Source organism: Pelodiscus sinensis, chromosome 13 (genome assembly GCF_049634645.1).
Source record: "Pelodiscus sinensis isolate JC-2024 chromosome 13, ASM4963464v1, whole genome shotgun sequence".
NCBI classification, from domain to species: Eukaryota; Metazoa; Chordata; order Testudines; family Trionychidae; genus Pelodiscus; species Pelodiscus sinensis.
In genome coordinates this window covers 1,566,548-1,850,346 of record NC_134723.1, presented here as the reverse complement: position 1 = coordinate 1,850,346, position 283,799 = coordinate 1,566,548, and the positions used below count along the sequence as shown (strand labels likewise).

Genomic DNA, 283,799 nt, shown 5'->3' with positions numbered 1-283,799 from the left:
TCAACCCACAGAACCTTTCCAGGCCGCTTCCTCGCGGACACGCCCTCCACAGGGCCTCCTCATTCCCGTCGCGCCTGGGCTCGCTCCTCGGACCGCGAATGAGCCCAAGGCGTCCCGGCGGGCCACTAAGGGTGCAGCCCCGGGTGCAATGTGACTGGCTGCCAGGCAGATGGGGCAACAATGGGGAGAAGCTTTACACACCCCCTCCGACCCGCATTTTTACGTCCATTAGTGCCCTCTTAGCACAATCACTAACGGGGGAAGGGTCAGTCTGGAGAGAAGAATTTATGAGGGTCTAATCTCCCCATGTGACGCACACCCATTAAACACGTTAGTGCAAATAAGAGCAGTGTGTGTGAGCCACAGAGAGCACACACTCACACACACACGCACATCCCAGTCCATGCAGAGAGCAGCCTGCCTGCTATACTAAGTGGGACCCTCTGTGCCCACTTGGGGGCGCTCTCTGCCAGGCTTTGCACCAGGGATGTCTCCGATCTCTGGGATTTCCAGCAAAACACAGGCCAGAGCGCGTGGCCTTTGTGAGGCTGAAAAGCAGGGACATGTTTCCTTCTCTGTGTGCAAGAGGGACGTAACCCTGGTGACAGCCTGTGATGGTGCGTTGGGGTTTTCCCGTCTCCTGCACCCCCGTAGTGGCACGGACAGACTCCACCAGCCAGTAGAACAGAGGGAGTGTATTGCTTCTCCAGGATACAGCACAGCACAGATGCAATCTGGTTCCAGGGCAGGCCTAGGATGCCTCAGCCCCCCTTGAGATGGGGGAGCCTGGGCCCCTAAATCCCAGCCCGTTGCCTAGGCTGCTTCCTCCATGATTCCAGCCAGAAACCTAACTCCCTCACTTCCAGCCCTGCCCCCAGCCAGGGCTCCACTCCCCTTCTCCCCATTGTTCCGCTCCCTGGGAGATCACTGGTCAGACAGGTTCAAAGCCCCCTTGCATAATGACTCATCCCCTGCCCTGCTGGGCCGTGCTGCAGACAGCAGCCAGTGGAGGTCACTCACAACCCAAGCCTAGCAACCAGCAAGGTACCCCCACTACGTCACACAGCCACACCAGCCAATGTGTGTGAATACCCCTAGAACGAATCTGGGGGCACTTTACCCCATGCTCACATGTTATCTACCCAGGGCTCCGTCACCCCGGTTACACAGCCCATGGGTGACTAGCCCTTTCTGCACCTGGGCCTTACAGGGAGTGCAAAAGGGTTTTCAATTCCCCAGTGCTCCAGGAATGGAGCACCTGCCTGTCTGGCCTCTGGTGTCCTGCAGGCTCAGGTGCCCCTGCCTGGCGGGCCCATGGGTGAGGGACTCCTATTCGCAGGAGGCCGCACGGTCAGCAGCTGCCCCTTCACAGCCTGAAGGGGCAAGGGTGGAGTTCCGGGAGGGCAGGGGGCAGCAGCCCTGCGCACCGGGACACGGCTTGCTTTCCGTCTCCCCGGACTGTCAGGGGGCGAGGGGAAAGCCCTTGAAATCCGTGATTTCCTCCTCCGCCCCTTCCCTTCCCCAGCCAGGAGCGAGCGGCCTGCCGGGCACAGACCTACTGCCCTGGAGTGAGCAAGTCCTGCCATTGGGCATCGCCGGTAGCCCTGCACCCCCTTCCACGCCACCCACAACGTGCCTCTGTCAGCAACGCAGCCTCCGCCGCAGCAGCCCCTCGCCGGGCACAGCAATGCACAGAAGAGCCTGCCTGGGTGCGCCGGATCTCTGCCCGTCCCCTCTGTGGCTTTGGGACGCTCCTCTCCCTCTGCCCTTCGCATGGTTGACTCGCACCTTTGGGGAGATTGCACGGCGCGGCTGCTGAGGCGGGCGGGAAAGCAGCCAGGCTGGTTGCTGTCAGGTGTAACAGCATGCGAGGCACGGCAGTCACTCATTGGCCAGGTGTAACAGCGTGCGAGGCATGGCAGTCACTCATTGGCCAGGTGTAACAGCGTGCGAGGCATGGCAGTCACTCATTGGCCAGGTGTAACAGCGTGCGAGGCATGGCAGTCACTCATTGGCCAGGTGTAACAGCGTGCGAGGCATGGCAGTCACTCATTGGTCAGGTGTAACAGCGTGCGAGGCATGGCAGTCACTCATTGGCCAGGTGTAACAGCGTGCGAGGCACGGCAGTCACTCATTGGCCAGGTGTAACAGCGTGCGAGGCACGGCAGTCACTCATTGGCCAGGTGTAACAGCGTGCGAGGCATGGCAGTCACTCATTGGCCAGGTGTAACAGCGTGCGAGGCACGGCAGTCACTCATTGGCCAGGTGTAACAGTGTGCGAGGCACGGCAGTCACTCATTGGCCAGGTGTAACAGCGTGCGAGGCACGGCAGTCACTCATTGGCCAGGTGTAACAGCGTGCGAGGCACGGCAGTCACTCATTGGCCAGGTGTAACAGCGTGCGAGGCATGGCAGTCACTCATTGGCCAGGTGTAACAGCGTGCGAGGCATGGCAGTCACTCATTGGCCAGGTGTAACAGCGTGCGAGGCACGGCAGTCACTCATTGGCCAGGTGTAACAGCGTGCGAGGCACGGCAGTCACTCATTGGCCAGGTGTAACAGCGTGCGAGGCACGGCAGTCACTCATTGGCCAGGTGTAACAGCGTGCGAGGCACGGCAGTCACTCATTGGCCAGGTGTAACAGCGTGCGAGGCACGGCAGTCACTCATTGGCCAGGTGTAACAGCGTGCGAGGCACGGCACTCACTCATTGGCCAGGTGTAACAGCGTGCGAGGCACGGCAGTCACTCATTGGCCAGGTGTAACAGCGTGCGAGGCACGGCAGTCACTCATTGGCCAGGTGTAACAGCGTGCGAGGCATGGCAGTCACTCATTGGCCAGGTGTAACAGCGTGCGAGGCACGGCAGTCACTCATTGGCCAGGTGTAACAGCGTGCGAGGCACGGCAGTCACTCATTGGCCAGGTGTAACAGCGTGCGAGGCACGGCAGTCACTCATTGGCCAGGTGTAACAGCGTGCGAGGCACGGCAGTCACTCATTGGCCAGGTGTAACAGCGTGCGAGGCACGGCAGTCACTCATTGGCCAGGTGTAACAGCGTGCGAGGCACGGCAGTCACTCATTGGCCAGGTGTAACAGCGTGCGAGGCACGGCAGTCACTCATTGGCCAGGTGTAACAGCGTGCGAGGCACGGCAGTCACTCATTGGCCAGGTGTAACAGCGTGCGAGGCACGGCAGTCACTCATTGGCCAGGTGTAACAGCGTGCGAGGCACGGCAGTCACTCATTGGCCAGGTGTAACAGCGTGCGAGGCACGGCAGTCACTCATTGGCCAGGTGTAACAGCGTGCGAGGCATGGCAGTCACTCATTGGCCAGGTGTAACAGCGTGCGAGGCACGGCAGTCACTCATTGGCCAGGTGTAACAGCGTGCGAGGCACGGCAGTCACTCATTGGCCAGGTGTAACAGCGTGCGAGGCATGGCAGTCACTCATTGGCCAGGTGTAACAGCGTGCGAGGCACGGCAGTCACTCATTGGCCAGGTGTAACAGCGTGCGAGGCACGGCAGTCACTCATTGGCCAGGTGTAACAGCGTGCGAGGCATGGCAGTCACTCATTGGCCAGGTGTAACAGCGTGCGAGGCACGGCAGTCACTCATTGGCCAGGTGTAACAGCGTGCGAGGCATGGCAGTCACTCATTGGTCAGGTGTAACAGCGTGCGAGGCATGGCAGTCACTCATTGGCCAGGTGTAACAGCGTGCGAGGCATGGCAGTCACTCATTGGCCAGGTGTAACAGCGTGCGAGGCATGGCAGTCACTCATTGGTCAGGTGTAACAGCGTGCGAGGCATGGCAGTCACTCATTGGTCAGGTGTAACAGCGTGCGAGGCATGGCAGTCACTCATTGGCCAGGTGTAACAGCGTGCGAGGCATGGCAGTCACTCATTGGCCAGGTGTAACAGCGTGCGAGGCATGGCAGTCACTCATTGGCCAGGTGTAACAGCGTGCGAGGCACGGCAGTCACTCATTGGCCAGGTGTAACAGCGTGCGAGGCACGGCAGTCACTCATTGGCCAGGTGTAACAGCGTGCGAGGCACGGCAGTCACTCATTGGCCAGGTGTAACAGCGTGCGAGGCATGGCAGTCACTCATTGGCCAGGTGTAACAGCGTGCGAGGCACGGCAGTCACTCATTGGCCAGGTGTAACAGCGTGCGAGGCATGGCAGTCACTCATTGGCCAGGTGTAACAGCGTGCGAGGCATGGCAGTCACTCATTGGCCAGGTGTAACAGCGTGCGAGGCACGGCAGTCACTCATTGGCCAGGTGTAACAGCGTGCGAGGCACAGCAGTCACTCATTGGCCAGGTGTAACAGCGTGCGAGGCACGGCAGTCACTCATTGGCCAGGTGTAACAGCGTGCGAGGCACGGCAGTCACTCATTGGCCAGGTGTAACAGCGTGCGAGGCACAGCAGTCACTCATTGGCCAGGTGTAACAGCGTGCGAGGCACGGCAGTCACTCATTGGCCAGGTGTAACAGCGTGCGAGGCATGGCAGTCACTCATTGGTCAGGTGTAACAGCGTGCGAGGCATGGCAGTCACTCATTGGCCAGGTGTAACAGCGTGCGAGGCATGGCAGTCACTCATTGGCCAGGTGTAACAGCGTGCGAGGCATGGCAGTCACTCATTGGCCAGGTGTAACAGCGTGCGAGGCACGGCAGTCACTCATTGGCCAGGTGTAACAGCATGCGAGGCACGGCAGTCACTCATTGGCCAGGTGTAACAGCGTGTGAGGCACGGCAGTCACTCATTGGCCAGGTGTAACAGCGTGTGAGGCACGGCAGTCACTCATTGGCCAGGTGTAACAGCATGCGAGGCACGGCAGTCACTCATTGGCCAGGTGTAACAGCGTGTGAGGCACGGCAGTCACTCATTGGCCAGGTGTAACAGCGTGCGAGGCATGGCAGTCACTCATTGGCCAGGTGTAACAGCGTGCGAGGCACGGCAGTCACTCATTGGCCAGGTGTAACAGCGTGCGAGGCATGGCAGTCACTCATTGGCCAGGTGTAACAGCGTGCGAGGCACGGCAGTCACTCATTGGCCAGGTGTAACAGCGTGCGAGGCACGGCAGTCACTCATTGGCCAGGTGTAACAGCGTGCGAGGCACGGCAGTCACTCATTGGCCAGGTGTAACAGCGTGCGAGGCACGGCAGTCACTCATTGGCCAGGTGTAACAGCGTGCGAGGCACGGCAGTCACTCATTGGCCAGGTGTAACAGCGTGCGAGGCACGGCAGTCACTCATTGGCCAGGTGTAACAGTGTGCGAGGCACGGCAGTCACTCATTGGCCAGGTGTAACAGCGTGCGAGGCATGGCAGTCACTCATTGGTCAGGTGTAACAGCGTGCGAGGCACGGCAGTCACTCATTGGCCAGGTGTAACAGCGTGCGAGGCACGGCAGTCACTCATTGGCCAGGTGTAACAGCGTGCGAGGCATGGCAGTCACTCATTGGCCAGGTGTAACAGCGTGCGAGGCACGGCAGTCACTCATTGGCCAGGTGTAACAGCGTGCGAGGCACGGCAGTCACTCATTGGCCAGGTGTAACAGCGTGCGAGGCACGGCAGTCACTCATTGGCCAGGTGTAACAGCGTGCGAGGCACGGCAGTCACTCATTGGCCAGGTGTAACAGCGTGCGAGGCACGGCAGTCACTCATTGGCCAGGTGTAACAGCGTGCGAGGCACGGCAGTCACTCATTGGCCAGGTGTAACAGCGTGCGAGGCACGGCAGTCACTCATTGGCCAGGTGTAACAGCGTGCGAGGCACGGCAGTCACTCATTGGCCAGGTGTAACAGTGTGCGAGGCACGGCAGTCACTCATTGGCCAGGTGTAACAGCGTGCGAGGCATGGCAGTCACTCATTGGTCAGGTGTAACAGCGTGCGAGGCACGGCAGTCACTCATTGGCCAGGTGTAACAGCGTGCGAGGCACGGCAGTCACTCATTGGCCAGGTGTAACAGCGTGCGAGGCATGGCAGTCACTCATTGGCCAGGTGTAACAGCGTGCGAGGCATGGCAGTCACTCATTGGCCAGGTGTAACAGCGTGCGAGGCATGGCAGTCACTCATTGGCCAGGTGTAACAGCGTGCGAGGCATGGCAGTCACTCATTGGCCAGGTGTAACAGCGTGCGAGGCATGGCAGTCACTCATTGGCCAGGTGTAACAGCGTGCGAGGCACGGCAGTCACTCATTGGCCAGGTGTAACAGCGTGCGAGGCACGGCAGTCACTCATTGGCCAGGTGTAACAGCGTGCGAGGCATGGCAGTCACTCATTGGCCAGGTGTAACAGCGTGCGAGGCACGGCAGTCACTCATTGGCCTGTGACAAGCAGGGGGCCAGCCCAGAGGACCTGGCAGCCTCTTCTGGCTTTAATCCCCCAAAGCTGGGCCCGCACAGCTCCATCAGCGACCCAGGGCGTCCTTGAAAACCCCTCGAGCGCTAGGAGCCAGATGGACTTGCCCTGTGGGCATCGCAGTGCGGAAAAAGCAGAGATGCAGTGGTTCAAAACTCCCCCATCCCAGAGATCCCGGCCCAGCTTCCTGGCCAGGGCGCGGCACGGCTCGTTAGTGCACAGCCTGTCTGACGAGCTTTTTTCTTCTCATTACCATGCCAGGAGGGAGCGGAATGTCACTCAAGGTGATCACTCAGCGCCAGGTCTGGTTACAAGAAGACTCGTCTCCTGGCCCCTAACTGGAGTCGTGCTCCGGTTGGTGCCTGCACCCCCCAAGCATATTCAATGCACGAGGAGCCATGTCGATCCTGCACCTGCTACTGGTTAAGGCCTCTCCACAAACGCTGGGGAGAACTTACCTGTGAACAGGGCCGGGCGCGTGGGTGGGACGTGCAGGCCTCTCCTCGGTCTGCAACTGCCCTGCAGCCCCTTGCAAAGGCCCTGTGGCCTGCCCCCGAGTGCGGAGGGCGGGCGTTGCTTTGCGATGTGCCGGGGGGAGCCCGGTGGCAGGGCCATGCACCAAGCAGACAGGCCCCCCCGCACACAGCGGCTCAGGGGGTCATTCACAGCAGCTGCGGTCAGAGACCTGCCTCTCGGATTCTCCTCGAGCCTTGAAATTCGCAGGGGCTGCCCCGCCCGCTTGACTGGCCGCACTGGGAGCACATGCTCTGGACCGGCTTCACTGAAAAGGCCAAATACCCCGGGGCACCGTGCGTGGAAACCCCAGCAGTGCAGCTGTGACGGACCAGGCCGTGTCCGGGCACAGCTGAGGGCGTCCGCTCAGGGCGAATTGCTCAAATCCGGGGCTTCTTACAGCCCCCTAGACTGGTGACCTCTCCACACAGGCCACAAACCAGTCCCACAGAGCGCTTCAGCAGCCTGCCTGAAGCCTCACGAGCAAAACCCCTCCGACACCCCAGCAATATCCGTGCCCCAGATGGCCCCAGGCCTATACACGGGTGGGGGGTCCTAGCACCCAATCCCACCTATCCCGAACAAGTTCTGTCCGGTTCCAAGAAACCAGCCACAGATCCCTGGTCAATTTACCCTCTGGACCTTACCCACAAATCACGCGGGGCCAATCCTTTAGAATCTATATCTAAAGGTTTATTATCACAAGAAAGAAAAGCCTGAGAGTGAGGTTATTAAAGTACAGTACGTTACATGCACCGAATCTCCCAGTTCTCGATGCAGGCTCTAGCAGAGATGTTGCAGCTGCTGGTTAAAAGTCCTTATTGCACATCCTAGGATCAGGATGGGTTCACAGGTCTTCCGGGCTCTTCAATCCCTGCAGTGCTGCCTCTGGGATGAAGTGCTGAGCTGAGAACAAAATGGCATCGACCACATGGCCTCTTTATACTCCTTCCTGGCCTCTTCCAGTATGTAGCAGGTCACCTGGTCCTCAGCCTCTCTGTCTTCCCTGCTGGCTGCTCTCAGGACAGCCCCCATTCTTTGGGTGTGTCTTTGGCCCATTGAGAACCATTGTTCCACAGGTAATTAGCATGTCCACAGGCTCCACAGGCTCGGCCCTGCCCAATGCTTAACCACATGCAGGGAAATCTTCAGTTTCCACACAGATTACAGATCTACACACACAGATATTATATACTCACATAAACAGTGTACACAGGATCAGAAAACAACAAGCTCCCATTCAATACCCCACATGGCTCCCTTTCATACAGATTTCTGGGGCCAACACCCCCACCTAGGGGTGCAGCAGCGATCTGGCTGCTTCCCTCCAATTCGGTAATGTGACAGCAGCTACAGCCGATCCTGGCATCAAAGTGCCTTGCCAGGTCGTGTGCCCAGTTCACCCAGAGGCAGATGCACTTTTCTGCATGTGTCCTCCCCCGCAACAGGGCTGACACCAGCATAGCTCTGCGGGCTCCAGCTCCTCCCTCTAAGCGATCCAGCTCCAGGGGTCTCCGTTAGACGTGAGACCAGGCCAAGGAAGCTTCTGGTCCCACTGCTGCAGGTAGGGAGCTGGCCCACGGCGGGGGGCATTGACCCTAGCTCACCTGCCTGCCAGCTATAAACCCAGCGCTACAGCCTGATCTAAGAGCAGCGGCAGCGGCAGAAGAAAGAACAGACCGGTCCTGCTGTGTCTGACGGCTGCAGCCGGGGCTTTACCTGGTCTGTGAATAAACAAACCCAGGGCTGGCAACTGGCATCAGTAGCCTCCCCAGGAATTGAAATTAGGGGGGTGTTCGAATTTACGGGGGGTGTCATGGCCGATGAGGGGTGAGACTGTGAGGGTGACGGTGGGCTGTGTGGCACCATAGTTCACAAAACTGGGGGGATGTTGGGGAAATTCAGGGGGGGTATACACCCCAAGGGGGGTGTAGGGAAATCCCTGATTGGCATTAAACTGCCACGGAAACACAGAAGCTGCTTTTCTCTTGGTTTTATGCATTTCTCCAAGGAGCAGCAACTTACAGCAAAGCACCAGCGCAGGGCTGCTGGGTAGAGAGGCATTTTGCATCTGACCTTAATACAGACGTGGCGCCTTGATGAGCACTGGGGCTGTCCACAGAAGCCAAGAGAGGTAATCCGGGAGGGCAGCTGAGGAGACATTCCAGCCGTGCTGTCCTGCTTGCCCTGACGGCGACAGGGTCCCTATGATACAGCCGCATGCAGTGGAACACCCGGACTGGCCCACATCAGCTGACGTGTCTCACAGGGCTCTGGCTGTTGAACTGTGGTGCAGAAGTTTGGCCCAGGGTCCCCATGAGGGGGAGAGTCCCAGACGCTGGGTTCTTGCTCAAACTACATTGCAATTTTGACAGCCCTGCAAACCCGAGGCAGCGGGTTCAAGCGGCCGCGGGTGTTTCATTGTCGTGTAGCTGTAACCTATGTTAGCCTGTCACACAGAGAGTAATTATTTCAGACGGGGAAGAACAGCAGCTGCAGACCCCTAGGGAACAAGGAGTGTTTCATAACTAGCAGTGATGGGCTGAAATTAATCCAGGGCACGTGTGTGGCAGAGGCCTGGGGTCTGTCAGGAAATTCGTGGAGAAAGAAAATTGAGGCAGGACTTTGAAAGAGGCGAATCCGCGCTACCCCTCTGATCGACTGATGTCAACATCCCACAGGAGGGGGTCAGAGCTGTACCGAGGGCCCGGGGAACAGCTCCGTGTCCTGAGCTGCCTGTCAGTCAGGGAAGGGGAGGTACATCCCTGCCCCCCCACTGGGTGCTGCATGGTACGTAATGGGTTAATCCCCACACACCCAGCAGGCAGAGCCCTGCTATAATCCCACCTGGAACGGAGAGCAGAAGGCTCCAGCTCGGTCCTCGCGTGCTCCGGGTTGGTCTCCCCTTCACCGGATCTCCCCACTGAACCCACGCCAGGTCTCCAGCGACCCCTCCCCTGCCGGCACGGTGCCTGCCTCTCCTTGGGGACGAGGGCTGAGGAGACGAGCGGACGATGCAGGGGCAGTGAAGGGACTCAGATGCAGCTGTGCTTGGGGTGAGCTTTGTCAAGGAGCCGGAGGCCGGGGTCCGGGGAAATGATTCTGTTAAAAATGATGTGCCCCAGCATGCCAGTGGTGCAGCGTTATGGTTGCTCAGTGGTAGGGGCGGCCCGTCCATGGAGGTGAGCTAGGCAGTTGCCTAGGGCGTCAAATGGTGGCGCCAAATGGTGGTGCAATATCATCCAGGGGTTTGGGGGGGCGCAGATTGCAGGGTTCGCCTAGGGCGCCAATTGCTGGCAGCTTGTCTAGGGCCGCCCCTGCTCAGTGGCGCCTTGTGTCCCCCAGAACATGAGAGCGGCTAAACGCAACCCACCGAAAACCTGGAAACGCAGCGTGCAGGCGCACACAGCAGGGCAGGGCTGGCTGGGCCGTGTCTCGGGAGGTCTGGCTTGAGGGGAGGGGGCTGCTTTTAAAGCTGTTCCTGTATCCAGCAAGGTTAAAGTGCTCCCTGCTGGTCTCTGTATGCTGCCGTTCCCGAGGTGCCATTTGTGTCCAGTTCTTGCCCGGTTTGGCCAGCGGCCATGGCAGCGGGGCAGTGCTGGGGTCGATGTGGTTAGGGACGGGATGGCTGGTGTGTCTATTGCTGGCACATGATGGCGTAGAGCCCGTTAGCGGATGTGGAGGTGGATGAGCCCGATGGTGTATGCTGAGAGGTCTAGGCCCGGTGACGGCTGTGACGTAGTGGGGGTACTTGCTGGGCTGTGGTGACCCCTGTTGTCTGGAGCAAGACCCAGCAGGGAAAACCTCACTAGGCAGAGGTAATGCCAAACTTGTTGAACCAGTGGCCAGATACCCCCCATGGAGAGGAACAAAGGAAGGTGGAATGCTGCCCTGGCTGGGGGGCAGGGCTGGAAGAGGGTTAGTTAGTTCCTATCTGGAAGGCAGGGAATAAGGAGCTGGGGAGGGGGCTGGGACTCCCCTATCTCAAGGGGGGGCACTGAGGCCTCTTAGCCCCAGTTCCTGTAACCAGATTACATCTGTGCTGCGCTGTGCTGGAGGAGCAATAAACCACCCTCAATTCCACTGGCTGGTGCAGTCTGTTTGTGCCATTTCGGGGTGCAGGAGACGGGGAACCCCCAACGCGCCGTCACAACGGCGTCACGTGTATCTCATGACTTTGCATGTATCTGAATTCCATCTGCCCTTGTGTTGCCCAGTCGCCCAGTTTTGTGAGACCCTTTTGTAACTCTTAGCAGCCAGCTTTGGACTTCACTATTTGGAGAGATTTTGTACCATCTGCTGCAAATGTGGCCACCTCCCTGGTTATCCAAGATCATCTATGACCCACACTGGTCCCAATGCAGAGCACACCAGTATTTATTCCCACTCTTTCCCCTACATGTGGAGAACCTGGCAATATCTTTACGATCATCTAAGGATCCTGCAGTTACCTGAACAACAAGGCCTTTGTTATCCTGTGTCCATCTGGTTATGAACAAACTCCCTGCCCCAAAGGCAAAGCTGGGAGCAGCACACACTCCTCTGTTGCAGTTCCAGCGCATGCCCTAGCTCCGGACACCGCTCTGAAGCAAACCCCTAGTATGAAATTCAGAGGTTCAAATTTCAGCCCCCCCTAAGTCCCCTGCATGGTGCCCCTGCATTACTCGGGTCCTCACTCGTTAAGCATTTGATTAATTTCCCCAGTTTCCCCCATGACCCTGGCTCTGCCAGTCCTGAGCTTTTTGGGGTGGCTACAGCCACCGATCATTTCGAGGGAAGGTACAGACAGGAAAGTGACATTGTTCCCTGGTTGTTCTCCATCAATGTCTCTCAGTTGCCATGTACCCACTTCACAAGTTGAAGCTAACTGCTACTGTGCCTTGTTTCCGGACACTCAGCCTCAGAGCCGGTTTGCCTGGAGTGACACTCCTGGAGATGGGTTTCATTTGTGTAGGTGGCGAATGGAGGGGGGTGCTGCTGTGGGGGAGGTGTGTGTTTGGGCTGGTTGTGTTGTTGTGTGGGTGGTTCTGAAGAACTGTAATGGCCAGGCCATGTAATCTGGTCACCTGTGCTGTCACCTCACACAGCCAATGAAATTGTGGCATGCAAATGAGCTGTAGTGTAAGGGTGGTGACTGGCTGAATTACTTCTGACATCACAATAGTCGAGGACTCGTGGCATGGCACAGCCACACGCCTCACTGTTGCTGTACACAGCCCCGGGGCGGTGTAAAGACAAAATGGCTGAGAATGTCACACCACGGAGTGACAGACCCCGAGCCAGCGGGGTTTCTGCAATCACAGCGTCCTGGAGCTGGAGGTCACTGAGTCCAACCCCAGTGACCTTATACAGTGACCCATAACTCTTCCCCGCTCCCCATCTCCTGTTCCTGCCCCTCCTGCATTGTCTCATTCTTCCCTGCGCGCTGCCCTTTGCGCTCCGGGCCTTCTAGCGCAGTTAACTGTGTCGAGCGACGGCACGCCGGTGTGTACGCGCAGGGAGGCGCCAGGGACCAGCAATAAAACCCAGGACCCGACCCGCACGAGGCGAGGGCAGAAGCAGCTCTTGTGATAGCAGGGAGCCCGGAGAGAAAAGGGAGGAGGCTCAAGCCGTACCTCAAGGGAGGGGCTGAGCTGTGGTCAGACAGGGACCTTTGGGGATAATTTCCTCGGGAGCTCCAAGTGGCAATAGGTTGTTTATGGCCATTTTTATGAGGCAAAACCCAGCTAGTTCAAACCCAGGGCACCATGTTTATGCCACAGCGTGTCCGGAGCCTTTGGAGGTGGTGTCAGGCGGACCTGTGCGTGAGCACAGCTGTGCTTATAACTCGGGGGCCAGCAGGAAGGCTGAGGGGTGGGGTTATAAACCACTGATACGAGCTAGAGCTGCAAAGAATGGTGGGCCAAGAAGAGCAGTGTCCTCTGGCTGCTCTGCATGGGGTTGGCCGGCTCTTCCCTCGTGGCAGCTATGGGCCTGGCCTAGCCCAGCAGTGCCACAGCATGGCTAAGGCCCAGCTACGGCCCACACAGCACGAAGAGGCAGCTCCCGGTGGCTCTTCATACCATACGATGGGGGCTAATTTAGCTACAACTAATCAGGAAAGAGATCTTGGAGTTATCGTGGCTAGTTCTCTGAAAATGTCCACACAGAGTGCAGCGGCTGTCAAAAAAGCAAATAGGATGCTAGGAATTATTAAGAAAGGGATAGAAAATAAGACAAAGACTATCTTACTGCCCCTGTATAAAACTATGGTACGCCCACATCTTGAATACTGCGTACAGATGTGGTATTCTCACCTCCGAAAAAGATATTTTGGCATTAGAAAAGGTTCAGAAAAGGGCAATTCAGATGATGAGAGGTTTGGAACGGGGGTTCCATATGAGGAGAGGCTAAAGAGACTGGGACTTTTCAGTTTAGAAAAGAGGAGGCTGAGGGGGGATATGATAGAGGTCTATAAAATCATGAGTAGTATGGAGAGGGTGAATAAAGAAAACTTATTTACTTGTTCCCATAATATAAGAACTAGAGGATACCAAATGAAATTAATGGGTAGCAGGTTTAAAACGAATAAAAGAAAGCTCTTTTTCGCACAGTGCACAACCTGTGGAACTCCTTGCCACAGGAGGCTGTGAAGGCTAGGACTATACCAGAGTTTAAAAAAGAGCTAGATAAATGAATGGAGGTTAGGTCCATAAATGGCTATTAGCCGGTGGGTAGGAATGGTGTCCCTGGCCTCTGTCAAAGGCTGGAGATGGATGGCAGGAGACAAATCACTTGATCACTGTCTTCGGTCACTGGCCACTGTTGGCAGACAGGATACTGGGCTAGATGGACCTTTGGTCTGACCCAGTACGGCCGTTCTGATGTTCATTCGCAGTATGGAGGTGCGGGTTGTGGGGGCAACAGCTCCCAATGTGAAAGGCTCCAGCGTAAGCCAAACAGCCACAAAGATGGCGCCTCATTGGCAGACTCCACACTCTGCCCCTTGCTCTGGCAGCTGCCGGCAGCTCCATTTTAACCCTGTTAGCTGGAGTCTTCCGCGGTCCTTGTCCAGGGTGTGTCTGCCACCAAACTACACCGTGACGAATGGTCGTGGCCCAAAGAGGCCGCTTCCACGCTGCAAGACACGGGGACACATGGACAGTCCACTGGTTCTCATGCTTCAGGGGTAAAGCCGAAGGCTCAGACAGGGAGCGAGGTGGCATGACGTCATGGCAGAGATTTGAACAAGCTAGGAGTGCTGGCTGGCTCCTGGGCCCCGGCCTGCTCCTAATTGCACAGTCGCTCTCCGCTACTGTTCCTCTGACTACGGTGCTGTCCCTTTGCACCGTTCTCCCGAAGTGCCAGCGTTCCCTTCCAGCTTTTCACATCCCCTGTGCATGTGCAGAGATATTCAAAGCTTTCCCAGCCTGTGCAGCTCACCTGTGCTTTGGACAGTGGGATCTGCCAGCCCTAAGTGTTTTAATAGAGTTGAGTCAAGTTAAGTGGGTGATTATCATGTGATAACACCATGCAATTAACATATAATGTAACCTCCCCTCCCCCCCTGTTTTCTCAATTGCCCTTGCACCGCAGGGGTTTGTCAGACTTTAAACATTGTGCTATGCTGGCATTTTCTGCTCCATTGCCATCTTTGTAAGCGGGAAGAATTATCTCCCCACGTTAATTAAGTCTCCTCTGCCAGCGTGAGATAAAAACTAGAACAAGGAGAGGAACAAAAGTTAAAAAAAAAGGCAAAAAATTCTTCGCCGTCTTGTGACAAGCGCAGGGCTGGTGGAGCGCTCTGATTCAGCTCCGGCTGTACTGAACACTTCCACGTGCCTGGCTCCCATCTGATGCAGAGGACGACCTGCCAGGAACCCCTCCTCCGGAAATGGCCCCCAAACGCAGGTGCAACAAACCCAAGAGGAATGTTCTAGTAGGAACAGTCATTAGTGGGAAACAGCCAACTGCTGCTGCTGGGAATCAGCAAGGGTGGGGCAGGAACATCTGTGTGGAGAGCCCCAATGCGAGCCCTGCACATTGCCAAGCAATACTCTACAGACCGTCCTCGCTGGCCTGCGAAATGGACCCCACTAGTGACCGCAGCTCCTACCTACATCGAGGTCTCTGGAATTCTTGCTCTCCTGGCTTAGGATTCAGACAAGCGCCTACTCCAGTTCCCCACGCCCGTGTGCTGCTCCGTAGCGCTGAGTGAGAGTCCTGGTGCATGGTGGTGAACCAGGGCAGCAGTGGGCATAGGCCAAGTGTTAGCCCTCGGCACGGGGGTGAGCTGCACTGGAGTGCGAGCAGCGAGGAATCGTTTTAGGAGAACTGCCCGGAGCGGTAGTGGTTGTGCTGGGTCTGTGGGCAGCCTGTGCTCTCAAGAGCAGAGACGCAGCCAGACACATCTGGAGTTGAATTTACTAGCCCACTTCCAAACTCAGTTTCACTGTACTGCGGGGGCCCCGAATGGCGGAGCAGGACCTGCACACAGTGCAACAATCTGCTTACTTAAATATTTGCTAGCGTATATGCGACATCTATTTTAAAACAGACTGAATTGCCAGCACGTTTTCTTTTCATGATTTTGTTTAAATATTTATAGTGCCCAGGGCGTGACTTCTCACGGCGGAAATACATATTGTTACGTTTCGACATGGCAACCCACAGCTTCGAGAGCGGCGATGAATTATTTATAGCCGCCGAATACGAAAAGTGCAACATCAAAGGGCTGTTCAGAGCCCCGGGCCCGACCCCCGCTGCATCTGCCTCAGATCTCTCCCCTCACGTGGGCGGCACCACGAGCGTTTCTTCCCCAGAGCGGGACGCAGCAGCTCTGCCGTGGCTAAGGCCTGCAGTTCTCACAGGGCTGCTTTTGGCTGGGCCTTCTCTGGTGACGTCCTCCTCTGCGTGGCCTGTAGGTGTCATTGTTCCATCGCTGAGGAGAAGACCTGGCTGCCTCTCAGACCGTGGAGGCCGGGTATGTTTTGAATGGATTGGGTATGAGGAGAACAGGAAAAATATTTCCCATACGCTGCACGTGATCTATCGCGCCGGTCCCTGTCCAGGGCCTTCCTCCTGGTTTGCTTTGCATCCCCCATTTACCGAACGCCTCCTGGGCGTCTCTCTCCTCCTTTTTGCTCCCTTTGTCCTAGTTCTCTCTCTTCCTGTCATCCTCTTGCACAGGCTGATTCCCAGGCGTCCAGGGGAGCTTAGCACCGGATGGGCATTTGATGTGCCAGACCCATTAGACAATCTACAGGCCCATACGCAGGGAGGTGCGAAAGCCCCCCCCCCCCAAATGAGCATGTTCTGGCAGGCCGGGAAGGCAGGAGCAGCACTCTGTCTGAGCCTCCCTCCCCCATGCTCTGACCAGCCCGGGGATTACTTGGGGGACCATGGGGGAGCATTCACACCCTTGTGGTCCACATTTACAAAAAAAAGCCTCACACCCCGTCCCCCTTCCCCAATTCCTGCGTACGGGCCTGGTCTAGCTCTGGGAGATTTGTTCTACCCCTCACTCCCTGTGTCTCCACTTCAGAGAGACACAGATGATTCAGTGGAAACTCCACTAGACGCCGGGAGAGTCAGGGCTGCCTGTACCTACTCCCGTCAGCTGGGCTCTCCCAGGTAAAACACTGCCGACCTGCTAGTGCGGGGAGACCTCTGACTTGCTAGCTGTGATGGGCAGTTCTCGCCACACTGGAGTGGAAGAGGGTAATGGAGGTTTCACGGGCCTGCCACATGCTGGCCCCAAGAGGAACAGTGGAGGAGAGTTCTCCAAGCTGGCCAGGGAGGCTCCACAGGAAACGGCCAATCAGAGAATGGTGGCACAGAGCAGCCAATCAGGGCCAAGCGGCCTCACATAAAAGGGAGCTGCAAGGCAGAGCGGGCTCAGTGGCTGCTGGGCACTCGGAGTGAGAATTGAGTCCCTAAGACAGGGCTACTCAACTCTGGAAGCTCTGGGGGCCACAATGACATGCACAGCATATGCCAAAGGCTGCAACTTAAGTGTGGTTGCATATACATGCAAATATAGGTAAGGTTGCCAGATGGTTTAACCAGAAAAACCGAACCCCCGTCTCCATAAAAAAAAAAAACAAACCCACCGGGGAAAAAATTCTGTTGAGAAAAAAAAGGGGAGAGACCCCGAGAGTTGTTAAGCAAAACACATAAATAAATAAATAAAACAGCATGTCCCCTTTAAGAAACGCTTTTGAGGCTTTTTGGCCCTAACAGGCTGCTGGCGGCCGTCTGCAATCTGGTCTCCCTGCTCCACGCCAGACAGCTCCCCTGCGGAACCCGGGAAGCACCTGGGATTCTTGCCTCCTGGCCAGGAAGAAATCGGAAAGTACCGGACATTTTAGGAGGCGAAAATACCGGACTGTCCGGGTCAATACTGGACACCTGGCAACTCTAAATCGGTGCAAATAACGTCTCCCACACCGACGGAGGCAAATACAAAGATTGAGGCAAAACGACACCACATGCAGACCCAGGCGCGGACTGGCAGTCCAAATAGGCCCGGGAAATGGGTTGAGAACGGCCCTCCCCATGACGTCACCCCTGCGTGCCCCTCAAGCCCCGCCCCCTTTCCTTGCATCATGGCCGGCACACGGTGCGAGCGCGGAGCTGCTCCGAGTGAGGGGCAATGGCGTGCAGACATGACGGCCCATCGGACGATGGCCCACTGGGAAATTCCCGGTATCCCGCCGGGCCAGTCCGCCCCTGCACAGGCTCCATTTAAGCCAGTTCTGCTGATACTAATAAAATGCACCATTTACCCGACTTCCACCTGTATGACAGCACTTGTAATTAGGGTTGCCAGATGGTTGAAACAAAAATACTGAACATCCCCCCCCCCCCAAAAAAAAAACAGGAAAAAAATTCTGTTGAAAGGGGAAAAAAAGGGGGGGGGGGGAGACCAAAGTTGTTGAGCAAAAAAAAATTACTCCAAGTAAGCCAAAAATACAATAAAATACAATACAATAAAATAAAACAGCATGTCCCCTTTAAGAGTGAGTGTTTGTAGGGTGTCTGGCATTTTTGCTTCCTGGGTAGGGTTGCCAGATGGGTGACATAAATACCAAACACCCCCCCCCCCCCCCCAAAAAACAAAACAAACCAGGAAAAAATTCTGTTGAAGGGGAAAAAAAGGGGGTGGGGTGGGAGACCAAAGCTGTTGAGCCAAAACAACAACAAAAAGGCCTCCACAGTAAAACAGCACGTCCCCTTTAACAGTGAGCGCAGGGACAGGAGCAGGGGAGCGGCTGAGCTCTGAGACTCAGGGAGAGCATTGCTTCCCCTAGGTCTTTTGGCCGGCAGCCATTTTGTGCCGGCAGCCTTGGGGAACCAGGTAAGCCTGGGGGCTGGGGTCGGGGAGCCGGGGGGAGGCCGGGCGCTGAGTGTTTGTGGGGTTGCCAGGTGCCTTTTCGCCTCCTGGCCGGGGAAAAATTGAGAAAATACCCGACATCTCAGGTGTCCGGTATGCTCTGGGTTTTTACCGGACCGGAGGGGGAAATACCGGCCTGTCCGGGTGAATGCCGGCCCCCGGCCCCTACACGCTGAGCGTGGGCAGTGCAGGAATTCAACGACTGAAACACGTCAACAGAAGAGTTTTGTGCTGACGCGCCGCTGTGCACCGTGTTCCCAGGGGAGCCTTGGCCCAAGGATCCCCACGTGCACCCAAAGCGCCCCGCAAACAGACGGGCCGCCGGCCGCCTGCTGAGTAGCCCTGGCCTAGGAGGGTGAGAGAACAGAGGAGCTGCCAGCAGGGCCTGGGGCAGGGGCAGGGAGGAGCAAGCAAGAGGGAAGGTGGAAGCAAGGGGTGAGCAGCAGAGTTGTGGGTGCCAGTCTGAGGGGGGAGGAGGCCAGGCCTTTCCCTAGGTCTGTCAGGAGGGTGTCAGTGCTGGCCTCAGAGGGCACGTGGTGAGTGGAGGGTGTCACATGCTGGCCTCAGAGGGCACGTGGCCAGTGGAGGGTGTCACATGCTGGCCTCAGAGGGGATGTGGCCAGTGAGGGTGTCACATGCTGGCCTCAGAGGGGACGTGGCCAGTGCAGGGTGTCACATGCTGGCCTCAGAGGGCACGTGGTGAGTGGAGGGTGTCACATGCTGGCCTCAGAGGGGACGTGGCCAGTGCAGGGTGTCACATGCTGGCCTCAGAGGGCACGTGGCCAGTGGAGGGTGTCACATGCTGGCCTCAGAGGGCACGTGGCCAGTGGAGGGTGTCACATGCTGGCCTCAGAGGGCACATGGCCAGTGCAGGGTGTCACATGCTGGCCTCAGAGGGGATGTGGCCAGTGGAGGGTGTCACATGCTGGCCTCAGAGAGGATGTGGCCAGTGGAGGGTGTCACATGCTGGCCTCAGAGGGGACGTGGCCAGGGGAGGGTTTCAGTGCCAGCCCCCAAAGGGGATGTGGCCTGACAGGAGGCCAGAGCAGAAGGTGCTGAACGGGCTGTCACAAGAGCCCAAACCCACCCTGGGCCGTTCCCCACAACAGCATCTCAGCAGCCGGCACAGGTCCAGGGAGAATCATAGAACCATAGAGCTGGAAGAGACCTCAGACGGTCATCAAGTCCAGCCCCCTGCTCTAGGCACTGGCCTCAGCAGTGCTTTGTACGTATTAAGTGTCTTGCATCGAGAGACTGCTGCACTGACCCGTGCCTTGGCCGTTTCTCGCTGCACCAACGCCAGGCAGGGCTGCTTAACGTGCTAAGGGAGGGCCTGGGGTAAACGCGCTGTGTGTGCTTTAAGGGACTTGCAGTGCTCACGGGTTAGAAGGGTAACGGGAGACAGGAGTGTCCTGCAGTCGGCCGCCCTTGTCCCTGCCCCACGCTGCCCCTGGAAAGATGGAGGAAAACCCCTGGGAAGCGCTGGGTCAGTGCTCCCTGGGGGGCGGGGGAAAGTCCAAGTGGACCGAAAGATGCAAAGTGAACGCGGCAGGGACTCAGAGCCGGTCGCCAGTCGGTTCAGCTGGGGCGCTGTGCGCACGGAGACACTCCCAGACCCCGGGGCTCAAATCGCTTCGTACAACAGCGGCCGGGAATGGGCCCCTTAATCAAGGGACCTCTTCACTAAACACTCTGCTTCCCTTTCTCCTCAGCTCAGCCCGGGGCCGGCCAGGTGTCCCCCGAACAGCAGGTGGTCAGAGACGGGCCCAGTGCTCCAGCTCTCCAGGCGTGGCCGCTAAGCAAGGTGTGACACTTCCCTGGGAGTGGGGGAAGGTTTCTCCGCTGGGATTGATGTTGGGCATTGCAGAGAGCCCCGTTCTAGCAATGAGATGATGGAGAGCTGCAGGAAGTGATGAATTGCAGCAAACCGGCTTTGGAAAACAGCAATTTATAAGGCCCCCTCACTAATCAACCGCCTCAGCCAGGGGACTGTCCCTCCTAGGTGATAAAATGATGCTTCAGCAGTAGATCAAAGGCACATCTGCATATTCATCATCGACAACAGGGCCTGCTGCTAGGGGAGGGAATGGATAATGATTCTGTGGCTGAAATGTCACCCAACCGCAGCCGAGAGTCAATCTAATCTCCTTTGCCAATGGCTCCATTGCAGTGATTCTCACGCATCTGCATTGGTGACTCTTCACACAGCAAGCCTCTGAGTATGCCCCCCTCCTCCAGGCCAAACGCATCCTTTTTATATTTAACACTGTTGTAAATGCTGGCGGAGAAGCGGGGCTTGGGGACGGTGGCTGACCACACACAGAAGCCAAGTTAACTTCTGGACTCCTGCATGAGATCCCCCGTCTGCATATCCCTGGAGAGCATTCACTCTTTTGGCCCTGGGGTCACACCGAGGCTCGTGTTCAGCTACTTATCCTCCACAACTCCCTCCCTTTTTTGCAAGAGTTGCTGCATCCGAGGAGTGAGCCCCCATGCTGCAAGTCAGGCCGATAGTCTCTGTTCCTAGGCACACACATTAACGTGTTAAAATGTGTGTTCTTTGGCTGCACCCCATTCTCCAAACCATCCTGATTGCTTTATGTCGGTGACCTGTCCTCTCCATGATTTACTCACCCCCCAGGGTTTGTGACACCTTTATCCCCGAGTGGCTTGTGCCACCCAGTAGGCAAATAGCCACCTTCTCGCTGGCTGGAGACTCTGGATGGTCTTTGTGTGTGGTCCAAGCAGAGCATATTCCAACAGTGCAGCCTGGAAGTCACCAAGGTAACTGGCAAGTTCCTTGTGTCTACTTGCCAACCACTGATGAGCAAGACATGCCTGGCGGCAGCCATCATCTGCAATTCCAGCTGCCAAACGATATTTAAAGACTCTAAAAATACATCCACGACTTTCCTAACTTTCCTTCCCAAGTCGGCAATGGCTGCAGTTGCCACAAGGTTGTTTTACACGGGGGGGAACTGCATCCCACTGCAAAGGAGAGAAGCGCTCATGGCACAGTGTCTGCATTCAGATGTGACCCACATGATGACAGCATTCAGGGATCCCTGCGGTAGCTGCTTATCTCAGCCAGCCAGCCAGCATCAGCGGTAGCTTGTCCACATGGAGCCTCTGCCAACTTGCTTTCATTTGTGCACTGCTACTGGCCAAGCACAAAGAAAGCCAAACAACTACTATGGGCACGAGACACAGCATGGCATGGCCCAGTGGGCTGGGACTCAGGAGAGCTGGGTTCCCAACCGTGGGTCTTCTGCATGAGGTAGGGCCTGTCGCTTCTCTTTTTTGTGCCTCTGCTGACATGTGGCCTTGGTCAATCCAGTTTGGCTCGAAATACTCACTTCTCAAAGCACAGACGAAGCACTTCTGCCCGTGAGAACTTCCCAGCTTTCCTGGGGCGGCCTGGACTCCGCAGTTTCTCTGCCACGTGGAGGAATTCAACTGGCCAAGCCTTCGGGTGGCAGAGCAGCGAGATAGATGCTCCAGGGAGGACCAAAGAGCCGGCCGATGAGAGAGACACCCTCGCTGAGACACTGTAGTGGCTACGGACTATTGATGGGTCTGCCCCTCTGTGAGCCACCTGTGACTAGGGTAGAATAGAGTCACAGACACTAGAACTGGAAGGGACTTCGGGAGGTCATCAAGTCCAGTCCCCTGCCCTCGCGGCAGGACCCAGCACCGTCTAGACCATCCCTGGCAGTGTGTGTCCAACCTGCTCTTCAGTATCTCCAGGGATGGAGAATCCACGACCTCCCCAGGCAATTGATTCCAGTGCTGAACCGCCCTGACCGTCAGGCAGATCAGTTACCAGGTTCTGGCCCCTGGACTGGAACCTGCAGCACTAAGGAGGACTGGGTTTCCCTACCTGCCACTGGGGCAGAGGCACCATCCGGACGGTGTGTGAGACAGTTGGAAAGAGATTGATACCCCAGAGGGGAAGGCTCGAGTGACCTGCCTGGGGGACAAGAACACCCTGAGTTGCAGGGAGCGAGAGAGCGACAGCAGGATACGCAGTGAGCAGCAGGAGGGGGCGCCAGGCCTGAGGGGAGCTACTGACCCGATCCGTCCACAAGGGGGTGCCCATACTGGTGAGTAGAGTGCCCCAGAGTCGGGGTGGGGGGGAGGGTGACTGTGCCTTTCACCAGTGGAAAACAAGCATGTTGAAATCACTGAATCTCCAGCCACGCCACAATGGGAGCAGACTCGCATTTATAGGAGCTTCAGGGGGTAGCCGAGTTAGTCTGTTACAGAGAAAAACAGCAAGCAAATGGTCTGGTAGCACTTTATAGACTCACAAAACATGTAGGTGGGATCATGAGCTTTTGTGGGTGCAGCCCGCTTCTTCAGATGCCTGGAGTTATGATTAGGGGATAAGGAAACTCGAAATAAATAGAAGGGAAAGGGGGGGAAGAAAGATGTTCTGTCGCCCTACCCCCACTTCTATGCATAAAGGAGAAAGGGTGCTAAACCTGAGCAGATAAAGATCAAAGTCAGTGGATGGATAAGGCAGGAAGGATACCATTCAGAAAGTAGTTCACACCTTCATTGATAAATGTTCCACCACTCCAAATCTCAATTAAGTCCATCATTAATTGAATTGAATTTGCATATGAATTGTAATTCCAAGCTTTCCTTGAGGAAGTGGGTCTGGCCCACGAAAGCTCATCACCTAATAAACCATCTTGTTAGTCTTTAAAGTGCTGCATAACCCTTCTTTTCCTGTCATACTCTCACCTTCAGATCTGTGAGATTATGGTTCGGTAAATAGAAACGTTCTGCCACTGGCTTCTGAGTATTTTCTTTACGTCTATCCGATTTGTGTCCATTGATTCTGTCACGTAGAGAACGTCCAGTTTGACCAATATCTATAGCAGAGGGGCACTGTTGGCATTTGATGGCGTAGATCAAATTACTAGCTGAGCATTTATAGGGTCACCAGGCCGCGGAACATTGTAAAGGCACCGTGCAATGAAATGAGCCCTGCAGGTTAATGTTCTCGCACGAAATACCTGGAGGATTGATCGGGAGTGGCCGCTTTCGGACTCTGAAAGGAATGTGCTCAGCCCGACCTGGCTCACAAACCATTCTGTAGGCTACCAGCCGCCTGATCAGTGGGGCAGACTCCCCGTCCCGAGACCCTTGCTGCTGGAAAGGTGTTTGATGGTCTCATATTTCCATGTGCAAAAGGAGTTCATTCTCTCCGAGATGGGAGCAACCTCTCCCCGTGCCAGCCGGGCCCCGGGCCCTAAGGTGTGGTGGTGCTGGCGCTGGGGGTGCCGTGCCCAGCTCAGTTACCCGCAGCGAGGCAGCGCACTACCCGTAGCAGGGTAGCTGCTTTTCTTAGCACATTGGCTCACGCTGCCCTTGCTCTGACTCCCGGCAGGTGGGGTCAGGCATTCTAATTAAGTCTTGGTGGCAGTCAGCATGGGGGGGGGGTGCGCTGTCTGGTCACAGGGCCGGCCGGCCTCCAACAGTCCCCAGCAGATACAAGGCTATTTTCTTGGTCTCCATTAGGCCACGGTTTGGGGGAGTAAGGGTCAACCGGTAATAAGCGCTATGACCAGAATGGCCACTAGGGGACAATTTCTCTCTGCAGCGTGCCTAACACCAGACCCGTGTTTCTCAACCGGTGGGACGTGTACCCTGAGGGGTACGCGAGAGAAGTCTGGGGGGGGGGGTACGTCAACACAAGTGAAATTTGGCAAACATGTCTGGGATTTTGCCCTGCAAAGGGGAGCGGGGGGCGGGGGAGAGCGTGGTGGCACGTGCCTGTCAAATCGAATGTTCAGAGCCACACGCCCGGACGTTAAGAGCCGCTCTGCGCGCGCACCCCAGTGCTGGTGGGAAAAGCATGTGGCTGCAGCGGTGGCGGCTCTGGTGAGACCCAGGGAAGTTCCAAGTTGGGGGGCGGGTTTGACCAGTAGCGTAGCGGGGGGAAGAAGGCAGTTGCCCCTGGGCATCACACTGGGGGGGCGCCGTGCTGGGGTGGGAGCGCACAGCCCCACGCGGCGAGCCCGGCGCTAGCAGGCCACTTGCTCCCTGCAGACAAGCCGCCATGGCAGGGCCGGGCAGCGGGAGCAGCACTTCAAAAGTAGGGTCACCGTATGTCCGGTTTTTCCTGGGCATGTCCTCGTTACAGAACCCGGCCACTGTCAGAGGAGGTTAGATTACCGCTTCCAGGAATCAATTTTGATCTCCTAGGCCGGAGGAGGGATACATTTTAGACCCCACCGGACGGTCTGATCCATGCAACAACATCATTGCGCCTAATGACTCCCAGGGCTGCGGCCTTTGCCTGTGGATGTGCACTAGGTGGGCGATTGCCATGGGAGTCTCCCCCGTATCAAGTCACGCGTTGTAGGGACTGTGCCGTACCCATACGAGACCTTGTTTCCTCCAGTGCCGTAACCCGCAATGTAAAGAGAAGGCAGCCCTGCTTAGCCACTCACTGAGGCACAATCTAGACGGCTGTTTAGTTAAACACAGCCCTGCCCCCGCAGGAGAATGGGCTGTGACGCTCACACTGCATGGCCTGAGCCAGATACACCGCACACACAAACACAGCCGCACAGGCAAACTGAGGAAAGAAAAGCAACAGCAGGAAATGGACGCAGCCTGATTCTTTGTGTCGGAAAATCAATACGGCAGCGATCTTGCACGTCGTTCAGCATTCTGAGCCTGCTTATAAGCCCAAGCAGGCATGGAGCGGGTGTGCTGCAGGAGGACACACATGCAGCTAGACACCGTTAACACAAAATCCTCCCAGAGCACTTCAGATGCCAATTTGATAACCTAGGAGTGCAGGAGAGATCAGCCGAGTGCTGAGTCTAAAGGCATGGAGCTGCTAACTTGGGGGTGTCTGAATGGAACAAGGACCCCAGGTGCACAGAACAAAGACAAGTCAATGGGAGCCGCGGGTGCCCAGCATTATTGGAAATCAGGCACTTTCTTAGACACCTGAAGTCCAGAGCTTAAAGTCAGTCAGAGCTGTAGCGCATGTGTAGCCCCGACAAGCAGAACCGAACTTGGGATCTCTGGAGCTTAGTGCTTAAGCTACAAGCCAGCTGGCTCTCAGCTAAGGCCACAGAGCAAACTCGTTATCTCTGGACGTGGCCTAAGCGCCGTGACCCATCCCACTAGGTGTGAGAGTCACCCGTGCAGCTCTGGTAAACGCTTCCAGCCTCCTGGAGTTTGTATAGCATGGGGAAGGGCGGAAAGCAGTGTGAGGGAGCGGGGAAATACTCTATGAGAATTTAAGCCTGCCGAGGAGGATTCTAATTTAGACACTCGTTTTGGAAAAATGTGGCTTGCTTGTTCAAGAGCTGTGATTCGTAGGATCATAGACGATTAGGCTTAGAAGAGTCCTCAGGCGCAATGTTCTTTCTCATTTTTCCATCCCTGTGCAGAATACATTTTGTTCTGTGCACTGAGGTATGTGTGGATGTGCACCACCCGTAGAAACAGAGGCTGCTGGCTCTGGGCGCTGCGGTTGCTCTGTTGATTAGCTGGGCGGCATTTGAGTCCCTCCTGAGTGGCTGCCCAAGCGCACAGCTGACAGGGAACATGGCTCATCTAGTCCAAGCCCCTGTTCGGTAAAGGACCACTCCCAACTAAATCATCCCGGCCAAGGGTTTGTCCAGTGGACTCCAAGGCCATGCTGTGCTGCTGTAGCATGGTAGTGCAGATGTTCACTACGGTAACGGGGTTCTCCCCTCGCTGTAGTTAATCCATGTCCCTGAGAGGCGGTGGGTAGTTAGGTTGACAGGAACATTTTTCACTTGACTTACTGCTGTCTACACTGAGGGCTAGATCAGCATGCTAAGTCTCTCGGGTGTGGATTTCACACCCCTGAGAGACAGAGCTGTGCTTACGCAGACCAGCCTAGAATGAGCACCCAAGATAACTGGAGACATTAAGGTCTTGGAAAAATCTTGGGAGCGTTTCCCTCTTCCTACCAACATCCCCTCAGTCTTGTCTGGGGTCAGCGTGAGCCAGCTGCTTCTCATCCATGGTTGCCAGTATTTATGCTCGTCTGTGAATGTACTATTCAATGCCCCAGCCCTGGTTATCGGTCACACAGATAAGGAGTTTCTTTTTGCTCCCTCTTTTTCCTGTATCAAGAGTTGCTTTAATCTTTTGACAGGCAGATTTTTCCAAGACAAAAGGTGATGGGTCTGTATGATTCCCTACGAAGCTCGGTAGAAACGTATCTCTTATGACGTCAGTGAGACTAGATGATTTTGGTTTCTTTGTCCCAAGTTGCAGTGAAGACAACAATGTAGGAAGTGCAGTTGACTTCAGTGATGATTTAACTAGGAATTTCTCTGTTTTCCCCAGCCAACGTGACTACAGTCTGCGTTTTGAGTTGCGGCTTGTGTCTTCTTACTGATAGAGGACTGTTTAATGGTTATTTCTCTCAACCGTCATTAAGAAAGGAAGACCTATTATGCAAGCACTGTGCTTATCAAATAGAGATCTTGCTAGTTTGATTTTCTTGCCATGAAGTATCATTTCATAAAAGCCGCAGGGGGTGGTCGTGTGAGTCTGTAACTTTAAAAACATCAAGTGGTCCTGTGGCACCTTAGAGACTAACAAAAATAAATGGGATCATGAGCTTTTGTGGGTAAAACCCACCTCATCAGATGGGTTGGAGTGGAAACAACAAAATCCCAAGATATATATATACAGCAAAAGCAGTACCAATCAATTGTAGGACCCATTTCATCGTATCCCCTTCCTTACTGGGACTCAACGATTGGTGCTTATCTTTTTCTATTTCTCTTTATTAGTTTCTGATGCAATAACCGTAATATTAATTAAGAATATGCACATAAATAGCAGGTAAAAAGTAGGATACAAAATGTGCGTCTAGTGTCTTGACAAATGACATATATTCTGTTATCCCTGCAGCTCATGCAGTGTGTGAGTATAATGCTGTCTCTTTAATTGCTCTCCCCTCTGCATTGTCTCCTAATTATCCAGCTACAAACGCGTGACCAGAACAAAGCACACAAACCATAGGACGGATTCTTCCCCCAAATACTCAGGTCCCTGCTAAAAACTGGCCCTTGCCAGGGGTGAGGCTTGAAGATCTCTGTCCACCTCTAGACAGGCTTATGTTAGTGCAAGGGTGGAGCCAGTACAAGTGTAATAGACTCACAGATGTTCAGGGTTGCAAGAGATCTCAGAAGCCATTGAGTCCAGGCCCCTGCCCAAGGCAGGACCAACCCCAACTCAATCAGCCCAGCCAGGGCTTTGCCAAGCCAGGACTTACACACCCCTAGGGATGGAGATTCCACCCCCTCCCTAGGGAACCCAGCCCAGGGCTTCCCCACCTGCCTAGGGAAATAGTTTTTCCTAATATCCAACCTAGACCTCCCCCACCGCAACTTGAGCCCATTGCTCCTCGTTCTGCCATCTGTCACCACTGAGAACAGCCTCTCTCCAGCCTCTTTGGAATCTCCCTTCAGGAAGTTGCAGGCTGCTCTCAAATCCCCCCTCACTCTTCGCTTCTGCAGACCAAACAAACCCAAATCCCTCAACCTCTCCCCGTAGATCATGTGCCCCAGAAGCAGAAGCCCCCGCCCCACGCCCAGAGACTGGATCCAGGGCTGGACAGACCAGTGGTGTCGCTTGGTTTGCCTGTTCTTATGCTGCACACTGGGAGGCAGCAGGCTACTGTGTGGGACGGCCATGGACTATCCCGTGGGCTGGCCCTCCGGCAGCCCTGTGGGGTGTCAGCCATGGGCTGGCCATCCCTTCCCCTTTCCTCAGGTTCGAACGGGATGTAGCGATGGAGACTGTGCACTCGCACCTCTGCCAGGCACGCGCTGCCCTATCAGAGGGACACACGCCCGCCCCGACATGCCCAGCCCTCTCACAAGCCAGTGCACGCACGCGCACCCCCCAATAACCCAGGTGCACACATCGGTCAGACACACAGAACCCTACACACACCACAGCCGGAGCAGCTCCCTCACTGTCTCTTCCACTTCCGTACGCAGCCTGACTGCCCGCAGGGTCTCTCTCGCACCCATGTGCACACACAGAGCCCAGTTCAATTTAGGAAGCAGCCAGGACCCCTCCCAGCAGCATTAGCATAAAGTCATAGAACAAAGGAAAGGCCCTTTGTCATTTTCTGGGCCTCTGCAAGCATGGAATAAGGAATTGCCACCTCCCCCCGTTGTTGCTTTGTAGAACGCTCCCCCTGGGCACCCCCGTGCTCTCCCCACCTAGCGCGACACTGTGGCTGTGGAGTTGATTGAGGAGCAGAGCGCATTTCTTCTTGCTTTTCAGTTCTTTTAAAAAGTGCCTTTTGATTTTTTTCCAGTGCCAACTCGATGGCTTAACACGGGAAATTCCTCACTGAGGGGAAATTCGCCCAGCGCGAGCTCTTCATTCTGGCCTTTGTGTAGCTCCAGGCTATGGACACAAAGGCAGCCTCCCTGCTTCTTAAAACCAGGGCGGAGACCAGAGCGGCCACGTTCTTTCTGGGAAGGGTTAGAAAGCCAGGCCGGGGTCGGAAAAGCTCCTGGGCTGATCACCGCTGCTGCTAGCGCGCTCTGTCCCCAGGACTCCGGGCCTGTTCGCGGGTCCTGCTTGGGAAGCAAACTCCAGTCTCTGTGGTGGCAGGAACTCGGTGGCAGCAAAGGGGGAATCCAACCAAAAAGCTCAGTTAATCCCCCCCTAAACAGATCACCTTGGGGCTCTTACACCCATGGCTCAGTGGCCACACGGTAAGAATCCATCACCCGGAGCTCAGGCACAGGGATGGGGATACCGGTGCGGCAACAGCCGGATCCATGCTAGCCATCAACACCGTATGTCACCTGTCTCGTGCCAGTGTTGGCCCCCAGGGCGGGAACTGCCCAATTCCACCCGCTCGGGGGCGTTTGCCTCCACTGTCCTGCTGCGCTCAGTGGTCTGCTGGGCCCCTCATCTAGCTAGTTTCCACTCCAGTCTGGGCTGGCAGCAGTGTGCATGGCCCAGGCAGGCCCCGCGCCGCTCGGTGCGGCCAGCGCTCCTGCTTCTGTTCTGAGTGCCGGGATGCTTCCTGGGTCCTTAACACCGCTGCTCCGGGAGTCACGTGTCTGTGTGGCGGGGTCAGGCTTCGCTGGTAAAGAAAAGCGACATTTCTATCCCCGGGGAGCTGCTGCATGGCCGGGAGCGCCTTGCCCAGATGATGGCTCTAGGACGAGGGAGGCAAAGCAGGGGAGCCAGTGGGACAGGCAGGCCTGGGGTGGGGTAGAGATGGGCAGAGTCAGGCTCTGCCCCTCCCCCTCTCCCGGTGACCAAGCAGCCTATTGCTGCATCCTGGAAAGGGAGGCGAGGAAGCAGGTGGGGGCTGTGCCTCTTGGAGACATCCTGCCTTCCGCCCTGCGCCCCCCTGGAGCCCAAGGGCTCCGCTAGCCCTGGTGTGCCACGCGCACTGGCTGGAGCCTACTCAATTCATCCTGCCCCATGGCCTTGAGGCAGAGCGGCTGTCCCAAACCCGCTCCAGCTGCCTTCGCCGGGGAGTTCCCGGGTGGACCCTGCCGGCTCGGCCCGTGCAGACCACGACGGACCTGCCCACCCTCGCGCCCAGCCGCCCCCCTCCCCACTGCTTAGCCCAGCCTGCTCCCATGCAGCCTGTGGTAACGATGCCACAAATCAACCCAGCTTAATATCCCACAGCTCGCTCCCAGAGCCGGCGTGGCAGAACGAAGAGGCTTTCCGTTTAGCCTGAGGCACTTAGAAATCAGCGCTGGCCCTGGTAATAACTAGCGTGGAAGATGTTATTGAATGAAGATTGTCGATATCTCCTCCAGGTCGGGCTGGGAACACAATCACAGGAGGATATGAATGTTAATAGTCCCGCGAACGACCTGGCCGCTAGTGATTGGATTAGAATGCTCTTTATCACCCGTGCGGAAGGCCACGACAGATCTAGTCCCACTGCAAAGGAGGCACTGTCAGGCGTGCGCTCGCAAAGAGCCCACGCCCAAAGCCCTTCTGTGTCTGCTGAGCACACTCTGCGCTCGTAAGACAACTCACAACGTGGTCCCTCTGGAGCCGGGCCCTGCGCTAGAGACAGTGCGGCGGCACTGGCGCCGAGGGATGCATCTCGGGGACACCGGCTCTGTGCGCCAGGCTCGGCAGCAGCTGGAGGAGGCCGTGGGCGGGAAGGAGGGTGGAGGGGGATTGTGAGCCCCTATACGGGTCAGCCTGGACCATAGCAGGCGTATGGCCAGGGGGGTGATAGCTTCCGTGGGCCCCTGGGCATGGTGTGCGAGGCAGACTCCAAGCTCCCGGAAGGGGCAGAGCGTGACGCTGGCCCCCCCACTGCCGCAGTAGCAGCATCGTCATCTGGGAGCCATGGGCCCCTTCGAATGGCCGGGCCCTGGAGCATCTGCCCTCTTTGCCCCCCCCCCCCCCGTCCCCATGGGAGTCATGCATGGGGAGGGAGCAGGGGCCCCATTTCAGATCTGGGTGGGGAGAGGGAACTGCGATTCCGGGGGCTGTGCAGGCAGATGATAACAGTGAAACGAGCTAACCGGAGCACCGTGTGTAATCCCTGAAGAAGAACGAACCACCCCAAAGGAAGCCGCATTGCAAGAGCGAGCTTAGAGCAGTCAGGAGATGACACAGAGAGAGAATCTCAGCCCCAAGCCTTGAGGAGTCACTTTTGGAGCCTTAACACAAGATCAGGAACTCCAGTGTGGAACCTTGGACATTATCTGTAGCAGAGATGAATACAATCGGCTTAGAACCTCCTGGGACTCGGTCAGGCCACAGGGCTGCTACGGAGGGGCAAAGGCGGCCCCGAAACGGGAGAAGGCGGCTAAGTGGGGGGGGGGAGGCCTCGGCGCCTCTGTTTTTCCCCTTCATCATATGGAATGAAAAGCGCACCCAGGAAGCTTTGCATGTCCAGGGACTAGCAGGATCCTCTCTTTCAGACTTTGCCTTGCTGCCCATTTCTGGGCTGTTCTGGGCTACCCAACTCGAAAATCCACAAGGCTCCCAGCGATTAGAAGGATATGCTCAAGTCAATGTCCGTTCACAGAAGGGCAAACAACGTGCAGTTACGTAGGGAAGCTCTCTAGCTCCCAAGGGGTCAGAGTATTAATGCATTTTTGATACCCAGTATTTTCAGATGGCTTGTTTAATGGCAAGAAGTGTTGAAAAATAGCACTCGGCAGTCAGAAAATGAGCAAGTTTTGATTTCACCTGCCCCAGCCACCGGGAAGTGCTGGAGAGCACTTTCTTGAGCATTGCTAAGCTACTTGCCAGACATAATACAACTGCTGCCAAACCCAAGAGATTCAAACACTTTAGCAAGACTATTACTGATGAACTAATAAGCCTTTTAGCTGCAAAGAAGCGAAGGGTTTTTATTCACCGTCTTTGCAGCTGCCACCACTGATATTAGCCATGTTGATAAAATGGCCATTTTGCTTTGCTTTAATATTGGTCCTATCAAAGGAAAAGTAGATATGAGTGCCATTTGTAAGCTTTGTGGCAGTAAGTGGGGCAGATGCTACATCCTTGTGTGATGTTTTATTTTGCAAATCTACCTGTCTGGACAGGGATATGAAACGGCCGGTGTTCTGGCTGGAACCTGTAGAGGTTTGCATGCAAAAATGAGAGACTGTTTCAGGGCAAGAGAGACGGGACGACTTCACCATCCATCCATTGCCCGGCACATGAAAATAGGCTAGTTTTAGTGTATGCTGCACCAAAGACATGCTCTTGTGAACCAAGAAAATATGAGTATAATCTCATGAGTTTAAGAACTTCTTTTTGGACTGAAGATAAGGCCAGTGCAGCCCTGAAGGTTTGCTTCCCAGCTCTGCAGGAAATGCATAATTATTTTGCAGTGTGTCACCACTGATGGGAAAAACTAATGATCAAGTCTAAATAATCCTTCTGTTCAGTCTAGCAAGGGGAAGAGGAACTTGATGATGTGCCACAGACTCATGCCGCAGATGGAGTTGCGTCTGAAGAATGAAGGAGACCTGTACATCATTCTTGGGGCACCCTGCAAGACTGGATGGGCAGCTGAGATGAAAGCCGCTGGGACGATGCTAGCATGTTTTCGGAGCACACCTGAATGCCTAGAAGATGAACCAGTTGCTGAATGCAGGAGTAGTGAGGACATGCATCAAGCATAAAGCAACCTACCTTGGATGGCTGCTGCCTCTGGAGCCCTTCAGTCAAAGAAAATTGACCCGTTCCACGTTCGCCAGAGGCCTGAGAGCACTGTGAGTGAGCTGAGCAGTCTCACTTAGAAATGGATTTTCCACGCCACAGGAAGTGAGATACATGCCACAGGGGTGACGAGTTTGCACCTGGTTCTGCTTTGTAAAGAAGGGATCACCAGCAAAGGAGCTATTTCTGGGCCTTAGACAATAAGACCGGGGCGCTAACGTCTCCACGTGAAGGATTTCAAAAGATAGCTTCTCTGCTTGGTTTCCCTCACCCCAGGCAACTTCAAAATATAAGTTTAGAAGACTCAGAAAGGAAGTTCTTAAACTCATAAACTTATCCGCGTATTTTCTTGGTTCACAAGATTGTCGTTCAAGCTGTATTTTTTGTCAAAGGGCAGAGAGGTGTTTGTTTTGTCACTTGGCGTCCAGCACTACTCAAATGTCATATTGCCCAGTTCTCGTGATGTTTCACCAGAAATAGAAATGGTACGTTGACTCTTTCTCAGCCACTGGCAGGGCTGGTGCTGAAAGCGCAATGAGCACATTAAGACGTGTCAAAGACATGCATCCATCACTGTCAGACAGCTCAATGGCCTTGCTCTTCTGGCACATGGGAAAACACAAGCCAGTGCAATTTGGGCAAGATCCCGCCGCTGTGTAGGTCTGAAATTTTAAATTTTTTTTTAAAAAAAAACCTGTTTGTTTGAAAACACCCAAGGGGATGAGGAGTCCAGCTGCTCACGTCTTGACCATGCTCTGGCTCTTAAATCTGCACCTGCTCCTCACCATGGCAACCCCAAACCGTTCTCACCGGAAGGGGAGGGGAGAGAGCAAAGAGTCCAGCAGCTCCGAGCAGCTTCACCTCTTCTTTCCCCTCCCTCCCAGTGAGCAACGGGGATGCGACGCCATCTGCTCTTCCATCCTCCTTCCCTGCACCACCAGTTGGGACCATCACCATCCATCCTGGGAGGGGAGAGATGGGCCTACTGCAGCCCCCCACCCTCAGGAACAAAAGTGAGGCTGGAGAGGCCTGGGGTGTCTGGAGGGACGGGATTGAACCCCTTACCCAGTGCACATGGGAGAGTGTGCAGCACTGGCACCAGACACTGGGCGGGAGGGCATCCAACGATCAAACATCAGACTGAAAAACCACATCACCATCTTTTGAAATGCCCCATGATTTGGGGGTGACTCAGGGTTTTTGAGGCTGGTGGTACTGAGGTCTGAGGGAGGCTGGGAAGCTGTGGCACTGAAGTTAGACTGGAGTATTCTAGGACAAGTGTCGGCAGGGGCGTTAGACCAACATGACTGTAGTGGAGTCACTGGGCAAGTTTCCCGTTAACAAGCCGGAAGTGTAAATGCACATCACCCCCATTGACTCCTACCTGAGTAACGGGGCGTAACTCTCCCGCGTGGGTGTAGCCGTCGAGTTGGGACCCAGGTGGGTTAGAACGTTCCTCGATGTCTCCCACGAGAACACAATCCGTCCGTTTGCATCTCGGCTGTTGCAGAGTGAAGACCCCTGTCACTGGGCCCTCGGCCTTGTCTGGACACTGGCTCGTTTTTAAACCAGCACGGTTAACTGGTGCAATGAGCATGGCCATTTACTGCTGCTTAGCACCAGAACAGCGAGTTGCCATAGAATAATTCCTAGCCACTTCACACCTGCCATGTATTTATTCTTCACTAGCATTCATCACTCCATGCAAATTGTCTTCCCCATCCAACCTTCCTTCTTAGAATTTACATTTCTACATGGAAAATGAGGAGAGTGCAAGTTGTGCACTAGCAGATTGTAAAAGCCCATTTCCTTGTTGCAGGGCCTCTTCCCAATATGGTATCACTTGAACATAGAATGTGCTATTATTTAAAAAGAACTAGGATAAATGTTTGCTGGTAAACATTACAGGGAAGCGTGCCTATGAGCATATCCGCATGTCCCTCCAGAAGTGCAAATCTCTTACATTCCGCACTCCCACATGACAGAGATTATGTTTTTTCCTTTTATACATAAAAAAACAATCTAACTAATTAATCACCATTCCACAGTAGCCAAAAATTATGCAGCTCTGACATATGCTAACGCACCCTGGGATTGCTTTAGCTGTGAAATCTTTCAGTCTAATTTAACACAGAGCATATTGGTTCTTCTCTGGCTATCCAACAATGTATGATTACTTCAGAATATAAGGGCGAGGGTGGGTGGGTCCCTTTCCCCCTCCACCCTTCGGTCTGCCTGTCTATTTAGACTGTAAACTTACTAAGTCAGGGGCTGTTGCACTATGAATGAATGCAGCCCCTAGTACAGTGGGAACCTGATCTTGGTGCTTCTTAAATTGGTAACAATGACAACAATAACAACACTGGTACTAATTAATAACACAGCTGGGAGGATAAGTGAAGAAGGAATCCATGGGGGGGCTGGGGGTGTGGCCATTACCTGCTGATCTCCAGCTGTGGGTACTTTGGAGGGCGTTTGGAGGAGGAGTACTGCCAGGAGGTTATCATGCACTGTAACTGGTAGAGTTGCTCAGCTTGGGAATAGAGCAAGCACCTGGGAAGCCCGGTGCACCACAACTCGGCCATGCACCATGCTTCTGAGGCTAGGTCCGGTTAGCCCGGCTGGACCCCAGTCACCGCTCAGCCACACAGCCAAAGAAAGGGGCGGCAGGGTTACCTGGAAAGGGGACGTTCACTTCAGCAGCCAGCGTGCCGTGCTTATAAGCAGCACACGGGATTGTTTTAGGGGACAAGGCACGTTGCCGTATTTACTGAGAATGCAAAGTAAAACCCATGTTCTCACACCCACACCCTCATGGATGTTATAGGCACCCATGTGTTGCTCACATCAATCCAGTGTCAGTCTGAGTGCAAGAGAGGGGCAGACCGGTGCTCCGGAATCTTGGCAGGACGGGACCCAAAGAACCATGCGAGACGCCCCGTTTTTGATAGGAATCCCATCTCTGCGCATTTACCGAGTTTGCTGCATCACGTTGTAATTAGTCGTTTTGCAACACAGCTCGATCCGGTGATAGTTTCACGATTGTTTAGTAAGTCTGCTGGCGACTTGCCCCCCCGGTTCTGACGGGATTTGTTATGGTCACATGTTGGGAGAGCTTGCTTCTAACATCAGGCCCCCAACCATCACCGAATACTATGAGCGCACTTGACAGCTCCTTTGTGTCCCCAAGGGTTTGGCCTCTCCTCTGCCCGCTGGGCTGGCCTTCAGACTGATCTCCTTCGAAACAAGCCCTTGCATTCTTCACTCCCACAGGCAAAGCTTGCATCGCTGCTGTGCACACGTGAGTATAACATAGTTGCTTTTGTAAAAGCAGATCTAGTACAAAACATGTTAGTTTAAAGTCACCATTGCACATCCTTTTATAACACGCAAACTCTTACCCTCCTAAAGAAGAAATCAATCCTCAGTGGCAAAGGGTGACAATTGTGAGTCCCAAGGACTCTGCTGCTCTGTTCCTGCCGTAAGCTCAACAACAAACACAAACAGCCTGCTTCGTGCACTTTCACCAACAGCGCGAGGCTGCTCCTTGCGGCGAGTGGGGAAGCATGGCTGGCAAGGTACACTGAGGCACGGGACAGTGCAGAAGGCTACATGGCTCCAAGTGTGCTTATGAACAGGCCGCTCCATTCCTCCAGCACAGACCTATCCAGCCCCTCCTAGGGCACCGCGCAATCCCGCTGCAGAGACGTCCCTTTGTGCAGCTCTGCACCCGCCCGTGTCCCCAAACGGCCCAGGAATCCAGCACGGGCGTGAGCTCAGGGCTTTGTTCTCTTCTTGCTTGCTGTGCGACTGCTGGCAAATTGGGTCACGTGGCGCTCAACTGAACGTTAATGCTTCGCCCTCTAGAAATGGCACGTGCAGCCTCCCTGGGCCAGCTAGAAATCGTTTCACAAATCGGATTGAAATCAGACGGCCGCCTCTTCAGCCAGCTGTTATCGGGGGAAAGTTGCTTCACAGGAGGGGACGTTTCTGGTGGTAGAGAGAAAAAAGATGGACCAGGAGTAACGTCATGTAACCTTCATTGTGATTGGCAAACTCCCTGTGGTATCGGTCCCATCTGTCACCTTGCCCAATGCATCTGTGTGTGTTCCGGTCCTGGACCCATCCCCCACATCGCTCTGCAGATGCCACAATTCCTCTCCTCTCACAGCTCCAGGCTTCCCCTTCCTGCAGCGTTGCTCATGTCCCTCAGTGTTGATTTGCAGCCTTCTGGCACAAGAAGGCCAGAAAATGGCTGGATGCGTGTTCCCTCACGCTGTCTGCACCGTCATCCCTCTCAGCCCCCATGCAGAGGGCGTTGGGGGCAGGGCGGGGTGAGCCGGAGGGATGGCTGGAGAGTGCACGCTCTGGCTGTACTCGGCTGATGCGTGGACTCTTAAGCAGAGTTGGCTGGCAATACTTAGAGCAGCTCCCAGGCTGCTCTAACCTATGTCAGGGCTCAGGATACTACAGCCAGCTCCCTAACAGTCTCTCCACCCCAGCTACAGTCCTGCTGGGCCCATGCGGAGCACAGCTGAGAACCTGGGCCCATAAGGAGACATTTGCAGTGCAGCTCGCTGAGTCCACCTGGCTGCGGCGCCTTGTCCCCACCCCACAAGTGTCTGTTTCACTAGGCCTTGCTGAACTCAGCTTTCTAGGCATCAGACCCCCGCCGGGTCTTATAGACTCATAGACTTTAAGGTCAGAAGAGACCATTATGATCATCTAGTCTGACCCCCTGCACAGTGCAGGCCACAGAATCTCACCCACCCCTCCTAGAATAATCCTCTCACCTATATCTCAGATATTGAAGCCTTCAAAGAGTTGAAGACCCCAAGATGCAGAGAATCCTCTAGCTGTGATCTGTACCCCATGCTACAGAGGAAGGCGAAAAACCTCCAGGGCCTCTGCCAATCTACCCTGGAGGAAAATTCCTTCCTGACCCCAAATATGGCGATCAGCTGAACCCTGAGCATGTGGGCAAGTTTCACCAGCCAGACACCCAGAAAGTTCTCTATAGTAATTCCTATCATCCCTCCATTGACCTATTTATCACCAGTCTCACCAGTGCCCGGAGTGGTGCTCGGTACCCCTCTGGGTTAGCACCTCACCAGATTGCCCTGCCGGAGTGGCACAGGGCCCCCAGGAGTTCTCGCAAAGCGCCCACACCCTGGCCGTGCTCCATGCCCGTCCGCTGGCAGATCTGGAAGCATTTCACACATGGAAAGTGCGGCTGGCTCAGCCAGCTCTGGCCGGGCTGCAAGTGCCACACGGAGGGGTAGGAACTACTCCTGCAGACCTGGAAATGAGTTGCAGGTGGAGCAATTAGTCATGTCACTCGCTTTCTTCCGAGCAGCCTAATTGGCTCAGGCTGATCAATGAAATCGGATGAAGAGGGGCAAGCTGTTTTCAGCAGGGAACGCGCCATCAGAACAAAAGCGGGCCGCTCGCCAGGGGTCGCTGAGATAATCACAAGCAAGAGGATTTTCAGGCCGGGTTGGCTTCGGATGGGTTATTTCTTCCAGATCCAGAAGAGAGCATTTTGGCAGCAAATTTCCACCAACTCTGAGTGGGAGACGCATCTGCGAAATGAGAAACAGGCGAAACCTGCCATGTGTTAGCGATTTGAATCAAAATGTAACACAAACAGATGCATTCGCTCTATACACACGTGCGTGTGAGTAACTGCAACTCCCCTGATTGTGCAGACTAAGCACCTCGCGAACGAGAGCAGCTACGTGCAGTGGGGCTGCAGAGAGAAACTCTTTCCCGCCTGCGTCCCCCAGCCTCCTGGCAAGCCCCGCCCTGCTCTGTGTTATAGGAAAAGTCACTAGGTGGGAAGAACTAGAGTCAGAAAGGGCAGAGACAGGGAGGGTGGATTTCAGTGTTTCCCACGTACGCCTCAGTTGGCATCTGGGACAGGACTCCGGAGAATTCAGCTGTTGTCATCGCTGTGGTTTATTTCCAGGTGATGCACCAGGAAAGGTCTTTCCAGGGTTCCCACAGGTCGCAGGATACTTATTAGCCAGGATGGGCAGGGAGGGTGTCCCTGGCCTATTTGTCGGGCTGCAAAAGGGCGACAGGGAAGGGATCACTGGATGATTCCCTGTTCTGTTCCCTCCCTCTGGGGCACCTGGCATTGGCCTGGCGGCAGACAGGACACTGGGCTGGATGGGCCTTTTGTCTGACCGAGTCTGGCCAGTCTGATGCCCACATAGATCTCAGTGGGGGTGAAACTGAGCAATGTCTAATGCAGAGGTTAGTGGTTACTCCGCGATGAAGGAGTTTGCAAGAGAGCTGCATTAGTCAGTGTCTGCTTCCAAGGGGCTGTGCGTAAGAAAAAGAGCTTCACAGTGCCCGGCCCGGACTCTCCCTGTCGAGGAAGCTCAGCCCTTAAAGCCACAGTCCCCAGTGCCAATGCTAAATTAGGGGGAACACCAGGGAGCCTTTCCAAGGGCAAGGACTGTCTATGGAATCGTCTCCCACAAAATGTGAGAGAAGCCCTGGGTCCTTAGACCAGGAATTGCCAAAGCTGGGACAATAGGCAATGCAGAGCAATGCTGAGCAGCCAGTGATGTGTGTCACGTTGAGATGGCTAGGACAAGCAGCGGATAGAAGGAAAGGAAAAGGGTTTAAAACAGGACAGAGGGTATGCAGGAAAGAACACCTCCGCTCGGCCAGAGGAGTGAATGGCATTCTGTGTATTTCCGTTCCTCCACTGCACTGCGCCTCCTGCTCTGGACAACTTCGTCTGCACTAAGAAACTGCACCTGTTTAAACCAGTTTAGTGAAACCGATGCAGCTGTTGAATGTGGGCTGTCGGTGACACTGTTCTGGCAGTTTAGCTGGTGCCTGCAAGTTTACCCAAGCAGGCAGAGCCTCTCTAAGGTAGGTTTACACTGTTAGGGAATCCTAGAACACTAGAGCTGGAAGGGACCTCGAGAGTCATTGAATCCAGTCCCCTGCCCTCACGGCAGGACCCAGCACTGTCTAGACCACCCCTGACAGGCGTCTGTCCAGCCTGCTCTTAAGTATCTCCAGGGATGGAGATTCCACAACCCCCCAAGGCAATTTATTCCAGTGTTTCACCTCCCTGACAGGTAGGACGTTTTTCCTCATGTTCAACCTAAACCCCCTCTTGTTGCTATTTAAGCCCATTGCTGCTTGTCCTGTCCTCAGAGGCCAAGGAGAACTGTTTTTCTCCCTCCTTGTGATGCCCTGAAACAAAGTTGCATTGGTTTAACTAACTCAGTATAAAATCGCACCTTCAGCTAAACCGCTCTGGAGTTGTGCAGAGACCAGACCGGCGTTTGGGGCAAAGGGACGTGCTGCGGAGTATGTACCTTGTATTCATTTCATGGCAATTTGGTTTCCACAGAGATCCTAAAAGCTTGGCTGTTCACATGGGAGGCCAGTGGCCTGGCCTGGGAAACGGGCCATTGATAGCTCTGCAGAAGGAACCAGGCCCAGTTAGTCCTCCTGCGGCAGGGGTGGTAGGTGGCAGTGCCAAGTGCTGGAGAGGACGTGGGCCATCATATTGCTGAGCCATCCCTCGGTTCTAGGATTGGCTCTGTGCAATAGGATCATGGCTGTCATGCCATGGCAGACTCCGGAAAAGCACCGTAACTAGCATTCCCTCAAATTATTTTCACCCATGTGAGGAATACATTTTGTTCTGTGCACCGAGGCATGTGCGGATGTGCACCACCTGTATTAACACTGGCTGCTGGCTGTGGATGCTCTGCTAATCAGCTGGGTGGCATGTGAATCTCCCCTGGGTGGCTGCCCAAGCACTCAGCTCATGGGGAACACTGGCTATACCCACTTTTCAGGCAATTTGCTATTTGTTGAAAAGATTTTACCCAGCAGCAAGCCCCCAGAAGCCTGCTCTGTCTCAGGGCACATATCTCCCTTGAGTTGAGCTCTAATCTCTCTGCCATACAGCGCTTTGTAATGTCTAGTGGCAAATAATTTGCTATCCTAGTGTTTATCGCCCAGGGGAATTACCCAGATTAATCATCACTGCTGCTACCAACTTGTGTAATAAAAAAGCCCATAAATGAAATAAAGCCTCCGGAAGGGATTTGTTGACAGAGAATTGCTCCCTTCCCCACGAAAGATCTTTCTGTAGTCCTGATGGCATTGTTTCCTTGGGGCAGCTGGTGTGTAAAACTGCCATTGCTCAGGGATGTCTTGGGGGATCCAGGGGTGGGAGGGCCTACGAAAGGGCGATTTGGGGGTGTTACTGAACGCACTGAACTCCCTAGTGCTCTGGCTGAGCTCGGGGGCTGCTCGCATGCAGAACCAAGAGTCACAGAGGTTGTTTCGGGACTCACTGGAGCACTGGGAGAAAAGTGGAAATTTCCACCTTGACGTTCTTAACAGCAGCAACTCATGTTGGGATGCCCGGGGCAGTCCCCCAGGGAGAGAAGACCAACAGGTCAAGGGCCACTGGAGAACAGTCCCCATCCTAGCCTGGCTGGCGTAGAGGTAGGAAGAGGATCTTCCTCGTGGCGAGGGAGGAGCCAAAATATGAACCTGGATTTCCGGTTCCCCTCTGTCCCTGGTCAGCGCGTTCAGGGAAGAAGTTTGGTTCAGCTCATTTCAAGGTGGGGGCCATTTGGGAACGTCAGGCCCACGTTGGGGATAAGGCTGCAAAGACCCTCCCTGTTCTGGTCTTCAGGCCCCTCTTCATTCCCCCCAGCTCCGTCAGCTCCATCTGTGTGTTGGTCCGCACACAGGGCGCGTCACCCTGCCTCCGCGGTGCTGGAGCGGAGAACCTCAGCAGGGTTCCCCCTAAGGCGCGCGCCTGCGCAGCTGTGTGCAAGAAACTGTAAACTCGCCCGCCAACGTCCCAGAGCTGCGCAGCGGAGCTCGCTGGGCTGCAGGGCTGCACGGTGGGTGGCGTGGCTGCTCAGGCGGCCGAGGCAAAGAAGCCGCGTGGTGGGATGCAGGCCGCTGCTTCGGCCAGCTGACCGGGACCGTGGCTGAGAGGCAGGTGGGAGGCTGCTCCGACCAGGACTGTGGCTGGGGGGGCGGGTGGGAGGCGGCTCTGACTGGGACCGTGGCTGAGAGGCGGCTGGGAAGCTGCTCCGACCAGGACCATGGCTGGGGGGCTGGCTGGGAGGCTACTCTGACCGGGACCGTGGCTGGGGGGGGTGGGTGGGAGGCTACTCTGACCGGGACCGTGGCTGGGGGGGCGGGTGGGAGGCTGCTCCGACCGGGACCATGGCTGGGGGGGGGGGCGGGTGGGAGGCTGCTCCGACCGGGACCATGGCTGGGGGGGGCGGGTGGGAGGCTACTCTGACCGGGACCGTGGCTGGGGGGGGGGGGCGGGTGGGAGGCTGCTCCAACTGGGACCGTGGCTGAGAGGCGGGGGGGCAGATTCTGTGACCGGGACTGTGGCTGAGAGACGGGCGCAGGGCTGGCCTTACCATGAGGCGAACGGAGGTGGCCTCCTCAGGTGCCACTAGGACCCAGAGTGTAGAAAACTATCTGCTGCTGGTGCATATTCTCTCTGCGCTAGGTGCACAGAGATGGGGGAGTGCTGTGCTGGAGGAAGGAGGGCACAAGAGACATAACAGGCAGGCAGGAGAAAAGGGGGCATGGGGGCGTCATTTGAGCTCCCCGCCTCAGGTGCCAAAATGTTGTGGACCGGCCCTGGGTGGGCGGGTGCTGTTACCACATGTTAAGGTCCAAATTACTTTTCCTCAGTTTAAAAAAAAAGCACACGAAACTAACGGAGTCCATAGTGTTGCCAAACGCAGGCGTGCGGCTCTACTCCACAGAACACCGTCCGAGGAGAAACTCGCTCCTTGACACTGGCGACTGGGAGAGCCCTCGCAAAGCAGCCGCCTTACAAATAAGCAAGTCAGCAGAAATCCCAAACTCCAAGCTGCTGCAAGAGAAAAAGTATTTTGGATTGTCCGTGTGTAGTTGTTTGGACTGTAACTACGGCGCACCGTGGTGTATTTGATAAGTAATAGAGAAGCCTTAGTCCTATGGGATTTCACGGCAGTGCTTGGCGGTTAAAGTAGATCGAGTGAGACTGGCAGGTGTCGATGAGGCTTTGGATCAGCAAACTGGTGATGATTGCGGTTTTACTGTGAACGACACTGAGGTGACATTTGGTTTTGGGGTGGGGAGGGGGAGATATATCTCTGTTATTTACAAAACAAATTGAACTTGGTTTTGTGCCTTCTGCAGCAGCATCCCCTGGGGGCTTCAGGCTGGTATCCAATCAGGACTTACTGCCGTTAGGAGGGTTAGCGCCTGCATATCAGTTGAGGCTGCTGTTGGGTGGCCACTGAGGCCTTAGGTCAGTGGTGGAACAGCAGGCGGGCGGAACCAGAGCCAGATCTCCAGTGCACCAGAGGGAGGGAGCCAGGGTGTGTGTGAGCTCCTGGCAAAGTGGCCACTGAGCACACAACTCCCCTGTGTGGCCTCCAAGTCGGGGTGTGAACCTAGAATGCGGCTGATGGCCTCCTCCGGGCGCGTTTCACCCTTTGTGCGGGGCGCTGCCTGGGAACACGCAGGGCACAGAAGGGCACATGGCAACTTAAACAAAGCCATGAGGAGTTTGGAGAGCACACGATGGATCTTTAGCTCTAATAAATTATTCAGAGAACTGACGGAAATCAAGTGCCAATTACTGTCCCAGCAGGCCACGCAGAGTTCTGAGTGCAGCCATCCAGAACCAAATGGGACGATCCCAGAGATAGGCCCTTGAAGGCTTTAGCTGTATTTGGAAAAGGCAGGCCGCTTTCCAAGTGCATTTCATTGCTCACTTGCATCGTGTCATCTGCTCCAGCTGGGGGGCTCTGGGCGAGGGCTGTACATGGAAGTTGGCTCCTGACAATTTTGCAGTACTCATTTTCTTTTTATTTGACTTCACATTGAAAGACACGTCAAGCCGTGCACCTCATTAAGTGTCCCTTGTGTTAGTCGTCTGTCTTCCATAACATTTCACCATCCCTATGTACGGGATTGGTTAATAACTTGGGTGCTGCAGCGGCACACATCCGCACAGGCGCACACGACCTCAATATTGGTGCACTCCTGGATGGAAAATCTTAGCGGGAACGCTGGTTATTAACACAGGACACGTGAACCAGCTTCCTCGGTCTGCACTGAGCAGCAGCGCCCTGGACTGGGGCGCCTGGGCTGCTGACAAGGGGTGAACAGGGCAAAGCCCTGCTGTGATTGTCCTGTGGCAGAATCCTGTTCCAGCTACCACCAACGGGTTCTTCAGACCCCAGGAGCTGCCTGGCCCCTCTCCACCGTCTCCACATGCCCTGCCCAGGCACTGCACTGGGCACCTCTCTACGCACTGCCCTGTATGCATCAGGTAGCCCATGAGGCATTTGATTGCTTTTCAGCTGGGGTCTCCTGGTTCACCCCCAGAATGGCTGTTCTGCAGCTGCCTACTAGCTTTCCAGAGCTAAGAGATTTGGAGAAGACTTGGAAAAGCATCTAGACAGTTTGCATCCCTTGGGCTGTGCCAGTGTCACCCTACGGAGTCCTGTCCCCCTCCTCTCCTGCTTTCCCACTTATTCTCAGGCCTCAGTTGGAGTGTTGTGTCCAGTTCCGGGCACCACGTTTCAAGAAAGATGTGGAGAAATTGGAGAAGGTCCAGAAAAGAGCAACAAGAATGACTCAAGGTCTAGAGAACATGAGCCATGAGGGAAGACTGAAGGAACTGGGCTCGTTTAGTTTGGAAAGGAGAAGACTGAGGGGGGACAGGAGAGCAGCTTTCAAGCATCTAAAAGAGTATCACAAGGAGGAGGGAGAAAAACTGTTCTCCTCAGCCTCTGAGGACAGGACAAGCAGCAATGGGCTTAATTAGCAGCAAGGGAGGTTTAGGTTGGACACGAGGAAAAACCTCCTGCCTGTCAGGGGGGTTAAACACTGGAATCAATTGCCTGGGGAGTTTGTGGAATCTCCATCCCTGGAGATATTGAAGAGCAGGTTGGGGAGACACCTGTCAGGGATGGTCTAGACCATGGGTTCCCAAACTGGGGGGGGGCGTGAAGAAATTCCAGGGGGGGCATGAGGCGACCCAGCCACATACCCCCCCCCATCAATCCCAAGTTTTGTTGCTATTTTTTTGGGGGGGGGGGCATGAGGGTTTCTCAAAAATCAGAAAGGGGGGTGTGATGCCAAAAAGTTTGGGAACCGCTGGTCTAGATGGTGCCGGGTCCTGCCATGGGGGCAGGGGACTGGACTCGATGGCTTTCGCTATCATTCTAGGACTGGGTGATTCCTCAGTTTGGTGTAGAGGGGGCGTCATGCGGAGGCCATCAGGACTCGGAGCCCCCCCTCACATTGCCACCCCGGAGAGGCCTCTCTGCAGGACCAGACGGCGGCTTGTGACACTTGTGAGGGGGGAGAGGCAGGGCTTGCGGAGGGCTCTCCGGCAGCAGAGGATTACTGCATCACAACTTTAATGTGCATTATAGAACCTTCTCCTACGGGAGCTGAGAAACATCTGGTAACTTGGCTCTCTCACACCCGCTCTTTGCCCGTAGGCCTATTAATACTCCTCCTCGGGGAATGTCAGCCACTTTAACAGCTCTTCCCCCGTCAGTCCTGGCACACGTGTTCGCATGTACCCGAACACAGACACGGGATTCCTGGCAGGGCTCTCTGGGAACAGCAAATCAGAGCCCTGCGGGCGAAGGCCCGAGCAGGCAGAAGAACGAGTGTGGCCGGCCAGGTCTCCTGCGGATTCTTTTTTTAATCTTTGGCAGAGCTCAGGAACACAGAAAGGCTCTCGTGCCATAAGCAATTCCACCCACTCAGCAGATTCCAAGGGGGGCCGGGATGGGAGGGAATCATTGGAGCACGGGCCCGGCTCCTCCATCCCGTTGAAATCGCTCTTCGGTTGGGTTGCGAGAAGAACGCTCTGCTCTAATGTGGTTCTTGTTTGCTGGCAACAAACGCGGCATCTCGGCTCCGAGAATGGGAAGCACACAGTTGCGCTCAGGGGGAGGGGAAAATCCCACAATGCAAAGCACGCGGGGCCGGGACACTGCTGGAAGGGAAATACTCTGAAAAATGCTCAATCCCTTTAGTCTTTCTGCCCCATGTTTTCACCCCACTAGCGCACAGGTGAGCTAAACGAATCCCAGCGGCGCACTGGTCCGTGTCCACGGCCACGTCTTCACGGCACGGAAGACTGACGCGGCCGCAGCCGAGTTTCCAGAGTTTGATTTAGCGGGTGTAGTTAAGACCCAGCTCTCTGTCTTTAACTGGAACCAGCAGAAAAAACAGCCGGAGGCAGGGAAAGAAAGAACTCCATGGAAAAGCCCAGCTTGCCGAGTGTTGTGATATTCCAGCAGCAGGGCCGGGGGGAACATACACCTCTTCTGTACCGGAGTGGGACTTACCCTTTGGCCTACACATCTGTCAAGCTGTTCAGAAGCTGCTCAGGCTCACTTGGCCTTCAGCTGAGCAGTGAGACCGGAAAATGCCACTGATATCCCAGTGTGTCCTGGAGAAGCCATCTTGGCTGTGTGGCTCGCTCTGGGAGCCGGAGACCGGAGCAGAGCCATATGTTACGTACACACATGGAACCGGTTGTAACCAGTGGCTGCCAAAGGAGGTCATAGTCTCAGTCCCTGCTGTAGGAAGGGCTGGGCTGTCTGAGGCCTCGTCTACACCCACCGGTTGTATTGCTGGGCAGTGAAAGCAGCACAGTCCCCCAAGGGGAGACAGCTGTAGGGAAGGAACAGGCGTGGTAAAGGCAGAACTACACCTGCCCTCAGGAGATGGTCCTAGCTCACACCCGGATGCACATTGGCTTGTCGACATGGAGCGGTCGCCTGGCAGAGCTAGTCCACAATCAGTGTCCAGATGGGGAGTTACTCTGGAATGGCGACAGTACTTAAAATTCCTGCCCCTCCTTATTATGGGATAACTTCCGTACTCCATGGAGCCCCGTAGTGTTATACTAATAATCCTACCTGCTTCTTATACACAATTGCCGTTGGTAGATCTCAAAGCACATTACAAAGGAGATCAGTATTATCACCCCCATTTTAAATATGGGGAAACTGAGGCACAGGGCAGGGGAAATGATTTGCCCGAGGTCACCCAGGAATAGAAGCCAGGTCTCTTTAGCTGCAGACCAATGTGCAACCCACTAGGCCACACTGTCTCTACCAGTATAAAAGCTACATGGATACAACACGGCCCTTGAAAGTCCTGCAATTCCCAGATTATAACCTGAGCCACAGACTGTATTTGGTCGCTCTGGACATGGGCCTGCCCAGGGGTTTGGGGGTAGAGAGTCTGAGGAGGGGAGGTGGCCCCTTAGATACGCTCACTCAGTGGCAAACAGGGCGCACTTGGTGCGCGCAGTTTTCAGCAGGCCTCAGTGCTCGGACCTGGGGCCAGATGTGCAGAAGATCCCAGCCCAGAGGGTGCTGAGCCCCTGTGAAAATCTGGCCTCTCATTCCTGCGAGCACCAGGAGCTGGCGTGCGTCCGACACGCTGTAATTGGGGGCGGGTATCGCGCAATGCTGCTGGGCCCGTGCTGCATTCGGAGCTCAGCGCCTTGAGGAACACAGCAACGAGGGAGTGAAACCCTCTCGGCCCAGGCCTGGGTGTGCGACCCCGTCACGCTGCAGGCAGGGATGGGAAATCCCGGACCCGAGGCCCTAGACGCAGCACACCCTGAGATGGAAAAGCCCTTTGGTTCCTGCAGGCCGGAGGAAGAGGCTTCTGCCAGCCCGTTTGCCCATACACACCGCTGGCCCCCAGAGCACCATGGTGACCGCAGGGAACCGCCAAGCTCCCGAGATGGAGGCACCTGACAGGCGCTGTGGGACCGGACAGGCGCTCCCGAGGTGCGGCTGAGTCCTGCTGCTCACCACAGGGTTTGCCTGTGCAGGATTGCAGGGGCCTGGTGCCGCTTTTGCCTCTCCGTTGCTGTTTCCTTTGCTGGCAGGGTGAAATCTCGTTTTGAAAGCTCTTCGCAAACGAGCGGGAGGCGGGGTCCCCGGAGAGCAGCCGAACGGGGAAACTCATTTCACTGCCTCCAGAACACGTCGCCTTTGTGTCAAAGACGCAGAATTCGTCTGGACACGGCCACGTTGCGAGCAGGTGCTGGGCTCCATTCTGATGAGCGAAGGGTTTGCCTCCCCAGCGGGACCCGCCAGCATCTGCCGTCGGGGGAGCGTGGCGTGGCGCAGAACTGCCCTGCACTCCGAGGGGCACGGGCCGATGGACGCGGAGCTCTGCCTGAGAGCTGACCGAGTCCACAGCGGCGGTGCTTGGGCAGAGACCAGCCTGGCTCCGGGTTGCAGGAGTGGGTGTAGGGCCAGCAAGCGCAGCCCTTGATCACCGCGGGAGCAGCTTTGGAGCCCCACAGACCTTGAAAGAACCAGGGCCCCCGCTTGGAGCCCACCTCAGTGGGGATGCAGTGCTGCCATGGAACCAGAAGGGAGAGATGATCCATGGGGGCCAGAATTGGGTCCTGGCTATTTGAGCTTGGAGATCTTCATGGGTCATGGGGCAGGCCATTCTCAATCAAGCCACCCGGGGGTTGGGGGGCTTGTAACTCAGCTCTTAAGGGAGCAGCCTGGGAGCAAGAGACATAAGTAGCCCCTTCCAAATTCACAGCCATGCCAAATGCATCACAGGCTGTGAAATCTGGTGTCCTCCTAGGACATCTGGCCTCATGTGCGCTTTGACCCTGTGCGGCTCAGTGTTTTTAAATGGGGGTCCTGGTCCAAACAAGGGCTGCAGGGGGATCACCGGGTTATTTTAGGGTGGTCATGGTCAATGGTCTCTAACGTTTTCCATACACGAGCAGTCGTAGCCAGTTACTGTGCTCATACCCAGAAGTAGGATCATGGTTGTCATCTGTGTGAGGAATAAATTGTGTTATGTGCACCAAGGCATGTGCAGGTGTGCACCACCGATAGCAGGGCTACTCAACTTTGGAAGCTCCGGGGGCCACAATGACACTAACAGCACATGGCGAGGGCCACAACTTAAGCGCGGTTGCAAATATATGCAAATACATGCAAACATATGCAAATATCATCTTTGATACTGATGGGCATGAATACAAAGATTAAGGCAAGACTATACAACACACATGCCCCATTTAAGTCAGTTCTGTTTGTAACCCCCAATGAGATTACAGCCGCTCCCTGACTTACGGCCACCTCCACTTACGACCATCCGCACTTACGACCAAAGCGGTCGTAAATGCGGATCCGAGTTACAAACGGCGATCTGCGCTTACGAACAGCGCGGTCGCCATGGACCCCTACGGGATCCGAGTTACAAACGGCGATCTGCGCTTACGAACAGCGCGGTCGCCATGGACCCCTACGGGATCCGAGTTACAAACGGCGATCTGCGCTTACGAACAGCGCGGTCGCCATGGAACCCTACGGGATCCGAGTTACAAACGGCGATCCGCGCTTACGAACAGCGCGGTCGCCATGGAACCCTACGGGATCCGAGTTACAAACGGCGATCCGTGCTTACGAGCAGCGCGGTCGCCATGGAACCCTACGGGATCCGAGTTACAAACGGCGATCCGCGCTTACGAACAGCGCGGTCGCCATGGAACCCTACGGGATCCGAGTTACAAACGGCGATCTGCGCTTACGAACAGCGCGGTCACCATGGAACCCTACGGGATCCGAGTTACAAACGGCGATCCGTGCTTACGAACAGCGCGGTCGCCATGGAACCCTACGGGATCCGAGTTACGAACAGTTTGAGTTATGGACCAAGTGTTGGTTCGTAACTCGGAGAGCGGCTGTACCTAGGTTCCTGGTGCTCTGCTGGCAGCTCAGGGAGAGGCTCTGAGTTTGCCTTGGCTTCCCCTCCCTTCCAGGGTCAGAGTCTGCCCGGCAGCCCATAGGGAGTGAGATGCCCCTCCCAGGGAGTTCAGGGGAGAAGGAAGGGCCATTGTTGGAGGGGTCTGGAGCCAGCCAGGGCAAGGGGGGGGGGGGCTGACTGTGTGGGAGCCAGTAAGTCCCAGGCCTGCATGCAGGGTTTCCCCCTGAGAACTAGCCTCTAGGGACCTGAAGGCAGGATCCCTTGGCTGGGTTTTCTGTCTCCACTGTTGATTCCCAGTTTGTGGAGTTTGCTGGGAGGCTTCCCCAGCCAGGCTGAGTTGGCTCCAGCTCCCTGGGTGAGACCAGTCACTGCATGGTCAGCTCTGCTCTGTCTGCTGGTTCGGGGCTGCTGCCTGCTGGGTGTGTCTGCATGCTGGGCTAGGAGGTTATAGTTTGAATTTTAGTGCAGTTGTGTGGCCTGCACCTTGAGCCCTGCACCCCTTTGTGGTGAGGGGAAATCCTGGGACCAAAGCAGCTTGATTCCTGCCTGAAGAGGATCCCTGCGAGAAGAGACCAGCCCCTCTGCAGTGACTGAGTCATCTCTGAACCTGAGCCTCGTTCATGGGGTGTGTGAGTGCACCATCTTTTAGTTAGTCAGGCAGGGAATTTGTGAGGGGATTTTATAACCTGCTGCATATTAAACCTGTGGAGGGATGTACTGCCTTCTCCCACTTGGGAGCCCTTTGGGCTGTACTGGGCCCAGTCAGCCCCGCTGCTAAGCCACTGCAGAGAAGGATTGTGTGGTCAGCAGTCATCAAGGGCCCCAGCAAAGTACGGGTACCAACGGGACACTGATCTTACAGTGCTGGGCACCGGTGACCCTAAAGATAGTGTTTGACCCTGTTCTGTTCTATTTGTCTCCTGGTTAATATACTTGTGTAACCCCCAAGGAGATTGCTTGGATTCCCGGGGCTTTGTCTGCTGGCAGCTCAGGGAGAGGCTCTGAGTTTGCCTTGGCTCCCCCTCCCTACCAGGGCCAGAGTCTGCCCGGCAACCCACGGGGAGTGAGATGCCCCTCCCAGGGGGAAGGGGAGACCATTGTGGAGGGGGTCTGGAGCCAGCAGGGCAAGGGGGGGGGGCTGACTGTGTGGGAGCTAGTAAGCCCCTGGCCTGCATGCAGGGTTCCCCCTGAGAACTAGCCTCTAGGGACCTGAAGGCAGGATCCCTCAGCTGGGTTTGTGTCTCCCCTGTTGATTCCAGTTGTGGAGTTTGCTGGGAGGTTTCCCCAGCCAGGCGGAGTTGGCTCCGGCTCCCTGGGTGAGACCAGTCACCGCATGGTCAGCTCGGCTCTAGCAGCGAGTTCAGGGCTGCTGCCTGCTGGGTGGGTCTGCATGCTGGGGGGGAGGCTGTAGTTTGAATTTTGGTGCAGTTGTGGGGTCTGCATCGTGAGCCCTGCACCCCTTCGCGGGGAGGGGAAATCCTGGGACCGAAGCAGCCTGGTTCCTGCTTGAAGAGGACCCCTGTGAGAAGAGAGCAGCCCTTTGCAGAGACTGAGTCATCTCTCAACCTGAGGTCATCCATGGAGTGTGTGAGTGCACCAATTTTTAGTTAGTAAGTCAGGGAATTTGTTTGGGGATTTTATTACCTGCAGCATGTTAAACTGTGGAGGGATTTGCTGCCTTCTCCCATGTGTGAGTCCTTTGGGCTGTACTGGGCCCAGTCAGCCCCGCTGCTAAGCCACTGCAGAGAAGGATTGTGTGGTCAGCAGTCATCAAGGGCCCCAACAAAGTACGCGTACCAATGGGACACTAACCTCACAGTTGCTGGGCACCGGTGACCCTAAAAATAGTGTTTTACCCTGTTCTGTTATAATTGTCTCCTGTTTAATATAATTGTGTTTATTATAGTGTATGTGTTTGTGCTATTTTCTGGGAGTCTCCAACTATCTGGCAAATACGTGGGGATTATCCTGGGCTAGAATTTTCCTCCCAAGCTGCCCTGGTGACCCTGTTAGGAAGGAGTGAGGGGGGTGGAGGCACCGCCAAGTACATCAATCAGAAAGAATAAAATTGAGTGGGTGGCGGGATCCAGAAGAACCCAGACCTGTCCATCCAAACCTGAAAGGAGATTGGCTTTAAAAGAAGGTGAGCAGGTGGAGAGGGGGCGCTACATTGGAGGCACCGCTGGGAATCCAAGCAATCTCCTTGAGGGTTACACTTGTGTTTAATATAGTGTATGAGTTTGTGCTATTTTCTGGGCGTCTCCAACTATCTGACAAGTACGTGGGGATTCCCCTGGGTTCGAATTTTCCTCCCAAGCTGCCCTGGTGACCCTGCCAGGAAGGAGTGAGGGGGGTGGAGGCACGGCCAAATAAATCCATCAGAAAAAATAAAGTTGAGTGGGTAGCAGGATCCAGAAGAACCCAGACCTGTCCATCTAAACCTGTCAGCAGATTGGCATTGAAGAAGGGAACCAGGTGGAGAGGGGGCGCTACATGTTGATATTAATAAAATGCAACATTTACCCAATTTCCACCCATATGACAGCACTTGTAATGAGCAATGACAGGGCAGCAGTTTAACTACGGAAACACATCTCAACGGAACACCAATATATCGACGACTTTTTTGTTTTGGCTTCACAGTTTTAACAAATCAAACAAAAACTGCCAATCCAATATTTACTGAACGATCAGTGCGATCAGTGTGAAGTTAAAGGCGCCGAGCGGAGAAGTGGCAAGGCTAGATAAGGAACCCAGGAATCCTGCTTCCCAGAATCCCTTCCTTTCCCCTGCCCGCCCACCAAGCACCAGCTCCCACAGTCCTCACAGAGCAGAGCCTGGAACCCCCAATCTGACCCACTGCCCACCCACAGGAAAGGAAAGAAGCCAGAAGTTTGAACACCCAGTTCCCTGCTCTAACCCAGTGCCCCGCCTTCTCCCAGAACAAGGCACCTTCCAGCCCCCTGCTCCAACCCAATACCCCTCCCCTCCCTCAGAACCAGGCACCTCCTAACCCCTTGCTCCAACCCAATACCCCTCCCCTCCCTCAGAACCAGGCACCTCCTAACCCCTTGCTCCAACCCAATGCCCCTCCCCTCCCTCAGAACCAGGCACCTCCTAACCCCTTGCTCCAACCCAATACCCCTCCCCTCCCCCAGAACCAGGCACCTCCTAACCCCTTGCTCCAACCCAATACCCCTCCCCTCCCCCAGAACCAGGCACCTCCTAACCCCTTGCTCCAACCCAATACCCCTCCCCTCCCCCAGAACCAGGCACCTCCTAACCCCTTGCTCCAACCCAATGCCCCTCCCCTCCCCCAGAACCAGGCACCTCCTAACCCCTTGCTCCAACCCAATACCCCTCCCCTCCGCCAGAACCAGGCACCTCCTAACCCCTTGCTCCAACCCAATACCCCTCCCCTCCCTCAGAACCAGACACCTCCTAACCCCTTGCTCCAACCCAATACCCCTCCCCTCCGCCAGAACCAGGCATCTCCTAACCCCTTGCTCTAACCCAATTTATCCACCCCTCCCCCAGACATTTTTTGCCTTTTAAAAACCTGTCCAGATGGCAATTTAACATGTAAAAACAAGGACGTGTCTGGGAAAACCCGGACGTATGGTAACCCTGCCCACGCCCCAGCGCAGACCTCTCTCACCCCGGCCTCGCTGCCTCCGCAGCCCCCTCGCTGTCTCCCTGCCCAGCTCTGCCACTGCTTTGCCACGTGCCGCTCGTCGCCCCCGGCAGCTCCTGCACACACGCCGACGTGGCCTGGCTCACGGAGGCTCTGCCACTGTGGCAGATGCGGCAGGCGTGCTTTGCCGCCACCTTTTGCCCTCCTTCTCCTGCTGGCCAGCAGCTCCCCCGCGTGCGCCGACGTGGCTTGTGTCAGTGCCGTGCCACGCGGCTCTGCTCCTGGGGAGGCTCTGCCGCTGAGCTCGGTGCTTGGCTCGGCTCTGCCCCAGCAGTGAGGCAGGCAGGCAGCCCGGGAAGTGGCTCAAGGCGCTGCGGGCCACATGCAAAGGGGCCGCGTGTTGAGCAGCCCTGCCCTATAGAAGCACATGCTGCCGGTGTAGGCAGCTGGGGCGCTCTGCAAATCAGCTGGGCATCTGAATCTGTCCTGGGTGGCCACCCAAGTGCTCGGCTCCCAGGGAGCACTGACACTTTGAGACGGCTGTCAGAGCCAGGCAGCTGGAGAGTGGGGCTGTAATGCTGGCCAGGTGCCCGCTCTGAGAGCAGCACCTTGGGAACACCCTGAGCAAGGGACCAAGGTCCTGCCAGTCACTGGGGAGCTGCCCGTTGCCATCACTGCTTCGAGCCTGGTCCAGTTATAAAATGTATTTGATCCCTTCCACTCTCCTCTCCGTCCTCCTGCTCATAAACAACCCACAGCGGTTAGTACCGAAGGGCCGGCTGCAGCGTAATCCTTGGCCAAGACCGGAGTTACGGGTTGACCTGGGGAGGCGGCTGCTCCTTTGGGATCAGAACCCCTACTTTGATGACTTGGGTTTTAAAGAACCATTCATCACCGCGTCCAGTAGTGTCAGGGTGCTGAATCCAGGCCTGGAACACCCCAGGAGGCTGCACTTCTGGTTTAGCCAGCCTGGCAGAAGTTTGTTCTGGGTGCTGGTTTGGTGTGTTTTACGGAAGTTCGAGAGCCTCTGCTCTGTTTCTCAGCAGCTTGTCCTGAATTTGCTGTTCTCGGTTGCGGCCCACCGAGGCACAGCGGTAATCCCCTTTAGGAAACCCACGTCCAACGAGCTTCTTGAACTGGAGACAATTGAGCCGTGGTAGTTACCAGAGAACGATGCTGGGGAGTAGAACCAAAGCAATTGTAGAACAGAAGCGTGGGCCTTGGAAGTGAGGAAAAGTAATGCTGTCCGATGCAGGGGAGATGGGGGAGCCAGCGGCGGGATCCAGAGGGAGGCGTGATATGGCCCAAGTGCTGGGCTCACAGTTATTTCTGCAGCATTCTGAATGGCTGCCAGCCATCATGTGCCTACAGTACTGACCTCTGTGACACTTTCCATGCCAAGTGATGGGCACCAGACTATTAAGTTCATTCCCTCTTCCCGGCACTCCCCGTTAGCACACGTAGTCCCTGCCGGCTCCGTGTTAGCTCACCCACAAGCGCCTGGGAGAGAACGAATGGAGGGAAGAATTTGGAAAAGTGCGTCCGTGGTTTTAAAATCCATTGCCATGCACAAAACCAGAAACGTCGGCCGTCAGTACGCAGGAGGAACAGTCATCCCCAGCCTCTCTCCCCGTTTCAGAGGCAGGGTTTGGTGTGATACTGACAAGTGACCTTTTCAGCAAAGGTTGACCAGGTTCAAAATCATCTTGCTTGCTAGCATTGCAGAATCTGTTTGCAGCTCCTTCTCGTAAAGGCCCAAGCACATTTTTGAAATGGCTGTAAATAACATGCCTACGTTTTTATGGGATGGGTAATAGCCTACAGTCGGAAGAGGAGCTCTTTATAGACCAAATAAAACGGGCAGACTTACTCTTCCTTGGATGTGTAAATATTGCCAAGTAGTTTCTGCATGAACACAGAGTTGAAGGAGCACTGCATGCCCATCGTGCAGTTAAGATTCCCTTGGGGTAAGCCTGGAGACGAGGGTAGAGAAATGTAAGCGAGTTCCTGTAGACCATCACCTTACGACCAACGTTGTCTTAAAAGAATCTATCCTGGGACAGATCCTCTGCTGGTATCATAACGCTACCTTGTGACTCAGAAAGATTAATACCATGTTCCTCCCCTCTCACCAGTGTGTGAAGATGAAGATTCTAGGGCCAGATCCCCAATAGCATTTAGGCACCTAACTCCCCTTAACGGTGCCTAACTCCCATTGAGAATCTGGCCCACCCAAGGCGAGAGGGAAGGCAGGAATTTCTGCAGCCAGCGCCCGATTCCAAATGGAACCATTAGCAGAGTTGGAACAGAGTAAGAAAAAATGGAAGTTCCCACAGTCCAAATGTATCCACGTTGGAGAATGTGTCTAAACGAAAGGGGCTTTGCAGAGAGATCTTTCAGCAGTGGCTGCATGCAACGGGAAAGGGGTACAGGCAGGCGAACAGATGGAGAAGAACGGAAACAGGGCTGGAAAGCAGGTACCATGGTCTCAGTGGGCGCTGGTTTGGATGTAAGCTTTTAGAGACAGCGCCTGTCTTGTCCAGTGCCAGACACAGCGAGGGTTAACCGGCTGCTGTAGGCCCACTCAGCCCTGCCCTGCTGCACCCGCATTCCCTGGCAGGTGGCGGGAAGGCAGCTCAGTAGTTGGCAGGCCAGGGAGGAGATCCGTCCTTGCTCCTGCGGGCAGGGGCTCCAGGTGCTCGGCGGAGGCAGGGAGGCCTGGCCAGGATTGTTCTAGTTTCCTTCTTTTCCTTCTAAAGACTTTGGGACTTTCTGTGCTTCCTGGGCAGAGCCGTCCCTTGTGGTGGGGAGCATGGGACAACCCTCCATCTGCACCCATGCCCCGCCCCGTTCTGCCCCTAGTCATGATGCTGTGTGCATCCAGTGTGACTATAACAGCCTTCTCGGCTTTGCCTACCGTGTTCTTCCTCATCTCCTCGCTGAGCGGTAGCTCCATGGGCTTGGGAAGGATCCAGGCATCTCTCTAGGGGGAATGTTTGCTCACACATCTTCAGCGAGGACCCTGTGTGCCAGGGCCAGCACTAGTCACAGTGTGACGGGTTTCCCCCCAGGGTGCCACTGTGAGTGGCTGAGCCCTTTGGCTCACCAGCCTGGGCTCCCTCTCCCACTGGGCTGCGCAGACTGTTCCCGGGTCTGCACTGTAGCCAGCAGGCACACAGGCGGGGACACACCTGCCGCAGCTGCACAAATGAACCAACTATCGAAAGGCTCCTGCGAGCTCCCCAGCCTCGGACTCTACCATCCTGCCCTGGTGGAAAGCCTGGCCCGTAGAAATGAATTTCCCTGTTTGAATTTGCCTTCCCTTAATGGGGAGCGGGCGAAGCGCCAGCCCCGTTCCAGAGAAGATTTCCCTTTGCCCTTCGAACTGCACTCTTGTAGGAAGCTGCCTCCATATCATCTGTTTCAGAGGGGGAGCCGAGTGAGTCTGTAAGTGGAACAAGTTAAAAACCAACCAACCATCTCGCAGCACCTTAGAGACCAAGAAAGCATGGTGGATGGGACCCTGAGCTTTCGTGGCACAAGCCACTTCAGAGACTGGCTGAACATTGTGTCAGCCACTAGAGGGCTTCGCAGACCTGCCGTGGATAGAGACCAAACACCCTTTGGGCTGGATGAGCCCTGCTGAAGGGTCCCTCTTCCGTCTCCCTGTCATCAACAGGAACATTTCTCCTGCTGCTGGGAAGTCACTCGGTACTTGCTGCTTTCCCATTAGCCAAATGGCTTTGACAAGGTTGTAATCAGCCCAGAAAAATGGAAGCACTCCTCACTCACGCTGGGGAATGCCAAGGAAATCAATATCAAACTTTGGTGGCTTGTGATTAACTTGCAACTCCAGGACCCAGTGGGATGCCTCCAGTAACTGCTTGTCAATTCCGTACACGTGTGTGGCACTGCACTTATGACCTTGTCAGAGCAGCACGTTTTCATGATACTGACAAGACCCTAACTGCACATGTGCCCAGTGGTGACACAAGGAAAGCGCCAGGATAGAATTAAATACAATTACAAGGGAAATATAGTTCCTTAAAATGGAAAAGAAAGTGACTCTGGCAGCTTGATTACAGGATAAATATCTCTCGTAAAATGGGTCATGGAATTCAGCGCTGCTGTTCAGAGAGATCGTTTAGATCCGACTGCCGGAACGCCCCAGGGATAAGCCTTCCTTGATGAGTAGCACAACCTGGGTGTCTAGTTAATGGAGTCCTTGTGATTCTTTACATCGAAAAAGGAATGTAAAAGACCTGCAATCAACCTCTTTGAGCTGGGACCTTTTTTTGCTTTTCTGTTTTGTAATATTCTTCTCTTCCTCAAAGTCCCAGCTACACCTCTGCATAGAGTACAAAGCATGTAATCATAGCTGCAGTGATCCACAGTCCCAAAGATCATCTGCAGGATGGATGAACGCACGCTGAGGCACCAGAGGAAGACTAACCTCTTTGGGGTATGCCTACACTAGGAAATTACTTTGAAATAACTACATTAGAAATAGTAACTCCCGAAGTAACAGCATAGAAATAGCGCGTCCCCACCGCAGGGAGCGAAATGAGTCCAAGGCAGGCTCCGTTATCAAGACTGAGCCCCAGGAAGCACTGGGGAGTAATGATTTCAGATTACTCGGGGTGGAGCTAGTTCGAAAGAGCAGCGACGGAGCGACCACGCAACCGCTGTTTGTAAATGACGATTATTCCCCGAGGAAAGCAGGAGTGCAGATTTCGAAATAACGGGCCTGCCATTTTGAAATAACAGGCGTGGTGGTGTGGACATTCTGCTTTCTATTTTGAACCGGGGGGGTTATTTCAAAATAGTGGAGACCAGGGCTAAGTGATGTGTCCAGGGGCTTGACAAACTGGTATGCAAACTGCAGACAGGGACTTCCCCGCGAAATGCAGCTGAGTGGGCAGTGGACAGGAGCAGTGGTTTAAGATGCACAGCCCCACTGCTCAGCACTCTAGGGCAGAAAATGGAGACTGTACAAGGAAAATGTACAAGGACAGCCACAGGGTAAGGTTAGGACGGTAGAGAGTAATGACTAGGGCTGAAATACCCGAGACAGACATACCCTCTAAGACAGTGCCTGGGTAAGAAAATGGAGGCACTCGAATTCCTGGTGCAGGAAGTGAACTGAGGTATTCCGGGGGTATCAGAAATGTGGTGGAACCATTGTCCTGGCTGGCGCACAGTGCGGAAAGGGACGTGTTGTTCAGACAAGACAGAAGTAAAGGGAAAGATGTCCGTAACTGAGCCACAGGGGAGGAGGCTGTTACAGGAGGGGGCGGGTGAGGCTCTGTGGCCTGTGACGTGCAGACTAGATGATCACAATGGACCTGTCTGGCCTCAGAGTCTACGAGACCTTGAAATGCTGGATCAGGGCTGGGAAGAGGAACCTCGGCTCAACTGCAATTCCCTACAACATCTGGCTTTTCCCGGGAGGTGGCCCGTCCAGCCACGGCCCTCTTTTTCAGGGGCGTTCCTTACTAGATCACAGAGGGGGCGGTGACGGGCTAAGGAGCCGGTACAATATGCAGACAATTCAGCATTTTCCATCTTTCAAGCATCAGTGTTTTGCTTCCCAAGGAATCTCTTCCTCGCATTCGGAGCTTTGGCAAAGTCCGGCAGGAGAGACGTGTGTGTCAGAAGGGACAGCTCTGTGGAGTGTTCGTCGTGGCTGGCCCCTTTCCCACCCTGAAATGCACACGACGACTCTCCACAATAGTGTGTATTTAATTAGCCATTGTCATTCCCCGGGGCCAGCTATGTCATTAAACCTCATTACTCCTGCTTTGGCCTCCTGAGCCAGTCCGTGAATGTCCAGGGAGTCTCTGCGCCAAGTACAGCAGCTGCTACCGCTGTTCAGGAGCGTCACGGCTTTGTCTGCCTGGTGCTTGTCTGGGCAGGGAGAGCAGGCAGAGCCCTACCATGGCGTGAAACATTCCAATGTTCGGAGCCGTTGGGAGGAAAGCGCGAGGACTGAGTGACTTCCAAACCACAAGGACGGGACTCCTCCAGGGAGCACCCGTGGAATGCTCCCACTAGAGCAACTTCTGTCCCATGAGCCCCTGGGACACGTGAATCTGTCCAGCTTGCGTTAGTGGGGTGGGGCTAAGCTAACCCGATCTCTTCCCAGACTCTGGTCTTTTCTAGTCTGTGGGATGTTTGGGTCAGTCTTTCCTCCTTCCCAAAGCTTGGGCAGACCCAAGCATTCTGGAAAGCCCTTCAGTTGTCAGAGGTGCCAGCTTTCTAATGTGCCGGACCCCCATTCTGCTTCAGGCCCTGCCCCTATTCCACCCCATCCCCAAAGTCTCCCCCTGCTGCTTCCCACCCCATTACACCCCACGTCTCCTGCATGCCACACAACAGGTGATCCGTGGTGGGTGGGAGGTGCCGGGATTTGGGAGACAGAGCTAACTGGTGGGTGGGAGGCAGTGCGGGAGGGGGAACAGCTGATCGGGGGCTGCTGGTGGGTGCTCAGCACCCCCACGTTTTCCCTGTGGGTGCTCTAGCCCCAAAGCACCCATGGAGTTGACTCCTGTGCCTGTTGTATCGACTGCGGGCCACCCTGTGACTTTATTGGCTGAATGAGGTTTAGCTGCACAAACATCTTGTCTTCAGTGGCAACATCTTGTGCCCCCGTAGTTCCCAGAGACGGCGTATGTGAAACGGGGGGTAGAATCTGGCTAGATGGATCCAAGTGCCCAGGCCACTGGACCGTAGCCAGTGGGGTTGGACGGGCCCTGGAGTCACCAACCCTGCACACGCTGCAGTCTGACATGGGTTAGCATTCTTGTGATAGCTTGTGTGGGGTGAGGCAGAGGAGCCTCCCACAGACCCAGAGGGGGAGGGACGACTCCCTCAGCCCTCGTGGGTGGAGCCAGGCCGTGCTCATCCCTCCCGCCGGAAGTCAGCGGGTGGGGCAGGAAGTATAAAAGGCGGGGCCAGGGGTTTAGTTGGGCTGAAGCCACCAAAGAAGCCGGAGGCTTCCTGCCTGCTCCTGAGCTGGGAGACTGGCCTGGACCCCTAGGAACCAGGCACACCCACGGGGGAGGGAGGAAGGAACCCAGGCAGGGCCGACCCCAGTCTTTCCGTAGTGCTACTGGAAACCCAGCCCGTGTGCTGTCGTGGGTCTCCCTGCCGACTCGGGGGCACTGTTCTGCCATGCCAGGTCCTGGGCTGGGACAGGGTGGAGTTGGGTGGCCCAGGTCCCCCCTGCCCTCACTTGAGGCCAGAAGGCCTCACCAGCCTACCGAGCCAGGACACTGAGCTCTGCTCTGCCCCTTCCAGAGCCCCCTAGACTGTATGTGGGCACCCAAACCCCACCAGAGCCTGTTGTCCCAGTAAGGGCTTGGGTCCTAACTGGGTTTGCTTCTTGGAGACCCAGAGGGTGTGTTGCCTTGCCAGTTCCCACGCGGGCGCCACGCAGAGACGTAGGAAGGCAGCGTGAGCTCCCATGGGCCCAGGCGGGAGGAGGACCATTCCCGCTACCCCGCTGCAGTGAGCAAGAAAAGACTCTCGTTCCCTTTTCCAGAGCCGGGTTGGCTCTGCGGGACGGACAGTGGTAAAAACGAGGGTAATTGTCGGTGTTCTCTGAAGTTAGCCGCTTTCCCTGGGACAAGCAGAGAGCAGCTCTGTGTTCGCGCGGTCGGTGTTTGGAGCAGGGTCTGAGTACCGGCTTCCATTCAAGGCGATCAGTGCCCTCCCAGAATGAAACTCCTCCACTGCACAGAACTAGGCTGCAGCGCGTTAGCTGGATTTCACTGGGCGGGTTTGGCTTTTGATCCTTTTGAACTGTGGCGGCTGGGAACAAAGCCATGTTTGGAATAGATTTGTTACATAATGTGAGTATTTTTAGCCCTTCTAATTCTTCTTATTGTTGCCAGATGTTCCAAAGGTAGCAGGCAGGCATTAATCATGGCTGGTGATGGGTGACTGGACAGCAGCTGGAGTCATCAGAGGGGGCTGGAAAGAGAAGAAAAGCATCGGCACACTGCCCTGGTCAGATTCCATCTTGGGCATGGCACTGGGATGTGTTGGCTTCAGCAGAAGGAACCAACAATGACTCTGCTGCTGAGAATTCCCCTGCAATTTTTCTGCACGGGCAACCTTAACAAAAGTCCCCACTTCCCAATGTCATTTTCACCTCCTGCCTCCTTAAGGTAATGCTGAGAGACAGTCCATTCTGCCCTGATCTGCTGGGCATATTATCCGGGGTGGGCTGAGAAGGGGCTGTGTGGCTGAGTCGCGCGAGCGCTGCGTGTCAGCAGTAACAGGGCATCCCTTCAAGGGCTGATGGCTTGAAGCAGATGTTGTATTTGCGCGGGAAGATGGCTGGTTGTTCATGTGGCTATTGGCCTACAAGCGAGTGGCACCGTTTTACGCAGACACATGGGGGAAGTCCTGCACGCGCAGCTGTTCCCAAGCTGGGGATGCACTGTCTGGGCAAGAGGTCTCTTTGTACGCTCACCACAAGAATGCATGTGTAGTGCCGACAGGCAGAACCGAACCTGGGACCCACGAGCCTCTACGGCATGAGCTAAAAGCCAGCTGGTGCTCAGCTAAGGCTGTGCGTGGTCCCAGTGCCCCTCAATGGGACAGTGAACCACACCCAGCAAGTGTGAGGTTACACGTAGGTTGCACGGAACCCTTCAGTGACCTGCTATTCCTGTTGACATACCGTAATAAGCAGGGCCCCAAATGGCATTGGAAGGCCATTGAATAGGGTCGTCATTGAGTTAACTGGACACGGTGTTCTCAGGAAGGAAAAAGAAGCCCTAAGCCAGGGGTTCTCAGACTTGTGATACCGCGACCCCCCCAAGTTGTTTGCAATCTCCCTCTAAGTTGCTCACGACCCCCCCGGGTGTCGAGACTCACAGTTTGAGAAATGCTGCCCTCAGCAGTTAATTAACATGCCGAGCCAACATGGCGGTAATTCGATCTCATGTCTCTGGGCTGCAGAAGAGCACGTGGTCATTCCCATCACCATGCTGTCTTCCTGTGCGATGTCGTAAGCACCACGTTGGAAATGGAACCAGCAGGGCGCTACAGCTTTCACCATTGGTAACGACTGTGCCGTTCGTGCCTGACAGGCCAGCAACGTGTGAGTAATTATCTAATTAACCTCAGCCCAGCCATGGGAGGAAGGGACCGACACAGTCCTCTGGCGTGATGAAGGTTTCTCCAGCTCCCAGTGGACTGTGGCAGAACAAGATGAGGAGAAATATTCAGGGACTGTTGCCTGTTGTCGCATTTGAGTGACTGCCTAGAGATGCACGCCAGTCACCTCAGGAAGGCCAGACTGGATAACCCTGTGCGGCTGAAACTGTCTCTTCACAGCAGTGCTGGGCCCATTCACAGAACATGGACCCCGCCCTTGGGTTTGTGCTCTAGAACAACACTGAGGACCCAGGCCTGTGAGCAGGGCTTCTTGAGAGACGTCAAAGGAAAGAACCTTTTTCAGTGCTGTAAAAATGGCTCCGGAGGCATTTCCAATGGAAAAAATCCAAATGGAAACAGAATGAGAAACGTTATAAAAGCGATGGGCGTTTTCCTGCATCTTCCCTTCATTTACTCCCCGCCCAAAGAGAGTTTTTTCCCTTCTCTTTTCCAATGGAAAAAAGTTTTTTTAAAAAAGGAAAATAACTCAAACGCAAAAACCGCAAGCTGAAAGAAAAAAATCGAACCAAACAATTTCTACTGAAAATTTTCATCTGGCAAAATTTTTTTGACTGAAATTCATTTATTTGTAATTTTTTTTTGTCAAAAGACCATTTTCCTCACTATATAATATATCAGCAAGTGTCCCCCCATGGATAGTCTGAGCACCAGCTGCTAAATGCTGCTGTAGGAGCTGACTGCTCTGGGCCCGCGCCGTGCCGGAGTCTAAAAGCGTCGCACCACACGGAGTTCTGCTTCCTTGGGGTACGTCTCTGGCAAAGCCAACAGTGTTGGCTCTGTGGCTGTTAGCTCACCCGAAGAGGGATTTTGAGGGGCCTCAGAGGGCCCGTTGCTACCCTCACCGGCAGACAGGGCAGGCGCCCCTCGACAGAGCCCACTGCTGAAATGGAAACGGGACCAGCACCACGTTTACCTTCTGGCCTTCCTCTCAGCTCACTCCTCGGCGCGATTCAGTCCTTGCTCTCCAGGGGTTTCCGATGCCTCCTCCCGGTCTCGACTGGCCCCTTTAGCTGTTGCTTCAGGGTCCCCGTGTGAGGTAACGCAGCCGCGCCCCGCCTGTGGCGAGTGACATGCAGCGCAGCCCGTGCCTGGTGGAGCAGTCTGCATACCAAGCATGCCCAGGGCTGGAGCAGCGGCTCTGAGCACTTTGGCCTAACCCTTCCCGCCTGGCGCCTTGTCTCCTCGGTGCACGGCTGCAATGTGGGTGGGAAAAGCTGCCACAGCGAGTGGAGAAAGGGCACAGGTGCACATGACAACACAAAGCGTCTGCCAGAGAGTCCGACACAGGCGGACAGGTTTCCCAAAGCCCCCAGGGCCTCTTGTGCCGAGCTCTGAAAACCTCGTCCCTGGCTCAGGGCTCGTCTCCCATAAAAATTCCCCTGCTTTAACTGGGCCCGTTCAAGAGGGAGAACCCCCTAGTATAGACACAGTTCTATGGGTCAGTACCTCTATAGTTGTTCCCATAGAGAAAGGGAATAAATTGTACCACAATCAGACACCTGTATCACAGTGAACCTGCAGCCACAACGGGGCTTGAACTAGTATAGTCCTATTGGTGACAAATCACACCAGTAATGGCAACAGCGATATCTGTGCAGAACCTGTGTGTACCGGCGCTCTTGGCTCCCAGCCTGACAGGCGCTGTGGGAATAGCCAAGAGAAGGGGACAGGCGATGGTCTGGGAGGACTGGGTGAAGGGCTAGTGAGAGCAGACGCGTGGTCTGTGAGGCTGACAGTGTGGGCAGGGTCTGCATGGGCCCTCCCCAGCATGGAGTGACAGGCTGGGGGAAAGGGCTCAGGATCGGCCGGCTCTGCCGCCGTGTGCAGCAGGGTGGGGCTGCTCTGCCCAGTGGTCGTGTTTGGCTGTGAGATCGCAAGTCCCGTTTGATATAGGGACCACGGAAGCGCATTGCTCTCCACCCTCGGTATTGAAAGTTTTCTTTTCTATCCAGAGACTCAGTGCTTGTGACAGAGGAACAGTCGCCTTGCAGAGGCCTCCGGGGCGGCTGGTAATTTTCCCAGATGGAGCGGAGGCTCGAGCTGGTTCTGCATTGTATCGATAAAAGGAACCTCTAGCTGCCCCCCAGCAGAAGCGTTCCAGTAGCGTCTAGATGTGCCCCCCGTAAATCTGCAGAGTCCCTAGCACAGTACAGCACCGCTCAGCAGGAATAACGGGGCGCCAACTTCTCCCCAGCCACAAACTCCCCATAAAGCTACGACCATTTTAGGCCGCTCTAGGTGTGCGTCGCATCTATATGGGTGCATCAATCAGATGGCAGCAAGAGACACACGTTTGTAAGGAGGCTGCACGCACAGCCTGGTAACACCGCCCCCATTCCGGCCTGATGCAGTGCCTTGTGATCATGAAATGGGTCTTCCGTCATGTTCCGATTAATTTGTTTTCTAATTAACTGTGTGATGCGTTTGTGGTTTGTTGTTCCTGGGTAATTAGCAACTTCCCCCCCACTTTGGTTACTGAGTGTATCTTTTTTTGCATCTGTGTTACCCGCTTGGTGCAGAGGAGATGAAGCGTGATGCACCATGTTCCTGCTCTCGTACGGACTGGATGGACCTTCCCCAGGGGATCCTGGTAGGCTGGGCGGCTTCTGGAAAAGCCACTCCTGGTCCCAAAGCTGCCCTGGCTTCCTTGATCCCTCATGAGCTGGGCGGTCAGTGATGGGCAAAGTGGTCTGGACAAACCCATCCTGCCCCAGGACTAATGCAAACGAATCTGGAGCTTGCCATGGGTTCATGTAATCCCCGGTCCTGCCCCCACACCCACCGTTTCCTACAAGCCTCCAGACAACCTCCCTGCACGTTTAACTCTCCTCACCCCTCTGCATTTGATTTCCTGCCTCCCTCTGCCCTGCGGGGCTTCCTGTGCTCCAGCTGGGACAGGACAGGGCGTCTGCCCCGATGTATTGTTTGTGTCCCCGCTCCTTCTGTGGACTAACTTGCTTGGCCTCTGCCTGGACAGGCTGGGAATGGCTCTCAGAGCATCACGCCGGGCTCCCAGAACAGGAGTGCTCCAGCATGGGAGGCCTTTAAAAAATCCGGGGTCCAGAATCTGTTCCTCCTTTGCTGACGGGTCTCTGGGGGTTCCCCCGGCGGGCCGAGCTGCTCAGACAGAGGGCGGGGAGGTGACGTTGGTGCTGCGTGGAGGAAAGGCCCCTCTGCTCTCCGCCACCGCGGCACATGGATTTCCTCTCCCGTTAGCTCCCAACGTGCCGCCCAGGGCAGCCTCCATCCACTCCCATGTGGCAGCAGCACAGGCTCCCGTCACAATGACAAAGCTGCGCTGGGGGATGAATTGGGCTCCATGACAGGCCGTTTGCTCGGGGGAGACAACGCGAGCCAAGCCGGGGCTGGTGCTTAGCCATGGGCTCCGTAGCGTTAGTTTTAACCAGGCTGACACTTTGCTGAGCTCCAGCGCAGCTATCTCCGGGCATCCGGAGTCCTTGAAAGCTTTCAGCTGCTGCCCTTGTCCTTGGAGTGCCCGGGGGACAGGGAATCCCCGCCTGCGTGTGCTGACCTCAAATTGAGCCATCAGAATAAGAGCCGGTAATTGCCCCCAAACCCAGAGCGGCCCCGCTGGCAGCCAGCCCCCATTCCTCCGGCTAGTGGCACTGAGCCGTGGCAGCAGGGACACCGGGGAAGGAGACCTTTGGTCAAGACCCTACGTCGCCACAGGACAGGCCGCTCTGGCTGCAACTCCCAGTAAAGGGGGTTTCGGTGGGAATTAGGAACATCCGTCTCTTGGAATGAGCCGCACTGTGCTTCAGTTTCCCCTCGAGACACCGGGGATGACAGCACTGCCATGACATACGCCCCGCAGTCTTGTGACAATGAATGCGCTGGAGACCGTGAGGGGTTCAGTGGCTCATGATGGGGTGTTCACCCCACACAGGAGTGGAAGGGTTAACTGAGGCCTTATCGGCCTTCCCATTGTGCTGCTTTTCGACTGTCATGGAAGGCAGCTGCCGTGCAGAGAATCCAGCCTTTCCTGCTGCCCAGCCACTGCCTCCCAGCTGCCTTGTGTGTCTGTGTGTGTGTAAGACTGCAGGGAAACACAGTGATGTGATGTGATACTATGTTTGAGAGTGGCTGCCATCACACAGCACAGAGTGTTGTAACAGGCCGTCAGCCCTGCGCATGGGCATTTCCTGGCTGGGGGTTAAAATCTTCATTAACGTTCATGACAGGGGAGTAACTGGCTGGGGAGTGATCCAAAGCCCATTTGAGTCCATGGCCGTTCTCCCCTGGACTTGGAAGCAGGCCCTGAATGGGGCCAGGGAGGGGCCACGTTCGTGCCATCTGACGTGACCGTGTTTGGAGAGCCCCTTGGGCAGGTACTTGCCCAGTCGCCAGGCTGGCCTGGGCACTTTCGGCGTTGGCAGGCGTGTACGATTGTGGCTCCATAGCCGTTCTGACAGTGTTCTCCGTCGGGGCCAGCTCCGAGCCTCAGTCAGACCCGCGGGCCGAGGCGGGTCGATCTCTCCCCGGTGCGGCTCGGCCGTTGTCCCTGTCCCGCTTTGCCTCAGACGCGCTAGCTGAATGTTCATGAATATTGAATGTCCCCTCTTTCCAGCCTGCCCTGCCGCCCACATGGGCGACGCTGCTCTGGGATGAGGCCCTGAGATGGAGTCCCCGATGAGGACAAAACAGCTGACGGTGTGTGTGTTCTCCCACAAAGGCCACCGGTGGAAAGTATTGACTCACTTAGTAAAATAAGTTACATGAACGGCCTAGGAAGAATCTTTCCTGACTTACCCCAAGTTGGGAGACTGAGAGCCCCCACTGGCCTGAGGTGGCTGTCTGGTGTGACTGACCCTTCTAGGCCAGAGGAAGACCCCTCGGGCACTAGCAAGGATCCACCAAGGTGCGTAACAGCCGGTCCCAAACGGGAGGCCAGGACTGGAGACAAAAGTGCATCAGTCGCACAGCAGCGCGACCGCCGCTCTTGATGTAACATGGTTTGCACAGCAGCAGAGGTTCAGGGCTGAAGAACACCAGGCGGTGACACTTGGCTGGTGCGAGTGGCGGGAGATTTCCCTGATGACATGGAGAGCAAGTCAGCTGAGCGGCTATCTGGGGAAAGAGGCTTTGCCCCCTCCCCCATCATCAGATTCCATCCACCCATCACAATTCCCATCTCGTTGGCTCCTAATTATGTTAATTACACGTTGGCATTGAACCAAAGGAATAAGCAAATGGGGTTCATTTCACACAGGGAGTGAAGCGCACACAGTACTTGTTTCATTAAGGAGCATTATTGCTGCACTGCTATTAAAATAAATCCATGTACGAAATGCCATGGCAGGCGAGTAAATAGCAGAGAAGTGACAGATTTCCTCAGCAGGACGACACACTTCGAGGCAGAGTTACTGGGTGTGGCTCCATCTCCCACACAGCTGGGTAGGCCGTGCTTGGGTTCTAGCGCCGATTGCCTGGAGGTTTTCCGAGCCATTAATGTATTAATTAGAGCCGGGGCGGTTATGTAAGGGCAGGGAGGGAGGGAGACTGACGGGAGGGTTCTTGTGCAACTCGGAATGTGTTCTGCTTGTTTTGCCTGCAAACGCTGCTAGCCTGTGAGGAAAGTGCGTCGTCAGAAAGGCCTTCACACCCGACCCAAGAGCCTGCTGCTACTGCAGTCGCTGGAGTTCTTCCATCCAGGAAACAGGCCCGAACGAGCACTCGGACAGAGCCGTAACCGTGTGCGCGTGATGTGGGCCCGACCGGCGGAGGATCTGTCTGCAACGGTGGCGGAGTTAGTTCTGTGGCTCATGCGGCTAGTGGGCTTTATGGACTTGTAGCGAAAAGCCAGGTTCTGGCTGAAATGAGAGCCTGTCCCTTTCCCCGTCTAGCGGGTGAAGCAGCCGCCTCACGTGGCAAGAGCAGGCAGGCTACGCGAAATGGAATGAAACAGAGGCAGCGTTCCGCCCTCAGCAGAGATTCCATAACTCTCAGTGTGAGAAGAGCTAGCCAGAAACTCCCGGGAGCCAATTCAGGCCAGTGCTATTGCTACCAATTCGCCATGCCCGGAGCCCCGGGGTACTGGTGCTGGTGGCTGTGCGTAACCGTCGCCTAATACTAGGCTGAGTGGTCCATGTGGGTCAGGCACAATCATGTCACTGGGCCAGCATGAAACTCCAGACCGGGCAGGGTTAAACCAGCACAGCGGTGGTGCTTTGCCAGGATAAGCCCCTGAGCATCGGTCCGGCCAATGGGAGCGGTGAAGACTGGGACACCACTTCCTGCAGCTCTCATTGGTTGGGAACGACAATCTGCAGCCAACGGAGGCTGCGATCGCCGCACCTGCAGCTGCGCAGGTACATAGAGCGGTGGGGGCCCACCAGGCGCTAACCTGAGTGGCCCGGATCCGCCTCGAGGGCAGGTATTTGCCCATCCCCGGTGTGAACCGAGAGAGCCGCTACGATGATGCATGAGATCCCTTTGACCTTGTGGTCAACACTGCATGCACTGCCACTGCTCAGCATCTGGAGACGTTCCTGCGTGCGGAGACGAGGCGGCGCTCGACAGCTGGAAGGGCACCTCTCCCACAAAGCCTGGCCAGAGCACAGGGCTCCCTGTGGGACCCGCCACAGTGACCGAGCCCTGGGATCTGAGCGGGCCCAAAGGTGATGTGCTCCCGTGGCCACCAGAGGCAGAGACGTGTCAGAGGCTGGGGAGGATCCTGTGCCTTGGGAGCATGCCAAGGCACTCGCATTTTGTTAAACCTCCTTTTAATTAAGCTCTTCAATCTTCGGAAGTGCTCTCTCGACGTTCCGGCAGAGAGCAGCAATCTGTCTCCCTGCACACACAGGTGGAGGCTGAGCGCTCCAGGGTAGCAGAATTTCCTGTAACTGGGGCACAAGACACACCTATGCCCTGGGCTGGTGAAGGGCTGTGAATATTCACTGGTCCTCAGTCCTACATCTGAAAACCTGAGAGCAGCTCTACTCCCCTCCCCCACTTAATGACCCCCAAGAGGCTGAAACTCAGGCTAAATACAGCTAATGCTGGCCGGTTCGCTGGCCACCCTCCTCCACCCCAGGCAGCACATCTGTCGCTGGAGAATTCCCCTTGGTCCTGGATATCCTGACCATCCTAACCCATTATCTTGCCTCCCACAGTCAGCATGGGCTTGTCAACACTAGGAAGCTATTTCGAAGTAGCTAAATTCGATTTACCGTATTTTCCGGCATATAAGACGACTTTTTATACTAAAAAACATCCCCCAAAAATCGGGGGTCGTCTTATACGCCGGGTATAAACATACTGTAGCTTTGGCTACATACAGAACGTCCCTGTGCTGATACTGTATGTACCGCGCTGAGCCAATCACGGCAAGCGGTGTCATCTATTAATGCATACAAAGCCTGTTCGGATTGGCTGAGTCAGAGAGGCGGGCTATTACAACCTTTGCCAATCCGAGCAGGCTTTGTATGCATTAATAGAATACACCGCTTGCCGGGATTGGCTCAGCGTGGTACATACAGTATCAGCACAGGGACGTTCTGTATGTAGCCGAAGCTACAGTACTGTATTACCGCACATCCAGCGGCCTAAAAGATTAGGGACGTTCTGTAAGTGGGTGTACAACAAATGGCTGGTAGAAAAGACCCCATCATGGCTCCAGCAAGAAGAAGGAAATTTGAAGCCAGTTTCAAGCTGAAAGTTGTAAACTTTGCCAAGGAACATAATAACTGTGCTGCTGCAAGTCAATATGGAGTAACAGAAAAGATGGTCCGAGACTGGAAAGCAAATGAAGATGCATTAAAGAGTATGCCAAGTAGTAAGTGTGCATTAAGAAGAGGCACCCCACATTGGTCAGAACTTGAAAAGCACGTAGCAGACATGGTGCATGAGCATCGTCAAAATGGTTATGTAGTGACACGAAACAAAATACGTATGTTTGCACTTCAGTGGGCCAAATCTAACCCAGATCACAGCAAAGGATTTAAGGCCACTGTATCCTGGTGTACTAGGTTCTTGGAAAGGCATAATCTGGTCCTGAGGCAAAAGACCAAAATTGCACAAAAATTACCTGCAGATCTCAATGGCAAAGTAAGTCTTTTCCATCGATATGTATTACAACAGCGCAAGAAACATGGCTATGCGTTAAGTCAGATCGGAAATATGGATGAAACTCCTATGAATTTCGATATGGTTGGAAATAAAACTGTTAATCCAAAAGGTGCAAAAACAGTGTTAATTAAAACAACAGGACATGAGAAGTCCAGTTTTACAGTGGTACTAGCATGTACAGCTGATGGCGCCAAACTAAGACCAATGATTATTTTTAAAAGAAAAACAATGCCGAAAATCAAGTTCCCTGTTGGAGTTTTTGTACATGTGAATGAAAAAGGCTGGATGGATGAAGAAGGGGTAAAGCTATGGCTTGATAATGTATGGAGTAGGCGACCAGGTGGACTTCGTCAAGAACGTAGCCTACTGGTGTGGGATATGTTCAGGGCTCATTTAACTACCAGCACAAAGAAAAGGCTGGCAAGAATAAACACAGATGCGGCAGTTATTCCTGCAGGATTGACATCATTGGTACAGCCACTGGATGTGTGCCTAAACAAGTCATTTAAAGATCGCATTCGAGAACAGTGGAATGAGTGGATGGTTAGCGGTGAAAAGTCATTCACAAAAGGAAGAAACATGCGTGCGCCACAATTGGATGTTTTGTGTAACTTTGTCATAAAAGCCTGGAATGATATTGATGCAGAAACAGTAATCAAGTCTTTCAAGAAGTGTGGCATATCCAATTCTTTGGATGGTATGGAGGACGACTTCTTGTGGCAAGATGAAGGGGAAGCCAAAGCTGAAGCCACACCATCTGATTCGGAATTAGATCCATATGATGACCGTCTTACAAATGTACCACAAGATTTCATTGATGAACTTATGATGTCAGAGGATGAACATGATGAGGATTTTGAAGGATTTTAAGTACCGGCAAGTCAAAACCATTTTAATTAAAATTATTTAAATCAAATCTGATGTTATTAAATGGTGTTGCCTCGGAAGGGGGGGTAGTCTTATTCGGCGAGTATAGGCCAAAACCTATGTTTTAACTGGAAAATTAGGGGGTCGTCTTATACGCCCAGTTGCCTTATACGCCGGAAAATATGGTAATAACTCCCGAAATAACAATCGAAATAATGTGCCCGCACTACGGGGATGCCTCAAAATTCGTCTGAAGCAGGCTCCGTTAACGTGGCTGCACTACCTCCACGCAGAGCCCCAGGAGGTGTTATGCTTATAAGACGCACACAGGATCCTTTTCAGAGGAAAAGGCAACACACTGGCTGTGTCTAGACTGGCCAGTTTTTCCGGAAAATCAGCCGCTTTTCCGGAAAAACTTGCCAGCTGTCTACACTGGCCGCTTGAATTTCTGCAAAAGCACTGACTTCCTGCTGTAAGAAATCAGTGCTTTTTGCGGAAATACTATGCTGCTCCCGTTCGGGAAAAGTCCCTTTTGCGCAAAACTTTTGCACAAAAGGGCCAGTGTGGACAGCTCAGATTTGTTTTGTGCAAAAAAGCCCCGATCGTGAAAATGGCGATCGGGGCTTTTTTGCGCAAAAGCGCATCTAGATTGGCCATGGACGCTTTTCCGCAAAAAGTGCTTTTGTGGAAAAGCGTCCGTGCCAATCTAGACGCACTTTTCCAAAAAGGTTTTTAACGGAAAACTTTTCAGTTAAAAGCATTTCCGGAAAATCATGCCAGTCTAGACGTAGCCACTCGGTTTATTGAGAATACAGTAGAGAAGCAGTTAGCATCTGCTCTATACAGACAGACAGACAGACACACACAGGTCCTGCAGATGGCGCATAGTTACCAGTCCATGGTGGTCAAGTCAGTCTTACTGGCCAGGGTGACTGACTGAGGAGTCGGGTTTCTCTGAGACTCCTCTGAGGCTCGGCTTGCAGAACCAAACCCAGAGTCCCATGGCAAGAGTTTCCCTTCTTATCCATGTTGGTTCCCACTGGGGTCTATGGATATTGCAGTGTCATGCTGCCGTCATCCATCCTTAGGAGGTGTTCATCTGTGTTTTGGGGTGTTATCCTGTGATGGTGATTGTCAGGCTGCCAGTCTGGTCTCTGCCTGTCTCCAGGGTTCGTCAATGCTGCAAATTCAATTTAGCCTCAAGACACAATGCATGTTTCCTGGCTATCTTCAAAGTTTCCACTTCTTGATCACCTGGGTATCTGTGATGGTTTCACTCACACGCACCCTCCACTCACACTGCACAATGGTGCAGTTTCAGACAAGATCAATAGTTACTAGAAGACAGGACTTTATGATGCAGGCAAGGGGTACATCTTAATTTGTAATGCTAACAGGGAGCAAGGCCTTACAGTAACACTGTCTAATCATGGGAAACACATAGAGAGAAATAGAAGCAGACATAACGCTGCGCTGTCTGGCGATCTGCGCATGCACATCGCCACGGGTGAGTAGATTGTATTATTTGTCGAGCCCTGCTTAAAACCAATACTAAAATATACATTTTTGCTACAGAAGCACTGGGGAGTAATTAGTTCAAATGACTCTGGGGAGTCGTTATCTCAGAATAGCAGCACCAGAGCGTCCACGCTACCGCTATTTTGAAATAAGTGTTTCAAAATGAGTGTTATTTCCCGAGGAGAGCTGGAGTGCAGATTTCAAAATAAGCGGTCCATTATTTCAAAATAACGGGCTTGGTAGTGTGGATGCTCCACTTATTAATTCAACCTAAGTGGGGGGGAGGGGGATGTTATTTCGAATTAAAGACCTTGTGTAGACCAGGCTATCATATGCTTCCAAAGAAAGTGCAAGAACCCTGCAGTAGCAGATGTGGGGTAATCCGTCATCCTGATGTCCCACCTTCCAGTTTCATTGAATGTTGTCTTTTTCTTGCGTTATGAGGCAGCAGACGCTCCCAACCCCCTTCTCAAGACCTTGCATTGTTGTAGATTCTTGTATCATGGCCCCTCTGATTCATCCCCTTATTTGAAAAAGCTTTTCCAGGCCCCTGCCTTTCTCTAAACCTCCTCCTGTTTTGAAGTGCCCCTTTTGAGGTGAGGTGACGGGGACTGCACAGAGTAGTTTAGATGAGGATGGACAGTGGATTTATGCACCCCATTCCGCCTACAGAATCCTGTAGGCTGTTTGAAAAAGCTCCAGAGGCTGAGAGCTTTTCTCTTACATTCCTGCAGACTTTATCTGTGAGGCCGGTTGGCGCATTCCCATCAGATAATTCCAACTTACTTTGTGTCCTTTGATGTGACAGTAACAGGCTCCCCCCCAGTGTGGTGGTGCGCCATTATTTTCGGTAATAGACCAGTAATGGGGCCATTACTCAAGTGAAGCTGCTAATTACTGCACTGCTAGGGTGTTCACTTCCCCAGCGCTCCTGCAGACTTGTACAGTGCCCGCATCCTGCTTCTCCACGTCGCCGGCTGAAATCCACGTGGGAAGGAATTCGGCGTCGCACCCCCGGGAGGTCGCTGGGGAAAGGGGCACAGAAAGCTTACAGCCAGCGCTCCCTGCCTACAGTCCGCATGTAAGTACCTCAACATGTGGCCTGCTGCTCCACGGTGCAGCTGGCATCACCCCGAACAGCAACAGGAGTGGTGGGACCTCAGAGCTTTGGAAAATCAAGGCCCTTCTTCAGGGGTCCCGTCCACATATGGATTTCAGTCCCCCGCTGCAACGCCTTGTCCATTGTTACAGCTCACTGACATGGAGCCAACCTGCGGAGGTGTTCACGGTCACACAAAACACGAGCCACCTCTCCGGACCGTCCCACCTTCATGCCCTCCTTCTTCGTCACCGTCGCTTCCCCGACGTCTCCTGTCTGTGCTGTGCTCAGTCTCAGAAAGCCACCAGCCTGGATAACACAGGAGCCAGCTGCTGGCCCCACTGCTCAAGGCTCCGGCTGATTCCGTACCCAGGAGAGCCCGAAACGTCCCAGGGCAGCCCGGTCCTTGCAGACTTCCCAACCCCAGAGATGCAGACTAGCGGGCCAGCTTCTGGGGGTGCTGTGGTGCTAGGCTCGGTGCTGGGCCTCTTCCCAGAAGTGAGCTGGCCATGGAGATCTACCTCATCAGGAACCCAGTCCATGATGCTCGAGCCCAGCCTGGCTCGCTGGAGATGGTCCTTGTGGTTGGTTGAACACGGGTGGAGAAGAACTATTGGCTGGATGGTGCTGTGCTTTCCACTCAGTGCAGCGCGGAGCTGGGTAAGTGCAGCCATCACGAGGACAAGCAGGGTACCTGGTGACCTCGACCCATGAATGTATCTGGGGATGGGCCAGAGCATTAGCACCACGCACACAGCAAGCCGATTCCATCCAGCAGGGCCATGGAGGACATCAAGGAAGTCCTCTGCACTCACTCCACCGTCCCTGGAGTGCCCGCAGCCATACCCCGGGTGTGCCTGCAGAAACGGAGGCCAGAGTGACCTCGTGGAAAGGGATTAAATAATATCAAAGACTGAGCGCATGCACAACACACACACAGAGCAACGGGGCGCACACAACACCCACTCAGCACAAACACACACCCCAAGCCACTATGCCAGCCTCGAGGCATCATGAATCACCAGTGAGATGCTTAAAAAACCATCACCAGGCCATGTTTTGTAGTTTGTCGCTGGACTTTGTAACTCCCCTGCCCTCTTCTGGAAACGTGCGTGTGAGCATTGCAAGCTGAAAGTCAGGCATTCGTGTCCATATGCCTCTCCCCGGCTATGGGGGACACAGCCACACGTGAGCAGAATTGCAATGTAGCCCATGCAACATGGTGAATTCTTTGGTTTATCTAGGCTAGCTCTAAGGAGCGAGAGATGCCTTTCAGTATCACTACTGCTGCTTTTAGGGACTGCAATATTTGGACGGCTGGCATCTCACACGCGTCATGGCAAATGGAGAGACGGGGAGGAGGGAAGGCATCCACACTAGACGGAGGAAGAGGAGAGTTGTGTTAGACTCTTGCACACTGGTCTAATGCAAAATTAATTGACCAGCTCTATAGTGTGACAGGTTTTGCTATCATATTTTAACTAATTCACACCTAGTCAGAAATCGACTGTGCAGGACCTATAAATGGAGCTGGAAAATGAACCATTGCCATCCAAGACCAGGAAAGCGTGCTCTGTGTATCTAGTTTCCCAATTGATTTTCCAATAAAGGTTTTTGGGAGCAGCAATGATCTTTGCATGCAAGAATATTGTTCTAACATCAGCCACCTTTTGGTGCTTTTCCTATGGCGATGTGCTAATTCCATTATATGAGCCCTAAATATTGTTGATTAAAATCAGTTCTACCACATTCAACACTGTAAAAAATAATTTTAAATAATTCCTCTTGCTCTGTACAATGTTGATAATTACATGTAGTATCTGTGTTAGCCAGTAATTGCAATGAATTATTAATGTTTAAAAGAGCTCGTCATTCCTTCTCCAGATAGCTGAAAGTAATGCATTTGTATTTTAATTATTCTTCCTGTCTGCAGCCCCCAGGGTTTCTCTCCCCCCTCACCCCCCACCTCAACTCTCCTCCTCTTGGGGTTTTTCATCCCTGTCTCCCAGGTGGGGTCAAGGGCAGCTCTAGTTCTTCACTTCCCTCTTCTCCTGCCCAGGCAAGTGATGCAGATGGGGGTGGGAGGAGGGTAAGAGCAGAGGCACTATTCTGTTCCTGGTGCTTATGGGGTGGGGGAGGGAATGGGGCACCCCTGAGTTGCTGTTTGTCTCCCCCCCCACTGGTGAAAGCAGAGGGGAGAGGCTCTGCTGGCTCCTAGCAGAGCTGGACTTCTGGAGGGGCCTGGCGCATCTCAGCCATCGCCCGTTGGGCCCCTAACCCCTCCGCTATCCTGTGACAGTGTCACTGGCGAGAAAATAGCAAGAGTCGGTGTGACGGCGGGTTGGGGGTCCCCCGTCTCCTGCACCCCGAAATGGCACAAACAGACTGCACCAGCCGGTGGAATAGAGGAAGTTTATTGCCTCTCCAGGATACAGCACAGCACAGATATAATCTGGTCACAGAGCTGGGCTAGGATGCCTCAGGCCCCCTTGAGATGGGGGAGACTGGGCCCCTAAACTCCAGCCCCTTTCCCTAGGCTGTCTCCTCCATGCTCTCAGACAGCAACTCACTAACTCTCTTCCAGCCCTGCCCCCCAGCCAGGGCAGCATTCCACCTTCCTTTGTTCCTCTCCATAGGGGGTGTCTGGCCATACTGGTTTGCATAGTGACTCATCCTGTTTTGCTGGGTCGTGGTACCCACGGCAGCCAGTGGGGGTTACCCCAGAGCCAGCAGCATAGAAACCAGCCAGGTACCCCCACTACATCACAGTCGGCGACACTGCACAGCGCACACAGACATCGGCTACGTCTAAACCGCAGGCTCCTTGCGAGGAAGCTTTTTTCGGAAGAGACCTTCTGGAAAACCATCTTCCGAGAGAGAGCGACCGCAGTGTCAACGTGCATCGAAAAAGCAATCTGCTTTTGCGAAAGAGAGCGTCCACACTGAATGGAGGCTCTCTCGCAGGTCAGGTGGGATTGCTGTGGACGGAGTGGCCACCACGGCACCTGTGCTCTTTCCTCTTTCCTTGTCTTTCGAAAGGATCCCTCTTCCCCATCCACACGTGCCTTCTGGGGAAAGAGCTCTTTCGGAAAAAGGCTTCTTCCTCGGAGAAAGAGGAAAACCCCTCTGCTCCTTCCATTTCCTTTCGGAAGAACGCGATTGCAGTGTGGACGTAACTCAGGTTTTGTCAGAAAGTCCTGCTCCCCTCCTTCTGCCCCCCAAATCCCTTCCGGCCGGCCCTCCCTTCTCCCTGCCTTGCCCTCTCGTTTGCTCCCAGTTATTCCCCAACAACCAGCGTCTGTAGCCTGGATCCCACCTCTCGCCTGCCTGGGGTCGTCAGGTTTTGCAGGGTGGTATGGTGCCTTGCTGTGAGGTTTCAAAGCCCTACCGGGGGGGGGGGGGCCTGACCCCCTCGCATTGCCTCTCCTGACACGTGCAGGGAGCCAGTCTTGCGGTCTGGTGAGCTGCTTCCATGGGAATGGCGATACCGCCCGTTTCTTTGGTGCTGTCCCTTATTTACAAAGCACACAGGAAGTCGCCATTTCCAGAGCCCGGTGGGAATCCAGCAATAGCGATTTCCTGGCTCAGAGTTCAAAGCCTTTTTTTCTGCCCAAAGCGCTCTCCTCTTTCTCTCTCAGGGTCACAGTACAAGGCTACAAGTGCGTTTCTGGCTGGCTGCTGCTTCCTCGCTCTCTTTCTGGCCGTTCCTGGTTTCATCTGCTCCCCTCCTCCCAGCTCCATCGAAAGAGTATCAGCGAAACTCGCCCACCCAGACCCATTCAAGTCAGCATTAGGGCATCCATCTTTAGCCCGAGGGGGGTTAACTATTGGGACAAACTCCCCTGGGCAGGGACAGATTCTCCATCTCGTGACGTTTCCACCCTTCTGGGAGAGGTGTTAGCCAAGCACAAGCTACTGGGCTCAGTGCAGGGGAGGGGATGGCGTTCTCTGGCCTATGGCAGACAAGGTGATGTAACGGCGTCTCCTGGCCCGAGAACGTCCAAGTCCCAGAACGGGGGAGTGTTGGTGCCTTGTCATAAACTCTCCCTGGCTGCATTTCTCACCCCGCGCCTCCAGGCAGCGATAAAATCGGTTCATGTCACTTCCAGACCCGGCGTATCTATCAAGCCGGATTAAATCACACTGATGAGACAGATGTCTCAGAGCCACAAGCCACATGCTCCAGCCCAGATGGGCGTCTGGTAGAATCTCTTCCAAGTGAGAGACAGCCTTTCTGGGACAGCAGAGTGACGCCCCCAAGGACACCGGGGCCTGGGTTTTGCCACATTGGGTCAGATTAATTGTCTGTTGAGTCACATATTCTGCCCAGGCTAGTGGCTGATACTCTGGAGGCAGGCCCAGGGCTGCACCATAATGTGCCTCACCAGATGTGCATTGCTGTCCAGGATGCCCAAGGGAATTCCTTCCTGACCCCTGCGCAGCCTGGAGCATGAGGATGGCTTGCCCTTAGCCGAGCAGGCTGTGTCGGATCCCAAGCCTCCCTCCCAGACCCCACACCCCCCTCCTGCACCCCAATCCCCTGCCACAGGTCACAGCCCCCTCCTTCCCCAAGCCTCCCTCCCAGACCCCACACCCCCCTCCTGCACCCCAACCCCCTGCCACAGGTCACAGCCCCCTCCTTTCCCAAACCTCCCTCCCAGACCCCACACCCCCCTCCTGCACCCCAATCCCCTGCCACAGGTCACAGCCCCCTCCTTCCCCAAACCTCCCTCCCAGACCCCACACCCTCCCCCTCCTGCACCCCAATCCCCTGCCCTGAGCTCACTTCTGCACCCACCTCCATCCCAGACCCTGCGCTCCCTCCATTAATATCATGAAAGAGTGCAGCCCTTGACCACTTTCCAAATTCTTGGAGTGTACCCCCCCCCTTCAAAAATTATTGCCCACCAGCCCGGGCTAGTCTGAGGCCAGGGCTACCCTGGAAAATGTCTCAAGCATCATTTTTGCTGGTATAGAACTGCCAGCAATGCAGCGTCCCTAGGGCACATGCCCCCCTGCCTGCCGCTGCCAGTGCCGTGGGAGGCTGTTCCGCAAAAGCAGCGGTGCACTGTGGGTAGGCATCCCGGCGTTCCCAGGCCAGGTGAATCTTCGCAGTGCATTGTGGGCGATCTGTCATTCCCTGAGAGGAATGCTGGCGCTGGGTCCCGCTCCACCAATCCCTTTGGGTCCAGCCCATGAGCTTCTCTTTCCCCAGTTTCTCATGCTGCTTTTCACTTTCTCTGGCTTCACTGGCGGAGACGTGGCTGGTGAAGCCATCAGCTGAGCCATCTGTTTCAGAGCCCGCGTCTCTGCTTCCTCTGGGTCTGTGGGACTTCGGGAACCACGACAGCAGGGCCTGCAGCTGCAAAAATAGCAAGCCGAGGGGGGCGGGCCGCCGTGACAGTGACGGACAGACACCAGATGCGCAGGCATTCGCTCGCCAGCTACCTACGGTTGAATGGCACTCGTGAGGCCCGGGAGGGAGCCTCCAGCAATGGGATTGGCTCGCACTGTCAATCTGGGATGCTCAGCCGTGGCTGCGGAACGTCAAATGCAGAATTCATGCACCTGTGCGCCAAGCACCCATGGCCCCGCCATGTAGCCCTGCTAAAGTGACAGCCGAGACGTGGGTGGCAAGCATGGCCGGGAAGGCTGCAGCCCCGCACTGCTGTCACAGAGGGCTAGGAAATCGACAGGGGGCAGTTGTCGCCCGGGTGTGGCTGGCCGGTAAGAGTGGGCCGCTGCATCTCGGTCAGCATGCAGGAGAGTGGGGGGCGGGGTGTGAGAGATGGGATGCATATCCCGAAGTGTCCCCTCCCCCCAAGTACATACCCAGCAAGGGCTATTTCTCCGTGTGACACAGCTCTGTGTCACGCCCGGGAAAGGGGCCCAGAGGGCAGGTGCACACTGCGCACGGCAGAGTTCGTGGGTTACATGTTGCCGTAACGAGCCATAGACCCGGTGCGTGAGTGACTAGCGCCGTTAGGAATTTAACTCCAAAGACTGCCCTTCGGGAGGTGTTGTGCAGGGCTCCTTGGAGGCCGATGACGGAGCCCTCCGCTGGGGAGTGATGGTCCTGTGGAGTGTTCACCCACAGGTGGCCGGGCGCGATGCCCTGGGAATGTCTCACTGCTGTTAGTGTTGGCTGGCCTGGGAAGGGCCTGTGTGACGTAGTGGGGGTACCTGGCTGGTTTCTATGCTGCTGGCTCTGGGGTAACCCCCACTGGCTGCCGTGGGTACCAGGACCCAGCAAAACAGGATGAGTCACTATGCAAACCAGTGGCCAGACACCCCCCATGGAGAGGAACAAAGGAAGGTGGAATGCTGCCCTGGCTGGGGGGCAGGGCTGGAAGAGAATTAGTGAGTTGCTGTCTGAGAGCATGGAGGAGACAGCCTAGGGAAAGGGGCTGGAGTTTAGGGGCCCAGTCTCCCCCATCTCAAGGGGGCCTGAGGCATCCTAGCCCAGCTCTGTGACCAGATTACATCTGTGCTGTGCTGTATCCTGGAGAGGCAATAAACTTCCTCTATTCCACCGGCTGGTGCAGTCTGTTTGTGCCATTTCGGGGTGCAGGAGACGGGGGACCCCCAACGCGCCGTCACACTGGTGTCAGGAGTGGGATGCACTGCACCCCGTGGATGGAGCTTCCAGCGGCAAGCGACAAGGCGCTGTAGAAGCAAGAGCCCTGGAGCCAGGCGTGCTGGAGACAGAGCGAAGCGGTTCCTGGGAATCGTGGGGCGCTGCAGCACTAGACTGGTGAGTCTGCACCGAGGGGACCAGCGGGCAGATGGCCTACGCCCGACTCTTGAAGGCAGAGCTGGTGGAGCTGTGCAGAGAGAGGGGCTTGCCTGCGCAGAAAGCAACCAAGGCCCAGCTGATTGCCCAGCTGGAAGAGAATGACCAGCCAGGTACCCCCACTACATCACAGCCTGGCGCCCGCCTCCTTGCAAATACTGGCCTTGTGGGCAAGCCGCAAGCAGGGCTGTCCCCCTCGAGCAGCACACGTGCACCACTGGGGTTTCAGGCCCAGCTGTGTGCGCAGTGACCTGGCCTGCTCTTTGCTTCCTGAGCTCCTGAAGCCACACACTGGTGACCTGGGCAGCCACAAGGAAAGCGCTCGCCACTGCCCAGCAGCGCCAAGAGGACGGTGGAACATCCGTATGGTGGGTTAAAGAGACACCGGAGACGTCTCAGGACAAGTGTGGACCTACACAAGAACTCGTGGTGCTGTCCGACTAAGGGACACGGAAGCAACGTGTCCATAATACTGCAGGGCGCTGGTCCGTGTCTCTGGACTGTAATGACCGGAAACACCTGTTCTGGATCTGGGGGAGGGGTGCTGATTTGGGCAGTCACAGCCTGTAGGACTGTTGCTAGAGGGCTGTTGGGTTCCCTACTGGTAGTGCACTGTTCACGCTGACGCTACGGCGCCGGTGTCGCAGGGGGATGTGGCATGACATGATTGACACAGTCAGAGGATCGCCGGCAAGACTCCTGTAGCAAGACCTGTGCTGAAATAAGGCAAACTGGGAGAGTGGGACTTTGGAGGGCAGACCGTGCCTGCGCTAGATTGACCTGCTCCGTAGCTGACACACAGATGCTGCAGTAGGACTGGCCTTAGAAAGTCTAGGATTCTGGGGTTAATATAAGAAACAAAAGGTGCAGGAGCTAGCTGGGAGCCATTCGAACCTGCCCATGAGGAGAGGTCTGACGTAATGGTGCCAGCGTGCCCTGTCACTGGCTGTAGGCGTGGTTACGTGCCGTGTCACTGGCCGGTGGCGTGGTTACGTGCCGTGTCACTGGCTGTAGGCGTGGTTACGTGCCGTGTCACTGGCTGTAGGCGTGGTTACGTGCCGTGTCACTGGCTGTAGGCGTGGTTACGTGCCGTGTCACTGGCCGGTGGCGTGGTTGCGTGCCAGCGTGCCGTGTCACTGGCCGGTGGCGTGGTTGCGTGCCAGCGTGCCGTGTCACTGGCCGGTGGCGTGGTTGCATGCCAGCGTGCCGTGTCACTGGCCGGTGGTGTGGTTACGTGCCGTGTCACTGGCCGGTGGCGTGGTTGCATGCCAGCGTGCCGTGTCACTGGCCGGTGGCGTGGTTACGTGCCGTGTCACTGGCCGGTGGCGTGGTTGCATGCCAGCGTGCCGTGTCACTGGCCGGTGGCGTGGTTGCGTGCCAGCGTGCCATGTCACTGGCCGGTGGTGTGGTTGCGTGCCAGCGTGCCGTGCCACTGGCCGGTGGCGTGGTTACGTGCCGTGTCACTGGCCGGTGGCGTGGTTGCATGCCAGCGTGCCGTGTCACTGGCCGGTGGCGTGGTTGCGTGCCAGCGTGCCGTGTCACTGGCCGGTGGCGTGGTTGCGTGCCAGCGTGCCGTGTCACTGGCCGGTGGCGTGGTTACGTGCCGTGTCACTGGCCGGTGGCATGGTTGCATGCCAGCGTGCCGTGTCACTGGCCGGTGGCGTGGTTGCGTGGTTGCGTGCCAGCGTGCCGTGTCACTGGCCCGTGGCGTGATTGCGTGCCAGCGTGCCGAGTCACTGGCCGGTGGCGTGGTTGCGTGCCAGCGTGCTGAGTCACTGGCTGGTGGCGTGGTTGCGTGCCAGCGTGCCGTGTCACTGGCCGGTGGCGTGATTGCGTGCCAGTGTGCCGTGTCACTGGCCGGTGGTGTGGTTGCGTGCCAGCGTGCCGTGTCACTGGCCGGTGGCGTGGTTGCGTGCCAGCGTGCCGTGTCACTGGCCCGTGGCATGATTGCGTGCCAGCGTGCCGAGTCACTGGCCCGTGGCGTGGTTGCGTGCCATCGTGCCGAGTCACTGGCCCGTGGCGTGGTTGCGTGCCAGCATGCCGAGTCACTGGCCGGTGGCGTGGTTGCGTGCCAGTGTGCCGTGTCACTGGCCGGTGGCGTGGTTGCGTGCCAGCGTGCCGAGTCACTGGTCCGTGGCGTGGTTGCGTGCCAGCGTGCCGAGTCACTGGCCCGTGGCGTGGTTGCGTGCCAGCGTGCCGTGTCACTGGCCCGTGGCGTGATTGCGTGCCAGCGTGCCGAGTCACTGGCCCATGGTGTGGTTGCATGCCAGCGTGCCGTGTCACTGGCCGGTGGCGTGATTGCGTGCCAGCGTGCCGAGTCACTGGCCCATGGTGTGGTTGCGTGCCAGCGTGCCGTGTCACTGGCCCGTGGCGTGGTTGCGTGCCAGCGTGCCGAGTCACTGGCCCGTGGCGTGGTTGCGTGCCAGCGTGCCATGTCACTGGCCCGTGGTGTGATTGCGTGCCAGCGTGCCGAGTCACTGGCCCATGGCGTGGTTGCGTGCCAGCGTGCCGTGTCACTGGCCGGTGGCGTGGTTGCGTGCCAGCGTGCCGTGTCACTGGCCCGTGGCGTGGTTGCGTGCCAGCGTGCCGTGTCACTGGCCCGTGGCGTGATTGCGTGCCAGCGTGCCGTGTCACTGGCCCGTGGCGTGGTTGCGTGCCAGCGTGCCGTGTCACTGGCCCGTGGCATGGTTGCGTGCCAGCGTGCCGAGTCACTGGCCCGTGGCGTGGTTGCGTGCTAGCAGTGGGTTTTCAGACCCAGAGGACAGTTTTGTCCTGGCTTCCCCGAGTTAGCGCATTTCAACTCTTACAGAACTTTGTTGTTTTCTCTTGTTCATCTCCAGACCTGCCCCAGGCTTCCCCCAGACGCCAGCCACCTCCTCTGTCTCCTCACCCCCGTCACTCCCTCCTCTCCCCCCTTCCCCTGTCACTCACTGGAGGGTCTCCACCTCTAGTCCCCCAACCCAGCCGGGCTCCCTCTGCTCTAGCACTGGGACAGGAGCTGCGGCAGCCTGCCAAGGAGCCTGCCTGCAGGTGGGAGTCGGGCTCCATTGCAGAACAGGGAAGTGACTTTTCCTGCCCTGGAAAATGGATGCTCAGAGTTAAGCTGCCTGACCCGGGTTAAGGACCCAGGACCTCGCCCCGCCCTGTGGGAACCAGGCTTCCAGCGTCCAGTCCATACAGCTGAGCAGACTGGACTTGCTGCTTGAAAACCAGGCACCTGGCCACCCAGTGGCACAGACTGCCCAGGTAAAACCAGCAGGGTGGCAACCTCCATTCCCAGCTGGCTCCATGGAAGAGGTTTCCTAAAAGGGCCCCTCCTCTCCCCTAGCGGAACGCAAACGCCAGCTGGTCACACATCCGAAACGCTTAGCTCTGAGCATTCACTTTCTAGTGCAGGAAACTCTCTGTTCTGCAGCTCTGCCGCACAGCAGACCCGCTCTTCCTGCCTCCAATGTATTCCCTTCAAGGTCTTTCTTTCATTGCCTCGGCTTTATCTTTCCAACATCACTCCAAAGCGATGTGGCTGATGATTCAGGGGGTGGGAGAGGAAGACGCGTGGTATTGTTCAGGGGTCTGCATGTTAACGGCCGCCTGCCAGCGTTATGCCGGTCCATCGAGGGAGGGGAACACTCCGAGAATGTACCCTTCTTCATTAGCTTCCCTGCTCAGTCAGGCCTAGGTCCTGCTAGGAGATTAAAAAAGGCCAGTCTAATTAAAGCCAACATCCATTTGACTCCCTTAGAATATGAGTGATTAATAATGTATGACACTGTAGCAACACGGAGTTAATAAATTATACGGACGGTGGGGCACCAGCTCGCTCGCCGTGTGCTGTGCTGGGAACTGCTAGTAGCTTGTGGCTTCTAAATCACATTTGCCTGGGCTCTCCCGTAGCAGACCGGGCTCTTTCTCTGCAGTCAGTAAATACATAGATGGCTCTGACACCGGCAAGTCATCCATTGTCTGCAGGGTGTCTGTTGGCTACCGTTTCTTCACTGAAAGCTCTTTCTCCGGGGTTGGTTGGCTCTAGGGGTCAGAGGTGGGTCCTGGAGCCTTTCGCCCCTGAATTATTGAAGGAAATCCGACCCAATGCAAGATCTGGCCAGGAACGAGGAATCGTTTTCTTCGGAAGTCTCTTCCGTGGCTCCTGTGGGAAACAAACGGGGCATCTCAGGCTAGCGCCTCGTGGAAAACGTTTATAGCTGCTGGCACCGACTGGCCCCTGTAGCCGAGACAGCCAGGAGACCGTGGGTGGGTGCTTACCACGTCCATCTCGTTACAAAGGGTGCAGCCTAATTACATCGGCACACGGTGGGGCAGAGGCGCCTACTTTCCCCATCAACAGGGACTGAGCATCCTGCGCGTGGCTGTAGAAATGGACCTCGAGCTGGTGACACCTCCTCACTCCAGGTCCCAAATGAGCATTTCCTAGGGGTGTCTCCGCCATTTGCTCTGGGGGCAGGAAGCACTTGGCTCTTCTTTGTCTTCTCTCTTCGACTTCAACCCAGCAGCTCTGGGGTTCAAGCTTAGGCTGCCAGCCCAGCTGGTCAATTGCAAGGCACCAAAGCCGGAAAGGACCATTCTGAGCCTCTAGTCTGACCCCTGACGTTGGGCAGAACTTTTCCCCTAAAATACTTTCTAAAAGTTCTTCCCGAGGGGCGATTGCGGGGCAGGTCTCTGGCTGGTGTCATCCAGGTCAGCCTAGCTCAATGGCTGCAAGATTGTCACCAAGCCGGTCTCCCGGGAGGGGGCAGTTCTGCTCAATGCACATGGGTTCCTAGAATCAGTGAGTGGTGCTGACTGAACTGTAGCCATGCTGGAATTGGCCACAGAGGGAGCACCTGGCTCTCCTAGTCAGTGCTGGGTGCGACCAGCCTGCACCTCACTTCCCGGGCCCTGGCTTTGTATGAGTGTCACTTTAGAACAAGCAGCGAGGGGCTTAAACTGCAGCCAGGGAGGTTGAGGTCGGACACTAGGAAAAACTTCCTACCTGTCAGGGGGGTTAAACTCTGGAAGAAGTTGCCTGGGGGGGTTGTGGAATCCCCATCCCTGGAGATATTGAAGAGCAGGTTGGACACACACCTGTCAGGGATGGGCTAGACAGTGCTGGTCCTGCCACGAGGGCAGACGACTGGGCTAGATGAGCTCTCGAGGTCCCTTCCAGCTCTAGAGTTCTAGGTTTTGATAATACCTGTAGGAACAAACCTGAATCTGGCATCCTGCGCGTGGGCATTGGTAACAAAACATCTCGCGAGTCCCGCCCAGACCCCCAGTGGGCCGCACTCAGCTGTCGCGCTGCTGACCTACCTGTTCTCGGTGGGCACTTCTGGCCTTGGAGCCAGGATCGCCAGGCCGAGAGGCAGCCATCTCACGTGGCTCTTTGGAAGCCCGGTGCGGGTGACAGCCGTCCGTAGCGCGGCACGGAGGGCCACCGGCCGAGGGAGCGAGGCGGGCTGCAAGGCGAATGCTCATCTCCAGAAGAGGTCTGCGGTAGCTGCTGATGAACAGCTCTAGCTTTGTACTACCAGGAGACGACGTCTGATAAATAAGAAGTTATTAGCAGCACGTTAATGCCTCGCGCGACACTATGTTCGTTAGCAGCTGCAAACGAGCTCCGCTCGAGTGTTTAGCCAATCCAGCCGCAAATGTCACCGGCGATGAAATCGAGGTCCCTAAACTGCTTCTAAAATGACACTGGTGCTGTGCACACGCGGCCCCCAGCAGCACGAACGCCACAGCATTTGGTTTTCTGTAGCACCCTTGACTTAGCCCCGCCGCCCGTGGGTGCGCACTAAGAGCAGAGCCTGGGGGGAAAGCAGAGGGGGCGAAGATAGGCTGGGCGTGCTGGCGCAGATGGGGGGGATAAGCTAGACTTAACCCCGGCCATGGGGGAGGGAGGCTGCCAGGTCTGGGGGAGAAGGGTAAACCGGTCCCGCAGTGAAGCAGATGAGCTGCCCGGCGTGGGGAGGACGTAGCAAATCAATGGAGGATCTTGACTGGGGCCACCGCCATTGCTGGACACTGAGGCCTGAGCACCCGTTGACGGGCTCCCATTGACGGCAGTAGGCGAGTCCTCAGGGACGTAGTGGCCGGGGCCAGGTGGGGCCCTGTCCTTGCAGCAAGCAGTGACCAGCTACGCGGGAGGATGGTTTTATTTGCTGTTTGGACCGTGGGCTCCCCACGCTGGCCCTGCAAGAGCTGAGTTGGGCCAGGCGGGCCCCCGAGCTAATTCGGCTGCAGTCAGGCGCTTTGGGTGAGAGGCAGCCTAGTACAGTCTCACCCGTGCAGGCAGCGGCAGGGCTATAGAGCTGGGGAGCGACAGCCGGGCTTCTAGGATGCTGGGGCTGCTAGGGAAGGCTGCAGGCCCTCGTGGGGGAAGGGGGGGCGCTGGTGTTGGTACACTCAGGGCAGGAGGGAGGCAGTCCAGGGAAGGTGCAGTGAGGGCTGGGAGAGGACTCTGAGCCGAGGACCCTGGCTTCGGTGGACCTGGTTCTCCTGCCAGGCTGGGAGCAGTGGAAGGGAAGATGCCCAGGACTGCTAGGGCGCGGGGAGGGCCAGAGTGGCCGGGCCGGAGGGCTGAGCCTTGGGAGGATGCTGCTGTCTCAGGTCCCTGGGGCTGGAGACAGAGGGAGACGGAGCGATGGCTAACGGGCCGGGGGTTCCTCCAGAGCTAATCCCCAGCAGGACTCGAGGAGGTGCCAGGCCAGTGGTGAATGGGGCCTCCCCTGACAGGGCCCTTCTCAGACAGTGGCACTGCTGGCTCAGCGCGGATCGTGCCCTCCTGGGGTCCAAATCCGCACCGCGAGCCCGGCCTGCCAGCGGGGCTCACAGGGCTCTCCGTGGCACCCACACCAGCACTGTGGGCGTGGGCGGGAGCTCGGGCTCTGAATTCCACCCGCCCGCTCCAGAGCTCACCCTCCCATCCACGGCCAGGCATGGGCACGGCTGTTCTGTAGCGCCCAGTGCTCCCCGCCACGCGCTGCGCCGGGAACCCGAGGGAGGTGGCGCTGGACGGGGGGAGGGCGGCTGGGGCTAACGGGCAGCCGGGGCTCCATCTAGCAGACGTGCCAACCCCTCCTGGAGTCTGGCGAGTCACAGCGACTGGCACGTCTGCAGCCAGGGCAGGGCAGCTGCGTGAGCCCTTCTTCAGTTCCCCCCGAGAGCGGCACTAGCGCCATTTGCCTGAGCGTAGCCTGCAGGCCAGCAATGGAAGGGAAGCTGAATGGGCAGAGACCGTCTTTGTTGCTCCCTGCCAGCTGCTCCTGGCATGCTCTGGGCGCCCCCAAATCCGGGCCCAGGGTGCCCCCTCCCACTTGGCAGACGCTGCTGTGTGTGTGTGTGCAGGGCCTTGGCATCTGGCCCCAAGAACTCAGCTGAGGATTAGGCCCCAGCAAGATGCTTTGATTTCCACAGACCTAGCGTCCGAGTCTCTTGGCGCTCGGGCAGGACACGGGAGACTTAAAAGGCAACTTGCAGAAGCAACTTTGAAACTCCCCTGGGGCCAGAGAACAACATGCAAATCTCCCCATTAGCAGAGCCTGTGCCAGCGGCGCCCGGCTGGGGGGGGAGGGATGGACAATAACGTGGCACTAAGTGTTGGAAGCACGGATCCATCCATCACATTTGGAAATCAGAGCAGTTGCACTTCTGCGGCTCCTGATGATTCATTAGTGGAGGCTCAGGTTCAATCTCCAGGCAGTGGGGAGATAAAGGAGCTCTTTGTTCCGGGAAGCGACTCCGGCGCTGGAGGTGGGGGAGATGCTTGTGGAATCAATTTTCGCAAGTGGTTAGAAAAATGCATTTAATCTTGATCGGGCTCCTGCCGTGGTCTCCCTCACCTGCGGCTGCCACTCCGCCTGTTAATCGCCTGCTTGCTCATTAGCCTGGGAAGGTTCTTTCGGCACTTTCATCTCCGTGGGCGGTGCACCCCCTAATGAGATGCAAATACGATGCACTGGCGCCGATGGGCGGTTTCTCTGCAGAGCCCCGGCCTGCCTTCCTCGCGGCCGTTTGGCAATAGTCTGCCCCTGGCACCGGTCTAATGGGCGCCGGCAAGCAGGTGGAGCCTGGGGGGACACTGACGAGGCAAAGCCAGGACACCAGCCCCCACTGGGAACTGGGGGCGTGGGGGGAAGCAGGTTTGGGCTGGGGGCAGGCAGAGTGAGAATGTGCCTGCTTCGTTCCTCATCCTCTTGCCCCTCGGCAGAGGCCGCGCCGCTATTCCAGCTCCAGCCCCGTGTGTCTGCCCTTCCCACGCCCCGTCAGTGAGCACCGTGGGCCACACAAACTGAGCGCCCAGCGCCGCCATGGCATCCTGCTTAGCCCACTTCGGTGCGCCACTGCTCCCTTCCCGAGTGGGCCGTGCCACAGACTGCTCACCCGTGCCACGGCCGTCAGTGCCTCGGGCCCAGTCGTGCAGGCGAGGCCAGGGCGGTCAGATTGAGGGGCTGCTGGTCTGATGGTAGCCTGAGCCAAGCAATCCTGGGGGGAGCCAGCTGTCACCCCAGGCCATCCTTCAAAGCAGAGCAAACACTCGCAAGGCAGCCAGTGCCCGGGGCTGCCCAGACACCTCAGACATGGCCGCCCTGTGTCAGGGAGGGAGTCTCTCCGGTACTGGCAGCCTCCGCTGTCACCGCCAGGTTTGGGGCCTAGGTTGAGAGGCAGTGGAGGCCTGTCCAGGATGGCTGCTCCCGTCTGCCCGCCCTGGTTCACTGAACCAAGCCACCTGGCTCTCTGTGAACTCAAACGTCAGCCTGCCTCAGCGCCTGCCTCGTGGTTGTGGAGTCCCCAGCCACTGATCAGCCCACACCCCGGGCAGCTCAGTCTCTCCAGCGTGGGGCGTTGTTCTAACCGTCCAGGCCGATCACGGGGTTCAAATCCAGTGCGACCCCAGATGGTAAAACAACGAACAATGACAAACACCCGTCAAAAAAGCAGCACAGCAATGCAAACCCCACGAATCCCCGTTTAAAAAAAAGCTACGATAAAAAAACCTGGTTTGCCTTAAAAGCAAAATCGTCCTGCCATGACTACAGCATCCGTCCAAACCAATGGAGCCCCGCTCCTCCGCCAGAATCCATCCACAAGCCATCCCTAGTAAATATCACAGCCGGTAGTGAAGTGATGTGTGTGGGGGGCAGCTGGCTGTCAGTGTGTGCTCGCGGCTTTACCGTTCTAGTCTCCATAAATGCAGCGTCTCGCCTTCCTCCGCACACGGGGGTGACTTCGCCGAGTCAAGGCCTGAGTGAGGAGCACAAGCAAAGCCACGCTTGGCCTCTCTAGCTCCAGCCTTTTGAAATGTTGCAGATGCTGAAACCCTGACCCAACCCTCGGGGAGGGTGGAGAGCCCCCGTCCCAAAGCTCGCTGCGCCCTGGAGCCTTTTCAGGAGTGTCCGAGGGCAGCCCCAGTGGCAGGCTGCACCTTCGCCCCTTTCAAGGTGGAATCCTGCGATTCTCCGCCCTCAGACCCGCTCCCCAAGCTTCTGCTCCGGGGTGCGGCAGCCCCAGCTGGGAGCTTTGACGGGGGTGGGGGGCGCACACAGTGACCCAGCCAGCCCTCCCCAATTGTTTTAGCTCCCCAGGAGGAATAAAGCATCACAAGAGGAAAGTGTTTTCAACAGGACAAAACGTCTGCAGCCATATCCGTCCTCCCTGGAGCCTCGCCTCCCCCCGACACCTCCGCTCCGGTCTGCTCCCCAGCAGTGTCTGCTGCCCTCTCCCCAGTCTGTCAGGAACCCTCGGTTTAATCCCCCAAATTCCTTGTTCCAGCTGCCCAGTCTGCCCGTCCCAAGGCAGGGCTGATCAGAGGGAAAACCGCAAAGCAAGTTATTCCGGCATTTGTGTGTCAGTCAGTGCTGGGCTGTTATGCTCTTTCCTGCATAGATGCAGCTGATCTCTGCTTGCATGATGATAGGTGGAGTAACAGGCAGAGAGAACGTAGAATATGAATAAAGGATCAGGGCAGTGTTCCCTGTAAGCAGAGCGCTTGTGCAGCTGCTCAGGAGAGATTCCAATGCTACCCACCTGATTAGCAGAGTGTCCCCAGCTAGGTTTTGTTCTTATGGGTGGTGCACATTTGCACATGCCTCAGTGCACATAGAAATATTATTCTGCATCCAGATGGGAAAAATCTGCACATAGCTAGAGAAGATTAGAAGGAACGTTGATTCCAGATGGCCACATGTCCTTCACACTTAGCTGTACAGCATTGGCTGAAACGATCCCAGGGCTGAGCACAGACAAACATCAGTCCAAACCAGTCGGGTCTCGAATGGGAGCTGGAACGCAGCCGTGACCAGCACATGCTAGCATGACCGCGAGGCCACACAAGAAACCCGGCATCTGTGTTGCTCCAGCGCAAACGCGAACCCTGAGCGGAGGCTGAAGTTAATGAGAACGACGCAAATCTGCAATCTGTTTAATGACCGACGAATCCGTAAACACTGTGACTAATTAGAAACAATGGTGGGAAAAACAGACTGAGTTCTTATGAAGCATCTGCAGCGAGGTGGGAATTAAGCAGGGATTAGGGCGAAACGTCCTTCTGGGCCATCGACTGCGAGCAAGAATATTTTATGCAGGGAGAACTGGCTGCTCCTGAATCCAAAGAAACAAGCATGACTTGGGAATTGTGTCTCCCGCCTCCCCCCGCAGTGGTGCCTCTTCGGAGGCAGCAGAGGCAGGTGCAAGGACTGGAGAGCTGGCAGGGGGTAGCACCAAAGAGAGCTGCTACGTGGAGATGGGGCCTTAGATGCTCCCGACAGACTGGCCTTAGTGAGAAATGATCTTTGGCACCAACCCGCTACACACACACACACAGGTCGCTTCCTGTCCCACTTACCCCAGATCGCGTACCCGAGATCCTACGCCACAGCCAGCGCCCGAGGCCAAGCCTGTAATCAACCAGCGAGAGGCTTATTAGCTAGGAAGAGAAACAAGAGGGGCATCAACAGGGCAAAGCCAGCAAAGTTGTTCACCTGTAACTCCGAGCAGTGACGGAGCTGCAGTGAGCGTCAGATCTCTGCGCCTTTTGGGGCAGCCCCTGGCGATCGCTGCCTTCAGTTTGGCCCCGGGCGAGCTCAAACAGCAGAGATGACAAATCTTCCCACCAGCGATTTCTGCTTCCCTCCTCCAGCGCTGGAAGCCAGGGATGGGCCCTGGGCCCCGTTTCGCTCTGGCTGGGTGGGGCCAGAAAAGCTTTGTCCCATAACGGCCGACTCGCCAGTTCAACAGCCTGCCAGGCTGGGCGGTGGGAGCCGGTTCCCGGGCCGGGGCTCACAAGTGCATTGTCAAAGCTAAATGGACGTTTTTCTCCCAGCCCGGAGCACCCAACAGCACAAGGGAGATTCACGCAAGCGCAACGTACGAGCAACTCGTGGAGTCTAGCACCAGACTAAGACCTGCCTGAGCAAAGCTAGCAGCCAGGTGACCTGGGCATGAGGGAGTTGGGTCTTGGCTTGCATCTCATGGCTTGTCAGCATCACACCAGGCCTTTTCCACTCCTCCCTTCCTCTAGCACCCCTCTGCTTTCCAGATCCCAGCAGGGGCCCCTTTCCGGCGCCCTTCAGACCATGACTGGCCCGCGGTGCTGCAGGGACCCAGGACAAAGCAGCAGTGTCCATCCCACCCTTCTGTTCCCCTGCGAGCCGGCATGGGAGCCAGCCTGTCCCCTCTGGTCACAGTTAATGACGCTCTGCCAGAGGCGCATGCCCAGGTGCACGAACTCACCAGTGTTTTTATTTGCAGGTAGCCTGTTCTAGGAAGTGAGAGCGTGAAATCTTGCTGCTCTGGGTCATGTGAGGGCTCCAGACAAAGGTGGGATGGGTAGCTGTCCCAGTCCCCCACAGCCGCCGGCCCGTCTGAACGGATTTGCTTTCTCTCCGCTCCTTTCTGCTTGTGCTGCTGTCGGGGACAGAGATGTGACGACATAAAGCCAAGAGAAGAACCGAAGCGATTCCCTTCTCTTCAAGTGTCCGCTGTTCCTTAAGCTGAAACATTAAACCACCCCAAATGATAGAATGGTAGAACCCTAGAACTGGAGAGGTCATCGAGTTCAGTCCCCCGCCCTCATGGCAGGACCAGCACTGTCTAGCCCATCCCTGACAGGTGCGTGTCCAACCTGCTCTGAAATATCTCCAGGGATGGAGATTCCACAGCGCCCCTGGCAATTTATTCCAATGTTTGACCACCCAGACAGGCAGGAAGTTTTTCCTAATGTCCGACCTCAACCTCCCTGGCTGCAGTTTAAGCCCCTTGCTGCTTGTCTGGTCCTCAGAGGCCAAAGAGAACTGTTATTCTCCCTCCTGCTTGTAACAACCTTTTAGGTACTTGAAAGCTGCTTTCACGTCCCCTCTCCAGCTTCTCTTTTCTAAACTAAACATGCCCAATTCTTTCACTCTTTCCTCAGAGCTCATGTTCTCTAGACCTTTCATCACTTTTGTTCCTCTTCTTGGGACCTTCTCCAGTTTCTCCACATCTTTCTTGAAATGTGGTGCCCAGAACTGGACCCAACACTCCAATAGAGGCCTAATCAGCACAGAGTAGAGTGGAAGAATGACTCCTTGTGTCTGTTAATGCATCCCAGAAAGAGGTTTCTCTTTTTGCAATCATGTCACACTGTTACAAATGGATTCCTTAATTACTTGCTCCATTATCTTTCCTGGCACAGAAGTTAAGCTGACTGGTCTGTAGTTTCCTGAGTTATTTCCCTTTTTATAAATGAGAACTAGATTTGCCCTTGTCCAGTCTTGTAGAATTGCTCCCAACTTCCATGATTTTTCAAAGTGGCTCAGATATCTCCTCTATCAGCTCCTTGAGTATTCTAGGGTGCATTTCATCTGGCCCTGGTGACTTGCAAACATCTCACTTTTCTAAGTTGTTTTTAACGTGGTCTTTTCTTATTTTAACTTCTAAACCTACCCCATTTTCACTGACATTCACTTGGTGAAAACAGACCCAAGGAAATTGTTAAGCACCTCTGCCATTTGCACATTTTCTGTTATTGTTTATTCCCTCTTCACTGAGCAATGGGCCTACCCTGTCCTAGGACTTCCTCTTGCTTCAAATATATTTGTAGAATGTTTTCTTGTTACCCTTTGTCTGTAGCTAGACTGTGCTTGTTTTGTGCATTGGTCTAATGTTGCCCCTACATACCTGTGGTATTAGTTTATATTCACCCTTTGTACTTTGACCTGGCTTTAGGGTTGCCACAAAATGCAGGACAATGTAGCACTTTAAAGACTAACAAGATGGTTTATTAGATGATGAGCTTTCGTGGGCCAGACCCACTTCCTGCCAGATGGTTTAACCAAAACTACCAAAACGCCCCTCTCCTCCCCTCCCTCCAAAAAAAAACACCGGGGAAAAAATTCTGTTGAGAAAAAAAACGGGCGAGACCAAAGTTGTTGAGCAAAAAAGAAAGAAAAAAAAAGGACCCCGAGAGTTATTAAGCAAAACCAAACCAGCATGACCCCTGTAAGAAATGCCTTTGAGGTTGCCGGTGACCATCTGCCATCTTGTCTTCCTGCTCCATGCCAGACAGCTCCCTTGCAGAACCAAGTAAGCACCGGGGATTTTCGCCTCCTGGCCGGGAAAAAAAATCAGAAAATACCGGACATTTTAGGTGTCTGGTATTTTCAGAATTTTTTTTACTGGAGAGGGGATGAAAATACTAGATTGTCCAGGTCAATACCGGACACCTGGCAACCCTACCTGGTTTCCACATTTGGTAGGACTCTTTTTGATGTTTTGATCATGTAAGATCTCCTGGCTAAGCCAGGGTGGTCTCTTGCCAGACTTCTTCTCACCCCTCCACAATGGAATGGTGCGCTCTTGCGTCTTAACAGGCAGGGCAGGGCAATCGGGTTTATAGACATTAAAAAGTTGGCAACCCTAAATTGAGCTCTGGTTCTGTTGCTTGTGGCTCTGGGCCCACCCATGATGGGGAGACAGGTTTAACCAGCCAGACTCTCTCAGACTGTGCCTCGTGCTTTCAAAACTGGGTGCCCAAAGTTTGGAACCTAAATCGTTACCTGGCTTGTTCCAAAGGGGTGTTTTCCCAGCAACTCTCATCCAAGTCAGTGCAATCCAAGGCTGAAATGTAACCCCGACTTTGGGCCATTACTTCTCCTCACCCCATGCATGAATCAATTAATTAAACCTTCTTGCCCACTGATTGCTGGCTGAGGGTGACACCCGTTTAATAAACAGCTGTAGGCCCCTAATCACATTGGCAATTAGGACTGTAATTAGAGCACTTGCAAATGGTTTTCATGCTGATAAAACATGACAGAGCAGAACATTTTTGCTCACCGTCAGCTGCCAGACAATCTGCCACCCATCGAATGGCAATTTAATTACAAATTCCTTCCCTTGTTTCCGGATTGCCCTGGTCAGTGGCTTGGGTGGGCAGCCCTCTGGAGTTGAAGGTGATGCTCCCTGACCTGCATCTAGAGTTGTGAGTGACACAGCCCAACCTGAGAGCAAGGATTTCAGAGCAAAGCTTCCAAACTCGTTAGGGCGTCTCAGGGAGCCAGATGCTGACCCCCCATATGGGGTCACCAGCCAAATCTCTTCCTTTGAAAACCCTGTCGTGACCGTGTTTTTCAGAGTGTGAATGGGGAAATATTCAGTAGTCCTCTAAGTAACGTGCCCTCTAATTTTTCATGTGCGGAATAAATGTTGTTACATGCACCAAGGCATGTGCAGCTGTGCACCACTAGTAGAAACACAGCTCTGCTACGCAGCTGGGTGGCATTCCATGGTGCGAGTTTCTACACAGCCATTCCGTTATTTCCAAATAATTTTGAAATAACGGGCGGCGTATTCCAAAATCTGTAAGCCCCATTCTACAAGGAATAACGCCTATTCCAAAATAGCTATTTTGCAAGAAGGCATGAAGACGATACACTGCTGCTGTGTCGAAATAGCCCCTCCCCAGGGCCATTCTACATTATTCCTCTCCAGTGCCCCCTCGGGCTGTAAATCGAGATAGCACGTCTGCATTAGGGAAGCCTGCCTCCGACTCATTTTGAGGCTTCCCTGCAGCGTAGATGTGCTATTTCGAAATAAGCTATTTTGGAAGAACTACTCTGGAATAGCTTATTTTGAAATTAATGTGCAGTGTAGAGGTACCCCGAGAGCCCTAGTGTTCTGAGCCTCGGGGACTGACTGGGACCTGGCCCCCACCCGGTTGTGGAGTCCCTCGGTAACGCCACCGCGCAGGAAGGTTCTGAGGAGCACCGTGTTTTCGGATTGGATCCTGGCATGTTTTAGCAACCTGCCCTCGTCTTGCTCTCCTTGGCCAGTTCTTCCAGTGGTTAATTCCTCTCACTGTTCCAAATGTGCACCCGGTTTCCCGTGGCAATGTGTCTCGCTTCTTCTTCCACCCTTTGGATCATGTTCTTCCTTCCTCGAGTAGGCTGCGGAGCCCAGCATTAAATACTTGTTCCCCGCGTAGGTACTTATGGCCTATAATCAAATCACCCTTCACTTTCTCCTGGTTAATCTCCAGTAAGCCCTCACGCTGAGTGGTGCGTAGTCCTCATTACACACCGTCCCGCGGCACCGGGCGGCTTTCACCCACTGCGGAGCTCTTATTTTGCAGGGCGGGAGGAAACGGGAGATGCAGACGAGGCGTTTTAAACACTCCCTTGCCAAGGTGAGTGAATTCTTGAGCAAAAAGATATGGAAACGCGCCTATCCCCTGAAGAGCCGCTGGGTGAAAGCTGAAGGCTAAGTTCAGCCATTCCATTACGGGCAGTTTTTCAGGGAGGCGTTATAACAGCCACTGTAATCGTTGCGGGGCCAGGCAAGAGGGGCGCACTGGCTCCGCATGGCCGTGGGACCAGGAAGGAATGTGTAATACGGGATTTTAGCCCTGGTTTAAGTGCACTCTTGGGGCAGTGATGGGCCCCTGGGCTAGCGAGGGGCCGCGTGGGCTGCCAGGCTGTTGTAGCCAAGAGGGGCACCTGGGACCAACTGTGCTGGCGTCGCTAGACCGTGCGGCGGGTGCCGACTGAACCGTGGCAGCGCTGGGATTGGACATGGAGCAGGTGGCTTTTCCCATCAGTGTCGTGTGCAGTCGGCCCGCACCTCACCTCGTGTGCCGAGGCCGTGGTGGAAGGGGGCTGCAGCTCGAGAGGAGCCCTGGGTGGGGGCGTGGCGGGTTCAGTTCTACAGGCTGGGGCTGAACTGCTGTTCCACTCAGTGCTGTGCCAGGGCTGTGTCTAGGGGCTGCCCTGGGAAGGACGGGGGCTGGGAATGCAGGATGGGGCCCTGCTTTGCACAAAGAGTGTTCAGCCCTTGCGGGGAAGCTGCCCGAGGAGCCCCCGTGTCGCAGTTCAGGGCTGGCGGATGGCTCACGGAGCTATGCTGGCGCCGGCGCATTTCTGGGTGTGCAGGGCGCCTCGCCTGGTATCCAGCCAGCCAAGTGGCATGAAACCAGTTCCCAGGAACGGCCCCTCCCAACGTGCCTGGTGTCTGGACGCTCCCCGCTGGCCTTGTGGTGCTGAGATGCTCGTCCCATTGCCTGCTTGCCCTCTCTTGCGGGAATATAGCAGAATGGCACATGCTGTGCTGCCGCAGTGCTGGGTAGGGCGCTTGCCTCCGTGGCAGGAGCGGGGTGGGGTTCGTCAGGAACCATGGGTGTTCTTTCCGGGTGGCTGTACCTCTGGCAGCAAGCACGGCTCACAGGCAGCGCTGTGCTAACGCTTCCCGGGCCGACCCACGCCTCTCGGCTGGCTCCAAAAGCGCTCTCCGCTCCATTTGGTGCCCCTGTGACACTCAGCGTGCGGCGTTTTCCAGCCTCCACGTTCCGTTTTCACCTTTGCCCCCCAAAGTGCCTTCTCTTTCCTGCAGCAACCTGCCATGCGTGTGCACATCTCATCGATCAGCAATTGACTTGCACACGTGACCCTCAAACAATGGCCCACATTCCCTGGAACACAGAGCGGGACGGCATCAGAGAAAAGCCCCAAAAGAAACAAAACACAGAGGCAAAGAAATGTAACTCACCTCGCTGGGTCAGTTTGGGACCGTGATGGAAACTGTACGAGGCGGATGAGCAGAAGTTACATGGTAGAAATGCTTCAGCCTGTGGGAACGGTTCCCGTACATTGGCGAGCACCACAGAAATTTCCAGGGGGTAGCTGTGTTCGCCTCTGAGGTGCTGCAGGGCCAGTCGTTGTTTGAAAGGTTTTTCAATTACAGACTCACAAAACACATAGACGGTGTCATGAGCTTTCGTGGGCACAGCCCACTTCTTCAGATGACCGGAGTTAAGGGATCCAGGCTCCAAATATATAGCAGAGAAAGAGAGGGGGTGGGGAGGGAAAGGAAAGAAGAAAAAAATAGTGTCCATGCGAATGGAAGCTGATAGAATGGGTTCTAAGTACTCTGAGGTACCTGGTGTTTGGCTTTCTGTGTCATTAGGATGTGGACTGTGGCGGGTGATCCAGTTAAGGTCTTTGTTTAAACCTCCATGGTAGGTCTGGAGCCCAGAAATGCAGCACTAGTCTGTGCGGAGTTTGGGGGGGGAGTGTGAGAAGGGCAGCGAAGAGGAAGTTTCAAGGCCTTTGGAATATTCTGAGGATTCAGCTCCCATCTCTCTCAAAGGGAAACATCCCCTTTGACACCGGCAGCCTGGAGCAAGCTGCCCCGCTGGATTTCCGAGGTCTCCCTGGGGCTCCTTAGGGTGCTCTGGGCCTGGCTGCCTCATGGCCGGAACACTCCCGCTTCAGCCAGCCAAGTCCTGGGACTCTGAACTGGGTTTCACGCACCGAGCTGGTCTCTGCACCGGTGCAGCACGAGGCCTTTGGCAAGCACCTTCACACCCGAGGAACCAGATTCCGTGGCCAAGAACGTGGTAATGTGCTTTCCCTCCCATGGGGTGGGGGGGCAGGAGGGTCCCTCCCCAGGACTGGAGTCCCTGGTGCTTTGGGCTGCAGGCACGGACGTTAGTTGGCCGAACTGGTGAGCAGTAAGAGAGGCTGCTTTTTCCTGGGGTCTGTAGCTCGGGAGCACCTGCAGAGCGATAGAGTTTACGGCCAGATGGACCCACTGGAACATCTAGTCTGACCTCCCGGTATCACAGGCCACCAGCACTCCCCTCCCCCAGCATCTGCACGCCCAGCCCAGCCACCAAACTGAGACCAGGGTGTGTCTGGCTCTCAGCCAGTGTCTGTCGCACGTTGGGGTGGGGGGAGGGCTCAGAAGGGAGAAGGTTGGGAGCCGCTGACTAGACTGTTATGTGCCCCACGCCCGGACAAAGCCAGGGAACTGCTCGTCCTCCTGGCAAGCAGCCCATGTTCATATGCTGAGGGGGAGGCAAATGCCCCCGAGGCTGCTGCCAGGCTAACCGTGGGGAAAATTCCGTCCCACCTCCCCATGCTGGTACCGTTTCCACACAGAGGAGCAGGTGTCACTTTGAAACGCCTCGCTGGGCAGAATTCCTTGTCTATGGTGGACTCAGCCGGCCCATCCTCTGTCTCCAGCTGTGTAGGACGGAGGCTACCAACTGCCAGGCTGCGTCTCTGAGCTCCTCCCTCACCACCTCCTTTGGGGCCAGCTCTGTCATTCCCTGCACCTGGAGTGCTGGTGTTGCCTAAGCCTGGCTGTCTCGGGATTCCTCGGCTGCTCGTTTCCAGTGGCACCTCAACCTGCCCCTCAAAGCCCAGCTGCTGTCACTCCACCTCGCACCTCCTGCTCGGGAAAATGGAGGGATCTCCTGACTCCTCCCCCAAAGCCACATCGGCTGAGGCAGGACGGTGCGTCCTTACCCTGGATGTCTGAAGGGTGTGGGTAGGAACAGACCCTTCCGAAAGTCTCCGGCGGTGGGCGGCTCCTGTGGGTATGTTGGCAATTGAGACAGTCTCCATCGGGTGGGTTGCCAGCTGCACTGTTCCATGTTAAGCTTCTGACATTACCCCTCATGCGAGAGCAGGCCTGGGCAAAATACGGCCTGCAGGCCACATCCGTGGAGCACCCCGAGGGGGGCACACCTAGAAAGTCACTGCAGAAGATGCGTAACTCCCCCCCCCCTTCTTCCAGCCCCTGTCCCATAAGGGTGCTTCGTTGGAAGAGGCTCGTTGTGGGGCTTGAGTGCAGTAGAAATAGCTCAGGCAGGACCCTGAAGCTCTTGTCTGGATGTAAGCCACAGGCCGACTTTCTTTGTGTTTGACTCTGTGGGGGAGGCCCCCAGGGTCCGTAGGCCAGCCGGCCCTGTCTGCGACGCAGCAGCTGCCCATCACTGGCCTGAGTTCTCTGACATGGCAGGGTGGCCAGAATGAAAGCGCGCCTGCCCCAGTGCAACGCCCCAGCAGATTGCACGGCCTGAATCTTTCATGCAGACCTGCTCAGCTGCGGTGCCTAAGCAAGGAAAAGCCACTGGGGCCTGAGCTGGGGCCTCTCGCTAGCCTTGGTGCAGCAGAGCGCGGCCCCAGCTTGCAGTCTGAGCAGAGCCGGGTCAGTGGCATTGTCTGGGGAGCCGGTTCTCCAGCCTGCTGCCAGAGCAGGGAGGGCAGCATGGCTCTGTGGCTGGGTGCTGTGGATGCCGCGTCTCGTGGCCTTCGCTATCGGCCCTTCTTCCAATGAACTGGCCCGTCTCTCTGTTCCGAACACTTGCAGCGCCGCCTCCGCAGAGCGATCAGATGCCACGATAGCGTGTCCTGCACGGCCTGGGGCTGCTGGCTGCTGCCGGCCCCTCTCGCAGGGCTTGGGAGCAGAAGTTGGGCACTCTATCCAGAGTCCTTCCCGGGACTCCCTGGCCATGCCGTAGGTGTGTCTCCTGACCCGTTGTGCAGGGTGCGTCTAACGCAGGGCCCTGGGGTCCTGCCATAGGAGGCGGGTGCTGGCTGGCAGCCGTCTGTAGCCCTCACCCCGGCATGGGACCGAGGCCAGGGCAGGAAGGGCAGCGTCTTCCCAGGATGCTCAGTCACCGCCTGAGCCCAGAGACGTTATGCTCTTGACAAATGGATGGGTGTGGGCACACCGCGGCCCCTGTGTCTGGCCTTGGCCCCACTCCCGCCTGCAGGGTAGGCTTGGTAGTGGGCAGAGGCGGGTGAAAGCTTCTGTTCCCAGCTTTTCTGGTCCCTTGTCTATGACCTGAGACATCTCCCCAGCTCCAGAATCTCAGCTGGCTACTTGCTGAGGGTGCTTGATGCGCTGGGGAACTTGCACGGAGCTTGCTGGGGCAGGTTTGGAGAGGTCATTGGCCGTGGTGGTCTAGGAAGCCTGGCCCTGTAACAGGGACCTATAGTGCCCTGCAGAAAGGCAGTCTCTGCCCCAGAACTCCCCCTCCACGCACACGATGGGCCGCAGGTGGGAGAACAGCTCAGAGAATCCTAGATTCAAAGACCAGAAGGGCCCACTGTGATCATCTCCCCCCAGCGCGCTCTCTCCCCCCCCCCCCCCCCCCCCCCGAGCCTAGGCTTACCACGGTAGCAGCCGGTTTAGTGGCTTCTCGGTACATCTGAAAACAGGGTGTGGAAAGCAGGGACCCGCCAATGCAGCCGCCTGCCATCCCAGGCCGTGACCTGGCGCTGGCCCTACAGATGCGGAACTGGTTTGGTCCACAGAAATGTGGCATTAGCAGCGCCCCAGCGAAGGATCTTTTCTTCGCATCCCGACGGGCGCGGTTTGATCCGCGGCGCACGCTGTAGATTTGTCCCACTAACAAAAGCAGCTGCACCATCTCCAGGCCCGGCTCAGAGCGCTGGCGTTTAATGTTTCATGGGAAAAAGCCTGAAGCAAAGGACTAAGGTAAGAAATATTTCATTTTACAGTGTTGGTTTGCACCGTATGTTTCCCACTTTATAAATATTTCAGACACTTTGCTCAACAAGCCCAAGCTGAGTCTTCTGTGGCTTTGTGCGTCGTGCTTCTTCCCCAGAGAATGGGGCATTTATTCCCTCCCCTTGCCAGCTGGCGTCTCCTCGCTGGGGATCCTTCAGAGGCCGTTGGTGCTCCCCTTCTGTGACGCTGGGCGGAAGAGGTGGCAGACTGAATTGCAAGAAATCTGCCAGCGAGGCCCTGGGAGGGGTCCATGAAAACGTTCTGATTGGCCAGGTAAGATGGCCTTGTTCATGTTTGTGTTCCCTTGGCGCTGTGGGTTAGAGGTGTGTCGCTAGAGCTGATTTTCCAAACGTATGCCTTGTCCGGGTGGCACCCCTGCCCGACTGGCATTAGCACTGCCCAGCCTCGATGGCCCACCACGGGGCATTTGCTGTGCCCACTGAAAGGAGCCAGGGATACACTTTCTGTCTCAGCAAGGCATGTGGGGGCTGGCGGGTGGACAGAGCCCTCCCAGGCTTTTCCAGGCCCTGTGCTATGAGCTTATGTTGGGACACAGGACGCACACGGCAAAGGGCAACTGTGTCTTTAACCCTCCGTCTTACCGCTGGAGCTGGGCCCCCCTAAGCTGCATGGCCACGTGGCTGAAAGCTGAGCCCCGTGCAGAGGCTCAGGGATGCAGCGGGGAGAGATCCCTTGGCCAGGGGCTGCTGTGGCTGGGAGAAGTGCCTCTTCCCGCCGGCTCCTGGATGGAGCTGACCCGGAGCTGCTCTGGCCAGGGGACAGGTGCCCCTTCCCTGGCCTCCACCCAGCCTAGCTTGGACCTGTCCCAGCTGTGCCCAGTGGAACTGCTGGGGCAGTAGAGAGATGCCTCTCACCTGGCCCTGAGCTGCTGCAGCGACAGAGGGCTGGGGGGTGTCCTCTCTCCCTGGAACATCCTGTACCCCAAACCCTCCATCCTCAGCCCCACCCCTGAGCCCTCACCCTGTATGCCGGCCCTCTGCCCCAGCCTCAGTCACAAACCCACCGCAGAGCTCCCTGGCCCCAGTCTGACGAGCCAGGGCAGGGCTGGGGCATGGCCTGCAGGGGAGGCAGTGACGTCCGGGGGCCCCGAGGGGCCATCCTGGGGGGATGTCGCAGGGAGGAACTGCAAACGCCGGTGCAGACAGAGCGATCGGAAAGGGCTGGGAAAGATTAGCCAAAGGGCCAGAGAATTCCCCGGCGAGTGTCAATGTAGCTGGGGGAAGCTGCTGAAAGCGAAGCCGGAACAGGGAACGTGCGACAGCGGCAAGGGCCAAGGTGCGGGAACGAGGCTGGAGTGTAGAGCGCCGCACGGCAGCACAAACAGCCCCTGGAATCATGCACCACCAATAAAAGGAAGCGCCCATCACGGAGCGGGGAAGCAGGCAGCCCTCCCCAGCCAGCTCGGTCAGGCGGGGCCACGGCCGGGAGCTCTGAACGACGACGCAGGGCTGGGAAGGGCAGCAGCCCCCTTGCTCACAGCCTGGCAGATGATGTCTAGAACTGACTAGCGTTTGCTCGCGCAATGACTCTGGTGGCCTGACATGACACGAGGCCACAGCTGAGTCGGGCCAGCCCCGGAGAAGGAACTTAGGCGATAGAAAGGGGCGTAAGGGGAGAGATGGGATGTCCACTCTTCTGTACCCTCTGGCCTGACCCTGTCACAGCTGTGATGGGCTAGTTTATTGCCCCCATTTCTTTTCACACACTAATGTGTGTAAACAGGGCTACCTCTGCGACCTGGCTACTGGAGCCTTGTATTAGTGAAGGTGCCTTGGCTGTGTGTAGCAGCGTCCTTCCCCCTCCCTCCGACGGGAACTAGCCGACTGCGTGGCTTTGGATTCCCAACTGACGATCAGTAGGGACGAGAGCGCAAAGGTGATTTGACAAGACTCCGTGTGAAACGGCTGAGGAGTGGAGCCCTGCTCTGGGGGCAAGTTGTGGCCTCTGGTGCTAACAACTGACTTTCGTGTCCTCTCCATCTCTGGCTCCGAAGGCAGGTACCTTATCGGAAAGGGCTGGGAGAGATTAGCCAAAGGGCCAGAGAATTCCCCGGCGAGTGTCAGTATACACTGACTGCTGGAGGAGCCCCCTAGCCTCCCTACAATCTGGACTCCCTTATCCTTCCTTAGTTCCAAGGGTGCCTGGTCCACATTGTGCCCTCTGGTACAACAATACAATGTCAGAAGAGGCGATTACCGGACTGTCAGGTGGGGGAGTGGCCCCTCCATACGCAGACACGCCAGTACGTAGATATATATTATATTATATTTATCTATATATATATACACATTAACAAAGAAGTTGCCAAAAAAATCCCCAAACGTAGTTATGTTACATATGAGGAGAAAGGATGACAGGTTCACTGTACCCAGATTTGCACCACCCCCCGAGTCAGATACAATGGGTTTACTATGACAGAAGCAGCCAGCAGCAGCAGGGCCCTGCAAGAGGCAGAAATACAGAGGACACATGAACTTCCTGCGGTGACGTCAACCGATCCTGCCACTGGCCTCCCACGGGACGGCGGCCACAGGAGAAAGTGTTTCTACGTACGTCCCAGCCGTGGGCAGCAGGGGCCGGCTGGGCTCGGATTGGCGGGACCTGCCGCAGCGTCCCACGCCGCTAGGCATTTCCACCAATGGGATGCTTGCTAACAGGTAGAAGGCAAAGGTGGAGAAGCAGCAGGGGAGGTCCGAGGGCCCATTTGGAGCTGCAGGGCACAGTACTCTTGGGAAGGTGCCCGATGTGGACTGAGTTCCGCAGGGTTGTTCCTGCCCGCCCCAGCACAGCCATCCCTCCCCTCCGACAGCAGCCGTGCCGGGGGCTGTTTGCAGCAACCAGCAGCGGGGAAATGCAGGTGGCTGGCCCCCGGCCTGCCCACTAATTGTGTTGTGCTGCCCATTTCCACTGGCCCAGGCAAGCCCTTCACCGCGCCCTCCCGCCAGACCCTGGGACACGCCATCAGTGCCATGTGTGCACCGAGCTAACGGGTGTGGCAACGCCCTCTGGCCACGCTCCTGTCGAAACAGCGACAGGGCCACCCAGAAAGCTCCGCCCCCCCGGTTCCCCAACCGTTCAAATCCAGCTGCAGCTTCTGGGCTTCCGTCTGAGGAAGCTTCTGTCACGTCACCTCTGGGTCGGCGCACGGGGCCAGCACTCACCGGGAACCCCTTGTGGCTTTGAAACACGTCAACCCCAAGCTGGCAATTCAGCTGCCTCAGCCAGTTCTGGGGTCAGCTGCAGGGCCAGCCAGGAATGGAGACGTGACTCTCCCCCCACACCTGCCGCCATCAGTGGCTCAGGCCAACAGAAACCTGCCCTGGCTCTGAACTGGCCCCTGAGGTTTAGGGACAAAGAGCGCAGGGCCTCCTGCCGCCGCCTCGACCAGAGACAGGGAACCAAAACAGCCTTTGGGTTCCCAGCCTGGCGCAAAGTGGCCCGTCACCCCCTAGAAACCCCTCTCCCCAAGCCACTCAAAGGCCCCAGATGGCCACGTTTGGTGTGTTCTGGGTGTCTCCCCCACCCCTCTCCTGTCGCCAGTCACACCCACACAACCCACTTCCCCTGTCAGGAGGGGAAGAGCGGCCGGTCGTCCCTGCTCAGTCCTGGTTCCAGTGAGGGCATGACGTCCCAGCCCGACGGGGTCAGACCAGGCGGGACATGGGGGGCACAAAGGCATGGGGCAAGTCTCTGCGTGCGAGGGGGTGGGGTTGCCGGCCCTGGCCAGAGAACGCTGTAGGCCACGCTGCCGTGCTCACAACTGTCCTCGGGGTTTTCCTGCCTTGGAGCCCAGCCCCCCCCCCGGCGCCCAGAGGAGAAAGTGCATTCAGAGCAGGGCTGCGCGGGGCCGCGATCCAGCTCTAGGTCATTGTGACGTAGTGGGGGTACCTGGCTGGTTTCTATGCTGCTGGCTCTGGGGGAACCCCCACTGGCTGCCGTGGGTACCACGACCCAGCAAAACAGGATGAGTCACTATGCAAACCAGTGGCCAGACACCCCCCATGGAGAGGAACAAAGGAAGGTGGAATGCTGCCTTGGCTGGGGGGCAGGGCTGGAAGTTAGGGAGTTGGTTGCTGGCTGTCGGAGGGCATGGTTGAGACAGCCTAGGGAGAGGAGCTGGAGTTTAGGGGCCCAGTCTCCCCCATCTCAAGGGGGCCTGAGGCATCCTAGCCCAGTTCCTGTGACCAGATTACATCTGTGCTGCGCTGTGCTGGAGGAGCAATAAACCACCCTCAATTCCACTGGCTGGTGCAGTCTGTTTGTGCCATTTCGGGGTGCAGGAGACGGGGAACCCCCAACGTGCCGTCACAGTCATAAATAATGAACAGTCCTTGTGCTCTACAGTAGTCACACCTCACGCCCACTGGCTTTCTGCTTCTCTGGAGACATGCTGCCTGGCCAGCCTCCCCTCCCCCTGCCTGGGGGCAGCCCCAGGTCCCTCGGGGCTCCTTCCCCACTCCCAGGGCACACATGCTTTCCAGGGGGCGGCCTAGGCTATCCCAGGAGAGGCTGGGGACAGCCACGTCTCAACCTAGCTCTGGGCCAAACAGCAGCGTTGCTTGGTGGGTCCTGGCTCTCCACCGCCCACCACCTCCGCTGGTGCATTTCACACAGACTGGGTGCCCGCCCGAGCGGGGCCGGAGCCTCCCTGGCTATCGAGGCAGAGCCTCCCATAGGAGCAGTGACAACGGAAGGAAAGGGAGCGCCGGGGAGAGCTGGATTTCAGGTCTCAGCCCCCCTCGAGCGGCAGGAGCCGTGCACCCCGCCAGTTAAACACACAGCTGCTCCCAGCGGGTCCCACCCTCGGAAGTTGGCGAGGGCGTGACTGGCTCCACGTGGCTGTGGCAACCTTGCTGGGTGGCACCGAAAGCTGTGCCGCTGCCGGGACGGATCCTTCCTGAGACACGGCTGGTGGCACCCCCCCCCGGAACGGAGCCAGTTGGCCTGCTCCTCTACCAGGCCACCCCGTCCCCTCCCCACATCTCCTAAAGGTCCCTGCAACCCGCACTGCCCATCCCCCTCTCCACTCGCCCCAAATGAGCAGCGGGACGGTCCAGCTGGAGGAACGCTCCCCTGCCACCACCAGAGTTTCGCAATCCCCTCCCGCGCAAACGGAGTTCCGCCACGAAGTCTATTTCCATCGCCTGCAAAGTTTTGTGTTTCCCGTGGCGGGGGGAAGGAGGCTCGCTGGCAGAGCGCGGGGTCCCTGGCGGCAGGGCCTGCTTTCCAGTCCAGCTGCTCAGAAGCCCTAGGAGCCTTCCCCGTGCTCCGCCCTGGAGCTGGCTGCTGCTCAGTGGCAGGCTTTCATCCCTGAGACGTATGGGGACTCCTGCGGCCGGCAGTTACACTCCTGCTGCTCTGGGTAATCGATGAAGTCCGGCGCTGGCAGGCCTGACAGGATCATCAGCGACTTGTTCCAGATGGTGAAGGTGGGGCACACGGGCAGGACGAAGGACACGCTGAAGGTGTGGAGATGGAGGGAATTGGCCGGGTCGTAGAAGGACAGGGCATTGTTGTCGTAATCCAGGAGCACGCCCAGGCGTTTCATCTGCGGGTGAACGTCCACCAGCATCTCCTTGTTGTTGTGTCTCACCACAAAGTTGCTGTTGCAGCGGGAGAAGACCCAGGAGGAGGAGTTCTTGCCGATCCACTCGTTCTTGGGGGCTGACTTATAGGCGATGCCAATGGCGTACCTAGGAGAGAGGGCAGTGGACACACATCACCGACTCAGACCCTCCACAATCCACAGACCATGTCCCCAAGGGCTCAGCCATGAATTTAAAAGTTTCCCTAAAATTTCCACGGTTACCACGATTCCCTTCAAATTTGGTGCATCTCTTGGGGACGGGGGTTTGGTCAATGAACCACCTCGGGGGACAGGTGACCATGGAGTTCCCAAGAAACAGCCCCTGGAAAAACTCCCAGCTTTCCATAAAGTCATTCTCCTCATACCATAGAGCTCTTTTGGGCTGAGTGCCCAGAACTGCATGCACCATTCAGAATTTTCCATCTTCTCATCTCTCCCTTTGCTCCTGGTTTCTAACATTCAGTTTGCTTCTCTGACTGCTGCTGCACCTCACCTGGATGTGTTTAGTGAACTAGCCACCCGGATTCTGAGATCTCTCTCTCTTTCTCTCTCTCTCTCTCACGTGTGGTAACGGCAAATTCAGAGCCCATCGTTTAGAACAGTGTTTCTCAACCTTTTTTATAAAGTACCCCTTTAGAAAAAATTATAAGTACCCCCAGTACCTACAGTTTTCAGACACACAAAAATGTTTTCTACCCTTGCAAGACATTTATTTAAACAACGTAATTGCAGCCGGGCGTGCGATTACATTTTTGGGTGTAAAAAGTACAAAAATAATAAAGTGCCATAAAACTTAAAACAAAAATTCAGTTTTCTCCAAATTTCAGTTGTGTCGACGTCCCCCCAGACTTCTCTCGAGTGCCCCCGAGGGTACTCGTACCGCTGGTTAAGGAACACTGGTTTAGTGGGCATAGTTGGGATTAGGTTTTCCAGTGTGCACAACTTTACATTTACCAGCACTGAATTTCCTCTTCCATTTTGTTGCCCAGGTACCCAGCTTGGTGAGATCCCTTCTTTGCCGTCTGCTTTGGCCTTAATTATCATGAGGAATTTTGCATCATCTGCAAATTATGCTACCTCCCTGTTTTCCCTCTTTTCCAGAGCATTTTTGATGATGTTGCATAGGATCGGTCCCAGAACAGACCCCTACGTGACACGCCTACTGCCCTCCCTCTCTCCTGAAAACTGACCGTTCCTACTCTTCATTTCCCAGCTTGTCCCCAGTGGCTGGCCCAGAAGAGGCCCTTCCCTCTTATCCCTGGGCGCGTTCACAGTGTTGTCAGCAAAGAAATTGTGATGTTTTCGGAGAGCAGGCCAGGCAGCTGCTCCACACTGTACCATCTGTTTGCTACTCCCCCGACCCTCCCGGAGCACAGACAGCGTCTCGAGGGTCGTTGTCAAAGCAGCAGGAAGCCAGCTCCGCACTGCAGAAAAGGAACCTGCTGAAGGGCTGCGAAGAGGAGCGGTTTCCCGTCCAAGTGCAGCCTCCCCCGCCGGGGAGGGAGAGCTAGAAGTGGCCCAGCCGCCTTCCATTTTAGGCCCACTGTGACAGCCAAAGCCAAACAGCTTTAAAAAGGGATCAGCTGGAGGACACGTCTGTAATGGCTCCCGGTGAACGTGCGCCAGGAGGAACAGGAACCGAGCCTGCCCTGAAAGCTGGCTGCCAGGCCTTAGCACACCACGATTTCCCATCGCCAGATCCGAGCCCGGCCGGGGCCCCCGGAGGAAGCGGCGCTTTCTGTGTCACGCCTGGGAAGCTTGAGGGACCTCACCACACGGGACCGTGTGGGAGCAGCTTGTGGCCTATGCGACCGCACGGATCACACGTGGGATGGAGCCATTCAGCACCTCTCCACCAGGAAAAGGGTGTCCGGGGCAGCCAGAGGGACTTTACAGGAGGGCTTGGCCACAGCAGGGACACGCTGGGGCTGGGGGGGATGACGTTTGGGGGGCAGCAGAGCTCTTGGAGGGCTCTTTTTCTCGCTTTTCCTCTCACAGAGCCTAGTGACAGACGTTACAGGGGTTGCACACTGTGCAGCGTTCCTGGGCCATGGACCGAGGGCCCTGTCTTGCTGTCTGGGACCGTCCCCATCTGCCAGCATACTCGTGCAGCAGCAGATTGCGACCTCCACACGGCCTGGAGGCTGAGACCTCTGGCTTTCTGTCCCGTAGGCATGGGCTGGCCCTGCGTCTGCTCTCGCCGGGGTTAGCATCTTCTCCCGCTTTGCCAGCGGACGTGCTGGCTGCCGGGGAAGCTGCACAAACACTCCCACGCTGGGCCACGATCGGACTGGATGCAAAATGCGTCTGGCGGGCTGCCAGGACCTCTGAGCCCGGCATTAGCACCACTCACGTGCTACCTGGCACGCACCAACCTGCGCGGGAAGGCGCGAACGCTAACACGCCAGCACACGCTGGCAGGCCTCCCAGCTCACAGCACGTGCCTGGCACAGGCCCTGGGCCTGGCTGCTTTCTGATGGAAGTGGGCCTCTCTAGGCAAAATTACAGCTGATTTTAGGAGGTGAAACGGGTGTTTCTCCATGTATCACAAGGCTCCCTGCACTGACATATGCGTTGCCAGGGCCAGGGCCAGCGGGCAACAAGGGATCCACAGGCTCACATGCCCCTTCTGAAAACAGGCACTGGCCGGGTCTGTTTTATCAGCTCCTCCACTCATTAAGCAACCAGCCTGTGAGCACCTGCAGAGCAGCTGGACGAGGAGCCGCCTGCATGGATTTGCCAAAACACAAACCCTACCCAGTCAGCCTCCCTCCCTCCTCTGACGGGTGACTGGCTGGGTGGCTGGGGGAGCCATCTTGGATCGAGTCAGGCTGTGGAGGTGGTCCCGCATGGCATACTCAGAAACCGACGGGGGGGAGAGGGGAGTGTGCTCTAGATAAAATGACGACGACGCGGGGGCACAACTGGTTGGAAGCAGCAAGTCAAAGAGTCGTTCGCGGCGGCCGGGAGGGTGCATCCAGCGGGTTGGTCTGGGCCTCGGTACTGTCATTAAGGTGAGGTGGCGAGGGGACTGGAGCAGGCTTATAAAACCAGCTGTGACACCAGGCGCTTTCGGACCAGAATTCAGAACGACCTGGACAAGTTGGACGGTTGGTCCGAAATCGGCAAGAGGAAACCAATGCAGAGAAGGGCAAAGCGCTGCCCTGGGGAGGCATGTGGGAGGCGGGAACCCCGGCTAGGTGCAGCGACGGTGGGGTGGGTCTGGGGTGCCCTGAGTCTGAGCGACAACGGGATGTGACATGGGAAAGGCCGGGTCATGTGGAGATGGGTGAGCAGGCCTGTCGTACGCAGGGCATGGAAGGTAACTGCCCTGCTCCCTCGACATCGCTGGAGTCCTGGGTCCAGTTCTGGGCACCACGCCTCAGGAAAGAGGGGGACAAGCTGGAAAGCGTGCAGAGGAGAGCAGCAGAAATGAAAGATCTGGAGAAGCTGAGCTCCACGGACAGGCTGAAAAAAGGGGGCAAGGGCAGTCTGGAGAAAAACAACCTGCTAACTCCCCATCCCTGGAGGTTTGGGGCAAACCCCTGGAGGGATGAGCTGGGTTTGCTTGGTCCTGCCCCTGGGAAAAGGCTGGACCAGGTGACCCGAGAGGTCCCTTCCAGCCCTATGTTGCTGTGATTCCCTGTATCTGCTTTGCCTGGATTTTAAGGAGCGTGACTGAACCCAGAACCCTTTCAATGCCATTTGCTTGGCCCTGCAGTGTCCTGGAGCAGGCGGGAGGGTGCATCTGACATGGGGAAGAGGGTATTGACATGCCGTGATGGAGTTGGCTCTGTTCTTCAAATCTCAGCAGCCTTGCCGGGGGCTTGTGTGAATTGCCATCCATGCAGCGTGGCCCACACGGCTCCCCCGCGCACACGTGCAAAGGCCACGCAAACCAAGCAGGAGGGGTCCCACTCCGCCGCAGCGAGGCCAGGGCCCACGGGGCAACCTCCCTGGAGGTGTCTGCTCCACTTGTGGGTCGTGAGTGCACAGCGCAGGCTGCCGACACCCCTCTGCGGAAACAGCAGGTGTACGTGCCTGGGGTGCTGCAGCCCTCCTCGATCCCGGCCCCGTCTGGATAGATGCTGCATTAGAAGCGGTTGCCAAGGCAGGGGGCCGGAGGCCATGTTTCCCCCCCCCGCCCCCCCCCGCGCTTGCCAGCCCTGCTGTTCTTCACACAGCCGGCAGCGTCCAGGAGCCGCCTGCTACTCCGGCAACGCCGGGAACAGGCACGTGCTCTGCGAAAGGAGGAATAATCCCAGGGCTGCTCCCGCTCCCCAGGCAGACAGAATGATCCGCCCCCGCCAGACGACGGGTGGGCGTCCTGAGCCTTTCCAAGGCACGGGACATGCTGGCAGGCTGCCCCCTTCCACGGGATGCAAACCAGACGTGATGCACGGCAGGTGCAGGACTCGTGCTCCTAGCTGGGCACTTTCCTACAAAGATGAGCCGGACGTGACTAATGCGAAGCTCTTGATTTTCAGGAGAGACCTTTCTGTGCAGGGCGGCTGGCTAGTCTCTCCCAGCGCCAGCACCGCCCGGCTGGACGCGCCTGGGGTTGAGATCTGTGTCCAAACCAGAGCGAGGAGGATTGAGGGCCAGGACTTGGCAGACCCACGCTCAGGTCCCTGCTCTGCCCCAGATTATTGGTGATCCCAAGCCAGGCTTAGGGGTCCCCACCCCTCAGTTCTGCGAGTGCCAAAGGACGGCCCTGCCCGTGTCACAGGGGCGCTGCGAGGGGCAATACCTTCCAGGAATGCCGGGCTGGCGTGCTGTGGTAATGGAGGCCGCAGAAGTACCCGGGGTGGAGTGTGGGGCGGGGGGGGGGGGGGGGAGTCCTTTGAGATGTCAAGGCTCATGTCACTACACCAGCCGTAAATACGTCACAATTAGGTTTTCTTCACTCTAACCCCGTGCCGATCCCTTCGGTGCACCGCTGCACAGCGCGGGGGCAGACGCGCAGGGACAGGGTGGAAGTAAAGCGAGAACAGCCAGCCTCCGATTCCTAGGGCAAGGGCAGCCCCTTCATGAAAGGGCGGTTGGATTCCTCCCTGAGGCAGGAGCAGGACTTAGCGCGAGCCGGGACGGGGCTCTGGAAGATCTGGCCCTTGGGTGGCTATTCACGCACAAATGCGGCGCCCCGCGCGCGGGACGGACACGGAGCTGGGCTGCGTGATCCGCCCTGGAAGGGCCCTTTGGTCTCGGCTCCGCCTGCGAAGGGCGACGCATCGGATTGTTCCTGCCTCCTCGCGGGAGCCTTGACCCTGAAGCTCCAAGGGCTGGTGGCTCCCTCAGTGGATTCCAGCGAGGGAGCCAGCTGGTGAGCTGGGCCGGTGAGGATTTGTCTAATAGCAGCTGGAGTAAGCCCTGCAGCGGGAAGGGCCGGGCTGCAGGCTTTCCCCGTGGCCGCCACTAGCGAACCGGCCTGTGACGCGCTGGCCACGGCAGCGCCATTCTGTGGCCTTTGCCCACTTTCGGATTTGCATCAGCCAGCCCAGCCTGGCGCCGCTCGGTCCTCGACAGGGGGATGCGAGCCGGGCTCAGCCATGCAGGCGAGGGGCCGGACCCGGCCGAGGGGTCCCGCAAATCAGCGCGGTTCCCGTGCACCCTATTTAACCCTTCCTCCGCACCAGCGCAGCGATGGGACAGCGGGAGGGGCCGAGTGAGGGTGGGGGGGGTGATTATCGAAGGCTGCGGAAAGCTGCAGGCCCTGCTGCGGCTGGTCAATGCGCCCCGGGCACAGACGGGAGGCCGGGTCCTGGTGTCACCGCCCCGGCCGCAGGCAGCCTGGCTCAGCAGAGCAGCTGCTGATTTCCCACCCGACGGTGCTCGAGTTCCTGCACTGAAGCCACTTGGCAGCTCCCTGGGAGCAGGCAAAGCCCCCTCGGCAGTGTCCCCCCCACGGCCTCTCCTGCAGCTGGGGGGGTCACTGCACTGGGGCAGGCAAAGCCCCCTCGGCAGTGTCCCCCCCATGGCCTCTCCTGCAGCTGGGGGGGTCACTGCACTGGGGCAGGCAAAGCCCCCTCGGCAGTGTCCCCCCCCCCCCACGGCCTCTCCTGCAGCTGGGGAGGGGGGGCACTGCACTGGGGCTGGCTGGGGGTCACAGCTCTCGCCCCAAGCTGCTCCAGCGAAGGCCAGCGGGGCCCTTTGGAAGTGATGCATTGAGGCTCCCTATCTGCCATGACTCCGCCTGCGCTGACAACTGCCCGGCCGGCGCCCTGAGCCCGTCCCGGCGCCGCTGGGCAAGGCCGACCCCAGGGCGATGTCCGACCCCGCTCCCGGTGCTGGGCACTTGTGCCAGGAACGAGGCTTCTCTCTGCAGCAGCATCCCCGTAGCACGGCAGCGGAGTGTGGCTGTCGGCACCACTGAGCCCTGCCCGGATGCACTGACCCCGGGAATAGCCTCAGCCCTGTGCCCACCCGGGGGAGGGCAGGGGACCCGGCAGCTGCATGCTCACCAGCACGTGGTAGCCTTCGAGAGCCCGTGCTGGGAGTGTGCCCTGGCAGGAACCCCGTTGGTGCAGACACTGCAGCACCGTTGGGAGAGGGGACCCCGAGGCGCGAATGCCCGGAGGTGCCCGACTCCTTCCCAGCCCTCTGCCCACAGCACGGTAGGTGACGCGCACATGGGGCTCTGTCCATCCCACCCAGGGCAGCAGCACCGGCCGATTCCTGCCCACGCAGCCAGCCCTGGCGCCTGCCTGACCAGGCATGCTGATGCCTTTCTGCCAGGGGTCCAGCCCTGGGCTTCCCACCCCAGCGCTGCCTCCGGCTTCTCCTCTCCCCCTTGCTGGCAGCATCCCCCGGTGCCCGCCCCTTCTGACGGAGACCGCCCTGCTCCCTGCCGGCCTCCACGCCCCCCTCCCAGTGGCCCCTCAGCCTGGCTGCCGGCCTGGAGCCGGAGAGAAGGGACTGGAGCCCTTCCTGGCAGATCTGCTTACCAGGTGGAGGACCCCACCATCACCTCCCAGTAATGGCACCCGCTGTCGATGAAGATGTTGCCTGCAGCGCCATAGCACCCAGTCCCACTGAACCTCTCGGGCGTGTGGCTCTTCTTCAAGGAGCTCTCGTCCTTCTCCATCTGCAGCCCGTCGTTGGACAGCTTCAGCTTCTTGTGAGCCAGTTTGGGATCCAACTTGAAGGGCTGACCTGTAAGGAGGCAGAAATGCAGTGGTTAGCAGTCTCCCTTCCCCGGGACGCAGGCTGAACCCCGAACTGCCTCTCTGCCTGCCACACCACGTCATGGGACGGGAGACAAGAGCCAGCCCTTGCCAGCCACCCCCCAGAGGTGTCCGAAAAAGTCCTGCATGTTCCTTCAGCAAGGGGCTTAAACTGCAGCAAGGGGGGGTTAGGTTGGACATCAGGAAAAACTTCCCAACTGTCAAGGTGGTTCAGCACTGGATTAAATTGCCTAGGGAGGTCGTGGAATCTCCATCCCTGGAGATATTTAAGATGATCTTCTAGACCAAGGATACTCAACTTCGGAAGCCCCAGGGGCCACAATGATACAGCACCTGCGGAGGGCAGCAACTTAAGCGTGGTTGCATATATATGCAGATAGCTTCTTTCACACTGATGGGCCTGAATACAAAGATTAAGGCAAGACGACACAACACGCAGGCCCCATTTAAGTCAGTTCTGCTGGTATTCATAAAATGCAACATTCACCCAATTTCCACCCGTGACAGCACTTTGAATGAGCAGTCCAGGAATGTAACTACTAAAACACGTATCAACAGAAGACCATTGCACTGATGTGTTGAGCCCCATGTAAACCCAAACCACACTGCAGGCTGCAAACAAACGGGGGCCGCGTGCTCTAGACGGTGTTGGGTCCTGCCGTGGGGTAGGGGACTGGACTTGATGACCTCTCGAGGTCCCTTCCAGTTCGGGGTTCTGTGATTCCTGGCACCCTCAGGCAGAGCTGGCTCGTGAGTCTAGTGACGAGCTGTTTTGGGAACAAAGGTCCCCAAGGCTAACACAGCCCGAGCATCGCTTGCATCCCATGTAAGTCCCTACTACAGGATGCAGGCAAGAGCTAGCTGGTGTTCTGGCCTCATGATTTTAGTTGACCTTCAAGTGAGCTGCTGCAGGGGCAGGAGGACCAGCTTGGAGCTGAAATCAGAAGATTTGTATGAAGAGAGAAATGAGCTAATTATTGCATCTGTCCTGGCTATAATTAATGAGAGTGAAAGCTCAGCCCTGGAAGAACGGAGCCAAACGTTGCTCCAAACTGCTGGTCTATAGCTTGGGGGTCATTCTGACATTTTGCTTGATGTCTGCGAATAGCTTCTGCTTAGCGTGGAGAGGACTAAGCAGATTGGGACTGGGACTGGAGAGAACTAGGTCACAGCTCTGCTACAGACTTTCTATGTGGCCTTGGGCAGTCACATAACTGCCCCTGTGCCTCAGTTTCCCCATCTGTAAAAGGCAGAGAAGGATCCTGCCTCTCCATGGTAAAGTGCTTTGAGATGAACCCATGAAGAGTGTGGGGTAGCTGATGGGCGCCAGGGCATTTTATAGTCATCCTTGCTGGGTGTCTGCGGGGGGGAACTCTCAGTCCTGGAGCAACACCCCCCCCCACTAGTCTGTTACATTGTTCAGACTTACCACAGCCCCCCGTAAACACGGCTCCTTTTCTCTCCCCTCCATTATGCACAAAAGTCTGAGCGCTGGGTCCAGATAATGGAAGCCCCAAAAATCAGTGGAAACCAAATCCAGGTGGTTTAATCTGAATTCATTCTCTATTACAGGGGAGGGCCCATAACGTTTTAAGTGGAGGTGCAGGCCCCTTGACAGTCTGCAGCCCCCCAGCCGCGGGCTGAAAACCACTGTTCTATCGGCATTCAGGGAAATGATGCAAACGTATCGAGAAGTCAACAGACCCTTGAATTCTGGCACAATAATGTCACCAATATTCCCTCCAATTTTTTCTATGTGTGTGAGGAATGAATTTTGTTGTGTACACCGAGGCATGCACAGATGTGCACCGCCAATAGAAGCACATGCCACCGGCTGTGGGCACTCTGCCCATCAGCTGGGCAGTACCTGAATTTCTCCTTGGTGGTCACCCAAGCGCTCAGCTTACAGGGAACCCTGAATGTCCTGGACACACAGCAGCCCATCTCCACACACCCACCTCCAGCCTGCGCCGTTTACACCCCTCCGTCTATGCTGTGTCATTCCACTGGGAGAGATATGAGCAGCCCCAAAGAGCCTCCTTCTCCAGCATGGACCCGGGGCCACTCATCTTCCCTGCACCAACAGCAGCGGGGCGGGGGACTGCGGCCTGCCCTGCCATCCTGGACTCTTTGGGTCTGGCTTGTGCTCTGTCAGGCTGCCCTGGAGAGGTGGGAGGGTTCACAGCACCTGCTGGGACCTGGCCAAGGCCAATCGCAATGGGGGTGTCTAGACAGGAATTAAAAACCTGCAGCTGGCCATGGCCTGCTTCCGGGGGCTCAGGCTAAGGGGCTGTTGAACTGTGGCTGGGTCTTTGAGCTCAGGCCAGAGCCTGGGTTCCAGGACCCTACGACATGGGATGCTGCTGGACCAGAGAGGCTCTGCCTGTCCCTGCATGGGCCCTGAGATGCGAGAGAAGAGCACGCCTGCCGGAAGGGTGGGGTGTGGACCGGAGTACGACCCTACACGGCTCTCTGCTTGGCCAGGCTGGGCAGGGACACAGAGACCTTCCCCAGGCAAGGAGTCGGCGGCGAGGAATGACGAGCAGCTCCCTATTACAGGAGCCTTTCACTGTAGCAGGGAAAGATGCCCCATATTGCAGCTTGCCCTGCTGCCTCCCCTCCGCCAGAGCCTGCCACCGGCGGGGGGTGGCTCCGCCCCACGGAGCCCATGTGGCCTGTAGCTACACGTCCCCTCAGCCACGGACCAGTCTGCAGAGCAACGTGCGACCCGCGTAACCTTGGGTCTGTGAAATTCGGTGCCACGGAGTGTTTACTTTCCAGAGTCCCATTGGCAAGATAACGGAGCTGAGAGGCCTGGAAATAAAGCTCCCGGCCGGAAAGGCCTGCCCTTCCCCCGCCACCCCGTCAGTTATTTGAGTGTGGCTCTGCTTGTCTCTCTTCGGCAGTAATGGCAAGAGACAGGCTCTTCACAAGTTAGAGCAGGAATTCTCCACTCTGTGAGGAAGGAGACAGGCCCTTTCGTCGTGGCGGTAAAGATGACCTGATAGGGAGGTGAATGCAAACAAACCGCGGCCTCAGATTCGTGAGTGCGCCCACGGGCTCCAAGAGCCATCCTCGACCCCAGGATGACACTGAAGATCATGGCTACTGAACACAGGGATTGGTACGGCAGCTCAGCTTCAAAACCTCCCTTTAACACACACCTTTCTGAGGCTAGGAAATGAAACGAACGAACAGGCTCTCCGTCAGCTGCCGCCTCCCATACATGATCCCGTGACCCCTTCCTGCATGCGCCGAACTCCCCACAGTACAGCAGCATTCTCCGCTCTAACGGAGAGAAACGAGCAACCGTTAATGACCGCCATGGCTTTGGTGAACTGAAAAGCCTGTGCCCCTCCCGGAGTAGGAAAACAAAGGCTTGGCTAGTGGAGGTCTGGAAGATGGCGTTTGCCCTACACCTCTCGGCATGCTGTGCTCAGAGCTCCCACAAACAAGGAAGGCAACGCCCAGCGCTATTTGAGTCTGCCCTGTATCTGAAGCAGGCCTGTTCCTGTCTCTGGGGGGCACAGAGAAGTCAGCGCAGGAAGAAGAGATGAGCGATACAAGCTACTTCAAAGCTGCAGCTACAAAGCGAGAGAATAAAACCGGCTGTGTCAAAGGGCTGCAAGAAAAGTAAGGGATGAGATAACTGAGTGTTGCAAAATCTGCAAGGTGCATCCCATCACTCGCCCATGGGACAAAGGGTAGGGCTGTTTCCTGGCCTTTGCACTCCTGTGGGAGAACGTGGGCAGAGAAGAATCTCCACGCCCTGCTCTCTAGTCCAACGCCTCCACCGTGGCCCAGGGAGCAGGCCCCGCCTCCTTCGTGAGGGATGACATCTCCTCCGCACTGCGCTGCTGGCAGGGAGCGGGGAGGTATGACAGACGCTGTCAGACGTGATTAACATCTCTTCCAGCGCTGTCACTCAGGGAGCTTTGATCTCACAAGGCCACTCGCTGGGCGATCCCCTTCAGCCCCCACGTTCTTCCTCTGCGCCCGGCGCCTGCCCCAGAACTCCCAGGTCAGCCACGGCCAGGACGCACCCACCGCGGGCTGCTTGTTTTAATTGGACTTTCCCTCCCCGGGGAGCTTCAGGAATTGCAGAAATGCAGTGGCACTCCGAGGAGGAAATCCTGGCTGGGTTTCTGGGTGTGCTGGATTAGAGGGGGGGGGGGTGTTTTTTCCTAAAGAGTTGCTGATGCCTCAAGGAAAACTTTGAAAGTTAATCAGGAGGGTAAACACCACAGAAATGCTGGTGGGAACGGGAGGGCAGAGGGTTATGCACCAGGGCAGCCACAGGATCCCTGCGCATCACCATGGGTCACTTTAGGACCATTAACTGCAGCAGTAGCCACGTCAGCCCAGACAATGATAGAGACAGCAAACTGCCTGCCTGCTGGGGTCAAGGGAGGAGACTTCTTCGGGCTATCCTAACACTGGAGAAGACACGGGGGAGGAGGGGATTTCTCCTTCCTCTGAACCTGCCATTATTGTCATCTGCCGGGACACCGGCTCCGGGACACTGACTGGGTGGGAGGAGAGAATTAGCAGAGCATGACCTTCCGTGGCCAAAAGAGCGGCAGTAGAACCTCCGAGTGACGGACACCCGGGGCCGGAGGCTGCTCCCGACGCTGGACAAACGGCACGGTCGCTCTTTCAAAAGTTCACAACTGAACATGACTCACGAGGGCTTTGGAACGTCACTATCGCAGCAGGGAAGTGCTGCTTTCCTGCTGTTTAGTACTTTACATTTAGCACAGCACTACGCTGTATTTGCTATTTCCCCCCTGCTGCCTGATTAGATCCTTCTGGTTGCAGAGGGGGTGTGAGCTTACCTGGTCCGTTTGTAACTCTGCTGGTTGCAATGCACAGATTTGTCTGGGCTGCGATCCTGGGACGTATAAAGGGAGGAATCTGGAGGCGGCTGCTAGAGTCCTGCGTTGTGTCCTGGTGCCCCCAATTCGGGGGGGGGAGCTGTAAATGGGAGAGGGGTCCCGAGGAGAGCCACCGGAAGGGTTAAGAGAACACAAAACCTCCCTTGCAGTGGCGGGCACAGAGGTCCATCTGGTCGCTTGCCACAGAGAAGGTTAAGGGGGGGCTTGGTTTTGTCTCAGTCTCCATGTGGGGAACGACAACTCTACAGTGTAGCAGAGAAAGATCTAACCCGATGCAAGTTGAAGCTAGACACATTCTGACTGGGATAAGGGCCAGCCGAGCCCGGGGAGAACAATTCACTGTTGAAGTAGTTCACCAGGCATGTGGCGGAGTCTCCTCCACTGGCAACGTTCCACTCAAGAGGGGCTGGTCGCTGGGGCGGGTCTCCGGTCTGTGCTGGACAGGGAGGCAGGCCAGGGGCTCCAGGACAGAGCTTGGGTTTCTTGCTAGAGACGTGTGTGGCGCTGAGCAGAGCCGTTCTTCAACACTCCAGAAGAGGAAGCTGACAGGACCCCTCTCAGCCTGACCTCTCCCCCAGTCTGAGGCTGCGCCCCTCTTGCTGAGAACAGAGGCAGCCGACTCATCCACCAGGCTCCAAATCTTGGGCCCCCCCCCCAAAGCCTGAGCATCAACCAGGGCTCTCGAGCAGCTGGGCTATCCCCACAGGCTCGCTCGGCCTCTGCCCTGACTTCCCTCCATCCCAGCCACTGAGCCCGCCCCTCTGACAGATCGAGACGAACTGACCAGACAGCCCGGATTTAACCTTAGACTGACACTAGAAACCCTCTCTGCAGCCCGACATCTCAGCAGTGTCCCTGTGTCCCTCCGCGTGGGCACGACTCTGCCAGGCTAGGGCAGGGCCACGCTTTCTCCATACCGGTAATGCCTCAGTGATGCTGGGGTAGAAACAGCGGGACGGAAGCCAGAGGCACTGGCAGGACAGTTAAGGCCCCTCTCTCAGCACCTAAAAGGGGTTTGGGTTCTGCGGACGGGGCGGACTAGCCCGGCGGGCCGTCATATCCATCCGTGATGGGTCGCCATTGCCCCACACTCGGAGCGGCTCTGCGTCCGCGCTGTATGCGGCGCACGGAGCCTGACCTGCCGCTCGTGCTGCGTGTCGGACATGACGCTGGGAAAGGGGGCGGAGCTTGAGGGGCACGCAGGGGTGAGGTCATGGGCAGGGCCATTCCCAGGCCTATTCCGATTGCCAGTCCGCTCCTGTCCGCGGAGGTTGGGTTTCTACAGCCGGCTCTGTCACTTCTCCGGCAGACGGACATGGCTTGTCAAATTAACTCGGCGTCCCAGAGAGCACAACGGCTCCCACTGTGCAGGGGTCACTTACCGGACAGCGCAGGGTCCTGTGCCGGACACACAGACGAGCTTGAGAAAATTCTCTTCAGGCCCCTGCTCGTTGCCCGTGGGGCTGCACTTCAAAAGCCAGCTGGGGTTTTCATGTGTTCTCTCAAGCACAACGGGAAAGACTTGGCTGGTTTCTCCTCCCCCTTCGAGGCTATTCCGAACCTGTCTCTTTCGCTGTACAGCTCACTTGTGAAGTGTTGGGTTTTGGGGCTAGCACTTTCCACAGGAACTGCTCCGGGATGTTCTCTCGTTTGGAAAGCCAAGGAGGGCCAGGTCTCTGCCATTGCCACGCACCGGCCCCGACGTGTTCCACAGCGCCCCCCAAATCAAAGCACCTTGGAAACGTGGCACGTTGGAACGGCTTTTGTCTTTTCAAGGAATAGTTCTCTGTCCTTCTCCGCAGGTGATTTCTCGCCTCCCTCACTGCGTGCGTATCAGTCCCAGGAAACGTGATTTTCCATTGACCTAAGCGGGACGTTGTCTGTGAGACAGAGGCAATGGGCCAGTCTAGCCGGTTGTCTTCTCCTGTTCAGCGCCCCGGCAGGGCAGTAATGTACAGTGAGGCTCAGCAGGAACTGCTCACTCACGTGTTATGCTAGCAGCGGTGAACCCAAATGGTACCTGGCTCTTGGCCTGGACTAGCACCACTGTACAAAGCCAGCATGCCGCAGCCACATGCTCCTTTGGGTGCTGGAGATCCGAGCACCAGGCACGTCGAGCAAGGACACCCCCCCCGGGGATAGGGACTGCCTGATGTCTCTTGACAAGGAGCTGATGCTTAAGAGACATTTATGCCAGAGACGTAATATCATCTATTGGGAAAGCCCATAAGGTAGGAAGGTTAACACCAGGCTACAAGCTGGCCCAGCTCGGCTGGCGGGCATGGGAGAAGCTGTGGAGATGGACTGGCAGCCCCACACAACTGTCTAGTCTTGTCTCTTCTGTGGATGTGAGGTCTGGGAACCAAAGCCGTGGTCCGCTGAGCAATTCCCACGGGTCCCTGTGCTCCTGGCCCACCAGCCCCGGCGTTTGGAGCTGCATTCCTGCAGGCTGCACGGCGTGGCTTCATTCGTGAGGCACCTGATTCTGCAGACACGCCGAGGCGCTGCGCTTCGGGGAGCTCTCAGACTATATCTTCATTTGGCTCCTTCCGTTCCGCTTGCAGAACCAGCCCTGAAAGAGCCGTTCGTCACTCAATTCTTCTAGCCCTATTGATTCCTATGGAGAATGAGTCAACGGTGACTCTCTTCATTAAGCCTCTGCCATTTGGCGGGGAAGCGGCTTTGTGTTCGGCTTTATGGCGCTGTCACTCTCCGCCCCAGCCATCAGCATGGCAACGAAACTTGAATTTCTCTGAAGGCTCAGAGAGGCAGACTGAGCCGAAAGCACTGGACTGCATATAGGCCCAGCACCATGGGAGCCTACTCCCCTTGGAGAGCAGCGGGTCGGCCTCCCACCGCCAGCTGGCTCTGGAGACGGCCCTGCCCTCGACGAACTGGGAAGCAGCAAAGGAGACAAACGCCTAAGAAACCTGTCTCACTATGCTCCTTTGGGGGCCGGGGGACCTCGTGGGGTACTCTGGACTGGGACCAGAAATCCTCCTTTGGCCTCCTGGATTTATGTGAGAAACCGAGTCCCTGGTTGGTGCTTGGCTCTCACTACAACATCGCCCGGGGGGATCTGGGACTCCCGCGTCTGGGAAGGCAACAGTCTTGGGCTGGATGAGACACCAATTGCGAGGACCCTCCTAGGCAACGTGCCGCAAGCAGCGCACCCCTTAGTCCTTTCTCTGCCCTCTCGGCTGGGGAACAGCAGCAGCATCTCCTAGCCTGACCAGCTCGCTAAAAAGTAAACACATCTGATTAGGCAGAAGTGAGCAGAATGCAGCGCCCAGCTGATGAGGCCTCTCTGCCATTTTAGAGCCTTAGAGCCGGCCTGGAGAAAGAGGCCAAATGCCTGAGCATGACACAGCCACTGGCACGGAGCAGCTGAGACCAAAGCTGGCCTGCAGCTCTGAGGGTGCAGGATGTCCAGGCCCCTCAGCAAGCCCACAGCTGTCCACTGGACAGTCATGAAGGCTGCAGAGCAGAGAACGGGACGGCAAGTGGCCGTGATACCTGGTAGGTATCGTTCTCGTCTCTGACACTGTCCGGACGGAGGAAAAGCAGCTTGACTGCCAGGGAGCCGTGGAACAGCAGCGATACGCTCAGACTGTCAAAGCTCACGGACTCCTGGAGGGGCTGCTCGCATAGGGACTGCTCAGACACGACTGGTGCTAGCAGAAAGATCCGCCCAGGCCGGTGCTCACCCAGCAGAGCAGCAGGCACCCTGGCCAAGCAGCTCCGCGGGGGATGAGAGTAAGGGCTGTTACCGCAGATGCCCAGAGGAGAGTGCGAATGGCGGTTCGTGGGCCTAGATACAGCCGTGGGGTGCGTGCAAAGGAGGGACGTGAACAGGCAGCAGTTCACCGGTGACCCGGTAAGCATCAGCCTTCCCAGGTGCTGATTAACTGGTGCCCAGGAGGAGCCCCCCGCCCATAGACTGCCAAGGGGGGTTGTGGAATCTCCACCACTGCAGATACCGAAGAGCAGGCTGGACAGACGCCTGTCAGGGACGGCCTAGAGGGTGGTTGGTCCTGCTGCGGGCTGGACTCGATGACTCCCGAGGTCTCTGCCAGTTCCAGTGTTCTGTGATACTCTCCCAGCGCCTGTGCCATAGCCACACTTTCAGTGTCAAGCGCCGCTGCGGCTGCACCTTCCCCTGTTAAGTGTAGACAAAGCCTCCGTTGCACCAATGTAAATCCGTAACATCGGCGTCAAAGAGCTTAGGGCTTGCTTTCCCCACGAACAGCTGTTCTGTGATAGCTCCTTGTGGGGACACACTAATTGTGCAAAGGCCATAGTAGTTTACATGCACACACACGCCTCCCCAGCAAGACAAACCCTTAATCTGGATTAAGAGCAGAACCCAGGGCTGTTCTAGCTGCACAAGTCGGTTCCCTTTTCCTAACGAGGTTATGATCATCTCCACTTTTTATGACTGACAGAAAACTGACACACGAGTGTTGCCCAGAGATCATCAGACATTGCAAAGTGATGCATAATTGTCAACAGGGGGAAATGTGTCATCAGCATGACCCAGCAGAGGGCTGAGCATGCAAAGCAACGGGACAGAGCTCCGCTGGTAAAAGCCATCTTCCCTCGATTTCCCTCAGTTCGGGAGCCGCAGCTTTCTCGGCATTCTGGGAGATGTCCAGTGCATTTGGGGGCACTTAATGAGGCCCAGGGCACGTGCTTCCTGAGGACCTATCAGCTTTTCACTATTCCTGCAGGTTAGTTCATTTCACACACCGGCCGGTTCAGGACTGTGAATTCCATGGGTGCATTGAACCTGTTGCATTCTGGGAGTTCATACCTGTCCTGCAACCGCCCTTCAGTTCATGGCCGAATCTCTCAAAATGGCACTTTGGAAGCAGAGAGCAGACTCCGAAATAGGGAGACTCATTTTTTTCTTTTATGGCTGTTGACATTTTCTGAAGTGACATCATTTGTGAAGGATGCGCTCTGTTGTAATGGGCTGTTTGGAAGGACTGTAATAAATGGCTACATACGGGCTTGTACGTTGACAAATACAGGCAGGAGAAATGGCCAAGCACGCGCCACTACAAACCCAATACAAAGTGGCAGGATCCTCACACAAAGAACGATACGTTAGTTTGCCGAGTGCGGCATATAGGCCAATTAATACACACAGGAGAACCCTAACGAGACACGTTCCTTTCAGGACATTGTTCATTCTCCGCATGCTCAGGAAATGGCAGCCAGGCTGCAACATAGTGAAATATACTTGAGTGTATTTATCTATAACTTTATATTGTGACTCACAGATTTACCCGGCGTTGCTCGGATCCGTAACCCAGTCAAAGTTTTGTTTCTTTTGGAAAATAAAAGGAAACTGTACACACTTTCTTTAAATGCTTGTATTTTTTCACAAATACAGTGTTATTTTTGTGATGTTAATTTTTATTTCAGATTTCTTAAAAATGGGATTGTTAACATTTTTCCATTGAATTTTTGTAGTACATTTTTTTTAAATGGAAATTCCATCAAGTGTCTCCCCCCTCTTCATACCTGTAAACTCTTAAATACTATGCTTTAACTAAAAAGGACAATCGTCAATTTGGTTTCCAGTAACATTTTCTTCTGATTTTCAAGCCTTAAGAATTGAGTTAGCTGGACCAAACGGAGCACTACTGCAAATGTCTCCGTTTTCGGTTTTTCTGATAAGATGTATGGAGAAGCAAGCCTATTGCAGGTTTGTTCTATTTATCTGGCTTATCTTGGTTCAGTCTCTTTCAACATTCTCAGAGTTGTGTTAGTTTGGAGGACTGGACTTGATTTGGTGATTCTGCCTCATTCCAGGCACATCCCGTTTTCCTGGCATAACCAAACCCTTGTGTTGCTTTAAGTTATAAGAGGAAGCTGAATACTGAATTCGGTGGCCCTACCTCTTACCAGTTAGGAGGAGTTTTTGATCAAACAGACAAACTTTGCCCAGGGTCCCCGGAACACCTGGTGCCCTGCTTGCAGTGGTGCAATGAGGGGTGGGACGGTGCACAGAGAGGTGTGCAGCCCTCCCCATGCTAATGAGGGGTTTAGCTACGTGCTCCTCTCCTGCCTCTCGGCAGCAGTAACCTGGCTGACAAGCAGCAGCACTTCTGTTAACATCATCATCATCATCATCCTACGCTTATTTGCAACGCGGCACAAGCCGTTTGCTCAATCTCTCCAACAGACACCACGCACGGAGCACGAAAACCCAAAGGGAGCCACTCGAGCATTGAGCATGTGCAACAGTAGAAATCTCAAGGTGACACTGGCAAGGAGGCTGGCTCCGGACAGATCGCGTAACAACATATGCAAATACCGTTTTCGTGGTAATTTAGCTGTTCTCTTGTCCTTCTGCTGGGCTGGGGCAGCAGTGATCGTTAGCTGATCACACCATGCCAATGTGCTGTTCATTTTGTAACCTGCAGAATAGTAACGCTTAGCACTTCTAGCACATCACAGCTTGACAAATGCCGGAGGCTGCTACAGACGGGGCACAATTAGAATTAAAACACTGAGCCCATTTATATTTCTGTAAATCGGGTTAGTCTGTAGAGCTCTGTGCACCTAGCAGTGCACTAATATCTCTGGTGATTGACACCAAAGAAAATAACTAATGTGCAGCCTCCCCAGGGAGCGACTGAACTAACCTATTTTCCTTGCTTCTGAGTAGGTTTGTCATATCAGCGCTTGGCCTGTCAAGTCACCAATGTCTCATTTCCATCCTGAGTGTATTTCAAAGCAGGGAGCACGCTTTAAACAGCATTGGGGGGAGGGATGCATTTTTAATAAACAAAAGAGAATCAGATTGGAGTTTGTTTTTCATCAGCCTCTATCCACTCTCTCCAAAGCACGGACTTTATTTAATTTCACTGCATTTAAAGATGCCAAGGCTCCATGAAAAGATGGAGACGGCAGAAGCAATAAATCATTTCAAAAGCCGCATCAAGTGCAGAACACAGACACGATTGAAACATCACGAAAAGGGAACAAGAAAGAACGCTGGGCATGTCGGAACCAGGCAGAGGACTTTTAATCATCAGCACGACCGGGCCACAGATCACACAGTGCTGGACAAAAGCCAAGAGGCGAGCCCCCTTGCAACCAGCTTGGAGGCCGACGGCTCATTCCGATATTTTTAACTTACAACTCATCACTAAGTGGGGAAAGAATCGTCCCAGATGTGTTGCTGAGATAACAGGAAATGAGGTTTAAATCCTCCCCATGTCCTGTTCTACTCCATGGCCAGAGCGGATCCAATCCTGCACCCTTTGAAGTCCATGGGCCTACGGTTTGATCCCACTCCCATTTTTAGAATGCTGTTAACTCCTTCCTTCCCCACGGAGGGAATCAGGTTGGAAGAACCAACGTCTGAACTAACGTTTTTCTCATGTGTGTTTGCAAAGCCCATGACATTTTCCCTACAGATGCTTTTCAGGCTTCTTTTCCTAATTCCCCACCGCTAACAAGCCAGCAGACACCACACTGCCCTCCCAAATAACCCCATGATCACATGCAGCCTAATCCACAAGCCAGCGGACCCCCAGCTCGGTGCTTGGAAGCACTGAGAGGCCAGTCTTAAAGGATCTGACCTCATCAAAGTACCCAAGGGGAGTCCGTCAGCTCACTAAGTGCAACCGGATTTCTGCCACTTTCACTCCTTAGCCAATATGGTTTGGAGAAGTGGGTTCCGAGTGGGAATCCGCTGGCCTGAACGTCTGCCCAAACACACCCTGCCCCAAGACTGAGGGTTCAGACAGTGTTTAACGACCAGGAACAGCTGTGTCTGCACACAGGCGCTCAGGAATAGCCCTAAAATAACAATGAGGACAGGACAAGCAGCAATGGGCTTAAACTGCAGCGAGGGAGGTTTAGGTTGGACACGAGGAAAAACTTCCTACCTGTCATGGTGGTTAAACACTGGAATCAATTGCCTAGGGAGCTTGTGGATTCTCCATCCCTGGAGATATCTAAGAGCAGGTTGGACACACACCTGCCAGGGATGGTCTAGATGGTGCTTGGTCCTGCTGTGAGGGCAGGGGGCCGGACTCGATGACCTTTCCAGGTCCCTTCCAATTCTAATATTCTATGAATCCTGCCCAAGAAGTGATATGAGCACAGTTGAGCTTTCTGGGACAACCCTACAGACACCCGCCAGCATCCAGTGCCCAGGGTTCATGTGCAATCTGACCTTTGTGCCTATGCACACGATGGGAAGAAAAAACCAACTCCAAGTCCAGCAAGGAAACCACAAAGATTTCATTTCCAAAGGGTGGTTATAATCCACAGCAATTAAAGAGTTAAGGAAAATCTCAGCAATACCCTTCTAAGTTTCAGGCTTCACAAAGTTGCTTTTCTCCTTCCCACCCCACCTGAAACAACAAATGCCGTGGCACCTACTGTTTGTCTTGAGCCTGGCCGGCTCGCTGTTCCGGCTGCCAGCCTGGTTTATGGCCTTCACCAGGAAGATGTAGCGGGTGCCGCTCTGCAAGCCGTGCACGGTGTAGTGGTTCTGTTTGATGTTGGGGACAATCATCCAGCTGTCCATGGAGTTGTACAGACCTGCGGCACGGGAGCAAGGCGGGGAGAGGAGATTTATTACCAGGGAGCAAAGTTGGAGGACAAGATACAATGCAGAGGCGACACACGCCGGTGGAATGGAGTTCATGGGCCATGCATCCGTCAGACTGATTTACTGTCTGCCCAGGAGTTAACAACCGGAACTTGCCAAAGGAGAATTTACGTTCCCGACAGAAATCGGCAGCTGGGGGGATTCTTTGTACTAGCCCCTGAAAGCCCGCTTGGCTAGTCAGAGCTGGCAAGGCCACGGGCTGGGCCAAAAGAGCATGCAGCCTGGCACGGTGCTCTGGGGAGGGTGAGGGACAGGGGCAAGGGCCAGAGGAAGCTTTGAATAGATTCTCCCAGGTCCAGGCCGCCTGGAAGATGAAACGGCCAGCAGAGGACACTGCTGAGAAGACAAGGGAAGCCAAACCCCAGGGGCTGCTGCTGCGACCTCATGGAGGGAGGCTTGATTGCTGGTTTGTCTCTGGCTAACGCCCCATGTTCATTAGCGCCACTCAGATGGGCTGCTAACGAGCTCCAGGTGTAAGTGCTCCCAGGAAACAGGGAGAGCGGCACCAGGAGCCACTCAGGAGGAGCAGGCAGCTGTGCCCCAGCCTTGCCAAACGAGCTGGGTGACCGGACTGCCCTCACAGCTGGTATCGTAATGCCCAGAGATTGGCTGATCAGATGCAAGGGCTTTGCCTGAGCAGCCTTCTCTGAGCCAGCGCCTATAAACAGCACCCCTCCCCTCTCCCTATGCTGCAGCCGCTCCAATTAGCGCTCTGTCTAGAGCAATTAGCAGAGCACCAGGCCCGAGCAGCGCTGCTCATAGGCCGCGGCCTTGGCTGGGAGGTGAGCGTTCACTTGGTTGGAACACACGGGGCAGGCGGCGAGGGGAATACACTGGCAGACACGCCCTGCACAGCATTCCCTGCCATGCAATTTCAGGCCCCAGAGGCGGCTCCACGCACCCCTCTGCCCCCGCCGGCCAGAGTAATCCTGCCCTGCGGGCCTGGCCTTCTCACGGCTCACTGGCCCGCAGCGTTAAGCACCAGCCCCCGATGCTGGGGGAAGCGCCGAGCCTCAGGGGCCAGATCCAGGGAAGCTGGGGCCCACATCCTGGTCCCGGGCCGTAGGTCCCCCCTGCCGTAGGCGATGGTGTTACAACCCTGCAGCAGCTTCCACCCTCTCGTCAAGCAAAATTCTTTTCCGCCCCAAAGGGCTCCCTTGGCAACGCCCACGTCCCTCCCACCCTGGCTGCAAGCGTCACTTGCCCACAGCCACGCACAAACCCACCGCACGGCAGGTATTTATCCCTTTTTACTGGCCACTGCTGCTCCTGTCCCAGGCCCCGAGGGGGACTGCGGCAAATTCACCTCCGGCAGCAAGCCAGCACAAGGACTGTGCACCACGGCCAAATGGCCTGTCTAGAATGAAACAGGCGCTCGTTCGCCTCTCCCAGTTTCTCTCCCCTCCGGGAAAATGCAGCTGCATCACTCAGCAAGGACGCTTCTGCCCTGTGACACAGCCTCTTACCAATGTGCCATTTGTGCTGCTCCGTGGTGCTGGTAATCATATGGCACACAGACCGCAGGGGGCCAGTGCACACGGATTCACAGGGGAAAGGAGAGATACAATTGATACCAATCCATGAGGGTAGCTACCGGCTACAGCAACTCAGATTAGCAGTATGTCACTTTGTCTGCCTCTACAGCTTGGACCTCTCTAATCCAGCCCTCGCTGGTCTGGCAACATCCCTGCTCCGGCATGATTTGAGTTAGTCGGATGTCCACTTAGCATGGGTGTGGCCAAGTTTCCCACTATCCCATAAAGTTTGTTTATAGCCCCCAGTCCTGGCTCTCAGTGTTCTGGGCTGTTATTTAGCTCCAGTTTACCCGTAATTGTCATCTCAGAGCCCAGCAAGCAGTGGCAGTTCTGGTGATGCTGCTAGATAATATTGACCTCCTGTGGTCCAGCAAATTCTCTGGTTCGGCACTGGTCAGGTCCCAGGGTGCCGGCTGAGAGAGGTTCGACCTGTGGTGGCTGATTCACCTAACAGATTCAAAGCGTACTAAAGCTTTCAGTAAGAGAGTGACTCCCCTAGCTCAGAAGCACTGGCGAGCGATTCTTTTAGCACGGGGGTCCCCAACGAGGCCGTCATTTCACAGGCTCGTTATGTGACATCCTGCGCTAAAACAGAATGACAACAGAGCAAGGGAAAGGAAACCAGTAACGTTGTCTCCGTGGGGACATTCCTATTACAGAGATCTGGGCTAGAAGCAAGTGCTAATGTCAGACTGAGGAGAAACTGCAGCGAACAGGCACTGCCGAAGGAGCTACTATTGGCAGCTTCTTGCTTTATTGGAGGCAAGATGCTGCCACAGCCAGAGAGACATGACAATAAAAATCTCTCCTGCAGCTCCCTGCTCCCTATGGGGGTGGAGGGCAGCACGCCAGGCGGTAGGAGTATAGCACCAGCCAGCACAGGTGACTGTACAAATGGTTCGCCCCGTGAACCGCAGGATCAGTACACTGAGGTTCTTGCTGGTTACGGCCTAAGAGTTGGGGCGGAGTGGGCAGAAAAGGTAACGTTTGCTGATTCTCAGCTGATGTCTGACTACAAAGGGGAAAGCTTAATAGGATTTTTCCTTTTCATGAAAGCACAAAGGATGCCAGAGAAGGCTGGCGAGGCAGCTCTGAAGAGTTCATTCTGCTGTTCTCATTGGAAGCCCTGCTGCATATTTCAGGTGCACTCAATAAGCGCCCTTCGAAATCTCCCTCTGCCGTGACGCTCTGTATTCTCCCTCTTCGCACTGAGTAGCACTTCTTTATCTGCAGCCAGGGCTGGACTCCTCCCAGCTGGGATGGTGCTTGGGGAAGTAACTGAGGCAGAGGGTCCAAAGCCTCCATGTAATAAACGAATCCAAGAGGACTGAGTGGCTGGGAAAGGAACATCAGGGCACAAGCAATGGAATGAGATGGCCGTTGGGGTCAAACGTATCATCTCATTGCTGGGAGCACACACACTAAAGCAGGCAAAAGCCTAGAAACCTCACGCCAGATAGACCACTCGAATCCGTCTCGCTGTGTAGCCTGCCACTTGTTCTCTTCCTCCTGAAGACAGGAAGGCCCGTCTGTTCTGTGAGTCCCTGCAGAAACTAAAGCCAGGCTCGGCCTCCCGAGAAACCCCTTCACTATGGCGATGGATGGAGCATCTGAAAGTCCATCGGTAGGACCTCCCACGTACCCCGATGCCTGCAGATCACCAACCGGCCAATGAAGTGAGTCGGGTGTTTTGCCACAGAAATATGAAACAAGCCAGTTGATTCGCTTGGCTCTAGACTCAACGGGAGAACCAAAAAGGGATCTCAGCTCGAATCAGGACAGGTGGGGGTTGGTCTGCCCCCCCTCAACTGATGGCAGCATGATTTGGGACAGAGCCCGGTGATGTATAATACCGTTGCTGCCTCCCTTCCTCTCTCTGCACCTGCTACAGTTGGGGTGCCAAGATCAGAAAGTTTCTATCAAAACTATTTTTGAGAGAGACCTGGATTTTTGACAAAATTAACGTTTTCAGGACAAGTGTCTGCTTTCCATAGGAAACTTTAATTTTTGACTAAGACACCCCAAACCCAGAATATTCTGATTTGGATAGTCAGCGGAAGCACTTCATGGAAGTGAAGAAGCAGAACTAGCAAGATCAGTTTTCTTCTACAGTTCCCCCAGTTGGACGATGTCTCCCATGATACACCATTGCCAGGGGCTCCCAGGATGGAACCATGCTGACCCATGGGAGGTGTCGTCTGACTGGTGAGCCCAGCTTATGGAGAAGAATGAGAGCATGAGGCATCCAAACTACACCTCCCATGAAGCACCACAGATTCAGCATTTCAGATTCAAAATCTTGTAGAATTTGCCTTTTTTTGCTGAAAAGCCAAACTCTGCCAAGTGACATTTTGTTGAAAGCTATTTTTTGTCATTTTTGTGAGCTTGTCAGGCACAGAACGCCATTTGAAAATACTTCTATTCCCAAGCTTGTCTTCTCTCATGGTGTGCGTTCGAATGGTCCCACGCCCGTCTACTGTGCCATGCAAATAATTAACAATAAATCCTGTGAAAGCCTTTGCATCCCATGACAAACTTCCTGAGCCGGGGAGCCATTTGTTAAACACACTATGAAAAGATGTGTCAGATTAAAAACCCCAAATCCTCCCAATTAATTATTATCTAGGCGCAGTGCACGTCTACATGTGCAGCGGGATAAGCCTTCTCATTTTCACTGCTGGGGTTAAGAGCAGGGGATGTAGGATCAAGATGAAAACTTTGGCCGAACTGCACTGCCTGTGTCAACAAACCCAAGAGCACAATGTATCCGGGTAGGACACAACCAAAAGTTCACGTTCAAAGGGATCCCGGCTGGGCTGGGGTGCTGCTTTCCAAATTTTTCACCCCAGCGTGGACGGGTAGGGCCAATTAAAATAGTTGTCAGCCTGTCTGCTCCGGCAGCAAGACTAGGGAGGGGGGGCCGCAAGCCCGTGGAATCCTTGGGAAGATGCCCCTTAATACAGCAAGGATTCCACAAGCCAGCACCCCTCACTGTCCAAGGCCTTCCTTATGAGACGGGAACTGAAGCAGGCACTGATGGTTCCTCCCCATTTACTAAGCACCGACAGAGCCTCTGTCCCCCCCCCCCCCCCCGCCCACACACACACACACACACACACACACACTGTTCCTTGAAGCATAGAATCGTAGTACACTAGAAGAGGCCTTGAGAGGTCATCGAGTTCAGTCCCCTGCCCTCATGGCAGGACCCAGTTCCATCTAGACCATCCCTGACAGGTGTCTGTTCAACCTGCTCTGAAATCTCTCCAGTGAGGGAGATTCTACAACCTCTCCAGGCAATTAATTCCAGTGTTTAACCACCCTGACAGGTAGGAAGTTTTTCCTAATGTCCAACTTAAACCGCCCTGGCTGGAATTTAAGGCCATTGCTGCTTGTCCTGTCCTCAGAGGCCAAGGAGAACAATTTTTCTCCCTCTTCTTTGTGACACCTTTTTAGATACTTGAAAACCGCAATCATGTCCCCTTTCCATCTTCTCATTTCCAAACAAAACAGGCCCAGTTCTTTCAGTCTTCCTTCATAAGTCATATTATCTAGACCTTTAATCATTCTTGTTGCTCTTCTCTGGACCTTCTCCAATTTCTCCACATCTTCCCTGAAACGTGGTACCTAGAACTGGACACAACCCTCCAATTGAGGCCTAATCAGTTCTGAGTAGAGGGGAAGAATGACTTCTCTTGTTTTGCTCACAACACACCTGTGAATGCATCCCAGAATCATGTTTGCTTTTTTTGCAACAGCGTCACACTGTTGACTCATACTTAGCTTGTGGTCCACTATGACCCCTAGATCTCTTTCTGCAGGACTCCTTCCTAGACAGTCACTTCCCATTCTGTGTGTGTGAAACTGATTGTTCCTTCCTAAGTGGAGCATTTTGCATTTGTCCTTATTAAACTTCATCCTGTTTACCTCCGACCATTTCAGTTTGTCCAGATCATTTTGAATTATGACCCTATCCTCTAAAGCAGTTGCAACCCCTTCCAGCTTCATATCATCTGCAAACTTAATAAGTGTGCTCTCTATGCCAATATCTAAATCGTTGATGAAGATATTGAACAGAATCAGTCCCAAAACAGATCCCTGCGGAACCTCACTTGTTATATCCTTCCAGCAGGATTGAGAACTGTTAACTACTCTCTGAGTATGGTTATCCAGCCAGTTATGCACCCACCTTATAGTAGCCCCATCTAAGTCGTATTTGCCTAGTTTATTGATAAGAAGATCCTGTGAGACCGTATCAAATGGCTTACTAAAGTCTAGGTATACCATGTCCATCACTTCTCCCTTATCCACAAGACTTGTTATCCTATCAAAGAAAGCTATCAGATTGGTTTGACATGATTTGTTCTTTACAAATCCATACTGGTTGTTCCCTATCACCTTATTACCTTCCAGGTGTTTGCAGATGAATTCCTTAAGTACTTGCTCCATTATCTTTCCTGGCACAGAGGTTAAACTGACTGGTCTGTAGTTTCCTGGGTTGTTCTTATTTCCCTTTTTATAGGTGGGCACTAGATTTGCCCTTGTCCAGTCTTTTGGAATCTCTCCTGTCTTCCATGATTTTTCAAAGATGATAGCTAAAAGCTCAGATACCTCCTCTATCAGCTCCTGGAGTATTCTAGGATGCATTTCATCAGGCCCTGGTGACTTGCAGACCGCTAACTTTTCTACGTGATTTTTAACTTGTTCTTTTTTAATTTTATCTTCTAAACCTACCTCTTTCCCACTAGCAGTCACTATGTCCGGCATTTCTTCATCATCAGACTTCTTGGTAAAGACCAAAATGAAGTCATTAAGCACCTCTGCCATTTCCAAGTTTCCTGTTACTGTTTCTCCCTCCTCACTGAGCAGTGGGCCTACCCTCTCCTTGGTCTTCCTCTTGCTTCTAATATATTTATAAAATATCTTCTTGTTTCCCTTTACGTCTGTAGCTAGTTTTAGCTTGTTTTGTGCCTTTGCCTTTCTAATCTTGCCCCTGCATACCTGTATTGTTCACTTATATTCATCCTTGGTAATTTGTTCTAGTTTCTACTTTTTATATGACTCCTTTTTATTTTTAGATCATGCAAGATCTCCCGGTTAAGCCAAGGCGGTCTTTTGCCATACTTTTTCTATCTTTCCTACGCAGTGGAATAGCTTGCTTTTGGGCCCTTAATAAAGTCCCTTTGAAAAACTGCCGCCTCTCCTTGGTTATTTTTCCCCTTAGTCTTGCTTCCCATAGGACCTTACCTACTAGCTCTCTGAGCTTACCAAAATCTGCGTTCCTGAAATCCATTGTCTCTATTTTGCTGTTCTCCCTTCCACCATTCCTTAGAATTATGAACTCTATCATTTCGTGATCACTTTCACCCAAGCTGCCTTTTGCTTTCAAATTCTCAACCAGTTCCTCTCTATTTGTTAAAATCAAGTCTAGAACATCTTCCCCCCTCGTAGCTTTTTCAACCTTCTGAAATAAAAAAGTTGTCTTCAATGCAGTCCAAGAACTTATTGGATAGTCTGTGCCCCACTGGGTTAGTTTCCCAACATATGTCTGGATAGCTGAAGTCCCCCATCACTGCCAAATCCTGCGCTTCGGATGATTTTGTTTTTGTTAGTTGTTTGTTAGTCGTTGAATCTTACCCCAGGCAAGCAAAGGTGTAGTGGGGTTGACAAGTAATTAGATAAGACAGGCATCTTCTGAAAGAATTACCTGGAGACTTCTCCTGGCGTGGGGGAGTAAATAAAGCAAATTTCATGTTTAGCCTGCAGCTCCCTGAGCATAGCTGTGCCCTATTTGTATAATCCTAGGGAATTATGCAAGTGTGTTGCTATGCACACACCTCTTGGGAGCTTCCCAAATGACCAGCCACCAGACAGATTCAATTTGTGAGTGTGGAGGATGCTTCAGTGAATGTGGAACACTCAGTGCAGCACAAACAATTCCATGCAGGACCCCCCAGCATAAAGTTGAAAACCTGCCCTTCAGAGTTCCTCTCCGCTCCTTAATCATTGGATTACTGCCCTGAGACGCGCCCTCGGCGAAGCTCTTCTCACAGAACTCTCGCCTCTCCTGGTCAAGCCAGCCTGCTAATGGACAGCCCCGGAAGCTCCCGAGGCTTCTAATCACTAGCCACAGGGGAAAGGGGCAGAGGGAGCAGGGAACGATCAAGTCTCAGCACAATGGACTGCACACGTCCTGGGGCCTTACGGTGGGAGTGAGGGCAAAGGAACATCTGTTCTCTCGCTGCACTTCGATAGCCAACACAGTGGCGTAATAAGAACATTAGCACGGCCACACCGGGTCAGACCAAAGGTCCGTCACGCTCAGTATCCGTCTGCCGACAGGCCAGTGCCAGGTGCCCCAGAGGGAGGGAACAGAACAGGGAATCATCAAGTGATCCCTCCCTGTCACCCATTCCCAGCTTCTGACACACAGGGGCTAGAGACGCCAGCCCTGCCCCTCCTGGCTAAGAGCCATTAATGGACCTATCCTCCGTGAATTTATCTAGATCTTTTTTGAACCCTGTTAAAGACCTGGCCTTCTCAACATCCTCTGGCAAGGAGTTCCACAGGTTGATGTGTGCTGCGTGAAAAAAACCGCTGCCTATTCATTTTATTTGGTGATTCTTAGTTCTTGTGTTCTGGGAACAAGTCAATAACTTTTCCTAGCCCTCAAACCCTTCCTGATGTTGACCTAAGGGACCTAAGGCATCTTTCCGCCCAACTGGACTGCAGGCCCTAGCGATGCCCTCTTTCCTTTCTTCCCTGAAACACTGCAGCCACTGCAAGCAATGGGCTACTCACTGATGAAGTTGGCCTGGCCGGTGAAGATGGTGTACTGCAGCTCATAGGAGCTGACGCTGAACTCGTCCTCCGAGAGCCAGTGGACGGTGATGGTGTCGTGGGAAGCCGTGCAGAGCTCCTCTCGGACAGACGGCGGATTGGGTGCTGCATGGGCGACATGACAATGCAGAGACAATAAGGGGTTTTACATCTGCAGGTGACACCTCGTAAAGGAACGGTCTGGGCGCGGGGGGAGCACAGACACTGCGCAGGAAAAACCAGTGCTGTGTGGCTGAGTTACTGCCCTGGGAAAACGGAGACTCCTGCAAGAGCCAGGGCATCAGCCGGGCTCAGGGATCCATTATTAATGTGGGCATTTGAAGGCTTAGGGAGCTAATTAAAGCCCCGCGGGCAGGCGGGCGGCGTTGATTTTTAACAACTCTTTCATCTGACAGACGTTGTGGACACAGCTGTTCCTCCTCCTCTGTCCTCTGCTTGGGAACGTGGGGGGTCTGGCAGATGGACTCACAGGCCAGCTAGTTTCTCTGCTGCTCTCCTCAGCAGCGGTCACTAGCCTAGCAAAGAGACCCAGGGTGTCTGCACTGTGGCTGGGGGAAGTCATTCGCAGCCCAGGTAGCTGTCCCCTGACGTTTGAGCAGAACTAGCGCGCTCAACACTGCCGTGTGGCCATAGCAGGACTACCCTTTTCTGCAAGCACCTTGAGGGTCTGCCTTCTGGAGGCCCATACACTCCATGGGAGTTCCCCCCCACTTCCTGACTTCAACTGGAGACAAAAACCTCTGTCAAAAAGGACATGAAGACTGCACATCAGGACTGCAGCCTTCAGTTGCTATTGGCTTGCATTCCGGTATAGCTTTTATTCTGTGTGTACAGGCTGAACCGCTCTAGTCCAGCACTCTCTGGTCTGGCATGATGTTAGTTAGCCGGGTCTCCACTCATCATGGGCATGACCAGATTTTCTGTGGTCCCATAAAGTTTCTATACAGCCCCCAGTCCTGGCTCTCGGTGCTGTGCTGTTATTTACTCTAATTTACCCCTCAATGTCTTCTAAGAGCCCAGCAAGCAGGGGCAGTGCTGGTGATGCTGCACCTGCTAGACAATAGTGACCTCCCATGGTCTGGCAAATTCTCTGGCTCGGCACCGGTCAGGTCCGGAGGGAGCCAGATTAGAGAGGTTCGACCTGCGTTACCGTCGCACCGGGGTCAGAGACCAGATCGGGTGTGTGCGGGCTGAACAGAAAGCAGGATCCCTGTCCAAAGGGCTTGCCTCACGACACAAAGGGCAGCGAAGAGGAAGCACTAGAATATATGACACATTCATTTTTTCAGCTGCACCAAAACATACTGGCCCCCTCTCTGCACCTCGCTGTCACGGGCTGCGCCAGGAGGTGGCATTTGAAGGAAGAGGCCGCGGGGGCAGTTTCCCAGCATTCAGCACGGCAGTGGACGTCGGCAGTGGACGTCGGTGGAGCAGAGGAGAAAGGGGAAGCGGGAGAGAGCAGCCAATGCGAGGAGAAGGGTCAGGGCTGTGAAGGGCCTTGGAAGCCAGACACGGCGCCGGGATGGGTGGAGACTGGGGAGCCGGGGGACGGATTTGCCATGTGGTGGCGGGGTCCACGCGTGGAAGGGAAGGTGGGCAGAGCCGCTGGCAGGGCACAGGGGACATGGGTGCGGGGAAGGGTTGGAGGAGAACGTGGATTCTGTACTCGAGCCGGGGGGGGAGCGCGTGACTCGGAGCCTTCGCAGAAAGGGCAGAGAACTGTAACCGATTTCTGAAACAGTCACCCTAAGACGACACCTGAACCCCACAAGCCCAAGCCCCGGTGCTGGGCCACTCCAGCACCAAGGCCAGCTGCAGCCACAAGGAGTTTAAAAGACGAGAACAACCTCTGACGCCTTTTATATGAAACACTCCCCGCCCCTCTCCGGGGAGAGAAAAGGCGACCGCATGCGTTGGGAACACGGGATGGGCACACACCTGTTAGATAATCCAGCCCCTCCAGCAGCTTCTTTTCTCTGGAAAAGTCTAAAGCAAAGTTTTCAAAGGCATCGTTAAAATTGATATCTGGTATCAGCACCTGAGAGGATGCAGTTGCCATGGCGACCCTGAAAGAAAGAGGAGCATCAATATACATTAGCGTGTGTTTGGACAGCCCGGCTGGCAGTTAGATTGCCAACTGAAAAGGCACAAATGGCCTTGCAGTGATGCAGCGCGCCAGGAGAAAATACACCACCCAAAGCAGGCTTCTCTGAGGGGCCCGAGCAGCCATCCGCGGGGGAGGGACCGGTGGCTTTGCCTGCTTTTGTTGCTGGGAGTGACAGATGCACCCCCCCCTCCCCCCCGCCTTCTGTTGTTTGCAAGAACTGCAAACTTTACGCTGGGTAGATGAGGCTCCCGAGGCAACAGCGCTGCCTGTTCTTGCAAGGAATAGTGGGCTCCCATTCGCACTCCACCCTTACTTCCCTTACGGCTGCCTCCCCTTGTCCCAGCTGGACAGTCGCGATTCCAGAGTGGGTGGGCCTCACGAGATGCAGAGGGAGGGTTCTCACAGGTCTTGCCCGCACTAGGACACTTCTAATTCCCACAGCTGCGTCCCCGCTGCTGGCTGTAATGGTGCGACTTAGGGTGCCCGCACCCCCGATGTGTTCACCACTGAGTTGTGCTAGGTCAGCTCTAAACAGGGCTGGATCTGCTCACCCAGTAATCTCCTGGAGCCCTGCCTACACCCGCTGGTGAGTGTACGTTACAAGTTCCTTGCTGTGGCCAGTCCACAGAGGATACGAGTTGACTGGCAGCCCTGGTGAGAGAACCTCACTCATTAGCCCATGCACTAGTGGCTTGTGATTTTGGGTTCTCCGTTCTCTGGCGTTTCAGCCCCGGACGACTGACACCGCCCCACCACCACCCGTGGAACTGAAAGGGAGAGAGCCACGCCAGTAATTATTCAACCGATGAACCTAGGACCACCGATCTTTCAGTGTTTCGCCTACTACTCTCATCAGACAGCCTCAAACTCCTGTTCCCAGTGCACAGTTTGCTGGTGGCTGATGCTGGACCATTGGGAAGCACTTGGCTACTTGACAAGGGTCCTCTTTGGCAGTCAAGATTTATAATGAATTAAAGCAGGTCCCTTCTCCTCCGACCACCCCTGGAGTGGCAGGGAGCACCGAGCACCACGCCTGTGGTTGAGACTCAGGGACCAGGGAAAAGTCTCCCAAGACGCATGAGCTTCCAAAGGCTACGGGTCCATGCCCAGCACTGCAGAGACAGCTCTTTTTATTGCCACTCACAAAATCCCATGCACCACTTCCCCCAGTGGATCCCAACCCGTCTGCAGGCGGGTACCGCCCAGCGAGCCCACCTCTCGGCCACGTTCCTGGCGGTCTGCAGGAACCGGGCGTGGTCGTTCTCCTTCAGAATATGCTCCGCTTGATTGATGAGAACTGTGGAGCGCTCCAGACACTGCCGGCAGTTAGCGACCTGCTGAGCCAACTTCCTCAGCTTCATAACCTGGGAGAGAGGAGCCAGGAGAGAAGACGAGCCGGTCAGAAAGCAGCACCCCAAGGAGAGCCGCAAGGAACCCTGGGAATCGGGCGCGTTAATCAAGTGGCTAGGGTTGCCAGGGGTCTGGTTTTCGCCCAAACAGTTCGGTATTTTGACCTTCAGTTCAGTAAAAGAAAAAGCAGAGAATATCAGACACGTCAAATTTCCGGTATTTTCTGTTTTCCTCAGACGGAAGGCCGGCAGTGTCTGTGAGGGCAGCGGGAGCAAGAAGCGTGGTAATTTAAAGGAGCAGTGGCCTTTTTTTTCCCTCAAAAAGATGGCTGGTAGCGTCTGCGAGGGCGGGGGGAGTTAGGAGCGTGGTAATTTAAAGGCACAGCAGCATCTTTTCTTTTTTTTGCTTAACAAGTTTGGCCTCCCCCCTTTTTCTTTCCCCTCAACTAATTTTCCCAGGCCTGTTTGGGATTTGTTGTGAAAGTATCAGGCAACCCTAGGCGAGGCTGACGGAGAGGCTGCCACAACGGCGTTCCCCCCAGAGTGCCCCCGGCACACATCTGACCTGGGCTTTCAACCCGAAGGAGAAAGCACCTGAGCTTTTCCCAATGAAGCCAGCAGGAGCAAAACTCCGCAGAGCCTCTGCTTCCACCCTCCCGGCCAAGCTGCTTGTGGCAGAGCTAAGAAGCACTGAAAGCTACATTCGTCGTGTTCGTTTAGATCCCAGAACAGAGACCGAAGCCCTGGGAAAAGGCTCTTAGCTGCGCTAAAGGCTCATGCGATGCCGCTGCTCTTCACGTTTCACATCACAAACTGCAGGCTGGAATTGCACCTTCCTCCCGTTTGCTTAGCACAACACGAGCCGACATGTGGCCCCTTCTCTAGCTGGCCCTGGGGTAGGGCCTCATCTCCTCGCAGCGCAAGGCAAGGCAAGCTCCCACTTCCCTCGCGCGGCTCAGCCAGGGCCCAGCTCAGACTTGCACTGGGAAGGATTCCCATGTCGGCTGCATGGAGTTCTGCTCCTGCAACCGGGGCTTAGCTGCAGCAGCGTGTGGGCTGGGGAAGTAAGCGGTGACGCTGGGAATTGGATGCAAACTCAACCAGCTAGAACCAGGGTCCCAAAGGAGCTTGTGGCAGGAGCGACCGGCCGCTCCAGATCAGCCAGCCCCGCCCAGCACCACGCTGCCCTCCCACATTTCGACGTGCCGGGACAGCACTTAAGCTGCCACCTCAGTTCCTGCCTCTCAGTCCCGGCTGCGGTTTGGAAGCCGCACTGTGCCTGGCCACAGGTGAGACCAGAGGAAACGTAGGACTGTCGGGGGAAGTTTCCAACAAAGCAGCTTTCTGGAGGCTGTTGGCTGTTTAAGAGAACGAGCGGTAAGGCGGACATGGGCCGCGCGGCTGGTTGAGGTTCCCTTGCACAGCCTGGATGACACCGGAGTGACCCTGGCTCCTTAGGGGGCCGAATCCCAGCGGCCACAGGCAGGGAAATGGTGCGTTGGGGGGCTCTGAGACCGCGCTCAGGGCGGGCCGGGGTGGGAAGGGTTCTGAGCTCTGCAGAGCTTTGGTGAGTTAACGGCGGTTCTGCCGCTCCCGTGCCCCCAGGCAACACTCGTCCCTTCTGTGGAGAAAGTCTAGCTGCAATGGGTGCCCTCTGCCACGGGACCAGCCGCCGCCTTGGGCCTGTAATGGTCAATTCCCATGGAAACCCCTTTGTTCTCAAGGGCAGAGGCAAACCACCCCAAGGAAAACTCCCTTTTGCCCCGTGCTGCCCAGGGAAGCGGGCCCATCCTGCACTTCTGCACGGCCGGGTGCGACACGCCGGTGGTGGGCACTCAGATGAGTGTGGGCGGGTCCAGGTGCCATTCGGGGACGGGGGGGCGTGCGCCAGGCGGGCCCGTGGGGGGATGGCAAAGCAGGGGGGGTGCCTGTGCACGCACACTGGCGCTAGTGTAAAATACAGAACAGAGAGAACAGCAGCCTCCCTGCTTGTGTTCTCACACGCTGTGGGGCAGCCGGAGAGCTGTGCTGAGATCGCCACAGACCTACTGCCATTGGAATGACTTTCCCAGTGAGCGTGCACATGCGTGTACGTGCATCTGTGTGTGCACGTGTGTGCACATTTGTGTGTGGATTTGTGTGTGCACGTGTGTGTGCGTGTGTGTACTGGAGCAGCTGTGCTCAGGAACCAGACGTTGGTTACGTATTGCGGGGCATGGATGTGTGTAATGCTGTCCCATTCCCAGCATGCAGTGCTGTGTGGCTGTGCAGGTCCCAGGATATGAAAGCAACAAGTTGAGGGCAGGTGCCCCTCGACAGGCGGCTGCTGCAGGCCCTGGGGTGGCCACCCCACGTTGTCCTGTGGGCGAGTGTCTCTGAGGAAAGGTGTGGCCATGCAGAGGTGCACACACATGCTGGTGCAGAGCAGACACACAGATCGCTCAGCCCCCGTTAGCCCCACCCGGGGGGCATTTCTTGCCCTCTGATTACTTGGGCATATTTGTCTGTTTTAACTAGAGAGACGTGGATTCTGCCGAGCCCCCACATGACAGCAGCTTCCAGAGATTTTCACTTGTCAGCTCCAAAATCAGAGCCCCCGCCCGGGAGCATCCTGTCAGTCGGAAACCCCAGCCTGTGCTTCAGGAATCTGACAAGAAACAAGAGCCAGAGCCTTCGGAGCTGACAGGGAGAATACTGGAGTCGCTTGCTCAAACTGTCAGCCCTGTCAGCGCTTTAACAATTAAACAGCGCGCTAATCCCCTTCCTGACACCAGCATGGTGTTCGCGCGGCCACCCCGGCCAGCGACTGATGGAAACGGCACGTCATCTCATCTCTTCGGGTCACTTTCCAGCTCCCACCCCAGCCAGCCTTGGCGTTCTCACAGGTACTTACGACAGGCGAACAGTGAAAATCCAAAAATGTAACAACTCAGCTCTGAGAACAGCAGCCGCCCCAACCAAAGAGCAGCAAAGCCCTTGTACATGGTACACTGTATCCCTCAGCGCATGCCCGAGGGCAGGGGTGGGGAACCTAAGATCCGGCCCCTAAGGCTCAGGGCTCCCCCCAAGCATTGGGGAGCCTGCACTGGTGCTCCAGCCCCCCCGTTATCCTCCCATGGGGCTGGAGCACACAAAATGTGCTAGGCTGGGCCCCCCAGGCTCTGGTGTGAGGGAAATGTGGGGAAAATCTTTCCCCTTCTCAGTCATGTCAATGAGGGGATTTGGGGTTTTTGCTTCTCACTTGTGTGAGGCCCCCGACTGATTTTTCTGTGGGTCAGCGGCTCCGGCCCAAGAAAGGTTCCCAGCCCCGCCCTAGGGAATAATGCACAAAAGGCCGACTGACCCTGGCAGTGCTGGATCAGGGTGGACGTGAATTCCCGCATGACAGCTCCTGCTCCCAGCCCCCTGTTTTAGATTTAGGGGGTTCCTGCCTTGAGCATCGCTCCTGACCCCAATAGCAACTCAGCCCCACCGGGAGCAGGCCGGGCCTCTCCTACAGCCAGCGTTAGACCGGTGAAATGGGCAGCGTGGACTCCAGCGCAGCGGACGTAAATGGCAGTGAAGGCACTTGCTGCTGAACAGATGGGTGGGCAGAGTTTACACCAGTTTAAGCTTCTGGCTGGGCTCAAGAACATCAGAGCGGCCAGATGGGGGCAGACCACAGGCCCATCCAGCCGAGGGAGCAAACAGACCAGGGAATCCTCCCGTGATCCCTCCCGTCCCCCGTTCCCAGCTTCTGGCGAGCAGAGCGCGCTGCTGACTCTGGAGGCCTGGATCAAGGTTGCAAGGTCCCTGCAGCCAAAGACAAGGCTGCCGTGACCAGGCCCAGATAAAAAACGAGCCCTGAGCGCAGATGCTACCTTCCTACCCGCCGGCACCTGAGGATCTAACCTGACCCCCAAACTGTGAACCTGTGGGACAAGTGGCAGGTGCAGATCTGCTCTGGCCAGCTCTCCCGGTTGTCCCTCCTGCCACGTACCAACAGCCCCTCGGCCTCAGCTCACCCCCCCCCCCCCCCCGCACCGATCTCATTCAAACAACGAGCACGCCACTCGGTGCCGACTGAGTGCCATCGGCACAGGGAAAGCTCTAACTCCCGAGCTGGCCAGCGGGCTCCCGAGGCAGAGGCCCGGCGGGGTGAGAGGATGAGCGCAGATTCCCAGCCAGGGGAGTGCACTGGTACCAGACATTCCCAATGATTCGAGGAGTAGGACAGGCAGATGTCTATATCTATATCTAGCTGTCAATCATCTCCGGCGGATGGGGCCAGACCAGGGCAGTCCAACCTGTAGTTTGCTTGGAAATGTTGATTTTTAAGATATTCAAAATTTTTACCATCTTACATTTTCTCGGCTGTGCGAAGTTATGGGTTTTAGGCATCTTTTAAAACGTTATCCATGTAAATGTTCACATCTGTCAAACATGAGGGGTAGGAGCTCCGACAATCACTGAACGAGAGTGTTAAGATTCAAAAAGTTAAAGCTTTAAAACTGTCAGCATCTCAGGTCAAAACAGACAAAGTAACTATCCTTAAATCGACAAATCAGACCTGTTTTCCTGTTCATTGACAAGAACCAAATTACAAGCCTAATTCAAAAGACTAAAACACTGGAATTTGCCTTTTTAAGATTTCAGTTCCCACAGTTACGAGGCTGAGAAAACAATGAATAAATACAAAATTACAGGTATAATAAAATGCATAATTATTTGTTAGAACCATCAGAGCAGCCCTGATGTTGAAAGCCTTCAGAATTTATCACCAGTACGTCTCTATTGCAGAAGAAGGTTGTTGAGCTGCGCAGGATGGTCTTGCTAGAGCGGCATGCCATATTTGCTTGGCTGTTTCGGAAAGGATGGACTCTTTCCACAGCCACCGACGGTAGCGGCACTGCAAGTGCCTGTACTGCCCCACTAGACATGACAGCCGGCGACCAGATTTCACTTTTCTAGTTTTCAAGTGCTGTTGGGCTGTCATCACAGGGCACTTCACGCTCCAGGGAGACGTCAAAACGGTGCCTCGACTCTTCTGCCTTCTCCGGGAAAACGGGCAGACTATTTCCCTGTGTGACACTGTGTGACATCTTAGCCTTGACACATAGATCGAGCACTTCACAGTTAGCAAGAGCAATCCCAATCCGCAGGATTCGATTTGCCATCGGGGACACGGTGGGATATGGTTGCCTTCAGTTTGCTGTGAATTCCTGCAGGCCAAAGGAATTGCCTTTCAGAGCCCAGCGGCTTCCATTTCATTATGTACATCAGCGGCAGCTTGTAAATTGCAGTTAAGCAGCATATCATTGTGATCCATCTGGAGGCATTTATCTCCCTTTGGAAAGGAACCCTGTAGATTTCCCCCAAAGAGACAGACAGACCCTCCCCCAAACACAGAGATCACTTGCAATGCAGTCTCATTGGTTTCTGCACAACTTCACCCTCTTCTGTGATGAGAGAGTCTGTCCCGCTGTCTCAGGACACAGGAAAGAATTTTGCTGCCTTGAGCCAGGAAATCCAGCACGATGGCACTACACAAGGGAAGACGTGAACTCCGAAGCAGTCATGTGGTTCCCTGCACAGACTTTAAAAGGTGCCCACTATTGGCAGGTATAAAAGTCCCCGGACAATGTACCACCCATTGGGTCCCACCACGGAACTTGTAGTTCTGACTGCATGATCGGTAGCTCCATACAAGATGAGGAACCCATGGAATGTGCAGCCAGGTGAATACAGAATGTGGATGCAAGTTTTTCAAGCCTTTTACTAACCGTTGCATATGCATCAGAGAGTCACTGTTGATGGATGCCACTTTCCCACGGTTAGCGGTACTCCCACACCACATCTTGAATCCAAATTGCAATGAGTCCCACGTGGCACGGAAGAACAGACAGTTTTTACTAGAACAGTATTGACTGATTTATTTCTGACACTGGAGAAAGCTGCAGGCATGTTAACTGCTGGCTGCCCAGCAAACTCTAGGCTTCTGCAAGTACTAAGAGAATTTCTCCCCACTCAAAGTGATCCCTAATTGCAGTGTGGTTGTGAGCAAAAGCTTCAGGCAGGTCTCTGTTTTCCAGAGGCTGGCACAATGGCAAAAAGGAATTGGAAGAACAATCAGCCAAAAACTCAAAAGTAATAGCAAACATTGTTTTCAGTACCTGAGAAGCAGGAAGCCGGCTAAACAACCAGTGAGGCCACTGGACGATCGAGATGCTAAAGGAGCACTCAAAGATGATAAAGGTCATTGTGAAGAAACTAAATGAATTCTTTGCACAGAAAGTCTTCACAGCTGAGGACATGAGGGAAATTTCCAAACCAGAGCCATTTGTTTTAGGTGACAAATCTGAGGAATTGTCCCAGGTTGAGGTGTCATTAGAGGCATTGTTGAACAAACTGATAAACTGAACAGTAACAAGCCACCGGGATCAGATGGCAGTCGCCCAAGAGTTCTGAAAGAGCACAAATGTGAAACTGCAGACCTGCTAACTGATTTGTAACCTCGCCTTGAAATCCTCTTCTGTGCCAAATGACAGGAAGATAGCTAATGTGATGCCAATTTTTAGAAAGGGCTCTGGATATGATCCTGGCAATTATAGACCGCTAAGTCTAACGTCAGTACTGGGCAAATTGGTGGAAACTGTAGTAAAGAATAAAATTGTCAGACACATGGATGGTTTCTGTAAAGGGAAATCATGCCTCACCAATTTATGAGAGTCCTTTGAGGGGATGAACAAGTGTGTGGACAAGGGGGATCCAGTGGATATAGTGCACTTCAATTTCCAGAAAGCGTTTGACAAGTTCCCTCACCACCAAAGGCTCTTAAGTAAAGTGAGCTATCATGGGATAAATGGGAAGGTTCTCTCATGGATTGATAACTGGTTAAAAGACAGGAAACAAAGGGTAGGAATAAATGGTCAATTTTCAGAATGAAGAGAGGTAACTAGTGGTGTCCCCCTGGGGTCCGTGCTGGACTTGTCCAACATAGTCATAAATGATCTGGAGAAAGGGGTAAACAGTGAGGTGGCAACATATGCAGATGATATGACTAAACTGGTCAAGAGAGTTAAGTCCAAAGCAGACTGTGAAGAGCTTCCGAAGGATCTCACAAAACAAGGTGACTGGGCAAGAAAATGGCAGATTAATTTTAATGTCGATAAATGCAAAGTAATGCATATTGGAAAATATAATCCCAACTATATGTACAAAATAATGGGGACTAAATTAGCTGTTACCACTTGAGAGAGATCTTGGGAGTCATTGTGGATAGTTCTCTGAAAACATCCACTCAATGTGCAGCGGCAGTCAAAAAAGCAAACAGAATGTTGGGAATCATTAAGAAAGGGATAGCGAAGAAGACAGAGAACATGTTATTGCCTCTGTATAAATCTATGGTAGGCCCACAGCTTGAATACTGCGTACAGATGTGGTCGCTTCATCTCAAAAAAGGTATCTTGGCATTGGAAAAAGTTCAGAAAAGGGCAACAAAAGTTATTAGGGGTATGGAATTGGTGCCATATGAGGAGAGATTAACAAGACTGGGATTTTTCAACCTGGAAATGAGATGACTAAGGAGAGAGCTATGATAAGAGGTCTATAAAATCATGACTGGTGTGGAAAAAGTGGATGAGGAAGAATTATTTACTCCTTCCTATAATACAAGAACTAGGGGTCACCAAATGAAATGAACAGGTAGCAGGTTTAAACCAACCAAAAGGAAGGTTTTCTTCATACAACGCACAGTCAACCTGTGGAACTCCTTGCCAGAGGATGTGGTGAAGACTAGGACTTTAACAAGGTTCAAAAAGATCCAGATACATTTATTGAAGATAAGTCCTTCAATGGCTGTTAGCCAGGGTTGGTGTCCCTGGCCTCTGTTCGTCAGAGGCTTGGAATGGGGATGGATCACTTGATGTTTTCTTGTTCTGTTCACTCCTTCTGGGGCACCTGGCATCGGCCACTGTCAGAAAACAGGATTCTGGATGAGATGGACTTTTGGTCTGACCCAGTCTGGCCGTTCTTGTGCTCTTATTAAACGTGGAATGCGTCGGCATGAACGTGTGTAAGATAAATCACTTCAAGCAACCCTGACAGTTGTTTGTTTTCAGTGAAATTGTTCTGGGTGTCGACGGAAGGGAAGGAATATGCTTAATGTTTCCAGAAGGCTTTTGCCCAAGTTGCACATGATGGATTATCCTATAAAGTCTCTAACGAGGAGTGAGGCAGTAACTTATGGGGAGGCGGAAGGACCGGTTAATACCTGGGAAGCAGACAGCTACAGCCAAAGCTGCGTCATTCTTGCAGGAGCAGGGAGATCAGAGTCTTTTAATGACCAAATTCGTCAACCCCTGTTCAAGCAGTCCCAGTCCCACTGATTTCCGACAGCTCCAACTGACTTCAAGGGGCTATTCATGGAGTAAGGGCGGTGGAACCCGGCGAACACACGGCAGCAGAAGGGAGGGGTAAAGGCATGTCTATGCTCAAAGGAGGATCGGTGCTCCGGAGCTCTGTCTTCCAGTGTTCGATTTAGCGGGGCTGCGAAGGACCACTAGGTTGAATGCGGAGGGTGTCGCTCTCGACTCCAGAACTCTGCGGTCAGGAGGAGCAAGGGAAGTTGGTGGGAGAGTTTCTCCCATCGACTTCCCTGTGGGGCCACCCCCAGAAGATCGATACTCTTGCTTCTCGGTGCATTGGGAGATCCCAGCACAAAGCACCTGAACTCTGGTTTTGTCTACACTGCTAAAAGCAAAGTGCCAGGAGAGCGCTATATAAAGTAGGGATGAGACTGGTTAACCCATTAGTCGGGAAGCCTCAACCTTCGCTGGTGGGGACTGAAGGGTGGGGCTCGCTGTGGGTGGGGGTCGCTGCAGCCTGGCAGAACAGCCCACTGCCCGTGGGGGGGAGACGGGCGCTCTGCTGCCTGCCCCCTGTTTAACCAGTTAACTAATTAAATGGGAGTTTACAGAACTGGTGCTTTGAGAGTGAGAGAGAGAGAGAGAGAGTGTGTGTGTTTTCACACCACCGGCCCAACCATCCTGTGCAGAGCATGGCTAACCGCAGGGTGGACACAACTCCAGAGGGCTCCTTGCACAAGGCAGCGCCTCTCCTCCTGGGACTTAACGAGCTGCTGGACGGTTTCCTTTCTGCCCAGGTTTGCAAAGGCAGGAGAGAGGAAAGGCCTTGCCGTTTCGAGGGGAGACCAGACAAGCATTCGGGTGGCAAGCAGCCCGGCTGAGCAGTGCCCAGGCCACGCCGGGTGTCGGAGATGCCTCCTTTGAGATGATCAGCTCCTGAGAGGTGCCTGGTGCCAGCCTAGAGACAGAGGTTCCCTCCAGCCCAATTCAGGAGCAACCAAAGCAAAACCAAAGGACAGACCCCATCCACAGGCCCACCGACGGGGGAGGGGAGATACCAAAGGGCTGCCACAGCGTCCGGAGCCCCGGGCCCTTGAAATGGGGGCTTCCAAGGGGAGGCACGGTGCTCTCCGGGTGGCGCTGAGGCCCTCCCCTCCGGGGGATGCAGAGCAGCCCCCTCCATCCCCATCTTGCCCCATCTTGGAGGAAATGGGCAAAGGTGGGTGGAATGAGGGTTTGCTGGAACGAATGCCCGGGGGGGGTCACATGGCGAGTGCAGCTCCGGTGCGTGGGGAGCCTGCGAAGTGGGCAGGCCAGGCCAGTAATGCACCCGCCGGCTCCTCACTGGGCACTGGGGGAGGGCTCCAAAAGCCAGTTCTACCTGAGGTCAGAGGGCGCCAAGGACAGAAGGGAGGAGCAGCAGGCCAGAGCGGGGCAGAAGGCAGCCTGGGCACTGGGCCTGGAAGGCTTCAGAACAGAACCAAGACGTGGGCTGGAAGCCAGCAGTAGCCACCACAGGGTCCTCTCCTGCCCCTGGCATCTGGGGTAAGAACCTGGGAGCATAGCTCTGAGCCGCTGAACTGGGGCATTCTTTTCCTTGGACTGCCCCTTCGGCAAGCAGCAGTGAGCGTTGCTTTTCTGCAATACCACCCTAGCACCGTGGCTCACGCTCTGCCCAGTCTGTAACCTGCAAACCTCTCAATGTCACGGTTCAGCTGTAACCGCGCCGGCAGGCGATCTATCGACTTCCCGCAGGATGGGAATCCTGCCCACTGCCAACATCAGGGCAGACGGGTGGGACACAGGGCACCAACTCCAAATCGGCCGAGAGTTCAAACTAGGCTTAGATTTCACCAGTATCGAGTGTGAACTCCTCAAGCACTTTCACAGCCTTAACGTGGAGTCACAGACCGTCTTCTCGGGTACCCGGACCTGACTCACCCCCCGAGGAGGTGCCTTGGGGACACGGCCCCTTACACCACAAAAATCACAGGTTACTCCCAGTCCCAAAGGACCAGTCACAACATATCCCGGGTCAATTGCACCTTCGCCCTCATACCAAAGACATCACTTGCAATCAATCCCACACTAAGCTACCTATAGATGTATTATATAGGAAAAGGAAACGAGCGTAATTCACAAGGTTAAGGCAGGTCACACACAACGAGTTCTAATCTTACATTTCAGGAGGTAACACACTTGTGTAACCCCTCTGTGTCCTTTGGGCCTATTCCAGGCTAGGCAGTCGGGGATCCCTTGCTTATGCCTAGAAAACTCCTGAGTCAAGGCAAAGCAGATCCAATTCTGTCTTGTTCTATCTCGTTTGTTCCTTTCCGCCACGTGCTCTGAGCTGCACACTCAGCCAAGGGGAGGCATCTACCTGGGTGACTCATCTTCATGGGAGAGAAAGAGCCGAGCAACAAAGTCTTTCGTCCCCTTTAACGTGCCCCTAGGTGCGGACGGGCTTTGCCTGTTGGGCAGGACACGGTGCTTTTGGCTGCTGAGCCGCTCTTCAAGGACGTAATCTCTCACCCTGCCCAACCCTGTGGGATACGGATGCTGTAGCGGAGGCTAGTGCAGGCAGCAACCCACAGGCACCCCACAAAGCCTAAGCACTACACCCATTCTCATCCCAATAGCTGTCTCAACGACACTAGCCCATGGGTGAGCCCAGCTGGTCCAGCAAGGTACTTGCCAGTGTTCAGTTGCGAGCCGGGCACCTGGCACGTGCTGGACGCTGGTGTGCCTGCCCCATACAAAGCATCTCTGAAAAGCAGCCCCTGCCTCGCCCTCTGTGCTTACAAGCACTAGAGGACCGGCCCTGGCGCACCCTGCCCCTTCTGCGGGCAAGTTCTTGGCCGCTCCATTGATAGCCTCTGAACTGCTGAGCCTGGCAGCTCATTTCCAAACACACGGCTCTGACACCGCTTACCCACGGAACAGCTCCCTCCTCCGTGGCTTTCTTTGCTGCCACACCAGCCCCGTGGCTGGGAGCAGGCTGTTCTGGACCCGGCAAGCTGGCAAAGCTGAGCTGAAAATCAAGATGTCACAGGAGCAGCAGCACTGGTGGCCCCATCACCTCCCGCAGGAACCGTTGCCTGAGCACGGGCCATGCCCTGGTGCCCCCGGACACGCCTGCCCCAGCGAGAGACTCACCTTCGTCTCCTTGATCTTCACCGCGATCACCTGCTTGCGCTGCCGGATGATCTCCATGAGCTCATCACACTCCTCCATCAGCTTGGCCTCGTGCATGGCCGTGTTCACCTAGGCAGAGACAGCAGACAGGCCGGGCTGTGAATGCCACACGCTGGCTCTGAGCCTGGCCACGCGAGCAGCAACAGCTTCCCCCCAGGCCCCCTCCTGTCAGCCAAGGTCTGGCACCACTGGTGCCAGCTGCCAGGAAGCCAGGAACTGACGCGGGAGGACACAACGCTCCTTAGCAGCTGCTGCTGTGCAGGCAACACAGACAGAGGCAGGCCGCTGTGTCCTGCATCTGTCCCCACTTCGGAGATGGGAGAAGGCCAGGTACTAACCTCGGCAGAGGCCAGGGTTTGGTGGCTGCCCGCAGGTTGAGTGACAGGGAGAGAGCCGTTCCTGGGAGGGGTCCAGGGAGCAAGGGCCCCAGGCTTCGATGCAACGGTGGAACCTCAGCATTTCCTGGGCCCTCACCTCCGCTCTCTGCGTACCCTGGGCCCCAGGCCAGAACCGTCAGCTCAGCCTCGCTAGGGCCAGCGGGCTGCAGGGCCCCAAGGGATCATCCACTCCAGCCCCTGCACCGAGGCAGGGCCAAGTACACCTAGGCCATCCCTGCCAGCTGTTTGCTCAAACCCTCCAGAGATGGGGGTTCCCTGTCCTGCCTCAGTGGCCCAGCACGCTGGGTCCCGGCTTGTCCTGCCCAAAGGGCCCTGCCGACTGGCAGTGACAAAGGACCGGCTCCGGTGAGACGGCAGGGCAGGTCTCTGAGCGGGCGCCGCCCCAGGGCATGGCGAGGCGTGAGTGAGGTCCTGAGGGACGCACAGGCAGCTTTGCCGCATGGCACCGCCCAACAGACTCCGCTGTCAGAGGGGGAGGGCGGGGGGGGGTCAGAGAGGTGGAGTTTATGCCGTGAGGACAGATGTGGGATTTGGGTTTCAAATGCCCCAGGCTGGTGCAGGAAGGTCAGCAGAGCGGCACTAGCTCCCCTCCGGCCCCCGCCCCGCGGAGCAGCTGGAGGATTATGGCGCAGATGGGGCTCAGATCCCAGCTAATGCCAGGTGTTTAAGCCCAGTGCTGTTCGGCAGGTGCTCTGAAGGCCTTTGGGAGGGCCATGGGGCTGCGTGTCCTTGCCCAGAACTCACCCCAACTGGCCCCCATGCCAGGAACCCAGCTTGCCCCCCTGCAGTCTGCTATGCACCCGCCCAGCGATGAACATCAGAGGAGCCGGTGTAGAGCCCAGAGCCGTTCTCCCCGTCCAAAGGCCAGCGAGTGGGGGATGGGGCGGAGGGCGTAGGCGTCTTCCCCAAACTCTCCCCTCCCCCGGATGCGGGAGTCTCACGGCTGAGCCGAGGGCCCAGCCGGGGTGCGGTGGAACAGGGACACGGGGAAGAGGCAGCAGAGGCGTTTGCTCATCGCTGTTGCTAACATTCGGACCGTAAGGGCAGGCCCGGCCTGTCGCACTTACTGTGCAAAGCGCCGGGAGCACCCCGGGCTTCGGGCCACCTCAGGGCGCCGATCGCTCCTGGCACGGCACAGAGGGAGGGAATGGTGCCACAGGCAGGCAAAGCCGGGGCCACACGGGGCTGAGTTACTTCCGTGTCCACACCCACACCCGTCCGTGGCACAAGGTGCAGCGGCTCAGTCTGGCATTTCCCAGAGCAGGTGACGCTGACGTGACACAGGCCGAGGTCTCTACTTCCCACGCTAGGGACCATGGGACAGCTGCAGCCAGCGGAGAAGCGCGGTGCTGCAACACTCGTTTCTACCAGCCCCGGATGCCACCTGCTACCTGCATAATTAGTGTCAAAAAGGCTTGTTAGCTGTCTTCAAGGGCTGCTTCACGCAGCTTCCCTGACTTTATTGACCTCATTTACTACAAATCAGTCCCCACTGGGGCTCAGGGACGAGGCAGTGCTGAATACAGATGCAAAAGGCCGTTACTTGCACGGCTTCAGTGCCTGTTTAACGAGCATCCTCGTGTTAAAATACTGCGCAGGAACCGAGACACAGCCTGTGCCATGCTGGCAGGAAAGGAACGTCGAGAGGGCAGCTCTCACAGGCCTGCCTCCGTACCGGAGCAGCGGTGCGCTGGGAAAAAAAAGGGCGCGGATGCTCGGGGCACTTGTGCCACTGCATGTCTGAGGCGTAACCTAGACCTGTCTCGGTGCCCCCGGGGACCGGTCCCTGCTGCACCGAGAAGGAACGAGATCGTTGCTCTGGTCTGCGGGATGCAGGAGGCTCAGCCTGCAATCAGCGAATCACAGTGGACGTTTAGGAACTCGCCTACCGAGAGGATCCTGCCGATTCGAATCCAGTCGGGGCACAAAGCGAAGGGCAAGAGCATTGTTCAGTGCTACGGGGGGTGCACCATTCGCACCCAGACTGATCATTCGCATCCTAGGAACGGGGCCTTTCAGCGGGGAGCCTGAGAAGCCAGCCAGGTCTACGCCAGCCCTGCTGCTCCTGAGGGACTGGGAGTGGCTGCAGGGGAGAGAACGCAGGAGCTGGCCTGCCTGCATTCCACTGAAATCAGGGTACTTAATCCCTGCTAGGCCCTCCTCTCACTCAGGCGTCAACTCCCTGCCATGCCCGAAGGAGCAGCAGGAAGACTGTGGAAGTCAGAGGCCATGCCAGGGCGACCTGGCGTCACTCTCCAGGAAGGGGTGGCCTGCCAGCGGAGTCACACAAAGCACCGCGGGGACATCTGGCTAGTCTGTTCTCCAATAAACACTCCGCCAATTGCCAGGAATGACGTGGGCCCCACTGGTTTTGAAACTGCAAAAAGACCAGAAGCAGCAAAGCAATCAGAGACCCGCCTCAGCATTACAGATGTCAAGCATCTTACTAGAGCCCCGACCAGCTGGTTAAACAGGGCTACTGACTGGAGAGCTGCTGGAGTGAATTCCAGAGGGGCAAACAGTGGGGAATCGCTAACCCTACTGCACGCTCTCCGGGAATCTAACGGCAATTTAGAGCCATTGGCTTGGCTGGTATCAGGTGGCTTGGATGGGGTTGGCAGTGGGGTCTGTGATACACCCTCACCATGGGTCTGGGTTCAGGGGTTTGGACATGGCGTGTGATTTCACCTCTAGAGGCCTCGGTGTGAGGAATCGTTGCGATCAGCGTCTTTGTTTCAGCAGAAGCACTGACCTGGGCTGCCCTTTATCCCGGTTGCTGTTTGCACTGCCTTTAGAACCCATGGGGATCACTAGCACAAGCAGAAAGGACACATCAGGTGCCGGCTGAACGAATTACTGCTGAACAGGGAGGCACCCGTAACAAGCAATTCAAATCACACGAGCCCTGAACCTTAAATACCATGGCTAATGCAGCGCTCCCGCTCAAAGCCTTCTAAATCCGAAACGTCAGCTCTGGCAAAACCCCGCCGTGCCGCCATGCTGACAGCACTGGGGGATTGGATGAGTCAAGAGACCCGACTCTATCCGAGGAGGAGAACCAGCATCCCCACAGCCAAGGCTGCGTAATTGTCTCCACGCTAATTTCTGAAGCTTTCATGGCTTAGGTTGACATTTGGGAGATTGGTCCCCGTCCAGAAGCCAAGAGTGACTGTTCCTGAGCATCAGGTGAGCGGAACAAGCGCCACACAGGTAGGGGAGGGGAGGAGCCATCTCGGGGCAACACAAGTCCAAGGCACGGGGAATGCTCACTGCTCGCCTGCAAGGGGCTCTGGGGAGTAACCTGGTCAGGATTAGATCCGGAGCCTCTGAAAATGAGGTTCTGTGCCCGCGGAGGGGATTCGCTCCCCTGGTGGATTTGTCACAGGCAGTTTAAGGCAGGGCGCACCCGTCCTCGCCACGAGCGCAACTATGCTCCCGCAACCGCTTTGTGACACTCCCACGGGAGCCGGAGGGGACGCGCACTCAGACAAGAGCCGGGACTCTCAAATGGGGGGTCGGGACTCTCAGGCGGTCCTGGGATTACTACTGGGGGGGAGGGGCTGGGAGCTGTCCACCTCCACCCCACACCTGCTTTGCCGCCAGCGATGGGTATATTAAAAAGGGGTTTGAATGGATGGGGGGTGGCGTTCAGAGGCTTGCTGTGTGAAAGCAGACACGCAAGAACTGCTGGACAAGAGGCATCTGCACGTCAGCCATGTTTGTGTATCTGCCACTGCCGTGGCGCCGCCTGTGGCCTGTGCCAGTGCATTCTGGGAAATCCAGGAGATCGCCACTCATCATTGGAAGAAGAGGGCAGTGCCCACGAAAGCTCACGAGCCCATCTACAGTGTTTGTTAGTCTCCACGGGGCTACCGGACCATCCGTCGCTTTTAAGATTTTTTTCTCTTATCGTGTTGCAGGAGGACGACTCGAACCCAGCACGGCCCCAGTGATGCGGGGGGCAAATTATTCTGGGATTTCCTACTGAACAGACCGAGGGGAAGACACACCAGCCCGGTGCCCCGCCCGCTGCAAACATGGTTTGTGACCCGTCAGGCACAGAACCAGGCTGCTCACCGCAAGAGAGGGCAGGTGTCCATGTGCATGTGTCCCATTCGGGAGGGTTTTCTTCAGCGCCAGCTGCTGCAATGAGTCGGGGAGCTGGGCCGACTGACCATGTACAGAGACACGTTCTTCTCTCGGCGGCGATGTCGACACGAGACGTGCCCCCGAGAAGAGCTGCCCTGCGGCAGCGTAGGCGCCGGTGAGGCCACTGTAGGGAATCCTCCCCTGGAGCAGGGTGGTTAGGTTCAAGGAAAAATCCTTCTGCCAACCTAGCAGTGTCTGCACTGGGCTTAGGTCAGCGTCACGTCTCAGGCGCGAGCGCCCCGTAGGCAGGCTGACCTGTGTTTCAGCCGTAGCGCAGGCCTCAGATCTGTGTTCTGATCATTTTGGCAGCTCCTACGGACTGTCCCCTCTTGTCCTAAGAGTGGGTTTACTCTAGAAAAGTAGGCTGACCTGGTAAATCTGGCTTCGGTCCTCATGTAGGCAGTGCCCGGTCAATGGAAGACCCTAAGGCCGGGTGCAGACAGAGCTGTGCCACTGCTGTGTTTCAAGGGTAGACAGCACGTGTGTCCAACAAACCCACCTGACACACAGTCCCCTCCTTGGCTTGCTGCGCTGGCCAAGTCCCGGGTTTAGGCGCCTTCGCTTCCCGGCAGGACGCACTTTTCCTGGAAACAGGCCTCTCACATTTACATCGGCACCTCCCTGCTGGCGGCTGGAGACCGGCCACGGAGCCTGCTCGGCCTTAGGGCTGGAGGCCAGCCTTCCATACGTGCGACGGGTGCACGTGTCCTTAACGGCAGCCTGTCACGTGTGAGCAAGAGCCAATGCAGAGCAGAGCTCACTTGGGGATCTCACAGAAGGTCAAACCCCCTTGTCATTTACTCATTCCACGGTTCAGGAAGCTGAACAGGCAGAGCCTGCCAGCAGAGCTATATATAAACCCCCTGGATGGCCACCTTGCACAAGCTGAAGGCACTGACAATCCAAATGTATCCCTCTTCCATCCCCCGCGGAGCCGTTGAGTCATAACCTGACCTGCACACGCTCTGAATATCAGGCACTTGCATTTTGCCTGGCGGAATTGTGGTTCTTGCTCTTAATTTTCTGCTTGCAAAAATCCATTCACTCTTCATCTCCCTTTACTAATGTTCTCTGTCACGAGCCACAGGGAGGGGCCCAGGTAGGAGCAGCCCTGGAACGACACCCATGGAAGGAAAAGCCTTCCCTTGTGCAAGCCATTCTCGGCCAGCCCTTAGGGAAGCAAGATGGACAGTGGCACCTCTGAGATACAGGTGTCACGGAGCAACCCCACGGAGCTACCCTAGCCCCAGCCACCAGAGCAAGAACAGAGCTCAGAGCATCATTCAAAAGCAAGGTCCCAGAGACGGGTCACTCCCGCCCTGGGACTTGCTCCAATGCCCCCTGCAGCAGTCCTAGGTAAATTACATCTGCATGGGGAGGGCCGGGCTAGATTTGCTGCTTGTCCCCCTTTCCTGGTCTGAGTGTGGAGCTGGTCAAAAGACAGGGCCTGCGGGACACTAGATGAGAGGCAGTTGCCCATCACTACCCCTGGCTTTGTCTACACTGCAGGGTTTCTGTGCAAGAAGCCTTTGGCAGAAGAATTCTTCCGCAAAAACTTCATGCGCAAAAGCGCGTCCAGACCTCAAAGCGCATCGGAAAAGCCATGTGCTTTTGTGCAAGAGAGCATCCGCACTGCAGGGACGCTCTCTCGCAAGGACGCTCTGATGGCCATGCACAGAACGGCCATCAGAGCCCCTGTGCTGTTGCCAATAGGGGTTTCTTGCGCAAAAAGCCCTCCGGAGCATCCACACCTGCCTTTTTGTACAAGAGCTGTAGCACAAAAAGGAGTTACTCCTCATGGGGAGAGGAATAACTCTACCGGCAAAAGTCCTCTGTTCTGCCGATTTACTTGCGCAAGAATGCGCTTGAGGTGCGGACGCTCTGCCGGTTTTTGCGCAAAAACCTTGTAGTGTAGACGTAGCCTCTGGGCCTTACTGGAGCCACTTGAGTTCTGTGTCATCTGCTCAAGCTAGGTCCTGCAGCCAACAGCTGCATCAAAGTGAGGCGCAGAAGTCTGGGCGTCCTCTCTGTTGCAGTCGAGGGGGGAGAGAGGGTCTTGGGCCAGGGGAAATGCAGCTCAACTAGATAAACAACCTTCGCAACACATTGTTGTTGATACGCCAGCCAATCACCTAAATCTATTTCCGAGGCCCCTGCACTCGATCAGTGTCTTTATCCTTTTTAAAGGAACTTGTCTGAGGAACGGCTGCTTAATTTAGTAACTGAAAATCAATAGCCCATTAAGAAGAAAGGGATTGCAATGGCCTGGCGCCAGGCCTCAGCTCAGCGAACGAAAGAGCAAACTAATTTACTATTAATTGTTATGCACTTGGAAAGAACAATAAGGCATCAGCCACTTTCCTCCTCCACTTGCTGTTTGCAAGGCCTCTTATTTACACAGTCCTGTTAGCCAGGAGGCTGGGTTCATAGGGTGGCACCCTCTTGCTGTTGGGTGGGCATCCTGCGGGTTCTCTTGGAAAGGCAAACAAAGGGTGCTGATTGCTAATCAGCCACAGAAAGCATTTGCTAGATCAAAGGGTGGGAGTAGCAGGGTCCTGTTCCTCACTGGGACGCACGGTGATCTTTGGTTTTCCTCTGTATCCTCCACACAAAGCATTTTCTAAGGGCTGCTGGCCTGCCTCGAAAGCGGCTACTGGGCTACAGAAGCCAGCCCATGGGTTTCCGACAGCCCAGGGAGGGTGCAGTTTCACAAGCCCGTTTTCAGAGGGGAGGGAGAAAAGAGGAAGGAAACAATTTAGGCAGGATGGAAACCAATCAGCATGTAGAGAATGCAGGCGGGGGAAGGGGGGACACTTTCGCATGTCCTGTTGTTTCTTTCTTGGAAATGTCTGTATTCCATGACCTTGACAGCGGCTCTGCCAGCACTCAGCAGTCTGGCCTAGTGTCAGCCAGCCCCGAAGGCACAGGAGAGTCCTGGAACAAACATCCCAGAGCAGCCTTACCAGAGGCACTCAGCACCGCCAATTAATCCTCAGTCAGCTCCCAAACTCTCCTGTGTCGCCGTGCCCGGACACGCTGCCTGCCAGCGGAGTCGGAGAGGGGAGAGGCGATGCGTTAGGAATGGAACTGCCAAGTCGTGCCAGACGGCGACCCATCCGGCAGTCAGGACAGAGCCCCCCCGGGCCATTTCCTTGGGTTTGACCAGACCTCCTTGCACTAGGATTTGCCAACGTTCTATTTCAGAAACCTGGATCTCCTTGCCCCGCCCCTTCCCTCGATGCCCCGCCCCTGGTTAACCATTAAGGGTGATGCTTCCTGGGTAACCGGCCACCGTTCCCTTCCTCAATTGGGATGCAGCATGCAGAGACAAGGCCAGGCTGGAATAGATGCTCGCTCACCCCTGCACTGTCAGCATGCTGCCCAAACACCCAGGGCTTGTCCTCGCGCAGGAGCAGGCTGCACTCCCGTTTCCACTGCCACCGCCCTAAGTCAGCCTTCTCCGGGCTTTCCAAGGGCCCGCTTGGTTGTGTGGGGCTGCTTGGCCGGAGCCGATGCTTTCCCGTTTCTCTCACAGGGTTCCAGGAGATTTGCAAAGGGGCCTGGTGACGTGCCCATCACGGGGGCCAGCTGCCAGCCTCTCCGGGGTGAGCGTCAGCAGCTGGAACAGGACGGCCGCAGAAAGGCAGAGGAAACGGCCTGTTGCAAAGGTCTCTCCTGAGCGCGGAGCCATCTCCCCGTCCCCAGCGAAGGACGTTCTCCTCCGCTTTGCGTGGCAACATTCTAGCTACTCTGCACCCAGACTCCTCCCGCGCTGATGCCTCCGTTGCATCTGTACCCTCGGCAAGTGCCGTCTGCCCTCTCTCTGGAAGCAGGGCCAGCTCCAGTCGAAACCCATCTCGCTTTGACAGGCCACTGGCCTTGCTTCTACCCCGCCCGTCTCACCACCTGCAACCTCGACCCCTTTGTACGTCATGGCCTTGCGAGCACTGCCAGGGATCACTCCCCCACTGCCCCGGCGTCTCCAAGCTGCCCAGTCATTGGCCTTCACCTCTCTTTTGCCAGGCCCGGCGCTCCAGCTCTCCCTCACGTCCAAGTGCCAGCAGGCGCGCTCCGAGCACAGCCAGAGAACGCCAGCCAGGTTGCAAAGTGAGCACTCGCAAGCGGAGAGATGCCAGATTTCAGGTTTCCTGTGCAGCCGTGATTCTGCCCCTGTGCATCTGAATGGTGATCTGTCTTTGATTACATTCTCACCTACTATCTTTCCAGCTGCCTCGTTCAGTGCACAGACTAGGTGTTGCTCACTCAACGAGCAGCTATTCAATATCTCGCGCTACCCTCATTCCTCAAGGTGCTACCCAGCCTTAATCTTGTGCACTCGATTCAAACTCTGCTGTGGAGACAGAATTCTCAATTTCCTGCGGCACTCGTCATTCCCAGATCCAAGTGCTTCCAAATAGTCATTCATTTTGCTTCCTGGCGCTCCCGTAAAAGGAATGGTGATAACCCATAACAACAGAACTAGGGGTCACCAAATGAAATTCATAGAGAGCAGGTTTCAAACATACAGAAGGAAGGTTTTCTTCACTCAGCGCACAGTCAACCTGTGGAACTCCTTGCCAGAGGATGTGGGGAAGACCAGGACTAACAGGGTTCAAAAAGAACTAGGTAAATTGATGGAGGTTAGGTCCATTGACACTTATTAGCCAGGATGGGCAGGGAGGGTGTCCCTGGCCTGTCAGAAGCAAGGAATGGGTAGCAAAGGATGAATCACTTGATGATTCCCTGTTTAGTTCATTCCCTCTGGGGCCCTGGCACTGGCTCTGTGGGCAGACAGGACCCTGGGCTGGACCTTTGGTCGACCCAGTCTGGCTGGTTTTATGTTCTTAGCCTCTTGCAGAGCCGGGGCTGAAGCCCAGATATACAGGAAGCTTCGTTACAAACCGGAAACACAAAATGAGAAAGCTAGGGCTGGAATTCTGAGCTCATGTAGCCTCATGCAGCACTTTGTCCGCTCAGAGCCCAGCTCGTACTGACTTCAGTTGTAGCTGGGAGCGCTCAACGCTTCTGCAAATCAGGCCCCAGGGTCTCCAGCCAGGCAGCCGGAAAACGAGGAACACGCAGTTAGCGACTCCCCGTGACAAGTCTGGTTTCGGTGACGCGCCCGGAGTCTGGGACAAAACCAGGGACAGAATCCACTTCTCCGAACCCTGCCCCCCGAGCCTGCAGCTTTGGGGCGCCTGGCGCTGCCCCATGGTGGCACTGGGCCGGCGCACTCACTCTGCTGCGGTCTGCGGAGGTGGAGGGGTGGTGAGTCCCAAAGCCGCTTGCTCGAGGGATGGGGGGAGGGTCGGACTGGTAAAGTTTGGGACCCACTTCCTAAGTGACCGATCCCAATTCAGCACCGGGATCTGTGGGATCATGTCCCACTCAACACTCCCCGACCCTCAGCGGCACCCCTTGTGGCCCGGCCCTGACCAGGCGTCTGTAACCAGTTAGCAGCACAGACCCCGCAGGCGCCCCCAAGCGGCACAGGCTGGGGGTGTCGTCACAGCGGCACTGGCAGCCCAAGCCCAGCCCAGAATTCCTCCTACTTCTCCCCGAGTCGGAGCCCACATGTGGGGCACAGCGAGTGCCCCACTGCAATGCCGGTGTGCGCACACGCATCCCCCCCCGGATGGGGATACGTTCCCACTGCGACCATCTCCGCTACCTCATCTCATCATCACTTGCTGCCCTCCAGCCCCTGCGGCTGGGGAGATGGCCTGTCCAGTTCTCACTGCCTCTGGGTTCTCCCACAGAGCAGTTGTAGTTAGTGCACGAGCGACTCCCGTTTGCCCTTCCCCGAACAAGCGCACCTTCTCCTGTACACTGCCGCAGACACGCGGCTCCGGGCCAGGAGCTGTCAATGGCCCCGAGAGAGCGAGGCGTCCACAGTGGCCAGGCCATGCTCAGTGACCGTCCACCTCCCAACGCTGCCCTGGGAACCATCTCAATCAGTGGGAGGGTGCTATGCAACCGCCTCCGCCGGCCGGTGTCACCCCCATGTATTTACCAGCCGCCTGTGCAGCCTAGACTGAAATGAATCAAGCGACGGGTCTGCCATTGCTCGGGATACTGTTCCACAGCCTCTCTCATCTCACCGCCAGGGCTTTCCCCACATGGCCTCTGGCCAAACTTCACCCACTACCCCGCATCGCCACCCGACAGAACCCCTCTGCCCCATCACGGACCCTGCTCTCCGCGGCACTGGCCCCACCTACCTCCACCTGCTGGCAGATCTGTATCAGCTTGGCCATCTGGTTTTCTAGTTCGCTGTTGCGTTTCACCAGGTTGGTGAGGTTCGTCTCCAGGGTTTGCTGCCGGCACAGAAACGGGAAGGAAGAAAGGAAAAAAGAGAGAGACAGCATCAGCATAGCTCGACACCAGCCCCACCGAATAAGGACACATCAGAACATTTGCCATCAGACTGGAGAAAACACAACCCGCACGCACACATTAATTACTTCGGGCAACGATGCTTCCTGTGGAAGAAGCAGGCAGAAAAACCTGCTTGTAAGCCAAAACTAATGTTGTTTCGCTATCCCTGACTGACAACTACAGTAACTTTACAGTGGCTAGCAGGCAGTACCGGGTGGGCAATGCAGCCTGCATCTGTAGGTCACCAGCAAAGAGAAGGGATGTGTCGTCTCCGCTACTTTATTGATTTACTATCAGACCTGGAGGTTTGGTTTTTAACTCTTTTCTTTTTGTCTTTTCCTGTATGAAATGGAGTTTGACTCCCGTCTTCCCTGAAAAACTCTGTGCAACAGGCGCACTAGTAGGATTATGCCAACTCTTGCCATGTCCCCCTGATGTTGGGGCATTTCTAAAAGCCTCAGCTCTGGGAGTCATGGGATTCTGTGTGGATACAGACACTTCTAACCGCTGCGGGCTGCAGAGCAAAGCTGAGACATGTGATGCCGACAGGCTCAAATACCAGAAGGCAGGTTAAAAAACACCATTTCAAAGAAAGTCATGATTTTTGAGGATCTGGCAATTGAGATCAGCAGTTCTGTTATGACATGACAAGATGCCGAGCATGGGGAAATGGATTTTAAAAACACTGCACTCATGCACACAGCGGCAGCATGCGACTCTGATGTCTAGAGTACACACCTAGATGAGAAGTTCTTGCTAATGATACAATTCCCCGTTTTCCCTCCCCTCCACATGCAGGCAGAGGAATCTCACATGCTATCAAACAATCCGTCAGCAAAATCCAGACAGACCAGACTTAGCATTCCTCATATTTCTAAACTGAAACCCATAAACACACACTCCTGGTCTTTCTTCCTGTAACAGAGCTACGTTCACTAGGCTTGGCAGAATTTGATTTCCATTTTTTATAATTTTGATAGATGTTTATTTTTAAACATTTTTTCTATTTTTATTGATTTACAGTCTCACAGTTGTGGGAGGTTATGACAGTGGCAGAGAAGGGAGGTCAGATAATTATTGCTTAGTAACTTTAGGCTGCTGAGATTAAAAACCTAAAGCTTCATAACCATTAAAACACAAAGTGTCAACATCAGGTGACAAACCATTCAAAAAGAAATATGCTTAAATCAAACACTAATAAGTTCTCAAGCACCATTTTTCTTACTTACAGGATAGAATAGAGGTCTATAAAATCATGACTGGTGTGGAAAAAGCGAATAAGGAAAAGTTATTTACTTATTCCCACAATATAAGAACTAGGGGTCACCAAGTGAAATTAATAGGCAGCAGGTTTAAAAGAAACAAAAGGAAGTTTTTCTTCACTCAGCACACTGTCAACCTGTGGAACTCCTTGCCAGAGGATGTGGTGAAAGCCAGGACTTTAACAGGGTTCAAAAAAGAGCTAGGTAGATTCATGGAGGTTAGGTCCATCAATGGCTATTAGCCAGGATGCGTAGGAATGGTGTCCCTAGCCTCTGTTAGCCTGCAAATGGAGGAATCACGTGAGGATTCCCTGTTCTGTTCCCTCCCTCTGGGGCACCTGGCATTGGCCACAGAGGGCAGACAGGGCGCTGGGCTGGACGGACCTTTGGTCTGACCCAGTCTGGTCACTCTCATGTTCTTACTTTGCCTAACTGTAAACTTTGCTTATTATCTACTAAAATATTCTCCCCTGCACTGTCAGGTGTGTGTACAGTGAAACTGAGACTTATCAGTGTTTACGGTTAAGAATCCAATCCTTCCAAGCCTGCATCAAGGCTACTCCGGTAAAGACAGAGCATGGAATGCTGGGATTTGTAGTCTTCACCTCAGTGGCTTTCAGGAGATGAGGGAGACGGCCCATGTGCTGACTGAGCAAAGAGCAAGGGCTGCTGCTAAGCTACCGCTGCATCCTTAGCCGGGCAGCCAGCTCTGAGCAGCACAAGATAGGACGGTGCATCCAGCGCTCAGGCGGGGAGCCCGTCTGATGTGAATACATGGCTTTCCAGCCTCTCTCCTCCTCTGTCAGTTACAGAGATAAAAGGCTCCTGGGAGAAAAGTTGTGGTCTCAGCAACATCACTACAAGCTGCCTTCATTTCCGTTCCTGGTCCCCCCTGGACTCGTGTTTTGTTCTCGGCAAATACAACGTAATAAGGGAAAGCCGGATTCCAAATCAAAGCAGACAGAGATTCCCCAGAGACTGTTTATTTTGATGGCTGTGCCGACATTTTGACTGATCGCTTTGGATTCCCTGGACATCCCACTGTAAGCTCCTTCAGGCCCTTTAATCCTCTCGCATTTCTAAAGAGCTGGAGTTCAACATTTTCAGAGTGCGCACATACGGGGAGGGGACTGATTCCTGGCCAGCACCTTGACGGCCTTTTATGGAAGCTGCTGCGTCAAGGGACGGAACTCAGCGGGGCGACAGGAAACCCCGATGTTGGCTCTTATTTGACTAACTGACAGGGTGGGTCTGAAAGCCGAGGGGAACCCGTCCAAAGCGGGGCCGGCGAACAGGAGGAAGAGCTGACGACGCCCTCGCTTCCAAACTTGGAGAGAGAAAATGCAGGTTGGCAGATGGGTAAGGACAACACACTTTGATCTTAACGCTCTGTGAAGTGTTACGCGGCGGCGCGGCTCCCCCACCCAATGGAGATGCAGCACTGCAGAAGCCTTAGAGCTCCTAGCCAAGCAGTGCACCTAGGCCAATTGGACTTTCCTCTCCTGTCTAGCCAGTCAGAAATAACATCAGAACAGCTACACTGGGTCAGACCAAAGGCCCGTTCAGCCCAGTGTCCTGTGTTCTGACAGTGGCCAGTGCCAGGTGTCCCAGAGGGAGGGAACAGAACAGGGAATCCTCACGTGATCCCTCCCCTGTTGCCCATTCCCAGCCCCTGACACACAGAGGCCAGGGACACCCTCCCTGCCCTTCCTGGCTAACAGCCATTGATGGACCTACCCTCCATGGATTTATCTAGCTCTTTTTTGAAGCCTGTTAAAGTCCTGGCCTTCATGACAGCCTCTAGCAAGGAGTTCCACAGGTTGACTGTGCACTGCGTGAAGAAAAACTTCCTTTGGTTTGTTTTAAACCTGTTCATTTCATTGGGTGATCCCTAGTTCTTGTGTTATGGGAACAAGTCAATAACTTTTCCTTATTCATTGTCTCCACACCTGTAATGATTGTATAGCCCTAGCCCCACTGAGTCTCCTCTTTCCTAAGATGAGAAGTCCCAGTCTTTTTAATCTCTCTTCACACGGTAACCCTTCCAAGCCCCTCATCATTTTTGTTGCCATTTTCTGAAGGTTTTCCAATGCCGAGATCTCTTTTTCGAGATGAGGTGACCACATCCATATGCCACATTCAATATAAATACAAACCCCACCCCCACTGTGCCATTGCAAACCCCCAAAGCACGGAAATGAAAAGACTGCAACAATTCAGCGCACGCACCACCCACAGCTGTCACTGTTAGTTTGTTCTGCCGTTGCCTCTGGCCGGCCATGGTGCAAGGCACTGTACAAACAAAGAACAAAAAGGAAGTGGTGTAAATCTGCAGCAAATCCACCGGCTCTGAATTGACCCTAATGAAGGGCAAAAGTCAGCCCCCGAGCTCTCCCCAGGGACCTCGTGACTCACTAGATGAAGGCGTAGTCAAATCTCTGAAGGAGCATTATCAATCTTAGAGCAAAAGAAAAAAGTCACTTGTGGCTAACCACAAGTAGAAGGCTTTGTGTGGAACATGAACCAAGGCAGTCTGCAATCAGGCTTGCCTTGCTACCTATTATGTTAAATGCTGGTTTGCTGCCACCCCAGCCCTGGCGTGCCAGTTGATGCAACATTTATGGCGAAGAACGCAATCGACCAGGCAAGGGAGAGAGCCCATTTGAAACCATTTCAATATCTGTGGACACACAGTGGACTTGTGCTTTCGGATATCAATAATTTAAGTGACAGCACATTTCCATTAAAATACGCGATTCCACTAAGAGAAAATGTTTATAACAAAGTGCTCACAACCTGTTGCCATACTGGGCTCGAAAACGATACCCTATTAATATTTGAAACGTCAGCGCCGAGAAAGAGTCCCTGTGGTGTTTTATTCATAGTGGGTGTGGAACGGCGCCCATTAGCTTCCAGCAAGACCCCACTAGTCCCATAAACAAGGGCTCCCTCTGCATACACATGTAATTCCGGGGCTGATTAGCCGAGGGAACGTGAATCACAGTCGTAAAATACTGGCAAATCATTAATTCCTGAAACCCACGGGCTCCTAAAATATTCAGCGCTCATTTGGATTCCTGCGAGTTGCTAGCCAACGGCTGATAAAGCGAAACACAGAAATAGGGTTGAAAAACGACCCAGGACTCATGCTGCTTTCATGAAGCTGAAGAGGCTGCATAAAACAAGCCTGCCTTGTAACGAAAAGCCGGCTGCTCACCGTGTTTGCCTCTGTTTTCTCACAGCTTAATATTATTAAACATAATTTGAGCAAAGCCCTGAGCATTTAACAATTAGCAATTATCATTCTCTTGGCTGCACTGGAGTTTCTGAGCTGAAATGGGAGTCGATCGGCTTTGCTAGTTGAAGGCTGCCGAGGAGGGGCAGTTCAGATGGGCCAAGTGAGTTTCCAGTGACATCCTTCATTACAGGAAATTCTCACCAGAAGCTACAGCTCTTGCCTTCTCAGCCAGGTAGCCAGGTTAACCCGTGCAGCCCCAAGGCAGGGTTGGTACACCCCATCACAGGATTAAACCCCAACCCCATCCAACACGTCACAGGACTCCAGTGCGGGCACAGGCCTAGATCAACACAAGGACTGTGCAGCCAACTTTTTTTTTTTTTTTTTTTTAACACAACACTTCAGAAGCAGCAGGCACTTAACCATCTTGGGCCTCACTATGCCAGGCACTGGGCAAACACATCCCCGAGAGATTAGCTTCTAAAGACAAGACAAAAGAGGCGGAGCAGACGGGAGAGAGCATCATGATCCTACAGCGTGAGCAAGTCTTAGCCAATGGGGGCAGCAATCACAACTCCTGCTGAACACTAACAAGCCCAGTCTGGTCGTAGTTAGCTGCTCCCTCCATGGAAAATGCCAGACCCAGAGAATTTAAAATCTTGGCGCTGCTAAGAGAAGTGCTTTGGCTGACCTCCGCTTTCCAAGCGCGCATCAGAAGAAAGGCCCCAGGAGCACTGAGGGAGAGGTTCATTGGCTGCGCTAGATGCGTCCATCCCTGATGCAGTGTTTAAAAATCAACCCCTCTCCCTGCCCCCAGGCTGTTTTAGCAAAATTAGTTAGGCAAAAAACGAGTGCAGAAGAGCCCCATTTACTCCGGTTTTGTATCTTCATGAAAAAAATCGCCTTCGCTACTAGAGCAAGGCAAGGAACAGCAATTTGGTCTGCCAAAAAAATCTCTTGTGTGTGGCTCACAGGCTATGACACTAATGCATTTTAAGTCACTTTTAAAGCAAAATAATGTGGGTAAGAGCTGAAATAAAATACCAGCTTTCAGCGGTGAAATCACCCTAAATAGCAGATTTGACCTAGAAAATCAAAAAATGTGTTCTGGCCAAGTTAGGAACGTGCTTATAATTGAGCTCAGTATAGTCTGGAGAGGAAGCGAAGAGCCAAGCGCAGACAGACTCTGATAATTATCCCATCAGTTAGAGGAAGGCCCCAGCCATGACAGGGTCGCATGTTTATCATGCCATCTTTTACTGCTCCGCCTGGTGAGCAGGAGGTCACTGGCGACACCGCTGCCCTGGGGAGGGCATTCACACCCCCACCCTTCTCTCCAGTCACATCTGAGCCACTGCCGTTAATCAAGTCATTGTGTCTCCCGCGCTGGTTTGATGCATGTGTGTCCCGAAGAGACGACCCTTTCTCCGGGAGGCTGGAGCGAAAACACTGGCTCCTCCCGGGTCTTTGTCCCCGGGGTTGGTTCTAAACGCCGGAGCAGCCGCACAGCCCAACAAGACGGCATTGTGCAGGTTTTCTTCCTCGCCTCAAGCAGCTGAAAGCGCAGCAGGCTCTGTTAACCCTTTGCCAGGGGAGAAATCCCTGAGCGGTCTCTTTCAGCAGACACAGACCGTCCACGTTTCTCCCGCACCAGAAACAACTGGCCACGTTGCTAAGCACTGGACTCTGCGGAGATGTGAATCTGCTAAAACCAGCAAGTCCGAGCCATGTGTGAGCTGCTTTCCGGTAGCCCTTGCCACGCCGATACGCCGGCACGCATCTGTCCGCCCGCTCGGAGCCGTTAGCGGCCTGCATGGCTGCAGTGCTTTGCCACAGGAGGTGCCTTTGAGTCCTGTCGTTGGGTTTGAAAATGCCCAGACTCCCTGAAACCACAGGTTCAGCTTCGGACACATGGGGTCTGTGGCACCATGTTGACAAGCGCGGCCCTACCCATGGAAGAGGCAGACGCGGTGCCTTGGCCAAGAAGCCTTTACCCACCCATCACGCTGGACTTGCTCTCATGACTGCTGCCCTCCTCCCCAGAGGCAGCTGCATTTCAGGAGCACTGTGTGTATGCACTGCACTGTGTGACACCCCGAAGGATGCACCGCGTCGCCCACCCCGTTCTGCATCCTGCAGGGAGGAAGATGAGCCATTCCCTGGCCTGCCTAAGCACTAAGGTGGCTAACTCGGCCAGGCCTGGGCCCAGGGGCTTCAGAACAAGCGGGCCAGGCCCTCCCACTTTTCCCCGCCATTGAGGGCAGCAATGGGGGAGAAGAGGCAGCATGGGGGCGAGGCCCCAGTTTGGGGACCATTGCCTCCCCTTTAAGGGACAGTCTGCTGCTCCTGCCTGCCCTCCCACGTCCCCATCCCGCACTATTCCCGCCCATTCACACTGCCGGGAGAGAAGAATGGGACCCTGGAGTCCAGACCCACCACCCTTCAGACACCCAGGAGAAAATTCCCGTGGGATGAGTCTGCAGGAAGGAGCGGATCTAAGTGCCTTTAGATTCAGCATTTCAAAGCAGGTTGAATTACCACATGCTGCAGCTAATGCCTGCCTGGAAATGTAAATAAAACACCAACACCAAACACGGCTAATTGAATGCAAAAAATGCAGCGGAGTTTGTTGTCCCCCTGGATAATTAGCACATATTGGATTTCAGTCTTCTTGGTGCTTTTCAAGCATTTTCTCTTGGACAAAATGAATCCTCCTTTCTATAACTCATCCCTGCCACCCCCGATCATTGCAAATAAATATCCTGTGTCACACAAGATGATAAAACATTCGCCGAAATGCAAATTTCCTCTCCCCCCTCCTTTGTGAAAAGCCAAAGAAACCAGCGGCACGGCCATGTGACAGCCATGTCAGGTTCACCACTGGGCAATTATGTCATTAACCAGCAGGATCCCAAAGTGGCCTAATGAGATCAGATGGGTCTGCCCAGAAGTTTACTCAACCACCCAAACTGCGATGCATTTATTTACTCCTTCCTGCCACGGTAGCTGTGCACTGCATGCCAACGTCACCCACCTCCTCACTCGCTCCCGCTTCACACTTGTCTAATTCGCAGGCTTCTTTTGTCCCCACCTCCTCCACCATCACACATTAGCAGGGGGAGAAAATGACATATTGATCTTGGATTCAATCTGAGCTTCACGGGCATGGGGCCAATTTGATCTGGCCTCATTTCTTAGTCAGATTTCCAGCATCTTGGCAAACTGCCGTCTGGACAGCTATGACAACTCCTCTAATGTGTTCCCAGTTGTGACTAATTCCAAGTCGTATTTGGTTGCACTGTTTTGTGACTAGCTGCTGCAGTGTGCATATTAGCATCTGTAGGTGCTAAAGAAAATACCTGGCTGTAGCAATCCACCAGCTAGGGCATCGGAAGATTGATTATTATTACTCTTTAACCGCTGTGCTGTTTTGGCTGCTGCAGGCCCAGTCAAACGCCCACTGCTGCCAGCTGAGCAGAGAATCACAGTGGCCAGCAAAGGCCCATGCCCAGATCTTGACAGGGGTCAGGGATTTGCTGTCTAGTCTGGCTTTAAGAGAAGTGTCCCCTTGGGGAGGAAGTGGATGCCTAGCATCCTGGTGTGCCCAGAACAGCCGAGACTGTCAGGGAAACAAAGCTAATTTGACAGAGCCTGCGAGACTCACCACTCAGCCCAGGTGTGGCTTGTGGCCAGCAGCATGTCACTTGAAAACCCACAGCCGCCACATGCACGTGCTCCAGAGAGGCCCCCCCAGCCCACACGGGCAGGGAGTTCTGCCAAAAGCTTATTCTTGGCATTTAGAGACCCTGTTTTCTCTAGGCCAACCGATGAGGCCTGCCCTCTGGCACCCTGTTCTTCTCCTTGAGAGGGGTGTCCTCCAGGCCCCTCCCCCTCGGAAAACGTCTCATCCTCCACACTAACCGCCGCTGGCCGTGCTGCTCGGGACTCAGCTTGCGGCAGGTAATTCTCTCCGTGGTCCCCACGGGCCTTGGCTCGACATCAAAGCAGGAGTTTTCCGTGGAGCCAAAGCGAAGCTACGGCCGTGGCAGGAAAGGGAGTGCGCTGTGCCTGGCTCGCTCACACGAACACGCAGGCCACGCCGCATGCCCGCCTCAGAGCCTCACAACGGAGGCAAAGGGCAGGGGCCGACCGGATTCCGAGGATTTGGAAACTCTCCTTCCAATGTACGGTGAGCACCTGGGACTTCACAGCAGGGGAGCTGATGGATTGCTGGGCCCCTGGGAATGGGGGGGGGGGGCGCAGCTCTGTGCCCCTGGAAGGGGTGAGGTCTTGGGCAGACGGGGCAGGGCTGGGGGGGCAACTCTCAGCGCCACCCTCAGAGCCGGCTGGAGAGCACCCCGGGGCTCTCCCCCAGTAATTCTACACGGTGCAGGCTTCGCATTGGTCTCCGGCCCTAGGCACGGTGCAAGCCGCACCTCCACGTGGCCTGCCCGGGCCCTGCTTCGGCTAAGCTCGCGTTTCTACCAGCACTTCCTTGCCGGAGAGCCTGGCCCTGCCATTCCCGCCATACCCACCAGCCCAGAGGCATCCTGCTATCTCACTGCCCCAGCATCCCCCCGCCGGACACCTCACTGACATCCCCCATCGATCGCGCAGTAAACGACAGCTCCATTAACTCGGCACAGCTGGCTGAATTACAAAAGAGCGTCTCGGAAGCATGCAGCTCCAATTGGTTCGTAATGAGGAGTCATCTGGCCCTGACGCGCAAACGAGTTAATAATGAAGAGGCCATAGCAAAGGCCTCCCTCCCTCCTGAATATGGAAAGGACGAGAGACCGTGAGAAGCCCCTGACCGGAGAGTCCCCTCAGCATTCTGAACACCCGTCTACCTTCTCGGGGTGGGCTTGAAGGAACCACGTCCCCATCACAATCACCCCTTCCCCAGGATTTTTTGAAAAGCAGATACTCTCCAGGGGTTCATGTCCCAGGTTCCCGCCCTCCCAGGAAACAAACAAACTAACTAACTGACACACACACACACTCTAATAGTACAGTGGGAAATTCTAATCTGGAACGCTTTTCTACATTCTGGTCATGTGGTCTCAGAAGTGACATAGCAGAAACATCTGCTGGACTCCGTGTTTAGCTGTGACACTAACTACGCCTGCTCCCCAGGCCCGAAGAACACCGTGTCTGTCTCTCTCACCAACAGAAGCCGGTCCAAGAAAAGATATCACCTCACCCCCCTTGTCTCTCCAACAGCCAGAAGCAGGCAGGACTCGGGGGGGGGGGGGGTGGGGGGGGTGGGAGGGTTTGAAAATGGCTGTCTGCACGAGAAAGTTTTACGAGATCCAGAAGAACAGCTGCACAGAGAGTTATTCTGCTATTGTCCCGTGTGGGGCCATGCTTCTTCTAACATGAGAGTGGCGCTTTCAGGGGGATTTGTTGAAACCCCTTCCCAAGTGACACCGGCCGTTCTGAAAGACAAATGCCTACATGGGGATTATACCCGGGTGAGTATCCATTTAAATAGATCCCATGTTATATGGGGTGGGATGTTCTACGTAGACGAGGCTTTAGAGGTCAGGAGAGGGTCACTGCGAGGCAGAACTGAAACGAACGATACCCTTAGTGTAAACGACCAAATGGGAACATAACAGAGGGAGCTGATCAGCAGCTATTAAATCATGGCCTCCTATTTATCCCTCCTCAGAAAGTCAGGGGAAAGTCAGCGAGACTGAAAGGCAATACAGTCAAGCTGATAAAGAGGAGATAGTTTATTATTTCTGATTTGCCTACAGTCGTTCATCAACAGCTTTAAAATATTTGAGACATATAAATCTCCATGCTTCAAGACACTATCAACCTGAGGTCAGGAAGGAACTCATCCCCAGTAGCAGTCGATACCATAACTAGATATCTTACCCAGTATTCAGTACTGGCTGGGTGCACCTTTTGTCTGACCAGTCTGGCATTTTTTACATTCCTAGCTTTAATTTTTGCCGTATCTGGAAATAGACTAGTGTTTCATTTCCCAAACCTGATCCATTCTCTATTTGTTGTAGCTTTAATGGCAGGTGTTCAGTGAGCAAGTACATCCTAAAAAACATGCCCAAGGAAGCAGTGGGAAAGCTGCCTGTGACATTTTAACTCCCTGACCGTTGAGTGGTTAATCATGTAACCATAACAATCTAGCAAACCAATTATGAAGGTTGTTTTCTCCTCCCTCATCCTAATCGCACTGTGGGACTGTTATGTTTTCACATTCAGAGGACAAGGAGAGAAATCTGTCAGTTTGCTAGGAACGCAGATGCATTAAACTGGAAAAACAACAAATTGATCATCTTCCCTGATAACCATCTGGAAGTTGCAACAGAACAAGCTAATTTCACCCCTACAAGATACCTCTGCAGATTCCCAGATTGGAGATACAGGGCTTTGTACATGGCAGGTTCCCTCCCATCATACCGCTGAGCATTCTAAAGACATCTAAGATGGCTACGTAGTTTCCGCATACAGCCTCCCAACTTCCAGTAGCCATCAACACAAACTAACTCAGACCAGTGCTTCTTTCATCCAAAGAACCAGCCTCTGAAAGGGGCAGACTGGAGAGCCACAGTTTTAAAGGTATGTAGGTGTTCTACAAGTACAGACAAGTTCCTATTAGATGCCTATTTGCATCTTTACTGCCTAAATACTATCACAGACATTTTCTGCCGGCCCATGATTTCATAACCCAGCAAGCATCATTTGTCAAAAGCTTTTTTTGTATTCCTCTCTTGAAATTGGAGAGCAGAATGATGTGATGCAGGAAGGAATACTATTAGTATACTTATTTCGGTTTCATGATTACATGATTAACCGCCTGGCCCTTGCGACACCTTCTTCAGTAAAGTTGTAATGAGTAAGGATATAAATCCACACTGGCTTATGTAGGGTTTTGTCAGCATTTTAAACAGAGTTTGACAGCTGAAGAGTCTGCCTCATGCATTCTAAGAAAGCCTGAAATCATTCAGTGGACCATATGCAATATGAAATCCCAGTGCATGGTTGAAATATTTGACAGCTTCTCCAGCAGCCTAATGATATCATTCAAAGGACCCAATTTTGAAAACCAAGAAAGAAATGTGGGTGACAGTTTAGGTAAAATCACCGTAGCCCTTAATAACAGCCTTCTTTCTATTTGGGGGGATGAAAAGCTAAAATCAAACGGATATTCATGCCACAGGAAATTCTGAAATTCACTGGAGTTAAATTCACTGGAGATGTGTGTGTGCAGGGAATGAACATCTGGTCTCCATTACAAGGTCCTTCAAGATTATCACCAGATCAAGAATGGTTTTACCAGTGACTTATTGTCTCATTCACTCTCTAAATGTTGCATCTCCAAACTTAGCTATCTGATGAAAAAATCAGAGATAAAAAGGTAATGAAATATTTCAAGGCGGATACATGCAATATCCATTTCTCATCTCTCCCTGGTCCGCCTGGCATATCCAGAGCTTTTCAAAAACTGAAAAGGAAATGAATAAAATTAATTAGAAGCAGAATCCTCTCCTAAACAATGGGACGGTGTTTTGAATTATAAGCACACAATTAGCATGGGAGCAAGTTAAAGCTCATGCATTTTAAATTATTACACAGAATACTCTGGTCTTCACAGAAGTTGGAAAGATGCGGCTTTTGAAGCGTCATGATAAATGCCGGCAGAGTGCTAAATTCAGGGGGAACTTCATTCCTATTATGACTCTGCCTCCAAGTTTATGTTTACTGGGCAAAAATAGTGCAGAGCATGAATTTAATCCAAAATATTAATTTACAACTAAATGTACAATTTATCTTCCTGTCTGACTCTAACTTAAAATGACCCATTCTTTGGGCCTGACCCTCTGCAGATAGGTTTGTCATTGCACAATCAGAGCCCTGACAACAGACCGAGAATTCAGAACGACCACAATAACCGAGCGGAAGCTCTATCACTTGGAAGATGAATTTATAAATTGAACTACCTGAGTACAATGTGCGCTATAGAAATTTCTTGGAGCACATTAAAAGTATGTAGAATATGGCTGGCTCCAAGCACGCCTGCTAGTTCAGAGCTGAAAAGGAGAAAGGATCCCACGTTATTCCGTGACAAATTTAATTGACACAGCCGCTCCGATTTTATTTGATTGTAGTGGGTGTTTGTATGGCTTCCAGCAGTATGGAACTTCTGATCAAATGCTGAGTTACCATTTCTGGGGTGTACGTGAACACGGACCTGGTTCTGTGGATGTTCAACTCTATTAGCAGCAGCAGCCCCCCTATACCAGGCACTTTCCCCACACTCAAGAGACGGTCCCAGCTCCGAAGAGCTCACCGTCAGAGAGAGAGGCCAGAGAATGGGAACCACAGGCCAGTTACATCCAAAGTCAACTCAGCCCCTGGCAGGCAGCAGGAGAGAGACAGGTCAGAGAGACTGGCCCGCGGGGTCAGGACGCGGTGCAGGGCAGAGGGTCACCTGGAAGAGGGTCTGGAAGTGAGCGTGTGAGAGTCTAGCGAGCGTGTGGATGAGCTTGGGAGCACTGGCAGAGCAGAGGGACGGGAGCAACATGAAACGTGACAAGGGAGGAGCAGTGGGGAGGGCCAAAGAGATGTAGCGCACCGAAAACAATGGCAAGGAGTCTAAATTTGCTTGCCCATTGGGTGGGAAACCAGGGCAAAAATTCCATGGTGGGGGGGGGGGGGGTGACATGATCAGACTGACAGGCAAGGAAGAGGAGTTTAATTGAAGCAGAGGGGCCGAAAGACTCACCCGGTCCCTGGGGATAGCCTCCCCCAGGCAGCCTGAAGCAAGCTGCATGGGGCTCTGGTGGCTATTTAAAGGGCCCCGGTGCACTTGCCCCTTCCCTGCCCTGCTGTCAGGGTTGGGGCATCAGGTGCCTATTTCCCAGGGCCCCCCAGGCATGCCTGGTGGCCCCATTGGAAGCCACCATTTGTCCTCTGGGGGTGCAAAAAGACAAACCCATTCACCCTGCAATAGCTGCTCTCCACATGCGTCCCAGACCCGTGCCTTAGCCCTTCCCAATCTGCAGGAAAGGTGGGTGGGTGTCCGTCCCCTCCTGCAGACTCCAGAAGGCTCACAAAAAGGGGGTGATGGGGAACAGACACCAAGTGCCTCCTGCTCAAGCCACCCAGCTCCCAACACGCATCAGACCAGAGCTGAAGGTTCAGCTCCCCGCCAAAGCTCCGGGGGCTCTAACAGTCACTGCTCTGGCTTGACAGCTCCTGACCCAGACCCTCGCTGGAGCAACACTTCACCAGCACGCAGCTCTCGACGGGCTTCCTTTTCTCCCGGCTAGTGTCTTCTCCTGAGGGCTGGCTTGCGGCCGGAGCCGCCTGGCGTGAAGTTCCTTTGCTCTTACAGGATGCCCCTATAGCCAGACTAGCAGAGCACCTCCCTAGACCCAGCAGCGAGGGCTGGCAAGCATACAATGCCAGTGGGTACTCCAGCTCCTTGCACTGGGGCGCTCCACAACTCGGAGCCCAGGGTAGCCAGCTCCAGCAGAAACACACCCGTCCAGAAGTCGCCAGCAAAGCGTGCATGGAGAAAAGTGAAGTGGGAACATTTCCAACATGCCAAACCCACAAGCAGTCCTGTGGCATCTTAAAGGCGAACAGATTTATCTGGGCATAAACTTTCCTGGGCAAAACCCACTTCGTCAGATGTTGACTCTGAAAAAGCAGCGTGCCAGGGTGCACCTGGATGCAAGTTTACTTAAATTAAAAGTGTATTTCCTTGGTTTAGCTCCTTCAGCATCTCATGATGCCAAACCCAACACAGAGTTGCCACCTTCCACCCCAGAGTTAGCGACATTTCAACAGTGGAGACCTTGCTGATCATCGCCATCATGTAAAATGTGCTGTATCTAGCGAACTGGGCGCTTTATTACGGGACACTTGGCTAGATCTGGGGCCTTCAGGGCTTAGTTGTGCGCCTCTTCAGAAAGGAGCAGCCTTTCAGAAGACTTGGTAAGAAAAAGGATACGTAGTGCCCGTCAAGTGCCTAACGCTCATTATTTGTAGGATTTCTCCAGGAGACGGCGTTTTTCCACACTCTGCTAACAGAATTCCTCTGACGAGGGGCACATGGACCAATGGCTTAGAGGAAGCTCAGAATGTCCTGGGGAAACGTCACCCAAAAAGTTACGCCACTTGGTGGCATCAGCGCGAAGGCTTCTACAAAGGGAGATGGTTTGTACAACTGGCAACGCAGCGATGAGAGACCCCGTGTTGTTCTTCCTCGCAAACAACAAACAACATTAATAGCAGGCAAGAGGAATTACCCTGGATTTTAACTGTGTTAGGAAGACATCTGTTTAGTAGCGTAGCACCTTGATAATATTAATAACGTGGGGAAACGTGGCGATATAAATAGCGAAATTCACTGTTACAAAACATCAGCATCAGCTTTCCAAAGCCAGCCTGTAAACCACCACGCTGTCTGTTAGGGGTGCAGGTGAGCGAAAATCGCAGAATGCACTGGGCTGCTTTCTTGCTCTGCTGGCTTTGTTAGCAGTGACTGCGAACAGGCGGAGAATCGCCAGCGGAGCACCGTCTGAGCGCTCTTACAGCTAACTCGGCCCCTCACGCTGTGGCTCCGCACTCGATGATTTATTCATGCAGCTCTAGCCGGAGTTGGGGCCTGGCTATCGTTGGGCTCTCCCCCCAGACTCCGGCACAGCCGCTCTGCTAATCTGGGAAGCCGTAACAAAGTAGATAATGACATGATGTGTTCTGAAACTAATGTACACTAGCGCCTTGCCTGGAGCAGCACACAACGCCAGAGAGGTCGCTTGGTAACAGGAGTCGGAGGGTCTGACTTATTCATTGCCAAGGAACTTTCCAGTTCCCATTTCAGGGCTGCCATGGGGCCAGCCTCTCCCCGACACCCCCCGGACATGGCCCCCGAAAGCAGACACGTCTGCACTGAGCTGCACAGGGAAGTCAGCTCAACAAGTGCCCGGGCAAAGCCCCAGGAAACACCCAGCCATTTTGTCCCCTCCCCGCATGGAGGCACCAGACAGGGCAGGAGACAGTATGGGCTGAGCCATGGGTTCGGGGCACTGAGCAGGGCTGGATACTGAGTCTGAATGCCATCCCCAGCAGTTTGCGTGCGTGTGGGAGAAACGATGCATTTTGCTTAGTCCAACCTTATGAAAGTTCACAAGATGAGAAGCAACGAGTTCCCGCAATACGCACGCGCACACACACACACACACGCACGCACACACACACGCATGCACATGCACATGCACACACACACCCACACCCCACTCTCTCTTTTAACACTCTGCTTGGCCAGTGGGGGGGGGGGGCCATTTTGCTGAAGAGGAATGCTAAGTGTACAGCCGTAGGCCCATGCACGCTCCCTGGAATGAGTCAGGGAGTTTCAATGGCCAATGACGTTCCGTCGGATTTGGGCTATTAAGTCACTTTGTGCCCCCCCCCCGTTTCTAGCCTGCTTTGGCCTCTCTCTGGGGGAGGGAAATGTTGTCCCCAACCCGTGCCCACAAAAGGCCAGTACAGTACAGCCCCAGCGGTCCCTGGAGCACTGAGACTGCAGCTCCCCCGCGGCGGCTGGGTGGGTGGGGGCAGTAGCTAAGGCTGCCCCCCCCCCAGAACCTGTTGGCGTGTTTGGCAGTGCTCTCTGGCAGAAGGGCCTGTCCCACCCTTCCAAAGCAGCAGCTGGGTGGGGTGTGCCCCATGGCACCCTTTCACCCCGCCCCCAGCTCATCCGCAACACCAGCTCACAGCCAGCCCCAGCTAATCTGGGGAAACTCCGCTGGAACACAAGGGACGCCTACTGACCGGCCATGCCTGCCCTGCCTTCCCTCCGCCCTATGAACCAAAGTGGCCATGCTTGCGGCCGAGCTGGGCCAGGGCTGAGCGCCCGCTGCTGCAAGACGGCCGCCTCCAGCCCACAGCTCAACAAACGGGGTTGCGAGAGAATGTGGTTTTGCCCTGTGCTCGAGGCAACAATGAGCCTGTTTTCCCCCCTGGGCTGCACTGGGGGGGGGGGGTTCTTTTCAGGACAGAAAGGGCATTCGCGTGCTAATTAATTAGCCAGCAGGATGTTTCCTGAGGCCCAGTCCCGCTGCCTGCAGTAGTTTGTCTTCCACCCACACCAACAGCAGAGTCAACAGCCAGGAGCGGATCCTACGGGGCTGAATCCCCCCTTGCTGGCCTCAGTCGGACGCTGGTGTGAGATCACGGCATTACGTTCCATTTACACCAGTCGGGAGGAGAGCTGAAGCAGGCCCTGGCTTCACAGTGCCTCAGTCCGCCAGGAAGGCTTGCTGGGCGGTCGGAGAGACGAGAGGGGGAGTGAAGCGGAAAACAACTGGTGGAGGCTTGAGGGGGTCTAGAGTGAAGTGCTGTGAACACAGCTAATGATTAAGCACATGCTTGAACACCCAGAAGATGGCTTGGATATTCCTGGCTCCTCCGACCTAATTCAGCCCTTGCAGCCTCGTTTGCTTTAGATTGAAATCGCTCTATTGAGTAACTTCTTGGAGGGAAATAAAGCCAAGTGCTTTTCCTTTGGATAACCTGCAGACATGAAGAGAGACGTGCTCTGAGTGGTTACCAGAAAACGTTTTGCGGATTAAGTTCTCTGAACGCCACCTGATCGGAAACCAGCAAGTGCCTCTTTATCAAACTCTGCCCTGCGCTCTGCGCCTCGGGGGAGAAAGCCAGTGACCAGAAACTCCACGCGTTCCAATGAAAAGCCGCGTTCAAATCAAATCGGGAGGGAACGGGGGGGCTGCTCTGGGCTCTCAGCCGCTGAAAGCGGCCCGGAGGCTGCCTTTGAAATCTGGATTCTAGTTAGCGCCACGCAAAGGTAAGCCGATGACAAATGGGGACGATTGAGCAGAAAATAGACTCCTGCCCTTTGGGAGACTAACCTCTCCTCAGCAGATGTCTCTGACAATGATGCTGCTTTGTTAAACTAGAGGCCCGAAGCGTCATTCCCGCTGCAGCCCGCAGAGAATGGCTAGCACGGACTCGAGGCAGGCTTGTCCAGCGGCGGGTCTGAACTGGACATTCGCTTGCCAACGTTCAGTCCAGTCAGGTCTCTCTTGGCACCAATACCCGTTGCCTGAGGTGCGGGGAGACAGCCTCACAGGGACATGGCATTCTCCGGCACAGCACGGCACAGCCCCATGGGGCAACGCCCGAGGTAGCGCTCGTCTTTACCTGTCGGATGTGCTCACCGGAGAAGGTAGCAGGAAAACCAAGCTTCACACCTAAAATGGCAGGCAAGGCCCGGCAACGGGGGTGGCAGATGCCCAGGGCCTGGCACTGCACGATCCTCCCCCACCCCTCTGCCAGAAACACAAGCTTTTGCGAAATGCAGCAAGAGTCACTGAAGTCAGAAGCAGAGAGATGTCACCGACAACATGGGATGCTGGATTCCTGAGGGGGACTCTTGTCCCAGATCCCAGTGAGACAGGGCGCTGTGCACTTGCAAAGACACGCAAGAGAACAAACAGGCCCGCCATGGCCTTGCTGGATGGTGACACGCAGAGAGCAGGGGCTGGGTTCTCACAAGCACCTGGCACCAGCGCTCCCTGTATGACGCGCACTTGTGTAGCCTTTCAGGAGCAATTCTAAGGTGCCCAGCTGATAGCCGAGCGCCCACAGCTAGGCTAGTGTTTCTACTGGTGGTACACATGCCTCGGTGCCCATAAAAATGCATTCCGCACATGGATGGCAAAGATTAGAGGGAGCACTGGAGGCCTCACGTCCTGGGGCTTGCTGTCAAAATCCCAGTTCTCCTTCACGTACAGCTCACTGCGCACGCTACTCTGGACTCACTCCCTTTGAACCGGGGAGGAGTGCAAGCTGATCCATGTTCATCTGATGTGCAACGACCCCTGTGACGACCAACATGCAGAAATATGTCAAAGCAAAGCCCAACAGGCAACCGGCCTGTATAGAAACCGTTTCCACTGAGAGCTCATTTCTCATGGGGTTTGAGGCTCCCATTCTGCCCTCCTCTCCCCTTGCCTCCTGGGTATTTTTGACCACATGGTACGCTCTTTGGGGCTTCACAGGAACGTATACCCTAATCATGCAGCTACGGCCCCACGAGGGAAACTGAGGACAGAGACGAAGCCGGAACAACGGCTTCATTTGTTCTTCCCTCTTGCATCCAGTTCGTTCCATTCAACGACGCTTTGCTGGCAGGACGGCTTGCAAGCCTTGCCGAGGTGTGAAGGAAACCCAACTCGAGTGTCTCTCCAAAGCAGATACAACACACTAAGCACCTGCCCAGGATGCAGCTTCCAGTCACTATTTTTCTACCGGAAATGAAAACAAAAGCCTAGAAATGAAGCAAAAAGGAACCAGAAACGGCCCGGCTAAGCGCAAGGCGAAGCGCGAGATCCGCTAGGCACAGCGCTTCCTTCCTTCAGCTCAGCAACCAAGGGAAATTCCAGCCAGCGAGTCCCTCTGCAGCTGCCACGTGCGGTGCACCCACCAGCCCTCGGCACAAGAGAATGCCAAACACTGGCTCCTTTTAGCCCATTCAACAGCAGGGCTCAGATAACACCAGGCATGTTGGCAACCAGCTTTCCCAGCTCCTTCAGGGCAGCCCTCCGATGCCATGGCAACTGGCGGAGGAGACCCCCGTGGATCGTACCCGGCAGGGAGTGCTACGGAATCGGACAGCTTTCCCCGAGGGCGCGCACACCACACAGGACAGCCTCTGCCGTCCCCAACCGCATTGCTCGAGCCCGTCCCCGTCCGCCACAGCAGGGCGATGCTGCTCAGGAGCCAGAACTGCCCCCGAGTTTTCCTTGCTCACCTGAACTTAACACGGCCCTTTCCTGGCCCCCAGGCAATAGGGGCTGCAGCGCAACCCACCCCCGGGAGCGGAGGGGTGGGACGTGGGAACTCTCTACTGCTTAGGGACAGCCCTTCGTCACTCCCGGGTAGGGTCGCTTTGCCTTTCAGGAGTTACGAAAGGTTGTCTCTAAGTGGTGGAAACAGCGCCCCCTCCTCCATCATATATCCCCCCCCCGCCATCACTTATCCCCCCTTCCGCCACATATCCCCCCCGCCACATATCCCCCCTCCGCCACATATCCCCCCTCCGCTGTCACATAGCCCCCCATCACATATCCCCCCCCGCCATCACTTATCCTCCCCTCCGCCACATATCCCCCCACTGTCACATAGCCCCCCTCCGCTGTCACATAGCCCCCCATCACATATCCCCCCCATCACATATCCCCCCTCCGCCACATATCCCCCCTCTGCCATCACATACCCCCTCCTCCGCTGTCACATAGCCCCCCCTCCACCATCACATAGCCCCCCCCCCCACTGTCACATGACAGCAGCAGTCACAGTTCCCGCCTCTCCCCTGCCCTGCTCAGTGGCTCAGGCTTTCTTCCCATCTGGGTCTGGGCCTGACGGCGAATGGGGCTGGAGAAGTCTCCGAGGGGGGGGGGGGGAGTCTGTGGCTTTAAACGCACCGAGGAGCCCCGTGGCACCGGAGAATCGAACCGTTCACCCTAACAAGCGGGGCTTGCCGCCTGCCTTCACTCTCCAGCACAGCCCGTCCGTTGCACCGCAAGCAGGACCGTGTTCCAGCTGGCACGTCAGACACGGCCGCGCTGCCAGGCAGCTGCCCTGCGCCGCTACCCTCAGCCCTGCAGCGTTCCTCCCACAAGCCTGCAGGCAGCCGCTCCCCGCCAGTCACCGGAAAGCACAAAATCTGCTGCCTGCAGCAGCACCGGCCTGGCAGAAAGAGAAAGCACTTGGGGGACGCGGGGGACCGCCCCCCCAGCTGCGGGAATGTGGTTCTCTTCACTTTGGGCTAAGAACAAGCCAGGGAAAGTTCAGCCTGAAAATGGGATTTTTCAGACGTACAGCCCTCTGAAAACAGGGTGTCGCGAGCACCAGAACCGGTGCTAAGGCAGGGCTGGGGGACCTTGTTTGGGTTGGGGGCCGCTGACCCACAGAAAAATCAGTCAGGAGCTGCTCAAAAGTGAGACGTAACCCCCCCCCCCCCAAAGCACTCATTGAAGCGGCCCCCAACAGTGCCTGGGAGGGCCGGGCTAGTAGATTTTGTGGGGCACCCTTCGGCTCTAGGGTGAGGCCAAAATAAGGGGTTCAGTGTGTGGGAGGGGGCTGCCAGGAAGCAGGCTGGTGCGGTGGGGGTTGGTGGGTCAGGGAGGGTGCAGGAGCAGGCTGGGGGTGGGAAGTCTGGGCAAGAGGTAAGATGCAGGAGCAGAGAGAGGGTACAGCAGTGGGCTGGGGGGGCTGCAGGGCTGGGAGCTGGTGGAGGGCCGCCCTGAGCCTCAGGGGAGGCTTCCCGCACCCCCGTCCTAAATCAGTTTCAGCTCTCAGGGTAACGGTGCTGCAAACGAGCAGAGCCCCTGCAGTTAACACTGTCCGACAATTCCCAGTGCAAGACTCTGTCTGCTGTTGGGAACAACTTTGCCAAACCAGAACCATGGGGCTGAAATTCCCCACACAGAGGGCCTGCTTCACCCTGATCCCTTTGGAAGGTTTCAGCACACGGGGTCTGTCCTTTCCAACAGCAAGACTGGAGAAAATGGCACTCGTGTCCCCGCGTTCAAAATATCCCAGTTCTGACAGGTGTTTCACTGGCGAGCTCTGCTGCTTTCATCGTTTGAAACAAGGGCTGGAAATGCGGCAGAGGAGAAGTGCCCTGGTGCTCTCAGGGCTCCTCCTGGTAACTCCTGGCAATGAAGAAGAGGGGACAGCCCACCGGATGTGCAGAAGGGGAAGACCTGAAATTAGCCACAATACACTGCAACGTCAATCCTGACTGGCCGCGATCCCCAAGCAGCCGGGACTAGCCATTCCAGGGGCACTCCAGCATGGCCTCCCTGGCGTTGGGCTGCGGCGTGCTCAGTCGCTCTCTGGAGACGGCATCAGGACAGATGGGTCCCCGAGCAGGAGAGACTCTGGAAGCTAAAATCAAAATCTCTACTGAGCCTGCGCGAAGGGCAATTCCACAGAGGCTTGTAACGGGGCCGGGTTCTCCTGGAGCCAGCACAGGGCCCAGCGCGGAGACAAAGCCTAGCACCTGCCAGATTTCACGTGCCTGCTCCCCAGCGTGGAGCCAGCGGGACTGCTGAGAGAAAAGCTCGCCAGCGTCACGCCTGGGCAAAATTGCGGAATGCCGCCCCCTCCTCCTGGTCTCAGTTTTACAAACACGCAGAGCCCGAGGCAGACAGAAAACGTCAGCGCCGCAGAGACGTCTGGCAGAGTTATGAACGCCACAGAAACGGGGTCTGGTCGTAGGAGGCACTGGGCAGCTTCCATACTAGCCAGGCCTAGGACACAGGCAGATACCTACAAGGCCTGCGGGTGCACCGTCCGCAAGCTACCGACCTCGTCGAACGTACTGATGTGTGGATCATACGGGCTGGGATCGACACAGGGATCAAAGGGGCCCGGGCTGCCACCTGCTGTTACCGTGGCAGCAGCGGCTGGAACCCTGGGCCTGTAAATCGCCGCTAGAGCCTCGTGCAGCGCAGTCTGGGCAGCACCAAGGGCTGGCTTCTGGAGCTGGGCCCCCGCCCCTCCATTGCCCAGGGCCTGGCGAAGTCTGTGGCCGGCCTTCAATACAGGGTTAACTGCTGCAGTGCAGTGGTGCAAAGCCACCGCGGGCCATTGAAGCGATGCCAATTAGTGGAGTATTAATTGGGGCGGCAGCGTCATCAATCAGCATGGCAAATGTGAAAGGGACGCAAAGGCCTGGCGGCCGGTGGATCTCTCTGTGAATCTGGTAAGGGGGGCTGGGAGCAGAAATGGGAAGCACAGAGAAGGTGTTTGCAGCAAGCGGAGGAGAGGGAGGGCTGGAATCCACAGTCCATGCGAGCGGAGTCCTGGGTCGTGGTGCTGCAGCTAGCGTTGCATAACGCGCTCGTCTGACTAGGTTTTCAAACCGTGCATGATAAAAGCGTTATGAAGAGCACTTGGTGCATGCAGGCGCCACTTTGCAAACCACAAACTCTGCTTCGTTGGAATTAAAACCAGCAGAAATTCATTTGCAGGAAAAAAAGACTCCAAAGGAATAAATAAGTAATAAACCAGTGCCCACGGATTCATCCCCACAATCCAGATGCTACCTTCCTATTCTCTCCCTCGTTCTACTCACAGCTAGAGCCACAGATCCCTCTGCACTAATCAAAACCCCTTCCCACTACATCGCATGGGGCTTTACTTCTCTTTACTAATTGCCCGTTGGTAATTCACCGCGATGGTCCTGACAACTCCACGCATTCAAAAACCAGTCAGACTGCGCCGAAGTCAGGAGATTTTTTAAAACCAGCACAGGTGGGGGGTTGTTTGCTTTCTGGTGCCTGAGCCTTTAGGGGTCACATTTTCAAGCTTTTTTCTGCAACCATGAAGGCTAGAAGCTTGCCATGGTACAAGCAAGCTGAGATTCTCAGGTAAACCCTGACTCCAAGAGCAGTGGATATTGCGAAAGCTGGTACCACCACCTCTCCATCCTTGAACAGAGCCACAAGTGTCACAGTTGACTGGTCCCACGGGATCCCCTATGGCACAGGAGACCACTGGTGGGATACCTGCTTGCTGAGGGCGTTTTCTGTTGCCATTCCTGGGCTAACATGGGATGCGCTACAAGCAGCAGCGTGCTGGCAGGTGGTCTGGGAGGGCTCCGGCAACTCTGCTCAGCCCAGAGGGCGTTTGGTAGTAGTCCTGGGAACGACGGCCTGCAGCACAGGCAACCTAACGAGCACAGGGGGCCTGTCGTAGGCAGCTTGGCCGGTGATGGCACGTGCGTGGTTGGCAGAGTCAGCAAACTGGGACTTCAGCCCAGAAGCAGTTCCTTAGCGCCTCAAAGGCATTTGCTCACGGCTGGGACAGCTCCTACCTCGGACCCAGCCATGCCACGCTCCAGATTACCCAGCCCTGACCTGCTGGCTCCAATTCCCAACTCCTGCTCCAACCATTAGGCACGACTGCCCATGTCCTGGGCACTGACAGGCCGGATGCAGGTGGCCTTTCATCACCAGAGCAGCTGTAATGGCAGAGCACTTGCAGCCCTTTTGAGGCACTGGGCTTAACATCGGTCACAGGACGCACCACGAAGCTCGCAATGCAGAACTGCTGCGCCGTCTTGTCGTCCACTGAGCGCCACGCAGAACAACTCCCCGTTGTGGAAATACCCACGGCAGCTAAGGGCAGGCTGTGGTACGCACCTCGGGCGTGGGGCTGCCAGAAGTTCTCTGGATGCCCATCCTCCATGGGGTGAGGCCGTAAGGACACGGTGACCTGCCTGGCACAGAAGTGACTGAATGCTCCACCCCGCACTCCACCGCCCCAGACCCTCAAAGGAATGTAACCACCTGGAAGGACGTGGGCCGTACGTGCTTGGCACAAACGCAGCTCCTGCAAGGCGCGGTGTATTCTCAGGGCCCAGTGAGGTCAGGGCCTTGCAGGGCTAGCTCACAAAACCGCCTCATGAGCAGCTCTGCGCCGCATCCCCGGCTCACTCCATGGGCCCTGCCCTCCTGCGCGCTGCAAAAGCCCGAGCCCAGGGAGGCCACGTAACACCAAGCGACTGGGCACACAAGAAAGGCATCTCCCACCATTGCTTTCGAGCGGGCTGATAGACACGACTCCTCCCAACTCGAGAGCAGTCGGCCCGATGGGGTGGAACGCCCAGGCCGCCGAGAGAGCAGCATTTCTCTCTTGTGCCCAGACAAAAATAAATAAGCTCTGGAAATCGCACTCGTCCGCCAGAGACAGTAATGACGCCATCCACTACTTTTACTGCCTAGCGAGCGGCTGGCTTGTCGGGCCGATCTTTGCCGGTGCTGGCTGGATGCCCGTCCTTGCAATGGAAAGCAGACCTCGGTGGCAACCAATGCGAAAGGAAGGGACGCAATTGCGCCTTTCGGTGCGGTTGGGATTCCATGTTCTGCATGCCCAGCGCAGCCAGACGGAGGGGGAGAGACCCTGGCGTATCTCGGAGCTCTCTGCGTTCACACGCTTCCCTGCACCTCGGCCGCTGCTGTCAGTAGCCCTGGCTGCAATGCCAAGTGCTTTTCATTCCTAATGAGGAACGCAGAGAATCCGGGTCACCGTGGGCAACACTTTTTTAAGGGGGTAGACGGCGGGTGTTGCCACGGCTCACGTGGTCAAATACACTGACGTGTGCTGTTTTGCAATCAGGGTGCAATTGCCATAGAGCTCGGGCCCCTCTCATCCCCGGTCTGCCGCTGCAAGGCAACGTTTTCAAAATCACCCCCAGGGGTCGGGGGCTGTCATTCCTGGGTTCCCAATCTGAGTGACTTTTGGCCTAGTTTTCAAAGTCACTGCCTTCAATGGGAGCTGTGGGTGCCCTCCATCTCGGTCCAACAGAGCTTGGGGCCTCTGAGTGGCCTGCGTGTCTTCCCTTCTGGGGATGACAAGGACACTCGGCCCAGTGACACTGCAAGCTGTTCCCACTCGCTCCATAAAAGGCTTTGGGGCCAAGCTCCCGTTTTCCTTCAGGCTGAAAATACAACTCTCCAAAGAGACCCCTGACTTGGGATGCTCCAGCAGACTGGGGGGAACGGCTGGGCAGAGAAATATCCAACTGCACCGCAAACATCCCGCTAGGAACAGACTTCCTTAGAGGCCGTGACATTTAGTATGATTTACGGAGAGTTTCCGTCTGGTCCTGTAACAGCTCGGAAATGCCTGGGTTTTAATAAGCTCCGATACGTGGGTTTCTCTCTTTTTGCAGTATGGTGAGCCTTGGTGAAAGATGCCATGGATCAGAAAGCTGCTTGGCCTGGTGCACTTGAATCATGTTTTCACGCTTTCCTCTGCAGCGATAAGGACTAGAGTTAGGGGCAACCCTTGAGCTAAAGCTCCGGTTTACTCTGCAGTGATTAGCAGCCCAAAGGCTCCCCTGTTGATGGGATGTAACGTGACAGACCACGGCTGTCTGCAGGCAGAACCGGCTCTGGGGCCTCTGCCGTGGGAGCTACCACCAGTGAGCCACCCCCAGCAGGTGCGAGGGCTACACTGCCGTAAGGTATCTGACCTGGACCACAGGGCTGCTGGTTGAGGAACTAGAATTATACACAACCAACACGGCCTGCATCCAATGGATTAAAAACTGACAGGCAGGTCTCAATTGTAAAGGCAGGATCAACGCTGCGCAGGCGCATTTCTTGTAGGGGCCGGCGGGCGTCAGGTCCTGGCCTACATTAGTCAGCGGTTCTAGAACAAAGCATAGAACCATGCAATGACACGAGGTCTGGAGAGAGCCTTGGACTCTGGTCTCCTCGCGTTGTTCCTCCTCCAGCACTCGCGCTCCAGCCTGCGTGGGGACCGGCTTTGCTTTGGTAATGGCTGCTCTTAAGAATCTCAGCGTGGCGCGCTTATTTTTCTCCCTCTCCACTTCCACTGTTCAAGCCTTGACACTAATCCCCAGCATCTCTCGCTGGGTTCTTAACACTGCTGCTCGTCAGAAACCTCCATTTCCTTCCAGGCGGGGCCCTGAGGAACAGAGCTGTGTGTTAATTACCTCCTCTAGGCTGCCAGTACTTAGCCCATTTAATATCGGGAAGATCGACGTCAAGGTACTGTCAGGTTTGACAGGCTCTTAGGGTGGATGGGGCTGGCAGGTGCTGGTAACTAGCACGTTTCTTCCTCTCTTCGGCACCTTTCTGTTTTCACGCTTCCCGGCAGAATGGATTCTGGCAGGACATTTGCCTTCCACCACGGCTCAAATGTGCTGTGCCCCCATCACAGCCGCCACTGTCTGAGCCTCCCCCCCCCCGCAAGTCAAGAGGGGTCTCAGCTCTCAGGGGAAAGCCAGCGGTACAACCATGGGCCCCTCTGCAGGCCCTGCTTGGGGGCAGCCCCGCAGAGACTGTGCTGGAGATGGGGGCAGCATGCAAAGCCTCTCCCCCATCCCCCCCAGGCTTGCAGAGTTCAGGGCAGCGTGTGGGGGCTGGGCAGGAAGGGAGCCTGGCTGAGGCTCTCGCCAGATCTGGCGGCTTGGCGGACCACATGGGAACTGCAGACCTAGCTGCCCTGCCTGGCGGAGTCCGGCCCAAGCAGCATCCGTGGGCACAGCCAGAAGTGACAAACCTTTTAAAACCATCAGCCATGAGAATCACCCCTCTGCTACCAACTGGTACCTCCCTGCGCCCCCCTCCCTCCCCAGCAGCGCTCGCCTGCTCCCAGCTCAGTCACCAAGTGCAGCAGCAGAAACACAGTCCCCTGGCGCTCATGGTGGTAGGGAAAGCCCCCTCGCCTCCCTCACAGGTAACCTCTGCCGTGGGGAGGATTCCCGGCAGCCAGAGGTCTCCGTTCTCTCCGCAGCGTCACGGAGGCATTCAGCTCCTGGTGGCAGCGCCAAAGAAAGATGCAGCAATGTCTGTCCACCAGCCGGCTACTGCACAAGCAGAAGTGGCCTAGATAGAGCATCTGACCCACTTCTGATAAACAAGACGTTAAAAGGGGGCCGGGGAGAGGCCGTGATTTTAGAGCAAGGAATTGAAATGATCCATTCACGAGATGAAAAGAGCATTCTGCCCCCACTCCACAGCCTGGCACTGACACTGACACTGGATTCCATGGGTCTGAAATGAAGAATACAAGCTGGTGGGACTCCAGAAAAAAAAGAGCTGGAAGAGCCCCGCTTGGACGGCCCCAGCTTCCGTTTCTGAAGAGAAGGCAGCAAGAGAGAGGGACGGAGCCCCTCCTCCAGCAAAGGGACCCGCGCTGGCACCAGTCGCTGGCAGGCTCAGCCCCTCCCGCGAGACAAGGAGGCATTCACACTGCCCCCAAACTCAGACGGCACTTGGTATTCAACTGGAGCCCCTCTGCCCACGGACTGGCACCCCGCTCGCACCAAGCGCCGCCTTTGAAATAGGCCCTTTTCTACGGGTAATAGTTCTAAGGAATGGCTAGCCACGGAGGCTGCTCCAGGAAGCGCATTCTTCCAAGCTCACGCCTCTTCCCGAGGTACCTCACTCGGTGTGAATTGTTGGCATCAACACGTCAGCTCTCAAAGTGAACATGGAGAAGTCTCGGAATCCCTTTAGCTCACAGAAAATGTAAAGGGCGGGTTTATAAAGTTACACACCCTAAGGTCTGGCATGTACCTTTTTAGCCCCTCCTGTGCCGTTCCCCCCCTCGTGTCCACACACACAGACCCCAGACAATGGCGGCAAGCACAGAGGGGCCACCAGCCTGTTGAGTATTTTGTCACCCAAGCAGAAAGGAGCTCTGAATCGACTCCGCACACCCATCATTGACAAGAGGCAGCACAGTCTGGAAGAACAGGCAGAGAACTGGCATCAGTTCCAAACGTGACCCACCAGGAGTTGCCCTACTTGGGTTTGATTTACGGAGGTGGGCTGCACACTCGAACACCAGTGTGAATGTTCGGGGGGTTCAACCCCAGTGAAGACTAGTGACCGTAGTGACCCCAGGCTCTCCAAAAGAGGCCGCTTTGGAAAATGCCTGCCTCAGTTTCCCCACCTGTAAAACTAGGACAGCCACGTTGCCTCACTGACCTGCCCGAGCTCTGCGAAAGACGTTGCCATCTGCCACACTGCCTGTCGTGCGTCACCACGCAGAGCACCGTGTGGCAAACGCCTTCCAGCTGAGATTCCGTCTCAGCTTTCGGGCGGATCTCTCTGCTCTCGAAAGGCGAGGGCCAGCAGCTAGCAAAAGGCCCGGTGAGAGGAAGCATGCGGTTACCCAAGGCTGGCAGCGCGGCAGCAGAACTGAAAGGGTTTCACTTCTCTTGGCTGCAGCACAGAGTGAAACTACAGGTCACCAGGGAGAGCACCAGTAGCGCCTGTGGGTTGTCTGACCATGGAGAAGAGCAGCTGAGAGTGTCTGTGCAATGCAGTGCCAGGCGCACAGAGCAGAGAGCCGGACTGGCTGGCTGGCAAGCAACAACAAGGGTTACCTTTCCTTCTGCTCTGGCCCTGCCCCGTCCCCTACCTGCACCGCACACCCCGCGGTGCCACAGGCAGGCGGGTCCGGGAAACGCTCCTATGGCCAGCTGTGCCTGGGGCTTAGAAACTGACGCTTGCTTTGAACTCTCCAGGTCCAGCAAGGAGGATCTGCCCATGCAGCCTGCAGACCTAGCGGGTGTGGCGCAGAGACAATCAGGACAAGTCCCGTCCTCAGCAGGGCACTTTGCAGGCTGACGGAAGGCGGCCCGGCGTGCTCCCCCTTGGAAATGCCTGTGGTAACGCTCTTTGGGTCTCCCCATACTGAGTAACGAGAACACAGCAGCCCTTCATTTCATTAGCTAAGACGCCTGAAAAGCTTTTTAAGCAGGCCTATGCATTACAATAAAACGCTACAAGAGTAAACACAGCTTCTACCGCCGCACCATTTTCAGAGCCCCTCCTTTAGCTGTTTGAGCAGGGGGCCTTCTCTCTAGCACGTTAACAATTAGTTCAAAAGACTCTTTCATAATTTAGCTCAATAACAAAAAAAACCCACATTGATCTTCCTGGCACAGAGCTCCACAAAGTGAACTCAGAAAACCTTTATCGAGGATTCTCCCCCTCTTTTTTCATTAAAAACTAATCTTTACTAATGGCAACTTTTTGTTCCATTTGACACCACTAATTTACGTCTTGGCAAGCAGGGCTGCACTGTATACCTTCGCGCTACGCCGTATTGTCAGAGGCGTTGGATCCAGACCAATTAGCATTTTATTTTTATTTTTCCAAAGGAGCTGTTTGAAATAGGTTAAAAGCAGATATCGCAGTGCTAAATAAATATCTCAGGCACGGATATTATCCAATGTGCCAAGGGAGCCCTCAGATTACCCAGAAAATTATCCAAGTTTAAACAAAATTCAGCTTCGGATAACTTGAGAGATAAACCGTTTAGTTCTGCATGACTGGGATTTCAATGATTTCCAAAGCTGCCACTTTTATTACTCTGTCTTTTGATCCCTTTTTCAGTTGTCTTTGTGCCTGGGTCTGATGCCCACCCAGTCTAGAAGGGTCTGAGCCAGAGCTGCCCTCTCTGTAACGACAGGCATTATTGCAATGGGGGACAAATCTACATTATTTGCAATTCTACGTTAGCATCCCTTACCGCTTCAAAGAGTAACCCTGCTGCATCCTTCGCCAAGACCCCTCCTACCCCAGCAAGCAGCATTCTCTCCTCCCCACTGGCTGCACAAAGCAGACTACGCTCACCGCACATTCCCCAGGGTTTGCTTTTTGGATATAACTGGTGCTTTATTTTTCTGAATGGCGAGGTCAGCTTAGGGTGAGGAAAGGAAGTTTAATGCAAGAGGCCTCAGTGATTTGTTTCACAGACTCTCTTTCAACATATGTGGGTTTTTCAATCAGTATTTACACAGAGTCAGACACTTCACCATGTTGTAGCCTGGGAAAGCCAAGCCCGAAGCCTGGGCCACCCCTGCAGTCGCTGCTCAGAATTTGGAATACACGGTCACTGATTCACGCTTAACACAATTAAGCCCAGGCTGCTCGATACCTGTGTGACGGCGCGTTGGGGGTTCCCCGTCTCCTGCACCCCGAAATGGCACAAACAGACTGCACCAGCCGGTGGAATAGAGGAAGTTTATTGCCTCTCCAGGATACAGCATAGCACAGATGTAGTCTGGTCACAGAGCTGGACTAGGATGCCTCAGGCCCCCTTGAGTTGGGGGGAGACTGGGCCCCTAAACTCCAGCTCCTCTCCCTAGGCTGTCTCCTCCATCCTCACCGACAGCCAGCAACCAACTCACTAACTTCCAGCCCTGCCTCCCAGCCAGGGCAGCATTCCACCTTCCTTTGTTCCTCTCCATGGGGGGTGTCTGGCCACTGGTTCAACAAGTTTGGCATTACCTTGGCCTAGTGAGGTTTTCCCTGCTGGGTCTTGCTCCAGACAGCAGGGTCACCACAGCCCAGCAAGTACCCCCACTACGTCACAACCTGCTACGTTCCACCCGTGCGGAGGCTGCACGTTAGCAGTGCATGGTGCGGTCACTTTGCTTTGTTTCAGAGGGGTCGCTGGGGAAGTCTGTTCCAGCAAAAACGCCGCGAAGTCCGGTGGCACCCTAAAGCCTAACAAGTTACGCTTGAACAAGTTAAATGCTTTGATTTGGGCTAGAGGATGCTCTAGGACGGTGCAGTAGAGCGACCTCGATGTGTAAACACGCTGCTGCTTTCCGCGGTACGCACACGCATACCTGACAGCCAGGGAGCACGCCTCGGCTGTGTCTACACTGGACTAGGACATCCGCGGCTGACTCGGAGGGAGTGGGGGGTTACATACGACTGCAGCGGAGGGTTTGGACTCAGGCTGGAGTCCCGGCTCTGGCACACTCCCCCCTCATGGGGTTCTGAAGTCTGGGCTCCGGCAATGTCTGGAATGTCTACACCACAATTTTATAGCCCCGCAGTCCGAGCCAGCGGACACCGGCCAGCCACGGGTGTCCTGCAGTAGCACAGGCATACTCGCTATGGACGAGGGCATTCTAGGGATTTGTCAACTGCCACGGGACCGGTACAAGCACTCCAGCGGCAAGAGACCCTTTGGGCTGGGAGAGCAGGCGTTCTCCCGCACCACTCTCCCACAACCCACGAGACAGGCGCCTGGCAGAACGCACGCAGACGGGAAACAGCAAAAAAGGGCTTTTAAAACCTGCTGGGAAACAGGGCTCGAGCTTGCCAAAAAACATCCCTGCCCCCAACCACACACTTTCTTTGGCAGATCCGTGCCTAGAAGGGGCAGGAAGGCGGTCCCAGAAACGCTAGGGCAGAGGAGCTGCCTACGTGCTGGGCTCAGGTTCCTGGGCAGTAATTGGCTCTCTCGGTGACATGGCATGGGGAACACGGAATTCACTGTGCGACTGTAAACAACAGTGGCAATCCAAGGATCTGGGGTGAAGGCGCGGCTGTTTGTACCGCTCAGCCCCGGCTGATCCTTGGCATGGGAGATGCCACAGACTGCGGGTGGGGAGGCTGGCCCCAGGGTTAGGGCTCTAGTCTGGGAATAAAGCCCTGTTCTGCCAGAGACACCCCTCGTGGGACCGTGGGCGTCGCCCTCTGCAAAGCCAGCCATTGGTGTGCCTGTGCCTCAGGCACCTGGGACTGACGGCACTTCCCGCCCGCGGTGCCAAGGACCAGGCCGTCAGTTGTTCTGAGGGACGTTCAGCTGCCAGGGCCGGCGGGCTGAGGGAAGCGCACTGGCTGGAATGACTCCCTGGGAGCAGGCCATGGAAACAGAGTCGTGACAGGAAACTGCCCCACCCTAATGCAGCATCCCAAAGGGCAACAGACTCCGGAGGGAAACACTTCGGCGAGGCCTGCCCTGCCGTGCCGTGACTCCCGGGGCTCAGGGCGGCGGGCACGGCCACCGCGCACGGAGCAGCACAGACGCCTGCCGGCAGAATGAGGCGGAAGCTGAGGTGCCAGGCCGAGCGGGGTGTAACCGGCGGCACCTTCCCTCACTGCATCTGCTGCTAACTCTGCTTCCATGCTGCTGCCCAAACCTCCGGCACTAACGCAGCACGGAGGGGCAGGAAACATGCCCTGACCTAGTTAAAACACACGTCCACCTGAGGCGAAGCACGCTCCACAGGAGCGAAGGGCTCCTCAGCTCTACTCCCAGCCTCTCCAGTCTCACCCGGGGGCAACCCACTTTGCCTGCCAGCAGCCCACGCCTCGCTGTGCCGGGTCCCTTGCGGGTGTGCAGAGGGGGCCAGCTAGGCAGCGCGTGGGCCAGACTCTGAAAGGAGTGAAGTGCAATAGGATCGCTGATTACCAATTACTACTGCAACTTGCGCATTAATCCCAGGAGTGCCTGGAGCTACAACGGAGGACAGGTGCTGCACCTTTGATAACCAGAGGTGCACCCAGGGCGCTGGCTGGGATGCTGATGCCCACCCGCTGCCCAGACCCACAGCAGAACCTCTATCGCCCTGAAGATTTCAGGACCCTACCGCCCCCTCAGCCCCCACCTCTTTGCGCCCTGGTGCAAGCTGGGACTTCTCCCCGCCCATGGTCACCATTTGGTGACTTGCAGGCAGACGCGCAGTGGCAGGACAGAATTCTCCCGTGGCACGATGCGCTACACTGCGAACGGTCCCTCTCGCCACAGGTCTGTGCTGAAATGGCCCCCAGCACGGCCTGCCCTGTCCTCAGCCTGCAGCCGTGTCTCTCTCGGTGGATGTTTTCTTCTCCCTGCAGATCTATGCCCTGTTGCGTGTGACGGCACTGTGCTGAGAAAGTGGGGGGCTGCCCAGCGTTTCCAAACACAGAGCAGCTGCAGGGTTGCATTTTGGCTTAATGAGCACTTAATTGGGGAGCAGAGATGTGATTAGGGAATTTTCTATTTTTACCTTTTAAAGGAAAGACTCAGAACTTGTAGTCTGTGTGAGCATCGTCACAAGCACACGGGGTGTCTAACGGGTAGGCCCCAGCCCTGCCACCGACCCCATTCGACCCTCAGCAAGGCACTGCCCCTCTCTGCCCCACCATCCCCATCTGTACAATGGGCATATTGACACCTTCCTGCGTCACAGGATACCTGTGAGCCGCTGCGCGAGAGGCACTCGCAGTACTGCACTCCAGAAGGAAAAATCAAACGCACAGCTCCAAAACGGGGAGGAACCGTCTGGGCAGCAGTACTGCAGAGAAGTGTCATGGGCTTCAAGTGCGCCACAAATTGAATCAGAGTCAATAAGTGTGAGGCAGTTGTGAAAAACCCAAACGTCATGAGGGGTATTAACAGGAGCGTTGCACACAAGACACAAGAAGTAACTGTTCCATTCTGCTGGGCACTGGTGAATTCTCAGCCGGAGTCCTGAGTCTGGTATGAGGAGCCTACAGAAATTCACGTGGATCAACTGGAGAGAGTCCAGAGGAGAGCAACAGAATGAAACCCTGGCCTACGAGCAGTGAGCCTCAGCACAGAGGGCTGGACTTGACTTCTCGCGGTCCCTTCCAGCCCTACGTCTGTGATGCGGCGCGGGCTGGGCATATACGTAGAGAGCAAACCTCGCACCCCTGAGTGGGTCTAACAAACGTGATTCATTTATATTGCCACTTACTGACTTCTACCAGGCTCTATCTCTCTCTCTTTTTTTTTAATCAATACAATTCACTAACGGCTTCCTGGCCGTTTCCCTTTAAAGCCGAGGTGAGACGATCCAGGAGCACCACAGAGCTATTGACTAGCATTATGCTGCAAGATGCAAGCAGCGTAGCTAAGGGAGTGCACCGTAATTTGCAAAACCAATTTTTCCAAGTTACCAGAAGGAGAGAGGAGACAGGACTGAGTGTGAGTCACTTGTCTGTGCAGCCAGGTCCTCCTTTGCTGCTTTGTTCATCTCCCCTCTTGGACACGAAGTTGGAAATTGCCCCAGCCGGTTAGTTCTCGTGTGCGTTCTGCCCATCTGCCGCAGTGCCGGGACAGACTTCCCTGGGCTGCTAAAATCGGGTGTGCTCCAGAAGTGGGGAGGGGCAGTGCAGGAGCCCATGCTTGCAGATGAGGGACAAGACGAAGTATTCAGGCAAAACCACTCTGTATTTCAAACTGTTTGGTTTGCTGAGCAACTGACGGCGTCTGAAGGGATCCGACGCCCTGTGCCCCCAGACACCAGCTAAAATAAAAAGCTGGACCTTGGAAAGGCCTCTCTTGTGAAGCTGCTCTATTACAGCACGCTTGGCTGGGACACCGCTGAGCTCTGTTAGAAGGCAGGAGCTGGTTTCATTGATAATTTATGACACAATTTATTCCAATGATTCGCTTGACTGCCACACCTCACTGGGGGCTCTCGGTATCCGCAGGCTGAACGAGCGCCACGGCTCCTGGCTGAAGCCGCATGGACGGAAATCCCGGGAAGGCAAACAGAAGGGAGTGTCAGCGCGTCCATATCACTGCCACGGGAAAACGAGGCTCCAACTGCGGAAGGGACAGACTGACCCATGTTCACTTCGGGACTTCGCTTAGCGAGGGCCCACTGGGTTATCTGACCACCTGGTGGTGCCCGTGTTCTCGTCTTCCCGAAACAATACCTTGGCTGGGGGTGTCTGGTGTAATAGGTGGGGGAAGGAATTGCCTTCCCAAACTGCCAGCCTGGCCCACCCAGGCTCCGCCTCCTGTAGGCGGAGTGTTGCTGCCCCCCTCCTCCCCAAGCGCCCACCCTCCCCGTGTTCTGGGCCCGGGGTGGCTGGGGCCGTGCGCCGCTCCACCTCCCCGTGTTCTGGGGCCGGGGTGGCTGGGGCCGTGCGCCGCTCCACCTCCCCGTGTTCTGGGGCCGGGGTGGCTGGGGCCGTGCGCCGCTCCACCTCCCCGTGTTCTGGGGCCGGGGTGGCTGGGGCCGTGCGCCGCTCCACCTCCCCGTGTTCTGGGGCCGGGGTGGCTGGGGCCGTGCGCCGCTCCACCTCCCCGTGTTCTGGGGCCGGGGTGGCTGGGGCCGTGTGCCGCTCCACCTCCCCGTGTTCTGGGGCCGGGGTGGCTGGGGCCGTGCGCCGCTCCACCTCCCCGTGTTCTGGGGCCGGGGTGGCTGGGGCCGTGCGCCGCTCCACCTCCCCGTGTTCTGGGGCCGGGGTGGCTGGGGCCGTGCGCCGCTCCACCTCCCCATGTTCTGGGGCCGGGGTGGCTGGGGCCGTGCGCCGCTCCACCTCCCCGTGTTCTGGGGCCGGGGTGGCTGGGGCCGTGCGCCGCTCCACCTCCCCGTGTTCTGGGGCCGGGGTGGCTGGGGCCGTGCGCCGCTCCACCTCCCCGTGGTGCTGGGGCCGGGGTGGCTGGGGCCGTGCGCCGCTCCACCTCCCCGTGTTCTGGGGCCGGGGTGGCTGGGGCCGTGCGCCGCTCCACCTCCCCTTGTTCTGGGGCCGGGGTGGCTGGGGCCGTGCGCCGCTCCACCTCCCCGTGTTCTGGGGCCGGGGTGGCTGGGGCCGTGCGCCGCTCCACCTCCCCGTGTTCTGGGGCCGGGGTGGCTGGGGCCGTGCGCCGCTCCACCTCCCCGTGGTGCTGGGGCCGGGGTGGCTGGGGCCGTGCGCCGCTCCACCTCCCCGTGTTCTGGGGCCGGGGTGGCTGGGGCCGTGCGCCGCTCCACCTCCCTGGGGTGGCTGGGAGGGAGGGGTTGGCTCCCGCGGAGGGTAGAGCCTTGGCAGAAGGGGCAGGGAGCTTGCCTCCTCCGCCCTACTTTCACCCGCCACCCATGAGCTTGGCTGTAATAAGCTTTCCGCTGGGCAGGATCCACTCGCCCCCACGAATCCCTTGTCACACGCGGCCACTTCAGCTCCGCCGAGGAGCACGGAGACTAACGAGGCTGCTCTTGAGCTTGTAAGGTGGCAAACTGCTGAGCTGGGGCACTAGAGCCAGGCACTAAGCCCTGGGCCCTTGGCTCCACAGACGTTTCTTCAAGCCAGCAAGCTTAAGGCAGCCACCGTCCAACTGCCAATGCAGCACGACCACGCCGTGGGCCGGACTAAGCCCTGCCATTTCCACAGCGAGCCTCAGCCTGCACTGTCCTCCCTCTAGGGCTGCCGCTACTGGCCAGACGGGAGCGTCCCAGGACGGAGCAGGCCCGGCTACAGCTTTGCGCTGGCTAGACTGACGCCCCCATTGCTTTAGGGCTCGGAGCCGGGCACTCACAGCTAGAGTCTCTCCCCGGGGCTCGGGCTCCAGCTCAGTGGTGGCCACCTGCAAGCCCCGGGCTCCCTGTGCCCACTGGGGTCCCACAAAACATCTGGTTACCGCTGCTGAGGCAGAGGGCTGCCATATTCCGCTGGTTTCCGCCCGTGCAGGTTTCTCTCCCGGCGTTGTAAAGCGACGCACAGGCAACGCCAGGGCCCGGCAAGCGAGGTGCAGGCCGGTCGCACCCTGCACTGCCGGCGAGAGCCAGGCGCCCCCTCTGCGGCCAATCACGGCGCAGCTCCGGTTCAGTCGGCACCACCCGCTAATTCTAGGAGCCCAAGTGCAGGGAGCAAAATTCCCAGGAGGCCGGCTTGGCGGCGACAGTCTTGCAGCCACTGAGACGAAGGGCCATTCACCCCCCACTCGCTAGCCTGGGGGGCCCGTCGCTGGTCTGGATTCACCCCCACTCGGAGCTGAAACCATTCCTGTGCTCACGCTCCTTGTGCAAAGGGCAAGTGTAGACCCCGCGCGGATCGCCTCAGCTGAGGAACGGCTAGTGCACAGCGCCTCTGGGTCAAGGCTGCCTGGCCTGCGGGCGGGCAGCAGGAAACTCAACGAGACAGGCCGTGCACCTGCTTAATCCTAACGCCTCAAAAACGACTCCGAGGAATGCGGCTGGAGGATCTGTGCTTCCCGCTGCTGCCTGCATGGACACCCCAGAAGAGGGCTGCGCCCGTCACACACTAGCCATGCTCCCTGGGATCCCTGAGGAGAGCAGGAAAACACACCGGCCCTGCGGTTTGCCACAGATCCAAGGCCCTAGCACTTCATGGCTCCTACTTGCTCAGCACATGGGTCACGCCCTCAAGTGGAGCGCAGCGTGAGAAGGGTGAAGGCCCAGGTAGGCCCCCAAGCGTGCGCATGCCTCCGAGCCTCGGCTGTTATTTAGTTGGCATCCCTGCAAGCCGGGAACCGGACTGAGGCTGGCAGGCCTGCCACCTCGCCTGGGCCGCGACCGAGCCGACATCCCGCCTGATTTGAAAACATCACTCGGTCGCCGTACATAGCAGGCAGCAGTGAAATCTGTGCGGCCAGCCCCTCCGCGCTGCGGCGAGGGGAAACGCCGACACAAAATGGCCCCGATGTGCCACCCCTTGTTCTGCTGCCTGAGCCGATCGCGGCAAGGAGCCCCACCCGCTCCCCCATGCCTGCAGCTCCTCTCTGCCAGGGAAAGCCAGCGGTGTTTCTGGGGGAGTAGACAGCAGCAGACCCTGGCCTTCAACTGCAGTTCTGGGCGGGCGTGATGCTAGCAAGGAGGAAGCTGGTTTTCTTTTTAAGGCCGTTATCCTCCCCGCCACCCCCCCAATGCTAATCTGGCCAACGGACATTTTCTCCCAGCCGGCTGAAGAGATTTACTGCACCTTCGCCCAGCAAGGCTCCCGGTCAATAGCCAGCCTGCGGCAGTGCAAGTTTTAATTTAGGGTTAGTCCTGTGGACAGATGGGCGTGGGAAAGGGGCAGTAAGTGCTGCGCTCTGTGCCTGGGGGAAGCCAGGATCCGGTAGAAATGCGGAAAGACGGCAGCGCTGCTAGAGAGATGAGAGAGGGAAATGAACGAGGAATCATTTTACGTTCTTGGAAAAATGCAGAAAGACAGAGAGAGCCATCGCGAGCAGAGTCAGGCAGAGACACAGCGTAACCGCGCCACTAGCCCCCTTTACTCTCAGATTCATCCTTGTGCCGGGTGTGCGGGTCACAGACCCGGGTACAATGTCTTCTCAACCCAGGCCCTACGCGCTGCCACAACATTAACATCGCTCTGGATGGAAGCTGGCGCCTCTCCCGGGCTCCGAGGGGAACAGGGCCTGTACATTTTAGGTTCAGACACAGAAGAGGTTTTTTCATGAACAACTTTTGAATCCACCCAGGTTGAAGTCCATTTCCCAGCAGACAGAGTGAGATGCCTGCCAGGCTGGATTCTGCCCTCACACTGCCATGGGAGACGCATGCACCTCCGAGGGCACATGGCCCCGGGCTGTCAATCCCCATCACAACTCTAAGCTCTGCAGCCAGCAAGTCGATTTGCTCTAGAAGCTGATTCTGCACCTGAGTGTTTGGTCAAGTCCCTTTCCCTGTAGCGCAAGATAAATAAAACCACAAGAGGCCGTGAATTCCGAAGGGAGGCACCCGCAAGAGAATGTGCATCTTTCCCTGCTCTCCTCGCGGACCCAAAGGCAGACACGACGGTTCGGAAAGTGTCCTATCCACAAGGGAGAGAAGCACCAGACATCTCAGGTGCAGCCGACAGCACTGAGCGTTTCACAGCCGTTGCCAGTTTGGCCTCTAGTGCACTGTTTCTTTGGAGTGAAAGAAGTTTGGACCAATAAATCCGATGTATCAATTTAAAATGCCCCTAAAGCCCTAGAGTTCCATATATCGATTTACTGTCCCTACACGTCTCAGACAAAAGACTGTTGAAAAGCTTGAGGGGGAAACTCTTTGATAGGCATATTTTTAAGCTACATATAAAAATACACCCAGATCAGTCAAGAAGGATGGTGCACGGAGGGCGAAGTGTCCGTCAGTGAAGGGGGAGGCTGTGGAGAAATCCTTGGGGAAGTCTGCATAATACATGGATTAGCTCATTAGTTCCTGAGATCAAAGGAAGAACTCACCAAGAGGTAACATGTACAAGTTCTCAGTGAGTCAGAGCACAAGCAGAAAAGTCAGACGGCTCCAACAGCCCTTGAGAGGCGAGCCTCGCTCCCCAGCAGTCCATTTTGGCAAACAGCGCTGGGTTTATCAGTGCAGACACGCGCCCCTCACGCTGAAGCAATCATCAACTGTCAATTCTACAGCACATAATTTTACCACCGTTTTGTGGAGATGAATTTTGTGATCTAGAGAATAACGGAGTTTGCCAGCCGAGCAAGCCCGACCGTCTGAGCAGTAATGCAGTAAGCACTCGGAACCTAAGCCTCTGCTTTCCAAACAGGATTTCTGACCCTATTTCTTCGTTCATCCTAGAGCAGGGCCCTCGGTTATCATGGATTCCCTCGCTGCATATTTGTACTTTGACTGTAACACAACATGTTAATTTAACAGCAGCTGACTGATGCGGATTCACCCAACTTACTTGCCTTCCAAGGAGGATTTTAAAACAGAATGAAAAAACTGGATGTCTATTTGATTAAACTCCAGAGTTCAGTAAGCAACATGTTTAATTGCAAGTGCGGGTTTGGGATTATTCTTTTTTAAGATTTTGATCAGTATAGCTGGTGTCGTCCTCTAGTACCAAGAGAGCAGCAAACAGATTGCATGAGACTAATCGCTGTCTCTTACTGAGCTGTGTGAAAAATAGATCAAAGCCGTGCAAACCTTTTGGTGTTTTTTTCCCCCTGCGTCTCAGCTGGTCCCAAATGCAGCTTCTGATGGAATTTAAAGAGGCACGGCCAAATTAAAAATCATGGTTTTCAGACTTAAATGGCTTCACATCAGATTCAACTGGATGCTGCAAGATGGCGAGCCCCTCCAGCCAGATGTTCAGGATTCTTCAACCCCCAGGGGAGCTGGCAATGCTCAGCCCTAGCCAGGACTGGCCTTGTGTGAGCTCTCACTCTCCATGTGCTGCCTGTTTCCTTTTTGCATTTCATTCAATCTGGAATTTATTAGTCAAGGAAGCATGGCCCAGTGCTTAACGCAGGACAGAGTCAGATGTGAGCACTACTCACAATTCTGCCACTGACTATCAAGCTGACCTTGGGCAAGTCACTTGACTACTCTGGACCTCATTTTTCCCCGGCAGAAGTGAAAATACAATGATTCTCGCCTCATAGGAGGGGGTGCAAGGTAGAATTCCAGTGTTGTCAGCTCCCCTGATTTTTTTTCTTAAAGCTCAGCTCCGGGGGCAGGGACTAAGGGAGGATGTCAGCTTGCATTTTAAACCCGTATGTTTCTAGTCCTCGTGGCTGCAGAGAAAGAAAACCTGTGGAAACGTGTCTTGATTTCGCCCTAAGGGCTCAAAACCCCAGGTAAGAGAAGCACCATTTCTTTTTTTAAAAAAAACCTTGATTTTTAAACCAATATGATTTTTATGGAACCTGACCGTGGCTCCCCCTAATTTTTCTGTCAGTAGGCAGAATGCCTTTCGTTCTGAGCACCAATATGGAGGGGGTGTATCACCTAACAAAAGTCACTCTGCACAATGGAGGAGAGGGCGTACGGGGAGGCTAGGGGGCAGGGTGAGGGCTCTGGCTGGGGGTGTGGGCTCCGGCAAGGGGCCAGGGATGAGGGATTTGAGGGTGCAGGCTGCTCTGGTCTACAAAGAACCAATCCGCAAATTATTATCCAGATCCTTGCAGCCAACTAGTATGTGTGTCCAGATGCAACCGAGCCCCATGGGCAGGCAATAGCTGTAGCACACTAGCTAACCCACCGCTGATGCCATCCCAGTGCCAGCTATGGAAGCGGCAGGTCCTAGGCCGTCACTCAGGTACCACCTACTCGCATTGCTCATGCCAGGAGCCAAGCAAACCAACGGGGGGCGCCAAAGCCTATGGTGCTGCGCCATGTTAGCCGCTGCCGTTGTCACCCGCGTGGCCACCGCAAGAACAGTCGCGTCTCCCCTGTAGGTTTGCCAGGTGTCTGGTTTTCGCCCAGACTGTTCATTATTCGGGTCCGTCTGGTAAAAAAAAAAAACCCAGAAAATACCGGGCATGTGAAATGTCCAGTATTTCCTGTTTCTCTCCAACGGAAGCCCGGCGGGGGAGTGAGGAGCGCGGGAAGCCTGGCAGGGACAATTTTCTCCTGCCACATCTGGGGGGGGCAGGGGAGTGCACCATTTAGAGGCACAGTGGGTTTTTTTTTTTTTTTGCTCAAAAACTTTGGTCTCCTCCCTGTCCCCCTTTCCCCCCCCCCCCCAACAGAATTTTTTCCCAGTGTTTTTTTTTTAGGGGGGGTGGGTTTGGTATTTTTTGTTAAATCATCTGGCAACCCTTCTCCTCTGCTGCTTCCCTTCCCTCTTCCCCCCGCACAGACTGGAGACTGACATTGCTTCTCATCTCCCAGCCAGAAGCACACGGCAGGAAGCCAGCTAGCAGCCTGGGCTGTCGCAAGGTTGGCACTGACCCTACAAGTACCAACCCCCCACTGCCCAAAATGCCACATTACAACCTTTGCTGCTTTGCCCTGGCAGGGTCCCTCTTGTGACCGGCTTCCCAGCCCGCGTACTGGGAGCGAGACACAACGGGGCGGCCAGACTGCGCCGGGGGAGCTTTATGCAGACTGACAGATCTCCTGGGCATGCATTTCATGCCACCTTTCATCCGGGAGGATGCAGATGAAGGGAACAAGTGAAACCGATGGGCATTTGCCCCCTCCTGCGCGGAAGTGACAGCTCCATTACTGTGACACTCAGCCTCCACACCTGGGGAGCCGTTAACAGAAGGGGAAAGCAGGAGTCAGACACACAAACCCCTGGGGCTGGCGGTGAATGCGCCTCATGCAGAACAGGAAAGCTTTTATGTTAATTTAACTCATGGCATCCGGACCCCCCCTCTCCAGGCAAACCCTGGGATTTGTCAACCCTAGTGGAGAAGCCCTGTACTTCTCGAGACTGTTTCATCCTGCGCTTGTGTGCAGACACCACAGGAAATCCATCCAAAAACAAACACTCCCGTTGCAACGGCCCTTCTCCAGCGCAGCATGGCTCAGAACCCAGCAGCTATTCCATTCTGGTCGTATCATCAGGTGAAGGGAGAAAACGTGGAATTTTTCTTCAAGCATTTGTGTGGCACTGAGTTTAGCGCCGCCCGTAGAAAGCCACATTTGCTTTGCCATCCGGTGTCACCCCCTCCTCAGAGGCACAGAGCAGCCCTCGGGGAAGAGCACCGTTGTTGTACTCAGAGGCAAACGCGCACACACACTCTGGAGCAATCGCCCGCCTCCCCCATTGGCCACACGGAACCGTTTCCCAGGACGTCGGCCACCCAAGTCGTGAACAGGCCCAAACCTCCGAACCAGCGCAGGCAGGGTGGCCGGACAGCGGGTCCCAGTCCCGGTGTGCTAGCGAGCGGGGTGGGGGGAAGCACCTGTAAATAATAGCTGACTCAGTCCCCCCATGAGGAAAAAAGTCTCTGCCCCAGGATGACTCTGTCCTCAGCCTGCAGATGGGCCCTCTGCTTCCCTGTCAGGCGTGCGGCCAGACGGCACGGTCACCGCTCTGTTTGCTCGTGGCGAAAGGCGCGCTGGGAACCCAGAACTAAGGGAGCAGCGGCACAAGCCCAGTGGCAGGCGACGGATAATTACAATGGATGTGAATTCTTTTATCCTGAGGCACTAGAAACATCTGACATTTAGCGTGCACTGGGCGCCTGCAAGCATCCAAATGGTGATTTGTCACAGGCACCGCATCAAAGGAGCGACTTGTCGAGTGGCGGACGGGACGGGCGTCCGTGAGGGAGCAGCCACGGAAGATAAACACATGCTCCGACCCCACAAGCCGGCAGATCAGATGCCTGTCTCGAGAGGAAATGTGAGTGTCTTCCAGATTGAAGGGCAGAGGAAACAGACGACTTTGAGCTCCCTGCTCCAAGGCCCCCGGGGAGGCAGCCAAGTTCACGTACTTCCCGAGTTGCCTGCGTAAAAGACTCCCGAGTTTGTAACTCTGGCGCGGGGTTGTGCAGAAGGCAGAGGTCATGACCCTCTGTTCTTCCAGACCGATCAATGGTCTGTCCAACCGCAAGGCCTGGCTGCCTGGATTTACATCTCAGCCGCCCCTTTTCACACGTTCTCCCCGCAACCCAGGCCCTGTGGCTGAAAAGTGAACACCCCAGCCGGGCAGGGGCCGGTGCCGTCCCCGCGGGAGCAGAGCTCAGGTTGACTCTGGAAGGAGGCAATGGATAATCTTTACTGCGCCGCTTTGCCCTGGAGGGAAGCAATGTGGTTTCTCTGCAGACCAGGGGGCAGAGGGAAAACATCCGCATCCCGCAGGCATCTGAGAGCATGGCCTGGCACCTCAAACATCCCGCTAAGTGACCAGCGGCTGAGCAAGGACCAGGCGCTGCCCGGAGCCGCTACTTGCCTTCTCTTCGGGAGCGCCGCTGCGAGGAACCCAGAGGGGCCCGGGGCATTGCAGTCAGCACAGGCGCGCTTCTGGAACACACAGCATGCGGGGGAACGGGCCGAGCGCTTTGACGCCCCTTTTGTCGCCAGTCACCACAAGGCTCAGCTGCCAACGTAGCTAGCGGAGGATCCAATGTCCCTGGCTTTCCAGGCACGCCGCACAGACACGGCCCCTCCGCTGCGGGGGAGCTAGCAACACCGCGCTCTTGCTGCTAGGCAAAGACTCCAGCTTGGGACTGTGCTTCAACACTAAAAGAGCCAGTGGGCAGGGGTACAGCCCCCCCCACCGTGCACATTGATAAAACCTTCCCGATGTTCTCTCTGCGCCTGCGACTCGTTAGGTGAGGGGCGGCCCAAGTGGCATCCACGGTCTCCCCCTTTCTGTGCCCTGCAGCGGGGACCCGGGAGCTCGGGGTGATGCAGAAAGCGATGCAACATACAACCGCCTTGTTCATGGCCATTCCCAATTGACATGTGAGTGTGTCCAAGAACAGACGGACACGCACACATGTGCAAAGAGCCCAGGTACCAACCATTTCAGGCGCACACTCCCACGTCTCACTCCCTCCACGTGACAACAACGTGCGCGCAAGTGCCGGGTGAGCGTGGGGCCGCCGGGAGGTGGCACCTCCTCTCTGACACTACCCTGGGTACGTCCTTCCATGCCCCACGAGCACATCTTTAAAATTCTGGACGGTTCAACCTCAAGTGAAATCACTCGCTGGGCCTCCCCAAAGCCAGAGCTCAAACAGGCACTTGGACGTGGTTTGTCAAAGCAGCTGTGGGGCTGGGCCAGGGCAGGACTTCACAGCACCTCCAGCCGGGGCCCTGTCACCGCCTGCTTCGTCTCTAGACACTTAATCATTGCGAGCACAGCCAGAGCTCGGCAAACCTTTGGACGCTGCGAATGTGGGTTCTCCCAGCACAGCCTGACCTCATGAGAACCCAACTGCTCCTACTGGTCTCTGTGAAAAAAAACCTATGGAGCTAATCAGCCACAGCTGGTTGGTTTTCCTAGGAGAATGTTTGGGAAGCAAACACTGTTCTTTTTCAGTTTTCCATTCCAAGAAATGTCCTTGGATTGAATATTACATTTGACACGATGCTGTATTCTGCTCCCCTGCTATTGCTTCCTGTAATGGGGCCGGCGCTCCCTTCACACAAGCGCCCCGTCTAGCCAAGTGCGGGTTCCTGCACTGCCTCGGTTTCTTAGCCAAAAGCCTCTTTGGCAACTCACCAGTCCTAGTGCATCTCGACCCCTTCTGGGATACACGTCTAACCAGGCCCATCCTGGTGCCCTCTGTCAAGTGTGTCTCTGACTGTTCCTCAGTCTATTAGCACATTCCAGACGAGAGTGGTGCCTCCTCGGCTTCCCCTCCCGGAGACAGCTCCTTGGCCCGCAGCTCAGGGCTTTATCTGACAGTTCATAGCCTCTAAGCAGCTCTCCCTGTGGAGTCACTCCCTCAGGCCAGTCAGTTACCCCTGGTCCTCTCTCCCTCAGGTCCAGGCTGTAACTGACTCTGAAGCTGCAGCTTTTTATGTAGTCCTTCCTGGCCCCTGATTGGCTGGATTCTTCCCAGCCCTTCTAGCCAACCAGGAGAACTTCTCTATGGCTCTTTCGAGCCACATGGCCGAGTCTGCACCTTTACATTTCCACTCGGAGATGAGCTATGTGGATAATTCAGTCTTCAAGAAAGGTGTGCAAAACTACTAGACACCGCTGAAAAGCTGCCTCCTGCTGCTCTTTTCCATTTGAAATATATGGAAAAATGGCAATGCCTGAAACATAGCGAAGAAACAGGATCAGTAGCAGTGAAGCTTTCAGCAAGTCATAAGATCACTGTGGACAGACACCAGGATCACCTTACGAAGGGCTGTGGCAGCATCAAGTTACTTGGTTTAGCGTTTCAAGGGCGTGACGAGGGAAAGGAACCTAAACCGAAAGGGAATTGTCTTGAATTTTGCAATTTCCTTTCAAAGCGTGATGACGCTTTCAAGAAAACGCAGGTGAATTCTTCTAACGGCGTACGCCTTGACTTTCCAAATGAACGGCGAGAGATTTGTGCAGATTCCGTTTGCCAAGAAATCGCAGGAGACGTGAAGGAGACACGTTTCTTTGCTGTAATTTCAGACGAGGCCAGGTCGCTTAAGACAGAGCAGCTTCCAGCTGGCATCTGATATGAAGATCTAGAGCAGCGGGTCTCAGCCTGCGGCTTGGGACCCCCAAAAGAGTGGCAACCCCATTTAACAGGCTCACCAGGGCTGCCTTTGGCTTGCTGGGGCACAAGGCCAAAGCCTGAGCCCCTCCGCTAGTGTTGCCAACTTGGGTTGGATGGATTCCTAGAGATTTCATCATGTGACATGATCTTTACTTAAGAATTTATCTTTAAATCCTGGAGACTCCAGGACAATCCTTGAGGATTGGCACCCACACCCGTCACCCAGGGATGAAGCAGAAGTCGGAGGGCTCAGGTTACAGGCCTCCTGCCAAGGGTGGAAGGTGCCTTGGCCTGCTTGGGTGGCTCAGGCTTCTGTCCCCTCCACTGGGGTCATGTAGTAATTTTTGCTGTCAGGAGGGGGCCACGGGGCAATGAACTCCTGGCCTCGTGATTAAAGGAAGGGTCGTGTGTTTCACCCATTGCTCGCCTTCCTGAAATGTAAGGGGCATTTATACTGCAAGAAGAAAAGCTTTGGAGACCACTCGTTCGCAGAGTCAGCAGCTGCGTGAAGCCAAGCAAGCAGGGCTTTCTCAACATGCAGCCAGCTTTAGGCTGAAAGCGGCAAGAGATCAGGCATCCCAGTGACACCGTGTTTGCAGCCAAAGCGCAATACGCTGCCATGAGGCCGCGTCTTAAAGAACACTCTCCGAACAGGGCAAAAAGTGACTGGGAGAAGCAAGTGGCCTTTACCACACATGGTGGAATTTCATTCGTCGCATGCTTGAGTATCTTTCAGCAGATCGCAAAAGTTGTTCCAATCTCTCTCAAAGCTTCAAGGTGTTGGCGTTACGCTTGCAAATGCTTCGGCCAGCCCAAGAAAAATAAAAGTGCACGATGAAAAAAGCAAACGTGAATAAGGCTGGACCCAAACGTGAAAAGAAATCTCAGAATTCTGCCATGTCGCAGTGCTGGATGAAGACACGCTACAAGCAAGAAAATAAAGAACGATAAATGTGCATGACTCTGACAGACTTCCCCCTGCACGAAAGCTCATGAGCCCATCGACATGTTTTGTTAGTCTCTAAGGTGCTGCGAGACTATTGGTTGTTTTTTAAGTTGTCCCAGTTCCAGACTAACTCGGCTACCCCGCTGGAGCTTCCTTGTCCCAAAGACTGAAGTCAAAGAGAGCATGCAAAAGAAGCAACAAATGCTCACAAAACACCCAAAACTGTAATTGCGCCTGAAAAAAACGAGAGAGAGCTACAGTTACACCTTCCTGGTTTGGACTGCATAATTGGAGAATGAGAGAGACAACTCTCAAAAGAATCAATGGAAATTGCCGAAGTGTGTGATTCAGTGGTAAGGTGCGACAAAAATGGCATGCTGCCACTCCTGCAGAAATACACACTCTGGCACCTCCTAAATCCTCACCTTGCAGCTGCAGAAATGGATCCTTTTGCCAGGACTGAATCTCTTGTTGCCTTTCAAAGAATTACAAAGAAATCTCTCAAATCATGTACCCAACGTATTACGGACTCATTCGGTTAGCTCTCACGCTGCCAGCTGGAACGGCCACAAAGCACAAAGCTTGTCTGCTCCAAGACAGACTAGAAACTGGTTGCGTTCAAAGATGAGAAAAGAAAGATTTTCTTCGCTGGCTCTTCTTCACATGGAACCTGATTTAAATGCGTGACTGAGTTCTAAGAACATGGTGGGTGTTTACGCTAGCAGAAGGGAAAGAGGACTGCATCTAAATTAAGGTAAATACAATATTTCTATATTAAGATAATGTTTATTGATCTCTAAAACCAGGGAAATGTGTCTGATAGCGAAACGCAAGTGCCCGATTCTCTTCAGTGCTAGCTGGCAAACCTACTAAATAATTAAATCACCACAAGAAATCAAGGGTGATTAAATAATAAATGCAAACTGCATTTGTGATTTACAGTACACTGTCATTTAAATGCCTCTAATAATAGGTAAATTCCAAAGTTAGGCCTAGACATATTAAGCCCTTCCCCCCAATACACAAGTCAAACTCCACCTATGCTCAGCACGTGGCAGGGACTCACCTCTCCGTACTTTAGGAACAGGCTTGGAAGTAGGGATGTAAAATCCCATTTCATTAACTGGTTAAACATTCGGTTAACTTAACGTTTAACCGGTTAGCCAGCTAAGCAAGATCCCAGGCGGGGGACCGCACCAGCCCAGAAGGAGCAGCCTACGGTCCGTGGGGCCGCTGGCTCCCAGCCCCAGAAGGATCGAGAGCTGGCAACCAGGCCCGGCCAAAGGGGCCCAAGACAGCGTGGCTGAGCTGCACAGCCAAGAGTGAGCGGCCGGGTGGGTGGGGCAGGAGCTGGGCAGCGCAGGGCCCTGAATGCGCGGGGCACAAGGCAACCGCCTCATTTGCCTTTCCCAAGGCCAGGCCTGCTGGCAATCCCACACGGGAGCCTGGTGGGGCTGCTCTCCGGCACCAGTTAACTGTTACCTGGTAAGCAGCACACAGTAAAGGTGCTTAACTGGTTACTTGTTTACAGCCCTCCTGGAAGAACTAGCTATTTTTGGCACATGTCTATATTTCATCATATCCATTCAAACTGATGATAAATATTTCCATTGACAACAACTGAAACTGACAGAGGAGGAGTGAAGAAAAAATCTGCTTGAGAGCTTACTGGCATTTATGGCCATTTACTTTGTATATTTTGACAATTTGTGTTTCACTGGCTATAAAAATCAGTTTGAATCTCAGCACCGACTGTCATAAATAATTTTCTATCTTCACACTCAATTTCCCACAACTCTGACATGTTGAAATCACCAAAAATCTAAATTTAAAAAAATCGACAGTCAAATTATTTAAAAAAATGAAATTCTGCAGTCTATTTTTGAATGATGAATTAGGCTAACTTCTCTTGCCTCGGGAAGAGGAGATTGGGCTTTGCTGACTGTCAGGTTACATCTGCACATAATCTCTGGGTAGCTGGCGTAGAGGCACCTACAGAAGCAACAAAATTCTCAAACTCTCTCAACCAACACAAAAATCTTTGCTAAGACGATGTTCAGGTTCCAGGCACATGCCTGGCTGTTGATTGCCTGTCACCTTTAATCCTGTTAAGAGTTAAAAGAAATAAAAAACTCACTCAAATGCTCCAGGGAACACAGAGCTGAGTTTGTGCTTCTCAAATGCACCAAGATATTAAGGAGCTGCATTCTAGCGGTGACCACTAAAATGAGAACGTATTAGTCATCTTCATACCACGGTGGTTACACTGGTGAGCAGCATGCACAGAGCACCGTTAAGAGTAGCAGGCACCCCAGAATGAAAAACATGCGGCGTTTTGACAGTCAGGATTTAAAAAACAAAACAAAAGTTTTTGGCAGTCTGGCTTGTGGGTTTAAGCTGTCTTCTGACTCATGGCTTTTGGGAGAACTACCTTCTATTTTTAGGGCCCTACTAAATTCACGCCCATGAAAGATGCATCATGGACCATGAAATCTGGTCTTCTGTGTGCTTTTGCCCTATACCACACCGATTTCACTGGGCTGACATGTTTCTCAAGTGGGGGAGGAGGGTCTGACCTAAAGAGAATTTACAATTCTCAAGGATATTTTATGGGGGTCACGGTATTGCCACCTCTGCTGCTGCACTGCCTTCGGAGCGGGGCGGAAGTAAGTGTGGCAATACCATACCATGCCACCGTCCATCTCCGTCCTGAGAGGTCTTTTAGTCCTGGCCTGACAAAGCCCTGGCTGGGCTGATTGAGTTGGGGTTGGTCCAGCTGTGGGCAGGGGGCAGGACTCCATGTTTCCTGAGGTTTCTGCCAGCCCTGGGCTGCCACGACTCTAGGATGTGATCCTGATGACTGTAGCCCCCATAAGCCCATGGCTGGTGCAGCAGCATCATGCACAAAACGGTCCAGACCTGCGGATGTAACGTGCTGCAGCTCTCCCCGTCAATGTCACCGTACACATCCGAGTGAGTGGTCTGAGCGGAGGCGGTTACAAGCATCTTGAAGGAGCAACTCTCACCAGAGCCCTTGCTGGAGATGGCAGAGATCTCCGGTGAGTGTATTAATGGGCACGGAGCTTCTTCGATTGTTTGGAACCGATTTGCTCTGTAATGCGTGCACCTTAAGAATAAAGGTGCTTGCTTATAAAGAGCTACGCTCTAACTCCCAGCTGCTGGGGACTGTGCTCTTCAGAGCCTTTGAAGACTAAGCAAAGTGCAGACACTGGTCTGGTTAGGCAATCGCGCTTGCTGGGTATAATGCACAGCACTGTGGAGTCTGGGAAAACCCGGTATGGAAGGAGAGACATGGGTCTCCATCCAAGAACAGTGATGGCTGAGGAGCAGGGTTCCCTGTAAGCTGGGCGCTTGGGCGGCTGCTCAGGAGAGGTTCAGAGGCTGCCCAGCTGATTAGCAGAGCGTCCATAGCTAGGTTTTTTGTTTCTACTAGTGGTGCACATTCACACATGCTTCAGTGCACATACAAATTTTATTCCACACATGAATGGAAAAAATCGACAAATGGATGCAAAAGATAAGAGGGAACATTGCTAAGGAACCAGGAGCTGAGAGGGGATGACCTCACTGGACCATGGGGGGTAGGAGAGGGTATCAATGCAGCTGCCCTGAACCGTGGCACTAGGTATAAAAAGGTGACCTTGACAGAGGACCAGAAGTTGGGGAGAGGAGTGATTGGGAAATGACAATAGCAGCAGCAAGAGGAAAACAGGAGGGGAAGCAACTCAACATTGCAGAAGTCTACACCCAAATGCAAGCAGTAAGGGAAATAAACAGGCCAAACGGGAAGCCGGAGTCTACAAGCTACATCATGTCTTACTTGATGGGATAAATGCCATGACTGGGGGAGAGGAAAGGAGAGGTTGCATTATGTATCAAGACTATATACACTTGTTCTGAGAGCCAAAAAGAGGTAGAACACAGACCAGCTGAAAGTCTTCGGGTAAGGATTAAAGGGGAAAACAGGGTGACCGCATGGCAGGAGTCTGCTATAGACCATTAAATCAGGAGGAAGAAATGTATGAGGCGTTTGTAGAACAAACAGAAAAAGCCAAACCACAAGGTCTGGTAGCAAGGGGGGACTTTAACCAGAACTCTGTCGGAAAAGGAATATGGCAAAACACAAAATGCCTGATGAGTTCTTAGAGTGTGTTGGAGACAAGTTCTTGTTTTAGCAGGTGGGGACGTAACCATGGAGACAACCATTTAAGACTTGATCCTAAAAGAGAGAAATTGGTTACCAACCTGAAGGTGGAAGGTATTTTGAGTGAAAACGAACATGACATGACAGATTTCATGATTCGAAGGAAAGGAAGGAGAGAGAGCAACAGAATAAGGACAATGGAGTCTAAAAAAGCAAACTTCTTCAGACTCAGAGAACTTGGGAGGTAAAGTCCCAAGAGATGAAAATCTGAGGGAAAAAGATGTTCAGGAGAGCTAATTTCTCAGAGAGAGAAAGTATTAAAGCCATGACAGCCAACTACCTAGCTGTAACAAAATGATAGGAAGAATAATAAGAGGCCAGTATGGCTCTATCAAGATTCTTTACTGACCTGAAAATGAGAAAGGAATTCTACAAAAGCTGGAAACAGGGATGAATGGCTAAGAATGAACCTGGAAGAAGAGTGCAAGTATGCAGGGGCAAAACCAGAAAGGCGAAGGCACAGAAGGCAATAAGAAGAGGTTATACACACACATTAAGAGCAAGAGAAAGACAAAGGCAAGTGTCGGTTCACTACTTAGTTAACAGCTAACGACCACAAGTGGTCTCAGATGTTCAAAGCCTGTTTTACTTCAGACTCCACTGAAAAGGGTAATTGGTGTCAGATGCTCACGAACACAATTAATATTAACAAGAGCGAAGGAAGACAAGCCCAATCTGTTATGAACAAATCGTGCCACACCACACGAATTTCCTTCTTGGGCAGGTAGCAGAGGGCTGGAGGTGAGGAGCTGGAGATGCGATAGATCTTGACGTTAGTAAAGCTTTGGACACAGTCTCACAAGCAACTTAGGGAAATGTGGTCTAGATGCAACTACTGTAAAGTGGGTGCACAGCTGCTTGAGAGACGGTACGCACAGACTGCAATTTGAGGCTGCCTCCTGGGTCTGCCCTAGGGTTATGTCTACACAGGAACTCGACACTGGCAGCGTCCGACAGGGATGTTAACAGGTAACCGGTTACACTGAATGTTTAACCAGTTAACTAATTAAACGGGATTTTACATCCTTAGTGCCTGGGCTCCAGCCTCAAGCCTGGAAGCCTACAAGGCAACGGAACAGCTCAGCTACCTGAGCCTTGCGAGCCCAAGCTGGCTGGCACAGGCCAGCTGGTGGGGGAAGGGTTCCGTTGCTGTGTCGACAGACCTGTCACATTGACAGATGGTTACAACTCTGTTGCTCTCAGGGTTTAGATTGCAATTGATCTGTGCATGTTTGCTGGCTGTAACTTGTAAATAACTCACGGATTCTCTTTCCCAGTTAATAAACTGTCAGTTTATCACAGGATTGACATTAGGGACCAACTGATGGGGGAGGGGGGGTAAATGAGTGGTCTCTTGGGACTGGAAGCAACCTGAATGCAGTGAGATTTTGGGGTTCTGTGACCATTTCTCTCCAAGTCCAGTTTGTCTGGGCGGCAAGTTAGACTAGAGAGCCCAAGGGGGCTGGCTGAACTCCATGGCAAGACTGTTCTAGTGGTCTGAGAGTTCAGAGCTGTTCCTGGCTGGGTGAAATCTAATGACAGAACACCCTGCTTCTGACAGTCTGCCCGGAGGCAGGCGCTCACAGTCGGGAGCCATATGACAGTCGGTTCCTCCGGTGGTTCTGTCTCTCACAAAGAAGTGGCCAGGCAGGGAGGGCACCTCCACGGCTAGCCGTTCCCAGAAAAGCAGCTGAACGTACTGTGGCGGCGCGTTGGGGTTTTCCCATCTCCTGCACCCCCGTAATGGCATGGACAGACTCCACCGGCCGGTAGAACAGAGGGAGTTTATTGCTTCTCCAGGATACAGCAAGATGTCATCTGGTTCCAGGGCAGGCCTAGGATGCCTCAGCCCCCCTTGAGATGGGGGAGACTGGGCCCCTAAATCCCAGCCCCTTTCCCTAGGCTGTCTCCTCCATGCTCCCAGACAGAAACTAACTCATTCACTTCCAGCCCTGCTGCCAGCAAGGGCTCCACTCCCCTTCTTCCCATTGTTCCACTCCCTGGGAGACAACTGGTCGGACAGGTTCGGAGCCCCCTTGCATAATGACTCATCCCCTGCCCTGCTGGGCCGTGCTGCAGCCAGCAGCCAGTGGAGGTCACTCACAACCAACTGCCCAGCACAGCAACCAACAAGGTACCCCCACTACGTCACATGTACCCACCCGTCGTCCAACCCGGAAGACACAAGAGCGGGCCATACAAGTTGATGGAAATTGGAAAAGAAAAGCCCAGCCCTGGAAAGGAGGGAGTTCCCTCCATCCTAAAGAGCCGTAAGTCACCGTTCTAGGAGAAAGGAAAAAAGGGAGGGAAAAAAAAGCGCCTCGGTGTGAAAAATCCCCACCCCTGAGCGATGCAGGTGGAATGACCTAAATCCCCACGTGGACAGCGCGTGCCGGAGAGAGAGCACTCCCAGGGACACAGCTACCCCCTCCCAGGCAGGTGGATGAACTGTGCTGGCGGGACAGCTCTCCTCCGTCGGTGTAGGTAGGCGCATCTTCATTAGAGCACCCCCCGGTGCAGCTGCGCCAACGCAGGGTCCTAAGTGCAGACCTGCCTGCACGTCTTCAGCACGGAGCGTCGCCAATTCCTGCTTGGCCTGCCGCGTGTGTACACTCCTAACCTGACACTTCATGCTCCTTCCTAGCTATCTTCCTCGCCAGGCTCTTAACCTCTTAGACCAAGGGTCTCCCACCTTTCTACCCACAAGGTCACTTCAACTGAAGTGCAATGTCAGATCTACCTCAAAGCCAACTACTTCTGCCCCACTTCCTTCCCACCCCTTCTCTGAGTCCCCGCCCCTGCTCCACCCCTTCTCCGAGGCCTCACCCTGCTCACTCCACCCCCTTCCTCCCCCATCCTCACTCACTTGCACCAGGCTGGGCTAGGGGTTGGGGTACAGGCTCTATTCGTGGGCCAAGGGGTTGGGAATGTGGGAGGGGTTCCAGGCTTAGCCCAGGGCGGGGGATTGGGGTCCAGGAGGGGTTTCAGGGTACAAGCTCTGGGAAGGAGTTTGGGTGCAGGGGAACGGGTGCAGGAGGAGGTTCAGGGCTGGGAGAGGGGTTCAGGAAGCAGGCTCTAGCTGGGCACCACTTAACTGAGACAACTTCCGGGCGATGGAGCAGTGGGGTTAAGGCGGCTTAACCCTGGCCCTGCCCCACTCCTGAAAGCAGCTGGCATGGACAGCAATGGCTCCGTGGCGCCATGTGCTGCCCCTCACCTACAGGCACTGAGTCCACAGCTTCTACTGGCCACGCTTCCCCATTACTGATCAGTGGGAGCCGCAGGAGCGGTGTCTGCAGGCCAGGACAGCATGCGGAGACCCCCTGCTCTGCCCTTCTCAGGGGCTGCAGGTATATGCCAGCCACCTCCAGAAGCAGCAATTACCACAGGGATAATTACTCCAGCCAGGATGGGTTAGACTCCCTCCATCCCCTTCTCTCCGTGTGGGGACAGGGTACAGAAGTGGAAGGAGGAGGGGCACCCTGAAATCAGTGCCCCCCCCTTTCTCCCTCCCACACCCTGCACAGCAAATAGGAGGCTCCGAGGGGGGGCAGCTCCAATGCAGAGGGCAGGAGCAGCATGACAGTGGGTGGAGGGGAAACTGAAGTGCCAGCGCTTGAGAGCTTCCCGGCCAGACCGGCCAAGATCATCTACCGGTAGATCCTGATCTATTGGTTGGTGACCACTGCCCTAAAGGATGAGTTTTTACTGTTATTGGCTTTCCTTGCTCTGTTATTTACCCACGATGGCTTTCATTTGGTCCCCTTAGGCTGTGTCTACACCGCACGCTTATTTCAAAACAACAGAATGCGCGTCTACACGGCAAGCCCGTTACTGCAAACTAATTTCGAAATAACGGGCTTCTTACACCGACTCCTGTCACCCCCATTTCACGAGAAGTAAGGGCAGTCAGAGGACGAGCGTTCTCCCTTCGGCGTCCTGCTGTGTAGACAGCACCCAAAGCTGAGTGAAGGGACTCCGGCGTCCGCTAGGCAATGAACATAGCTGAAGGGGCGCATCTCAACTCATCTTTAGCCCGTCGTGTCTTTTCTGAACGGGGTGATACCTTTAGTCTGCGCCTCTACTCTGCTGTTTTTAAATAGTCCACATGCTGCTTGTGGGCATCTAACCCTCGCAACGGCTCCTTTGAATTTCCATCTAGCCGGTGTCCTCATTCCGTGTAGCTCTTCTTAAAGTGAAATGTTACTGTGGTAGGGTCTGGCTGGGTGTAGTTTTGTACTAATCTCCAGCAAAGACATTGCTATTGCTGCTACAGGGGATTACGGGCCGTGTTCTCAGAGATAATGAACGCCACGAACCCGCGCTGGACTTACATTGGAATGACCTGCTAGCCTTTAGTAAATCTCACAGAAATTACTGTCTCTGCCGGCAGTGCTGGCAGCATCAGTCCCTGTTGGTGGCAAGGCACCTTCAAACAAGACAGACGCTTGCCAAGTCATTCTGGACTCCCAGGAACTCTTCCATGGTGTTTCTAGTCTCGGGAGGCCTGCATGTGGCACCCAGCCATGTTTTCTCTCTAAGGATTCACAAGTTTCCCACACCAGCTCAACAGGAGACTCCGAGGCGGCAGCTCTTCTCACTGAAGATTCACATGTGGAAATCCATTAGAAATCCTCAGGCTAAGCTACTCACTGAAACACAGAACTCTTTGCCTAAAACATAAACTCTCCCCCCCGCACACACACACACACCCCTTATTTCTCTACACCAGCCCATTTAGCCTCAGGCTTCCCAGAACAGTTCTCCTCCGGGGGGAAACCAAATATGAGAAATCACAGGCAAAAAGGTTTTGTTGTGAAGTCAGATCTAAGGGAGGAGAAATTTGGGCTTATAATGGAAACTCTCCCAGTGTTACCCCAAACAAAATACAGGACTATGTAGCACTTTAAAGACTAACAAGATGGTTTATTAGGTGATGAGCTTTCGTGGGCCAGACCCACTTCCTCAGATCAAATAGTGGAAGAAAATAGGTATGACCATATATACCAAAGGGGTACAATCAAAAAAAGTGAACACACATAAAAAGGACAAATCAAATTTCAGAACGAGGGGAGATGGGGGGGAGAGGCAATTGTCTGTGAGCTAATGATATTAGAGGTGATAATTGGGGAAGCTATCTTTGTAATGGGTAAGGTAATTAGCATCTTTGTTAAGACCCCGGCGTAAAGTGTCGAATTTAAGCATGAATGACAGTTCAGAGGTTTCTCTTTCAAGTCTGGTGTTAAAATGCCTTTGAAGCAGGATGCAGGTAATCAAGTCGTTGAGACAACACCCTTTCTGGTTGAAATGGCAAGAAACTGGTTTTTTTTATGATACTGTCTGATATCCGTTACCCCAGCGATTCATCTTGCCAAAGTTTAAAGCTCCCCAGGCACTCTCCCATTGCTCAAACCATCCTCAAGACTCCTCATCCGCTTTGTGTCCACAGATACCTTCCTGGGGCTCCCACAGATTTAAATTCTTGCACCTAATAACGCCAAGTTTTCCCACCCACCCTTGGCAAAGCTATTTCTATGCACCAGCTGGCACTGAGCTATAATATTTAAAACCAGCGTGATGCTTTTAGACCAAGCTGTTGCTGAACTAAGCTTCTACAAACACGCTAGAAGACTTCAACTGTGTCTCAAAAACAGTTAGTCCAATAACCCTCAAGTTCTCCAATCAAAACCATCTCTTCCTGCCTGGAAGAATGAAATGAAAGCGCTGGGAAGAAAAGCTCTCTTCCCGTGAGTTTAAGGATGGCGGTAACACAGCTAGCTTTAGATGGATACTTTTCTACAACCTTACATGTGGTGTAATTGCTGGGACTCTAAACTCAGCAACATTGCTGCCTAGAAGAGGCCCCCATCCATCGTGAACTTTACTTTCAAACCAGAGTCTAAAAATACTGAAATGTGCTCTATCGGGAATCCCCAGAACTCGGGTTCTCAAAAGCCCCTGAAGAAACAAGGTCTCTTTGAAATGTCCCACAAGGCTTTACTAACATTCTTGGTTTCTGGGGTTACTATAGAGACACAAGGAGGGACGGAAGGGCTCTACTGACTGGGCGTGCAGGTTCAACATCTCTAGCCCAGCACCCTGGGGACCTCACCAGCGCCAAACCAGGGGCTTCGCTGGGCCACAGGAGGTCAATATCGTCTAGCAGCCAGGGGTGAAAGTAACTGCAGTTTCTTACCGTTACCATTGCGCCACAACCTCCAGGGAGGAGGGTGATATGACAATACCTGTAAGAAATGTAAGTGTGGGGTAGAATGTGGGGGGCTCAGGGCAGGGGGGATGTGGAGGGCGTAGCAGGGGTCAGGGCAGGAGTCAATCAGAGCTAAATCACAGCACAGAACACGGAGAGCCAGGACTGGTGGCTGTAAACAAACTTTATGGGATCGCAGGAAAGTTGGCCACGCCCACAGTACGGAGACAGCTGGCTGACTCAAATCACTTCAGACCATGGATGTTGCTGGACCGATGTGTGCTGGACTAGAGGCTCAACCCATACTAGGATACCTATCAATCTAAGCTGGGCTTTGACAGTAAGATTAATGTCAGGTAAATCAAAGTCTCTTGCAACTAGATTTGAGACATGAAACACTTCCAGTCCTTCCCGAAGCACCACGGGCATGCAATTAGCGCGCACAGTGGTGAACACAAACGGGTTGAAAGTCAAACAGGCTCAGCTTCATGCTTCTGAGAGTCACAGAGGGTGCACAGACAATAACAAGTTGTACAACAGCAGCGCTGCGACAGAAAATGCCGTTTCTCTGCTCAGAGAAACAGAGTCGCCGTAGGAAAGGAACACTGTGATCTGTCTCAGCTGACCTGGAGACAGACTTGAAACCACACTCCTCACGAATGGCCAGCAGGCCCACGGTGCAAATGAATCGGGTCAGAGGAACTCTGTGCCTTTCATAAATACACTGACTTGTCCTGCGCAGAAACTGACGTAAGGGCACATGGAGAGTCACCCGAAATGCTGCTTCTCTGCAATCATTCCTTTTCCAGATTCAAACACAAACCAGCCCTTTGAGCCTTGCCCAATAAAAATAACCTGCCAAATGATCTGCGGACACCTCTCCTTCCTCCCATTCAGCACACCCGGCTGGGCCTGAGCAGGAGTCATGAATTGCTCTACTTGCGAGGCACAGCCGGATGCGACTGATTAATCTGATGACTTTCCACAGGCGGAAAGTAACATCTGACTTTGCAACCTTCAGAAAGCAAAAAACATTTCAAAAGCCTGTCACATGGGCCAACATTGCCCTCCTCAGCCAGCCCGCCCCTGCGTCCATCCCCACAGCTTGGCTGGGCCGGCGCTCCATGACCAGGGAAAATGCTCACGGAGGCAGCACGCTGTGTCCGAACGAACGTCTGTCGCCTTCCCAGAGATGCGCTTCGCTGGCTCAGCCACTGTGCTGGGAAGACGTGATCTCCAAGGCGAGGGCTTGCGACCCCTGGACACAGTGGATGTAAATTGAATCATAGAACATAGAATCATAGAACTGGAAGAGACCTCAGGAGTCATCAAGTCCAGCCCCCTGCTCTAGGCAGGACCAATTCCAACTAAATCAACCCGGCCAGGGCTTTGTCAAGCTGAGACTTAAACACCTCTAGGTATGGAGACTCCACTACTTCCCTAGGGAACCCATTCCAGTGCTTCACCACCCTCCTAGGGAAATAGTTTTTCCTAATATCCAACCTGGACCTCTCCCACCACAACTTGAGACCATTGCTCCTTGTTCTGCATCTGTCACTACTGAAAACAGCCTCTCTCCAGCCTCTTTGGAATCCCCCTTGAGGAAGTTGAAGGCTGCTCTCAAATCCCCCCTCACTCTTCGCTTCTGCAGACTAAACAGACCCAACTCCCTCAGCCTCTCCTCATAATTGCCGGAAGAGAAGGAGAGGGAGAAGGATGAGGAAAAAAGTCCAAACAACTGAGACGTGCCCAAAAGATACTTGGCCGTGACCTGAAAAAGCTTTTTGTGTTGTGTTCTCAAGGTATCTCTGCATTGCAGGAGGTCGTGGGCTCTCCTCGGGGAATGGTTAATAGAGCGCTGCTGTGGCTGGCAGTCACACCGCATCGTCCCCTTCCCCCAAGCAACACACTAACTCCACTACACCTTTCTCCAGAGAACACTGTCCACAGAGCGCCCGTGCAGACTGAGTGACATTCCGACAGCCAGGCTGACAGACAGACGGAGCCTCTTACTCGCGGCAGGCGGTAGCACAGGCCGGTATCGATACGGGTGCCATCTCAAAAGTCCATATCCCTCTGGCCTGCAGTCATCCCTAACAAATTCCTGGCCATGAAAAATGCACCATGGACTGCGAAACCTGGCGAGTCCCCATGAAACGGGGTCACGGCTGCCCCTCTGATACGTATCTGCGTCTTTACACGCCGGAATACCCGTGCAGCCTGGCCCTTAGGCACAAGTGCTCCGAAGTTATTTTTGAAAATGGGACTTGGGTGCTTTTCAAAATGTGACTCAGTGTCTTACTCTGGGAGCGGGTAAGCACTGCCCCACAAGGGCAGGCGCCATCTGCCCATTCGCTGGGGCCAGGCGCCTTGGGAATTCAGAGCGAATCTACACGGGAGCTAGCAGGGGAAGCGCATTCGGACTGAAAAGACACCGTGTAACCGGGAGCGCTCAGATTGCTGCCTGTAATTCCCATGGCTGTGAACGGAAGCACCACCAGGGACTGGCATGGCCACCGCTAGAGCCAAGCCTGGGCCAGGCTGCTGTGGAATTAGCTCCAATCAGTCGCTCACGGTTAAGCCGCAGCAGTACGTCTGTGCTGCCACGTGGCCAGACTGCACACACACCCTGCTGGTGTTTGCTTCACACCTTGTACAGGGTCACAGTGTATCCCCAGGCCTGCGCCGCATGCTGCAGACATCGGGGCCCAGCCCCTATTCAGCGAACAGCTGGCAAAACATTCCAGTGTTAACCCCTTCCCAACCGCGCAGCCCGCTCCTCTGGGCTTGCGAAACCACTCGCCGTGTCTTCAGGAGAAGTCTCCTTTCTCCTCGCCCGTCCCGTCCCCCGGGAAGTCAGGCCTACAGTCACCAAGCTTAGGCCAAAAAGGAGCAGGAGATCATCTTGTCTGAGCCGCCTGTCTAACAAGGACCCCGGCTGGTTTCCTGCCCGCAAAGAAACACTTTACCCCGCTGCGCGCCCCCTGCCTCACTGCCCCCCGGCCCGAGGGAGGCCAGGGCCTGCCGAGGGGCCAAGAAGCACGAGACTGACACCTGCAGAACATGTCGAATCAGAACTTCCCGGGCTGGCAGGGCAGCAGTTTACATGGGGCAGGAACCTCGTGTGCTCACGGCACGTGCCAGGGACTGAGTGGCTGGGTGAGAAAGCAGCTTGTCCCGTGGGGCTGGAGCAGCCCCTCCCCGCCATTTAACCAATTAACCAGTTAAGTAACATTGAACCAGTCGACCGGTTCAATGGGATTCTACATCTCTAATTAACCGCCCCCCCCCCCCCCCCCGAACGAGCGAGACACTTTCCTGGCCACATAGCTCTGTGCACACGACCCCGCACCCGGCCAAAACGTCTGTCGCTCGGGGTCGGAGGGCTGGCACAGAAGCGTGGCTGGCATAGTTGCTAGTGGAGGCAAGGCCTGTCCATGAGGAAAGGGGCCTGGCTTGAAGGGGAGGCAGATGCACCAGCTTGCTCCCAGCTGAAGGACACAAATGCCAATTCCTGCTGCACTAGGAATAACTACGAACGGAGGGGGGCTGGGAGGAGAGGGACATTCCTAACAGAAACTAGGCCTCTCATGAAGCAGGGGAGTGAGACAGTCTCTCCAGCAACAGGGCTGGAAGGCCCAGTGGTTAGGGATCACACGAGACAGCACAACGCACAGACTAGGGAGAGCCTCTGCATTAGCCCAGCCAGAACGGGCCAGGTAACTCCGCAATGGTCCCTCTCTAGCACCACGGCCAATTCCAATGCAAAGGGTTTCTAAGGAGAGATGAGCTGCTGCTGTTCATTAATTTCTTAAAAATCTCCACCTCCAATACACGCTGCCGTGCTATTCAAATTAAACTGAGACAGCCTGTCATCTGTCAGGGTAAAATCACTTCATGACACTTGTAAGCCTATTTAAGGGGCTAATTTGATAATAATAGTAATATTCAGCATCTCCGAGCATGACTTACCCCTTGTACGAATTTCACATTACCCTCACTAAAGACGATGGAGACGATTTTCCAAATTACCTAAAGAGACGGACTATTTCTGAGAGCCACTTGCCAAGTGACAGGACGCATGGTGAATAACGGAGCCCCGCCATAATAAAATCAGTACACTCCAGAGTGCACATAGATCAGAAGCAGCTCTGCTAATTCACACTCTGAATATTCATGACTCAAGTGAGGTAACTTTGCCTGAATAATAAACAACATGGACTCACAGCTGGAGTCTCAATCCGGTGCTCCGGCCTTAGCTGTTGAAAGGGTGGAGTGGGGAAGGGTGCAGAGCGTTGGGCCTAGGTCACTGGCTCCGATCCCAGCGATCTGCCATCGGGTGGATGATGAGTCATCTCTAGCACATGAGCTGGGGATACAGGCTTCAGGCAGGTGTGTTATACCGCGGGGGGAGCAGGCATGGATGTTGGTGCCCTAGAGGCAAGAGGTACCAGAGACTGGACTCCCCCCTCCTATTACAGGTGGTCCCTGCTGAGTGCAGCAAGTGGGGAAAGTCTGCACTCCCCAGGCATTGCCGGCTCCATGGATAAACCCAGCTCTTCCATCGCCAGGGCTGTGCGCGTGTAACATTCCCCCTTGCGAGGGGCTGAGCGCCGCAGGCCTGAAACGAGGGATGTCAAATCCCATTGAATCAATTAACCAGCTAAGCGTTATGTTTAACCGGTTAAGTGCTTAGACAGGACCCTGTGGGCGGGGCCCCGCTCCAGCCCAGGGATCGCCCACCCCACCCCCCGTGGTATGGCCCAGCAGGCCTAGCCGGGCTCGAGAGCCCCCCACTCACATTGGGCGGGGAGATGCTCCAGCCCAGTGGGGCTGCCAGTTAACCGGTAACCATCACCTTACTGGGCGATGCTTATCGGTTACCAGTTAACCAGCGACACCCCTAACTGACCCCAGTGTTAGAGCAACGTTCCAACTGTGGCCCAAGGGCATGGTGATGTCAGCTGGAAACAACCGTTCTGAGAGCTGCCAAGTGCCCCCAGCCCCCACCTCCACACGCCATTCGCGCCAAAGCCTAACCATGGCGTGGTCCAGCGATCACACCGCCAGCCAGTTCCCTGCAGAAGAACACAGGGCAGCATGTCACAAAAACCAGCATCAAGGCAGGCATGGACGCACTCACGTCACCGCGCGGAAAAAGAGGAGAGACGCCCGTGGTTCCAGTGTGCCGCGTCTTGCTTTGGCCGGCTGGGGAGAACAGGAAAAGGGGAGGGGAACTAGGGATCCGCAGCCAATGCTCCTTTTACCCTGCGTGTTCATTTTCTGCTCGGGGAGCTGGGGGACACACCCCATCTGAAGCACGGGGCTCGCGAGATTTCTAGTTTAATCAGCAAATCATTTTCCTGGCTCACCACATCTGAAATGCACGAGAGAAAACGTTCACCCAGGGACACCATTTCAGATGGGGGGCGGCGACCTGTGCATGCTGTGATGTGGGGGGAAGAGTGAGGGCATGGGGAGGCAGACTGAGGACAGCGACTTCAGTAGTGTCACTGAGCATGCTCAGTACAAGCCAAGCACCAAATGGAGGGGGGAACCAATTCCTTCCGCCCCCTCCCATCATCTCTATCCAGGGGCTGCTAAGGCACTGGGCAACTGCTTTTTTTGGCAGACAACTTAGCAGTTAGCAGGAGCACTGTGTCTAATTCCTACATACAGAAAGCAAATGAAATCAGTATTAGACCCCCTCAGCTCTAACACGAACGTGCTCTGACATCCCGTGGCCAGTCACTTACAGGACACCGGGTAGCCTGGAAATCTTAATGTCTGTTCTTACTTTGTTACTAACTCTGGGGAGAGACACCCCGTCAGGACTCCTGGGCTCGCTCTCAGCTCTGGAGGGGGAGCAGGGCCTGGTGGGTTACAGTAGGGGGCAGATACATTTCAGCTCTACATAAGAACATCAGAACGGCCAGGCGGGGTCAGACCAAAGGTCCTTCTAGACCAGTGTCCTGTCTGCCGACATGGGCCAATGCCAGGTGCATCAGGAGGAATATACAGAAGCAGCAATCATCACGATCCATCATCCCGTCATCCATCCCCGGCTCCCGGCAAACAGAGGCCAGGGACACCAGCCCTGCCATGCTGGCTAGTAGCCATCGATGGACCTACCCTCCGTGAACTTATTTTGTTCTTATTGGTACCCTGTTATGGATTGAGTCTTTCCATTAGCCCCTGGCAAAGAGTTCCACAAGCTGACCATGAAAAAACAATGTATTGGGTTTGTTTTACATCTGCTGCCTATACATTTAAGTGGGTCAGCTTCTTGTGTTATGTTAGTGAAGGAATGAGGAGTAACGGTAGTTCGGAATAGGACCCTAGTCCGAACTACCTAGTTCGAGCCCCGTGTAGCCGCGCTACACGGGGTTCGAAGCAGCGGGGATTTAAAAATGGCGGCTCCCCGCTTATGCTAATGAAGCCCGGGAAATTCAAATCCCGGGCTTCATTAGCAAGTGCGGTATGCATACATTACCCCGCTAGTTCGAACTAGCGGGGTAGTGTAGACATACCCCCTGCTTTGTGAGATCCCTTTGTAGCTCTTTGCCATCAGCTTTGGATTAGTCCCCGTTCACCCCTTTTTCAAGAACATTTATGAGAAGTTTAACAGCAGTGATCCAAACGCAGATCCCTGCAGCACAACACTCATTCCTACACTCCCCCACCATCTTTTAAGTGGAGTACCTGGCACCGTTTTCATGACGATCTAGAGATCCTTCAGTTACCTGAATAACCTGTCTTCTTTTGTTCTGAATCACCTTGCCCCTCCCTCTTTTTGTAACAAACTCCCTGCCCCAAAGGCAAAGCTGCAAGCAGCCCCAACTATTGCATTGAAGAGCTGCCTCTGGAGTCAGGGCATGGGCGTTAAGCAGACCACAAGCATGAAATCCAAGGGGTCAAACTTGGGACGGGGGCCACTGCCCTCAGCTGCCCCTCTGCCCCATGGCACTCCTGCATTCACAAAGATACACAACCTCTCGGCTCTGCCAACTAAAAATACAGCTTAAATGAAGGTGAAATATCCTTCCTGATTCCCCGGCAGAGACAAAAACTGTGCTGCCAAGATAACGAATTCCTTCCCTTGTTACACACCCCATTTCTTCTGCAAGCCCTTTGGAGCAGGAAATTATTTACTTCCAGCGTCTAATGCTTCTCTCCGTCCCAAGCCTCACGAGGGCCGCCTGCCTCAGCCAGTGTGCCAAGAGTTTACAGCGCAGGCAGGGGAGGTGCAACGACCATTTGTGCACAAGTTATTCCCACCCAACTAATCACTGTATGAAAGTCAATCATCGGAAGGTATAAAGTGAACCAGGAATGTAATACCTAACGATCTGGAGCTGCTGCCGTTGTACGATTTAACATGCTCATAAATTTTTCATTTCTAATTTACCAAGGCAGCAACTTCTGCCAGAACTTTTCCTTCCCCCTCCGGTAACTTGGATGTGTTTTTTGTTTCTTGCTAGTTCGCTAATGAAATAGCTGAATGCATTCCTGCGGGGACTGCTCTTATCCCCGGCTATAAAAAAAAAGTTCTGTTTCAAGTCTCACGCCCCCACCCTTTGTAGAAAACTCAGACTTTACTTGACCTGGAAACCGCAATCTTAATTCCACACTAGAATAATCCTCTCCCTGCAGAGCAGAGATATTAGCACCGCTGGCCTCGGAACCTACTTAGGAAGTAACAAAAGCAGCTCTTCAGCAGAGAAGCTATTAAACGTGGTGCTGTGGCCGTTTGAGCCACGCGCGCGGGTAGGAAATGAGCGCTGAGTGTTCGGGAAGAACGCAGAGAGCTGGACGCAGCCCTGGACAGAAGAGGAATTCTGAGGAACAAGGGCTCCCAAGGGCGGGTGGCACGGGCGACTTGCCGGAAGGCTGGAGGGCAGCACTTCATTCACAGCAGCTTGAGTGGGCCATCGCCGCGTGCCCACCAGGCCGTGGTTCCCAGCCGAAGGCTCCGCCTCGATCCAGGCAGCCAACCCGCAGCACAGCGGGGCCTGAGGCGGGTTTGTAAACGCTTCCCTCCCTCCGCCGACGTTTCGGAGGGTCTCAGCGCGGAAAGACTCAGCGAAGGGCTGGGGAACGCACCCAGTAAAGCGGTGGCTGAGATGTCTGCACTGCGGGCCCACCAGCGACACGGCTTGTGCACCGCAGCCCTGCCCTGGCGCCAACGCACACGGCAACAGCGGAAGGCGTGTTCCTTCGCTGCCGTAACTCCCCTCTGCACACGGCAGGCGCATGCTGTGTCTATCCCAGCGGGTAGCTGGCCCAGCTGCGGTGCTCAGGGCTGGGTTTTTCACACATACCCCCACCCGAGTACAGCAGCGATGTGGAGCTAAGTTCTAACTTGGACCAGGCCAGAGAGAGGACCATGGCTTGCTGCTTTCCAGGCTGCCCATCAGAGGGCTGAGATACCTGAGTGGACGTGTCCCGTGGAGGGAAAGGTGGCTGAGAGCTCAAGTGTTGAGAGAGTTTATCCCTCAGCCCCCCGTGTTCCACCGCCTGCCCAGAGAGGAGCATGTTCAGACAGGAGACACCAGCCAGGAGGCAGCCCGAAATTCACAAAAGCAAACCAAGGAACAAAAGCTTTGGCTTGCCCAGCACGTCGGATGGAGACGCCCCCCTCCCCCCATGCTATTGGCACCTGTAAAGCTACTTTCCATAGCTGGTTTCCCAGGAAACATCTCACCTAACTTGCCAGCGTGGGGGGGCTGCTTGTGTCACACGGGTTCACTCAGGTTAGAAAACGTTTGCAGAAGCTGGGCCCGTAGCAAAGTCCAGCCCTGCCTGCTCGGGACCTACAGATATTCCCGGGGCTACACTGCCCAGGGCCATCCCTTCCAAAGCAATCAATCCCCACAAACAATAGCTCCAGGACACAGACACAACTTCTCCCCCCGCTGGCATATGGCGTGCACATTTTACAACATCCTCCTTTTGTTCAATTGCACGCATCACTGGGGAGGAAAGCAGGCGCAATCCCTCCCCACCCCCCGCACACACTTCATTTCGCTCCGTCTCCTGCGCAGGACAGCAAAGCTCTGCAGGAATTGCTCCAAAAACCACATCTGGTTTCTGATCCTCCTTTACGACTCCATTCCCACAAAGCAATTGGCAGCAGCGGCTGGCGAGGCTGCACCAGAAGGCCCCTCGTTTTTGGGCAGTGGACACGGATTTCCCTTATCGGGGTGGAGGCCCCGTGGCCCCGTTACCCAGCACTCGCGGAGGCTGGAAGAGGAAGCCGAGCAAAGGGAAAGCAGGTTTCTGGGATAAGCAGACAAGCCACCTTCACGCAGACAATTCTCCCTACGGCACCACGCCTGCTGCCCTCCACGGAGACTAGGGATGTTAAACGTCGGGTAAGCGAATAGTCGAGTCACCGCAGGAATTCTGATTGGTTACTTGACTAGTATATAGTTCCCGGGGCGGGGCCGGCAGCCAGTGCGCTCCCGCCCCACTCCTGAGGAGCCCCCCGCCCCCACGCTGCTGCCTCTGTGTCAGACAGCTGCACTGCTCTGGGGGGGCCAGGCGGGAGCAGGTCCACAGGGGGAGACAGTTTAAAAACCAGCTCCCCTCACGGACCGGCTGCCTGCTGCCCTGTTGGGGGATCTGAGCTCCCAGACCCAGCGTGAGCTGGAACTGAGCCGGGCTGCCTGCATACGCTTCAAATGCAGAGCCGCAGCGGGAATAGGCCCCGGCCCCGGCCCTGGCGTGAGCATGGACTGAGCTGGGCTGTTGGCAAGCCTGCTAAAAACTTTACTGGGGGGGGAATGAAATGTGTGTAGTTTGTAGCATTGATCTATAAGCTTTTGCTTACTGGTTAATCGACTGCACTATTACCTCCCTGAGACCAGCGTTCCTGAAGGCAGAGTGCTTGGGTGGTCACCCAGGAGAGATTCCAATGCCACCCAGCTGATGAGCAGAGCACCCACACTCAACAGCATGTGTCTGTACTGGTGGTGTGTATCCGCCCAGACTTCAGTGCACAGAACAGCATTTATTCCGCACACGAGTGGAAAAAGTTAGAGATCACACTGACTGCGACCAGTGCAGCACAGGGAGCTCTTGGGCCTAGAAACGGACTTTCAATCGGATGAAAAGGGGTATCCGAGTCACCGCTCCAGAAACAGAGGTCCTCCAAGCACAAGGCAGGGACAGATTGGTTGTCAAGCTGGTCCATGACCCCCTAGCAATGGAACTCAACCCTCTGCACCTGCAGGGATCCAGTAAGTAACCTGGATGAATCTGTGATGAAAGCAGCAACAGGCTCGCGAATAACAGTGCCAGCTGGACTGTGGCCACAACCTCACCCCTTCCTCTGCCTGGAAGCGGGCAGGCCGGGAGTGCAGCCAGGGCCCTGGTGCTGTGCGCCACTGTCAAGGCTGAATCCCCGTTCTGGCACAATGAATGCAGAAGTGGGGGCTTGCAAAAGTACCCCCAAAACCTGATCTCAACAGGCATTGGTACAAAAAACTCCCCCCAAAACTCTAATACCCAGAGTTTGGGGGATCCGCTGCCACCATCAAGTGCTTTTGAATGCACAAACGGGTGGGCACTTGAAACCAACCCCAGGGCACCCCAAGCTCTTTTCCCCAAAGAGCTTGAAAAGAAAAGAGAAAATGCAAGTTGCAGCCTGTGGCTGCTGCCCCCTCATCATAGGCCTGTAGATCCTGCAGACGGATTCTCCAGGACACAGAACTGAACCAATACCAGGTTAATTAAAAAAAAGAAAGAACTTTTATTATTAAAACAATGCCCCAGTTACGAGCATAGTTGGAATGGCTAGATGGTAAGAGCCACCAAATAATATACTCCTGGAGGATTCCCCCATGGCCAAAACTTAGTTGCAAAAGAGAGGAAAACCCATTTCTAACAGCACAGACATTAGATCCAAATTCCCAAACCAGGAAACAATAAAACCTGACGGATTCATCTAGATTTTACCCTACTTACACATTATGAAGAGTCTTTTTCTTGGAGAGAGACATGTCTTCTGTCTCCCTCGGTATCTGGAGAGCACAACTGGCTCAAGAGACCAAGGAGGGAAACCCCCAAAATTCCTTTGTCTCTGTTTGAAATCCCTACCTGCATTACTATTGGCTGAGCAGATACCTGGCTAGGTACAGGGGATGTAGTTAAACCCTTAGTCCCCAGGCTGCTGGCTATCCCTCATGGCCATGACAGCCACAGACAGGCACCCTGCACTCTACAGAACACGCTGACCCATGGCACTGCCCCGTGGAGCACAGACTGCAGTGACGCTGGCTGGAGGGACCACAACCCGAAAGCCACGGCAGTCGTGCCAGGCCCGACGGGGACATGCAGTCTGGCTGCACGACGACAGCATCTCGGGAGTGCGACCCGTGAGTGGCAAACGTCAGACGCCCCCAAGTCGCCCTCCCATCCCCCCTAGGCACTTCCCCTGCCCAGCAGCAGCCGCTCAGTCGTGTCCATCCGTGCCTGGGGTTCCCTGCAGATGCCAAAGCGCCAGACGTGAACGATTCCCCAGGGGTCACCTGGGGGCTGTGGCTGCCCTGCACTCTGGCAATCAAGCCACTGCCCTCCAGGCAGATTTCAGTTCAGCTTTTGATCCTACCTGGGCATGTCTGTGGCCCAGTCTGAGCACCGCACAACCTGTATGTATCCACGCAGCAGTGCAGCGCTAGAAACAATCCGTACTTTATAGAGGGGAAACTGAGGCACCAAGCAACTAAGGGCGCGTCTACATGGCAGTTACAAACCCGGAGCTGGCCCAGGTCAGCTCATGGGGCTCGGGCTACAGTGCTGTCAAATTGCAGACTGGTCGTAGGGGCTCGGACCATTGCTTCTCCAACATGCGTGGGCACTTCCGGGCTGGCCAGCGAGCTCGCAGAACGCGAAAGCTAGAGATGGATGCTCTGTCGCCTCGGCGAGACGAGCATCTCCGCATGCCTCTCCCGCATGCTCTGCTTTCCCTTGCTAGCTCTCCAGGCGCTTGAGACAGTGACACTGAAGTCTAGTGGGCAGGAGAAAAGCAAGAAGAGTCACAACCGGCCTGGGTTCAACCAAAAAGCAGGAGGCGGCTCAGCAGGTGTGTATCGCAGCCGCCTGGGTGCAAATCCCATAACCCACAAGCTCCTGGACTGAGAAGTGTCTCCGAGCGGTAGGACTACTGCGGCTTTGTTGCTTTTTTTACACCGGTTCACACCTTAATCACTTGGATCCTGCAGGAGAGACCAACGCAAATTCTGATCCCTCTTCTGTATCAGGGCAAAAGGCCAGGAAAAATTCAACCTTGAGCATGACTCATGCTGCTTAAATAAATCTTCCGGCTGGCGCAGCCCCTCACCGACACATGCCTAGTTTCTATTGCTTGCTGTCAGAATTTCCAAACCACCCCAAGTGTATTAATTACACGGTATCCCCTCGCTGGTTACTGCCAGTGCTCTGTGCGGGACACAGGCGCGAGCAAGTGTGAACAGGATCAGAGAACAGGGAGCCGTTCCAGCCGTTTGGAATTACGCTGGCTCTCCCGGCAAGCCTGGCCCTGTCTCCAGGGCTCACTCCATCTCAGACACTGCCGGCGCCCCGACTTCCCAAACAGAGCACCCGTGAGTGGAGAAACCGCCCCGCGCTTCCGCTGAGCAAACCGCGCCCCCCGCAGGGCGCTCCCACATGCTGAAGGTCAGTTCGTCCAACGAGGAGCCGCTCGGCCCGCCGCTCCAAAAGTGGGCCACAGGCCAAGACACTAACCCCGCCGGTGAAGCGACTGTCGTTCCCAATGCAGTCACGAGGCCCATCACGGATACCATTCCCAGCCCGCAATGCTCCGTCCGGCTCTGTATGCCGCAGCTTGGATTGGCACAGAACACGGTCCCCTTCCTGGCCATTCGGCCTCGTTAGCGCTGAGCAGAAAGTAGGAGCAACGCTGGCCTGGTGCCTCCCGGCTACCTGAAGAGAAGTTACAAGCATTGTCCTGCCTCGCGCCGGGAGAGCCAGAGTCGGCCTGATGGGACGGGCACGCTACACAGCAACGCGGGCACCCCCAACTCGGGGGATCTGGCAGGGGACCCATGGCTTTTGTCTGCGTAAAGGACAACCCAACATGCCCTTTTGTGGGCGCCCAATCTCACTGAGTTCTGGCTTACGAGGCGTGTGGCCTGGCTGGGCATGGCTCTGCTGAAAACCCATGTCAAGGCACGCCCCAGCGCAGAGCAGCCTCAGCCGCCGCCAGGCCCACCTCCGAGGTAACCGAGCAGGCTACGCTGTGCCAGCCGGCTCGCCTTCGTCTCACGTTCCAGCACTAAGGACGGTCCGTGAGCGGCAGGAGCTGGGCAGGGAGCTGTGGGCTGCCCAGGAGAGGAAGAAAAAGCCAGAGGTTCCCAATCCCAGAGCACATTACGGCTCAGGTGCTGGAAGGGGAGGCTGGGGGAGGGGAGGGCCGTGCGCTCTGCCTGCAATGAAACATCTGCCAGTAGTCACAGCAGCTTTGCCTTGAAATTAAGGAAATGACATTAGCCTGCAATTCCAAAGCCGCGGCTGCAGCCAGCCAGAGGCAGTTAGCTGGGAGAGCGGGAGGCAGCGAACGAGGCCTCTCCCCGAGGGAGGGAAACAGAGCAGCACCTGTCTGCACTCGCCTGACAGGAACTGCAGACGTTTGAGCGTGGCTGGGCCAAACGGGGCTCTCGCGTGGTTCGGGGGGGCCGGCGGCATCTCACAACGTCCCTCCTCCGGCCGAGCGGCGAGCGTAGGCTGGCGCGGGCTGCGTGGAATCCGGTTTCGATTCTCTGGGGTCCCAGCCACGCTAGCTGGCTAATCAAATTAAGCCTGCGTCTGGCCGGGACGGGGCCGAGCTGCGTGCAGACGTCTCTCTCTAAGGCGGGGGCAGGAGGGAGGGGGAACGTAGATGCTCTAACGTGGATCGCAGGTGGGTCTACGCTGAAAGGGTTCGCCTGGAGCTCTTTTGGGCCAGCATTAACACTGCTCTTGGAATAGCCAGGACAGGGGACCACTGGTCCCTCTCAGTCTTCCTACTTGGGCAGAAGGAATTTTGTGGTGCGCACCAATATGGAGGTGATGTGAGCCGCACCACTCCCAGAATGGCGGGGGTGGGGCAAGGGCTCAGGGCTGGGGAGGTGAGGGCTCTGAGGTGGGGCCAGAGATGAGGGGCTTGGGGGGCGGGCTGCCATGGGGCTATAGCAGGGAGAGGGAGAAACTCCCCCCACCTCAGTCTCCCCACAGCAGCACCTGGGCTGGGGGGGGGGGGGGGGGGGGGGGGGGGGGGGGGGAGGCAGATGCAGGCCAGGGTTGGGTTGGACCCTGGTCTCTCCCCCTCCAGCCATGGCAGATGGGCTGCCGCACGGCTTAGGAACTGAGCGGTCCCAGCAGTGCCCCACCCCAGGAGCGGACCCATGGCTCGGGGGCTGGGGGCACACATGGGGCAAGGGGGCTGCAGCTGGGGGTGAGTCTGGGACAGAGGTGCTTGAGCAATGTTAAAACGGGGCTGCTGAAAGCCTGTGAACTGCAAACCCTCGATATGATGGGGGTGCATCACACCCCTGCCGCCCCCACCTGTGGTTTGTGGCGCGGCGGGGGCCAATGCCGGGGGAGAGCCGGTGCTGGGGCCGCAGGTGGGGCTGGGGGGCTCCTACAGAGGCTGGACTGGCCTGGCCCCCCTCCTCCCAAATGTTCCTCCAAGCCCCGCTCCGCGGACACACCCCGCGGTCTGGGGACCTGCGCTGGACGAGCTTTGAGAGCAAATGCTGTCATTATGCAAACGCCTGCCCTGTGCGGGTCACAGAACAGTCAGATAACATTCCCTTTATTCTCATTTCCTTCCTGCCAGGCTCAGAGCTTCGAAAATGGCAATAAACTTGCGACATGCTTAGCAAGGGGGTCATAGAACCACAGCTGCACCCTTAACAATACGCTCACTCATTTTTGTGGGAGGGAGACACATGGAAAGAGCTTTCAGTTTAGCCTTGGAGCATTGTCAGCCAAGGGAAAACTAAGCCGAGATCTCCTGGGTAACTCTCACAGCGGAAGCGCAAAGATTTTCAACAGCCCATTGGCCGCTGAAAAGTCCGTTTCTCATGGACGTTCTTAGTCCTTCATTTCACCGTTCACGGGAGAACGCTGGAATGGGCAGCAGCTTCTCGGGGTAGAAAACCCCCCACTGGCACAGTTCTACCTCCATTCACACACCCCTCTGCGTGGCTCTCTCGTGGAACTGAGCATGGAATCTGGCCGGCTTAGGGAGCCGCCGGTATCAAAGGCTACCGAATACCCGCCCGTCTCTGGTATTTAGGAAATGCCAATCACAAGCCTGTGTAGGCGCTGGCAAGGGAGGCTGCCATGCGAAGCTGGATGCTGTCTGATCTCGGCAAAAGGAGCCGCAGAACAGATGGGAAGAGCGGCGCTTGGTGCGAAGTGATTGCTGCAAGCAGGAAATAAACCAACTTCCTCTTGGAAAGCGATTTTCTCGGCCACAGAGCATGTATGGGAGCATTCAGAAAGACCCCTGGCCAGATCCCCTTCCCAACAGAATCACTCACACACCGTTACTTCGCAAAGTTACGCTGGGCTTCCTGCCCCTCTGGCACTTACAGTTTAGGCCCTTTTCCATTTGCAGGCAGGGGCTATGAACCCTCTTGGCTTGTGGATTCCCAGGGGTCTGTGGGCCCCAGGCTGAGAACCACAGTCTAGGGGTAGCAAAGTAGCAAACTCCAACTAGCCAGAGTGCACAGCAAGGAGGAATATGGTATGAAGGGCAGGATTCCGGCAGGGTGATAGAGAAGCAAGAGTGAGAGCTTAAAGTGATCAGGCTTTTTAATTGGCAGAGATGTCACTCCATTGATAGCACGCTGCTGTCCCAGGCGTGTGTTTCATCTAGGTCAAGCCATTACTTCCACTCTTAATCAGCATTCATTTTTAATTTGATCTGTAACGCTAATTTTTAGGAAGTGACTCACTCCGGATTTTCCCCATTACTGCTACCAGAAACCAGACTGTGCCACCTTCCACCTGTCTCCGGCCCCCGGAGCACAGCGGGAAGAGAAGTAGCAAAGTCAAACAGCCCTTTCCCCCTTAACAGAAGCCACGGTTTTGGAAACGACGCGTCCTCCGCCTCTCGCCTCCGGAGCCCTTAGCTAGCCATGCGCCTGGCCAGCAGACGCTCTCCTGCATCCCGGAGCCCCTCGCTGCCGGGCACGCCTAGCAGTCCCAGGCCTCGGCCACACCAGCACAGCGCACTGGGGTCAGCAACAAGAGACCCTGGCGGAGCCGTGTCTGGGGGAAGCTCCCAGGCCGTTAAGTGGCCCCGCGGCCCATGACCAGCGCCGCCCTTCCACACGCCCATTCGCCACAAGGCTCTGCACAAAACCAAGGGGCACGCTCGGGCTGGCCTGTGCCGTTCCCCGCTGCCAGCGCGGGGCCTCCCTCCGACAGGCCATTGCTGCCTTCCCCAGAGGCGCGGCTTTCCGTGCAGTCGGCCTCCCAGGCCTCCCCCGCGAGAGGCACGCTGTCCTGCTGCCGATGGATTGGCCCCGGGCAGCCGACCCACCGCACGCAGCCGGCTTGCCCAGGGAATTCCAAACCAGCGGAACTGCGGTTCCCGAGCCCCTCGCCACGTCCGCAAGAACGACCGGGACGGACCCACCATCCACGGAGGGCAACTCTGAGGCGGACTCCGGTTGGTCTAAAGCAGGAGGCGGGAGAAGCACGGCCCTCTCCCCCTCCCCCATGCGGGATGAGCGCGAGGAAGGCAGAGGGAAGCGCTCTTCATGGCTGAAGTGCTTCGCCGTGTCCCTGTGAAATCAGCTATGAATATTTCAGTGGCGGCCTCCCCGTCGCAGGTCACGCGGCCCTGAAATCGATCGCTCTGAGAAACCATCCGCACTCCAAACAGCAGAGGCCCAAAGGCGCGACCACGAACTGCAGCGACTTCAGAACGACATTGTTCCTCTTGGGATGACGAGACAACCCAGACCTAACCCGGGCAAAGGCGAATTCAACCAACGCAGCACAAACCCTGGGAAATGCAGCCTCCTCGGGATGCTGGTTAATGTCAGCAGGCGGCTGAGCAGCGCTAGGCCAGCACTCTGGTTACACAGAGCCGGTTCTAGTACGGAGGCTGAGGGTGCTAAGAACTATCCTCTCTCGCTCTTCAGTTTCGGGCCGGTTTCCAGATCCCTCCCCCCACACAAGACTGACGGGGTCGGAAGGGGTGTTCAATTCACAGCCATCAGAGGAGAGAGGCCCTAGTGAAGAAGAGCTCCGGTCAGATGCTGCAGTGCAAGATTCCCGGGTGTGAAAAGGGAATCACTTGGTTTTGGGGGTTGTGCGAGCTCGCACGGGGGAGAGAGACAGAGACCCCTGTTGGCAGCTGCAAGGCGTTCACCCTGCTTCCTCAGAGCACGTGGCTGCCTGTGTGCGGCCTCCGGCCACTGCCCTTCCCTGACCAGTGCAGTGCACAAAGCGAAATGCTTCTGCCAGTGGTTGCAGGGGCAGCTTCCTGGCCTGGGAGGAGCTGGCATTTAACAGCCCCCGAGTAACTCGCATGTGGAGTGACAAGGGGGGCAGGGAATCTTTCTTATTGGCTCAACTAACGTCTGTCGGTGAGCGAGACCAGCCTCCGAGCTGCCCGGAACGTCTCCTCAGGCCCCGTGTCTCTCGCCACCAACTGCTCTGGCAAGCGCCCGAGCTCTGATGTATCGTAACAGACTGATTCACTAACCCCCCCTTGGTCACTTCCGCACGGCAAGCCTTACCCAGCTCCCCACGGGCCCTTGACTCCAGTAACGCTGCTCTGGGGCCGGGCTGGGAGGAGGGGTCAGGACGAGGCTGCCCGGGGAGAGGACGACCCAGCCCCCTCGTACCGCAGCAGCTTGGGTGCCTCTCCATGGCCACTGCAGCAGACACAGCCGGGGGCGGGGGGCATGTCCCCCGGCTGGGGCAGGTCCAGATCGTCCGCCCCCTGCGCTCCCCAGCCAGAGCGAGCACAGCAGCAAACTGGGCCCTTTCCCCTCACTCCCTTCCCAAGGGGAGCAGCCAGCAACGCCCCCCTGAAGGGCCCGGGACAGCTTCACGCCTGCCCGGGGGGCGGTTCACAATATTCGCTGCACAAGCCTCACCAAACCCCTGGCGTTGCTCGGCCCACCTCAGGGCCTATTTCTTGCTTTCGCCCGGCCTCCCAGCCCTGAGGAAACCCAGACTGCGGCTCGCAGCCGGAGAGGGAAGGGGGCCACAGCCCGGACAAGAGGGCAGCCTTGGTCAAACCTGGATGCCTCGAAGGGGCAGGTCCCCTCCTCCAGCACAACAGGAAACAGGATTTCAAAGCCTCTGAGCCAGAGCCCAGCAACGCTGGCTCACTGGAAGGGATTTCTTCTCAGACAGGTGCACGGAATTGCGTGTAAATCCCCAGGCATTGCACGCCAGGCTAAACTAAGCCCAACAGTGACGAATCGATTGCTGTATGAAGCTGCGTGTTCACATCACTGATGCCGCTGGCTGCCTCCCGCCCTGGCTAGCACAGATGCAGCTGCCTTCAAAGAGAGCCAGCCCCTGGCGCAATGGGGCATTGCAAAGAAAACAGGGCCCGGGACACGCTCCGGAGGGTGCTGACGCGTGAGCAGTGTGAAAACTCTGCGCCTGCCGGACACGCAGCACTTCCTCTGCGGACTGCCTTAAATACCAGGGGCAGGTTCAGAAATTCCAGGCCATGGCAGGACGTTTTCCCTTTTACCAAAAGGAAGAACTCGTCAGCTGCCAAAGGAAGCTTCCGAAAACAGGAGCCCAGCTGATTATATGCTCTAAAAAAAGAGCAGCCGCCCAGCCGCTCCTGGGGACAGCAGCATACACTGAAACTTGCTCAGTCGCTGCTGAAAAGCCAGGGACGGCTCTTGAGACAAGTTTATAAAAGTTCAGGGGAACTGCTCACACTTAGTGCCACCCTGCCCTGTCGCATACCTCCAGGGACACACCAGCTCCAAAGGCAGCAGGGGCCGAGTGGGCACAGCTTCTCGAAAGGAGACTCTGACCTCCCCGAGCTCCCAGAATCCCGAGGGAGGCAACAGGACGTATGTGGATGTTCAGAAAGCCACGGACAGTGGTAAACGCAGAGCGGCACTGGGCTGCCGAAGCCTGGACCCTGGGGACGAGGAGAGCTGCTCCAAAACCAGGAGGTTTTCTGCAGAATTTTTGGCATTTTCAGTTAAAATTCAAATGCCAAATGCCTTTGGACAAAACGTCACCTCTACGGCTTTGGAAATGCTGCCGCGGCGCCTCGCGTAGCCATTCCCTGAGCCTTGGCGCATCGGGGTGGGATAATGAAACGCCACGTTCTCCCCTTCTGAAGAGGGGAAACGGTGCATCATGGGAATGCCTTGGCCATGCCTCACTGGCATTAGGGTTGCCAGGTGTCCGGTATTGGCCCGGACAGTCCAGTATTTGCGGCCTCTGTCCGGTAAAAAAAAACCCCAGAAAATACCGGACATGTCCTGTTTCCCTCGGACAGAAGCCCAGCAGGGACAATTCTCTTCTGCCACGTCTGGCAAGGGCAGGACAGTGAGGAGCGCAGCAGAGGTGTAGCGAAGGGGGAGCAGGGGATGGCGCTGGGGATGCCTGGCTCAGGGAGAGGGGTGAGTGCACTGGGATGGGGCATGCTGTGGGGGGCCTGGCTCTGAGGCCGGGGTGAGTGCATTGGGATGGTGGGCACTGAGCGTGGGGCCATTTAAAGGCACAGTGCCCCCCCCTTTTTTTTTGGTCTCCCCCTTTTTTTTCCCCTCAACAGATTTTTTTCCTGGTGGGGGGGGGGGGGTCGGTATTTTTTGTTAAACTATCTGGCAACCCTAACTGGCATCCCAATCCTGCTGGGGAGTCGGGCTGGGGGAACAGAACAGGGATTCAAGGCAAACACCGCGGGGGCGCCAGGGCCACATCCCCAAATCAAAATATCACATTTTGTAGGCAAAGTATTTCTGTTTTCTGGCATTCCATTTTTCAGGAAAATAACTGAAGGTTTCCAGGGAAAGCAGCCACTTTTCCATAAAAAATAAATCATCCTGTCAAATCCAAATCTCTCTCAAAACCAGTTGGATGGGACATTTTTGGCCAGGCCTAGACAAGAGAGAAAGCAGACAAACGCTGGAATAAATTGCTTGGCGGGTTGTGGAATCTCCATCCCTGGAGATATTTAATAGCAGGTTGGACAGACACCTCTCAGGGATGGTCTACATGGTGCTTGGTCCTGCCGGGAGAGCAGGGGGCTGGACACGACCTCTCAATGTCCCTGCCAGTTCTAGGGGTCTATGAACAAGGGAAATGGTTAAGGGCCAGTGTTTAGAATGCAAGGATGGTGAAGGTATCCCTGCAAAATGACTTCAGTGCAACTGGTGATCTGGAAGAAGAGGGGAGAGAGAAGGGGACAATTTCCTGGTGACGCAAAATTGTGTCATCAGAGAGAGGCCTGTGAGGAACTTGAGAAAGGCTCTAACGAAGCAGAGCGCCTGGAGAAGACAGCAGCAGCTCACAGAACGGAAAGGCAAGTGCAAGGCATAAGGGAAGGAACAATCTCTGTTCCTACGCTCGTACGGCTGCGTCTAGACTACATCCCTTCTCTCGAAAAAGGGATCTAAACTGGACACTTTGAAATGGCAAATGAAGCTGGGATTTAAATTTCCCGCACTTCATTTGCATAATGGCGGCTGTGGGTTTTTTCGAAACAGGGCTTTTCAATAGAAAAACGGCAGTTTAGACGGGGATCTTTCGAAAATAAAACCCTTTTTCGAAAGATCCTGTAAACCTCATTTTTTGAGGAGTAATTTAAATCCCGGTTTCATTTGCAATTTCAAAGTGTCTAATTTACATCCCCTTTTCGAGAGAAGGGATGTAGTCTAGACACAGCCTAAGTCACCAACAGGTTTCCGATGAGCTGCAACCACAGGAGAGAAAGACCCGAGCATCGCTGGGCACAGCTCAGGCAAACACGGCTTCCACCCCAACGCTGGTGCTTTGACCCGACGGCGCAGGCCTGAAAAGGGGCTATGCTATTACACAGCTCGGCGAATACAATGTCCAGCGCTAGCCGCTTCATTGCTGCAGGCCAAGACCGAAATGGAAACACCGGACAGGCCTATTAATACGAGATAACGGGGACGCACTAATGGAATTACAAGGCAACAAGTTTAAAAGTGGGGAAAAGTCACATTTTCAGGCACTGTGTAAGCCACGCGTTGAACTCAATGCCAGCAGATACCACTAATGCTCAGCACGTGATGTGGTTCAGAAGAGGATGGTGCATTCCTGTGAACAGGAAAACACGCAGCTGTACAAACTCAGTTAAGCGTTCAGATGGACGTTAACTCCCATGCTGGGGAGAACAAGCCAGCCACTAGCTGCCTGGGGCAAGGAAAACATTTCTATCAGAGCCGTCCAGCACAGCGTTACTTGGACCTTTTCTGAAGCAGCCAGTACTGGTCCCCCTCAGACACAGGGTTCTACGGGCTGCTGGTTTGCCCTGACGTGGGAAGTCCTACGCTGCGCACGGGATGCAGGAAGAAACACGTAGAGTGAATATCGAAGAAAGGGAACAGAAGGAGGAGCAAGCCGGGAAGAAATCCTTGTGAGCATTTCTCTGGAGAGCAGCTCCAGGCAAGCACCCTACCAAGGACTCCACGTCGAGGGAGAGGAAAACAGCGTCTCCCACAAGAACTGCACATGCACAAGCAGGATGGCCAAAAGCGGGGAGGTGGCCTCTTCCTGCCTAGACACCCCCGCTGCAAACCCACACTCCTGGGCAGAAATCAGAGCTGGGAGGGATTCTGGTGGAATTATTTTTCTGGAGGGGAAAAAGTGATGAAAAAGGAAACGTTTGTCTTTCTGAGAATTTTTTTTTTATTACAAAATTATTCAGGTTTTTCATTAAACATTAAACATCCAAACTTTTTGCTTTGCTTTCTGGCAACAAAAACATTTTGGCTTGGTGGGCAAGCTTTTTGGTTTTACTGAAAATTTTGGTCTAAAAAAGTTTGTCCAAAAAGTAACATTTTTCATTTGCTATGGAAAAAAATGCAACGGTTTAATCAAAACTGGCCATTTCCTAGCGACATGTCAGGTGTGAGGAGTCTGCTATTTTTTTATGGACAAAAGCTCCAAACAAAACATTTCAAACAGTTCCCGTTGCAACCTGTATTAATGGAAGATGCTCAGGGGAACAAAAATTTGTTCCTCTTGGTTTCTGAGGACAGGACAAGGAGTAATGGGCTTAAAGTGCAGCAGGGGAGGTTTAGATTGGACATTAGGAAAAAATTCCTAACTGTCAGGGTGGTCAAATATTGGAATAAATTGCCAAGGGAGGTGGTGGAATCTCCCTCTCTGGAGATATTTAAGAACAGGTTAGATAGACATCTGTCAGGGATGGTGTAGGTGGAGCTTGGTCCTGCCTTGAGGGCGGGGGGCTGGACTCGATGACCTCTCGAGGTCCCTTCCAGTCCTATTATTCTATGATTCTATGATTCTAGGGGAATGTCACACTAGCGGTTTAAAAAAGAATCAGTCGAAAGCCAGGCAATGCCCAGGAAAGGTTTGCATAGCCGTACTGACTGTCACATTGCACATCCGAGAGATTTCCTGGAAGTCCCTGCAGGTATGTGCAATTGGCTAAGTCATCACCATTACGACCAGCCCCTTCATCTGGGTATCCTCAGAACCTCACTCTCCCACCCCTCATCATAGGCCCGTACCCTCTGGCTGAGTCACTCTGAAGTCCTCAACCCCTGATGTAAAGACTTTCAAGTGAAGAGAACGCGCCATTCACTCTAGTCCAAACCAGCGCGCAACACCTGCCCAGTGCAACAGAGGGAGGTGAAAAACCACAAATGTCTCTGCCCGTCCGACCAGGGGAATATTCCTTACTGATCCCAAATATGCCTGTCAGTTTGACCCTGCGCACGTGAGCGAAGCCTGCCAGCCAGACACCAGGGAAAGAGCCATTGGAGCCATCCCCCGACCACGTGCCAATCTCATCGGGCCACGTGCCAATCTCATCAAACCACCCCTTCCAGAAACTGGTCAAGCTCAGTCTTGAAGCCAGTTGGAGGTTTCCTTGCCCCCCACTTCTCCCTTGGGATGCTGTTTCAGAACATTGCTCCCCTAAGGGTCTGAAACAGTCATCTCATTTCAAGCCGAAACTTACCAATGGCCAATTTATCCATTTGTACTAGTGCCAACATTAACCGATAAATAATTCCTCTCTCTCCGTGGGGATAGCCTTCTGATGTACGCATGCAGAGCAATCGTACCTCCCTCGGCCTTCTTCTGGCCAGGCTAAATAAGTCTCCTCTTGTGAGGCAGGTCTCCGTGAGCACTGATGCCACACTCCCATCTCTGTATCCCTTCCCCTTCGGTCTGCTTTTCCCTTCAGCCTCTGAGGAACTGAGGGGTACCCACAAAAGCCCATGCCCCAATAAGTGTGTGAGTCCTTAAAGTGCCACCGGACTCCTTGCTGGTTTTGCTGAAACAGACTAACCCAATCGGCTGGGTAACCCTTCTCGGCGCCTGTTCCAATTTCGAGTTCTCCTCTTAAACACAGGAGGCCAGAATTGCGTGGCAGAGGCCAGGGGAGGGCTCACCAGAGGCTTCTGGAATGGTACTGACACGTTCCTGCCTCACGAGAAATACCTGGCCAGGTGCATGCCAGGCCTGGATTAGCCTTTTTCACAGCCACATCCCGTGGGCAGCTCCGTCACCCAGCTCCTTCCCCTCCTGCGTCACCTCCAGATGACACACCCCCAGTTTACAGCAAAAACCGTGGTAGCCCTGAAGTCCCCTGCCCTTCACACCAGGACTTTTCATCCGGTGTCTATTAGACCCACTTCTGAAGCCCTCCTCTCCACTCCTCCTCCATCCCAGCAATGCCTCCCACCTTTGCGTCAGCCACACACTTCATCGGCATGCCCCACGTTTTGTGCCAGTGTCCTTAACGAAAACGGTAAATAAGATTAGACCTAAGACCCATCCTTGGGGATCTCCAGAAGTAACCTTCCCCATCCCTTTCAGCATAGCCTCTTGTAGCCTCCTCTTTAAACAGTCTCTTCCCAGTCTCATCACAATCCCCACTTCACCAATCATTTTGCACGGAAACACCAACACCCAGAACATCACGGTAATCCCCATTTCACCAACCATTTCGAACGGAAACACCAACACCCAGAACATCACAGCAATCCTCATTTCACCAAACATTTCACATGGAAACGCCAACACCCAGAACATCACGGTAATCATTTCACCAAACATTTCACATGGAAACGCCAACACCCAGAACATCACAGCAATCCTCATTTCACCAAACATTTCACATGGAAACGCCAACACCCAGAACATCACAGTAATCCCCATTTCACCAACCATTTCGAACGGAAACACCAACACCCAGAACATCACGGTAATCCCCATTTCACCAACCATTTAGCACAGAAACACCAACACCCAGAACATCACGGTAATCCCCATTTCACCAGCCATTTCAATTGGAAACGCCAACACCCAGAACATCTCCAGAACGATGAACCAACACTATTGCAGAGGACAGGCACCGACTTCTATTTTTTCCAGTGGGAGTCCACCCCTGCTCCACCCCAAGGCCCTGCCCCCACCCTCAAGGCCCCACCCTCGCTCTGCCCCAGCCCTGCCCCCTCCCCCGAGGCCTGTTGCTATCTGTGCTCCACTGAGCACCTCCCAACAGACGCCAGACAGCTGATCAGCAGTCCTGCCAAACAGCTGTGGCTGGTGGGAGTTGCACACCCCTTATTCTCCCCCCCCCCCATCTCCCCAGGTGCTTGAGTCCCGGAGAGCCCCTGAAGTCAGCAGCTCCATTGGAGAGATCGCCACTAGACTTTACTATTTATCACACCGGGGTATCTGAGACACTTTAATAAGAGACCTGGGCAGGCCAGAGACGTGCAAATGCTGTCTGTTTCACCTGCTACCATTTCATTCGTTTGGTTCTCCAGCAGCCCTTGGCCTGCATTCTTGTACTATAAACGTGCAGAAGAGTCATTTAAACCATCTGTGGTTGGTGTTTGTTGCTGTGGGTGCAAATTAGTCTGGAGAACAGCCCTCGGTGAGGACTGGACCCCGGAACGTTTCAGTGTCCAATCGTCAGTCTCCAATTAGAAATCTACGCTGTGCATGACTAAGCGCCGAGAGTTTGGCGAGAGCGGGGAAAGGATTTCTCCCCCCTGCCCTAACAAAAGCAAGCGAGTTGATTTTGCTCAAATGTTTAAAAAAAAAATCACTTTGGGGCTGAGAATAAGCCTGAAAAATTTCAACTGAACCAAAGACAAAGTCAGGCGCACAGGAAAGCGGGCTGGAGTCTTACCACCGGACTCCGTCGTGCAACAAGCTGTGTGTATGTGCAATTTTATTTGCAAAGAAAATGAACTGAAATCATGCTGCAGATTCGCACGGACTGCATGGGGGCAGGGGAGAGTTCTCCTTTGATGTTTGGTATGTAGGTCAAGCGTCAGCCAGGCAGGTTCACAGGAGATTCAGTAGAGCCACTAGCGCTGCTTAAAAACCGAGCTTCAAAGGGCTCTTCCGGGACCGTGGGAAGGGTGGCAGGGAGTTTGATCTCTCCGGCTTGGAGAGCGCAGAGCTGCAATTCCGCCCAGATCAAACACATCCCACGGGCTCGTGCTGGGAGGGGGAGCCCCCATTTCGGCTGCTTCTCTGCAGGGGAGATTCCTGAAGGAGAACACAGGAGACTGCAGAGGGCCGGCTCCCTAGCCCAGAGAGCGAGGCAGCAAGGCACCAGGTGTGTGTCCGCAGGGAGGTGGAGGAGGCGCAAGGCAGGTGGGCCGGAAGAGCGGGAGGATGGACAGGTCAGAGGAGCTGCAATTCCCAGCTCAACCACAGACCTTGTGCAAGTCACGTGATCTCCCCTGCTGCGTGGTCCTGCCCTGTACGCTGCGCGACAGCAGTGCCCTGTACGCTGCGCGACAGCAGTGCCCTGTACGCTGCGCGACAGCAGTGCCCTGTACGCTGCGCGACAGCAGTGCCCTGCTGGGGGCTGCTGTGGCCCTGAAAGCCACGGCTGGCAGAGTGTGGGCCGCCGGGGAGGGGAGACGCTGGTGCCACGTGCGCACTGCACATCAGCGGCGCCCGGGCGTTTGTGGCTGGTGCTGCCGGAGGAGGCTGCCCCCGGTGCAGATCCTGCCGTGGCACTGGCTAGCGGGCAGTGGAGGGGGGCGGGCAGAGGAAAGGGGCCAGAGGCTGTCCGGGAAGAGCTGAAAGGGCTGACAAGCAGCCAGGCGGAGCTGGGCATGGGAGGTTCCCAGGGCACCCCCCAGCTAGCAAGAGCACACGCCAGCCCCAGGAACAGACGCCTAGGACCTGCCTGGTTCCGGGCTGGACAGAAGGGGCCAGCCAGGGTGCCCAGGACGCCTCAGCCCCGCTGACTTCGGCTGCCCGGCTGGACCAGCAGGCCCCGAGACGCATGGGGAGGGAGGCGCCGGCCCTGCCAGCCGCGTAACCGAGCCATCTTGCACGTCTAGTGGGCAGGGCCACCGCTCCTCTCCAGGCAGGCCACCACACCGGGAGAGGCGGCCCCAGTGCCCAGTCGGCTCTGCCCTGGGCAGCGTGTGTCCTGACTACGTAGCACTGAGTCACTGCCTCCTCCAGGCCGCACTGCACGGAACAAGAGCCCCCCGGGACACCCCAAGGAAGCTGGGGAGGAGCCGCCCAGGGAGGGATGGCAGTAAAGCCCCCAACATGTCCCCGCTGGCGCCACCAGGGACAAATGGCCACAGCAGCCCTCTGTGCTTAGGGGACAAACAGGCTGCTACGAGCGCGGGGGCCTGGGCCCTGGATGGAGGGGACGGGCGCGCTGGGGGGGACACGGCCTCCAGTGGCTCAGAAGCCAGGGCCTGTCAGAAGCCCTGGAGCCCAGTGACAGGCTGCCAGAGGTCTGAGGCCAGGCCCGCATGGCCACTGCCCCCAGTGCCCCGCCCCAGCCCACTCCTCCAGCAAGGGCGGGGCTACGGCCCAGAACCAGACTGCATTCTCTGGGACGGTCCCGTCCCCCTGCATGGGGCCCGGGGAGGCTCGCGCTGTCGTCTGTGGCCCGAGGACGGGGGTCGTGACCTGCAGAGCAGCAGAAAACGAAGGCCGGTCCTGCACCCCCCCAAGCAGGGTCTCTCCTGCGGCTCGCTGAACCCCCGGCGGCCAGCTCGCCCCAAAGGCCTGTGCCGCTCCCCGTCGCCTGCGGGCCTTCCGGAGCCGGCGCAAAGGACACTGACGAGGGGGAATCGACTGAGGTTGGAAAACCCTCCCGCGGCGGACTCGGTCCCTCCCAAGAGGGCTGCCCAACCCCTAGCAAGCACCAGCCTTCCTCCTGCCACTAGGGCTCGGCCCCTGAACCCGGCAGCCCCGCGCGGAACAGGACCCAGGACGCTTCCCCTGGACCTGCAGGCCCCAGCATGCAATGCTCCCTCGCGCTCCCTCCCCCGCTCGCGGCTCTTACCTTGAGCTTCTCGAATCGGTCGCTCAGCGACGCCACCTGGTGGTCCCGGTGGCGCCCCACCAGTTTGCATAAGGCACAGATGAGCTGGTCGTCGGCGACACAGTACATGTTCACCTTCTCGTTCTCGTGCTCCAGGCACGTGAGCCCGCGGAAGTGCGCGTCGGGCACGGGCTCCACCAGGCGGTGGCTGGTGAAGGGCTTCTTGTTGGGGTGCGTGGCCCGCAGGCAGCGGTCGCAGTAGGACACCTCGCAGGTGATGCAGGTCTTCACGGCGTCCCGCGGCGGCTCCTGCTCGCAGAACTGGCAGGCCACCCTGTCGCTGGACATGGCCGGGCTCCGGCGGCGCGCCCGCTCTCTGCGGCTCTCGCTGGGGGAGTTGGGGCCGCTCAGGGAGGCCTTCTGGAAGCGCTCGATAATGTTCTGCAGGGTCACATTCCGCTTGAGGCCCTCCAGGCCGCGGGGGCTCAGGGAGATGACATAGCGGCAGGTGGGGCACTGGAAGGCAGCGAGGGGCTCGCCGGAGGAGCAGCTGGACACCAGGATGCGGTGGGCGCAGCTGAAGCACAGGCTGTGGGCGCACGGCAGCAAGAGCGGGTCTTCGAACAACTCCAAGCAGATTGGGCAGGTCAGTTCCGACTCCAGCGTTTCCATCTTCAGTGGAGCCAGCCCTGCCTCAGCCTCAGAAAGCAGGGACGCCGGGGAGAGACCTGCAGAGAGGAGAGGAGAGAGGGGCAGGGTGAGCGCAAGCTACTGCCCAGAGGAGACCTCTGGAGCTGCCAGAGGGAAGGCAGCAGCGGCTCCGTTCTACAGGGCCTGGCACCAGGCCTCTCTCGGGCACGAGGGAGAGAAGTCAGAGGCGATGCCCGGCCTTCCCGCGAGCACGGCAGGGGGCGTCATGCCCGTTCCTCGCCCCCTCAGGGCCCCGCTCGCATGCAGCCGGGACGCGGGCTCACCATCCGCAGGAATATTTTCAGACAGGAAACGTGCGGGGGAGGGGGAACCGCTCTGGGACAAGGCTTTCCCTCGCGCCTGGGACGGACACATGAGCCGCCAATGCAGAAGGGAAACCGGCTCATTTCACCCTTTGTCACAAGCGATGCAGACGAGCCGAGAGGGGCGTGTGCCCGTCCCGTGTGCACGAGTGTTCCAGGTGCACGTCACAGAGGGAAAACAAGCAGCAGGGATAAAACCCTCAAACCTTCTCTCCCGTGAAAGGAAGCCGCTGCCTTCTAATCAGTAAAGGGTGCCGGAGGAGGCATGGGAAGGGAGCGAGGGACAGGGTCTTGGAACAGCTCTGGCCCAGCAAAGTGCTCAGGGACTCCACGTATTGTTCTGTTGCTGCGTGTTTGAACCAGTTCTTCAGCCGGGGGGCGGGGGAAGGAAGTGAGAGGCTGGAAGGGTAGAGACTCGCTCACTCTCTTCTCCAAAGCACTGCAAGGAAGCATGCAGGGGATCCTAAATCACCGCCAGCTGGAAGAACACAAGGCCCCTGAGCAGGCTTGAAACGGCTCAGATGCCAGCCGGGAGATGCATGGCAGAACACGCTCCCGAGCAGAGACCAGCCCCTGGCTGATTTCACAGAGCACAGACTCCGACGCTGGCTGGTCCCTTTCGTCCCGCACCCGCCCCCTCGGCCCAGGTCAGCTGGCTTCACAAAAAGGAGCCATGAGGCCCTTCGGAGTGTTTACCTGCCAGCTGCTCCTCAAGCAGCTGGACCAGAGCGGAAGCGATGCTCCGACACTCCCCGGTTATTAACAGGCCTGGTGCAGTGTTGGGGGGAGGGGTTGATCATTCCAATACATTGGCGAATCGTGGGAGGTCCATCCCCGGTGCCCATGCCAAAAAACGGGGGGCCTCCTCGTGCCCCCTTTCTGTTCCTCCACATGGCCCTCCCCACACCCCCCCTTTGCAGGTAGGGCTGCCAGGTGTCCGCTTTTGAACAGGACAGTCCTGTATTTGAGCTTTCTGTTCGGGAAACACGCTGAGACAATGGAAACGAGACAATAGAACGTCCGGTATTTTCTAACTCAGGTGCAATGTCGATTGTGGTGGAATGTCAAGTGTGTCCGGTGTCTTTGCTGAAACCATCTGGCAGCCCTGTCTGGCAGCCATGTGTCCCTGCAAACACCTGCGGGGCAGGCAACAGCCGGGTGCGGCGCAGATTGCCTGGCAGAGCCATGTCCAGGCGGAAATGGTCCTTTCCAACAAGCCAGGCGCGGAGAGGGCGCACGGGGAGGACTCCCGACACCCGGCATGGGGCAGAGGCCAGCCAGCGAGCTGGGGGACAGTCTGGCTGTATCTGGCAGCACGCCCCCCCCCCCACCAAGTTCTGTTCTGTGTAGGGGGGGGTGGCAAACTGCCCGTTAGTCAGCTCCCCTGCCCCGGCCTGGGAGGCGACGGGCTCACACACAGAGCACGCGCTCGGTTCAAACTCCCCCGCCGCTCGCCCAGGGCAAGACACACAGCTCCTGCTCCTCCCCTTCTGCTCCCCGGCCGGCACAGAGACCTGCCTGCTGAGAGCGACCCCCACGCCCCGTAGCCATCTCCCTTTGCTGGGGAAGGCTCCTCCCTAGCCCCACGGCCTCCCCCTCCCCTCAGCCCAGCGGGGGACTCTCCACCAAGGAATGGGGCAGCTGATTCCCTCCCTCCCACAGGGCAGCTCCTCAGCTCCCCCTGCCCCCCAAGTCTGGGCCTCTCTGAACCAGCAGCCAGCCCTGTTCTCTGGGCAGGTCCTGCATCCCCTGCCCCGGGCACGCCGCACACAGCCACGCGGGGGTCGGCTATCCAGCCTGCCCTTTGCCTTGATAATTAGGGGAAAACCAGCCAATGACCCCAGCCCAGTCACTCCACTGGGCACCCGTGGCTCCCTTGGCCACACCCCCGAGACACACAGAAGCAGCCTCCTGCGCACAACGCCAGGCGCCGCATTTCCAGGGGCGGGCAGCGCTGCGTCTCCTCCCACGCCTGCAGCAGCCGCAGCGCCGTTGGGGAGCGCCACTGGGGAGCGCTGTCGGGGAGCGCTATGGGGCAGCGCCGTCGGGAAGCGCCGTCGAGGAGTGCTATGGGGCAGCGCCGTCGGGGAGCGCCGTGGGGAAGCGCCGTCGGGGAGCGCCGTGGGGCAGCGCCGTCGGGGAGCGCCGTGGGGAAGCGCCGTCGGGGAGCGCCGTCGGGGAGCCAGCGGGTGCCCGTCCCCTCCTGTCAGCGAGCCCTTCACACGAGGCCGTTTTCACATCCCCCGAATCACCATGTCCCATCGCCCGTATCCCACCTCCGCGAGCGCGGAACCTCGCAGCCTCTTCGGACGCGGCAGGGGAGGCCTGAGCACGGAGCTAGCAGAGGGCCGGATGCCGATGGCTCAGTCGCCCTTACGCCTTCCAGAGGTGGGTGAGCGCTAGTTAAGTGAGGGGGAAACTAAGGCACAGAGAGGCGAGAGAGCAAACCAGTGTCACAAATGGGACTAACCTTCCGCTTCCTGCATCCCGGGGCCCGGCTCAGCCTGCTGAACCAGAGCGGCTTTCGTCCACCGCCCCGGGCCCTGCACGGCGTTCTAGGCAAAATCCCACAGATACGCGAGGGGCCAGAACCCCACTGCAGCGGCACACGGCCCCCTCCCAGCACTACCCCTGCTCCCGAGGGGAGCCCTGCATCCCAGCAACGACCCCGTGTGAACGGTTCCGGCAGCTCCATGGCTGGAAAGATCCCCCCCCCCCAACTCCAAAACAACAGCTCTTCCCTTGGGTCCAGCTGAGTGGACTTGCCCCTCCCCCACATGACGCCACGGCCTCGACCACGCCCCAAGCACCATCTCCCTGCTGTCACGGGTGGCACCAGCCAGAGCTGTGGTGCCTTCGTGTGCCGACAGGCCCACCTGCCCCAGCCCCTCAGCGCAGGCCTGGGGCCAGGCTGGTCTCGCGCACCACGGTGCAAGGCAGCAGCCATCTGGGGAGAGCCGTGGGCGTGCCCCCGTGGCTGGCTGGGTGCGCGGTGCCGGGCTGGCTGGGCCACACGCCATCGCCAGGGCTCTCCGAGCGCCTCCCCCGGGAAGGGCAGAGGCCGCCCCTCGAAGCCACAGTCCCGCGGGGCGGGGGGTAATTTCGGAGCTAGGGGAGTCTGTGCCCAGACGGGGCGCTGTGGAAGCCAGTGGGGCAGGGTGCGTTCTGGCAGCTGGGGAAAAGGGCCGGGGGGCACTTTGGAGGTGCCCCACTGGAGGGGGCGGCCAGGAAGGCCAGAGAGCCGGGCCGGGGCGCAGGGCACGCAGGGACGGTTTGACAGGCAGGAGCGGGGCAGCCTGGGCAGGACACAAGTCAGTCCTAGGGCCAGGCCGGTCCCTCCCCCTGCTGCCTCGGCTCCCGCCGCGCGTTTCCACCTCCAGCTCCTAGGACAGCGTCTCCGGAACAGGCCTGAAGCCCAGAGCAGCCGCTGGGATCACGCAGGGGCAGCCCCAGCACAACTCCTTGAGCGCCAGGGGACGGGCGGCAGCATCCCGGGGACCCGGCTTCCCAGCCCAGCTGCAGACGGCTGCAGCCGCTCAGTCGCGGGGCTGCTTGTGGCAACATGCCTAAGCCCGTCCCTGCATATCGGAGGATCTCTTCCCACCCGCCAGCGCCTCGGGCCGGCGCTCCTCTTCCCGCACCAGCCCAGGGAGTTTCTGCAACCCCGCACTGCAACCCTCAGACCGGCGGCAGCTGCAGCAGCCTCGCCAGAGCCCCCGGCGCACTGGGGAGCGTGGCAAAGCAGTGGTGCCCAAGCACATGTGGAGAGAGGCAGCCGACGCCAGCGCTAGCTTTGCCCTGGTGCCAGTCCCCAACCCCCGCTCCTGGCGGTGCCGTGGCAGAGCCAGGGCAGCAGCCGAGTCAGCTTTGCCATCATCTCCGGAGTGCGGACTCCCCCATCCTCCTGTGCGATATCTAGGCCTGCGCCCACGGCAGCGACTGGGCTCAACCGCTGTCTCACCACCACGCTGGCTACTCTTCACCGCCGCGGCTAGCAACTCCACCGGGCTCCCTCTGGCCCGTCCGGAGCGCCGGGATCACCACAGCCCCCTGGCCTCAGCTTCTGTCACTAGCCGAGTCGCGAGGCCCTGCTGAGCTGAACCCTCCTGCTGCCTTTTGACTAGCGCAGACTTGGGCAGCGGGTACGGAGAGCGGGGCCCACTCCCAGGACTCGTTCGCTCCCATCGGTGGCACTGCAAGAGCCGCAGAAGGAGCCCTGAAGAAGCCCAGTCTGCTCGGACCTGAGGCGAAGAAGGAGGGTTCGCTGCCTCACATGAGCAAAGACTCGGCGAGCAAAGCTTATAAAGGGAAGATCCCTGCACCCTTCCTGGGGGAGTCCCTGGGTGACTGGCTAGTAACCCTGTGTGACGTAGCGGGGAGGTACCTTGCTGGTTGCTATGCTGGGAAGTGGGTTGTGAGTGACCTCCACTGTCTGCAGCACAGCCCAGCAGGGCAGGGGATGAGTCATTATGCAAAGGGGCTTCGAACCTGTCCGACCAGTTATCTCCCAGGGAGCGGAACAATGGGAAGAAGGGGAGTGGAGCCCTGGCTGGGGGCAGGGCTGGAAGTGAGGGAGTTAGGGAGGTTTCTGGCTGGTATCATGGAGGAAGCAGCCTAGGAAACGGGCTGGGATTTAGGGGCACAGGCTCCCCCATCTCAAGGGGGGCTGAGGCATCCTAGGCCTGCCCTGGAACCAGATTCCATCTGTGCTGTATCCTGGAGAAGCAAGAAACTCCCTCTGTTCTACTGGCTGGGGGAGTCTGTTCGTGCCACTACAGGGGTGGCGGAGGCGGGGGAACCCCAACGCGCCATCACTCCCTGCGGTAGCTCCAATGGCAAGGAAGATCTTCCCAAGGGAACTGCGCCTGCCTGCTTCATGGCATCGGCTCCCGACCTACAAGCCGTGATCCCCAGCGGGGACGCTCCAGCAGCGGATTGGCTTCCGGTTGTGCACGTCCTCTGCACCGTGCGATCTTGCATGGCCGGCCGGTGCGAGGTCCCACTGCGTGCGGGAGGCCACTCCATGCAGGCTCCAGACACAAAGCGTCTGAAAATGAGTCTTGCTGGGAAAAAGTTGGGGAACCGGCTGCTTTCTGTCATGAATTGCTCAGCAGCTGACCACTCGCCCATGCCAGGAGCTGCCCTGTCATTTCCACCTTCCTTTCAAAGCACGGGGATGCGAAACAGCCTGACTCCACGAACTGCTGGTTTGTTCCCGACAGCCGCGCTTACGGCTCCTTTGCCGCCGGAAACCCCCCAGGAGCCAAACGTGGAAGAACCTCCACAAAGAGAACATTCCTTCACGGTCCCATCTGACTAGCAGTTAGCGCAGGCCCCGTAACACGCTCATTTTCATACAGTCCTATGGACGATCTCCTCCCCCACGCACAAATCTAATCTGCCTAAGTGCTCGGCCTCAGTGCTGTCCTGTGGGCATGAGTTCCACAGGTTCATTATGCCATTTGCATACTGAGCAGCAGATGTATTGATAGGTGTTCACTGGCATCCAGGCCTTTTGCCTAAGTAATTAGAGTTAATTTAGAACCCACCTTAAGTGCATGCATCGATCACACCCTGCCTTCCAATGCACATTCTCTTGCATCTGTCAACGCTGAATTTCACCTGCTATTGCTTTGCCATTCACCTGAGTGTATAAAACCGTCCTCCAATCCCTCCATCTTCTTGAGAACTGACTAATCACAATAATCATGGGTTTTCTGCAAGTTTTGCCAGCTCACTAGTCAACTCTTTTTGCAGATAATTAAAGGCTCTGCATGAGGCAGGGGCTCTGGAACACACAGAGTGTGATGGTGCAATTAAAGACGGTCACAAAGCATATGCACAAGAGGGCCAAAAGAAGCTCAGACCGGCAGCCTCAATTACGGCATGTCCTAACTTTGGCGGGCTTGACTTGGCGCCTTCGTACTGCGTGTGCATGAGAGTACGAGACTAATACCACCAAGCCCAGAATGGAAACCTGGAACGTAAAAAGCCGTCGGCAACGTTGAAAACGGAGCGTGCGTGTGTGCAGATTCTGACTCGTTTCCCGACTCTCCGTCCATTGTTAATTCGCGCTAAAGCTTTACTCTCCTCCCGTGGCTGCCTCATTTCTTGAATGACTCGCGGACTCGGACCAAGTCTTTTAGAAGTCCAAATGCAGTCATGATTTCAGCCAGTTCTCCGTTACCGGTCTATGGACATGCCCAGAGAATCCCGTAGGCTAGACATGCCTAGCTTTCCACATCCTTGGGTATCCCTGATCGCTCATGCTCAGCCCAGTATTTTCTAACTCCAGTTTTAATTATTTTCGCAACTATTTTCGTGGCACTGGAAAGGCAAACCCAGAAACTTACTGAGCTGCAAGTCCCTCTTCTCCCCTTTCTGAGATTAAAGGCGCAGTGGATGAGGTTTTACTCCTGCGGAGCAGCTGCCTTTAAGGAGTGATCCCGTGATCTTCGTGCAGCTCGGCTCTGAATTCCTCCAGCCTGGCTGGCAGCCGTCACAGAGCCCTGAAGAACTGCTGCTCCTTCATTTATCCCTCCGAGCAGACCTCGCGCTCTGCGTCCCTCACCTTTACCCAGTGGACTGAAATAATTTTGCTTCTCGGTAGCATCCTTCTCCTCTTCCGGTCTCCCTTTGCCCTGGCTACCACTCGATCTCTCACAGGCTTTAGTCTCCAAAGATCCTACACGGATCTCGTGGCCTCAAAAGGCCTCCCTGCAGAGAGGCGCAGGGAGCGGAGGCGGCGGGCGGAGGGGCAGCAGGACGGACTCGCTCGGGTCCCAGGAAGCAGGGGTGGGAGGGGGGCTGTTTGGGCAAGCGGCTCAGGGAAAAGGGAATGGAGGAAACCCGCCTGTGGCCACTGCCCCATGGTCCCTGGGCAGAACCCAGAGCAGCAGGCAGGCCGGGCTCCCCCAACCCTCCCCAGGCCACACAGCCCCCCCGGAGAGGCTGGGACCCCACCGGGCTTCTGCCCCGCCAGTGGCCTGGCCTCTAGGCCAGGGCGAGAGGGCCCCAGCGAGCCTCTGAGGCGACCCTAACGGCCGACAGGCACAGGGCCCCGGGAGCGTTACCTCCAGTATTCAAGCTGAACTCCTCCTCCCTTGGCTATCGGCCCCAGTGCCCCGTCCCGCCCTGGACACTGGGAACGATCCCCCCCCCCCCCCCGACAGGCTGCCAGCCCCAGCCCAGGCTCCAGTGTGCCACACGGGAAGCGGCCAGACTTGCCCGGAGCTGAAAACCGGCCTGTCTGCTCTGGGGCGGGTTAGGCGGGTTCTAGCAGAGACCGCACGCCCGGCCGCCGCTTGGATCCAGGCCCGGTCACACAAAGGGGGAAAGCAATGGGCAGCCAGCAGCCGCTTCTCTCGGGCTGCCGTGGCTGGGCATCCCGGTGCAGGGACAGCAGGACGCTGGCACGGCCTAGCCAGGGGCCACAGCTGTTTGCTGCTGCCCCGGGACACCCCCCGCCGGCACGCTGCTCCCCTAGAACGAAGAGGTCATCAAGTCCAGTGCCACACGTGACATCAGGTGAGTTACACCCGGAGCGGGCAGAGAAAACGGGCCGGCATCTCCGAGCAGCCTGGGTGAAGGCCCCTTCAGAGCTGGAGAAACAGAGCTGAGACCTCCCCAAAGCCATACGGAGCGTCAGGCCAGAACCAGGCAGCAAACCGCCACTGGCCCGCCCCACCCCCAGTGTCAAAAGAACCCCCCAAAGCGCCCACTGCCCATCTTGTCCCCAGCCTCTCAGCTCTGTCTCAGCAGACCACCCCGTCCACAGCAGGGCCTGTCTCTTCTACAGGCCGTGGCTTGCTCTGTGTCCAGCACCGTGGCTGTTGGTGGCCACAGTGACGCCGAACGAATGACCGCCACTCCCAGTACGGACCCTGAGCTCTAACCACTAGGGAACACAAGGGCACCAACTAAAGAAGGCTGAATTTCCTTGGGAGCAAGAAAGGGAATCTTTTTGCTAAGCCCAGCAGCCCCTACGCTTAACTCAGCCCCCCTTGGCATCTAAGGACACGTCACAGGCCAGATAATTCAACCACCTGCCATTTGTCGCTGCCACGTACACGTCTGCACGTCCGAGTTTGCCATCCCTGCACACTGACAGGCATCGCCCTGACGGCTGGCACGGCTAGAAACGATTTTCTGAGGTCTGGCCTGGAGTAGTTTTGCAGCAGAGCGAGGCTGCAGCGTCTCTCCGTCCAGCAGCTGCAGTGCCCGGCCTTCCTTGGGGGCACTTCCAGACGCGAGGCAGTGAGCCAGACTGGCAACGGACCTGCCGCCTCCCCCGGGGCCCGGACAGCTCTCCGTGACAGGTCACGTCCGCTATGGGCAGTACGTGGGATAACGCCTGCTCTGGTACACCGCGGTTTCCTTTACTGAGGAGAAAGGAAACCCCTTTGTAGCTGGCATTTCGGGGTTGCACTGAGCAGCGGAAGACACTGCAACGGTCACGGAGCTGGCGAGAAAACCCACGACATCCACAGGCAGCGTGTCCCCGAGAGCCGCCGTGCCGCTCTGCTCTCCAGAAAGCGCCACGGGGTGGGGGGGCACTTCTCCCAGGTCCCACACAGCAAACTCGACCAACAGCTAAGGGCTTCGTGAAACCGCCATGAAAGGGCAGGAGGTCAAGTCAATTCAGTCCCCCAACGCCCAGAACAGACTTCGGCTCTCCCGCCTCGCCAGGCACTGGGAGCGCTTGGCGCTCAGAAAGTCCTCGGTGGCATGGGGCAAGCTAGTCTGCATGTGCACAATGCCGTTCAGCCATGGATCTCAGAGCTCTGCGGACAGACACTGCTGATGCAGCCTTACCGCTCTGGACCAGCCCACAGGCGGCAGTGACGGGCATCAGAGACAGCCGGGTAGGTCAAGGGAACACTGAGCAACAGGAAATTAGGTGACATGCCCATGGCCATAGACAGAAACAGAACCAGGCCCACTGGCGCCTCGCCCCCATCTCACCACCAGCCCACACTCCCGCGTGAGAGAGAAGATGGGCGGGGGTGAGGCGAGGCGAGGCGGAGGAGGCGGGAAGAATGCATGAGGCCGAAAGGGGACGCAGCAAACAAGGAGCTGGCCTGCACGTTGCAATGGATATCAGCGTCCCAAGGCACGTGGGACTCCAGCTGTGGTTCGGTGACATGACCAAGCCTTTCCACCCCCCGCCCGGGCTGCCTTGTGCCCACAGCCGCACGCAAGGCGCCAGCCGCACACCACCCCTGCACCAGCATTGGGATGGCCCAGAGCACGCAGCCTGTCCAGTGTCACCTAGCGCCTAGCTCCAGGGACTGGCGCCAATCACCTGGCACCCGACGGGCTCCCGCTGGCTGGTAACTGATTCAGTGCCTGGGGGCTAACAGGAACTGTCCCTTTCATGCGGGCCCCGGAGCACCAAGGCGACACCGGTAGGAAGGCCAGGACCTCGCGGCTGCACGGGGCTCCTCACGCTAGTGCAGAAAGAGTCACGATTGGCCTGTCCGCTCAGGTCGGGCAGCTGCGTTCAATCCAGCCCGGGCCTCGCAGCCTGGCACCCCTGCCCGAGCGCCGCCTCGCTGCGTGTGGCCGGCCGACCGCAGTGGGCAAACGGGGGGGGGGGGGGCAGGCTGACCAGTTCCTTCCCAGCTGGTGTAGGCAGGAACCTGGCCAAGGCAGCGGCTTTGGACTGGTCATCCGGGGGAGTCCCCTTTAAGGAAGGGCAGGGTGCCCGGCTGTAGCTGTACTAGGCGCTGTCCGAGCAGGATGGCCAGGCAGGGAGGGAGGGGGAGTTTTCCAAACCTCTGGGGATGGGGGGTCTGGCGGAGGAGAGGTGGGGGGACAGGAATCAGAACACTCTTTGCACGTGTTCTCTTGAAGGAAGGGCCGAGCTCGCAGGGGGGAGGGAGGAGGGAAGGGAAGGGAGTTTGGGAAGCGACGCCAGAGAACAGTGCGGAGACCGCCCGAGCCAGGCCTGGCTCCTGGCCGAGAGCGGAGCGCTGCGGGGCTGGTGGGGAATCGCAGGGGGACTGCAGCCCTGCGAGCCAAGGAGCAGGGCGGCCGGCGCAGAGCTGGAGTGGGGCACCGGGAGGGGCCCGCTAGGCCCTGCCCCCATCCTGCAAGGCGACAGACACTGGCCCCAACCAGCCCTTCCCCTGCACGTGCAAAGCCCCCAGCACCCGGCAGCCGCCAGGGAAAGCCAGAGCCCACTGCAGGGTGGACAAAGCACCCCAGGAGCGCTCAGACGTTGCGGAGCGTCCCCTCCCCACCCTCGTAACGGAAAGCCCAGCGCCGGAGAAAGCAGGGCCCCTTCGCTAAATGAACAGGCCCGTCTCGGGCTCCGGCAGGCTCCGGGGGGCAGGGTCCTGCCAGCGAACAGGGAAGGTGGAGAGTGAATTGCAGACTGGCCTGTCAGACCAGAGCCACGTGGCCCCGAGTCCCCTGCTGCGCGGCTCACATCCCTGGACAAACGTTTCCGCGCCGGGGAGGGATTCCCGGGGCTCCCGAGGCGTCAGACTCAATTCATGGGCCTGAGGAGACGGGAACAGGGCGCCAGCGCTCACACGCGGCTAGCTGGCGGAGAATGCTTGACAGCCCGCCTGGGCCCGGAACGAGCTTTCGGTGTGTGTGCAGAAAGTTTAGGAGACAGACAACGTGTGGGAAAGCTTCTCCCCGGAACGTCGGGCCGGAAGAATTCCAGAAACGCCCAAGCGCCAGCTGTAAGTACGTGTCAGATGCTTTCAGATAAACACAGCGCTTTGATGCCGACCGTGCCAATAAATCTCCGCCGCGACTCTCCGGCTCTGGATCTCTTCTGCCCCGCGTCTCCCAGCGCCTGCTGTCACCCTGCGCCGCGTCAGAAACCCCGGCAACCCAGGCCAGCGCTTCGCTAACGCTCCGGGCTCCCCGGCGCTACTCCCCGCTTTCCGCGGGGGCTGGGCACTTTCCCCAAGCCCTTCCCCTGCTCCCAAACCCAACACGGCCCTGCCATGCAGGAAGGAGGGGAGCGAGTCCGAGCTAGGGACGGGTACTGCCCAGGCTCAGGGAAACCTCGCAGCCTGGGGCCTGTGCCTGGGAACCGGACATGCCTGGCTCAGGCAGCAGCCGACTGCAGGAGCCTTAGGAGACCCCCGCCCCCGCCCTGCCCTGGGAGGCAATGCAGGCACCCCCAGCAGGACGGATCGCCACCGGAGCACCCTGCACGGGACCCGAGGAACGCACTCGGCCAGCCGGCCTGAGCCCGCTTCTCTCCTGACGCCAGCTAACGTGCGCCCTAAGCAACGTAACTTAACCGCAGGTGTGTCCCCTCCCCCTCCTCTCGGGGGCACCGCTGGGAACCCTCCAGGAGATGCAAACCAATCGAGCAGGCGCCGCACAGAGCCCCACAGACCTGGCCCTCGGGGCACAGCCCCATGGCTCGGCACAGCCGTTGGGGAGCACAGTAGCCAAGAGCCTGCTGCTCCCCAAGTCTCACCAGGCCAGTCACACAGCTGGATTTCCTGGGGCCACCACACACGTTTCTCAGGCTCAGTGGCATCTCTGGCTTGCGCTGAAGGAGGCTGCATGCAGGTGGCGTCTTTTTCAGCATCTTTGCTCTGCACTCCCATGAAGCTTTTCTCCCAGCCTGCTCAGATTACGCTGGTGCTGAAACAGGCCCTTGTAACGGCCCCCACTTGCTCCCCAGAGCAAAGACTTTTTGGGGGGACTTTGCTCTGCTCGATTAACCCTGAACTGGACTGAAATGACATTTCCTTAGGCCATTCCCGCCGTGTGGTCTAGTTACCGTGTCTGTAAAACAGGATATAAACCAACAGACTGACTGAGTCAAGTCCCTATTCAACAGGCGCTCCGGTAACAACGCACCTGTCAGTCGGGGACCCCCAAGAGGCGAGAATCTCGCCCCACTCCGACCCGACATCGCAGATAAGGAGCTCCCCAGCTATTGGGCTTCGCACCTCTGCTCTGAGACGCTGAGTCCCATCTCCATCCTGACTCCAGGGGCACGTCCGCCCAGAGCGGCTGCAGCAGACTCCTAAAGAGCTGTAAAGATCAACACAACTCGCTCGCCCTGCGTGGAGGCTCTGGGGACACAGGGAGTTTGGCCGCTAATGTGCATGGCTGACGTCCCGATGCACCAACAGGCGTTTTGCTGAGAGGCCGGCGAGCCCCAGTCCAAAGCACGCGCGGCGCTGGGGAAGAACGCACAAGCACGCCCTTTGCACCCGGCTCCCCGCATGCTCCTTTGATCGGCGGTACGTGGAGCCTGGTCGGACTTCCCTTCGGGCCGGGCCGCTGTCCCCCGGTCCAGAGCGCAGACGTGCAGCAGGTGGGGAGAGGCGGCATTATTAAGCCTGGCTGCTCGCAGGAGTATGCGGCGCACGTCTCTCCCTCTGGTCATATCCTAGTTAGCGCAATGTTAAATAATGCATGTGGGTTTTATTGGGAAAGACTCTCCAGCTCCCTTAAGGAACGTTTGCTGCCTATTCGGCGGCGCCGCGCAGAACCGGGCTGGAACGGGCCGGATGCTCACACTCCTGCCCCAATTCACACGGCGAACAGGGCACAGCCCGAGAGCTAATGAGCGGAGAGCAGGAGGCAGCCTCTGCCCTCGACCACCAGGAAAGCGACACACGGCACGGTCCGGCACGCTGCTTGGCTCGCCCCGCGCCCAGCTCCGGGGAGAGGCTCACGCGGCCGCGCGCTCACCGCTGCTAGAGAGGGAGCGGTCCTGCTGCCAAGTGATCCTCCCGATTTCCTCGCCGCTGGGCTGAGAAGCCAGATGCAGCTGGAGTCTCTGCAAGCCAGCCCGAAGTTAGATCATCGGCCTCGGCCTTCTCCCCTCCGGACTCAGCCACTTGAAAACCATCCCTCCTCGTGCCCTGCCCGCAAGGGAGGCCGCCTCCCGGGCACAGTGCGCCGGGACCGGGGGACCGGGCGGGACGGCGCGAGAGGCAATAGCAGCACTAATGAGATGAGCTTGTCAGGAAAGGGGCAGGCGAAGGGGGACGACGTCGGCCTCGTGCCCTTCGCTGGTTCTTCCGAGAGCCGAGTCTTCGCGGCTGGGTACTCAGGCCCTGCCCGCCCTAGGAGACGCCTTCCACAGCCGCTACAGGCAGGCAGACAACCTTCCCCGTCAGGCGGCCAAGCACAGGCAGTGACAGTCCCACCACCAGGCCGGTACCCGCGGGGACAAGTGGCCAGGGCTGGGCACAGACTATTGCAACACACCCGGGGGGGTTGGAAAAATCAGTCGGTGGAGACCTGCTGCCTCCTGCCAGCTCACGTGGTTTCTCCTCCCTGGGGGGGGGAAGCTTATTTTACATACCAGCTATTACGGGGGGGCCTGTTTGCAAGATTCTGCTTGGTGGAGGTGGAGCCGCTGAGCCGCTCGGGGCCCCAGGGCTGCATCCTCAGCCATACTCCTTCCAGACGCCCCGCGCGTCCCGCAGGGTCCCCGGGGAGAGGCTCCCTGTCACATGCCACACCGGACGCGTCGCGGCACTGACGGGCATCACGTGACAGCGCGCCGACCAGCAGCGCCTGGAGGCCCCAGGCCAGGCCGGGAAGCCCAGGGAGGAGGGCAAGAAGGGCCGTGCGGCCCCAGTGCCATTCCTGCTCCCCCGCGACTGCAGCTACAGCCCGCGGATCTGCCCACCTGCCCCTGCAAAGCCACTTGCCTTCCCTCTTGGCCCCCACGGGGTCTCTCAGGCAGCCGGCTGCAAGAGCTGCCAGCCCCACCCCCGCGCCCTGTCCAGGTGTTCAGGGGCGAGGGCAGCAAGCCCCTTTGGAGGGGAGGCCCCAAGGAAGCGGGCGAGAAGAGAGATGCTGAGCGAGGGCAGGGCACAAGCAGCGCCAGGCTGGGGCGCCCACCCCGCCGCAGCAGGAGGAAATGGGGCTGCCCCTCCCCCCGCCCAGCTGTTGCGTTCAGTTGTGGCTCCCCGGCCTGTTTCCTGAGAGGAGCCGGGCCATCCAGCCATGCCAAAGGAGCTGCCTGTTACCCCAGCCAGCCCCTCACTCCTAGGGGCTCGGGGAGGGGCCACGGAGCACGGGGGGTAGGGGCCTGGAAGCCAACAAGGGAGACACACTGGACTGAATCCGGCAGGGCGCTGGCCCCTCCTGGCCTGGCCCAGGGCGGGTCTGCAGTGCTGAGCCGATCGCTGTCTGGGCTACGGCCTCGTTCCGCTTCCTCCTCTGCAGCCGGAGAGGGTCAGAAATGCGCCGGAGGCTGCGGGCGAAGGAGTTCCGCCGACGTTTGCTAACAGGCGCCTTGGGAACACAGGAAGCTGGAATCTGATTCAAGAGCTGAGACATTCCATTCCCGAGGTCCGGCCGGCCGGGGAGCTCTGCTGGGCCGGGAGGCGCTCTCGCGGCGCTGCGCCCACGAAGCACAACATGGCTACTTCGGCTTCACGCGAGCGCTAGAATTCTTCCTGCGATAGCCGATCTCCCCCGTGTTCCTGGGCCCGTACGTCCCAGGCCCGTGCTGTCGCTACATGTACACGGCGCCGCGACTGAGTAAACAACACGAACAAAAGGCCCAATAAGGTCACTCCTTTCCTTCCCCGCTGTGGATCTGCTCATTAATCAGGGTGACTAACAGAGTTGCTCATTTATAATGGATGACACCAAACCAGAGCTCTCATTAAGCCATAACGTACAACTGCTCTCGGGAAAAATAATAATAAAAAAAACCAGGCAACTTTCCACCAGCAGCCGTGAAGCAGGGTGCTCTGCAAATCCAGGGCTGGAGGGGCCCCGTGCCCAGCACCCGAGCTCCAGGAGCGATCGGAAGCCGGGGTGGGCTAGGTCGGGGTCTTGGCAGGTACCCACCCAGCACCAAGGGCTCGAATGAGACCGAAAGCCAAAGCAGCACAGCTGACAAGCATTCCGCTCAGCTGGCTGCGAGGGGCTGGCAAGCGACGCGACTCGCAGCTCGGCAGCCCAGCCAAAGGGCCAGACCCAGGCACACCGCAGCTCGGGGTCTGCACTCCCCCCCAAACCGCACCAGGGTTTCAATACCCCAGGAGGAGGCTCCAGCGGCTCGCTGGCTTGCGGCAAGGACCATCTTGGGTCACGAGGTCAGTGGCATCCGTTCACGGCAGTGCAACGTGCAGATCTAAGCCCGTCTCACCGTGAGCAGAACTCAGCCGTACACGCTTCCGCTCCGACGCGCCCGTCTGCCTTGCCCTTGTGCTCCGCCCCGCAACGCTGCAATGGCTCGCCCCCCGCAGCAGACCTGCCCCCCAGGACAGAGAACGGTCTTGGCTTCTTTTAGCAGTGTCAAGTGCCGGGCTGGAGGCACCCACACCCCAAGGGGCCGGTCTCTTGCCAGCATGGCCTTCGCTTGCAACTGGCTGCTCGGCGTTCGTGAAAACCAAAGCACTTCCACTTGGCACCCGCCTGCCCAAAACGCTCCTCCCGGGACACGCCGTGGGACAATTCTCCTCCCGGCCCGAGACATGCCAGGTGGACCAGGACACGCAGAAGAGACTGAGGAACGCCCAGCAGGGAGCGGACACCTCCCCCAAAACAAACCAAAACATCCGCCAACCTTTAGGAGCAAAAATACGCTGGGGAAGGTGACCTCCCCCCCCGCCCTCCGCATGATTCAAAACGACAGCCCGTTTTTTTTAAGAGTCAGACGCCAATCGCGAGCCAGCCCGTGTTCTCGCACACGTATGTCTGTCTGCACACAGAACAGTTAGCAGTCACTTAGCGTGTCGTGCCTCTGCCGGGGACGCTGTCGGATCCCATTATTCATGCAAACGGGCTATTGCAGCGGCTGGGCTCAATCAGCAGCAGCGGCAGCTTCAGCAGAGCAAGGTTCCCAAACCCGGCAGGGTAACTCTTAGCAGAGCAGGCAGCTTTCCCTTGGCCCTGCACGAGGCTGCTGCGGGCACAGACTGGTCGGCATTGTGTGTAAACCTCGGGCGCGCCCAAGCAAGCCCCAGCGCCTCTCTGGGACGCCGTGCAACCCTCCTCCGGGCTCGTCACCCCGCGCGCGGCTCCTGTCACTTGTGTGCTTTGTGCTGTCGTAGGGAGGCAGGTTGTGGCGTTTCGTCAGTGCTGAGCAGCCTTTATTATTTATTCATTACAAGGAGAAGCCAAGGGAAAAGCAACACAAGCAGATTCCTAACAACTTCTGGGCAGCAGCAGTGACAGACACGGCACAAAGCAGCCCAGAGGAAACCGAGGCAGCTCACCATTGCCACCTTCAAACCCGCCCGTCATCGGCTGCATGGGGAATGTTCTCGCCTCCCCGCTGCTGAGCAGGACTCCAATGCCAGCTGCCCACAGGGCACTCGGCCTGTTCTACAGCAGCGAGACGGGGGTGTTCAATATTATTCGTAGGAAAAAGGCGCCATTCAAACCCAGGCCCAAGTTGGCTCGGTCCCCAGTACGAGCCGCGGGCACTGCTCTCCGCTCCCCCAGCATGCTGTCCTCCCTGCACCCAGGTAGGGGCCACACAGTCTAGAAATCCACCCCACCTGAGCTGTAGGGGGGCCAGGCTACCAGTGGGCTAAGCCACGGCAGCTCCTGGAGTGGGGCAGTTCTAGCCAAGTCACTGCCAACAACCACCGAATCACAGCTGCAGAACGCCTGTCCCCTAGGGAGGAGGCATTACACCCGCAGCCCCCAGGAACAGGCAGCGCCTAGCCCAGGAACATCCCAACACACCGAGGCTGGAGAGAACTGAGAGGCACCGACTGCAAGCCAAACCCCCAGCCCCGCTGAGAGCGCTGCCGCCAAGCACCGGCACCGCTGCGCAGATCAATAGCAGCAGGCTAGTCGCACGCGGAACAGCTGAGACATACACCTTGTGCTTCCCCACAAAGCTCGCCAGCCAGGCGTTACCCCGGCGCTAACCCAGCGCCACTGCCAGCCTCGCAATTCCACCCGCACGCTGCGCTTCCAGCCCAGAGCTCTCCCCGGGAGAAGCAGAAAGTCAATCGAAAACAAGAGCAAAACATCGGTAGCAACACCAGCCCCGGCGTCACTGTGCAGAACGCCAAGGAGCCTGCCCGGTGTGCCCGCGGGCGCCCACCCGGCTCCGCCTGGGAGTCCACAGCAGAGCTCCCCCCCCCCCCCCCGAACTAAACTTTGTGGCCACCGAAGCCCCCGCCAATCCACCCTGCTGCCCAGAATGGACCCAGGGCTCCCGGGCACAGACCCCCAGGCTTACAGAGGGGACAGGCCAGAGCCCAGCCGGGACAGAGGCCGTGCATCTGTTATTGTGCACCGGGGGGGGGGGGCAGCTGAGCCCGGTGAGGGGCAAGATCCAGATGTGAAGAGCAGCACGGCCCCCCCCTCACTGCTCTCAGCCGGCAGGAGACCTGGCAAGCGAATGGGGGGAGCCGCTTCGGGGGGGGGGGGGGGCTGCCAAGCCACCGCTCTCCTCCCCGCCAAGGGAGATCCCGAGCAGCTTTGGCAGAGCACGGGGGGAAAGGCCTGGGGGGGGCGGTGACCATGCTCTGGGACCCGCCAGCCCTGCGCACGGGGGTGCTGCCCCCGCCGCCCTTCCAGGCCCGGCCCAGGCCAGGCTTAGGACGCCCCGCCTGCCCCGCGCCCAAGGACGCTGCCGGGCCGGGACCGGCTTGCGCCGCTCGCTCGCCCTGCGCCCCAGCAGCGAGCCGGGCCCGGGCCGGGGGCTGCCCCGGGGAGCCGGCTGGGGGGCGCTGCCCGCCCGCTCCCACGCCCCAGCGGCCTCCCTCGCCGCGCCCGCCCCGACCTACCAGCGGGATCCGGCAGCCGCCCCGCCGCTGCCCGCTCATCTTGGAGGCGCAGGAGAGACAGCGCCGGCCGGGGCGCGAGCGGCGGCGAGCGGGGAGGCAGGGCAGAGCAGCGCCGCCTCCCGCCCCGCCTCCCGGCTCCGCGCCCGCAGGTGAGGGCGCACGGAGCCGGCGGCTCCCAGCCTCGGGTCTGCCCCGCGCGCACCTGGCACAGACCGGCCCCGCCGCTACCTGCCCGGGCCAGGCCCCCGCCCAGCGCCGACTCTCCGCGGCTCCCGGCCAGCACTGCGGGGACCCCTCCGGCCGCGCCCGGCCCGGCCCGCCTCCCCCAGCGCGCTGGCCATTCGCCCTCCCCGTAGCTCGGCTGGCGGCGCGGTTGGTGCCTGCGGGAAGAGGGGCCGGTTCCCCTCGGAGCTGTGGTCTCAGGCGCTCTGCAAACTCAGGCAGGCCCCGCAGCAAGGCCCCACTGCCGCTATTCTGGGCAGGCTGGTCACCCCGCCCACCCGGTCTGTCCACCTCGGCGGGGACCACGCTCCACTCGCTTCTGGCCACAATGAAGGAGCGAGGCTTCCACAGGGCCGCTGGCTCAGCTAATAACCCTTGAAACCGCCCAGGGTGGCTCAGGGGCTGCGTTCCTAGCAATCCCCCCGGCACAGAGCAGGGTGTAAAGGGGCCGTGAAGGCCATTCCCCCTGCCCCCAGGAAAGTCCATTTCCGAGGTAGCTAGTTGCACCCGCTGTCAGGCCAAGGCCTTCACAGAGACCTGTGGAGCTGGTTTTTATTATCATTCATTATTCCAGGGGAGGAGACACTAGACGCTGAGACTCAATTTCTTTGTCTTGACACTTTCGATGTGTTTGCTTTTCCGTTTGCAGCTCGAGCTGAGCGCGAGGTTATTTCCCCTTCTCGTCAGAAACTGAGGAAGGGTGTTGGGTGCGTCTCGTACGTTGGGAAGACCCGGCTCGGCTGGGATTGCGGTTGCTGTTGGGTAAGCAGGCCGCTGTAGTCACCAGGCAGGCGCAGAAGGGGGAAATGCACCCTACAGACAGAATACTGCTCCCCCACCCAACAGCTCACTTGTACCCGCCCAGAGTGTGTGTTGGGCTCTGCCTCTTTCCTGGTCGTGAGCAGTTCCCAGGTGATGGGTCACAGCCCCGGTGAGATCCCTGGGTCGTGACGCTCCCCCGGGTGTGGAGGCCCCCCTTCTACAGCCGGGCACGTCCCCGTGGGGACCGCTCACTGCCGGCAGGCACCACCTGCAGGACTCTGAGGATGAACTCACGGCCAACCTCTCCTGTGCCGTTTGCGGTCACCCCATCCGCTTGCAGCCTCAGGAAATGCAGCATCCAGTTCATGGCTCAGCCACGTTCCCCTACTCGGCCTCCGTGCCCTGCGAGGGGAACCCGCACCCAGGCCCACTGTGTATTCAGGGCCCCCACTTCAGCAGATGGGTCCTTCCCTCTCTGGCCTCGCTGCTCTCAGGGGCTGCTGGTTCCTTTTTTCTTCCTGCCCCTGCCAGTTCCCCAAAGCTCCTCCCCAGCAGTGAGTGGAACCGCACAAAGCCCTTCCCTTCTCTCAGCCCTGCCCAGCTCCTGCACTGTCCTGGCCCCACCCACACCTGCCCGGCTGAGCCTCTTCCTTCAGCTGCATCCACCCCTGCACCTCGCTCCCTTGCCCACGTGGTGCCCCAGGCGTGATTGTGCAGGGGGTGCCATTTTAACGTGGCGCCTTCCATTCTGCCCGGGTCGCGGGAAACGATGCCACCCAAAATGGGGCCGTGCAGGGCAAAGGGAACCTCTGGGCAAACCTTGTTCGAGTGGGCGGGAGGGATCGTTCTAGGAAGGAGACTTTGCATGCAGAGCGGTTCTGGGCCCAGCTGTGCCATTAGCTTGCAGTGGCTATGGCCGCACTGCCAAACATGGGGGAGGGCGGCTTGTTCTCATGTGTGTTAGTTACCTGCTGTGAAATCCACAGTGAGACGAGGTGGCTGGTGAGCTCAGCTCTGCATCCCTGCTCAGACCTCACCTAACGTCTCTTGCGTCTCCGCTAGGGTTCCGCAGCGCGGTCGCGGCCGCGGGTCCGTCCCCCTGCACCAAAGCGAACCGAGAACTGCTCTGGGCCAGGATGTGAAGGGAGGGAGATGCCCAGCCGCCGCCGGGGCCAGGTTCGCCTCCCCTTGCCACCGGTGCGTCACGCTGCGCGTTCCGTCGTGTCGCACTGGAATCTCGCCGGGGTGAGAATCCCGGCCCATCCTGTGCGCTGAGCGGGCGTGAATGATCTCACAAGGAGCCAGGCAGCGGGCGGGCCGGCTGTGTCTCTGTTGGTCTGTCTCGGTGGGCGAGGGCCTGCCCAGCTTGGGAGGAGGAGAGGGGTGATGTGGGACACAGCCTGGTCTAAGCAGTGGCAATGCAACGCGGCGGGGGAGAAAAGGCCCTGTGATCGCAGCATGGACTCGGGGGACGAGTCAGGCACAAGCCAGGCCGTGATGAAAATAACGAATCCAAGGAAATCAGAAAGGCGGCCACAGGCTCTGGGATGGGCCCTGCAGGCTTCTAAGCCAGGGCGAGCTGTAAGGGGGCTTCCTTTGCTGCTCTGTTCAGACTCACTGTGTCGAAGAGGAGTGGGGTGTCCCGGCCGGGTCTCAGGCTCAGAGACCCAGAGGGGGGAGCCCTTCCAAGACAGCCCTCTCTGCGGGCAGCATGTGGAGCAGCCAGGCATGCAGCATCCTGGTCTCCCAGCTCAGCCCCGGCACGCACGCCGCACCGCGCCCTGGAGGAAGGTAAACAAGCCGACAGATGCACAGCGCGGGCGGGGGGTGAGGGAGGGAGAGCCGGAGTAGCAGCTCTGGTTGGAGGTGAGGAGGAGGGAGAGCGTGTGTGTGGGTCTCCTTATCTGTGCAGATCTTTCAGAAATCTGCCGGAAACCTCGCCACTCCCCAGCCAGCGCCGGGGACAGATGTGTGCGGGTGTGCCTCGCCCCTGCTGGGGAGCCATCTGCCGAGCGGCGGCTCACCCCGTGCCGGCGGGTTGCCGTCCATTAGGATGGAGCTGCACGGCAGAGGGAAGATCAATAGGGTTTTGCATCCTTCCGGCGGCTCTCCTTTGATGTCCTCCCTTGCTGCGCTTCCCAAAGAGGGAGGGTTTGCGCTGTCCCAGTTTCTGTTCATTTCTCCGTGGTCCTTCATGAAGCGCTGCCTGGGCCCAGAGCCGCCTTTGGTGGATTCCTCCTTAGACACCAGCGTGCTCACCTGACAGATTTTACGGAGCTCTGGGGACCCTGAAGCGAAAGAGGCATTTTCCGTTCGCAAGCCGTTTCCCTACGCGATTGACGGGGGAGAGGGCCCTGTCAGGCTGAAAGGTGCTCCCTCGCGCAGCTGGATCCCGGCAGCACTGGGGCTGGAAGTGCCGGGGCCATCTTTGGCAAATGTGTGCAGACAGCTTGTCTGTTCGCTCTCCTGTTTAAAACAAAAAAGCAGATGGCCAAGGAGGGGAGGGCGTGTGCCACCCCCACCGGGCTTTGCCCTGCCCCGGTAACGGTTTGGAAATGAGTCACATGCAGCGTCGACCCCTCGGGGCCGCGGAGGCACCGGCTCGCCCAGTGGAGTCCTGTTGGGGTGGTTTTCAGCAGAGACTGCGGGTACTTGCCTGTGCCAGGCCCTGGGCGCCCTGCATGAACAAAACAATCTCAATACACTGCCCAGGACTCCCGCTGCATGGACAGGGCCCTGGGGCAGAGAAGGGACGCGCCTTGCCGGGGTCCCCTCGTGAATCAGTCAGAGCCAGAATTAGAACCCGGGGTTCCGGAGCATGTTCGTATTACTCCATCCGCAGCCTGGGCAGGTTCTGCGACCTTGCCTGGCTCTAGAACGCCTGGTCTGCCGCGGCCCGAGCCACTGGTGGGTTTGGTTCCAGGAGATCGTCTGGGCTCGTATGGTCTCTCACTTTCCAGCACTGAGCCATTGCTCCAGGTTGGATGACTCCGTTTTTCCAGGTTTCCTTAGCGCCTCCTTCCTCTCCACTTCCAACCCCAAGGCATGTGCTTTTGAACCCTCGCATGCACACGGATCAGCAGCTTCTAGCTGGCAAATGGAGTGGGTGCTAATGCCGGCCCTGGGGGTCTCGGATGGCCCTGCAGTGAGCCACCCAAACCGCCCTGCCGCAGGCACTTCTGGCTTCCCGTTCCCGTCGCTGCGAGGCATCGCCCGTCGGCAGAGCCCACCAGCGCTCTCCCGTTCGGCTCGCTCCAGAGGGGCCGCAGCGTCCCTCGTGTCTGGCGTCGCTCGCCCAGGGCAGCGCGTTACCTTCCGGAGCCCGCCGGGCGCTCTCGGCCACGTGCCTCGAAGAGTCGCCTCTCGCGCTGGGCCCAGGCGCGCTCAGCAGCAGGACAGTGGGCAGCTGGACGTCAGCCCCTCGTGCCTCGGCCTCCAGACAGCCCTGAGCTCAGCGTGGACACCCGGGGCAGAATCCGGCCCCAAGACGCCTCTGGAAAGCTGCCGTGGCCACCAGGAGATCGGGCCCAGGGCGATGGGCCGCCTGGCTGCTCCGTGGCTGGACGTGGGGCGCGCTGCTCACCCGCAGCCCTCCCGTCTCTTCTCATCTCCAGAGGCCGTTCCACTGTGACGCTGCCGCACCCGCAGGGTCTACTGACGCCAGCGCCCCACGCAGGGACGATGGACTCTTCGTAAGGGGGGTATGAAGCTCCACCCCCAATGGCCCCACCCTTCTCCCGCCCCAAGCCCCACCCCCAGCAAAGCCAGAAGCTGGATCCTGGCTGGGGAGCCCAGGCCCCTCCACATTCCCTGGCGATAGCTTCTGGCCTGGCAGCCTCCATCTGGCCTGGCAGGGAACTTGGGGGACAGGCACTGGGATGGGGCTGTGCTCAGCTGGAGGGCCTGGCAGGCTCTTGCCCGGGCGGCAGACCCTCGGGGGGACCCCCCGCTCCTGGTTCCACGCATGCCTCCAGCCCCCAGTGCCCTAGACGGACACGTCCCAGCCACCTCTGACCCAGGCTGATCGCGAATCGAGTCCTTCCCGCCGGCCGCGCGGCTTCCCAGCAGCCCTGGTGCAGGAGGCACCGTGGGGGCCAGGCCGCGGCCAGCTGCCAAGCCAAAGCCATGCTGGTCTCAGAAGAAACAACGTTGCGGGGGGAGCAGAGGGAACCATCTTGGAGGCTCTTTTGGTTTAAGGATGTTTATTGAAAAACGTGGTTTGGATGAAGCCTTTGCTTGGCTGAAGACGGTTGCAGGAGGGAGAGTCCATCGATCACAGGACGGGCAGGGAGGCAGCCCTGGCTCTGTGTCCTGGCCTTTGCTGGCCCGAAGCTGGGAGTGGGCAACGGGATCTGGCACTGGGCGGTTCCCTGGTTCAGTTCACTCCCCACGGGGCACCTGGCACTGGCCACTGTTGACCGACAGGACTCGGGGCAGGACGGGCCCTTGGTCTGACCCGGCTTGGCCGCCGTGTTCTGGTCTGATGCCCGCATCATCACCGGCTGCCCCGCGCCCTGGCCCGGGCTGCAATACGCTGCTAGAAGGGGGCTGGTTTCACCATGCGGCGCTGCTAACACCCTCCGCAGCTTCTGCTGCATGCGCTTCGTTCCCTCTCCCCGGGCGACTCCTCGCGCAGCCGAGCCAGACCCGCCTCAGAGTGGCCGGGCGGGGTCAGACCAAGGGTCCATCCAGCCCGGGGTCCTGCCGACTGGCCAATGCCAGGTGCCCAGAGGGAGGGAACGCAACAGGGTATCCTCACGTGACCCTTCCCCTCTCATTCCCAGACACTTCAGGGCCAGAACCCGGGGCCGGCCTTAGGCACCTGCAGAGCTGGCAGCTGTGCCGGGCACCGTGTCTGGGGCACCGCTGTGCCGCGTAGGCCAACCACCAGCCACGGGCAGTGCCAGCTCAAGCAGCCCCTCCCCCCAGCCCCTGGTTCCCGCGGCCAGATCCCCGGCGTGTCCACCTCAGGGTGCGTTTCGTTTGAAGGCCTCAGCAAGAGGGCTGCAGGTCCCCGGAATGGGCTACGCCCCCCTGGGGGCTCCAAACTCCCAAGCCAGACCAAAAATAGCCCGTCCCCTCTTAAAACCAGCCACGCGTGTGACTTTGGGTGACTTTCCCGGCGTGTGCGGCTCTGATTCGTGCTCTTGGAACGCTCACCGCTTTCATTAGTCAGAGTCCACCCGCTCTGGCCAGGGTCCAGCCCCGCGGAGCCTGTGTGTGCCGGCGGGACGGAGCCTGCCCCATTCCCGGCAGAGCAGGAATCTCCAGGCAAATGCTCCTTCGGGCTGCCAGGCCCATGAGCCGAGGCTCCCTCTTGTGCGTTCCCAATGCGCCCCCTGCTGGCAAACAGCCTGACGTGCGTGGGCGGCGAGGCGGGGGGAGGCCAGAGGGGCTGCAGGAGAAAGGGGCAGTTCTGGAGAATGATGGGGGCAGGAACAGGCTGTGGCAGAGAAGGGCTGCTGAGGGGTATGCGAGGGCCAATGTCTCAGCCTTTCCAGACGGCTGGCCCCTTCGCAGGCGTCTGAAACTCGCCCCCAACTTGCACCTCGCCTGATCCCGACTTGGTGCAAATCAGACGTCAGCATCCCAGCGCAGACACCCTGACAACCGGCCCTTCTCACTTAGGCCACGTAGCTACAAGGTAAATCATCTGGCCCGTCAATCCGGTACTTACGTTTCCGTGACAGTCCATCAACCGTGTAAACGAGTCACCGTCTGCAGGAAACGTGGGTTTGCACGGACTTCACTCCTGCATGTCATGGAGCCTGTTGTCAAGCCAGGGAAGCGGCCGATGGGTAGCCCCGAAAGATCTCTGTGCACCTCCAGGTGTGTACGTCTGGCTGGCTGAGAACCCCGCCAGGGCAGGGTTTGGCAGGGGGTGGTAAATAAGGCCACATGTTGGATGGCGGGTGTACACAGAAATACTAAATAACCATCCACTGAGAACTGTCCCCCTGGCACACCCGGAAAAGCCAGTGTGTGGTCACTGACGGCTGTTTAATAATGCACGGCCGTGGGGCGGGGCGGAGTTAAGGTTACAAAGGCATTTCCTAGCTTCTGAGTGCGGGCTTGCCCCTCAGGAATGTTCTTTCGTGCATTTCTTCACCACTGCCCGTTTACCGTGCGGCTGCGTCTGGAGGGAACAACCAGGCCCTCAGGGAGGAGCCCAAAGACAAGGCCCGAGGTGGATGAGATAAACAGGTTGGGGGAAGCAGAGTCACAAACGTACCTAGTAAGGGGTGAGCAATTCGGAGCCTCTCCCCGCCTTTCCCAGCATCCACCCCGTCCTGAGAGCAGCTTTCCTCTCTGCCCCATTGACAGATCCCGCTGGGGTCGCACAGAGTCCAGGTGTGCTACACAACAGGCCGAAAAGGGGCTGTTGCCGTCTCACCAGGGCCGACCTGTCCTCTCTGACCCTGGCCCCCATGGTACGCCAGGAGGGGTTCGTAGACTTTCTTTCCCCTGCTCCGAACTTCGCTAACCCAATTCACATCAGAGATTTGTGGTGGTTCTCACACCCGCTGGCGGGGTGTTAGCCCAGCAGCCTGGAGGTGAAAGGCTCCGTGCCCCATTATCAGCCGCCCGCTCGTTCATCTGGGGAGCAGCGTTGCTGGGCAGGTGCGGGGGCTGCGGCAGAGAATGTCTGAATAGGAGGAGTTCTTGGGCAAGTCCTCTCGATAGATGGCCGATACATTTAGTCCACACAACAGGCGGTGCCGCCGTTTTATTCCTCCCCCAGCGCATCCTCAGCCATCGAGAGCCAAATCCCGCCCTGGCCTGGGAGCACTGTACCCTGCGTGAGGTGAAGGGCTGCGCGAGGCGCGGGGGAAGGACGACCGAGCCTGAGATACACCGTGAGGCGCAGAGAGCAGCCCTTTCCCGCTTTGGTGCCTGCTCCCGGGCACGGTCCGCAGCTGCTCCCTGCCAAGCGAGAATGAGACGGGCTCCTATCCGGTGTCCCCACGACTGACCTGGGGTGGGGAGGAGAGGCGCTATCGAGGTTCCCTGCATGAGGACGCCCGTGTTAGAGAAGCTGTAAACATCTGTGTGGATGGGGGCTGCCCCCAGAGGGCTGAGAACTGGCACTCGAGTACCCCTGTGTGGAGCCCAGGCACAGAATCGGCTGAGGTTTGCTGTCGATGGACCCGAACAAAACGAGAGCCAGCATGAAGCAAAGCAAGTGCGTCTCTTGGGAAGTGATTCCACGCCCTCTAGGGAGCGAAGCGGGCGGCGGCGAGGCTGGGGGAATGCCGGCGGAGCGGAGGAGTGTGCAATGCCAGGCGGCAGCCAAAGTAGCAAAGGGACGAGGTGAAGAGAGGGGTATAGCCAGGACCTGACTCGGCTCTTCTGGGCTGGGGACAGCCTCCCAGACAAGCGCCCTAGAAACCATCGGAAAACGGGAACCGCCTCCCACCAGTCCTTCCCCAGGGAGTCGGGCAGCTCTGCGCATCCTCCCAGGGTTCTCCGCCGGTGAGGCTGTCGACCTGCAGGCGGCTCACCCCTTCCCCTTGTTTCAATACGCGAGGGGATGGCCCTGGGCCGGGTGCTGGGCGCTGTGACGCACCCTGGCGCCCTGAGGCAGAGCCACGTGGGTGACCCGGGGAGGCCTCCCGCGCTCACTTGCCCTTGTACGCTGCAGCAAACGGTGCCCGGGGACACCCCGGTACCATCTCTGGCCCCGCTAAACGGGGCAGGGCAGCAAGGGGGTTCCGACAGGAGTGACGCTGCAGCAGCAACCAAACCCTGCAGAGCCTGCACCCTGCACGTCCTTCCGCTGCGCTCCCTGGCTCCCGGGTCTCTCCCACACACGCCTCCTGACCCCCAAACCGTCCTCTGACCGGCACACACAGACCCCCAAATATTCCTCTCACAGGCGCACGCGCACACACACAGACCCCCAAATATTCCTCTCACAGGCGCACGCACACACACACACAGACCCCCAAATATTCCACTCACAGGCGCACGCACACACACACACAGACCCCCAAATATTCCACTCACAGGCGCGCACACACACAAACACACACAGACCCCCAAATCGTCCTCTGACGAGCACGCACACACAGACCCCCAAATATTTCTCTCACAGGCACGCGCACGCACCCACACACACACACACACCCTGACTCCCAAATAGTCCTCTTACTGGCACACATGCGCGCACACACACATACACACAGAGACCCTGACCCCCAAATATTCCTCTCACACACACGTGCGCGCGCGCGCACACACACACACACACACACACACACACACACCCCTTCCAAATACTCTCTCTCACTCTCCCTCTCACCGACCCATCACCTGACCCGGCGGGCCCCCTCTTTCTCTTGGTTCTTCTTCCCAGCCAGGCCTCTGTGCTCTGTGTCAGCAGCACATTGGTGGTCCCCGCTGGCGGTATTCTCTAGGCCAGCCTTGCCAACACCCCCCCAGACTGACTGAAAAATGACCCCTCCTGTTCCACCGCAGGCTGTCCAGAGGCAGAGGCAGGGCGAGAGCCAACGCACACCAGGGAAATCAACGTACCTAATAGCATTAGACTAACTGCTGCTCTCTGCTCCCTCGCCCACGGAAAGGTCGCGGAAGCTGTGCTAGGCGCTGGTGGCCTGGCAGGAGCCTGCCGGGTACTAGTCACTTCAGGTCAAGGCCCTGCAGGCGCTCTGCTGTGACGTGCCGGCCGCTCCGTCAGGGTCTGGGTCCCAAGCGGTTAACGATCGGAGGAAATAAATTAGCGGTGGCGCGCTGATTAAACAGTGATCTTTTTATAGCCCGCACGGCGCTAGCAGGCACACCATTGTATCGCGGCGATTGTGCCGGTGCTTTGCTGTCAGACCAGCTAGTCTTTAAATGGCTCTAGCCCTGAGCACCTTATTATTGTAGTTTTGCCTCCTGGGGGGCAGAGAAATGTGCTCCTAACAGCACCCCCTTTTAAGTGCATGCAGCTTTGACTGCAGAGAGAAACAACCACAAGTCTTGGTTTACTAGGGCCTTCACAAAAGCCTTCTGGTTCCTCTGTTGGTTTTTTAGCGTGTCGATGAATGGAAGTTTTTAAATCCCTGTCAGTCGGCCAAGATTTACCAGTTGGGCCGTGTGCAGCCTAATAGAGGCCAGGGAAAAACCTCTTTATTTTCCATTTATTGTCTTATCAGATAGAATGCTTTTAACGATGTCACGTAGCAGCAGCCACCACGTACGTTGCTGGAGCCAGCTTTGGCGGATGACGCCGTGACCCGGGCGGGTCGTTGCCGCGACACCCATGCGGAGGACAGGCTGGAATAATGCGTCCAGAAGCAGGCAGGCCTGGGAAGTTTCCTTTCCACCTCACCCGGCTCTCAGCAAACAGGCACTGAAAGGGGGAGGGGACTGATCATGCAGCGGGATGGGGTCAGTGCCGGACAACTTGAGCATAAGCAGCATCAGAGCACCCACTGCCCAAGCTGGACACTCAGCACCTCTGACACGGCCACGCTGGGATGGGGCCAGAAGGGAGGGGCTCAGGGTGCAAGAGGGGACTCCAGCCTAGTGCAGGAGGTTGGGGTGCGGGAGGGGGGAGGTCTGTGGGAGGGGATTTGTTGTGGGGGAGGGCTCAGTGCTGCGGCATTGGGCTGGGATGTGGGAGGGGGTGCAGGGCATGGAATCCAGGTAGCTCTTCCCTCAGGCAGCTTCTCTAAGCTCCTCAGTGGAGGCGTGGCCAGGCAGCTCTGTGGCATGCGCACTGCCCCACCACCCCCGCACCTCCCATTGGTTGCAGTTCCCAGCCAATGGGAGCTGCAGAGCCGGAGAGAGAGCAGTGTGAGGTTTCCCCATGGTCGTATCTCAGCCTAGGGCAGGGCTGGGGAACCTACGGCCCGGGGGGCCATATGCAGCCCCAGCTTGCCTGGATCCAGCTCCGAAGGCTCGGGGTGCCCCCAGTATAGTGCTCCAGCCCCCCCGCCTCTTCCCACAGGGCTGGCGCACACAAAGTCGACAAGCCTGGGCCCCAGGCTCTGGTGTGCCAGGGGAAAGTGGGGAGTGTCTTTGTCCTTCTCCATCAGGGGCCACCCCAGGGAGGGGTTTTGTGGGGTTTTTTGCTTGTCACTTTTGTGGCTCCCCCCCCCCCACTGATTTTTCTGTGGGTCAGCGGCCCCAACCCAAAACGGTTCCCACCCCGGCCTAGGAGCTGGAGGGAAATGGCGGCCGCTTCCAGGAGCCGTGTGGCATCATCAGAGGCAGGCAGCCTGCCTTAGCCCCGCTGTGCCGCCAACTGGATTTTTAGCAGCCTGGTCGGCAGCCGCCAGGACCCCGTTTCGACTAGCAGTTCCGGGCGACTTGGCCCATTTCATCCATCATTACCAAAACCCTTTACAAAGGCAGGTAAGTACCTTGGTCTCCATTTGGCAGGGAAGGAAACTGAGGCACAGCAAACTGAGCGGCCTTGAACAAGCTATGCAGAGCTGAAATTCCAACCCAGACCTGCTGGCCCCTGTTCCAGCCATCAGGTCACACTGCTGTCTGCTAGCCTCTCTCCCGCTGCATCCCCCACAGGTACCTGCAGCACGGTGGGGCTTTCAAATTCCATCAGCTCCCAGGGAGCCGCTAAAATGGTGTCTGCATTGCTCTTTGGCCTCTGCCATCACTGGTGGTGCGCACCGGGGGGAGGAGGTGTCACACCCATACCCTTCAAATCAAGGCTAGCCACAGGGTGGCCCACGGGTCGCATGCAGCCCAGTGCTACGGCCAACCTTCTGTCCGCAGAGGCGTGGCCCGGGGAGAATTGGTGGGGAAATTCAGACAGTTCACAGGACTCCCACACCTCCCCGGTTTTGCATCACAACCTTCAAAACGCGAGATATTCCCCAGCCAGCTGGGTACCGTACACTAGATAGACAAGAGTGTACTCACCCACCCCACGGGCCTGCAACTGGAACCTAAGTCCGGCCCCGAAACAGCGCAGGAAACCTCTCCCTCAGCTGAAAGCCGTATGCACCTTTTAAGCTCTAACCAGCCACTAGAGAGCAGCACGACTAGGCATGCACTGTAGCCATTAACCGACAGCAAATAATCACGTATTTCTTTGCTTACGTAGGGTATGTTGGGCACTGGTTGTCAAGGAGGTTTGGAAGGACAGTAACAAGCCGTTTTTCTGCTAGAGAAGCACAAAGAGCTGTTAGACTTTATCAAAAATGTCAAATCCGTGTAATATTGTAGTTGCCGATAACTCAAAAACAGTTTGACCAATTGTTTTCAAGCTTTTCGGAAACTTTCACCACTCCTCTTGGCGTAAATCTGGCAATTTCCAGGTCAAACCAGTTTTCTTAGCCAAAAGTACAGAATTCATTCTGGTTGAAATGTTGAATCATAGAATATTAGAACTGGAAGGGACTTCGAGAGATCATCAAGTCCAGTCCCCTGCCCTCATGGCAGGACCAAATACTGTCTAGACCATCCCTGACAGATGTCTATGTAACCTGTTCTTAAATATCTCCACAGATGGGGATTCCACAACCTCCCTGGGCAATTTATTCCAGTGTTTAACCAGCCTGACAGGTAGGAACTTTTTCCTAATGTCCAACCTAAACCTCCCTTGCTGCAGTTTAGGCCCATTGCTTCTTGTTCTATCCTCAGAGGCCGAGATGAACAAGTTTTCTCCCTTCTCTTTATGACAACCTCCTTGAGGTTCTTGTTCATGCGGCTTTGCCCCCCGCTAGCCATTGTCCCCACTGATCGGGAATGGTCTGTTTTCACAAGGTCATTGGCACGGGGAAGGACATGCAAAAGCACCAACAAGTCATTGTTATTCCAACTCTCACGTCGTCTGAGTGCATTGTAGAACTCTCCCCAAGCCATCAGTTGCAACATCGTAGTTAGCAAGCAGGATTAGGGGGTTGGTTGGGGCTGGAGTACTTGCTTTTTTTAATCTCTAGTCAAATCCTGTCCAATTTAGTCCACTGCTATAAATACAGGATTCCACAAGTCAGCATTAATGTCGTTAAAAAAGGAAAACCTGTACCAATCACGGAGCGGCTGGAGAGAAGAAAAAACCGGAAGACTGAGGAAGGATTATCCGGTTTCTGGTTTGGCGCATGCTGCGGATCAGTTGATTTCTGGCTGCGCCTCACTGGCCCCTCCTGCTGGTGAATGTCAGCCTTTTTGTGTCAAAATTCAGAGCTGTCTGGTGTGATGGCTCACTCAAAGATCAGCCTGTCGAGAAATGAATCAGGAAGAGCTGTCAGCTCTATGAGTTGCCTCGGGGAACCCGCCATTAGCAGCTTTGAGGGACGTGTGACTCTTTCTTCCCCTATTTCTTGGAATTTCTCTCTCTCTCTCTCTCTCTCTCTCTCTCGGAAAGATCTGAAACATTCCTGGGGCTTGAAAATCATGTCTGCCTTGCTTTGTATTTTTTCAGTCAATGCAAATGCCCCCATATCATGCACAGAGCCTTGCCTATTATTTTAGAACCATATTTATCCTAATGAGGGAGCGGCTCATTTCAGAGAAGAAAAAATAGATTCAAAATCAAGGAAATCTGGTATCCCTGAGGTGGCCTCATTCGGCATGCATGCCTCCAGCGAAACCTTCATGTCACTCAGAGCATCTCTCCCCGACAGCTGGATCCTTTGGCACCGGGGATGTGTATGTGAACAGAGTCATGGTTTTTACACTATTTTCTGTTTTAGAAGCTATTTTAAGAAGCCTTTTGTTTGCTAAGCTTGCTACGCGCCCTCTGATGGGAGAACAAGCAATGCAATGCTAATCCTGAGTGATCGGATGCCTGCACAGTCAGGCGCACCAGCCAGATTTCATGCTTCCTGCCGAGAGTGGGTTTTTATAAAGCCCACACAATACCAGGATTGAATCCTTGCTAAGCCCCTGTAACGCTTGGGCGATGCACTGGTGCCCAGAGAGCCCTGGGCACTCCGAAGGGAATGCCTGACACGTCGGAGAGCACCTTTCCTTTCCCTTTCCTTTGGGTAATCCTAGAAATCAGTCTCCCAAACTGCCGATATCCAGCGGCTTTGGGAGTCCGTTGGGCTCCGCTCCCAGAGAGACAAGCTACTACAGCTCCCCAACCCTGGCAGGCTGCACCGCTGCAGAGATGACACCAACTGGAGGGTGAACCCCAAGGGGAAATCTTGCCACCCACCGCTCAGCTGGAGACGGCGGGAGTGGGCTGAGGTGGGGGAGTTTTAGCCCAGGAGCAGAGGGGAAAGATGAATTGAACCAGGCAGGAGTATCCTTGCCTAGAAATGGCTTCCTCTGCATGGGAATTTGTTTCAATACAGGGTTACCAGATGGATGCAACAAAAATACCGGACACACTTGACATGACATCACAATCGGCATTCCATCTGGTTTAGAAAATACCCGACAGTTCTATTTTCTCATTGATGTTTTCTCAATTTGTTTCCCGAACAGAAAGCTTAAATACTGGACTGTCCAGTTCAAAACTGGACACCTGGCAACCCTATTTCAATATCACCTAAAGCAGGGCTGTTCAACTTTGGAAGCCCCGGGGGCCATAGTGATGCTCACAACACGTGCCGAGGGCCCCAACTTAAGTGTGGTTGCATAGCCATGCAAATATATATGCAAATAGCTTCTTTCACACTGAGGTGCATGCATACAACGATTAAGGCAAGACTACACAACCTGGAGGCCCCATGTAAGTCAGTTCTGCTGATAGGAATACAATGCAATATTTACCCAATTTCCACCCATATGACAGCACTTTGAATGAGCAGTGACAGTCCAGGAATTGAACTACTGAAACACATCGCAACAGAAGACCAATATATTGACTCACCGTTGTGGAGCGTGTTCCCTGTGGAGGCCATGTTCAAACGATCCTACCCACGGCATGTTGAGCCCTGCGTAAACCCAAACTGCACCGCAGGCCACAAACGGGCCACGGGCCGCATGCAGCCAATAGGCTGCATGTTGAGTAGCCCTGACTTAAGGTCTGAACCAAAACTGCTGGTTATGTGGACGCGTCTGCCCCTGGAAGAGCGCTCGTCCTCCAGTTCAGCTTTTGTCACTGGGGAAGGGGAGCAGGCGAGAATGAAAAGCTGCCGTGAGGGGTGAGCATAGCCCGCGCTGGGCCAGAAGGGGTTAACGCCACATCGAGGGAAGGAAGTCCCGCCCCCTGGACGTACCGAGCGTGTTCCAAGTGCTGGGCGGGAATAAAAGGAAGCAGCTCGGCTCAGACTGGGCAGGATGCGGGAGAGGAAGGACGTGTGGTGGAAGTGCCTGCTGAGAACCAGCCACAGGGCTCTGAGGTTCAGCTCAAGCCTCCACGGCCGACAAAGCACCGGGATGTGGCCTGCACTGTGATCAGGAGAGTTTTGCACCATGGATTGCAGCAGGAAGCGGCACCTCCCAGGCGGGCGAGCGCAGCCTGTTTTGGTGGGATTCCCCATGGAGCCAGTGGCTGTCTGCCAGGGCCCTGGGTCAAGGCTCCCCTTCCTGGGCCCCCAGCCCTTTGTTGGAGGCCCTTACTGACTAACTACTAGGCTGCGCTGCCCTGGGGCACTGTGGCAAGTACCTCTGCCCTCGCTCTGGACTGAGCTGTTGTGAGGCCTGGAGGTATCCCGCGGTATACCTGCACCCCTAACCAGGCCTGTACAGCTGGGGGGTGTATACATCACTACAGATACAGCCTTAAACCAAAATAAGGCTGTCCCCATAGAGGTGATACCTGGCCAACGGCACCTGGGGGTCTACAGGGTCCCACTTCCCCCTCGGACAAGCCCTCAGCTTTAGAACATGTTACCAGTCGGCCAGATTGAGTGTAACTCTCAAGGAGAGAACAGCCCTGTGATCTCCCCGGTAGCCCGTGTGCCCTGGTGTGTGGGGGTAGGTAGCCCCGCCCCACCCATGAAAGGAGCCGGCATGCACCAGCTGGGCCCGGCTGCACTTGGCCAGGTTTGCCTGGTGTGCGAGTCACCGAGGGGGAGCCACGTGAGTCTCTTAACTTTACAAACAAGGAGCAGCCCTGTAGCTGCTGGGAGACTAACCAGTGTAGCAGCTGATGAGCTTTTGTGGGGAAACCCATGGCCAACCCTCTGCCAAAGCAGCACCTGCCCCAACGCAATCAGAGAGACAGAGCTGTGAAAACCTCTAGGCAGGGAGACTCCACCCCCAGTGGCCACAAGCCTCGGTCACAGTGAAATGAACATTGTAAAAAAAATCACCTGGAGTAAAATAATCTTTTGTGACTAATTTCAGGTTGAGACTCCTGCAAAAAGCAGCGTCAGTTGGGGATGGCCTGCATGGGTTGGTCTGAATTAAAACAAGGGTTTGACTTGACAAAAATGTTTGAAATAATCAATTTGTTTGACCAAACCAGATTTTTTTTCCTGATTTGCTTTTAGTTTTGACCCCAACCTGAAAAACTTGTTTTCACTCAACATTATTTGGCACCGAAGTGGTGGAAAGGCCCAACCCTTCCTTGTGTGCAGCACAAACCATTGGAACAACTGACCCGGGTCATGGAGGATTCTCCAGCACTCGCCATTTTTAAATCGACATTGGATATTTGTCTAAAACATCTGCTGTGGGGATGATTGGAGGGGGCAGTGCTTGCCTGTGGTTAAGGCCTTACGACGAGACGATCGCCGGGGTCCCCCCAGCTCTGGAACCTCTGACTCTATCGCAGCTCAGCTGGGAGTGAGCTGCACCTTTGGTGTGATCTCCATGCCGCTCCGTCCTCCCCGGTGCTTCTGTGGCCCCACCACTGCAGAAACCGAGCCCAGCTCTAGTGCAAGCCAAAGTCTGATCACAGCACCCCCACCAAGCAGGGAACTATGGTCGGAATGATTTCCCGGCTGAAATTGCCCTTTTCATAAATGAACATTTTCTACGGAATTGTAGTTTATTTTCTGTTTGGACGATTGAAAGGACAGTTCCCTGCTGCCAGCTGGACTGTCAGTTGCACTCTCCGCCTGCAGAGGTAGGCGGGAGGGGTGCAGGGGAGGGAGATAATATTTTCCTGGTAACTTTCTTACCGATATGAACTCCTCTCTTAAGCCCTCTGCCTGCTCACAGGCAGTAGGAGAGAACAGCTCGCCAGCATCCGTACGTGCTCCGTGACAACACATTTCTCTTACTCTTTGAGCACATATTAACATAACATTTGCAACATCTGCTACACGCCAGCACGCAGCCCCGAGGTGTAGAACAGCCAATGAACCCATGATATACTGCAATCTTGTTTGTCAACGACAGTAAGTAATCCGACCGCATTTCCCAGCTCGGAGCGTATGTCACTTTCAGGAGGCTCAGCAAATCTCTGCTCACAAATATCCCTCGCCCAAGCTCTTCGACTCATTTGTTAGATTCGTAAATACTTATTAGCAGAGAAGGGACATGTGCACGCAGGGCGTCTGGCTGGTGCTGCGCGATCGTGGCTGTTTGTAGCTTTGAAAAGGCATTCTTGGAATTGGCTCTATCAAAATGAATAATTCCTTCTTACGTCCTGCTTCACGAGAGCGGCAAGGTTATGCTTGGAGTAGGCCGTTCCGAGACAATTCACCTGATCCTGCAGATTCAGGGCCCCTTGCTGGAAGGTGCCGAGCACTGTCACTGCCAGAGCCCCCTGGCTGGATCAGGCCCCTAGACAATGTTGCCTTTTCGCTATGATGCATGTGGAAGGGACCAGAATCAGCTGATTCCCAACGGTGCTGGTGGATTTTTTAATTCCAGGTTTACTTGATTTTTTTTTTTTTTTTTTTGGCATGGTTCAGACCAGCCTCTCAGCTGCATGGAGTGGAGCAGGTGGTGCAGATGCTGGGGCCGTACCCTGGCCCCTAGACGTGGGGGTGAGAGGCGCCTTAGGCACAGCTAACGTGGGCCAGGTCCGAACTGGCTGGAGAAGAGCTAACCCAGACGGCCCCTAAAGAGGCTCCGCCTCCTTTCACCGACAGCCCCAAGCCCTTCCTCTTTGGCTGACATGGGGCGGCGGATGCCAGCAGCCGTCTCTCCCCCAGCCCCTCACCCCCACGCTCTGCCCTTGTCGCCCTGCGCCAGGCTGGGGAAACGTCTCCCTTTGGTCTAGACCCGCCCTTGGGGAGCAGGGCTCCCTGGGGCGTGGGGCAGCCCCCCCAGCGCTGCAGCGGGGTCTGCCTTCACGCACTGTACGGGGCCGCTAAGCAGAGCCCTGGCCTGTCTGGCGAGAGCCTGTTTTAAGCAGGTTCAGAGAGGTGCTTCCCAGCCCTCTCACCCGCCCCGCCCCTGGGCACACAGCAGGTCGGACTCCCCGCCCTGGGCCCCAGTTTGCTCCAGCTGCAGGGCGCTGGCTTCCAGCCTTTGCCTCCCCTGCCAGCCACTCTCCTGGGCTAAGCAGAGATTCCTGGCCTGCCCTTCACTCCCCAGTGCCAGCTGGAGCAGCGAGGGGGAAGGGAGGAGAAGAGCCAGGCGATCAAGCAGGGGGGAGGTTGTTGGAGCTCAGAAACAGGCATGAGTGACTTTACGCAGAGCAATAACGGCGTCTTCCGGCCGCCTGTCCCCCCAAAAGCCGGCACTGCCTCTGTGCTGCACGGCTCTGTGGCAGGGCCAGTGACCACACCAGTGCGGGCTGGGCCCAGAGGGAAGAGCAGATACTCGTTAGTGGAACGATCTCACGGGATTCAGCAATGCAGCCCAGGGGGGCGGGTGATTTCAGAGGCTGCAGGCTGAGCGGGTGCTCCCCTGCCCTGGGCCCCACGGAGAAACCCGGCCGCAGCCGGCAATGACGAGGCGACAGGGCCTTCTGGCCAAGCCCCTAAGCGCCCCTGCGGCTGCACGCAGCCGTTCTGAGGTGAGCCTGTGGGACCAGCGCTCCCCGAATGACCCCCTGCTCCGGAGACCCCCCTCCCGCCTGCCCCACGCCGCCACAGCACCCGCCAGGCAGGGCGTTTAGCTGCGCCTGGTCGCTGGGAAGCACGTTTCTGCAAATGGCCTCCGCTCCCCACAGACCCGT

At 56.0% G+C, this 283,799-nt stretch overlaps 1 protein-coding gene and 1 long non-coding RNA gene across 4 annotated transcripts; one reads left to right on the top strand and one right to left on the bottom strand.

Annotated features, from left to right (window-relative positions):
• Positions 1 to 103,493: 103,493 nt before the first annotated feature.
• MID2 (midline 2) lies at positions 103,494 to 264,997 on the bottom strand. 3 transcript variants are annotated; one of them, XM_075896588.1, is made up of 10 exons: positions 264,872 to 264,997; positions 246,172 to 246,878; positions 161,690 to 161,785; positions 150,883 to 150,990; positions 139,248 to 139,396; positions 137,864 to 137,991; positions 135,887 to 136,030; positions 127,319 to 127,480; positions 113,778 to 113,985; positions 103,494 to 106,939 (listed from the first exon to the last, which is right to left on the bottom strand). In XM_075896588.1, the coding sequence occupies exons 2-10, from the start codon at positions 246,820 to 246,822 to the stop codon at positions 106,537 to 106,539; spliced, it is 2,049 nt and encodes a 682-aa protein (XP_075752703.1). In that variant the 5' UTR covers positions 246,823 to 246,878; positions 264,872 to 264,997; the 3' UTR covers positions 103,494 to 106,536. The 3 variants fall into 3 exon arrangements, with proteins under 3 accessions (XP_075752703.1, XP_075752704.1, XP_075752700.1); XM_075896589.1 differs by lacking the exon at positions 264,872 to 264,997 and adding an exon at positions 247,370 to 247,392; XM_075896585.1 differs by lacking the exons at positions 127,319 to 127,480; positions 264,872 to 264,997.
• Positions 264,895 to 275,157, top strand: LOC142818248 (uncharacterized). Its single transcript, XR_012895624.1, has 3 exons — positions 264,895 to 265,020; positions 265,743 to 267,646; positions 275,014 to 275,157. It is a non-coding gene; the product is annotated as an uncharacterized LOC142818248 (long non-coding RNA).
• The last annotated feature ends 8,642 nt before the right edge of the window (positions 275,158 to 283,799 follow it).

What these genes read in the sequence shown, in the direction of transcription:
- MID2 (XM_075896588.1), bottom strand. Translation starts at nt 246,822, where the DNA reads ATGGAAACGCTGGAGTCGGAACTGACCTGCCCAATCTGCTTGGAGTTG. An exon ending in GCCAGGAACGTGGCCGAGAG is followed by an intron (nt 137,992 to 139,247) that starts GTGGGCTCGCTG and finishes TCTTTCTTTCAG; the next exon opens with GGTCGCCATGGCAACTGCAT. An exon ending in CGGCCAGGCCAACTTCATCA is followed by an intron (nt 127,481 to 135,886) that starts GTGAGTAGCCCA and finishes CCCGTGCCGCAG; the next exon opens with GTCTGTACAACTCCATGGAC.